Genomic DNA, 210,401 nt, shown 5'->3' with positions numbered 1-210,401 from the left:
ATAATGTATGGACCAGTATACCTTATTTTCCACTTAGCGTTTTTGTCAGCTAACAGAGAAGATTTCGCATGTCTTAAGTAATACTTTTTCTCCAACCACAAATGTGGTAACACCATGAAGCTGTTTGTCAAAATGTTTCTTACGGCGTTCAGCTTGTTCTGTAATAGCGATCAATACCTGTCTTATCCTCGATCGCCCCCACGACTATCCCTGGTCAACATTGGGGAGCATAATGAGGCCACGTTTAGTTTAACACCCCATTATTACTGTTTGTAGGTGTTTCATTTGTCAGTTCTATAATATTGACCCCTGACGTGTTCCTCTGTTGTGCATTCCGATCATGATTCTGCCCTGAATTTATAGGTGTAATGTTACTTTGAGCCTGGATCTGATAGGGTTGATTACTAAACAGGTACTGCCACTACCGATTTCGTGGGTCATCTGTGTTGTTGCTAAATTGAGGCTGAAAATTACTATAAATGTTACCCCACTGATTCCCGTTATCATTCCTATTCCAATTTCGTTTCCTGTTACCAGAGTAGCTAGAGCAGTTTCTATCACAATTTTTTCTTTTCCTTTTATACCCTTGGTTAAAATTTTGATTATAGTTATTACTAAAATTGCCTCCCAAACACAGGCCTGGCATATGCGCTGCCATGGCTGAATCGACAAAAGCTGGTCATGACTCAGCCGCGCACACTACATTGTTGATGCCGTACCGCGGCTGGCACTGTGTAGGCTGGTTGCCACCACTGCTACGGAAATTATGTTGGTTGGTGTGGCTCTGTCTTGCATCTACATTAATTAAATCAATAGAGTCCAAGACAGATTGAAAATACTCGAAATTGCTTTCGGGTACTTGTACTAGCTTTTTCAGAATATTTACCGGTAGGTTAGCATTCAGAATGCGTAGGATGGTAGTGTGTGTCACTGGCTCACCCCAGAACATTGTCTTATTTAAGTATTTCTCAAAATACTTTCACAATGATCCAAATTTTGAATAGGACTTTTCTTAATCTCTCTTGAGCGCCATGTGTCGAGTACTTTGAAAGAAACGCGCTTTCAAACTGTTCTATTGTCTGACAAGTTTCTGACATGTCCATCGCCCATAACACTCCATCGCCTTGGATATAGCCCGTAACATATTGTATCTTTTGGTGTTCCAACCATGTTTTCGGCAATATATTTTTGAACGACCCTCATCTAACAAGACTCTCTTCTAACAATACTGATAACAAAGTGGGTTCAGCTATCTGCTGTTTCTTTTTTTCGTCACAGTGTCGATGGTTACTGTACATCTCATAATTTGGTGAATACACATGTACATTCAGGGTAGGATAGTCATTAACTGCACGATCGCTCTTACCTGTGGGTATGTTGTCAAGTTCTTCTCCTGTGTGTTGGTCTCGTTCTTTCATTGTACTAAGTTTCCTATTTAGTTGCTCCACTATTTGATTCTGCCAGCCTGGTAAGTCCTGTGTCAAAGTTTTCTGTATCTGGCCTATGTCAGTTCGCAGTTTAGCTACAGATGTGTTTTGTGTAGAGTATACTTGTTCCATTGTGTTACTTATAGCTTTTTGTAGCTCTATTTTTAGAATACGGTTTATGTGTGTTTCTTTTTCTTCTAAAAAGTTCTCAATTTTTTTTTTGCTGTTTTGTCATTTCCTCAACTTGATTTACAGTTTCCTGTATTTTTGTATTGAGCTCAGTTTGCTGTACACTCATAGCATTGAATTTTTCAGTTAACTTACATATCTGATCTGGCACATCCTTAACTGTGATTTTCAAATTTTTAATATCCTGATTCATGGAATTTAGACCTTCATGCACCACTTCTATTACCTGATCCACTAGCTATCTTTTTAGTTGTGTCAGTTGTGTCGTCATATTATTGCGCATATCAGTAAGGTTTTTTACATCTCTGTGTAGCTTGTTCAGTTGAGCTGTTACATTCCCTATCTGTGTTGTGACATTGTCTACCTGTGTAGTGACCTTGCTTATTTCTGCTGTGACATTTTCTATGTGTGTGTTCATTTGGGCTGTTACATTCCCTGTCTGTGCTGTGACGTTTTCTGCCTGCAGAGTGACATTGCTTATTTGTGCTGTGACATTTTCTATCTGTGTGTTCATTTCGGCTGTTACATTCCCTATCTGTGTTGTGACATTTTCTTTCTGTGCATTAATTTGGATTTTTATCTGAGTTACAAACTGCGACATCAAATCTGTCTGCATTACTCTAAACATCTGCATAATGTCTGGATCTACTGGACCTTGTACATTTGCGGAAACTGAACAGTTTCCAAAGTTGACATATTATCGTCTGTCGCTTGCGACTGAGTACCACTAGTCGCTGCAACTGCTTTATCACTATCTGCAATGTTTCCTACCTCCGTGTTACGTTTAGGTTGAGCAACTGATTCCTTATCAGATGAATTATCCATCTTTTTGGTTTGTGATCTTAATTTCACCATAGCTGTATATAACGCTAAACCATCATGCAGCAGATCTTCACTACTATTGCGGCTCGTACTACACGTAAACAAATCACAGATGACGTCGCGCTCGTTCGTGAAATTCAGTGTAGTAAAATATGTCTCTGGTGAAACTGTGGATTGATAAGTGACTTCTACATGCACAGTCAATGGGAATGATCCGCTATCTTGTGATACATTCACGTATAATGTATTTACACAATCTAAAAAACTATTGAAAAAAGAAATTTTGAAAAAATGCATGCCACGCAGTGGGTGTCGGAAAAATGGTATTCAGTCCCACATTTATGATCAACCAAAAGCGTAGTAGTGCTGTTGCTCTTACCTTACGTATTTTATTTTCCCGGTCCGTTTTCTTGGTAGCCGGTTTTAAGTTTAATGTTCCAAAAGTTCCTTCTTTTCCAAAACTTTTTGAATAAATATATGTGAATTTTATAGACTGATTTTGGTAATAATTTTTTTATCTGGTACGCAGTTGGCGTAACATGCAACAGAAACAATTGGTTGTAGTCGCAGTAATGGATGGAAAAATTACTTAAATATTTCAACTTCGAAGTTTGTACTACTTTTTTTCTGAACCGAAGGTCATGGCACTCAGTCGCCATTGTAACCACCCTGTTAAATTGTTGGAAGCTTAGTCAGCCAGTATCGTAGTTTTGAAATGAAAGTTGTTATGGTGGTCGCGTACTAAGTATTTCGCTTGAAGCGCCATTGCGACACAGGCAAAGGTCAACTGTAGAAACAAAGTCACTGAATATTAAAAGTAATGTTATTAAAGAATACTCCAGACTGAGTACAGAAAATAAGAGCGCAGTACATTCCTGAGTGAGTGGTTCAAAATACGAATTCACTTTAAAATTACACAACACGTCTCATCACCAGGACAGGAGAACAACGAAAGGTAACTAATACTAAAACTAATAAATGAAGAGCGTAAAACTTGTTTTGTCCATCAGTGTTAAATACTTTTCACATTAATCTTTCGTATGAGAGTCGAATAACTATATATCTATTTATCAATAAGAAAAAATTATATAAGTTCCTGCGCAAAATAATAACAACCACATGTATCTATACCACATTTAGCTTCATTATTAGACCCTGGGCAAATTATATGACATTGATCATTTTTCACAGTCTTTCATGTTGTTCTAGATAATCAAGAGCGTCTTTAAATTTTTCTTTAATTCATTTGAAATGTCGTCAATGTGGTTTATGAATAGATTTTTAATATATCCTTTAATAAAAATGTATTAATGTCCATTTAATTAAGATAAAAACATGACTTGTTCATTTTGTTAAAAAAATTTTAAGGTCTTTTGGTATTGCAAATCATTAGTTTGTCTTGTCAAGTCTATTGCAAAAGAATCTGAACTGATCCTAATTCCAACAAATACTATTTTCTTATTTAAAAACATTACAGTTTACATCTCCACCAAAAAACTCATGTTAAATATGAAATATTTTTGTGTTGCCTTGCCTGAAGATATTTTTAAAAATTAACTATTTCTCAGTAATTGTTAAGGTATTTTAGAATATCTTTGCGGCAGATAGAAACGATGTACTCTTTTATGTCTACATCTAGTTAAATATTCTCTAACAACATACAGATTTTTAAAACTGAAATTACCAAACAATATAACTGAATTATCTTCACACTCATCTAATGGTATGATTTCAGTACTATTTTCAATAGAAATAACAATATTCTCTTCAGTCTTCTTATATATTTTCATTAACTCTTGATATTTTGGAAGATCAAAATTTTTAGAATAAACATATAAAGTATTGATTTGATGCCAGTTTAATTATCCTGAAGCTAAAATATGATTATCGATCATTAATGTTTTTTACACAACCAATTGATTCTATTATTGTGCAAAGGACTGAATCAGTTAAAGTTTACCAAATTGTACCATTTTAATTAATTAATGTTACTTTTCATTTATTTGATGGAATGTTTCTAAAACATGATGATTATTTTCGTCATGAACCTATTATCACTTCATTTAAACCTAATGTCGAATTTGGTGCACCTGTAATTTATGAATTTTATTATCTTTTATTTATTCCATTTCAGGATTTAGAAATAATTAGTACTGATGGTAATGATAATATAATTGATTGTAATGGTGCTACTGCAACAGTTATTTTTTATACATACAGTCTTTTTTATACATGAACAAGATTGAGAGCTATCAGTTTTATTCTTTTCCTGTGAGCAAAACAAGTAAAAATAGTCTAAATATTCCCAATAACGATGTAGAAATTAACAGTTATATTGCTGACAACTACATACATCCAAATTGTGCTCAGTTGTACTAGAGTTTTAAAACTGTTACAGCTGATGGAACAAATGCTCCAGCATATGATGGAAAATCTAATTCAAAATTAATTGATAACCATGAACCAAAAATATTTGGTTCTTTAACCATAAAGAAAGGAGATAATATCTAATATAAAACTGAAAATCCTTTTATTTTATCAGTTTTATTACGTTCAACTTCATTTCTTCCTGATATAGTGTGTGTGGGAGGATACATACTAAATAATGGTAAAATAATGAGCAGAAAAATGAAGTACCATCTGTACTGGAAATATGTGGAGGATTTTTTAATGGTTATAAAGAAGTAATATTGGAAGGTGATGTTACTGTTTGTTTTACTTGGAGCTCCATTGGAAATTATTATTTTTAGGTGGTCTAACTGTAATGAAGCTGGAGACAAAATAAAAGATTCATTACCAAAATAAGATAAAATTTTAGTAAAGAATATGGGAATTCGAGTGCTAACTGTCAAATATGAATCTAATTATGAGATTGAACAGAAAGAAACTATATTGACAAATCCTAAGATATCTACTTCTTTTTATGCAATACAGATTACAGAGGTAGCAGGATTAAGTGATAAGGAAAATTCTGAGATGTATATAACAAATTACTATTACTCAATGCTGTTTGATCAGCCTTCGTTTATATTTGTTGTGTTTCAAACTAATCACAAAAATAAGCAGTTGATTGATTCATCATTATATGATCATGTTAAACTACATACATTATATATGAAAAAGGGAAGAAACGAATTATTTCCTCAGGAAATGTGAAATTTAGAGCCACCAAATAATTTTTTCAAAGCTTGTGATTCATTTCAAGTTGTTAAATGAAATGCACAACTAAAATGAGATGGTGAAATAAACCCATATAATTTCATAACAAATTATCTTATCCATGTCATAAACATGACACAAAAAATTTTGTGGTGACACAAAAAATGCCAACGAAATTATGAACCAGCATTAAGGCTAATACACCAGCTGACACACTTGCCTACAGGATTATATGTGAGAAGAAAAATTTGACATATAATACGTGACATAGAATATTATCTGAGAACTTTTAAATCATTATCCATGTATTTTGGTTGTAGCAGCCGAAATTAGTACAAGTCTTGGTTCTCTGAGAGAAACAGCTCAACTGACGAAAGCAGGAGATGCAAGAAAATATTAAACCTGCTACCAATGTTATCTGTGTTTTTCCTTTTAGTTCTGTGAGGCTTCACCTTACCTGTATTTTTAGGTTATTTTACTTCACTGAGGCTTCATCTTATTTCTGTCTAGCTCAGCAGCTAGCTTTGGCTCATTATGAGGCAGTTGATAAACACGTCCACAGATGGCATTGACAAAGGAAAACTTATTTCGATGATTTTAACGTTACTTAAATATTTGTTGACCGATTTTCATGCTTAAAATTTTGAACTAACGTCATTTAAGGGGATTCATATCGTTTCTTAACGGTCAAAATGAATTTTAACGATTAAATAAAGATTCTGCATACTTCGAGAATCTTCACAATTGATAAGACATATTTAAACATTTTATACTAATCTGTTAACAGGTTTTAATGAGTTAAACTTTGACCTTAAATTAGTTAAACTATTTATTATCATTTGCCATGATCATTGGCGAATATATATCGATATTAATGAAATTTTATACTTGAAGTTTTATACTATATAATGACATATAAGCAGAATCCAAACAATTATTTCTGCTGCTGGTGGTGGCTCAGTGCCCAGAGAAGGGCAAGCCACCCAAAGCAGTGGAGCTGATTAATCATTATGTCACAGCTGTCACAGCTCCATTCCTTCAAATTAAAGAAGACAAATGACAGATGCTAGATGACAGCTAACACCAGGTCAGTAAATCATCAAGTCATCGTGGCAATGGACCTAGATAGCGGAATGGAGCAAAATCAAATGCAAGAGGGATAAAAATGAGAAGAAGAAGAGAGAATATGAAATAATCTCTGTGATTTCCTTCAAATGGAGCTGAAGATACCACACTATTGAAAAAAATTATATTATTTTAAACGAATATTTCACATTATTTTTTGTCTTATTAAGTTTTTTCTATGTAATAGACCCCTTCTCAAAAAGCTCAACTGTGTAAACAATGCAAACTTGCTTAAGAAGATTAATGAGCTAGAGGTAGAGGTTTTATATAACATTACTTGATGTGATTACCTACATACAAACTATGGAGAAAAAATTCATGTGGAGGTCAATAATGAATTTAAAAATATTTTGAGGAACAAATATTTCAATATAATTAGCGGATTTGATTTTCAATTTTTTAAACATTGAAATATTAAAATGAGATACAAAGGAAGGAAGGAACAAGATGATTATAGTGAATTTCATGATACTGAATTTGTAATTGTTGTTGTTGTTGTGGTCTTCAGTCCTGAGACTGGTTTGATGCAGCTCTTCACGCCACTCTACCCTGCGCAAGCCTCTTCATCTCCCAGTACCTACTGCAGCCTACATCCTTCTGAATCTGCTTAGTGTATTCATCTCTTGGTCTCCCTCTACGATTTTTACCCTCCACGCTGCCCTCCAATACTAAATTGGTGATCCCTCGATGTCTCAGAACATGTCCTACTAACCGGTCCCTTCTTTTTGTCGAGTTGTGCCACATACTCCTCTTCTCCCCCATTCTATTCAATACTTCATCATTAGTTATGTGGTCTACCCATCTAATCTTCAGCATTCTTCTGTATCACCACATTTCGAAAGCTTCTATTCTCTTCTTGTCCAAACTATTTATCGTCCATGCTTCACTTCCATACAGGGTTACACTCCATACACATACTTTCAGAAACGACTCCCTGACACTTAAATCTATACTCGATGTTAACAAATTTCTCTTCTTCAGAAACGCTTTCCTTGCCATTGCCAGTCTACTTTTTATATCTTCTCTACTTCGGCCATCATCAGTTATTTTGCTCCCCAAATAGCAAAACTCCTTTACTACTTTAAGTGTCTCATTTCCTAATCTAATTCCCTCAGCATCACCCGACTTAATTAGACTACATTCCATTATCCTAGTTTTGCTTTTGTTGATGTTCATCTTATACCCTCCTTTCAAGACACTGTCCATTCCATTCAACTGCTCTTCCAAGTCCTTTGCTGCCTCTGACAGAATTACAATGTCAGCGGCGAACCGCAAAGTTTTCATTTCTTCTCCATGGATTTTAATTCCTCCTCCGAACATTTCTTTTGTTTCCTTTATTGCTTGCTCAATATACAGATTAAATAACATCGGGGAGAGGCTACAACCCTGTCTCAATCCCTTTCCAACCACTGCTTTCCTTTCATACCCCTCGACTCTCATAACTGCCATCTGCTTTCTGTACAAATTGTAAATAGCCTTTCGCTCCCTGTATTTTACCCCTGCCACCTTCAGAATTTGAAAGAGAGTATTCCAATCAACATGGTCAAAAGCTTTCTCTAAGTCTAGAAATGGTAGAAACGTAGGTTTGCCTTTCCTTAATCTTTCTTCTAAGATAAGTCGTAGGGTCAGTATTGCCTCACGTGTTCCAACATTTCTATGGAACCCAAACTGATCTTCCCCGAGGTCAGCTTCTATCAGTTTTTCCATTCGTCTGTAAAGAATTCGTGTTAGTATTTTGCAGCTGTGACTTATTAAACTGATAGTTCGGTAATTTTCACATCTGTCAACACCTGCTTTCTTTGGGATTGGAATTATTATATTCTTCTTGAAGTCTGAGGGTATTTCGCCTGTCTCATACATCTTGCTCACCAGATGGTAGAGTTTTGTAAGGACTGACTCTCCCAAGGCTGTCAGTAGTTCTAATGGAATGTTGTCTACTCCGGGGGTCTTGTTTCGACTCAGGTCTTTCAGTGCTCCGTCAAACTCTTCACGCAATATCATATCTCCCATTTCATCTTCATCTACATCCTCTTCCATTTCTATAATAAATGTCCTCAAGTACATCGCCCTTGTATAGACCCTCTATATACTCCTTCCACCTTTCTGCTTTCCCTTCTTTGCTTAGAACTGGGTTTCCACCTGAGCTCTTGATATTCATGCATGTGGTTCTCCTTTCTCCAAAGGTCTCTCTTATTTTCCTGTAGGCAGTATCTATCTTACCCCTAGTGAGATAAGCCTCTACATCCTTACGTATGTCCTCTAGCCATCACTGATTAGCCATTTTGCACTTCCTGTCGATCTCATTTTTGAGACGTTTGTATTCCTTTTTGCCTGCTTCATTTACTGCATTTTTATATTTTCTCCTTTCATCAATTAAATTCAATATTTCTTCTGTTACCCATGGGTTTCTACTAGCCCTCATCTTTTTACTTATTTGATCCTCTGCTGCCTTCACTACTTCATCCCTCAAAGCTACCCATTCTTCTTCTACTGTATTTCTTTCCCCCATTCCTGACAATTGTTCCCTTATGCTCTCCCTGAACTCTGTACAACCTTTGGTTGTTTCAGTTTATCGAGGTCCCATCTCCGTAAATTCTCATCTTTTTGCAGTTTCTTCAGTTTTAATCTATAGTTCATAACCAATAGATTGTGGTCAGAGTCCATATCTGCCCCTGGAAATGTCTTACAATTTAAAACCTGGTTCCTAAATCTCTGTCTTACCATTATATAATCTATCTGATACCTTTGATACCGTTTAGTATCTCCAGGGTTCTTCCATGTATACAACCTTCTTTCATGATTCTTGAACCGAGTGTTAGCTATGATTAAGTTATGCTCTGCGCAAAATTCTACCAGGTGGCTTCCTCTTTCATTTATTGGCCCCAATCCATATTCACCTACTATATTTTCTTCTCTCCCTTTTCCTACTCTCGAATTCCAGTCACCCATGACTTAAATTTTCGTCTCCCTTCACTACCTGAATAATTTCTTTTATCTCCTCATACATTTCATCAATTTCTTCGTCATCTGCATAGCTAGTTGGCATATAAACTTCTACTACTGTAGTAAGCATGGGCTTCGTGTCTATCTTGGCCACAATAATGCGTTCACTATGCTGTTTGTAGTAGCTTACCAGTACTCCTATTTTTGTATTCATTATTAAACCTACTCCTGCATTACCCCTATTTGATTTTGTATTTATAGCCCTGTATTCACCTGACCAAAAGTCTTGTTCCTCCTGCAACCGAACTTCACTAATTTCCACTATATCTAACTTTAACCTATCCATTTCCCTTTTTAAATTTTCTAACCTACCTGCCCGATTAAGGGATCTGACATTCCACGCTCTGATCCGTGGAACGCCAGTTTTCTTTCTCCTGATAACAATGTCCTCCTGAGTAGTCCCCGCCCGGAGATCCGAATGGGGGACTATTTTACCTCCGGAATATTTTACCCAAGAGGACGCCATCGTCATTTAATCATACAGTAAAGCTGCATGCCCTCGGAAAAAATTACAGCTGTAGTTTCCCCTTGCTTTCAGCCGTTCGCAGTACCAGCACAGCAAGGCCATTTTGGCTAGTGTTACAAGGCCAGATCAGTCAATCATCCAGACTGTTGCCCCTGCAACTACTGAAAATGCTGCTGCCCCTCTTCAGGAACCACACGTTTGTCTGGCCTCTCAACAGATACCCCTCCGTTGTGGTTGCACCTACGGTATGGCTATCTGTATCAATGAGGCACGCAAGCCTCCCCACTAATGCCAAGGTCCGTGGTTCATTGTAATTAGAAAATTATTTTGCTTGAAATATTTTCGAAGCCTTCTTCTAAATAATTTATCGCCAGTAGATGTAATTTGCATTTTCTCGAAGCCTTCTTCTAAATAATTTATCGCCAGTAGATGTAATTTGCATTTTCTACCTCAGTTCCCTAGATAGTGAAAATATTGTGAAATTTCAAGTAACTATGATGGAAATTGGTTGAAATCTTGAAGAAATAATGGAGAAATGATCATTAAACAAAAATAGTCTCTGAAAAAAGTGGTAAAAAAGCTTGAAGCATGGTGAAAATATTCGGAAAATGATGAATTTTCTCGATAAATGATAAAAATGCCAGAAAAATTAACAAAGTCCTCTGACCATTTTTTGTTGTGATTTTCTGATACTTTGAGAAAAAAGTGTTTTTCATGATTTTTGTAGTAATATCAATGAATTTTGGTGATATTTATTTGAAATTTCATGATATTTTCAGTATCATGTAAGTTGAGCTAGAAAATACAAACTACATCTACTACCAATTTCTGATCAATTTTATAATCGGACAGTAGTGGATGTCTTCACCCCTTTATACACAGTACTTCATATTTATTTACGTTTGGATTCAACTGTCAGTCCCTGCACCAATCGTTGACCCACTGCAAGTCTTCATCTACATCTGCATCTTGCTCTGAACGCCACCTAATGCTGTGTGGCGGAGGGTTCTTCTAGTACCACTGATTCCCCCTTCACTGTTCCACTTTTGAACGGTGCATGGGAAGAATGCCAGTAAGCTTCTGAATTGACTCTAACTTCTCGAATTTTATCATAATGGTTATTTCGCAAGATGTATATGGAAGAAAGTAATAGCATTAAATGTTGAAAGTGTACCCCTGTTGTTGAATACACAATTCATTTCAGCTAATCATGTTTCCAAACACAATCTATAACATTTCTTCTGTAACAGAAGCAGTGAAAGTGGATATTGCAGTTTTCAATTCATCGGTGGATTTTCAACGGTTTTTACTAACAGTTGCTTTCAATGCACCCCAGAAGGAAAAGACAGGTGGTGGTAGGTCAGGCGATCAGGGAGGCCAAAGCCCCTGTGGAATTATGCGATCACCAAAAAGATCAGCAAGCAGTGACATTGAAACGCGAGCTGTATGCGCGGTTGCGCCATCTTGTTGAAAATAACCATTCAGTATTTCACTTAACACAAGTTCTCCTATGAATGGGTACAGAATGTCACAGTAGTATCGTTGTGCGTTTATTGTTTTGTTGAAAAACCCAGGGAGACGAACAGTCATATGACATAGGCGGCTAACAATCATACGTCACTGCAGAGAGACTTCTTGAACACACCATATATTCGGAAGAAAGTGTGGACGATGCTAGGAAGAAAATTGTGGTAGTAGCTGGCTGTTTGAACCTTTGAAAAGTGCAGTAATTCGTAAGACCCGTTTAATAACGGAAATATCATAGTTATGGGCAATAACCTACAATAATAAACATAGTAAAAACAACATTTTATTGGCACTCAATATAGTGTTGGTTTATGCAACACATCCCCCGCACCCTTTCACGCCTCTGTCAAGAGACCTACGCTTTTCTGAGATTATTTGAGAAATTATTGAAGGTATGTTAAATCCGTTTTTGCAACTACAAGAAAATGCGTATTTTTATCACCAAATGTTTTTAGTTTTGTTGAAATAAAGCAACATCAATGGTCTGTAATGAAACATATTTATAAACTGGCTCGCGTTTGGCTTCTAAAAACAGTTTGTTACAAAAGTTCTTGATGTTACTTAGCACAAATTATGTCCGATTTTCACCTACATCTGGAAATACTATCTACCTGCATGTTTTTGAGGTATTCTCACATTTGGTAATGTTGTTAAATTTTATAACACATTGTTACACGGTTGGAATACGGTCTAAAAACGTTTTGACTATGTATTTGTAAGCTATATTTTTTACATTCTTGTTTGTGTAATGTTCATGTGTCAATTTTCACAAAGAAGGTATTTCACGGTACAAGTATGCAAGTGTTTCGATGTGGTCAGCGGTCCACAGTCTTTACTATATCTGTTGCAATTAAAACTTGTTGTAAACTGAAAACCACTCATTCATCAGCGGCGAATTTCGAGTGTCGCCTACATTTCTCTTGTTGCCACATTAAAATTTGCTTCTTTTGTCAGAACAAAATGGGGTCTACTCACTGCTGCCTCGCTAACATCCTAATGAAGCTGTAAATGTAACAGAGTCCTGAAACAGTGGTTTATTAAACGAGGAACTGAGGACAAATCAGATCAAAAACTTGTGGAAAAGCACACTCTCGCGATAAATGCAAACGTGTAGTTTCTTGATTTGTCTTGTTGCAAAGTCACCCTAATTATCATTTCAAAAGCTGCCGATTACTCTTAAATAATTATATCATTCCATTGCAAAAGTCTGCAGACACTCGTATATTGTGATAGATAAGAAAGTTTCACTTGTTTACCATATAGTAAAGTACTCTTCTATTTGTGGATGTCATTTCCGAAAATCTCGTTTCGATATCACATACCATTTCTGTGAAACGAGGGGTTTTATGAGTATTTCATTCTAGCTTTATTGCTGGTGCATGTGATCGCATATGAGTGAGATACATAACGCCAGTTTGCCCAAGATTGGTGATAGAGCCCTCCTCCTAGTATATGTGAAATATCATAATAACTATGACCACTAGCGAAATGGTAGACACTTCACCATGAAACTGACATATAAACCTATAACTAATCAAGTAGTTGCTTTAAAATCGTTTAAGAAAGATTGAGGGGGGGAGGGGGGCGGCAACGTGAGCATGCCATTCTGCAGGGCTAGCGAGTCAGCCACCGGTTCGCTGTAAACTCATGGGCTTCGTTGAACTGGGCCCATCCCATAAATCTGCCCATCTGTGTACCTGTTGAAGAGGCCGGATCGCTGATTTCAAGAACTGTGGGGACGGTCTGAAGGAGATCGTGTCTCCACTAACCCACGGGCGTGTTCTGCAGATATTCAAGGATCCGCCTGAAACATCCATGGTCCTTCACAGAAACCCGCTCGTGTGTGGCCACCTAAGTCAAGGAACACGGCATCAACCTGAGCGGCTTTGTCTAGAGGGCAATGCTTCTCATGAAGGAATAGAGCAAGCAGAGATTCGCAAGACCTCTGTTTGCAGAAGGAATGATGATTTTTATGAGGAAGATTTTTGTCCTTCAAAAACAGCATCATTCTTGAATATAAAAAATGTTCCGTAATTCTACAACATATGGACGTCATCGATATAGGTCTATAATGGTGCGCATCTGTCCTACAGCCTTACTTAGAAATGGAATGACTTGCACTTTCTTCCAGTCGCCATGTACCCTTCATTGCTATGCGATCTATGATAAACTGCTGTTAGAAGATGAGCAAGTTCTTTCGCGTGATCTTTGTAGAATCTTACAGGTATCTCATCTGGTTCTGATGCCTTTCCACTACTAAGCGATTGTAGTTGCCTTTCTTCTCAGTTACTGGGTATCTCAACATCTGCCATTTCGACGTTTGTACGATGATTGATAGGAGGGACTGTGTTATGATCTTCCTTGGTGAAACAGTTTCGTAAGACCAAGTTCAGTATCTTGGCTTTCTCTCTGATATCTTCCGTTCCGGTGCTAGTATGGTCTCTGTCTGAATGAATAGATGCTTTTGAACCACTTACTGGTTTTACGTAAGATGTATATGTACATGTACACCAAAATCTCTTAGGGTTTTTACTCAGATCGGTTGACAAAATTCTACATTCAAACTCATTGAACGGTCCTCTCATAGCTCTCCTTACACTCGGTTTTGCTTCAATCGGCTTTAGTTTATAAGCTTTGTTGTGACTTCTCTTGAATCTGTGATGTAGCTCTCTTTCTTTACGGAACAGTTTTCTAACATTGCTATTAAACCATGGTGGATCTTTCCTATCCCATAAAACTATGCTTGGAACATACTTACCTGATTCATATTGAGTGATGTATTGATTTTTTTTTGTGCTCCACATTTTCGTCCTTATCACTGTTTATTTGATGCTGACTAGTCAGATACTCTGCGATTTGTATCGTGTCAATCTCGCTAACAAAAATATCTTCCTACTTTCTTACCATTCCTTGTAAAACCCACGGTGATAGTAACTATAAAAGCCTGACAATCACTGATATCTTCCTCTACGTTAATTGGTTCCATACGTTCACATCTGCTTGCTTCTAGGAGGGCTTCTGGCATTTTGCTACAGTGAACAAGATCATATACATACATCAAAAAAAGTTCTGCATCACCCCGGTTCCCAGAACTCTTGAATATAGACGTTGACTGTGGATATTGAACTACAGACATAGTCCCTTTGAATGTTCACAGATGTCACTAAACTCGCCCAAAGGTGTAAATAACCATTTATGAGCAGCACCTATTAGACTGAGGGGGTTCCAACAGCCGATCAGTTCCAGTCATTCCACCAGGAAGGAGGTACACAGCTCGTGTTGTCTGTAGTTCAATCATGCCTAGATGTTCAATACCGCGGTTCGATCGCGTCCGCATTGTCACTTTGTGCCAGGAAGGACTCTCAACAAGGGAAGTGTCCAAGTATCTCAGAGTGAGCCAAAGTGATGTTGTTCAGACAAGTAGGAGATACAGAGAACTGTCTATGACACGCCTCACTCAGACTTCCCAAGGGCTACTACTGCAGTGGATGACCGGTACCTACAGATTATGGCTTGGAGGAAACCTAACAACAACGCCACTATGTTGAATAATGCCTTTTGTGCAGCCACAGATTGTTGTGTTACAACTCAAACTACCCACAGTAGGCTGTATGATGCGCAACTTCACTCCCGACGTCCATGGCGAGGTCCATCTTTGCAACCACGTACAGATGGGGCCAACAACATGCCGAATGGACCGCTCAGGATTGGAATCACATTCTCTTCACCAATGTGTGTCGCACATACCTTCAATCATACGGTCGTCGGGGACGTGTTTGGAGGCAACACAGTCAGGCTGAACACCTTAGACACACTGCCCAGTAAGTGCAGCAAGATGGAGGTTCCCTGATGTTTTGGGGTGGCATTATGTGGGGACGACATACGCCGCTGGTGGTCATAGAAGGCGGTTGTACGATACGTAAATGCCATCTTCCAACAGATAGTGCAACCATATCGACAGCATATTGGCGAGGCATTCATCTTCATGGACGACAATTTGCGCCTCCATCGTGCACATCCCGTGAATGACTTCCCTCAGGATAACGGCATCGCTCGACTCGAGTGGCCAGGATGTTCTCCAGATATGAACCCTATCGAACATGCCTGGGTTAGACTGAAAAGGGCTGTTTATGGACGACGTGACCCACCAACCACTCTGAGGGATCTACTTGAATCGCCATTGATGAGTGGGACAATCTGGATCAACAATGCCTTGATGAACTTGTGGATAGTATGCCACGACGAATACAGGCATGCATCAATGCAAGAGGACGTGCTACTGGGTATTAGAAGTACCAGTGTGTACAGTAATCTGGATCACCACCTCTGAAAGTCTCGCTGTATGGTGGTACAACATGCAGTGTGTGGTTCTGATGAGCAATAAAAAGGGTGGAAATGGTGTTTATGTTGATCTCTATTCCAATTTCCTGTACAGGTTCCGGAACTCTCGGAACCGAAGTGGTGCAAAACTTTTTTATATGTGTTTATTAAACAGTAATAGCCCTATCCAGAAATTACGCTCACATCTATCGTTTTGTTCCTTTAAGAACAACATATTGAGCCCTAACTGCAAGAAAGTCCTGAGTCCGGTCACAAATCCTGTCTGATACTCGGCAAATACACCTGTTAGTAATGTACCAGCATTTCACACCTGCCATGTCTTATCCCAAGCTTATACTATCCTGTGGTCTTGCAATGTTAATCATTTAATATGTTATCTAGACAAATGTATTCCCAAAATTTCATTGCTCCACATTTGTATATTTTTTGATGCTACAATGTTTTCCAATAGTGTATTTAAAATGCCTGTTGAGCTACATTGGGTCTTTTCTGTCTTTCACAATCCTACTTGTCACATACCTGTTTTAAGGATATTGTACAGTGCTTTTGAGTTTTATCCATTAGTGCTCCACGTCTTCATCTTCAAGGCTGCATACTTGATGTGGACTACTCATATGCTCTGCAATTTGTATTCTGTCACTCTTGCTAAGCAAAAATATTTTTCTACATTCTCAACATTCATCGTCACAGCCCGGTGTGCTCCTCTACTTAACTGATTCAGAGTTCTGGTATGTTGGTTGCTGTGTAGTCTAGGTTGTTATTCTCCTATTTCGGTTCCATGACTATCTGCTGAAAGTAATTTACAGCTAACATGTTCAGAACAAACTCATATGAAACCTTTTTCCTGGAACTGTTTTTAATTGTAGAACTCTGCTACTTTACAGTTACCAAATTGCAATAATATGATTAGGAAACTTACTCGCAAAATCATCCAAATTCTGTCTGAAGTGCTCGGCTACTATGGCCCATGATGCAAGTGATCTATAAAAACATCTGATGACCATGTTGGACCCTTCTTTGATGCTTAACTTCACCCAAAATATATCACACATATAGTCTCTAACAACTGCAGTAGAGATTATAGAGTTCTTTATGATAATAAATACACCTCCACCACTGGCATTCCAATCTGTCCTTCTGATACACAGGCTGGTTCAAAAGTAACTGTAAAATCTTTGTGTGTGTAATGTACGCATCTGACTAACAGTAAAATGTTTAATAAAGTTTTGTCTGAAATTGCTTTTTTCTGAAATATGCCATAGAATAGACCACAAATGCACCATATGCAACACAAAATTAATTCTTGGCTATTCAAAAGTAACTGTACACACTTCATCAGTGTAATGTTTGCATCAAAATACATGTAAAATATTAAATAACTTTTCAATTGCAATTGACATTTCACTGCTATGCAGTAGAAAAGAGATCACAAATGTAACACAAACAACATAAAATTAATTTTTCCGAGACAGCAATGACACAAAAGGATCCGAAATTCAGTGCAACTACATACTTTACATTTACCCCAGAACATGGTCAGAATGATGTCCATGTACATGAAGACAATGATGTGCTCGATGTCTTAGCACTCTCAGAATGTTGCAGACTCCATTCACCTCATTCTGCACAGTTGCACAGCCTTTTCCAGTAGTTGTGCTACGTTCTCAGTTGCAACACCATACACAAGCTCCTTGAGATGGGCCCAAAGATAAAAATCCAGTAGGTTAAGATTTGGAGATCTGGCAAACCAAACAACTGGTCCTGTACAAGCTGTCCAGGGGATAAGCAATATTGAGATACTCTCTTGCCTACCGATTGAAATGTGCATGGGCACTGTATTGCAGAAATCTAAACTTGGTGTGTGTAATGAGTGGAATATCATGAAGCAGACCACCCAGTTCATGTTCAAAAAATTGTTGATACATTCTGCCAGTCAGGCACTGTGGAGTTAGATGCCATCGAAGTAACTATACTGTACGAAATGTTAACTGCAAAACTATGTCAATATCCTCATACTGTTGTTATGCAAGGATTCGTATATGCCCACACATGCATGTTATGAGTGCTCAAGGCAACTGAACCACTGATCAGCAACATGGCGCTTGAATAACCACTGACCGGAATTCTGATGTCTAGGGTAGGCTGTGGACATCAAGTTCTGCACATTCTGCTGGTGAAATGGCTGAATTCCTGTCTCTGAAGCATGTGCCATACAGTTGATTGAGGAACCCCTACACTGCCACTTACGTGACGAATACTTATGGTTGGATTTTCATCTACCATTTTCGTCCCACTGCATCCAGTTTAGGGTAACCTACCCATGGCGCACCAATAATGCCATATTCACTTAACCACCTGTCCACAGCTGAGAAAGTCTGATGGTTTGGTACTCTTCTGCTTGGAAGCATTTCCATATAACATCATCTTGCTGCTTGTGTATTGCCTTCTGCTACACCATCAAGGAGTGTACATAGTGCATCTGCTGCTGCTACACTACAGCAGTGTCATAGAGTACAATGGAGCCCATGAAATCAAGTAAATAAAAGCATTTCGTGCCAGAATTAACCAAGCAGTGTAGAGGGGTGAACAAAACAATATCAGTCGATATGTGGGCTAACACGACACAACAAAAGCCTGTGCTGGCCCATAATGTTATGCCTACCAGAAATGACGTTATGTGTCAAAAGCCAGAAATATAGCAATTTCAGGCAAAACTTTATTTAACATTTTACTCTTATTGCATATTTTACCCATGAAGTATGTACACTTACTTTTGAATCAATCTGTATATTGCAGTCTGAATTGAGAATATCACTATTGTTCGATTCTGGTTTCAGCCAGTTATTTGTTCCCATTACTAAGTGGGCATTCTTACCTTTAACAAGCAGTACTAATTTTAGGATCATACCATGGATGCTCCAGTTGTTTACTAATAACACAGTCTGCAAGGATGAAAGTTCTCTGAGATTAATGAGCTTGATCCATCTTCAAAGTCAGCAGGTAATTAAGTACTAACTCTCAGAAAGAGTTCCTCTAGCCTAAATGACACCAAATGCACACCGTGTGCTCTCTGCTACGCGTGTAGCTGTTTCCTTTGTGTGATGCACAGCTGACCAATCTCTTTCTGATAGGGCAGATCGAGAAAAAAGCATCCAAGGCTGTCACTCGTCTTTGTATTGTGACTGTAATGGTCACTTAGTTGATGAGATTATGAACTTTAATCTTTCTTTTTGAAATAAATGCGACACACTGAGTTGTTACACATATGCACATTTTGCTGAGCTGTTATGGAGTCAGCCAGATGGAGTGACCGAGCGGTTCTAGGCGATTCAGTCTAGAACCGCTAGACCGATACTTGGGGTATGTTATGCTGACACCAGTCAATGAACAGAATTACATTGGAAATAAAATTATGTAATTGTCAGTATCACAACCAAGTTAACAACAGGCATCACTGCTTAAAAGGTCTCTGTCAAGAATGAAATTATCTCTCTGCAGCGGAGTGTGCGCTGATATGAAACTTCCTGCCAGATTAAAACTGTGTGCCAGACTGAGACTCGGACTGAGGACTTTTGCCTTTTTTCGGGCAAGTGCTCTACCAACTAAGCTAGCTAAGCACGACTCACGACCTGTCCTCACAGCTTTAATTCCGCCAGTACCTCGTCTCCTACCTTCAAACTTCACAGAAGCTCTCCTTCGAACCTTGCAGAACTAGCGCTCCTGGAAGAAAGGATATTGTGGAGACATGGCCTTGCCACAACCTGGGGAATGTTTCCAGAATGAAATTTTCACTCTGCAGCGGAGTGTGCGCTGATATGAAACTTCCTGGCAGATTAGAACTGTGTGCCAGACCGAGACTATAACTCAGGACCTTTGTCTTTCATTAAATCACCTTTTAACTATTTCTCTACCATTCCACTCTTGAACAATGTGCAGGAAAACTGAACATCTATATCCTTATGTCTGAGCTCTGATTTCTCTTATTTTATTATGATGATCATTTCTCCCTGCCAGGAAGTTTCAGGTCTCTGTCCGTTTAGAAACTTCTCCAAGTTCACAAAAGTTGATGGTGATATATGGTTTGAAACACCAACCATCAAACAAAACAAATGTATGTGTGTGTGTGTTTTCTTAATAAATTAATTGAAGTCCTGAACAAAAATCCCAGTTCGCATGTATAAGATAATGTTATGTGGAGACGTAAATACAAACACAAATATCATAGCTGAAACAGTAACACACTCATAAACACACACAGCAGTTACATTATGTCAGAGTTATCACAAACTGCTGCAGGGCTAACTAAATATTCACCAACAGTGATCAACCAAGTGTTCAGAAATTATGGCAGAGAACACTGTTATGAATCTTTAAATGTATTGAGAATCTGAAAATATTTGTACATTATAAAAAGTTGAAAGGACACCAAACTACAAACTGACAAAATTCTCTTTTGAAAGGCCAAAATACAGGACTTATTCAAGTTCAGGGGAAGTATGTAATGAACATAATGTAGTGTAAAATTCTCTAGGTAGATATATTTGGACGACTACTCTGCAGTTCACACTTAAGTGTCTGATAGAGGGCTCATTAAATCATCTTTCAACTATTTCTCTACCATTCCACTCTTGAAAAATGTGCAGGAAAACTGAACATCTATATTCTTATGTCTGAGCTCTGATTTCTCTTATTTTATTATGATGATCATTTCTCCCTATTTAGGTTGGTGTCAACTAAATATTTTTGTATTCAGAGGAGAAAGTTGATGACTGAAATTTCGTGAAAATATTTCACAACAAAGAAGCACACCTTTGTTTTAATGACTGTCACCCCAACTCATATATCATGTCCATGACATTCTCTCTCACACTTTGCGACATTAAAAAACGAGCTGCCCTTCTTGCATTTTTTAAAGCGCATTTTAAACCAACGTTTTCAAAACTACAGACCTCAGTAGGGCTGTCCAGTAAAAACTAATAGATCTACATCTACATGCATACTCTGCAAATCACATTTAAGTGCCTGGTAGAGGCTTGTAACTGTAAGTATTAAAATGTACCCCAGAACATATTAGTTACATAAAAAAGAGCAGTAGTCACCTAAAGTTCCTAAATGTACATTATAGTCACAATTATAGTGCTGCTGACGGCGAAAATGCATCAAATACCACACTAATATGAGAGTAAAAGCCGATTGTTCGGAAAGATCGTGTGACGAGGAATGTATGAAAAAGTGTAGAAATTTAAGAATTAATTGTTAAAGAAAGGGGTAAGTCAATGAATCATTCACAGGTACTGTAAACATTTTTAATGAGAACTCTTCAAGTATTTCAAAGGCAATGGAACAAATATTTCTGAAAGAGGCGTAATTTATTTGAAAAATCATGCAGGAAGGTCAGTTATGTTCTTACCGACTACAGTATGTGAAACTGGGAAATCAGTACTAATTTTTAAGAACACTTAGTTGGTAGCAAAATGCAGTGCCAGTCTGTGTACTAGGAGAGAGTGTAGAGCTTTCTTCCATAACATAGTAAATAAGTTTTTGCAGATCAGATGACATTCTAGAGGATCTGAAATAGGCAACTATTATATCTTAATTGGAGAAAGGGAATAGAGAACTTACAGAAAATTGAAACCCGTATCTTTGCTTTCATCTTCTTAGAAATAGACTGTTATGACAAATGAGGTACTTAATTTTGCTTGAATAAATGTAATGCCCTGAATGAAACTCAACCCAGTCTCTGTAATGGCCATAGTACTATTTATTTAAGTGGCACTTGTTGAAACAGACAGTGTTGAGCGTCACACAAGCTATTTTAGATTGCTCTAAAGGGTTTGATGTTCTAGACTATAAAATTGTACTAAAGCAGTGGGAAGCATTAGAGCTACTAAGAGTAAAAATGAATAATTCCAATCATATCTTGGGGAAGGATACACTTGAAGATATCAAGGTGTGAAATAAAGTGAAATTTTTGAGCTAAGCATTTATCAAGTATAAACGATATACAGCAGAGCCTTAGGGAATTACATATTGAATTATCTTCCTTAACAGCAACAACATTATCCACGTAGATAAAACCCAGAACTGTTCAAAGAGAAAGCAAATGAAACAGTCTGTGATTTTATTAGAGAAAGAAAATTATGGTTTACTATTCAATGTTGGATGACAGTTCTACATATAGTAAAATAAGGATGTTTTTTTGGATCAATATTGATAGCCAATAAAACTGCAATGCATGCAGAAATATACTAGCAAACAGAATATCAACAACATGTTATGCCCTTAGAGTTGTGCCCAATTGATAGTGTTACGCCACAGAGGAAAAAAAGGGAAGAAATTTAAATTTGTCTTAAGATCACGCTAGCACAGCCCAGGTGACAAAAGACAGAGGAGATGACATAGCTGTTATGCTGCGGAAAGAAACAATCAACACTGTAAGTTGGTCATGGCCATTATAGATCAGAAGAAGAACGAGTATGAGTTTAATGTTCAGGTAGCATACTTCAGCAGTAAATATTTGATATGTTAATAAAAAACACGATTTTAATGATTGCTGTATTTCATTCACTAGGTAGGATATGGTAAATTAAATGGCAGACATTTTTAAAGGCATGAAGGATATACAGTATCAATGTGATGGTGTCTCCATGGACTCAACGTTAGCCAACAGGGTTTGATAATTGTCTTTGATTTACACCCCATGTATGCAGTTACTTTTGGTATATATATAAATGAATAATGTAACAGTTCTTCCAGCAGTATCAATTACATTGTTTAAAAGCATGTATTTACATAAGATCATCGCACAAAATTATAAATTCTTCTCATACCAGAACTATATATATATATATATATATATATATATATATATATATATATATATATATATATATATATATATATATATATATATATGTGTGTGTGTGTGTGTATATAAACGCGTGTGTCTAATGTGTATGAATTTATTGGCGCTTCCAATGTAGACAACATTCCATCAAGACTCATGATATCTTAAAAATGGACAACATTCTGGACTGAAGTCAGTGATTCTAAGTGTTTATGTAACTTATTCTTATTTCTAGTGAAAGCTACATCAGACTTAAAATCATTAAGTTGAACAAGAAAGGTATTTATTTTTCAGTAACACACATTTTCAGTAATTTGCCAACAATCATTAAAAGGTTATCCAAAAAAGTACAGTTTAGGAGGAACTTAAAGCATTTATTACTAGTGTTCAGCTAATATGTCTAATATCATTGTGAAAATGACTCGTCTCTGAATAAACAACTAACTAAACGTCCCCATCTCTAACCACCCCTCAGCGTTTCTGAAATCGACTATAAAAACTTTGTTATCACAAATGCTATTTCATATTCGTCCAAAGTCTACTGAATAGTGACTCCTAGCTCACCAGATAATTTTAATTTGACACAAGAGAAAATTTACGGGCAGAACGGTAACCCATTACGTGGAAACACTTCTGGGGCGCCAGTCTCATTTACTGGAAGTGTAAGTGAAAACTTAGTGGCGTGTCTCTAAACTTCTTTGGGCACCTTGCTACATCATCTTTGGTTCCATGCAGCTTAGTGCAGTAGAGATGTAGTGTGCGATTGACGGGAGGAGTGTAGTGTGTAAATAAATTTTTGATTTGGTGTAGCAGCGAAATAAACGCTGCTCATTTTTGTTTGTTAAATCTGCGTTTAAAATCGTTTGCATAAGAGATGATTAAAGCAATATTAGTGTTTAATAATCATGGGAAACCACGTATGTCTAAATTTTATCAGCATTTTGTAAGTATCGTGTATTATTCATAGATCTGTAATTTCAGCAGTGTTGCCTTCTGTGAAACGTCACTCATTTGGTGCTAAATGCACTGGCATGAATTAAGCTTGTATTGGTATACTTGTATATTTGTAAATTTACAGTATTTTTTTCTAAATATCGCGGTGTAGGACGTGGTAGGTAAGGTGGTTTATTATTTCGCGTCGATTTCGATGAAGTAACTTAGGATGTAGTATTTGTATATTCGGAAAATTGGACATGTGTTTAACATACGTAGTTTGCGTTAGTTACTTGTAGTTGCATATGGTAGGGAATATTACAAATCTTAATACCATGTACCAGTTCTAAAGTTTTACTATTGGATGCAGGATTTAGCACACTGCTGTATTTAACGAATGCCAATGTTATTTACAGTCTAGCTGTGTATGACAGCTTGTTGTTTATGTAGATGTTTTTCAAATTATTGTGTGTTAACTACAGGAAATACGTAAAACATTAGCCTGTATATAAATGGGCAATTTCAAATATGTAAATAGCAAGTTTCAGATTATGTATTAATAGCATTACTAATGACAGTTATGACTATAGCCCCTGTGTATTGCACTTTGGTGCTAAGTAAAGAGAACGTTATTTGCATCAGTGGCAATGCTGTTGTCTTATGATTTAAAAACAGTTGGAAAATTTAGTGAAAATGAGTCTCCTGGTATTAGATGCAGAAATACTTTGTGTTTACTTTTCGTACTCCTGTTGGTTTTCCTCCTTGTAACATACCATGTAACATTTCATTGAGTGTTATATTTGCTTGTCATGTCTATTTTTTCGAGTATTATCTTTCTTTCGATACTCAAACTAATCTGTGTTCCAAAACCTAAGGTTGCAATATTGATTAGAATGTATTTTGATCCCACCAAAATTTATATTGCTTTTGTCAAGTATTTTTACTAGTTACTGAGAAAAACTCTGCAAATAGTGATTAAACATGTATTAAACTCTGAAGAGGCAAATGAACAAACGTCTTGACTGAAAGTGAGTTGTTTCTGACATGTAAATTGACCAACCGCGCGACTGCTACGGTCGCAGGTTCGAATCCTGCCACGGGCATGGATGTGTGTGATGTCCTTAGGTTAGTTAGGTTTAATTAGTTCTGAGTTCTAGAGGACTGATGACCACAGATGTTAAGTCCCATAGTGCTCAGAGCCATTTGAACCATTTTGTAAATTGACCAGCAGGCAAGCAGAAGGGTAGTGACATTTGTGGTGCACCTAGTCTATCTCATCTTGGTTGTTCGTCGTGTAAAATAAGCCTAAAGACAGAACTTCAGATAGCCCTCTTGGGAATTTTACTGAATGAGATGGTGCACACTGAACTTAAGGAGAAGGATGAGTAAAATTTGGTCCTGGCTTCATTGGTTTGGGTTTTCTGCAGTTTCACCACATTGAGGCAAATGTTGAACTGATTAATCCCAACGAAGCTGTGCCTGATTTGATTCCTCAGTGTTGTGAGTCTGAGATCATGCTCAGTTAGTGTAATGACCTACTAAACAAACCAGTGCATTGAGTAAGCAGTTTGATGAATCGACTTCCAAATTGACATCACTTCAGCTTAATATTGGAATGATCCCTTAAACAATGTCATGGGTTGATTCCTGTCTTTTCTTGTTCGTGATTTAATGCTTCATCTGTAAAGACCTTTGGGTGTTATGTTTCATCTTGCCTTCTGTATTGACATTCACTGTCCTGTCACTGTAGTCCTGTTTAGGTAAAGTGGGGCTTGATGAGTACATGGAACAGACATGAATAGGGTACAGAGAAAGAACATTGGATGGATTTGAAGATTTCTAGATGTGAAAGTTTCAGCAGCAGTGGTTAGCAAAGTTGTTGATACCTTGACAGGGGGCAGAGTGAGGCACCACAGAGGAATGCTAAAATATAGCACAATGTAAGGTAAGGGTTCTGTTTTGAGGGAAGGAGATTAGGGAATGAAGATACAGTACAGTTAGAGTAAGGTAGACAGGTACTATGACTTTTGTGAGACTGGTGAGGGGGAAGGAGTGTGGAAGAATTGGGTGGGAATGTTAGTGCATTAGAGATAGGTGGTAGGCTGGGACTATCAGAGTTTGACAGTTGCTGAAATAAAGGATATCCTGGCAAGATTGTTTTCACGTGCAAAATTCAGAGAAGCTTGCATTGAGCTGTGCACAGTACATATTTTGGTTGCTTTGTTCGCACTTTCCATATGGTTTTGTTTATAGTAGGTGGGGTGGGGGACACTTATGTGGTCAGTCAGCAGGTATGTAAGGAATATTGGGTTTCCATGAGGGTAAGATATTAAGGTAGTAAGACATATTTTTGACTGTGGTAACACGGTGAAGGCCTTGGCAAGATTTTGTGTGTTGGAAAAGAACTGCTTTTCAGTACCGGTACAGCATACTTGGATGGCGAGGCTTTATGTAGAAAACTTTTTGGCTTGTGAAGGATGGAAATTGTCAACACACAGTTTAGCAAGGCTTCTTGTAGAGGTTGGCTCACATTAATATCCTAAAAAATATAGAAACTGTACAAAAATGGTATTGTTGAAATGAACATTATGAGATTTCACATTTTGGCAAAATAAATACCGTACTTGTATTATTAATTTGATGTAATCATGCAGATTTATTTTAAAGGATAAGATTTTACTGTTATGTCAGCTTTCCATGGAGAGGGTAACCTATGAGGAAAAAAATGGTGGCTAGTAGCAAGGCTCTGATGGGCCACCTACGGGTAAGTTGTCAGGGAATTATGTAACACTGTAGTAGTTTCATAAAGGGAAGAACAAGTGAAACTCAGTAAAGTTGCAGTTCCACTGTAGTTATATTAAACCGGTTTGCAGGCATATAAACTGTAGCAGAAAAGTTTTTCACTTCCATCATGCTTTTGTAAATTTTGTTGTTTTGATTGCGAATGTCTTTCTCACTACTCTTAACCATCAGAAATCGCTGTGCTCTGCCATGTATGTATGTAGGTAAAACTAAAGCAGCATTCTCATAGCAGTTCAACAGAGTGCACTGTGTGCGGGATAATGTGGCTTGTTTACAGTATTGTCTGTCAACGTGCTTCTGAGGGACACTGCAACCCTAGACATATATGAACCGTCGTTTTATTGCGAGAAGGCTTGTCAGCACAGTAAGTTGCCTGCCGGGCGTACACCCCGTTGACATCGTTCAAATATGCAACACAGCAGCCGATGTCCGGCAGCAGGAGCAGCTGATGACTGTCAGACAGCAAATGACCATCAATAACAGCTGATACTGAAGAGATGTAAAAACAACTGTAAACTGATTGTTTGGTAGGCAACTGTGAAGATTGGTGACCCAGACAGCATGCAACCATCTCCACATGATCAATTTGGCCATTATGAACAATGTTGCAACAACATGACAGCCACCTTTTTTTTTTTTTTTAAAGCGTTTTCGAAATAGTGACCACAAGACAGATCATAATGCTCACAAACAAACATAAGTAACACGTGGAATATTTCAGTTGACCAATAAAACGAAAGTAGTAGGTTAAGTAGTGTGTAAGCTTAGGGACTGATGACCTTAGCAGTTAAGTCCCATAAGATTTCACACACTAAGTACCTTGGTTGTCACTGGAAATCACTGAGGCTATTAAAGAGCTTTACAGCATCATAAGCGGCACCCTTCCCTAGAGCACCTAATAGTTTTTAAATGTCTCCATGCTTGTGTTTGCCAGCTTATAAAAAGATGGAAACAGGAGTGTTGGGAGAGGTACATTTCGACCATTGGGTGCCATACGTCACCTTCCCAAGTCTGGATGAAGATCAGATGTGTTTGTGGGTACCACACCCCGACAGGTGTTACTGGCATTAACATCAGTGGCGTGTTATGTACCGACGCAAACGCAATTGTCGAGCACTTTGCTGATCACTATGCTCGAGACTTCGCATCAGAGAATTATCCCCCTGGCATTTTGCACCCTTAAACAGTAGATGGAAAGGAAAGCCCTCTTGTTCACTGAACGTCACAGTGAACCCCTACAGAGTGGGAGCTGCTCAGCGTCGTTGCACACTGCCCCGACACAGCTCCTGGGCCACATCGGGTCCACAGTCAGATGATCAAATATCTCTCGTCTGACTACAAGTGACGTCTCCTCATGATCTTCAACCGGATCTGGTGCAATGGTGTCTTTCCATCACAACGGCAGGAGAGCATCATTCCAGTGCTCAAACCCAGTAAAAACCTGCTTAATGTGGATAGCTATTGGCCCATTAGCCTCACCAATGTTCTTTGTAAGCTGCTGGAACATGAGGTGTGTCAGCAGTTGGGTTGGGTCCTGGAGTCATGTGGCCTACTGGCTCCATGCCAGGGCGGTTTCCACGTGGGTCGCTCTACCACTAATAATCTTGTGTCCCTGGAGTCTGCCATACGAACAACCTTTTCCAGGCACCAACACCTTGTTGCCGTCTTTTTTGATTTACGGAAAGTGTATGACACCACCTGGCGACATCATATCCTTGCCACATTATGCGAGTGGGGTCTCAAGGCCCACTCCCGATTTTTATTCAGAATTTCCTGTCACTTCATACTTTCCATGTCCAAGTTGGTGCCTTCCATAGTTCCCCCTATATCCAGGAGAATGGGGTCCCACAGAGCTCTGTATTGTATGTATCTCTATTTTTTGGCCATCAATGGTCTAGCAGCAGCTTTAGGGCTGTCCGTCTCCCCCTCTCTGTAAGCAGATGACTTCTGCATTTTGTACTGCTCACCAGTTATGTTGCACACATTTGTAGTTCTCCTAAGCATCCGAATTACAATCTCCTTTTTCCAGCCACGGCACTTCATCACCCGCATCGGAGGACCAGGTCAGGGCTTATGATTGTGGTTCACATCCGATCTCTTCTGTCTTAAATGGAGTCCTTGCCTTTACCACCTGTACTTGAGATCCAGTCACGTTCACCTCCATGGTGTACACCTAGGCTAAAGCTTTGCCTGGACCTTTCATGTACTGGAACCATGAAGTGGTTTACACTGATGGCTCGATGGCTGATGGTCACGTTGGCTTCGTGTATGTTCATGGAGGACATATGGAACAGCACTCCTTGCCATATTGCTGCAGTGCTTTCACTGTAGAGCTGGTTGCCATTTCTTGTGCTCTTGAGTGCATCCACTCATGACCTGGTGAGTCGTTTCTTCTCTTTAACATTCCCAGCACCCTACCTTCGGAGTTGGGCGACAATGCCTCAACAGCAGATTTAATTTTACGCTTTATTCATGAGGGGAGTGTTTATCATACCATCTAAGGGTGGGCATTTAGCCTTCTCACTGAGGTCACCACCCTCCCCCCATTTTAACTCTGTCGCACTTTCTTTGCATTTGTTTGTCTTGGTGGTCGTCTTTTCCCTACATGTGTTCATCTTGCCTGTCTTTTTGGGGTGGAGATTTTAATGTGTTGCAGAGTAGCTGGCTCATCCTCTTTTATTATTGTGATCAGCCAGCCCAGACCATATGCTCTATAGTTTTAATACCTTCTTCTACTTTCCCTTGTGGTGTATGTTTTCCCCATTTTTTGTTCATTCCATTCGTTTTCATTTAGGTGTGGTGTTGGGTGTTTTTGTACCTTGAGCCTTGCTTGAGTCAGGAAAAAGGGACTGATGACACTGTAGTTTGGTCCATTTGTACCCGAAACCAACCAACCAACACTTGCACACAGTGAGAAGATGTTTCAGTGATACCAACTGCAGCCTGAATGTGAGGCCTGTCTAAAAAGTATCTGACCTTTAGCCAGAGAAAATATTTCGAATATGTGACAGGGTTGGGACCCTAATCCTCTTCAAAGTAGGCCCCTTGTGCTTGTACACACTTAGCCCACTAACTCTTCCACTGCCGGAAACACCTCTGGAAGTCTTCTTTTGGAGTGGTGTTCAGCTCCGTCGTAGTGTTCTGCATTCTGTCTTCTGTACTCTCAAAATGGATCCTTTCAGTGGTATCTTCTATTTTGAAAACAACCAGAAGTTGTAAGGAGCTATGTCTGGAGAGTAGGAAGGTTGGCAAACGGCTGTATTTCCATGTTTGGCCAAGAAATTTTGGATCAAGTGGAATGAATGTCCGAGGGCATTGTGGTGATGCGGTTGCCAGTTTTTCGCTGTCCACATGTCTGGTCTTTTGCGCTGAACTGTGTCACGGAGTTGCCGGAGAACATCTTGATAGTACTCCTTTGTCACTGTTTGTCCTTCTGGTGCGTATTCGTGGTGCACAATTCCACGGTCATCAAAGAAGACAGTTCGCATCACCTTGATTTTGCTTCGCACCTGCCTCACTTTCTTCGGTCTTGGAGACTAAGGATGCTTCCACTGCGACTACTGTCTTTTTGTTTCTGGGTAGTACTCATACACCCATGACTCACCTCCAGTCATTATGGTGTTCAGAAAGGATCAGTGTTGGTGGTGTCTGGAAGGTCCTGTGCAACATCAAAACAGAGGTCTTTTTGTTCCGGCGACAACAACTTGTGCGTGAATTTCGCATCCCCTCGGTGCATGTTCAAATCATCACGCAAAATTGCATGTGCAGAATCTTTACTCATTCCAACCTCTTGGGCAATCTCCCACACGCTCAAATGATGATCTGCTATCACCAAATTTTGCACCCTCTCGACAACAGCTGCACTCTGAGCAGTTTGGGACCTGCCTGAACGCTGGTCACTGTCCCCTGATGTGCAGCCATTTTTGAATCGGTTGAACTACTCCTTAATTTGTGTTACACTCATTGCATCTTCTCCAAACACATGCTGAATCTTACGAATTGTTTTGCTTTGAGAATCGCCAACTTTTGACAAAATTTGATGCAGTATCTTTGCTCAACACGTTCAGTCGTCTTGAGAGAATTGGTAATCCGACGAACACATTGTGTAACACCTCACTCGATGACCGACAGGCAGCCACTGACGTGCTGGAAGATGGGGACAAAATTCACCCATGTGGATAAAGGTCTCTTCCTATACTATGTACATTGGCGCCGTGCTATCGTTTCTATTTTGTGCAGGAAAATCAAAGGTCGGATACTTTTTAGACACACCTTGTATATGGTGTACCATAGGTACACAAAGAAGTTGATCACCTCATAGTCGGTGATTCATCTTCTCATGAAAACTGTGTCTTCTGGTGGATCTCATAGACTTGCTGGTCAAAGACCCCACTCATTTTGTTTCACTCATAAAGAAAAGGAGCAACACACAGGCATTGTGCTAATTTTATGAAATTGAGAGAACTAATAAATTATGAAATAGAATTGCTGTTCAGTCAGGTGTCAAAATGTGTAATGCTGCTGATAGACACATGAATGCGAGAGTTTGTCAGAAATGGTAATTCGGTAAGCACTGCGTCACTCCAGTCCAGAGATAAAGGCACAGTGAAAAGATATGGTAGATTAAGGGGAAGAATGAGGGACTAGTGCAGTTAAGAATTAGGATGAAAAAGTCATCATCATTTATATAAAAACTAAAATGAAAAGAGAATGCAAATTAAGTTCCAAGGGTGTTGGGTTGCAAGAACATGTTGAAGGGCAAATTCCCAACTGGTTTTCCCGGAAACTAGTATTGGGTGGGAGAAACCAAATAACCCATGTTATGGTGGAAGCGTTCAGGCCCTTGAGTCGTTCTGTAGAGCACGTTTGCAACTGGGTACTGGATGTTCCCAATCACAGTCCTTGTAGCCCCATTGAAGTCCCCACATCACACCTTCTAGATCTGCATCCTTGTTATGAGAGACATGTGCGACCAACCTAGATTAACAGTATGTCAAAGGAAAGGAGATTGCCTTTGACTCAAGAAATCTAACTATTGATGTCAGCATGGAGGGAAGGGCATTTTGCTGGCAGAGCAATCTTCTGGCAGGTGGTGGTCTTGTAATGATAATGTGGTATGAAATCTTTCTTGCATTTGCCATTACATCTCACTGTGGAATGGTTTTTGCAACTGGTTAACAAGTTGTGTGCAGTTATTTGTAGCCAGTGGCACTAAGTTGGCCACTTTCTCAAGGACAAGGACTGTATAGAATGATATCAACACCCTTGTGCAAACATCTCAATTTTTGGGTGTGAAGTAACTGTTACCAGTCGCAATAGAGGGTAATTTTATGTAACACATGACTGGTTTCAGGCTTGTGCTCATCTTCAGGTGGTTCACATTGAGGTGCATGTTTCCATACTCAATCTTAGAGATAACTGTTTAAATGAAAAACAAATAATGTGATGATGACTAAATACACACAAATGCAACAGTGGGAAGTGGCTAAGTGACGTGTTGCAAAATATAGTAGTACTTATATAAAGCTGATGCATCCATATTATTTTCACATTACATTTATCACATTTTTGTACAAAAATATTTCATTTTTCCATGTTGTTGGAAAAATTATTGGTACTTCCATATTATGTCTTTGATAAAGTATTGGCATTTTAGCTGTTGGTAACTTCAGATACAATTGCACTCACAAGATGTTTACATTTGAAAAGCAGAGGTTTGGTCAGGGATAAAGATGGGTCAGCTCGCATTACCAAACTGGGTTAATTCAGGCTGATAGGAAGTCAAATCAAGCTGAGTTCGATGGTTACTAACTCGAGTTGTGTTCATGTGCTGCATGGCAGCTGATGCTATTGGTGACGGTTTCACGTGAGATAGGTCATGGCGATCAAACCCTAGTTGCGTCTATGTCTACAGAACGGGACGTCACTCACTGTGGTCTTTAAGAATGGAGTAGCATATTACGATTTATTTTGTTACAGAACAACAGTGCCATGGCAAGTCGGAAATTAAATTTTGAATACAAAGTGACTGAGGGAACTTTATGCCAGTCATACTTGAGCAGTGGTATTTGGCAACCTTAAGATCATCCAATCATCATCAAAATCCTTACAGCAAGTCCTGGGAGGGGGGACTAAGGGGAGAGGGAAGGGAGGGGGGGCCTCAAGAGTGTATTTTCAAATTTCAGCCTATAGCACGGCAGCCATTCATGCGCATGATGAAGTATTTCGCTACCTTAAGATGGCCTGATCATCGTACAAATCATACAGCAAATTCAGGGTGTCTGATGAGTGTATTTTCAAATTTCTGTCTGTAATGTGGCATCTATTTATTCTCATGATGAGGCATCTTGTTACCTTACCATTATAGCAAGTTTCGCATAAATATCACCATCTTCAAAATTTCATGTCAAAAGACTTGAAATTGTGCGTTTTAGTGCAATTCACAGTTGTGAACATGAATTTGGCTATCTTATGATTGGCTGATAGTTGTCAAAATCGTCACAGCATGTTTCGGATGGTTCACAAGTGTATTTTCCAAATTTCAAAACAAATGAACCAAAACTGCTGCCTGTAGTGAGGTATGCAGTCATGCTCACGAACAGAACCTTTGGCTACCTTACAACTGACCAATGTCTGTCAAAATTTATACTGTGAATTTTGGATGTTTTGCAAGTCTATTTTTGAAGTTTCAGACCAAAAGACCCAATATTGTGGCCTGTAGTGTGATATGCAGTCATAACCGTGAACAGGGATTTGGCTACTTAAAGATTACCCAATAATTGTCAAAATCTATACAGCATATCTCAGGTTTTTCGCAAGTTTATCTTCCAGATTTCAAGCCGAAAGACCAAAAATTGCACGCTATGTGGTATCCATCACACTCATGACATTATATATAATTGCAGATTGGGAAACTGTAAAGCTCGGGTTGGTTAAGTGAATTGTAATCCGCGCAGATGCAAAAGAGATAACGGCGCTGAATTTTTTCTCACTTGCTTTGGACTTGGTTTACACAAAATTTTAACTCAGTTTGGTGTGAACCTGAGTTGGACCATCACTAGTCAAAGAGCTTAAATAAAAGAAATAGAGAGATGTTAAATGTGCAGATACAGAAGAGATATAACATTAATTAAAAAAAAAAACAAACAAACTTGCTTCTTTTCATTCATCAAGAGGACTGAGTGGGACTCTGTGTGTACAGTTAAGTGTGCGTAGATCTGAGGACTGCCATTTTGTATTGTATTGGGCAATAGCAGGAGTTGTTTATGGCAACATTGCTGGTGATGGGTTTTCAATAAATTTAAAAGGCATATTTTTTGTTTATGATAGAGATTGTAAGATGAAGAAAACTGATTGCGTAATGTACTTGATGTGATTCTATGTGATTAATGTAAATATCTGCAAGGGTTCCTCCTGAACTGCTGCCTGTTGCAAGACCATCTTCCTGCTTGTAATTTTTTTTTTTTTTTTTGGTTAAAAGTGAAATAATTATTTGAAAGCATTAGTTCCAGTGAGAACAGATTCTGCAGGGCTTACAGTAGTATTAGTTGGGTGACTGGGTAAGCGTTTTATTGTAGTCTTATAGTTGTAGGAGTAGTAGTGTATTTAAAAAAGGCCATGAGAAATAAATAGTTACTATATAAATTTATTACTATCCCAGGAAATGTGATTTGTGTGGCCTATTTTAGTTTTTTTTTACATAATAGGTTGTATTTATGAAGAATGAATGAATGAATAAATAAATAAATAAATAAAATTTCAAGTTCATCCATTTCAGCCTTAGGTAACTTTGTGTGTTTTAATAAGCTGTTATTGATTATCTGGATTGTGTCATGAATAGGTATGTTCATGTAAAGGTTTCCTATGTCGATTGAGGCAAATTTAGCACCCTCTAGTAATTGTATATTTTTATATCTTCTATCAGATCATAGCTATTTTTAATTGAGAAATTCTTTTCATAAGTATAAATATTGCTGAGAATGTCATTTAGCTTCCTGTGATTGATTATGGTGGACTATTTCTGCAGTTAACTGTAGGATGTGTAGGAGAACCAGGTTTATGAATGTTTGGTTGTGAACATGGCTTTGGTGCTGATGGGTTCATGATAAGGTATTTTAGACATCAAAGTAAGATAATAGGAAATTAGAAGATTTCAGTAGTTTCCTTAACAGGGTTAAAAATTTGGGTGTGGGGGTCACTGTATTTTATGTAGGCCTATGTTGTTCTTATGAAAAAATTGCCAGGTTTTGTTGATTCACACATAACACTGGCTGAGTTGCGTTGTCAGATTTCACTACCAGAGCTTTGTTTTCATACAGTTTTCTATTAATAATACTGAGTATTTGCATAATTGTGTGTTTTTCAATGTTGTTGTTTTTTGTGCATGGTATTCTTAACTTTAAGCCCAATACTAATATCTGTTCGATACTGTTCATTTTATTTGAGTCACATGCAATTTTAGAGCAAAGCATTAAATCCATGATATTGTTATTATTGAGCAAAGGTGGAATATTATGTTCTAAGCCTTTTTTAAGTAACCTAACTTACTTTAATCTTCGTCAAATATGGTAGTGGTGGATTTTATCACCCCGTCATAAACATTTGTTCTCTTGTGTGAGGAGATTCTAGTTGTTGTGTTTTGTTAGAATTAAGAGCAATTAATTTATGATTATGTCTAGTTATGGGTGACTGGAATTCGTCAGTAGGAAAAGGGAGAGAAGGAAACATAGTAGGTGAATATGGATTGGGGGGAAGAAATGAAAGAGGAAGCCGCCTTGTAGAATTTTGCACAGAGCATAACTTAATCATAGCTAACACTTGGTTCAAGAATCATGAAAGAAGGTTGTATACCTGGAAGAATCCTGGAGATACTGAAAGGTATCAGATAGATTACATAATGGTAAGACAGAGATTTAGGAACCAGGTTTTAAATTGTAAGACATTTCCAGGGGCAGATGTGGATTCTGACCACAATCTATTGGTTATGAACTGCAGATTGAAACTGAAGAAACTGCAAAAAGGCGGGAATTTAAGGAGATGGGACCTGGATAAACTGAAAGAACCAGAGGTTGTAGAGAGTTTCAGGGAGAGCATAAGGGAACAATTGACAGGAATGGGGGAAAGAAATACAGTAGAAGAAGAATGGGTAGCTTTGAGGGATGAAATAGTGACGCAGCAGAGGATCAAATAGGTAAAATGACGAGGGCTAGCAGAAATCCTTTGGTAACAGAATAAATATTGGATTTAATTGACGAAAGGAGAAAATATAAAAATGCAGTAAATGAAGCAGGCAAAAAGGAATACAAAGTCTCAAAAATGAGATCGACAGGAAGTGCAAAATGGCTAAGCAGGGATGGCTAGAGGACAAATGTAAGGATGTAGAGGCTTATCTCACTAGGGGTAAGATAGATACTGCCTACAGGAAAATTAAAGAGACCTTTGGAGAGAAGAGAACCACTTGTATGAATATCAAGAGCTCAGATGGCAAACCAGTTCTAAGCAAAGAAGGGAAGGCAGAAAGGTGGAAGGAGTATATAGAGGGTTTATACAAGGGCGATGTACTTGAGGACAATATTATGGAAATGGAAGAGGATGTAGATGAAGAAGAAATGGGAGATAACATACTGCATGAAGAGTTTGACAGAGCACTGAAAGACCTGAGTTGAAACAAGGCCCCGGGAGTAGACAACATTCCATTAGAACTACTGATGGCCTTGGGAGAGCCAGTCATGACAAAACTCTACCATCTGGTGAGCAAGATGTATGAGAGAGGCGAAATACCCTCAGACTTCAAGAAGAATATAATAATTCCAATCCCAAAGAAAGCAGGTGTTGACAGATGTGAAAATTACGGAACTATCAGTTTAATAAGTCACAGCTGCAAAGTACTAACGCGAATTCTTTACAGACGAATGGAAAAACTGGTAGAAGCGGACCTCGGGGAAGATCAGTTTGGATTCCGTAGAAATGTTGGAACATGTGAGGCAATACTAACCTTACGACTTATCTTAGAAGAAAGATTAAGAAAAGGCAAACCTACGTTTCTAGCATTTGTAGACTTAGAGAAAACTTTTGACAACGTTAACTGGAATACTCTCTTTCAAATTCTGAAGGTGGCAAGGGTAAAATACAGGGAGCGAAAGGCTATTTACAATTTGTACAGAAACCAGATGGCAGTTATAAGAGTCGAGGGGCATGAAAGGGAAGCAGTGGTTGGGAAAGGAGTGAGACAGGGTTGTAGCCTCTCCCCCATGTTATTCAATCTGTATATTGAGCAAGCAGTAAAGGAAACAAAAGAAAAATTCGGAGTAGGTATTAAAATTCATGGAGAAGAAGTAAACACTTTGAGGTTCGCCGATGACATTGTAATTCTGTCACAGACAGCAAAGGACTTGGAAGAGCAGTTGAACGGAATGGACAGTGTCTTGAAAGGAGGATATAAGACGAACATCAACAAAAGCAAAACGGGGATAATGGAATGTAGTCAAATTAAATCGGGTGATACTGAGGGGATTAGATTAGGAAATGAGACACTTAAAGTAGTAGAGGAGTTTTGCTATTTAGGGAGTAAAATAACTGATGATGGTCGAAGTAGAGAGGATATAAAATGTAGACTGGCAATGGCAAGGAAATCGTTTCTGAAGAAGAGAAATTTGTTAACATCGAGTATAGATTTAAGTGTCAGGAAGTCGTTTCTGAAAGTATTTGTATGGAGTGTAGCCATGTATGGAAGTGAAACATGGACGATAACCAGTTTGGACAAGAAGAGAATAGAAGCTTTCGAAATGTGGTGCTACAGAAGAATGCTGAAGATAAGGTGGGTAGATCACGTAACTAATGAGGAGGTATTGAATAGGATTGGGGAGAAGAGAAGTTCGTGGCACAACTTGACTAGAAGAAGGGATCGGTTGGTAGGACATGTTTTGAGGCATCAAGGGATCACAAATTTAGCATTGGAGGGCAGCGTGGAGGGTAAAAATCGTAGAGGGAGACCAAGAGATGAATACACTAAGCAGATTCAGAAGGATGTAGGTTGCAGTAGGTACTGGGAGATAAAGGAGCTTGCACAGGATAGAGTAGCATGGAGAGCTGCATCAAACCAGTCTCAGGACTGAAGACCACAACAACAACAACAACAACAACAACAACAACATGTCTAGTTGGCACAAGTAATTGTCCTTTGTTGACTTGGTCTCTGAATTTATCTGAAATGTTCATGAATTGCATAGGAGTCAACTATTTGCTTAGTGCCTATTGTAGTTTGACCATTTACATGTTAAGTATATCTTTACATAATGATTTGATCTCATTGTTTTACCAGATAATTTCACTTTTACTTTGTTGTTTTGGCTGACTGATAACTTTGTTGTTTTGGCTGACTGAGTGTGGCTCCTTATATTAATTTTAATGTAATTAGGATTACTTTACACAAAAGGCAGTTTTTGTTAAATTTGATTTAAATGGTGATCTTCAACACTGTATATGCACCTGTGAATGTAAACCACCTGAAGATGGACACAAGCCCAAAACCAGTCATGTGTTACATAAAATCACCTTCTATTGTAACTGGTAGTGGTTATTATTCTACACCCAATAAAGGAACATTCACAGAGTTCAACTGCATCCGTTATGGATAAAATACATTTAATGTTGCCTAACAAGGCATCACAAACTGTCAGTGCATTTAGAACACACAAAATCAAGATGATGGAGACCATTCAAGCAATCAAAGAAAGGCCTGAAACATAATATTCCACCATCGCGTTGATACTTCCGCGTGTGTGAGCAATGACAAGATGTAGGGACTTAAAAAATTTTCCCTGTCCCGTTCTCTTACTATCTTGATACGTACCAATTCTTTGCAAGACTTACAAGGAGAGGTCACCAGCAGGGTGGTTGGCTCTTTGAAACCATCTATGTGGTGATGGAGGTTAAGATCCCAGGTATCACATCTTGCAGCCATTCACCCTAGTAGTCCCTCATTTGCAAGTATTTGATGAAAAAAAGGGAATTTTACAGTAGCACTAAAAGAGAATTTTGTAGACTGATAGCATGGTGTACTGGATAGGGTACGGCTTTCTGCTGAAGGCAGTGGGTTCGAATCTCGTCAGGTGCTTTAAATCCTTATTGAAATGACTGATAATTAGTCTTATTCAGTTAATTGATTTAAATGTAATTTTTTGCTTCTGTTGCTCTGTCACAGCATTTTAATCATCATATGAATTTTTCGTTTGTTCTCATTTTTTTTCCTTTATACCACTCTTTTTCTACTTCAAATTCTTGTGACTGTGAATTTAAGTACAGTTATCTGTTATCATATTTAAATATTTCAAAATGCTAAGTTAATTGGTAAAAACAAAAGATGAAATAATATATTTATATTGACTGTGTAATGGTGTCAAAAATGTGTTTTTCATTACAAGGTGCACTTTTTTTAATGGTAATTGTGAAACTGACATTTAAAACATAGCCTAAATTTGTATTGCACTATGTTGTTGTTGTGGTTGTCAGTCCTGAGACTGGTTTAGTGCAGCTCTCCATGCTACTCTATCCTGTGCAAGCTTCTTCATCTCCCAGTACCTACTGCAGCCTACATCCTTCTGAATCTGCTGAGTGTATTCATCTCTTGGTCTCCCTCTATGATTTTTACGCTCCACACTGCCCTCCAATACTAAATTAGTGATCCCTCGATGTCTCAGAACATGTCCTACCAACCGATCCCTTCTTCTAGTCAAGTTGTGCCACAAGCTACTCTTCTCCCCAATTCTATTCAATACCTCCTCATTAGTTACATGATTTACCCATCTAATCTTCAGCATTCTTCTGTAGCACCACATTTTCAAAGCTTCTATTCTCTTCTTGTCTAAACTATTTATCGTCCACGTTTCACTTTCATACATGGCTACACTCCATACAAATACTTTCAGAAACGACTTCCTGACATTTAAATCTATACTCGATGTTAACAAATTTTTCTTCTTCAGAAACGCTTTCCTTGCCATTGCCAGTCTACATTTTGTATCTTCTCTACTTCGACCATCATCAGTTATTTTGCTCCCCAAATAGCAAAACTCCTTTACTACTTTAAGTTTCCCATTTCATAATCTAATTCCCTCAGCATTACCTGACTTAATTAGACTACATTCCATTATCCTTGTTTTACTTTTGTTGATGTTCATCTTATATCCTCCTTTCAAGACACTGTCCATTCCGTTCAACTGCTCTTCCAAGTCCTTTGCTGTTTCTGACAGAATTACAATGTCATCGGCGAACCGCAAAGTTTTTATTTCTTCTCCACGGATTTTAATACCTACTCCAAACTTTTCTTTTGTTTCCTTTATTGCTTGCTCAATATACAGATTTAATAACATCGGGGTGAGGCTACAAACCCTGTCTCACTCCCTTCCCAACCATTGCTTCCCTTTCATACCCCACGACTCTCATAACTGCCATCTGCTTTCTGTACAAATTGTAAATAGCGTTTCACTCCCTGTATTTCACCCCTGCCACCTTCAGAATTTGAAGGAGAGTATTCCAATCAACATTGTCAAAAGCTTTCTCTAAGTCTACAAATGCTAGAAATGTAGGTTTGCCTTTCCTTAATCTTTCGTCTAAGATAAGTCGTAGGGTCAGTATTGCCTCACGTGTTCCAACATTTCTACGGAATCCAAACTGATCTTCCCCGAGGTTGGCCTCTTATCAGTTTTTCCATTCGTCTGTAATGAATTCACGTTAGTATTTTGCAGCTGTGACTTATTAAACTGATAGTTCGGTTATCTTCACATCTGTCAACACCTACTTTCTTTGGGATTGGAATTATTATATTCTTCTTGAAGTCCGAGGGTATTTTGCCTGTCTCATACATCTTGCTCACCAGATGGTAGAGTTTTGTAAGGACTGGCTCTCCCAAGGCTGTCAGTAGTTCTAATGGAATGTTGTCTACTCCAGGGGCCTTGTTTCGACACAGGTCTTTCAGTGCTGTGTCAAACTCTTCACGCAATATCATATATCCCATTTCATCTTCATCTACATCCTCTTCCATTTCCATAATATTGTCCTCAAGTACATTGCCCTTGTATAGACCCTCTATATACTCCTTCCACCTTTCTGCTTTCCCTTCTTTGCTTAGAACTGGGTTTCCACCTGAGCTCTTGATATTCATGCAAGTGTTTCTCCTTTCTCCAAAGGTCTCTCTTATTTTCCTGTAGGCAGTATCTATCTTACCCCTAGTGAGATAAGCCTCTACATCCTTACGTATGTCCTCTAGCCGTCACTGATTAGCCATTTTGCACTTCCTGTCGATCTCATTTTTGAGACTTTTGTATTCCTTTTTGCCTGCTTCATTTACTGCATTTTTATATTTTCTCCTTTCATCAATTAAATTCAATATTTCTTCTGTTACCCACGGGTTTCTACTAGCCCTCATCTTTTTACTTATTTGATCCTCTGCTGCCTTCACTATTTCATCCCTCAAAGCTACCCATTCTTCTTCTACTGTATTTCTTTTCCCCATTCCTGATAATTGTTCCCTTATGCTCTCTCTGTACAACCTCTGGTTGTTTCAGTTTATCGAGGTCCCACCTCCGTAAATTCTCATCTTTTTGCAGTTTCTTCAGTTTTAATCTATAGTTCATAACCAATAGATTGTGGTCAGAGTCCATATCTGCCCCTGGAAATGTCTTACAATTTAAAACCTGGTTCCTAAATCTCTGTCTTACCATTATATGATCTATCTGATACCTTTGATGCCGTTTAGTATCTCCAGGGTTCTTCCATGTATACAACCTTCTTTCATGATTCTTGAACCGAGTGTTAGCTATGATTAAGTTATGCTCTGCGCAAAATTCTACCAGGTGGCTTCCTCTTTCATTTATTGGCCCCAATCCATATTCACCTACTATATTTTCTTCTCTCCCTTTTCCTACTCTCGAATTCCAGTCACCCATGACTTAAATTTTCGTCTCCCTTCACTACCTGAATAATTTCTTTTATCTCCTCATACATTTCATCAATTTCTTCGTCATCTGCATAGCTAGTTGGCATATAAACTTGCACTGTGGACAGAATAATTCAGTTTAAGATTTATATTACAGAAAGGATTATAAGTCAAATGCAAGTGAAGCAAAATGGGGAACACAAATAATGAATATAGTAATGTGAATGACTAAACGGGTTTATAAAACAAAAGAAATTAAATCAAAATAATACATAAAATTAATTGAACACTCAAACAAAGATTTAAAGAGGAAAAACAGTGGAAGAAAGAAAAAATAGCAAATGAAGATAATATGATATGATTAAAAAGTGACAAAGGAATAGAAATAAAACATTACATTTAAATCTATTAACTGAATAAAAATAATGATCAATGTAATACAGATACAAATATAAAAATAAAAGAGAAATTAAGTACCTGGTCCCATGTAAAATCGCTAAGCAGCTCTAAGGCTTCCACTCTGTCCCTTGATGAATGTGGTGTGGCAGTTGGCAGTTGAAGATAGCAAAACAGAAGCTGAAGTTTTAAATCTCACATTCAATAAATCATTGACACAGGAGAATTGTGCCCACATACCGTCATTTTACCATCAGACTGACTCCCCTATATATATGACATAATAATAAGCATCCCTGGTGTAGAGAAACAATTAAAAGATTTGAAAGCAAATTCCAGATGGAATCCCAATCTGGTTTTATAAAGAGTACTTTATGGCACATTTATCTTGAACATCTCGCACAGCACAAAGTCCCAAGTTATTGGAAAGAAGCACAGATGACTCCATTATATAAGAATGGTAAAAAAATGGACTCGCAAAATTACAGACCAATATCCCTAACTTCAGTTCGTTGCAGAATCCTTGAACATATACTCAGTTTGAATATAATAAACTTTCTTGTGACTGAGGCACTTGTGTCCACAGATCAGCATGGTTTTAGAAAAAATCACTTGCGCAAAATTCAGCTTGCCCTTTTCTCACATGATAAACTGTGAACTATGGATGAGGGGTAACAGACAGATTCCACATTTCTAGATTTCCGGAAAGCATTTGACACGGTACCCCACTGCAGGGTGTTATGGAAGGTAAAACTGACATGATAAACTACTAACTATACATGAATTGCAACAGACAGATTCCATATTTCAAGACTTCCAGAAAGCATTTGACACGGTGCTCCATTGCAGACTTATAATGAAGTTACGAGCATATGCAATAAGTTCACAGATAGGTGAATGGCTTGCAGACTTCTTGAGTAGGAGAACCCAATATATTGTCCTCCATGGTGAGTGTTCATTAGAGACAACGGTATTGCCAGGAGAGCCCAAGAGAAGTGTGATAGGACCATTGTTGTTCTCTGTATATATAAACGATTTGGCGGACAGGGTGGACAGCATTCTGATGATGCTGTGGCGTACGGTAAGGTGTCGAAGTTGAGTGACTGTAGGAATATACGAGACAACTTAGACGAAGTTTCTAGTTCCTGGGATGAATAGCAGCTAGCTCTAAATGTGGAAAACTGTAAGTTAATACAGATCAGCAGGGAAAACAAACCTGTAAGATATAGCATTACAGTGTCCTGCCTGAGTTAGTCACAGTGTTTAAATATCTGGCCGTAAATTGCAAAGTGATATGAAGTGGAACGAGCATGTGAGGACTGTGATAAGGAAAGCAAATGGTTGACTTTGGTTTATTGCGAGAATTTTAGGAAAATTTAGTTCTTGTGCAAAGGAGATGGCATGCATGAGGCTGTTGCAACCTATTCTTGAGCACTGATTATGTGTTTGGGATCTGTACAAGGTTGTATTGAAGGAAGACACTGAAGCAATTCAGAGGCCAGCTGCTAGATTTGTTACTGGTAGTTTCGAACAACGTGTAAGTGTTATGGAGATGCTTTGGGAACTCAAATGGGAATTCCTGGAGGGAAGGGGACAATATTTTGAGAAACACTATTGAGAAAATGTAGAGAACTGTCATTTGACACTTACTGTTGAATGATTCTGCTGTTGCTAACATACATTGCACATAAGAATAACAAAGATAAAATACAAGAAATAGGGCTCCTACAGAAGCGTATAGACAGTCACTTTTCCCTCACTTTATTTGCGAGTGGAACGGGAGAGGAAATGACTAGTAGTGATACAGGGTACCCACCACCACATGCTGTGCCGTAGCTTGCGGGTTATCGCTCTAGGAGTAAATGTACATCTTATTTTCTCTTATTCTGCAGTTTTCATTGCTCTCCAAGAAATGCTTTCTGCGTTTATTGTGTGCTCTATTGGAAGTGCGCTGGCTCCATGAGAGCATCTAGAGAGATCTGTATTTTGGTTTGTACAGATTTCATTGGCGAATGGTTACCCCTTCCTATCTCAATGTCTTTGTCTGGTAGAGGACTTCTAATTGACCAGCTTCTCGCAGACCATGATCTGTGCCTCTTCAATGATGGTTCTCCTACCCACTTCAGTGCTGCTTATGACAGCTTTTCAGCTTCAATCTAAAGATCTCTCCCCTCTAATCTTGTGGCTTTGCTACACTGGTCACTACACTAAGACCTTTGAGACAGTGACCAGTTTACAGTGATCCTGTCATTACCTTGTTACCATCAGACAGGCCAAATATCCTATTGGGCACTTCACCATTCACTGCCTATCAGTCGAATTATGTTGATGAGCTTGTGCAGTGCGTCTTAGACACTAATCATCCATGCCGTTGGAACTGCTGTTCCCCTTTCCTACAGGCTCTTGCCCCCCCCCCCCCCCCCCACACACACACACACACACACACACACACAGAGTCAATGCCATGGTGGACAAAAAGACATTGCAGTAGCTATTCGCGATCACCGACAAGCCCTGCAATGATTCAAACGATGACATTCACAGACCAACTTTATCGCTTCTGAGTGAGTTCGTGCTAAGGCTTGCTATTTAATCAAATGCAGTAAGAAGGAATGCTGGGAGCCCTGTGTCTCCTCAATGGGGATTTATGCCTCTTCGTCTCAGGCGAAGGTCAAGCTCTGTGCTCTTATCAGCTGCCAAAGTTCAACATCTGTTCCAGGTCTTGTCCTACAGGGTGATCTTTGCACCGATTTATTGGTTCTTGCAGAACACTTTGTGACAACATTGGAGTTCTCTTCCTATCCGCTTACCTTTTTACTGCAGAAACAAGAAGTTGAAGATCTCCGCTTATGTTTCACTTCCCACCAATCTGAACTGTACAATGAACCCTTCCCTGACCGGGAACTACTTGAGGTTCTTAACTCATACCACAAATCAGCCCAGGCCCTTATTCATTCAATTCACAGTCAGATGATCCAACACCTGAAGATTCGTCAGAGGCAACATCTCCACAGGGTCTTCAACCATCTTTGGTTCCTATGTGCCCTCCCCCTTGCAAAGGTGAGATAGCATAGTGGTCCCAGTTCTAAGCCAGGCAAAGATTGTAAGCTGCTTAAAAGGAAGGTTACCAGTAGTTTATACTGGGCTCGCAAAACTTGGGAGCCTTTTATCCCCTATCAGTATGGTCGGAGGGAGGGATGATTCACAGCCGAACATCTGCTTAGGCTGGAAACAGCAGTTTGACAGGCTTTTTCTAACTGCCAGCACCTTGTTGCAGTCTTTTGTGACCTGCATAAAATGTATGACAGTGCTTGGCATCATAACATTTTACCCACCCTCCTTTACTGGGGCTTTTGAGGCCCACTGCTGATTTTTATTTGGCAGTTTTTGTCCCACCAGTTGTTCCAGGATAGATTTGACATATCACCCAGCTTCCCATGGGCCAAGAGAACAGCTTCCCACAGGGGTCTGTGTTGAGTGTCACTCTCTTCCTCATTAACATCACTCAGCTAGTTACCTCTGTTGGGCTGCTGGTCACTACTGCATTGTATGTCGACGACTGTTGGATTAGGTACAGCTCCCTCTCAGTAGCCTCTGCTGAACGCAAGCTCCAAGGTGCTATCTGGCGGACTCTGCATGGGCTCTTTCCCATGGTTTCGACTTCTCTCCCACAAAAATATGAGTAATGTGTTTCTGCCATTGTACCATGAACTATCCTGTCCTGGAACTCTACTTAGACTCCCAGCACCTGGACATTGTAGCACAGTCCCATTTTTTGGGACTCCCTTTTGATATAAAGCTGACCTGGCTCCCCATATTCATCACCTCAAGACTATCTTCAGGTGGTAGCATTAACAGTCTCTGCATCGTTGCCCACACTTCTTCGGCTGTGGATCGTGTCACTCTTATCCATATTTACTGGGCCCTGGTTTCATCTCAACTGGACTATGGTTGCCGGGTTTATGGTTTGGTGGGTCCTTCAGCTTTAAAGGTGTTAGATCCAGTGCACCATCATGGCGTGTGTCTGTAGAATGGTGCCTTTCAGACTAGCCTTGTAGACAGTTTCCTAGAGGAAGTGGTGATCTATACCTTCAGATTTGATGGTATTATCTCTTGTTCTCCTATGCAATCGCCATTGAACAGTTTCCTAATCATCCCACATATCCCATTCTCTTTACACACCAGGGATGTCATTGTCCCGATTTCCACCCTCCGGCGGGATTACCAGTGGGAATGCACCTATATCCTCTCCCTTGATTGTGTTCTCTCACACACTCCCTCATGGATGGTGCCTAGACCATCATGGATTAGGACCAGTCTCTTCGAAGGTCCTAAATTCTAGGTTGCCCACATGACAGTTTGGCATCTCGTACATCCGGTTCTTAAAGAGCTCCAGGGTGTTACCATCTTTCACACCAATGGCTCTAAAACTGTGGATCAGATGGGATATGCATTTACATCTCCTGCCAGTATGGAACACCATTTTCTGCTGAGAGCATGTAGTGTGTTTAGAGTAGAGCTGACAGCCTTTAGCAGAACCTTCCATTTTCTTAAACAGGCCTCCCTTGATCATGTTTTAATATGTGCTGACTCAATGAGCAATCTCCAGACTATTGACTAATGCTATTCTTGCCACCCTTTGGTCTCCACCACTTATTATGACCTTCTCACTGACATTTATAGTGCTTCGTACTCAGTTGTCGTTCTGAGTCCCAAGTCATTTGGGTGTCCCGAGAAATGAACTCGCCAACCAAATGGCTAGAGGAGCACTCACTCACTTCCTGTTCATTTAGCTGGTCCCAGATGCAGATCAGCAGGTGCATGTGAAATCTCTGCTCACTCAGAAATGGGGAGAGACCTGTTTGGCTACTGCCCCATCTAACAAACTCCGTGTAGTCAAGCATAGTGCTCTTCCTTCCACTTCTTCCACTTAAGCTGTAGTTTTCATTTTTGTAGTTAACCATGAAAGTGGTTTTTATTCTCAATTATGTGGTTTTAATCTACTTCCGGAGCAGGACCCTACCACCTTGACCAGGCTATTCTTTCATTCCTCTCTTATTCTGTTTATACGCTTTTGGATTCAGTTTACCTTCTTTCTTCTGCACCCAATTTTTATTCTAGGTATCGCATGCTGTTGAATAGTGGGTGCTTTTGACTGTACTGGATTGGTTTGGACAGAAGTAGGTGGGACGTTTGCTGTCTTCCTGGGGATGGCCACCTACTGACTTCCGTATCTCCTTCATCTTGCTTTTATTATTGTGATACAAAAGATATCCATTACATTTTTAGCCTTCTTGCTTTTACTTTTCTGAATATACTGTCTAGGTCAGAACACATTCTCAATGGATCTCTCTACTTCTGGATGCACCACTCTTAGATTGCGGTACTGATGACCTTGTTCTTTGGTCCCGTACCTCCCCTCCAACCAACCAGCTAACCAACCCTGTGTTACCCCTCTCATGAAGTGCTTGATGTTCATGAGATTCGGGTATGTGTTCAATTTGTAATGCCAGCCCTGTCTGTAGGAATTGGGAATGTCAGTTACACGCAACTGCTCCTTGGGCACCTCCTCCCATCTATGTAAAGTGTGGGGAGCACCATTCCCCCTGTTCACTAGACTGCACAGTCTTCCAAGAGAAAAGAAATTCTGCTAATAAAGGACTATTGACTGACTCATATCAGGAGGCCAAGAAGAAATATGTTTGTTTGCACCCTGTATGCATGACGATGACATTTGCTATGGCATTGTAACATCAGCCTCTCCTGTCACAATGCCCTCAGTTGTTGTGCCTTCTATGTTAGCCCTTTGGGCCATTTGATTACACCTGCTCCACGGGTGGTTGGGGACCGGCCCCGACCCCCTCCTACTGTTGCCCTGCACCCACGTCGAGAGCATTGAAACTCCAACCACCAGGAACATCAATCCCCAACCCCAGCCGAAGAAGCGACAACCTTACCAGAAAGAGGTCCCTCAGGATGCTCCCCTTCCAGTATTCTACTAATCTTCAACTGGATATCAGCCTGTGGTTGAAGGAGCCACAAGTAGCTGGTCATAGGGCTTCACATTCCTCCTTTGTTTCTGAAACTAGGATAGACAAGCCCTCAGAAACATTGAAGTCATCCAAGCAGAAGAGGGACAAAAAGAAGACACAGAAGATGGAGGTTCAGGTGGTCCCCTTGCCAACAGACTCCATGTATTCCAACTCTGTACCTGAGGCAGAATCCCTGGTGACCCCTGTGGCACCAGATCCCCCACAGAACCTGAACTAATGTGTGTTAATGCCACATCCCAGCAACTGGTGGCAGCAGGTGACCTTGGAGCATGACCTGCCCATTGGTCTCTTCTTGCCCCCACAGGATACCGATAGTGTGATCCTCCAGTGGAACTTGTGCAGCTTTTTTCAACCACCTGGCTGAGATACAAAGTTGCTTATGCATTTCTCCTGATTTCTGCATTGACCTCCATGAAGTTGCTTCCCAGCATTGCAAACCCCTACCCTCCATTGTTATTGGGGCTATTTTAATAATGTAGCTGATTATGACAGAGCATTGGGTGGAGTTATTCTGGACTCTACAGCAAACATGTGCTACTCAGTATGACTTTGGAGGCTGTGGCTGTTTGTGTGAGGACATCTCTGTATTTTAAAACCTGTAACATGTGTCTCCTTCTCGATAGGGAATTGCCTCAGAATGTGTTGTCTGCACTGATTTCTTAGCTCGCTCCCCCCCCCTCCTTTCCTCATTTTGTGTTACTTCAGTGCCCACAACTATTTGTAGGGTTGAAATAAAACTAATGGCCTCAGTAAAGCTATCAAAACTTCACTCACAGAGTTGATATTTCCATTTGGCACCCTGCTCCCTCCATCCATTGGAGAGTCCATGATCAATTGTGCAAAAGTAATCATTTTCCAGTCATCCTGACCCCTCCTTATCATCATTCACCTTGGGGGTCACCTAGGTGGAACATCGGAGCCTTTCATTTCACGCGCGCCATCCTGAATCCTACAATGTCTCATTAACTGAGTGGGAATTCCACAGTGCCCTAGCCGCTTGCCCTGATACAGCTCCCGGGCCAGATCGCATCCACTGTCAGATGCTGAAACACCTCTCAGTGGACTGCCAGCGATGCCTCCTCGACCTTTACAACCGTATTTGGGTCGAGGGGGAGTTTCCCTCGCAATGGCGAGAAAGTATTGTTATCCCCGTTTTGAAACCTGGCAAGAACCCATTGGTGATGGACATTAGCCTCATCAACGTTCTTTGCAAGTTGCTCGAACGCATGGTAAGCCAGCGGTTGAGTTGGGTACTCGAGTCTCAGGGTGGGTTCCGTAAAGGCCGCTCTGGCGCCGACAATCTGGTGAGCCTGGATTCAGCCATCCGTACGGCCTTTGCCCGCTGTCAGCACCTCGTCGCTGTCTTTTTCGACATGTGGAAGGCGTACGATACGACATGGCGCCATCACATCCTCTCTACGCTTCACGGTTGGGGTCTTCGGGGTCCACTGCCGATTTTCCTCCGCAATTTTCTGTCGCATCAAACCTTCCGCATGCAAGTCACGGCCTCCCATAGTTCCTCCCGAGTTCAGGAAAACGGGGTGCCACAGGGATGTGTTTTAAGTGTCTGCCTGTTTTTAATTGCAATTAACGGGCTCGCTGCGGCAGTGGGAACGTCTGTCTCAGCGTCCTTGTATGCTGACGACTTCTGCCTCTACTATAGCTCTATTGGCATTGTAGCTGCTGAACGTCAGCTGCAGGGTGCTATCCGTAAGGCGCAGTCTTGGGCTGTCGCGCATGGCTTCCAGTTTTTGGCTGCCAAGACCTGCGTTTTGCGTTTTTGACGGCAATGAACAGTTCACCCTGAGCCGCAGCTTTATCTTGCCGGCGAACTTCTTGCTGTGGTGGAGACACATCGCTTTTTGGGTGTGGTTTTTGATGCCCGGTTGACTTGGCTCCCACATATTCGGCAGCTTAAGCAGATGTGTTGGCGGCATCTTAATGCTCTGCGATGCTTGAGGCACATCAGCTGGGGCGCCGACCGCTCTACCCTCTTACGGCTCTACCAGGCATTAATCCAGTCCCGTCTTGATTATGGGAGCCTGGCTTATGGTTCAGAATCCCCATCTGCGTTGCGTGTGCTGGACCCAATTCTTCACAGTGGGATCCGACTTTCCACTGGTGCTTTCCGGACCAGCCCTGTGGACAGCATACTTGCGGAGGCAGGTGTCCCTCCACTGCGGTTACGACGCCAACATTTACTGGCCGCTTATGCTGCACATGTTTGTAGCTTGCCCGGGCATCCTAATTATCATCTCCTGTTCCCGCAGTCAGTCGTCCATCTCTCAGAACGTTGGCCCCTGTTGGGTTGTATGATCGCGGTCCGCGTCAGAGAGCTTCTCTCTGGGCTTGGTGTTTTCTCTCTTCCACCTCCTTTGCGGGCCCCTCTGCGTACATCCCTGTGGTGTGTGTCCCGCCCTTGCCTTCTGCTTGAATTGGCACAGGGCCTGAAGGACTCAGTCCCTTCGGAGGCCTTCTGCTGCCGCTTTTTTCCATCCTAGCCACGTATCAGGGCTCTGGCATGTTTTACACTGACGGTTCGATGGTTGCTGGTTGTGTCGGTTATGCTCTAACTCTAGAGGACCATCACGAACAACGATCCTTGTCGGCTGGCTGCAGCGTTTTCACTGCTGAGCTGGTTGGCATCTTTCGTGCCGTAGAGTATATCCGCTCCTGCTCAGGTGAGTCCTTCGTTATCTGTAGTGACTCTCTGAGCAGTTTACGAGCTATCGACCAGTGTTTCCCTCACTCTCGTCTAGTGATGGCTGTCCAGGAGTCCCTCCATGCTCTTGCCTGTTGCAGCCGCTCTGTGGTCTTTGTGTGGACTCCAGGCCATGTTGGGATACCTGGCAATGAACATGTTGACCGCCTGGCCAAACAGGCCACCAGTGAACTGACTCTCGACATTGGCCTCCTGGAGCCTGATTTGCGAGCAGTCATCCGCCGCAAAGTTTTTGCGCTTTGGGCCGCTGAATGATGCGATCTGACCACGCCCAATAAACTCCGTCCTATCAAGGAGTCAACGGGTGTGTGGCAGTCATCCATGCGAGCCACTCGAAGGGACTCAGTAGTCCTTTGTCAGTTCAGCATTGGTCATACCCGCGTGACCCACAGCCATTTACTGCACCATGAGGACCCGCCTCTATGTCGCTGCGGGTCGGCTTTAAGGGTGGTCCACATTTTGTTGACCTGTCTCCTTTTAACTGTGCTCAGGCAGACATTTGCGCTGCCTGATACGCTCCCTGCCCTTCTAACAGATGACACTGCTATGACAGGCTTAGTTTTGCGTTTTATTCGGGCAGGGGGCTTTTGTCATTCCATCTAAGTGTTTTTCCTTATGCTATTGATTCTGGCCTTTGGCCTACGATTTTAGTCTTAGTTTTTAGTGTGTTTCTCGGTGGTTGGCTTTTCCTTTTTTGTTTCTATGGTCGGCCAACCATTGTCACACTCTGTTTGTTTTTAATTCCTTTTGTCTGGTCTCTGTCTACGTCTTTCTTGTCCTGTGTCGTCTGTCGTCTTTCCCATTGTCATTTTTATTCTGTGTGGGTGATTTTAAGTTTTGGAACAAGGGACCAATGACCGTAGCAGTCTGGTCCCTTTAATCCTCCAAACCAACCAACCAACCAACCAACCAATCACCCAGATGGGCTCTCAAAAAGCTGCCCTCAGGGCCTCAGCATTCATTTGCTGAAAATGGCCTTGGCGACCTTGGGGTACCTGAGCTGGTGACTGGTATGTGCTGCCAGTCCCCTGTCATTGTAAGCTCTGGACATACTTAAGTGAGCACTATATGGCATGGCAGTGTAACAGTGTGTCACATTGTACGGGTATCTTGGCTTGACTGCCTGGATCATGAGGACAGTAAAGAAAAGCCCTCAGTGCACTGATGAGATGAATGGCTGTTGAGGTGGAACGGTTGTTAGCGGGCAACTTCTGGGGAACCTGCCACACCTCAGTTGTGTAAGGGTTACCTAGCCACTCGGAGCTCTGTGTAGGTGGAGTTTTATTTCCCTAGCTGCTCGTGATAAGAGATGGGTAGGTACCAACACCAAATCAAATAAGAGGACTCGTGTAGACAGTCCTGTAGACTCAGGGATAGTTAAGACTTCTAGTGTCTTTAGTAACAGAATGCTTGCTGCTGGTCAGTGTGTGTTTTTATTGGTTAAAAGGATAGAGAGAAATTTTGAAAAAGTGTCACTTTTTACATTCAGATAGGTTTTAGAGGGGACTACAGGTACTTCAAAATCTGTTATGTATTTACAAAATGGGAGACTGTTGGTGGAAACATCAAGTTGCCAACAAGATTCCCCCTTGGGGAATATGCCATGGAGTCTGAGCTCCACACCACGTTAGACTGCAGTAAACGTGTTGTGACATGCAGGGACCTGGTGAACATCCCCAAAAAGGACCTGAAAGCTGAATGGGCCCAAGAAGGCATTGTAGATGTGCAGAATATTATGAAAAGGGTGAAAGATGATCTGATTAAATCTGACTCGTTCAATCTCACTTTTGATAGCCCAAAACTCCCAGAACATAATAAGCTGGGTGCTCTTCACTTAACCTTGCGCCTTATGTCCCCAGCCCAATGTGCCAGTGCGTTGGGAAAAACACTCTTGGAAATAAGCTAGGAGCCACTTGTGGCAAATGTGGTAAGGGTGCCCATTAGGAATTAGGTTGTTCCTTTCCTCCAAAGTGTGTGAACCTCTCAGGGGCTCAGCATTTGTTTGCTGAGTAACGGGAATGGCGATCCCGGGGTTCGTGAGCTGGGGACTGGTAAACGCCACCACCCCTCTGTCACAGTAAGCTCTTGGCATGCTTCCATGACCACCATGCAGTGCAGCGGTAGAATGTTGTATGTTTTGGAGAATGAGGGTCGTGGCTTCACCGCCTGGACTGTGAGGAAGGTACAGAACTGTATAAGAAAGCCCTCAACCTCAAGGTGTGCTACGTGCTGATGAAGTGAATGGCTGTTGAGGTTAAACAGTCTCTAGCGGGCAACTTCTGGGGCACCTTCCACCCCCCAGTTGTATAAGGCTTGCTCAGGCATGCAGGGCTCTTTCTGGGTTGATGCTTGTTTCCCTACTGTCCTGTGGGATCCCTATGGAATGGTCTTATCAAACTACTGCTCCTGATGGTATACTGTCAGGTAGTGCCTATATCCACTGATTGAGAGCTCAGTTGGTCAGTCTTCCAAAAAGAAGTCTCAGAATCTTACTAACAGGACATTAGTGTGCCATAACACTTTCATTGTAATCGAGGAAATGGGAGGAACTTTTGAGAAGGTGTCCCCATTCTGTATTCCCAAGGCATTGGAAGGTATTGCTGGGTCACTAAAAAGTGTCAAACGACTTCGTTATGGAACACTTTTAGTTTAAACTGCTAATTCAACAAAAATATCTAAGCTTCTGTGATGTAAGGCCTTAGGTGACTATCCATTTGAGGCTGAATTGTGTAACACCCTTAACTTTAGTAAGGATGTGGTTACTTGTTCCGATATGATGGAGGAGAACCTTGCGGTATTACGTGAAGAATGGAAAAATATGGGCATCACGGAAGTGGAGAACTGTATGAGGAAAGTAAATGGCAAATTGGAAAAATCGGCAACATTTACTGAAACGTTTAGTACTCTGGAATTACCTAAACATATCCTTGCAGGCTATAACTGTCTTAAGGTTCCAGGGTTGCCACAACTTCTGGAAATCAGGGAATTTTCAACATTCCATGGAAATATCAGGGAAATTTGAAAGAAAAAAGGAAAAATCTCGTTTTTGTCTCAGTAGCCTGAAATTGTTAGTTTGCTGACATGTCATGCTTCGTCGCTGGTTGGGCGCAGCTGGGTACATGCGCCGCTTCCCGACTCTCTCATTCTTAAAGCTTCCCCCCTTCCCACCCCTCGCCTCAGCTTGCAGTCAGTGCTGCCACCACTACTTACTGCTACCCTAGCAGCTGCCGATGAGAGGCAGGGCAGCATGAGGAGTGGTTTGCATGGATGTAATTTTCAGAGTTTGTTGACTCAGCAGCCGGAGAGAATGGTCATGTGTGCATGAGTTGTGTCTGAGTTTTGTGTGAATGTGTGTGCGCACTCGTTTTCTGACAAAGGCTGTGGCCAAAACTTTAGTTGTGAGAGTGTGATTGTCTTTTCTATGTGCCTGTCTGTGGCCCAGCAATCATCTTTACAGTGAGCTGCTACATATCTTCATTAGTATTGATTCTCAGAGTGTTTACGCAAGTTATCTGTTGTGTAGTTGATCACCACAGTCTCACAGCAACATGGTGTCTGTGTCACGTGAATAGTTGGCCACGAGTGGACTTCCACGATGGGCCAAAACTGCATTCCATTTCTGTGGATATCTCGAACCGATTGGGCCTGCCAATCTGAAGCCCATAGTTTCCCACTAACGTTTTGGTCTTGCTTGTCGGATCTAGTCTCACTGATCTGCCAGCAGGCTGGTTTTGTCTGTGTGTGGCATAATGCGGTGGATTTTCATGGTTTATCCATGAACCCAGGACTGTGGTGCCCCTCGGCAGGCCAGAGTCCACAGGTGATGGATTTCAGGAATTGCGACTGTCTTACCACAAGTACATTGTGCGGTGTGGCATTTTATAGACATTGCATTTATTTTTGTGCATTTTAGCACTTCGGAAGTAGTTTATATATTAGAAAGTATGGACGATAAGAAGAAGAAAATTGTGGCCGGCGCTGGAAGTTTGTACACCATGCACTCATGTATTTCTTGAAAGAAAAATCACACGATACCTGTAGAATAATAGACATAACACAGTGAGTAATAACCGACAATAACGAACATAGTAGAACCAACTTTTTATTCGCGGTCACCTATAGTGTTGGTTTACACAGCTCTTCCCCACCTATATATTTGTTTCAGGGGGCCTACTTTTTCTGAGGTTATTTCTGAAAGCAGCAGAGGTATTTTAAATCTGTCTTGTGACTCCAACAAAATGCATATTCTTGTCACCAAATGTGTTTCGCTTTATTTAAATAAAATAACGTTAATGGTTTTAATGAAACATACATACCATTTGGCTTGCTTTCTCCATCGAAAAGCATTTCATTACACAAGATGTTGATGTTAGTACTTAAGATTTTTGCTCACACCTTGCAGAAAGTGAGAGATATACGAGGAAAGGAAAATTCAGGAGTTGAAAATAGAGAGACTCATACCCTATGATGAAGCTAGCTTTCAAAGCTATGCAGCCTCCAGTTTTTGCTACTTCTTTTGCATCAGCCCTTAAGATGTCAATTGCCAAGTGCAATGCCTCCACACAAAATCAGACCACAGATTCAAGTACGAGCACATGCACTTGCCAGTGTACCTGTGGATGAAATGCTCCACTTGAAACTGAAGTTGTTTGCAAGCCGTTGGCAATGGGCTTACCACCTAATCTACATACCACTACCCACTATCAGAAGCCAACCAAGCCATCCTCGCAACCCAGGCATCCACCTCCTCCCATCAGTAAAGAAAAACATCTTTTGAAAAGTAGTTCAAAGTCCAAAAAAGTGGTTGTTAAACCTTCAGATCGGCAAGCTCTCTCCCTGTCTGATGGGGACTATGCTTTGGGTGTATGGACTTCCAATCAGAGGAACCAGAGAGCTGGGAACTGGCCAATGTTCCCCCTGACCTCCCCAGTAAATCACCACCTCCAACGGAGAAAGAAAAGAACAATCATCGCTAAACAATGGCTTCGACAGGGAATTCTGTATTGCAGTGGAATTTAAATTGATATTGCTCACATTTGGAAGAATTACAGCTCCTGGTCCAGGAGAAACCGTTCTGCATCTGCTTACGAGAAACACATCTTGAAGTCACTGACACACCTGCATTGTAGGATTACCATCCATACAGGAAGGATGACACTACTGGAGACAAGACTAAAGGTAGAGTGGCTGTTTTTACTGATGACAGATGCCATTCCTCTCCTGTCCCTCTTACCACAGCCATGAAAGCAATTGCTGTGAAATTTCTTGCACCTTTTACCATCACAATGTGTTCTTTGTACCTTCTGCCTAATGATGCTCTGGATGCAGGCACACTGGCAGAACTCTTCCTGGCACTCCCATGCCCATTCCTCCTTTTGGGGGACTTCAGTGTGCTGTGGGGCTCAGCTACCACCTGCTCCAGGGGTCAGATGAGCAAGCAACTTGTCCATTTTGAGAATATCTACCTTCTGAATGTGGGCCAGATGACACACTTTTCCACTGCTGCAGGGTCTTTTTCAGCCATTGACCTTTGTTTTTTTCCCCCCAGTTATTGCAGACTCAGTTCAGTGGGAAGTAGCTCCAGGTTTACATTATAGTGATAACTTCCCTGTGTGGATTTGTCTGCTGACTAGGACAGTGACTGACAGCCAACCACGCAGATGGATGATACAAAGGGCAAATTGGTTGCAGTACAGTCAACAGGCTATATTTGAACAAAAGCATTGTGCACAGGACAGTGGCCCATATCACTTGTGAGATCCAGTGGGCTGCCACAGAGTCCATTCACCGATCTAGTAACCACCTCATATGGCGGCCTGTACCTTGGTGGAATGATGGCTGTTGATTGGCAATCGAGGCCAGACGAAGAGCTCTGTGGAACTTCAGACACTGTCCAACTACAAAAAACCTTCATACCTTCAGATTTGCGAGAGGACATGCGAGGTGAATGATAAAAGAACAGAGGTGGGCTTCCTGGAGGCAATCCACGACATCCATTAATAGGTCCACTTCCACTGTGCAAGTTTGGGAATCAGTAAGACCGATTTCAGACAAGGTTGGTACACATCCCCTCATGGCCTTTTTAAGTAATGGGGTCTTGATGGATATGCCAGAAGACATGGGTCAGGTTTTAGCTGAACACTTCATTACTGTTACTGCGTCATCCAGACAAGCTCCTGCTTTTCAGGTGTTCCTTAGGACTGCAGAGATGAAGCTCAATTTCTTCTCGCATAATGAGGAAGTCAGCCACCATCCATTCTCCATGTGGGAACAGGAATCAGCTTTGTCTGCAGCCAGAGACACTGCTCCAGGATCTGATGTGATACATTATGCCATGCTTCGTCATCTGTGCCCAGAATCGAAAGAACAGCTCCTCTGTTGTTTCAATCAGATTTAGTTTGATGGACAGTACCTCTAGACTTGGAAGGCAGCAATATTAATTCCATTCTGGAAACCAGGTAAGGACCGTAGTGCCACTAACAGTTACCGGAGTGTAGCCCTTACCAGTTGTATGGGTAAGACTCTTGAACTCATGATCAACTGCCACCTCGTCTGGCTGCTTGAATCCTGAGGTCACCTGAGCCATTCCCAGTTCGGTTTCAGGCATTATCATTCCACCTTGGACAACTTAATTCTACTGGAGACGGCGATACAGGAGTCCTCCTTATGCTGGAACCATTTGGTTTGTGTGTGTTTTTTTTTTTTTTTTTACCTTGAAAAAGCATATGACACTACTTGGCAGTACATCATCCTTCACCAACTTCATGGATGGGGACTACGTGGACACCTGTCACTTATTATCAAATCCTTTCTCAAGGACTAGTGTTTTCGATATCATGTTGGCGATGCCTTGTCTAACTGCTGTGTTGAAGAGAATGAGATCCCCCAAGGCAGTGTCACATTGTTTTCCATCACTATCAGTGGCATTTCCTCTGCAGTCAGGAGTCCTGTCAAATGCTTTTTGTTTGTAGATGACTTTGCACTTTTCTACTCTTCCTCTGATCTTGTGACAACAATGAGGCAGCTACAGCTGACCATTAGGAGGATGGAAACCTGGGCCATGACAACTGGTTTTCGGTTCTTACCCGAGCAGACTAAATGTGTCAATTTTAACTGTGCTTGACGCAAGTTTTAACCAACCAGTGCTCACAATGGGCGACAATATTTTAACGTTTTCAAGAAACTGTGCACTTTTGGGTTTATTATTTGACTTGAAATTAACTTGGCTCCCACACCTGAAAGACCTACAAACAGAGGGCTTCCAGTCATTGAATATTTTGAAATGCCTTAGCAGAAAAACATGAGGAACTGACAGGTGCCACCTTGTGCAGTTTTATAGGGCATATGTTCAATCATGTTTAGATTATGCCAGCATGGTCTAAGGACCAGCCCATCCTTCCTACCTTGAGATGTTAGATACTGTCCACCCTGAGGACATTTGGATATCAACTGGAGCCTTTTGGACCAGCCCAGTTTCGAGTGTGTGGAGAGGCTGGTGAACCACCACTCTGGATTTGGCGACGTATCCTTTTGGCTCAACAGGAGCTGAAAATCTCAGCGTCTCCTCAGTCATTAGCGTTTAGTGCAATGGTTCAACCCACCTTTTTGATGACTGCTCCATGTGACCAAGCCATTTGGGATATGTGCTACAGACTGTCTGAAGGATCTGGATATATCAGACCTCCAAATACACAGCCAGGGATGGAATGTGTTGCTGCCTTGGCATCTTCTGAGGCCCGAAATGATTTTAAGCTTGACACAGTATAAGAAAGCATGTACTCCAGATTATGTTTCTACAACTGTGTTTTCATCCATTTTAAGTAAGTACCACAGTTTTATTGTTGTTTATACAGATGGATCCCAGCAAGAGAATGTCCTTGGCTGTTCTGCTGTTTTCCCTGATAGAATTTTTAAATTGCACCTTCCAGAACAATTTACAAATTATCATGTGGAATTAGATGGCATTCTGATGGCACTGGAGAGGATTCACAGACATCACCGTACAACTCGCTTAGTGCACTACAAGCACTTCACCAAATGTATCCAGTACACTAGCTGATTCAGCTCATCCATGACTGCTTACAGTGGCTCCAACACCATGGCAAGGAGGTGATCTTTTGCTGGGTACCTGGCCACATCGGGATACAGGGAAGCAATACGGCCAACAAAGCCACCAAGGATGCATGTTGGGATGGTGCTGTCTGTAGATGTCCATCCCATTGCATGTCGTAATCTCATTTTCTGACCGATGCATCGTGCATCAGTGGGAGACTGAATGGTTGCAGATGGCAGGAAACGAGCTGCCTTCACTCAAGTCGGCCACATACACGCGGTGGACTTCATGTCAACCTCACTATTGGAAGGAAGTTCAGCTTGGCTTACTCCTCTGGTGGGAGCATCCACCACTCTGTGAAGTTTGTAGTGTGCCACTTTCAATTCAGCATATTTTGGCAATGTCTGTCAAATATACTAATATTAGGGCAGTGCTCAGTCTCGATGGAGATCTGCCCACCATCCTCACCAATACTGATTCCAGTGTTTAAAGAGTGTTGAAATTTTGTGGACTGTCAGGCCTCTTCCCTAAGGGGAGGGGGCATACTTGAATACATTATAAACTGCTCCGTATGTGGGGACAGCATGTTGTCAAACAACCTGTACAGAAAACCGATAATGCTACACAAAAGGAGGTTGCTAGTGTTAGCACTAGTACCTGCATTTGTCAGTGCACTTGTGCTGCTGCAGTTACTTCACAGCCTACAGTTCCTCCCAAACATCAGACAAGTCTGTGGTCACTAATGTTCTGTACCTCCCTGCTCCTTTAAAGATTCAGTCTTGTCCACTGTCCAGCATTGTCATTATCACTGCTGCATTTGTGCCTCCGAAGCCTACCCACGACAAAAAGTCAAAGGCCAAGTGTCCAGGACTGATGGTGTCTGAAAGTAAACAGTCCGACAATGTCAACGTCATCCTGTATGGTATCTCTCTGGACTGTTTGTTAGAGCTAAGAGACTGGGGCAATTATCTCGCCCCAGGACTTAGCCCCACTCATTACGGGCTCCCCTTCCCGGAGGGAAGATTGGGTGAAATGCAACCCCATGATAGACAGCTATCATCTTACAGTGGAGGGGGGAAGGAGAGACTAAAACTGCTTGCACGGGAATGCACCCTGTTGCTATGTTTGCAAGAAACATATTTTGAAGCCACTGATGCCCTGTGCTACAGGCTAGACCCTTCACCAAAAGGATGACCTTACTGGGGACAGAGCCAAGGGAGGGGTTGCTGTGTTTGTCAGTAACACACATCACTCCTTTGCTCTCCCCCTGCCTACTGACCTGCAAGCAATTGCTGTCGAAATTCATGTATGTCAGAGGATCTGTTTACTCGCTGTATCTACCTCCTCGAGATGCAATAAACTCTGAGGCTCTTATAGATCTTGTGGGAAAACTCCCGCAACTATTTTTTGTACTGGGAGACCTCTTGTGGTCCTCAACCTTTACTTGCCCTCGGGGTCGGGGTTTGAAGAGCCTCATCACATCTCACGAGCTGTGTATCAACAACACAGGTAATCACACTCATTTCTGTACTGTTACTGGGTCATCCTCAGCCATCGACCTCTCTTTCTGCTCTCCAGCCCTCGCAGACTCTGTTCAATGAGAGGTCATTGATGACATTCATTCTTCTGGCCACTTCCCATTGTGCATTCACGTATGGGATGTAATATTCCTTGAAGAGAAGCCACAAAATCTAATGGTCAGCAAGGCTAACTAACACTGTTCAACCAGCTGACTGTGTTTGAACACCGCGACAGCGTCCAGGAATGGGTGACTAAATCATACAAGTGATCAATCATGCCGCTGACTTATCCACCCCAAAGCCCTCAAGTCATCTTTGGAGGCGACCTGTACCTCGGTGGACAGATGAGTGCTGTTCAGCAATCCAGGACAGCCATGCGGCTCTTTGATGATATAAATGCTGCCTAACAGCAGGCCACCTCACAGAGTTTAGAGTTGTGAAAGGCAAGGCTCGATGCATAACAAAGGAGGGCAAGAAAATGTTATGGTAAGTGTTTCTGGACTCTATCAACTGTTCCATTTGTTCTATGAGAGTATGGGAAGCCATAAAGAGGATTTCCTGTAAACACAGCCATTTACCAATAGTTGCAGTGCTGATACAGGGGTGTGTCCAAACAACACCCAAAGACAACGCTCAGACGCTGGCAGAACATTTTGCAAAAGCTACTGCCAATTCCAGCCAGGATTCAGTATTTTGCCACTACCATACGACTGTAGCGAGATGCCAGTTGGACTTCAGATCCAACAGTTTTGAGTGCTACAACTCCCCTTTCTCCATGTGGGACTTGGAATCGGCCCTGTCTGAGGCTCAGGACACTGCACTTAGTCACAACCAAATCCTGTACTGCATGCTTTGACATTTGCCAGCAATGTCAAAGGAAATCCTCCTCTAATGTTTTAATTTGATGTGACGGACAGAGTACTTCCCCAGCTTGTAGAGAGAGGCAATATTTACCGGAGTATCGCCTTAATGAGCTGTGTGGGAAAGACGATGGAGCACATGGTTAACCATCATCTGCTCTGATTGTTACAGACCAGGCAACTCCTTAGCTGCCCTCAGTGTGGATTCTAGGGATTTTGGTCCACTGTCGACAATGTGACCCTGCTAGAGGTGCTATTCAGCAGTCTTTCCTACATAAATATAACTGTATTGGAATATTCTTTGATACTGGTAAGGCATATAATACTACTTGGAGAGACAGTATTATTGCGCAACTGCATCAGTGGAGCTTTTGTAGCCAGCACACCTTCTTCATACAATCTTTCCCATCTCAATGGTTTTTTAAGACCTGAGTTGATGACACACTGTCAGATCGTTTTGAGCAGTAGAATTGTGTCCATCAGGGCAGTGTTTTAAATGTTACTCTCTTTGCCATAGCCATAAACAGTATCATGGCAACAGCAAGGAGTCCTGTACAGTGCTCATTATTTGTGGACAATATTGCTGTTTTATGTTCCTCCTCCGGTGTTGCAATGGTGACCCATAAGTTGCAACTTACAGTGCATTGGTTGCAGGAGTGGTCTGCAAAGATGGATTTTGAGAGTTTTGCAGAGAAATTTGTGTGTGTTCATTTTAATTGTTCTCATCGTATTTTTAATTGACCAATCTTGCGTATGAGGGACACCATTCTACATTTTAAAGACTCTGTGAGGTTTCTGGGCCTTATTTTTTACTTCAAACTGTCATGCTTACCACACCTGAGAGACCTGAAAGCCAGAACCCTGAAGGCACGGGATATCATGGAGTGCCTTAGCTACTTGTATTTGGGAGCAGACAGGACATGTCTGATCCAGTTTGATAGGGCATTTTTGCATTCATGGCTAGAGAATCACTGCATAGTATACAGGTTAGTGAGGCCATCTTACCTAAAGATTGTTGATGCTATCCACCATGAGGGGATTAGGCTAGCTGCAGGCACTTCCAGGACCAGCCCCATAACCAGTATCTGTGCTGAGGCTGAGGAACCATCACTCACCATCTGGCATCAGCTCTTCATGGTGCATCAGGCATGTGAGTTCCTCACAGCTCTGAATTCATCAGCATACCATACTGATGCTCATTCATGCCTGGAATACCTTTTCTCCACATCCACAAGCAACACTGCCTTTTGCGATCTGTGTGCAGTGTGTGCCAAGTCGCTTGGTGTGGAGCACATACAGCCACAAACCCAGGGTTTTAACTGCCTACCATCATGGTTACTGCAGAGACCCAGGATGGTTTTGGATTTAGTGCAGTACAGGAGAGATTTCACTTCTGCTTCTGTTTTTAGTAAGGTATTTTCTGACATTTTATATGAGCACGACAATTGTGTTGCTGTCTTTACGGATAGGAATCCTTTGGTTGCTCTGTTTTCATGAATCGTGTTCTCAAGGTCTAACTGCCTCAAGACTTGACTGTCTTTGACACAGAGTTATATGTGCTCTTTCAGGCACTGGAGCAGATGAAACGTTCTTCTAGTGCTAAATTTCTTGTCTGTTCTGATTCCCTGAGTGTCCTTTACTCTCTACAAAGTTTTTACGCAGCACATAAAATAGTTCAGTGTATCCAGGATGCCATCCTAGAACTATGATGATTGGGGAAGGAGGTGTCTTACTGCTGGGTACCAGGGCACATGGTTATTGCAGGGAATGAAAGGGCAGATCTAGCAACCAAGGAGGCATGTGGTGATCCTCAGTTAGTTCAGTGTGCCATCCTCTGCATGCTGTAGTCTCGATGTCTTGCTTTGGTGAGAGGATGAGTGGTTGGAAGTGACGTCAAATACACTCTGTGTAGCAAAGCCCACAATGTCCCTGTGGCATACCTCCTTCCAGCCATGTTGATGACATGAGGTCCTCCTTTCGTGACTTCACATAGGCCACATTCCTATGATGGGTGGCTTCTTGCTCTGGCTAGAGGACCCTCCAGTGTGTGGTGCTTGTGGCATATAGATCACTGTGTGCCACATTTTATTGGGCTGTGTTTTATTTTTCGACCAGTGGGGCGGAGTTGCTGACAGATCTGCCATGTATTTTAAGTAACATTCAAATGAATGTGGTTTGAGTTTTAATGTTTTGTAAATTTTGCAACATTTTTCCCAAGGTTTTAGGGAGATGGTTTTAATGTGCTAACAGGGCGACTGACTCACCCATGTTTTTTGAAAGTGGTCAGCCGGTGACATTTCCCTGTGCCTTTCTTTTAGCTTCTTTGTCGTTTTACTTGTATTTTAATCTCATGTATAGCTACTTTTACTCTTTCTCTGTTGTTTTAGTGCATGTGAGGTAGTGAGTTTGTGGTCAATTCGAGTGAGGTGGAAGTGAGTGCATGAGTCTGCAACAATTTTAGATTTTATCCACATTTGCTTGTTTTAATTAGTGTGAGGGCTCTGATAACCTTGCTGTTTAGTGACACACACACACACACACACACACACACACACACACACACACACACACACACACACACGCACACAAAGCTGATGGGGATGCCTTTGCCTCTGCCATCGCCCTTAGTACCATGCCAGCTGGAAGTATTGTGCGGCTGTCCAGAGCTCAACCACAGCCATTCTATTGGCAGCAGACTTAGCGGTCCCCTATTCATTGAGATCCTCCTGCCAGAAGACAGTAACTTGATTGACTACAGAAATCGCAGTGAACTTCAGAGATCACAAATGGGCTCTCCAATGTCATAAATGACAACCTTCAATGAGCATCTGATTGCCTTTAAATGGCTCTGTGCCCCGGTCTGTCATCTAATGAAATGGCAGAAACAAAACTGCCGAGAACAGTGTGATACTACCATTGGACTGTGTACCCATTCTTTGTAGGTTTGGGCAAAGGTTTAATGCCACTATGGACACCATTATCTGACAAATGTACCTGTTGTATCCCTGACTAGTGTTGTCTGTACACATCCAGATGCTTTTGCTGTACATGTTGCTCAGCATTCTGCTCGAGGGTCTGCATCTGAGAATTATCAGCCCGTGTTCCATGTCCTCAAACAGTGGGTGGAGGAAAATCACTCAGCTTTCACTACACGTATAATGCTCCATTCAGTGAGTGGGAATTCCTCAGTGCCCTTACTGTTGGCCCTGACATGGCTCCAAGGCCAAACCACATCCACAGCTAACACACCTATTGGTGGACTTCCAGTTTCATGTCCTTTCCATTTTCAGCTGTATCTGGACCAAGGATGAGTTCCCATCTCAGTGGTGACAAAGTGCGATGGTCCTGGTACTGTAATTGGATAAACACTCCCTTGAGATGGACAGCTATTACCCAATTAGTTTCACTGTTGTTACCTGAGAGTTGCTCGAACAATTGACGAGCTGGTGGCTTGGTACCGTGAGTTTCAGGGCTCTTTCGCTCCATTCCAGGCAGTTTTTGCCAAGGTCACTCTAGTGCTGATAATTTGGTCTGCCTGGAGTCTGCTGTCTGGTCAGCTTTTGCCTGGCATCAACACTGTATCACTGTGTTCCTCGAGTTGCAAAAGTCTTATGTCACCACAGGTGTCATCAAATCATTGTTACCCTACATGAGTGGGGTCTCCAGGGGCACACTCCCGATTTTTGTGTGGAACTTCCTATTTTTTAAAATTTTTATTTACTTTTATTTACATGTCAAGTTCCGTAGGACCAAATTGAGGAGCAAATCCCCAAGATCATGGAATGTGTCAGTACATGAAATTAAAACATAATAGTATTAATTAAATGTTTATGAACCTGAAAAAAGTCAATCCATAGGTTTAAGTAAATTCAATCAACTATGCAACAAAAATCAGCTTAATTTTTCAAGGAACTCCTCGACAGAATAGGAGTGACCCATGAGGAAACTCTTCAGTTTCGATTTGAAAGGGCATGGATTACTGCTAAGATTTTTGAATTCAAGCGGTAGCTTATTGAAAATGGATGCACCAGTATACTGCACACCTTTCTGCACAAGAGTTAAGGATGCCCAATAAAAATGCAGGTTTGATTTCTGCCGAGTATTAACTGATATATATATATATATATATATATATATATATATATATATATATATATATATATATATATAATCCGCTCCCGGGATTGGAATGACTCCTTACCCTCTCCCTTAAAACCCACATCCTCTCGTCTTTCCCTCTCCTTCCCTCTTTCCTGATGAAGCAACCATTTGTTGCGAAAGCTTGAATTTTGTGTGTATGTTTGTGTTTGTTTGTGTGTCTATCGACCTGCCAGCGCTTTTGTTTGGTAAGTCTCATATATATATATATATATATATATATATATATATATATATATATATATATGGTCTCTAAATATGTCTGCTTGTGTCTGTATATGTGTGGATGGATATGTGTGTGTGTGCGCGAGTGTATACCTGTCCTTTTTTTCCCCTAAGGTAAGTCTTTCCGCTCCCGGGATTGGAATGACTCCTTACCCTCTCCCTTAAAACCCACATCCTCTCGTCTTTCCCTCTCCTTCCCTCTTTCCTGATGAAGCAACCATTTGTTGCGAAAGCTTGAATTTTGTGTGTATGTTTGTGTTTGTTTGTGTGTCTATCGACCTGCCAGCGCTTTTGTTTGGTAAGTCTCATCATCTTTGTTTTTAGATATATTTTTCCCACGTGGAATGTATCCCTCATATATATATAGGCCATTGTCAAAATACGCAGACTCATGAATAGGGGTCAACAAGAGGTTTATGAACCCCCCGTTTCTGAGCCAAAAATATCCTTTTAGAATGGGAAGAGTTACCCCAAAATGTAATACCATGCCACATAAGCGAAAGAAAACAAGCAAAGTAGACTAATTTTTGTGTCGAACAATCACTCATTTCAGATCTACATCTACATCTACATTGATACTCCGCAAGCCACCCAACGGTGTGTGGCGGAGGGCACTTTACGTGCCACTGTCATTACCTCCCTTTCCTGTTCCAGTCGCGTATGGTTCGCGGGAAGAACGACTGTCTGAAAGCCTCCGTGCGCGCTCTAATCTCTCTAATTTTACATTCGTGATCTCCTCGGGAGGTATAAGTAGGGGGAAGCAATATATTCGATACCTCATCCAGAAACGCACCCTCTCGAAACCTGGCGAGCAAGCCACACCGCGATGCAGAGCGCCTCTCTTGCAGAGTCTGCCACTTGAGTTTATTAAACATCTCCGTAACGCTATCACGGTTACCAAATAACCCGGTGACGAAACGCGCCGCTCTTCTTTGGATCTTCTCTATCTCCTCCGTCAACCCGACCTGGTACGGATCCCACACTGATGAGCAATACTCAAGTATAGGTCGAACGAGTGTTTTGTAAGCCACCTCCTTTGTTGATGGACTACATTTTCTAAGCACTCTCCCAATGAATCTCAACCTGGTACCCGCCTTACCAACAATTAATTTTATATGATCATTCCACTTCAAATCGTTCCGTACGCACACTCCCAGATATTTTACAGAGGTAACTGCTACCAGTGTTTGTTCCGCTATCATATAATCATACAATAAAGGATCCTTCTTTCTATGTATTCGCAATACATTACATTTGTCTATGCTAAGGGTCAGTTGCCACTCCCTGCACCAAGTGCCTATCCGCTGCAGATCTTCCTGTATTTCGCTACAATTTTCTAATGCAGCAACTTCTCTGTATACTACAGCATCATCCGCGAAAAGCCGCGTGGAACTTCCGACATTATCTACCAAGTCATTCATATATATTGTGAAAAGCAATGGTCCCATAACACTCCCCTGTGGCACGCCAGAGGTTACTTTAACGTCTGTAGACGTCTCTCCATTGATAACAACATGCTGTGTTCTGTTTGCTAAAAACTCTTCAATCCAGCCACACAGCTGGTCTGATATTCCGTAGGCTCTTACTTTGTTTATCAGGCGACAGTGCGGAACTGTATCGAACGCCTTCCGGAAGTCAAGAAAAATAGCATCTACCTGGGAGCCTGTATCTAATATTTTCTGGGTCTCATGAACAAATAAGGCGAGTTGGGTCTCACACGATCGCTGTTTCCGGAATCCATGTTGATTCCTACATAGTAGATTCTGGGTTTCCAGAAATGACATGATACGCGAGCAAAAAACATGTTCTAATATTCTACAAGAGATCGACGTAAGAGATATAGGTCTATAGTTTTGCGCATCTGCTCGACGACCCTTCTTGAAGACTGGGACTATCTGTGCTCTTTTCCAATCATTTGGAACCCTCCGTTCCTCTAGAGACTTGCGGTACACGGCTGTTAGAAGGGGGGCAAGTTCTTTCGCGTACTCTGTGTAGAATCGAATTGGTATCCCGTCAGGTCCAGTGGACTTTCCTCTATTGAGTGATTCCAGTTGCTTTTCTATTCCTTGGACACTTATTTCGAATAGTAAAAATGGCAGCATTAAGTCTTTGAACAAGATCCTGAACATGGGCTTTCCACGACAGTTTACTATCTTTCTGAACACCTAGAAATTTGAACTGCAGTTTCACTAATCATATGACCATTCTGTGAAATTAAAACGTCACGTTTTATTGAATTGTATGTTGGAAACTGTAAAAACTGAGTCTTACTGTGATTTAGCATTAGTTTATTTTCTACAAGCCATGAACTTATGTCATGAACTATGCTATTTGAGACAGAGTCAGTGTTGCACACAATATCCTTTACTACCAAGCTAGTGTCATCAGCAAACAGAAATATTTTAGAGTTACCCGTAATACTAGAGGGCATATCATTTATATAAATGAGGAACAGTGGTGGCCTCAACACTGATCCCTGAGGCACTCCCCCACTTGACTGTATCTCACTCAGACACCATATCACAATCATTCTCAACATTGTAAATAATGACCTTTTGCTCTGTTGCTAAAGTAAGAGGTGAACCAGTTGTATTCCATAATGGTCCAGCTTCTGGAGCAATATTTTGTGGTCAATACACTCAAATGCCTTAGTTAAATCAAAAAATATGCCTAGCATTCGAAACCTTTTGTTTAACCCATCTGGTACCTCACAGAGAAAAGAGAATATAGCATTTTCAGTTTTTAAATGACTTCTAAAGCCAAACTGTACATATGATAGCAGATCGTGTGATACAAAATGATCAATTATCCTTACATACACAGCCTTTTCAATAACTTTAGCAAAGATTGATGGCATAGAAATAGGTCTAAAATTTTCTACATTATCCCTTTCTCCCTTTTTTATAAAGGGGCTTTACTACTGAGTACTTTAATCGTTCAGGGAACTGACCATTCCTAAAGGAAAAACTACAAGTATGACTAAATACAGGGCTAATATGTGCAGCAAAGTACTTTAATATTCTGCTAGGCACTCCATCATATCTATGAGAGTCCTTAGTTTTCAGTGATTTAATTATTGACTCAATCTCCCCCTTGTTGGTATCACAGAGGAGTATTTCAGACATCAATCTCGGAAAGCCATTTGCCAAGAAAGTTATATGATTCCCTGTAGAAACTAAATTTTTATTTAATTCACCAGCAATGCTCAGAAAATGTTTTTTAAATACTATACATATATCTGATTTATCAGTATCAGAAATATTTTTACTATGAACTGACTTTGTATTGTCAACTTTGTGGTGCTGACCACACACTTCCTTCCCAACTGACCATATGGTTTTAATTTTATCCTGTGAATTAGGTAGCTATTCTATTTGCATACCACATACTGTTTGCCTTCTTAATAACATTTCTAAGCACCTTCAATACTGTTTGTAATGAGCTACTGCAGCTTGATTGTGACTACTTCTAACACTTTGGTATAATTCCTGCTTTGTTCTACGTGATATTCTTATCCCACTAGTCAGCCACCTGGGTTGCCTATTACTCCTAGTAACCCATGTAGAATGTTCTAATGGAATGCAGCTCTCAGAGAGTATGAGAAATGTGTTAAGGAAAGCATTATATTTATCATTTATGTTATTGGCACTATAAAGGTCCTGCCACACATGTTCCTTGACAAGGTTTAAAAAAATTCTCTGTGGCTGTTGGATTAACTTTCCTACATAGTTTGTAATTATATGTGACATTTGTTTGAGTACAAAGGCCTTTTAGTGTTAAAATTTGTACAGCATGGTCTGAAAGGCCATTCACCCTTTTACTGACAGAATGCCCATCTACTAATGAAGAATGAATAAAAATATTGTCTGTGGCTGTGCTACTGTTCTCCTGCACCCTAGTTGGAAAAAAACACAGTCTGCTTCAGATCATATGAATTTAGAAGATCTACCAACATCCTTTTTCTTACACCAACATGTACAAAATTTATATTGAAGTCACCACATATAACTAATTTCTGGTACTTCCTGCAAAGTGATTAAAGAACCCTCTCTAGCTTGAGCAGAAATGCTCTGAAGTCAGAGTTAGGGGACCTATAAACAACAACAATAATTAGAAGTTTAGTTTCACTAAATTCAACTGCACCTGCACAACATTCAAATATCTGTTCAGTGCAGTGCCATGATACATCTGTGGACTCAAATGGAATACTGTTTTTTATGTACGTAGCCACTCCCCCACCCTGCAAGGAACTCCTAGGAAAACAGCCAGCTAATCTGTGTCCTGGTAAAGGAAACCTCTGCATTGTCAAATTATTTAAGTTGTGCCCCGACATACCAATAATTTCAGTCAATATCTATAGGCAATTCACTACCTTTGTCTCTAATACCTCTTATATTTTGATGAAATACCCTAATTCGTTCTCTACTTGGAAACATAACATCCCCTGTAGGTCAGCCCTTAGAGGGACTTCCTTTAAGCGGGTATACCTATGAGCAGTCTTCAGTCTAAAAAAGGTGCATCTCCAACACCAACTACTACAGGATATTTTCTGTGAGTGATCGCACAACCATTCACTACACTGTCACCTATCAGCTTTGCCAGCCTCCCCTTCTCATACCTATTGAGGTGCATGTGTAGTGAAACCCGATCTACTGATTGACCCAACTGGCACCACTGAAATGTGACCCATGCCCTCTGCCATCAGTGCCCTCCCCAGCCCCATTTTAACGCACCCAACAGCCGCATTAAGATGAGCTGATCGTGATGCTGAAACAGTTGCATGAAATGCGCATTAGTGCCGCCAGTTTGAGTAGCTATCATTACCAGGTCACCACCTACATCATGTTCCCTGTCCCCATCAAGACTGTTCCCTGCTCCACCCACTATCACTACCTGATCCTTCTCCGTAAAGTTCCTACATAACTCCCCTAAGCTGTCAGTCACCTGAGCCAACTGTGCAATAGGCTTCACAATGCTGGTGACCCGTTACTCACTCCCCAACACTTCCTTCAACTGCTGGCTCACACCTCTACCGTGCGAACTACCTAGCAGGAGAACCTTCTTCTTTCTTTTAGTCTTTGCAACTGACCTAGGCCTACTAACTGCTGAGGACTGCTACATGTTCCCTACATCTACAGCTACAAGACACTCTTCTCCACTCAACTCTGACAGTTGGTCAAATCTATTGCATATACACAAAGTATAACTGTCAGAATACCTTCTCCTCCTAGTGGCCTTCTTGCCAACTGTCAGTTCCCATTTCTCACCACCCTTCACCCTCCTCAACCTATGTAGTTCCTCCTTTGTGTGTTGTAACTGCACCTGAAAGGCACAGATCTTATACTCCTGCTCTTCTATCAACTTATTTCTACTACAGATTCTGCATTCTCAGGAGAGAAACTTGCTAGAATGCCTGGCTTCCCCACTGCATTCCCCCCAATAAAAATACTTTGAACAAATCCCACACTGTAACCCACTACTCACAAACCTAGCCAGCTGTGGTGGCCAAGCGGTTAAAGGCGCTACAGTCTGGAACCGCGCGACCGCTACGGTCGCAGGTTTGAATCCTGCCTCGGGCATGGATGTTTGTGATGTCCTTAGGTTAGTTAGGTTTAAGTAGTTCTAAGTTCTAGGGGACTGCTGACCTTAGAAGTTAAGTCCCATAGTGCTCAGAGCCAGCCACAAACCTACGACAGAGCCCACACTTACCACTAATGGTAAAATTACACAGTCACTGAAAAAAACTATCTGTCTAGGTTACTTAAGTTCAGTTACACCAGTAGAACTATTTATAGAACTAACAATAGCTGTCTTGAAATTTTTTGTCTACTAAGAAAGCAACTACTTGTATTAATACTACTGCACCACAGCTAATACCAGTACCAACAAAACTCAACAAAACTAACTAAAACCAAAAATTCAAGCGGTTACTGGAACACTCAACAAAGTTAAAACACCGAATGAAAATTTTAGTGAAATATTTCACTAGAAACAATAAGAAACGTCAGCTGAAAACTAAAGCATGAATTTTATAAACGATTTCAATGCAAAGAAAACTCTTAAAAACACAGTGAGCGAACATTTCCAAAAGTTTATTAAATCATTATTTTGCCACAAGCAGCACGAAACACCGCTGAAAACTATTAAATTTAATAACTGTGTAACAGAGCACAAATAGCTTTGTCAGTACTTAGCTTTATAACTGCTATAGCTGCAACTGCACATCGCAAAATGTAAACACGCTACTGAGGGGTGAGGCTTGGACGAACACTGTCACCCTTCAACCAGCCCTGTGAACAGACTACTAGCAGAGGCTGGTGTCCGTCCACTAGAAATCGGGTGGCAACAACTGCTACTCTACTATGCCATACATTCACTGCTCCCTAGAGCGTTCAAACTAACATGTCCTTTTTCCTGGTAGGTAGATCAACCTCCGGCAACAATGATCCAGGACTGGAGTCATGATCACAGTTCATGTACAGCTTCTCTGCTCTGAATTCCAACTTCCCCTCTTGTGCCTCCTCCCCCCCGCCAGCATGTCTCAGTTCTGTCTTGATCTATCATTCGGACTGAAAGACACTGTTAACCTCCATGGTTTTCCATGACTTGTTCCTGGCCATCACTGTTGATGCATATCCGAGTTTGGAAATGGTGTAACTGATGGTTTTATGATTGACGGACAAACCAGTTTTGCATACAGATATACAAGGTGCAGTGAACTATGTTCCCTGATGACTGAATGCAGTATATTCACTGACAATTGGTGGTCATCACTTGAGCCCTTAGTCTCATTCATTATTGCAACCACGAGACATTATTAATTGACAGTGACTTGCTGAGTAGTCTTCAGGCTATCAACTAGTGCTACCCTCGACATCTATTGATAGTGATTATCCAGGATCTGCTGGCTGACCTCAATCAAGCTGGATGGTTGGTTGTCTTTTTCTGGACCCTAGTGCCTGTTGGGATCGAAGGGACTGTGCATGATGACCAATTGTCTGTGTTGGCTACCACGATGCAAATTTTGTAAGTGGGCATACCAGAACTGGACCATTGATTGACTCTCTGCCGACAGTTGGAGGCTTTGAAAAATGATTGGTGTGCTCTGGTTTCTCTGAACAAACTGCTGGCAGTAAAGGGGACCATGACCTTGTGGCTGTTTCCCCTTTATGATTCTCGTAGGGAATCTATTCCCCCCCCCCCCCCTTCCCCCAAAGTCCTTAAGTCCTTCCCCTGCTAGGGGGCTCGTGGTTATTTTGTGAGTTCGTGCGTGACACATACGGTGCCCTGAGCTATTGCAGCCCATTCTTCCTTCCTGGACTGCATTTCCTTCACTGTCGTCCTCCCTCCCCAGCCTGGCTCCTTCCCCACTGCCCCCCCCCCCCCCCCTTCGCGTCTATGGTGTGGATTCCTGCCCCCTCCCTCTTCCATACCCAACCCCCGTCGCCTTTTATGCTAACTCCCAGCAATTGCCGCCATGCCAGACAGCCCTTGCTGTGGCTGGGCAGCGCTCATGGGGAGAGCCTCTTGATTGGAATGGGTTGTATCAGGACGGATGCTTTGGCACATGAAGCATATTAAGCTGCAAAAATCTGGCTGTTCTCAAATGACTCTCTCTTCAAGTGGTAGTGGATCATTGAATGCTGCTTCATGTGACCCTACAGCAGGGCTTCACAACATACGTGCTCGCGGAGCAAGCTGTTAGCAGCAAGGCGCGAGCACGGAGCAGCGCGAGCACGCTAGCCCCACTACCGGACCAGAGCGGAGAGGGGGGAGTCACGTGGGGCACACTACAGCTGCCGCCAGTCAATGTAAATCTGCGGCCACCTGCAGGGATATCACTCACGAATTATTACTGCGACAAATGAAACAAATAAAGGAGAATGTACACGTGCTACATAATTTTATTAGCTTAGTGTATGCCTCTACATTCGTATTAATTTATGGACTGTTACACAATAAAAGGTAACACTGAAGTGTGGGATTCTCGGTTATCTTGTACTTTTTGCCCTTTACAATTGCATCTTTAAGTTCGGAGTAATTTTTCTTTTGCATTGTAGGCGCAGCGTGCAGTTTAAATTTCGATCAGACAATGCATTTCTCAGGCGCGTCTTGTTACATTTCATTGCAGAGAACAGTTGTTCACAAACATACGTGGAACCGAACATTGATATTATTGTAGCCGCCAGTTTGTGCAGACGAGGAAACCTATCCTGAGGGAAGTGTCTGTAGAATTCCAAAATGTTTTTCTTGTTCTGAAATTTGTCTCTGTATTCTCTGTCACACTGCAGGTCAATAATTTCTAGTTGCAGCTCAGGACGAATCTCTTCATTATTCGCCGAATATGGAGAGGAGAACAGTTCAAAATCACTGTCTAGTGCTGTCAGATCTTTAAAGCGTTGATGAAATTCTTCCTTAAGGGCAACTAAACTATGTGAATAACGTTCACAGTCTTTGTGAACATCTTGCATGGATAATTTAGGAAAATGAGCTAGATTTCCTGTTTCCAGCTGACTCACCCAAAGTGTCAATTTCATTTTAAAAGCTCGTATTCGATCTATGAAATGAGCAATTAGCAGATCTTTACCTTGTAGTGAAATGTTCAAAGCATTCAGATGGCTAGTTAAATCTGCTAAGAACGCGAGATCACATTTCCATGAAGGCTCTTTCAATTCAGGAACACACATGTTATTTAGTTCCATGAACATATTTATCTTATCTAATAGGCAAAAAAATCGATTTAATAATTCGCCACGACTAAGCCAGCGGACCTCGCTGTATTAAGGCAGGCTACCATACTGGCTTTCTACATCCTCAAGAAAGCTTTTAAATTGCCTGTGTTGTAGCCCATGCTTCCTTATATAATTAGTTGTACGAACAACAGCACTCATCACATTTTTTAGAGCGATACTCTTTGCGCATAATTTTTCCTGGTGGATCACACAGTGAACGCCCCTTATTTCATTCGGCACGGTCAGTTTTTGCATTTTCTCCTTCGACAGCGCAACGAAACCTGATTTTTTCCCTGTCATCGCTGGTGCACCGTCTGTAGACACCGAAACTAAAGAATTCCACGACAGTCCTATATTTTCAACACTTTCTTCAACACTGCTTAAAATATCACCTCCGGTTGTAGTGTTCTTCATGGCTATTACATCGAGGGGCTCCTCCCTCACCCGAAGATCTCTATTAACACCTCTAATAAATATGGCAAGCTGTGCTGTTCCAGTGATATAAACACTTTCGTCCAGAGCTAGAGAATACGCCATAAAATCTTTACAGATATTTTCAAGCTGGCTCTGGACGTCGTCTGCCATGTCCTGTATGCGACACATAATGGTCATGTTAGATAATGGCACAATCCGAAACTGTTCAACTTGAGATGGACACAAATGTTTTGCTGCAACTACCAAACATTCTTTTATTAAATCGCCATCAGTGAAGGGGCGCAAGGATTTTGCTAAAAGCGAAGCAATTTTGTAACTCACTCTGAGAGCTGCCTCGGTTGATTTTTCTTCGTCGTCCAGATCTTCTTCGGATAGCTTCCTTTTAAGTTTAATAACTTCCTGTGCACGATCTGGTCCATCACATTTTCCTAAAAGAATTCAGCGTTTTGTGACATACTAAACATTTTGCAACACCATCTTTTTCTGTAAACCGATACAATTCATCCCAATGGGGGTTGAACTGCGAAAGCATGGTTGGGGTTACACAACGGCGACTTGACATGATTCTTAACCAGCGAAGTGACTGTTATCTGAGCTGATCGTAGTATTTTAAACGTTACACAGTCGGCGCGAATTCAATAGGCACGCTGCGGCCCTATTCAAGCGTACGCGCACATTTCCCCTCCCTCCCCACTCCGCGACCTTGCACCTGCTCGGGAGCACGTGCCAGAGCAGACGCGAGTACTCGCGCTCAAAACCGGCCAGTTGTTAAGCCCTGCCCTACAGCCTTCCCTTCCCTGGCTACACCCTGGGAGGAGGTCCAGGCTCGCCATCTTGGGATGAAGCACTTTTCCCACTACCTGGTCTGTAGTAGGATGGGCAGGGACACATTCATAGTCACAAAGTTGTTTTTTGTGGAGATTATCAAGGACAAGTTTGGCAAAGTGGAGTCTCTCAGTAACATGCAGTCAGGCTCCCTGTTGTTCAAAAGTTCTGCCATTTAATCTGCAGCTCTTTGTGCTTGTGATTGCCATGGCAACATCCCAGTGTTTTTTAATTGCCCCTCACCAGTCTCTGAATATGGTCCAGGGAGTGATTTTTCATAGGGACCTCATCCAGCAAAGTGATGAGGCTAATCTGAAGCAATGTGGCGTTCATTTTGTTCAACGTGTGCAGAAGGATCATAAAGACAACCACACTGATACCGACACCTTTATCTGACTTTCGAGGGGGATGCCCTACCAGAGGTCATGTGTTCTCGATGTGACGTGAAGCTGTATGTCCCACCACCATGAGGTGCTTTCGGTGCTTGTGTGTAGGCATACATCTTACCACTGTACGGCGGACCCTCTGTGTGGTGGCTGTGGCCACTCACTCTCTGAGGGAAGACCTTGTATTCTGCCACCTGTGTGCGTAAATTGTCATGACCACCACTTGCCATGCTTGTCATTGCCCAGTTTAAAAGAAAGAAAAGAAATACAAGAGTATAAGTCCCTGGATCGTCTGTATTATGCTGAGGCTCACCAGAAATATGACTGACTCCTTGCAGTGTCAATTTCTTCTATTTTTGCCTCTGTTATAGCCTTTCCACTTCCTACTTCTTCCTTACCCCAGCCCTGTTACCCTCTTGTCTCCCCCTCCCCTACAGTTCCCATGCCCTCCCCTCTGGTTGCTGCCCCCCCTTCCCAGCCAAAGAAGTGCCCCCTTCTTTGGTGCCTGCTGATGGCGAGCCTGCTTCCCCTCTAAGGAACCGCCCCCTGCATGACTCAGCCAGAGGCCTGCTACCACAACTTGGCCATGGGACACATCATCTGTGTGAACCATTCCCCTGTATGTCTCAGCCAGAGGTGTGCTACCACAACTTGGCCATGGGATGCATCATCTGTGCATCCCAAGGTTGTCTGCCATCTTTCAGTTATGGATCTTGCAGGAGCCTGCTCTCCCTCCATACCCTGCCCTACTCAATCTCCGAAAGAGGAGGAGGAGAAACATAAGCCCCAGGACAAGCCCCCCCCCTCTCCGGTTGCCCCCGGGGGGGGGGGGGGGGGGGGGGGGTGCCAACTCCCCCTTAGCAACCTGAGTCTGAGATCTTATTTATGGATGTAACCCGATCCTAATCAGTGACGACCATTATGTGCAACCTGGACTCTCAGCACATGCTAATCCATTGGTCTTGCAACGGATATTACCGTCACATACCAGAAATATAACAACTTATTTCGTCTTATTCTGCATTTGATCTTGCTCTTCAAGAAATGCACTTCCATGGTGCCCACGTCCCAGCGTTTCGTGGTTATCAGGCATTCTGTTGAAACCATGCCAGCCCCAGAAGAGAGTCTGGAGGGGTCTGCACTTTGGTTTTCATGATGTCATTAGTGACTGAATCCCCCCTTCATACCAACCTGGAAGCCATAGCAGTATGAGTGCGAACAACTTCAGCAATCACTATTTGCACTGTCTACCTACCTCCAGGTAGGCCACATCCTTATGTTAATCTGCTTATCTTAATGCAGCAGCGTCTGCCCCGTATCTCCTCCTCAGGGATGTCAGTGCGCACCTCACCCTCTGTGGGACAGTGCCACTTCAACAGGTTGTGGTCTTTTCGTTGGCCAACTTATTACATACTTTGATTTGTATCTCCTCAGTGATGGTTCCTTTACCCACCTAGTGGTGCTCTTGGCATCTTTTCTGCTGTTGATCTCATGATCTCCCCTGTTCTTGTGGTTTCCCAACATGATGATCTTTGTGAAAGTGACCGTTTTTCAGTGATTCCACCATTCCCCAGCCACCACTAGACAGAAAGGCCCCAATGTTGGACGTTCCACTGAACCAATTGGCTTTTATATGTGTCTGCTGTGCACTTCGACACCTATCTCTCACGTTGCATTGATGTGGTCGAGCAAGATGTCTGTGCCACTGTTCTTCATGCTGCTGGCACTGCTATCCCACTATCCACAGGTCCCCCTCATTATCGACCATACTGTGTTGAACAAAGGATGTCACCATCGCCATCCAAGAGCACATATGGGAATGGCAGTGATTTAAACGACACCCTTCACAGACCAGCCGTACCGCTTTGAAGTGTCTCCGTGCTAAGGCTTGCTGCCTTATTAAACAGGGTAAAAAGGAGTGCTAGGAGTGCTATGTTTCCTCCCTGGGGAAGTATGCCCTTTCATCACATGTTTGGTCCAAGCTCCGTAGCCCAGTGGGCTGCCGGTGACTATCAGCTGTCCAGGGTGTTATCCTACAGGTATGTACTAATTCATCTGTCCTTGCAGAGCACCTTCCAACACACTTTGAGACGGCATCAGCATCCTGTTCCTATCCTGCTACCTTTCTCCGGCAGAAACACTGAGTTGAAGAACCCCCTTCTGTTTCAACCCCCACCAAGCTGAACTCAATAACGCACCCTTCACTGGATGGGAATTCTTGCAGGCTCTTACCTCTTCACATGACCTGGACCAGATTCCATCCACAACCAGATGATCAACACTTGGCCATTACCCAGGGGCAACATCTACTGAGAGTCTTCAACCGCATTTGGCTCATAGGTGCCTTCCCCTCACAATGGCAAGACAGCGTAGTTATTCCCGTCCTTAAACCAGGGAAGAACCCATCGTCTCTTGCAGCTACTGCTTGATTAGCCTAACCAACGTACTTTGCAAACTGCTCGAGAGGATGGTTAGCTTCTGATTATGTTGGATGCATACATATCTGTATAGCTTCCAGGGAGGATGATCTACAACTGACCATTTACTCAGATTGGAAACAGCAATCCGACAGGCTTTTACTAACCGCCGGCACCTTTTTGTGGTCTTCTTTGACTTACAGAAGGCAAACAACATGGCTTGGTACCATATTATTGTACTTACTCTCCATGGCAGGGGCTTTCGTGGCCCCCTTTTGATTTTTACTCAAGAGTTTTTATTTCACTGGCTCTTTCAGGTTCGAGTTGGTACTTCACTCAGCACCCCCTCGGATCCAGGAGAATGTATCCCACAGGGTTCTGTATTAAGTGTCACACTCTTCCTCATATCCATCAGTGGGCTTGTAACCTCTGTTGGACCCCTGGTTACCCTGGCATTGTAGGTCTATGATTTTTGCATCTGGTGCAGCTCCCACTTGGTAGCATCTACTGAATGCCAGCTCTAAGGTGCTATCTGACAGGTGTCTGCGTGGGGCCCTCTCCCATGGCTTCCAGTTTTCTCCCTCCAAAATGTGGGTCATGCGTTTTTGCTGTTGACCCACATACACCCCAATCCAGAACTTTATTTAGGCAACCAGCGCCAGTCCTGTTTCTTGGTACTTTTGATAACAAGCTGACATGGCTGCCCCACATTCGCCACCTGAAGACTACCTCCATGCGGAAGCTTAATGCTCTCCACGTCTTGGGGTGCACGTTATGCTACTCTCCTCCATCTTTACTGCACTCTGGTTTTGTCCAGACTAGATTATAGTTGTCAGGTTTGTGGCTAAACAGCTGCTTCCACTCTGAACTACTTGGCCCTGTTCATGACTATGGGGTGTGTCTGGCTGTCAGTGCCTTTCGCTCTAGTTCTGTTGACAGTCTCCTTGCAGTAGTGGGGATTCCCCCTTTACAAATACGATGGAGCCAACTATTGGTTCCTTCTGCAATGGCCATTCGATGATTTCCTGATCATCCCGTGTACCCCGTCCTCTTTGCAAATGAGAGATGTCTCCCTCCTGCTAGTTGGACTGCATTTCATTATCTCTCTCTCCCCCCCCCCCCCCCCCCCCCCCTCCCCTATCGGCATCTCCATCTCCACTCACTGGAACGTGTCCCGTGTATTCCACTGCAGATTAGGACCAGCCTATTCCAGGGTCCTGAGGTGTCCATCACCCCTATGATTTTCCAGTGTCTTGTACTTCCATCGTTGAAGAGCTCCAGGGTGCTACCATTTTCTGCACTGATTGTTCTAAAATGATAGATAAGGTGGGATAAGCTTTTACATCTCATACTGGCATGAAACGTCATTTACTGCTGGGACCATGTAGTGTGTTCACAGCAGAGCTGCTAGCTATTAACAGGGTCCTTCAGTTTGTTACTCAGGCCTCTCTCCCTATTGTTTTACTATGTACTAACTCAATGAGCAGCTTACAGGCAACAGACCAAAGCTACTCTCATCACACTTTGGTCTCTGCTATCCATGACCTCCTCTCTGTCCTTAGCCATGCCACCTACTCTGTTGTCTTCCTCTGTGTCCCAAGTCATGAGGGCATCCAAGATGATGACCTGACATTTGGCTAGAAAGGCAGATACTTACCTCCATTCCCCTTCACGATTCCACATGCAGATATGTAGAAGCACATAAAATCTGTCTTGGAATGACATCTGGTGTGCTGATGCTCTCGGTAATAAACTCCGCACAATCGAGGAGACTACTGCAGTGTGGTGCTCTTCCTTCCGCTCCTCTCAGGAGTAGTCCACTGTCTTATGCCATCTATGCATGTGTCATATCAGGCCCATCCATTGTTTTCTCTTGCGTTATGAGCCAACCCCACAATATGGCTGTGAAGCCAGACTGACAGTAACCTATAATTGGCGGAATGTCCTCTTCTATTGGACCATCAAACCAAGTATAGCCTTCCAGATTCCTTGCCTTTGATATTAGCAGACGATTCATGGATAGTTGAGCTGAACTGGTCCTTAGTTTCCTTTGTGAAAGTGGTCTTTGTTTTCAGTTAAAAGGTTTTGCTTTACTCCTGGAGCAAGGGCAGGGTGGCTGTGGTTGAGGCCTCTGTTCATGTTTTGTAGGTCTGGGACCCATGACAACTCTCCCATGCAAAGACCACTCTTTTATCCCTCTGTTTTTCCAGTTTTTAGATTTGGCCTGCCCATTTATGGTCTCTACACTGTGTTTTAACTTCCTCGTTTTGTATTTGGCCCCTGCGACTGGATCTGCCCACTTTTAGCGAACCCTCTATCAAGTTAGCCGATCTGGTTTTATGTGTGAAGGTGGTTTCTGTTCCTCCTTGTGAGGCAAGGCACATTGGCTTTGTCGGTTGATTGAGGGATTGGAGACATGCCCCGTCCCCTGCTTCGATCCAGGGGACAATTGGCTGACCATGCTTGGTGATCTGGCCTGGCTCGTGCCCATTCTTAGTTCTTATTCTTTTACATCTGGTTTACTGTCTTGTTATTGTTGTTCTCTTTCCTCAGATTTTATAAACTTTTCTATGTTGTAAGTTTTTTTTGTGGTAATGGGGGGGGGGGGGGGTGTCAGATGCAGAGGGTGCACTTCCCATCACATAACATGTCTGGAGGCTTCCACCTGCTTTCTGGGTGGAGTAACGCACCCACCTTCACACTCTTACCCCTCTTTCACTTCTTCTTGCTTCTCTCTCTTGGTTTGATTGATTCTCTGTTACATGTTACAATCAGGTTCATCAGGATTTGTCTTCTGTGTTCATTCTCTCTGAGGACTCTTCTCCACCTGACACATAAAAGATGGAGGGACTGATGACGTTGTAGTTTTGTCCCTTTAAGCCCACCAGTCCAATCCATCCAAGTGGCTATGGAGAACAGTGCAACACATATTAGTGTAGGACTGGTAACTACACGGTAAGTCTTTTAGGTGTAATCCGATTCCAGATAAATTGATCATTTCATAATCAAGGGGAAGCTGCCTTCCCTCTTTTGAAAGTAATTTAAATCTGTGCAGACATGCACATTTACCACCCCCAGCAAGTATTACACTCTTGCAGAAGCTTCTGGGAACTCAGTAGTGTTGCATTCACCTGTTTGGCTTGGAGCATAGGGGCAGTTTATACAGAAAGTAGTGGAAATTGTCTGTTGCCCATAATAGCTCGCAGACAAAAGTAGCATTTTTCCATTTTTCTGCTAATTAAGATATAATACTTACACAATAATGTCCTCATAAATTGCTATCATTGTTCTGGCACTTAGTCTGAAAACTGATTTGATGCAACACACTGTTTTTTCTGTCCTGTGCAACCCTCTTCATCTGTGCCTTGTTGCTGCAACCAGATACATTGACAAAAAAAAAAAAAAAAAATTGCAACACCAAGAAGGAGTGTGCAACATAAATGGAAGTTTGTAAGCGTGTTTCTACACCTGAAAGATGATGCCTATTCACATTTACCACCTGTCACTTAAGAGTTGTGTTAATAGTACCACTATGAGGATGCAGTTCAGGTTTGCTTTAAATATATGCTGTAACGGTCGTGATCGTTAGTTACCTTTGGTATTGGACGTGGTGAGTTGATCAGTCAAGAATACCTTTAAGGTAAAAGACACCAGCATCAGCACCTCATTGAGTTTCAGTGAGGCCTTGTTATAGGATTACGAGAAACTTGACATTCCTTGAGTGATACTACGATAAGACTTTGCAGGAATGTAGCCACTGTTCAGGATTACTGGCAGTGGTGGTCACAAGAATGTGCTGTCACAAGAAGACTAGGCTCTGGATGGCCATATGGTTCTACAAAGGGGGAAGAACATTGTGTTTGGCGCATGGCTCTGGTTCATCATACTGCATCTGCAGTAGCAATTTTAGCAGCAGTTGACAGCATAGTGACACAACAAACTGTTTCAAATCAGTTACTTCAAGGACAGCTCTGAGACAGACACCCTGTGGCATCCATTCCGTTAACCCCAAACCGCTGTCACTTGTGACTTCAGTGGTGTTAAGCAAGAGCTCATTGGACCACAGGTTGGAGGTCTATTGGCTTTTCTGATGAAAGCTGGCTCTGCCTCAGTGCCAGGGATTTGGTTAGGCAGAGGCCAGTGGAGGGTGTGCAACCAACCTGTCTCTGTGCTACACCTGGGGTTAGGTCTGTGGTGCGATTTTGTATGACAGAAGGAGCACTCTCGTCGTTATCCCATGCACCGTGACTCCAAATTTTTGTGTAAATCTGGTGAGTCGATGTGTTGTGATGCAGCAGCAATTAACAACATTCCAGGGAGTGTTTTCCAACGGGGTAACACTTGACCAAATACAGCATGTTGTAACCCAACATGCTCTACAGTGTGTCGACATATTGCCTTGGTCTGCTCAGTCACTTGATCTGTCTGTAGTCGAGCAAATATGGGATATCATCAGATGACACCTCCAGTGTCTGTATTGACTGACCAAATGCAACAGGCATGGAACTCTCTCCCACAAACTGACATCCGGCACCTGTACGATACAATACACGCATGCCTGTATACATGCTTGCATTCAACATTTTGGTGGTCAACCTTGTTATTAATGTTGTACCGACATTTCACATTTGCAATGACTTATCACGTGCGTACATTAACCTGTGATCTTGCAATCTTAATCATTTAAATGTGTTACCTAGACAAAACTCTAAACAGAAGCTCTACATTGATTATTTTTTGGTGTTACAATTTTTTTCTGTTAGTGTAGATAGTATGGTTGTAATTTTGTTTGCTGTATACTGGAATATAATCTGTGAATTACTCATACTGCCAATTTATTATTTGTGGAAAGCAGTCTTTCTACTGGACTGTCGGTTACTGCTATTTACACTCCTACAGAAAGTGGAACTGACCAATAAATGTCATGACAGGTGGACCTGCCAGTATAAAAGGAGGTGGGGAGTATCGTGTTGTCAGTACAGAAGTAGTAGTAGCAGAATGGATCAGTCAGGAGAACTCAGAAGGGGGCATCACCTACTTGCCATCATGGACCTTGTCTAAATTTGTGTTAGATGCAGGACTTGGCCAGAAATGAAAGTACAGAATTTGGAGCTCCAGGTAGGCAAGTGTTTTGGGGGAGGGGGGGGGGGGGGGGGTAGGCATTTTTGGTGTGGGGGTATGAGCCATTTAACCTTGTTTCCAGGCAATAGATGGTGCAGTGGAAAGAGCACAGAATGGTACTCCGAGTTGTGTGGTCAAGCCCTTAAACAGAAATAATTTCTTTTTTACTGTCACTTTAGACACTACTCACACTAATAGACCTAAATAATGCTCAATATATTGCATTTATTAATATTTTATAAAAGGCTGAAAATGTAAGACAAAACAAAATTTAAGATTGCAAATAAATTTGCAAGAAAGGATTGCACTTGAAGTGTCCACGTGAACTTTGAAAATAAATTTCCAAGAAGAGATTGTAATTAAACCATACAGGACTTCATGTTCAATTAGTTTAATTTTCACATTTGAGCAATACTTGGCAGCTACATGCGAACAATAGATTTCCGGCACAGCCACTGAGAAAATTACTGATCCTCCTGTTTGATAAATATGACCATACCAAGTGTAAATGATCACATGTAAAATAATAAAGATGGCTAATTTTATACACAAAGTTCTTTGGTATGCCTGCAGTCCCTTCCCAGAAATGTATATGCAAGCTCAAATTTTACTTTGCGTTTTTTTTCTTGCCTTTTATAAAATTATTAATGAATACAATATATTGAGCATTATTTAGGTTTTTTATAGTGTAAGCAATGCAAAAATTGAAATTAAAAAAATATATGTTTTGTTGAAAGTACTTGACCCTGTGAACCTCAGATTACCATTCTGTACTCTTTCCAGTGAACCAACTGCTTCTTGGAAACTACAGTAACATAAATGGCTTATACCCCACCCAGCCTTCCACAAAAAATGCTTTTTAGTGCTTGGCCAACTGGAGCTCCTGCTTCCATTACTTTCATTTCTGGGCAGGCTCTGCTTACACCTTACATCTGGACAAAATTGGTGGTGACGAGTAGATGTGGTTCTGTTGTCAGCTAGCTGTAGAGCAAGCATTGACATTGATAAGGATTGGATAACGGTTCTGCCACAACTTTTTACTTATTTGGCAACACAACAGGGGCAACATGTTTGTCATTTTCACATGTGTAGTAACTCATTTACACATTTTCTCTGAATTCTTTTTTGTCTCATCATTTAGCAGTGAGCAAAAGAAAGTGTGTTTAATGTTAACTTGCAACAGCAATTCAAATTTTTGAAATTGTGTAATGACAATGGTAACAGTGTTTATTGCACACTGTGTTCTGGAGAAATTTCTGTTGCACATAAGGGAGAGAGTGATACTGAAGACCACGTGAAAACAGCTAAACATATGGGTGGTATTAATGCTACTGCTTCAACAAACAAGAAATTTTTTAAAGCCAGAGATGGGAATAATAGTGAACTGGAGTTCGCTGTTGAGAGATTACATTTAAATACCACATTGCTAGACACAAACACCATTTCTGAAAAGGGTCATGTCTAGTAAAAAATGTGGTAAGCCTAATAATGGCAGATATTGAGATGAGAGAACACAGCATAGAAACTAACTAAAATTGCTCAACAGTGGACTGGATGAGATACCTGTTAAGTTCTACACAGAACATGCAAAAGACCATGCTCCCCATCTAGCAGTGATTTATTATAGGTCACCAGAGCAATAAAGCATACCAAATGTTTGGAAAAGTCACAGGTTGTTACCATTTTAAAGAATGGTATTAGATTGTTGCACATAATGCAATATGATGTTTCTGGAGAGTGAAAATCACGTCTGTAAAAATTAACAGAGTTCCACAAACACAGATCTAGTGACTCTCTGCTCACTTTGTTTGTCCATGAGATCCCGAGCACCATAGACAATACCGTGGATTCAGGACTGACTTTCATTTGGAACCCTACGTGTCATTCTTAACAGAACAAAATCAACAGATGAAAGGTAATTTTGCAAGTACCTCAGAGGAGTGCTATAGGACAATTGCTGTTTACAATTAATATTCACAATATAGTAGATGATGTCGGAGGTTGTGTGAAGCTATTTATGGAAGATGCTGTTGTCTGTAGGAATGTTTTAAAATGCTAGAAGACTTAAGCAAAATGCAGAAATACCTGCTGCAGATAAATAGTTGGTTCGGGGACTGGCAGTTGACTGTGAATGTAAATCAATTTCGTGTGTTGTGCATAAACAGAAGAAGAGATGCACTGTTGTCTGATTTCACGATTGGTGATACAGCATTGTAAACAGTAACTTCCATAAAATACGTAGTAATAACTGTTTGGAATGACCTAAAGTGGAATAACAACATAAAACAAATAGTAGGAAAAGCAGATACCAGACTGAGATTCATTAAGAGAATTTTAAGGAAGTGTAATTCAGTCACCAGTTTCTGGCTAGTGCTCATCATCCCTTACTGAGTTGAATTAAAAGAAGAGGTAAGGAATATCCAATGAAGAGTGGTATGTTTCATCATGGGATCATTTAGTTAGTGCCAGAGATGCTCAACAAACTACAGTGGCAGGTGCTGCAAGAGAGATATGCATCACAGAGTGCTTACTGTTGATATTTCAAAACTGTATGTTCCAAGAAGGATAAGGCCACTTCTTATTTTGTTCCACATATGTCTTGGGAAATGGCCTTGTGGGAAAATCAGAGAAATTACAGCTCATAAGTAAGTGGATTGGAGAAAGGTGTAAAAGATAGTAGTGCCAAAAGTACCCTCCACCACACACTATAAAGTGGATTATGCACATGTACATGAACGCATAGGAGAGTCATCAGTGGCATAAGGCGCACAAAACCTTTGCTGCTGAACAATGGAAAAGTGGTTCTTGTCCTGTGAATCTAATTTTACAGGTTTCCAGGTGGAGGGAGTAGTTACAGAAAGCACTAGGGAAAGCATATAAAAACATCCGAAGTCCTATGAAGTGCATGACAGAGGGTACTTCCCATTGTACCGGTTATTATGGCTTTTTCCCATTCCAGTCATATATGGCATGCAGGAGGAATGATTGCTTAAATGCCTCTATACACAGTGCAGGTAGTCACATTTGGTCTTTGTTATCCCTATGGAGATGATAAATAAGAGATTTTAGTGTGTTCCCAGATTAATCACTTAACATTGGTTCTTGAAAATTCCTAGGTAGGCTTCCAGGGGGTATTTTCTGTTTATCAAGTGTTTTGTCAGTTCAGTTCTTTGGGATGTCCGTGAGGCTCTCCCATGGGTCAAACAGATGTGTGACCATTTGTGCTGTGCTCTTCTTCAAACACCTTCAGTGTCTCTTGTTAGTTACACAGGATCAATAGTCTAGGTTGGGTCACAAAAGTGTTTCATAAGCTCCTTCGTAGACTGATTACATTTCCCTATGGACCGAAGTCACCTGCTTTAGTCCGCAGCTCGTGGTCGTGCGGTAGCGTTCTCGCTTCTCGCGCCCGGGTTCCCGGGTTCGATTCCCGGCGGGGTCAGGGATTTTCTCTGCCTCGTGATGACTGGGTGTTGTGTGATGTCCTTAGGTTAGTTAGGTTTAAGTAGTTCTAAGTTCTAGGGGACTGATGACCATAGATGTTAAGTCCCATAGTGCTCAGAGCCATTTGAACCATTTTGAACACCTGCTTTATCTATAACTGGGCCTGTGTAATCATTCCATTTCATACCCCAGCAAACTGCTCTATTCAGATATTTGTGTGAATTGATCAATTCCAGCTGTGGTTCATTGACAAAATGTAGATTTTTGTTTGTTTGCAAGGTAGTGATCATGTGCCCTCTGTTGCTTTTTTTGTGTGCATTAAGCATATGATTGTTGGTCTTCTGTTATTCATAATTCTGCAAAAACTAAGTATAGTCTCTCATTTTAGATTATTTTTTACAGACAGAGGACATGCAGCAACAAATTATAAAGGAGACCTTCCAGTTGGTTTCTAAAAGAGACGATAATGTTTGCAACTTTTTGGAAGGTGGAAGGTATGTTATACAATATTCAGAATGAAGTGTTTAACTGTGCATGACATTGGTCCTAATTGTTTATATTTTGTATATTTATACATACCTCCTCTGCAAGCTACCATACAGTGCATTTCAGAAGGTACCTTGTACCACTATTAGTCATTCCCTTTCCTGTTCCACTTTCAAATGGAGCCAGGGAGAAACGGCTGTCTATATGCTACAGTACAGTCCCTAATTTCTATTATCTTGTCACCACTAAATGTGTGTTGTCAGCAGTAGAATCTACTGCAGTCAGCAGCAAATGCAGGTTCTCTAAATATTCTCAGTATTGTTTCCCAAAAAGAATGTCTTCCCACCAGGTATTCCCGTTTGACTTCATGAAACATCTCCGTTAATACACACTTGTTGATTGAGAACCTACCAGTAACAAATCTAGAAGCATGTGTCTGAATTGTGTCAGTGTCCTTTAACCCAAGAGGTCACACTAGTGTTATTTATGTGATCTCCTTTACAGATGAGCTACAGTTTCCTAGAATTCTCCCAATAAACTAAAGTCGACCATTTGCCGTACCTACTGTTGACCTTATGTGCTTGTTCCATCATTTTGCAATGTTACACATAGATATGTAATCAATGTGACTATGTCAAGCAGTTCAGCACAGATATGGTTATCAATCATTTCAGGATTGTTTTTCCTACTCATCTTCATTAACTTAAATTTTTCTCCATTTAAAGCAAGCTGGCATTCATCAAACTAAATAAAAATTTCCTAAATCATCCTGTAACTACTGTCACTAAACAATGACACTTCTTGCCCTTACACTACAGCATCATGAGCAAACAGCCACAGCTTTCTGCTGACCCTATCCAATCAGATCATTTGTGTGTGTGTGTGTGTGTGTGTGTGTGTGTGTGTGTGTGTGTGTGTTAGAGAGAGGTAGGTAGGTAGGTCGGTTGGTCGGTCCTATCACACTTGCCTGGGGCACTCAAGATGATACCCTTCTCTCTGAATAACACTTGCTGTGCAGGACAACAGACTGTGTTCTATTACTTGAGAAGTCGTTGAGCCACTTGCATATCTGGGAACTGTTCTGTATGCTCATACCTTCATTAACAGTGTGCAGTGGTGCACCATGTCAAACGCTTTCCAAAAATCTGTCAATATGGAAATTTATTGTATACAAACTTACGGTACACTCAAGAATTGTGCAGCAGGTTGATGTTAAGGCCGTTGGCCTGTAATTTTGTGGGTCCATTCTTTTATCATTCTTGTGTATAGGAGTCACTTGCACTTTTTTCCAGTCAGTTTGGGCTTTGCACTGAGCAAGATATTTGCAATAAATGCAAGCTAAATAAGGGACCAGTGCTGAATGTACTATCTGTAAAACTGAATTGGGGTTCCATCCAGAACTGGTGACATAATTGTGTTCAACTCTTCTAATTTCTTCTCAACTTCAGGGATGTCCTCGTCACAAGAGTCCGTGCAGTGGTAGATCAGTGGATTGTCTGTACGATCTTCTTGCATGAATGCGTTTTTAAACGTGAAATTTAAAACTCCAGCTCTCCTTTTTCTGCCTTCTAAAGCCACACCAGGCTGGTTGAGGAGTGAGTGAATAGAAGCCTTCAATCCATTTAGTGATTTTATGTAGTACCAGAATTTTCTCAGGTTCTCGGCAAGATCTTTTGGTAAGGAATAACAGTGGAAGTTGTGTTCTTTGCTCATCAATCTGTTTATAGATGCATGAATTTCTATTAATTTTTGCCAGTCTATTGTTCCACATTCTTTTTTGAACTGAAAATGCAACAATCTTTGTGTCCTCAGCATTTTATGAATTTTGTTATTCTTACATAGTGGGTCTTTTCTGTCCTTAATCCACTTATTCAGCATGTAATTCTCCAGAACGCTGTTTATAAACCGTTAAAATTTTGCTGTTAAGTCCTTTATGTCCATCATATTGGAACTAAATTATGCATATTCATTATCTAAGTGGGTTGATAACAACTGTTTATATGCTTTTTTTTAGCATAAAAACTCTACTAGCCGTCTTGATTGATTCATTAGTTTTAGTGGGGGTGTTTTTATTGCAGTAAAAAAATCAATAATATCTAATGAGGTTATCAAGGGTCCCAAATATAAATTAATTTGCATGAAGTTATGTATCAGAGATGGGTCAAAGTAATTCGATGCTTTTGTAGACAGCATGTGTCAAGAACTTTAGTGGTAGAGTGCTTCAGAGAGAACTTGTGAAATTTTGTGAATAAGTGTCCTGATCATGACCTTGTAATTGTGGGAGATTTCAGCTTGTCAGGTATACAATGGGAGAGCCATGTGATCAAAACTGCCACCAGAGACAGGGATTCAGTCGCCTAACAGGGGAAAGGCATCTGGACCAGATGATATATCTGTAAAATTCTAGACAGATTATGTGAAAGAACTTGCTCCTCTTCTGGCAGTATTCAGTTTATCGTAGGCCATTGGAACAACAAAGGATACCCAGTGACTGGAAAAAAGTACAGGTCATTCCTATTTTCAAGAAGGGTCATGCGACAGGTGCATATAATTATAGGCCTATGTTACTGTCGTCTGTCTGTTGTAGAATGATGGAACGTGCCTTATGCTCATGTTTTATGACGCTTTTGGAGAAGAATGAAAGGCTTCCCCATAAAAATCAACTTGGATTCTGCGAATGGCGATATCGCTAAACTTTACTCACTCTGTTCCTCCATCAGATCCACAACACAGTAGACTTTGGCATTCAGGTTGATGCCCTGATCCTCAACTTCTGAAAGGCATTTGATACGGTACTGCACTGCCATTTACTGGAGGGGGGGGACACAATCTTGTTGAGTATAGAACCAGATTTGAGACTTTGCTGTTAACAGAACAAACTCAAAAGATCTAAAGGCGAGAAAAAACTCAAAAGACATAAAGGTAATTTCAGGAAAATCTCAGGGATGTATGATAAGACAATCACTGTTTACAATATATGCAAATGATGTAGTAGAAAATGTCAGTAGCTCTGAAAGGATGTTCCCAGATGATGCAATTGTCTGTGAGAAGGTAGCAGCACCAGAAGACATTAGCGATATATAGGAGGGCCTGCACAGGAATGATGAATGCAGGGACACACTGTTGACCCTAAACATAAATAAATGTAACTAATTGTACAACTACACTATTCATGACATGTTTCTGGAAACAGTATCTACTGTAAAATACCTAGGAGCAACAATCCAGAAGGACATTAGGTGGAATGACCACATAAAACAAATAGTAGGGAAAGCAGATGTCAGACTGAGATTCTAACACTACCACTGACCACCTTAAATGGAAATCGATGCTAACGTTATACCTCTGCGAGGAATTTTTGAATAGTTGACCGTGAGATAACCTAATGGAAACAGAACAATCAGACTGAGAATCGTTTCAGAAACACTCCAGCAGAGTATAAACAATAGTAAACGGTGGGTCAAGAACAGACATTCTCCCAGCACAAAAGCAACCACTAGACGCTTTCCTTATATCTGTTCACAATAACCTGACTTTGCAGATAAATGTGCTACTGACTAGTAAGTCAGATAAACAGATGACCAATGAGACAGTAAACATCAACATGCCTCTCAACAACACGTACCTTAAATGAACTAGATGCAACAGTTTACAAAGCCAATTACCAACACACATGAAACTAGTAGCAATACTGTACAGGAAAAAGCATGAAATGATTCTGAATTTAAATCAGGGGGTCTGTTAATGATCATACTCCGTTACTTCACTGCTTAGTACAGGGTATCTATGCCTGTGTATTAACCAACTTGCATTAGAATAGAAAACACAGTAAATTGTTATTTCTTAAACTTGCATTGAAGCAACTAAACAGAATGAAAATCTAACTACACTGGCTGTGAAGGAGCCTTTGCATTGCTTCATTAACTAACTAGCCTAACACATAAGCACCTTTGAACTTCCGTGGTTTGAAGAACCATGCTCATTAACAAAACTACACCTGTATGTATGACAAATGGTAAGTATTCTTATCATTAATTATTAGTTCAGTAAAGCACAACAAACTATAACTCTTCAAATAGCAAATGTGCTTACAGTCTTTTGACCTACTCAAAATTATAACTGGCTGTGCAAATAACAACACAACAATATATTAAAGTTTAACCACTTTCTCATAATAAATTAGGGCACTCGGAATTAAATTTACTAGGATAGGATTCCTGTCCTGGTTTGTGATTTGGGATAGTCACAGGTGTAAGATAGGGTTTTTAGCAACACCACAATTATTATTAAAATCAACGAAATTTCACAAATACGTGGTCCACAATTTAGTGGAATGCTTTTGCCACTGCTGGTGCAATTTGCAGTGGCTACTAACCTGACGGCGATACAATCATAGCAATACTGTTGGCCTGTTACATGTCTTCTTGGTGTCGGAATTATACTTTAATAGGGCCAGAAACCATGCCATGATAGTGGTATCACCAAATGCAGCATCCAATGCCCATAAATACTGTCCTTAGATCTTCTGGCATCAAAATTCCAGGAATATGAGCCACAATGATCCGCTACTGCTAGCAAGGTGTTAACCACAGCTCTGCTCAGCCCAGGCTCCTTACCTGTCACATAGGACGAGGAAGCTACTTGTGTGCCAGCGACACCTTTTCCACTCTGTTAGGCTTCTTTCGTAACTGTGCAGCTTCCCCACATCTTTTACATTTAACCCTACATTCCCTAATTATGGACCAAGTCATTTATAGTACATTATATAACAATAATTTCATTAGTTATTTAAATCCACAAGCATAATTTAAACATCATTCAAAAGTTTCACATAACTGAAACATGTACACATAGTGAAAGAATTTCCATAACAGATGCAAAATTATACATAAGCAATATGACAATTGACAAAGAAATACTGATACAGATACAAAATAGGTCAAAATTTGGCGTTACAAGATCCATAGGAAGAATCTTAAGGAAATAGCATCCATGAAAGAAGTGACTTACAAAACATGTTTGTCTGACTCTTGAGTGTTGCTCTTCAGTCAGGGACTCGTACCATATAGAATTAATAGAAGAGATAGAAAAGACCAGTGAACAGTGGCAAGTTTCATCATGGGCTCACTTATTCAGCATGAGTGTTACAGTGATGCTCAACAAAATCCAGTGACAGATGCTATGAGAGAAGTGTTGTGCATTGTGGAGAGGTTTACTATTGAAATTCCCAGAGACTACATTCCAGGAGAGTCAGGCAACATATAGCTTCCTCCCAAATACCCACATCAAAAAAAAGTTTTGCATCACCTCGATTCTGAGAGTTCCAGAGCCTGTACAGAAAATTGTAAAGAGATCAACATAAACATCATTTCCACTCTTTTTTTATTGCTCATGAAAACCACACATTGCATGTTGTACCACCGTACAGAGAGACCTTCAGAGTTTGTGGTCCAGATTGCTGTACACACTAGTACCTCTAATACCCAGTAGCACGTCCTCTTGCATTGATGCATGCCTGAATTTGGCGTGTCATACTATCCATAAGTTCATCAACGCAGTGTTGGTCCAGATTGACCCACTCCTCAATCGTGCTTCGGTGTAGGTCCCTCAGTGTGGTTGGTGGGTCACGTCGTCCATAAACAGCACTTTTAAATCTATCCCAGGCATTTTCGATAGGGTTCATATCTGGAAAACATGCTGGCCACTCGAGTCGAGCAATGTCATTATCCTGAAGGATGTTATTCATGAGATGTGCACGATGGGGGCGTGAATAGTCATCCATGGAGATGAATGCCTGGCCAATATGCTGCCGATATGGTTGCACTATTGGTCGGAGGATGGCATTCAGGTATCGTACAGCCATTATGCTGCTTTCCATGACCACCAGCGGTGTACATTGGCCGCACATAATACAACCCCAAAACAGTAGGGAACCTCCAGCTTGCTGCACTCACTGGACAGTGTGTGTAAGGTGTTTAGCCTGACATGGTTGCTTCCAAACATGTCTCCGACGATTGTCTGGTTTAAGGCATATGTGACACTCATCAGTGAAGAGAATGTGATACCAATCCTGAGCAGTCCATTCGACATGTTGTTGGGCCCATCTGTACACGCTGCATGGTATCATGGTTGCAAAGATGGACCTCACCAGGGACGTCGGGAGTGAAGTTGCGCATCATGCAGCCTATTGCGCACAGTTTGAGTCGCAACACGACGTCCTGTGGCTGCATGAAAAGCACTATTCAACATTGTGGCATTGCTGTCAGGGTTCATCCAAGCCATAATCCATAGGTAGCGGTCATCCACAGCAGTAGTAGCCCTTTGGTGGCCTGAGCGAGGCATGTCATCAACAGTTCTCTGTATCTCCTACTTTTCTGAACATCATCACTTTTTAACTCTTAGATGCCTGGACACTTCCATTGTTGAGAGCCCTTCCTGGCACAAAGTATCAATGCTGACACGTTTTAACTGTGGTATTGACGGTCTAGACATGGTTGAATTACCAATAACACAAGCTGTGTACCTCCTTCCTGGTGGAATGGCTGGAACTGATCGGCTGGTGGACTCTTCCATCTAGTAGGCGCTGCTCATGCATGATTGTTTACATATTTGGGCTGGTTTAGTGACATCTCTGAATAGTCAAAGGGACTGTGTGTGTGATACAATATCCACATTCAACGTCTATCTTCAGGAGTTCTGGTAACCAGGGTGATGATGCAAAACTTTTTTTGATGTGTGTATGTCTTGCGAACTGACCACAGTGAGAAAATTTGAGAAGTTGGAGTCAATACAGAGGTTTTCCAACAAATATTCTTCTCATGTGCAATTTGTAAGTGGAAAAGGGAAGATGGGATCAGTTACCAGTTCCAGAAGTTCCTGCTCTGTCAGATGGTTGCCGGGTGTTGACGTAGGTTAAAAACCATTGTTGTTATGGTATCATTATCATTAATCCCTATCTCTGTATTTACATTACTGATAAGGGCAGACCTGTTTGTATATGATATGTCTAAAATATTTCCACTGCATATGGGTTGTTGAACTAGCTGTTAAAACAGTTTTCGGAAAAATGTGTTCAAAAACACTTCATGAGACTGACTGCCTGTACCACCAGCAATCAATCCATAAACTTCCCAGTCTATACTCGTAATGTTAGAGTTACCCACAACTAGTATTGCATGATTGGAGTACTTTCTTTGAATGATTCTACAACTGTTACAGTTGAACTGGGTGGATGATAACAACATCTGAGTGTCATCTTGAGTTCACCTGGGCTGGTTAGTCACGTCCAGATAACTTCACAGACTGACTCAATTTCTATCTTGATAGATATAATATTTTTGTCGATGGCAGTGAACACTCCCCTTCTTATAGTGTAATCTGTCTTTTTTCACATGCATTCCACACATCATTAAATGTTTTGGAGCTTTCTATTTTGGGTTTCATTCATCTCTCATTTCCGAATATGATTTGAGCACCACAGTTTCCACGGAGGTTATTAAATTCAGGGCTTTATTGTGAAGGCTTTGGCACTGCACTGTTAAAATGTGCAGATTCAAAGTTCGTTTCCTTTTACGAGGATCTCAAACTATTGCCTAGACTAGAGAGAGAGAGAGAGAGAGAGAGAGAGAGAGAGAGAGAGAGAGAGAGAGAGAGAGGGGGGGGCTGTGTTCTCTGTGTAGTTATGTATATTTTCATCAAAGCATCTGATTAGTATTATGTTTTAATAAACAGATCAGTTTGCGATGTGTTAGTGGTATTCTAGTCCATTGTGTGGAAAGGTGTCAGTTTGTGAAAGGAAGGTGAGGGTTGGTTTACTGGTGGTGTGTTAGGAACTTTTAATATTTCTCATTGCAGTGTTCATATTTTTAGTTGCAATTTGAGTTGTAACTAACAGCATTGTATAAAAAACACTATCTTGTGTTGTCTTTCATGCAGATTTAAATATCTAAGAGTTGGGTGTAAATATTTGCAGAAATGTACAACAATTATTAACATGAGTGTCACAAGATCACTGAACCTGAAGCTGTTCTTGATTCTTAGAAGCTTGCATATTTAATGCACGTCTGAATTTTTGCCTCGTTTTGGAGCAGTTGATCAAAGATCAGTGAAGCAAGTATTACTCATAAGCCAAAGCATTATGACCACTGCGCACCACAATGTTGGGTGCTACCTCGTGGTGTTGCATGCATGTGACACAATAACAGATGGTGGATCAACCTAGCGAAGATACGTGTTGCAAATAGGAAATCCATTGAGATCAGTGACTTTCACAAAGGACAGGTTATTGTTACGCAGAGCCTGTGAATCAGTATCTCAAAAACAGCGAAAGCTGGTTGAATGTTCATGTGCTACTGTCATGAGCATCTCTGAAAAGAGGTAGAAAGGCAGTGAATCTACCACAAGGCGCTAAATGGTTGGACGTCCATGACCCTACACAGAATGTGCAGTTTGGAAGCTTGTCTGCTCTATAAACTAGGATGGATAGTGATTTGTCTTATTTCTGTTGAAAGAGTGCAGTGCTGGTGAATGCACAAGTGTTTTGGAGCACACTGTTCATCATACAATGTTGAATGTGGAGCTTTGCAGCTGACCACCACCATATGTTCACGTTGACCCAACGACATTGTCAGTTACTATTGCAGTTGGCACAGGACCATTGGGATTCAGCCCTTGATCAATGGAAACCTGCCGGCTTTTTGGGGAATCACATTTTTGCTACACTAGGTTGATGGTAATCTCCACAAATGCCATAACTGAGGTGAACAGTGGATAGAAACGTGAAGTGTGTCATGGACACAGACTGGTGGGAACAATTTTATGCTATGGGAGACATTCTCCTGTGCTTAGGTGGGACCTGTGGTAGTAATCTAAGACACACTTACAGCTGTGAACCACCTGCATCTCATCATGCTTGGTGTCTCCCTTTATGACAGTGGCAGTAAAATTGTCCATGTCTCGGAGCCAGAACCGTGCAACAGTGGTTTGAGGAGCGTTATAGTGAATGCTCATTGATGTCTTAGCAACCAAATTCACTTGATGTAAATTCTCTGGAACCCATATGGAGCACTACCGAGGACTGTCATTGCATACGCAGTTCAGTGGCCCTTTATTTACGCGAATTACATGATCTGTGTGTAGACATTTAATGCCACATACCTCCACAAATCTACCAACAAACTTTCGGATCCCTGATGTGCAGAATCGGTGATGTATTTTGTTCCAAAGATGGACAAACAAGCTATTAGGCAGGTGGTCATAATGTTTTGGCTCATCAGTGTAGTATTGTGAACATTTTGTTCCAAAGGTGGACAAACGAGCTATAAAGCATATGGTCATAATTTTTGGGCTCATTAGTGTAGTACCAAGCAAGGTGGCACAGTGGTTAGCACACTGGACTCGCGTTTGGGAGGTTGATGGTTCAAACCCACGTCCGACCAACTTGATGTAGGTTTCCCGTGGTTTCCATAAATCGCTTGCGGAATATGCTGGAATGGTTTCTGTAAAAGAGCACGGCCAACTTCCTTCCCCATACGTCCGAAATCTCATGGGACTGATGACCTCGGTGTTTGGTCCCTTCCCCCAAATCAATCAACCAGCCAACATCGTCAGTGTAGTATTGTGAAGATAACATAAACAACACCTCTGACAGGCAAGTTTTGTAAAGATCATGACAGTAGAGTTAGGGAGAGCATTTCCTAAATTATTATGTTTTCGTACCAGCCATTAATGGCTTATACTGAATACAGATACAAGTACATCAGGTATTCAGGTATTCTCCACTGTACACAGTACTGTATCCTTCAGAGTACAAATGAATTGTATTGTTTTTTAGAAATTGTAATATGCTTTTTCTGCTATAGTGTAAGCAATTTACAAAAAAAAAGGAAAGAAATCGGGAAAATTTGTTGGACTTGGTAGCAGAATTTACAGTTCCAGGACTCTTTTGTAGTGGAGGAAAGCAGTGCAGTGGAAACCGATGTCTGTTTTTTTGTGGCCGATGATATGGCAGTTAGATCTCTGGAGTGACACACAGTGTTGGTCTGTCACTTTAGTTTTTGACTATTATCCTTATTTATAGGGAGAATCTCCTCCATTTTGGCATTGCTACTACCTGTTGGAGGTTGAATGTGGAAGAAAATTACAAATAACAAGCTGAAGAATATTTCCTTGCGTGAAAAAAAGAAAGCCTCTTCATAGTCACAAAACCTTTATGTAGAAGCTTCCTGACCTCATTTGGAAATAAACCATCTAAAACCAACTTGGTGATGACTGAAACTGATTTTTCATTCGTTTAAATCCAATTATGAACACTACTGTTGAGGTTTTGCAATTTGCTTTTAAAACCTCATTAGAAAATTACTTCTGCCTATTTATACATTGTACTTTCATATAATGGCAAATAATACCCAAGCATAAGCCCTATATGCAAATGATGAATAGGTGCTAAAGTAATAATGGTGACTTCCAAGGTGGATTTTATCACTACTTTACTGTGCAGAGAATAGTTGTTGAATTGGTACTTGTTAGTGTTGTCTATTTTGTGGATTTGGATAATGAAGGTTAATTCATTAAATCAACTGGTTGCTGTTTTCTAGGTTAATTTGAACTGATGATTCTCGGTCTATCACTCACAAAATATGCTGTTTGTAGACAACATGCATTCACAAAGCAGCACTGGTAATCCAATTAAATCACTATAACTCTGAAAACTCTGACTTTGCTATGTTTTTTTCTTCTTACATTCTGATGCAGAGGTTTGGCCTACACAGTACGATTGTGCCAATTGACTAGATTGGGCATGTAGAAAATCAGTGAGAGAATATCATCTATGTTCAGTAGAACTAGGCTGTTCTTGCACATCAATAGTTCAGTAATTTACACTCATGGTCATAAATTAAGGATAATTGCAGAATGTGGTGCCACATAACGTGACACTCACAAAACTGGCACATAGGGAACACACACAACACAGATCTATAAGTCCACGGTATTGATGATAAGTTCAGAAAACCATCCCGAAGCACATGTGCTACAAAACACCACTGTTTCCTGTGCGTGTACCCCAACATCAATATGGGATATGACCACCATGTGCACGTACACAGGCTGCACAACGGGTGGCATACTCTGGATCAGGTGGTCGAGCAGCTGCTGGGGTGTAGCCTCCCATTCTTGCACCAGTGCATGTTGGAGCTCCTGAAGTGTCATAGGGGTTTGAAGATGTGCAGTGATACGTCGACCCAGGGGTTTGAAGATGTGCAGCGATATGTCGACTGAGAGCATCCCAGACATGCTTGATGGGGTTTAGGTCTGAACAGGCAGGCCACTCAATTAGCCTGATAGCTTCTGCTTCAAGGTACTCCTCCATCATGGCAGCTCTGTGGGGCCGTGCGTTATCATCCATCAGGAGGAAGGTGGGACCCATTGCGTCCCTGAAAAGGCAGATGTACTGGTGCAAAATGACGTCCCGATACACCTGACCTGTTACAGTTCCTCTGTCAAAGACATGCAGGGGTGTACATGCACCAATCATAATCCCACCCCACACCATCAAACCACGACCACCATACAGGTCCCTTTCAAGGACATTAAGGGGTTGATATCTGGTTCCTGTTTCATGGGAAATGAGAGCCCGGCGAGAATCACTGTTCAGGCTATACCTGGACTCGTCCGTGAACGTAACCCGGGACCACTGTTCCAGTGACATTGTACTGTGGCTTTATGTGCTCTCCTGTGACCACGGGTCAGTGGAACGCACCTTATAGGGCTCTGGGTGAATAAACCATGTCTGTTCAGTCGTCTGTAGACTGTGTGTCTGGAGACAACTGTTCCAGTGGCTGCGGTAAGGTCCCGAGCAAGGCTAGCTGCAGTACTCTGTGGCCGTCTGCGGGCACTGATGGTGAGAAATTGGTCTCCTTGTGGTGTTGTACACTGTGGACACCCCGTACTGTAGTGCCTGGACCCGTTTCCTGTCTGTTGGAATTAATGCCATAATCTTGAGATCACACTTTGTGGCACACGGAGGGCCCGTGCTACGACTTGCTGTGTTTGACCAGCCTCCAGTCACTCTAGTATTCTACCCCTCATAACATCATCAATATGCGTTCTTTGAGCCATTTTCAACACACAAGCCTGTCTGAAAACGTCTGCACACTTACTCGCTGCACCGTACTCTGACATGCACCACCACACCTCTGCATATGTGGACTGCTGTCAGCGCCACCGTGCGATGACTGCAGGTCAAATGCACCGCATGGTCATACCCTGAGGTGATTTAAACCCACAAACTGCCCACCAGAGTGTTGTTTCACCATGTATCAGTATTATCCTTAATTTATGAGCATGAGTGTATATAACAAACTGTTTGTTGCTATTAAATTTTTCATGTTTCAGAGAATTTATTCATAGGCTTTATCTGTAATCTGTGCTTTTGGCTGTTGCCACCTTTTTTAAAATATAAAAGAAATTGTGTAAAGTTTTGACACCTACACATAGGTGCCTCTGTATACTTGTTCCAACTTGTGGCTTAGTGTCCATACAGGATTTAGCGTCTCCACCCCTCAGGTCAGAAACTGTAGTGGCAGTGTGAACATTGTATGCAGTAGTGTGCCACTGTGAGAACTGTCGGAGCCCCTACTAATATGCAGCCATGCTTGCAATCTCTTAATAAAATTCATATTGAATTAAGCATTCAATGAAAATTTAACAGAGCTTTAAAACTGACATGAATGTAAATGTCCAATTTAATTTGTGATACATAATGTACTTTCCAACTCATCAGTGGAAAAGTTACCAACCATACAATGTTGTTGCTTGAATTGTGGAAAGATGAAGCTTTCTGTTGCTCAGTTTTTACATCTCCTGTTGGTGGGTGTGTAAGAACTGACAATACATTGTCACATGACAGAATGATTGATATGTTTCAGTATGTTGCTATAATGAAACTAGAGAGATCCTGTCATGAGGAGTTAGATGTAAATCTTGCATCATGCCAGTATTAGTTTTACTGATGGAACAGTCAGCAGGTTTTAACAACCAGTGTACCAGTCAAAATGTTTTTTCTGTTTCAGTTGGGTTTTTAAACAACTGTCTGACACTAGTCTCTGACAGATCAGTTATGTGTATGTTTTCACTCAGTCTCCATGTTTGAGTAGTTTCATTTACGTACTAGTTCAGCCTTTTCAACTATATATGAACTATAACCAGGGTTGCCAACTTTTTTAGAGACAAATAACATATGTCATTTCAAGAAAATGTAAATAAAAGTGTATTTCTAAAAGTCAAGTATTTTCAAAACGTATGTATTTATGTATTTAAATACAAATTTTTTGTAGTTCTGATATTATATATCAATTTTCGGCTGGCTATATAACTTTACTAACTGGCACTACATCATACATCTATGTTTAAGTAAATGAACAGCTACTTTTTAAATTTAAATTTGTTGTTGCTCTGTCTTGCTTTTAAAGCATATAGTATACAATTTTTTAAAAATTGTTGGTGACTTAATCACTTGATATTGAAGCACATACTGTCACTTGTCGGAAGTATTTTTTCTCAAAAAATGTTTATCTATCATTAATTTTCTTCAAATTTCATTAAGTAATGTAGTTTCAGAATATGAATCATCCTTTAAGATACTGTATATCAAATTGAATTTATTTCGAACATCACTTTTTATCCCGACATATGATTTCTCCTATTCCCACACTACTGAGTGTTTTGACAGTTTTATCCAGACAGAAAGCTCACTGTAAACAAACACACTATTCAGAAATGTGGACAAAAAAGTGAACTAAAAGCTAGTTATTGGCACAAGATAAAAAGCAAATATCTGAATGACAATAACAGTGACAACAAGCGATAATAGAAGGAAATGAATGACACCAAAACAATCAATTTTCCACTCAGAATTGAATGCACCTGGGGTCAGGTGAGTCGAATTGTTGCCCCTAGGATTCCTGAGGGGTGCCAGTTTTGTTGTGGACTGTTTATATTAAACAGTGTTTGTTAGAGACCGAATGAACTGTGAAACTGAAATACCAATATGTGCAAGCTTACTTTTTCATACCTGTGAATTACTATACCAGCCACTTTTCACTGGCTGTGAACTGTAAACACGTTTGTATGCTTGTGTGTAATTTGTACTTACATAGTCAGTGACATAATTTTCTGTACAAAATATTTGCCTCCCAGACAAATGAGTGAGGGAATGAGTGTTTAAGGGCTATATTAAAATTATTTTTAATTTATGGAGACCATTTTCAGTAAAATGTAATGTAAACTCTCACTAAAATTTGGCAGTGTTACTTTCTTCTTCATGTGCCCTTAAGGGAACTTTGTCACTCGAGCTTGTATCCCAATGATACATCAGCTAGATTAGTTGTGTGTTAACTGCATCTGAAGCAAGTTAATCAAGTCACATGTTAATAAGGACTGAGCTATTGAATCAGTGTGCAAAACTGCAATGGATGGTATCAGTTATTTTCATTCAATTGTTCCCATAGACTGGTTTTGCTCAAAACAATGAATGAATAATTCAATGAATATGTAAAATTGCAACTGAGTGAGTTGGTTGTTCCCATCAATGACCAGTTCATATTTTCTGTGGTTTTCCCAAATAATTGCGAGTGATTTTTTAACAGAATACAGAAAATTCCTACCCCATCCTTGTTTGACTGGGATAGGGCTTAGTGTATAATATCCTCAGTATTAAATTATAAACAGACTAACTAAATCACTTACATACTTCCTTCATAATACCATTGTGGTAATTTTTATTGCAAAGTGCACAGCTTTCATAGTGAACCACAGGAGCTTGTTATTGGTTTTTACTTTTTTTAAATGCTGTATCTTTTGTCATCTCTTGCAATTAAGGACAGATATTCTCTCTTTCTTTTAAGTGACAAGCTTAAATGCCTGTTCTTGACAACTGAGAGAAATTCCAGTAAGATTATGGTTAATTTTTTTGTTCAGAGAGATCTCTGTACCATTGAAAGAAAATGAGAAAACACGCCACGAGATATGCGCAAAGAAATGACAATGGCAACAACAAAATAACTACTACAATCATAATCGTGTAACTTAAGAATTTATGTAATTTTGCCTTAATAATGGAAGAAAGAAAAGAAGTTGTGGCTGTGTTACTGGTGGGAACTAGCATGGCATTTACATAAAATTATCTGGGGGGAAAATTCCAAATCATAATGGCTGGATCAATTACATAAAATACACTTTTATCCTTTTTACATTAACAGTCTCTCATACTTCATGATTCCTTATAGTGAGTTAGAATCACCATGACTTAATCGTGCAGACATGAAGTCCTCATATGTGGACAGTATATTCTACTGTTGTATTATTTTCAGTTGATGATGATCCCGTAATGTGAATATGGAGGTATGAAGCATTCCTGCAGAGAATTAGAATCTGTTGAAAGAAAATTCTACAACTTGAATTTAAGAGTGCATAATGTCAACAACAGCATTCAGTTCTTAAAGCTTTGTGCATTATAAGTGCCACATTTGTTGAGTTCTGGCAAAAAGAAAATGCGAAGTCACATCTCTTGTAAATGTTTGGACCGTTTACAGGGTGTGAAACTGAATTTTTGCACTGATTTATTTTCTGTTAATGAGATATCGATCTTCCACATCACATTAGAAATAGACCAGCTGTAAAATAAATGATGGCAGTCAGCTACCCTGTGCCAAAAACTAGGAAGATGATTTCGTGTGTCAAAAAAATGGCTAGTGTTTTCTGAAATGCAAAAGAGATTGGCAGAGAGAAGGGTGCAACAGTAACTGTGGAATACCCACAAAGTCTTCTGCAACAACTGAATGAAAAAAATATGAGAGAAAGGATCAGTGAAAAAATATGAGACAGGTGGCCCAAGTTGAGAAAGGGGGAAAAAACACTGTTTCTTCAGAAAGATACATCTCTCGGCATAGGTATTCCAGCAATTTCCTACTAAGATTTGAAGAATAAATTTTTATTACGTCCACTGTATTTGCCACATTTCTGGATGTAAAGAAATTAGTGAGTTTGAAAGCAATTTTAGTACAATAAAATACACTGCTGGCAATTAAAATAACACGGAGAAGGCAGCATGCAATAAATGTCAAATTAGTATGAAACATGCTAAATAGCATGATCGAATATGCAAGTGATAATCATTTCAGTGTAACTGCTCAGAATAGCTAGGAGTATTGCCATTTATGTTGTGGACATAAGCAAAGATTACTCAGTGGGTTTCTAATTCAGAAGTCACATTTGAATGTTGTTTGTTTGTGAGGAGATTATGTTAGGCCTTGTGTGATAAGCAGGAAATATCTACCAGTATATGTCAGAATTTGACAGCAGTAGGATCCTGGCCTGTCAAAACTCTGGTTTATCATTCCTTGATTGTGCTGCTCACATTGGTTGGGATCCCATGAGTGTCATGCAGATATGGAAACAATGGGTGCAGGAGCCTGGAATAAGCCGGTTCGAATCCTGGTGGTGGAAAAAAATTTTCAGTGCCAGTAATTGGTCAGCAAGGGAGGGGAGGTTAAGGTTTCTGATCACCGGACTTTCTGCCAATGTCCTGATTTAAATACCAAACCTCACCACAGTGTCTCATGGAGTGAGGGCATGGACACTGTTGATGGTGATCCGTATGTCGGATGGTAACTTTAAGCTTGGCAGCCCCCTTGGTGCTATTCACAAGGAGTAGGCAGTGGGTGTCTCTCTCTCTCTCTCTCTCTCTCTCTCTCTCTCTCTCTCTCTCTTATCATCATCATCATCATCATCATCATCATCATCAAACACAAAAGTTGACACACACACAGGACGTACATTTAGTATTACAAATACTGTAATGGAGCATGTTGTACATAAATACACAAAAATGGGTTCAGGAGTGCCATACTCCATTCCATGTGGGCTCTTACAAGGGTACCTCCCCATCACACCCCCCTCAGATTTAGTTATAAGTTGGCACAGTGGATAGGCCTTGAAAAACTGAACACTGATCAATGGAGAAAACAGGAAGAAGTTGTGTGGAACTATGAAAAAAATAAGCAAAACATACAAACTGAGTAGTCCATGCACAAGATAGGCAACATCAAGGACAATATGAGCTCAGGGGCGCTGTGGTCCCGTGGTTAGTGTGAGCAGCTGTGGAACAAGAGGTCCTTGGTTCAAGTCTTCCCTCAAGTGAAAAGTTTTATTTTTTATTTTCAGACAATTATCAAAGTTCAGGCACTCACACATAACCAACTTTGCTCTCCAAAATTCCAGGACATTTTCAGATTTGTGTGGACATATGCAGGATTTGACGGTCTACACACGGAAAAATTTGAAAACGTTAAAAACATATGTTTTGACAGAGCACAGGGAAAAAATGTGCGATTGTGAAACTGTTGCATTCATTTGTTGCAGTTTATGTGACAAACTCTTATGTTTTCATCACTTTTTTGCGAGTGATTATCACATCCACAAGAAAACCTAAATTGGGCAAGGTAGAAGAATCTTTTTACCCATTCGACAAGTGTACAAGTTAGGTGGGTCGACAACATACTCCTGTAATGTGACGCACATGCCGTCACCAGTGTCGTATAGAATATATCAGACGGGTTTTCCTGTGGAGGAATCGGTTGACCTTGCGAGCAAATGTTTTCGGTTCCCATTGGAGAGGCACGTCCTTCCGTCCATTAATCGCACGGTTTTGTGGTGCGGTCGCAAAACACAGACACTAAACTTATTACAGTGAACAGAGACATCAATGAACGAATGGACAGATCATAACTTCGCGAAAATAAAGAAAGTAAACTTTTCACTCGAGGGAAGACTTGAACCAAGGACCTCTCGTTCCACAGCTGCTCATATTAACCACGGGAACAAGGCGCTCCTGAGCTCACATTGTCCTTAATGTTGCCTATCTTGCCCATGGACTACTCAGTTTGTTTATTTTGCTTATTTTTTTTCATAGTTCCACGCAACTTCTTCCTGTTTTCTCGATTGATCTGTGTTCAGTTTTTCAAGGCCTATCCACTGTGCCAACTTATAACTAAATCTGAGGGGGGTGCAATGGGGAGGTTCCCTTGTTAGTACCCAGCAGGACTAGTGACAATGCAGGCAACATATTGTTTGCTATTGTGACAAAATAAAACACCTACAGCCGTCCTTATGATTTTATTTTATTTCGTTGTAACCAGTTTCAACACTTTAATATGTTATCTTCAGGCTGTTGTTGATGCAGTACGGGTTGGTATGATTACTATATATATATACCATCAACTGCCAACTGCCAGTTGGGTGTTAATAGTTGGAGTGCTGGCACATTATGTGCGTATCCTGTAATGCTGGTGACTGATATATATATATATATATATAAAATCATATTAACCTGTACCACATCAACAACACCCTGAATATAAACAAATTGAAGCATTGAAACTGGTTGCAACGAAATAAAATAAAATCACAAGGAAAATATCCTGTTCTTGCAGGATATTTTTCTGGTTGCAGCAATGTCAGAGATTCGATGTTTTATCAGATTCCTGATATTTATGGTACACTCGTGAAATGGTCATATGGGAAAATCCCCACATCACTGCCTCGGAGATGCTGTGTCCCATAGCTCGTGCGCTGACTACAACACCACGTTCAAACTGACTTAAATCTTGATAACCTGCCATTGTAGCAGCAGTAACCTATCTAACAACAATGCCAGACACTTGTCTTATATAGGCGTTGCCGACTGCAGCACCAGTTGCCTGTTTACATATCTCTGTACATGAATACGCATGCATATACCATTTTCTTTGGCACTTCAATGTAGATATGTAACACATTGCCAATCAGGATGCTAAGAAATTGGTGTGTGTGTGTTTTTGGTCAGGGTAGTGTGGCTATGTTGCTGGTAACAGAGAAGCTTGCGTGGTGTATGGGTGTCACAGCATGAGTCCATATAAGTGGTGCAGTCAGTGCTGTTGGAGGTTACAATGATTGATTATCTCATATGCTGTTCCTGCGTTACTCTGCCTAAGGAATGGGTCTTAGTTTCTTGTTGCATTTCTTTGCAAAGGCTAGATGCTGGTTTACACAACAGTGGAGTGTATTAGTGCCTCCTAGAATTACATGCTAGTTTCTTATCCTACATATCTGGTTTGGTCTCATTTATTGGTCAGAGTTCCACGGAGTTTCCTAGTTAAAAATATACCAGTTTGTTATTTCAAGCACCTGGACTATGAGTTCGAGAGGCCTACTTCCTAACTGGGAATTAGTGTCTGTCAGCTCTATCCCTGATCTGCTTGCGGGGTGCTGTGGACGTGATAATTTGGCCTAAATTTGTGACCAAACTCAGTGTACCCAGTATTATTTCCTATCAACATCAAGGATTGAAAGTAGGCAAAGTTGAAAAGTATTGTGGGTGTTATTATGAACAATATTGTAATCATTAAGCATCTGCAAGAAATGGTGAATATATGCCTTCCATGAGAGATTCCCATCCAACTTCAGTCTAAGTTGCCTTCTGCTTCACTAATTGGTCTAAAATTTTCAAATAGAATTATTATTCTAAAAGTAAGTGTGTGTGTGTGTGTGTGTGTGTGTGTGTGTGTGTGTGTGTGGAGAGAGAGAGAGAGAGAGAGAGAGAGAGAGAGAGAGAGAGAGAGAGAGAGATTACATGGCAGCTTATTAGCTGCGAACCAAGACTTGCTTCTTTTCTCTGAGCATGATTTGCTATATTATTCAGTTGTAGATTTGATTTTGTAAATTTAAACCATAGACATCTATATTCTTCAAATACTTAGCAGTTGGCTACAGTAAAGCAATATCATTTGCTGTTTTGGGGTACTGAAGATAGCTTTTGATTGTGATGTATGCCTTAGCAGAATCATACTTTATTGTATGTGAGATTTTGATGCCTTATGCTATCCACATTAGTTCACTGTCAGTAATGGGATCATGTTTCTTGTACCTGATTGGAAAACAGGTTTTGTAAGATGTAATAACTTTATTTGAATACATTGTATATGTTACTCAATCCTTGTGCATCATGCTTCTCTTATCACCTGTTGTTCAGCAAAAGTTGAATAAATATTTCTACTTCAAGTGAGTTACTGATTATAAATTTTCTGCATAATGCATACTCCTTAGATCTGTCTTTAATACCACGCAACATCAAGACCAGTTTCTCGGTGTCTGATATCCCATTAGGAAGTGCTCTCTAACAATTCTGTCCCCTAATGAGACATCAATGAAAGACTTCTAATCACACATAGAAAACATATTGCAATAATTTTTGGTTCCTTTTAATTGTTCTAGTTGGGGGACACAACACTGATAATGTAACATTGTTTATAGCAAATTTTTAGTCTGTCTGCCCTTCAGATAAATGTTTACAGTCTGTTGTCTTTGTTGAAGTTTACTCAAGTCTGGTTAATATCTGGGTGAAATTTGTTGATCAGCAGTCTGCTGTTGAACTACAACAAGCATTGTTACATGTGTTTTGAGATTCTACTGTAAGTAAACTGGAACAGTCCTACAGTGACAAGTCTTCGTTGGCCTCACTAATAACTGTGTGAATGACAGCAGATCTGTCTGATTTATGAAGATATAGAGTATCAAGAAAACGCCAGTATGTGGTGAGGTGACATGTGAATAATTTTAGCTTGTGCTACATGATAATGGCAAGTTTTCTGTAATTTTTGCTCAGATTACATCTGGGAGCCAGGGTAATTTTACAAAGACCTTGGCAATTTCCTTACCTAGTGTTCTCTTATGTAAGTGATCTATTTGTAATGCATCAGTAAAGAGCATAGATACATAAACCTTAGGGAGGTGGAAGGTATGATTAGATTCAATGCCGACGACAGTGAAATGACAGTAGTTTATTAAAACAGCTTTAAGTTGTTTTACACATGTTGTGTGTAGCATAGCTATTTTTTTTTTCAGCATCATTGGATAGAAATGTCTCGTCAGTGATAAATTTCCACTTGTTGAATGGTTTCATTTAAATGTGAAACCATGTTGCAGAAACGTATTGTATCATTTAACTATGTCTTCAATCGGAGTTTTTAAAACATCAGTGCTTCATGGTGTAGTATTAAAGATTGATGAATAATATAAAGGATGACGACATAAGAGCTGCAACTGATGATGTTACTTGTACAGGGTGCGCAAATTAAAGTGGCCCGGACAAGAGTTCAAGGTTACAAAGAAACACAGCAGAGGAAAGGAAATACAGTACTATCCTGACCATAGTAGATGTTGAAAGTGACAACATTCATCACTTTGCGCTTTTGGGCCCTTGTCAGCAAGTTGCTGAAGGCAGATCGAAGCTGGAATTGCTGCAGTCTCATCCGAAATGTTCTGCTGCAGTTCTTGAAGAGTGTGACTGTTGTTGCAATTCACCTTAGACTTGAAGGCTTCCCACACAAAGTAATTGCACACTGATAGATTGCACACTGATAGATCAGGTGACCTGGGTGTCCTGCTAGGACTGCGACCAGACTGACATCTGCTAACAAACCTACCGTATTTACTCGAATCTAAGCCGTACTTTTTTCCGGTTTTTGCAATCCAAAAAACCGCCTGCGGCTTGGAATCGAGTGCAAAGCAAGCGGTAGTTCAGAAAAATGTTGGTAGGTGCCGCCACAACTAACTTCTGCCGTCGAATATATGTCCGGCTACACAGGCATGCTTTGTAAGCACAAAGATAAATACTGGCGCCAAAACCTCTGCGTCAGTAAATAAATTTAAAAAAAAGGTGGAAGACGAGCTTTTTTTCTCCGCCCCGAGTTTCGACCACTGTATTTTCATACATTATCCAACGAAGTAAATACAAATTCCGTATTGTTCATCTTCGAATGTAGCAGAATTTCAATATACTACGAAAATCCGACTGGCAAGACTGTTTGGGATGCTTGTCAATATGGCCAACTCTACGTTCTGCATTTTTTCCTGCCTGTGAGAAGAGATGGTTGCTAATAGGAACATGATGAAATGTGAATCACATGCAGTATTCTCTTCACCATAAGAATAATACGAATATAAACATTTTGCCATGTATTCTTTCGTATTTGCTACTATCTCATTTAAATCCTGTCTGCCTAATAAACTACGAAACTAGAGTGACACAACAGTAAACGCGGAAGAATATACGTATCGTGTCATGTGTATATTCGTATTATTCTTATGCCTAATAGTGATACAGCCAGAAATGAAGCACGGCAACTGACTAGACTTTTAAATCTAAGATGGCTCAAATTTCTGTGCAGAATTTGATGTACTAAAGAAGCGGCCGCAAAGATTTTCAAACGGAGAAAAATTTTCGCCTAACTCTCGTTCAGCACATGTTCTATCATACGCAGTCTATTATTTGGTTCTTGTTGATCATTATCAACGAAAGCAGCAGAGTAGGTAACAACAAATAGGAGTCTCTTGCCATTGTTTCGCTAATGAGACGATACCTCTCTTTGTCTTTTAATTCTAAGCGGCGGTAGCGCGCACGAAAGCAAGCCATGCCGCGAGCGGCGACAGGCCGTAAACACGCACTATCAGAAGGCGACAAACAATGCATGACACAGTACAGTAATGCATTTTCAGCTTAGAGTGACGTAAACACCTATAACAAAGAAAACGGCACTTATCAGATCAAAGCAAAATAAGCAATCGATTCAAACCAGCCGAAGCACGTGAAAAAGGAAGTGTACCCGTATAAATACGGGCGGAGCGCCTGACGCATAGCAATGGCTACCTGGTAAAGCTTAACTGCTAAGCTTACGACTCGAACCAAACTACTGTAGCTGTATCGTCATTCATTCGACCTAAATTGTGTCTCATATTACAATGGACCGACTTGTTTCGATTTGGAGGCGAGACCTAAAACTTTTCTCTCCCCTTGAATTTCGAGTCTCAAATTTCAGGTTTGGATTCGGGAATTTTTTTTCCTTTATTTCGAATCTCATTTTTCAGGTGCGGCTTAGATTCGACTGCGGCTTAGATTCGAGTAAATACGGTATTAGACGTGAAGACTGTGTAAATGTCCTCCAAAGTTCAGCTGGCTGTATGGGCAGTTGCTCCATCCTCTTGGAAGTAACTGTAGGTCTTATCTTCTTTCATTAATGCTACCATCAGTGGTTTCAAAATGAATACATTCACATCCAATCATATCCACTCATTGAGGCCAGCATTAAAAAATTTTGTCTCATTACTCCAGATTGATGACAGATTAGTAGAAGTGTTCTTGCAATTTTCAGTACTTCAGATGGTGAAACTTACTATAGCTACATGGTAATGTTCCAAACTAGTCTCATTTATTAAAGGCAAAAGGCAGGAAGAGAAAGCTGACTTCAACTAGAAGTGAATAGCATGGAAATATAAAGTCTAGATCAGAATATTTATCACAAGGATATGCTAGTGACAAATGGTGGTGCCATATTTATTGCTATAAAGAACCCTATAATATCTAGTGATATTCCAAATAAGAGAGATTCTGGGTGATGGTAAGCATCAGTAGTGAGTCAAGCTTGATAATCTGATGTTGTTTTTAGACTGTCTGCTTCATGAGCTGTAGTGGAAGAACACTTCACATAAAACTTAAAAGTGAATTACCTACTCATGCTGTTGTAATAAGGCAAGATATTGTCTTATCAGCTAGAGAGACAGAGAGAGTGTCGCACGATTAAAAAAGGTGCGAGGAACAGTGATGTGCGAAAGGTTTCGTGAACATCTTTTCAATAATCACACCAGTGACTACAAGTATTGAAAGGAATGCTAAGAGTGATAGGAAAAATTATTGCTTAGTAAGTGTGGCAGGAAGCTCATTTCAGGTTGTTTGAAGAGTTAACACCATTAAAAAAGGTGCGAGGAACAGTGATGTGCGAAAGATTTCGTGAACATCTTTTCTGAGAGATACTTCAAGTAGTTAGGGAGCTAACTCATTAAGGCATCATATGATATCCTAGTAACAGTTCAAAAATTTTAAAATCAGTTAATGCAGAGAAGGGAATTGGTGACCATAATCAATAATCACACCAGTGACTACAAGTATTGAAAGGAATACTAAGAGTGATAGGAAAAATTATTGCTTAGTAAGTGTGGCAGGAAGCTCATTTCAGGTTGTTTGAAGGGTCAACACCATTCATCGCTGGATAGGTTATTCAAAAATTTTGTACAACATGCTTTAGAAATCTGTATACTGGAAAAGATTGAAAGATTGTGAGGGTTGGAGGAGACTCACTGTTGTCCATTAGCTGTATCAGAAAGTTGTTACAGAAGAAGGGGGAACTTTATCACATATTTAAGTGAAGTCAAACCTTCATCAACAAACAAAAGCTCAGATAAGTCGAAATCAACATAAAAAGCATTAAGTGATTTCAAAAATAAAACTTTGTTAACAGCTGTTGCAAACAACCCAAGAATGATTTTGTCATACATGTTGTTGTTGTCTTCGGTCCAGAGACTGGTTTGATGCAGCTCTCCATGCTGCTCTATCATGTGCAAGCTTCTTCATCTCCCAGTACCTACTGCAACCTACATCCTTCTGAATCTGCTTAGTGTATTCATCTCTTGGTCTCCCTCTATGATTTTTACCCTCCACCCTGCCCTCCAATGCTAAATTTGTGATCCCTTGAGGCCTCTGAACATGTCCTACCGATCGGTCCCTTCTTCTTGTCAAGTTGTGCCATAAACTCCTCTTCTCCCCAATCCTATTGAGTACCTCCTCATTAGTTACGTGATCTACCCATCTAATCTTCAGCATTCTTCTGTAGCACCACATTTCGAAAGCTTCTATTCTCTTCTTGTCCAAACTATTTATCGTCCATGTTTCACTTCCATACATGGCTACACTCCATACAAATACTTTCAGAAACGACTTCCTGACACTTAAATCTATACTCGATGTTAACAAATTTCTCTTATTTAGGAACGCTTTCCTTGCCATTTCCAGTCTACATTTTATATCCTCTCTACTTTGACCATCATCAGTTATTTTGCTCCCCAAATAGCAAAACTCCTTTACTACTTTAAGTGTCCCATTTCCTAATCTAATTCCCTCAGCATCACCTGATTTAATTAGACTACATTCCATTATCCTTGTTTTAATTTTGTTGATGTTCATCTTATACCCTCCTTTCAAGACACTGTCCATTCCATTCAACTGCTCTTCCAAGTCCTTTACTGTCTCTGAAAGAATTATGTCATCAGCAAACCTCAAAGTTTTTATTTCTTTGCCATGGATTTTAATTCCTACTTCGAATTTTTCTTTTGTTTCCTTTACGGCTTGCTCAATATACAGGTAGAATAACCTCAGGGATAGGCTACAACCCTGTCTCACTCCCTTCCCAACTGCTGTTTCCCTTTCGTGCCCCTCGACTCTTATAACTGCCATCTGGCTTCTGTACAAATTGTAAATAGTCTTTCACTCCCTGTATTTTACCCCTGCCACCTTCAGAATTTGAAAGAGAGTATTCCAGTCAGCAATGTTAAAAGCTTTCTCTAAGTCTACAAATGCTAGAAACGTAGGTTTGCCTTTTCTTAATCTAAGATAAGTCGCAGGCTCAGCATTGCTTCACGTGTTCCATCATTTCTACAGAATCCAAACTGATCTTCCCCAAGGTCGGCTTCTACCAGTTTTTTCATCCATCTGTAAAGAATTCGTGTCGGTATTTTGCAGCCGAGACTTATTAAACTGATAGTTCAGTAGTTTTTACATCTGTCAACACCTGCTTTCTTTGAGATTGGAATTATATTCTTCTTGAAATCTGAGGGTATTTCGCCTGTCTCGTACATCTTGTTCACCAGATGGTAGAGTTTTATCAGGGCTGGCTCTCCCAAGGCTATCAGTAGTTCTAATGGAATGTTGTCTACTCCTGGGGTCTTGTTTCAACTTAGCTCTTTCAGTGCTCTGTCAAACTCTTCACGCAGTATCATATCTCCCGTTTCATCTTCATCTACGTCCTCTTCCATTTCCATTTTATTGTCCTCAAGTACATCACCCTTGTATAGACCCTCTATATACTCCTTCCACCTTTCTGCTTTCCCTTCTTTGCTTAGAACTGGGTTTCCATCCATCTGAGCTCTTGATATTCATGCAAGTGGTTCTCTTTTCTCCAAAGGTCTCTTTAATTTTCGTGCAGGCAGTATCTATCTTACCCCTAGTGAGATAAGCCTCTACATCCTTACATTTGTCTTCTAGCCATCCCTGCTTAGCCATTTTGGATTTTCTGTTGATCTAATTTTTGAGACATTTGTATTCCTTTTTGCCTGCTTCATTTACTGCATTTTTTATATTTTCTCCTTTCATCAATTAAATTCAATATTTCTTCTGTTACCAAGGGTTTCTACCAGCCCTCGTCTTTTTACCTCCTTGATCCTCTACTGCCTTCACTATTTCATCTCTCAAAGCTACCCATTTTTTTTCTACTGTATTTCTTCGCCCCATTCTTGTCAGTCGTTCCCTAATGCTCTCTCTGAGACACTCTACAACCTCTGGTTCTTTCAGTTTATCCAGCTCCCATCTTCTTAAATTCCCACTCGTTTTGTAGTTTCTTCAGTTTTAATCTACAGTTCATAACCAATAGATTGTGGTCAGAGGCCATATCTGCCTCTGGAAATGTCATAAGATTTAAAACCTGGTTCCTAAATCTCTGTCTTACTATTATATAATCTGTCTGAAACCTTCCAGTGTCTACAGACCTCTTCCATGTCATACATAGAGTTCATAATCAATGAAAATCATCACATCAGTCACTTAGTGATCTTACTGGAATGGAAATGGAAGATGTCAGACATTGTTGAGATAGTTAGTTCAATTCTCCAAAACACATGAAGATCATCATTCAGGTCCTCCACTCAGTGATTGCATGAACATGAAAGTGACTGATATTGAGATGACTGTTTACGGAATAGAGAAGTACTTAAAACTACACAACAAAAGAAAGGCAATAGGATCTGGAAGGATGTTTGTATGATTCTAAGCAGAATGTAGGAAATAATATGCTGTCTTTCTAGCAGCAGTTAATTGTAGGTCACTGAAGCAACAAGTGTTCCAAGAAAATGGAAAAAGGTGCAAGTCATTCCTATTGCAAAAAAGTATTGTCAATCTCATTTTCATAGTTGTGGACAAATGTTGCTGATGTCATTGTGTTATGGAATTATGGAACACATTGCAGGCTTGCTTATTATGACCTTTTTGGAAAATGAAAATCTCCTCTGTACAAATCACTAAGGATTCTGCAAACAGAGATACTGTGAAGTTCCACAGGGTAGTAGACAATGGCACCAGGTGTATCAAACAAGGTTTATTGTTCAGTTTCACATCCTGGTTCTTTGACACTCTCTCTTCAGGACTTGATAAGCCAAACATTTTCTGTCCTTTGATCTTCAACACTTCGTACTGGAAGATTAGGTGTGGTGCAGTTTATCACCCTCACCACACAGCCTATACTTAGGGGCTTCTTTATTTACACCCTCTGTGCTTAGGTGTTCCTTGAAGTTCCCAGGGCCTGTCATCAGTCATACCTTGGGTTTAGTCTGTCTCCTGTTTGAGTGCAGGGTTACAGAACTTCTCTGAAAACATGGCTTTGGAATCGTTAGCTTGTCATGTTTTTGTTTTTGGGTCATAGTCCAGTATCCTTAGAGATGGTTAGGACAGGTTCCAGTCCAATAAATGGAGTGATCACACCTGTCCTAGCCAGCGTATCAAATTGTTCATTGCCACTACTTCCTTAGTGATCAGGGACCCACAGCAGGTTTACCCTGTTGTTGTCCCCTAGTCTCACAAAGGCTTTATGGCATTTTGCAATGCTCATTGATTTCATTGCAGAGGCTAATAGAGATTTCAGAGCTGCTTGATTGTAGGAGTTTATGTAGATGCTACGCTCTTTGTAACACCTACACAAATTCTCCTCAGCACACAGCTTGATGGTGGATATTTTGACCTGGAATACTGTGGCCAGCTTCCGTAGCAAGACTGCTCTCTTTGGTCTAGGTTGTACACCAGAAATCCCAACCCCAGTACCTTCATGTATTTTCGACCCATCTGTAACCCAGACTATATCTCCTGCTCCGTGTCATGATTCATTCTTCCACTGCTCCCTACTTCAGATTGTTATGCTGAAAGATTTATTGAAGCTGCTGGAAGTTACTGGATGATCGTAATGCATTTTCTCAACTGTTCCTGTATTTATCACACCATTGTTCCCAGTTTTTAGTCTGTATGCACCTGCCGCTGCCTTCATTATAACTCAAAAGTGTAATGGGAGTATGTCCAGCATGGTCTCCATCCCAGCAGTGGGTGTGCTGCTTGTTCTGTCTGTTAGGGCTAATCAGGGCAGTCTCTACACCTTGCCAAGCTCCTTAGCAGCCATCTTCTGTCCTACTTTGTTCCACCATGCTGTCAGACCATGAATTATCATAGATCTTACTTCAGTGGTGTAGATCCAGTACATACTTCTGGGATTTAGACATCACTTTTTTCCACAGGCTATTATAGTGCTCATAAGAGTACCTTTCATCTTGGAACATATATTCCTTATGTGACAGGTCCATGATAGTTTTGCATCCAGGGTTATCCCTAGGTTCTTCACTACCCCCTCTACAGGTAGAGTTTCATCAAGAAGCTTAAGACTCCAGTAACTGTACTGAAAATGCTTCCTTGAGAATGGCATTGTAATAGTTTTTGTGATACTGACCCTTAGGTGTTAGTTCCTGCACCAGTTTTGCAGTAGAGTTTGGTGCACATTGTGCCATTGTTCTAAGAGTACTAGCAAATTTGTCAAGTATTACTATGACCAAGTCATTTGTTTATCCCTGGCAAAAGTAGCCTCCAATATTTAGGTCTTCAATAAGTTCATTTACCACTAGGTTCCAAAGCAGTAGAGACAAAACCCCTCCTTGCAGACACCCTCTGGTGGTGGTGTTGATCATCATTGTTTATTCATCATGGTTGCTTCTACCTGTCTTCTGCTGAATGTGGTCGTAATCCACGTACAGACAAAGGTCTCAGTACCATGTTCTTCTGCATCTCTAATCATGGATTCGAAGATCACATTGCTAAATGCCAATTGGATACCCAGGAAGATGCAGAGAGCACTTTCTTTAAATTGTAGTGCTTTTTCCACTTTCCCAGTAAGTTGGTGGAATGCTGTTTCAAATGATTCGCTTGGTTGATATGCATGTTAGTTTACATGTAGAGAAACCTCTGTTAACCTCCTTTTCTGAATATGCATATTAACGTGTTTTTCTGATGTCTTTAAAAGGAAGGAGGACAGACTGATCAGTCTCTGTGGCTTTGGAATGAAAACAACCCTCATTGTTCTACTAGAATTAGGAATAATTCTTGCCACTAGGGTAACCCTAATCAGCGTGTATAGGAGCCTAATTAAACTCTCTCCAGCTTGTTGCAGCAGAGCTGGAAATATTCTCCCTGGGTCTGGTGACTTAAATGGTTGAAATGCATCACACCTTGGGTTGGATATCTGGGGAATTGGGGAAAGACTATGGGATTGGATATGGGAGAGACAATGCATTGTGGGGCACTCTTTGTCTGGTTCATCCACTGAGGCCCTTCTGGCATGGGAGACCCTGCCAGTAGCTGTGCTATTGCTGGTGTAGCCCTCAGCATCCTGGGGAGACACAAGCCTCTCCACCAACACAGACAGTGCTTCTACGACATGGTGTCCCCTGGAGAGGTCCATACTGTCGCTTAGTGAAGAAAATAAGAGCTTACAGAATATCAGACTAGCTTTGAGATTGAATTCTAACTACCTAGCAAATAGAAACCAGGATGTTTTTCTTAATGGGGTGAATTGTCAGATAAAAAAATAACTTCAGGGTGTGATATCGCTCCATTATTGTTCAGCGAATGTTCGAAGAAGAGTTAGGCAACGTGTTTCTTCCTCCAACATATGAGAGGTAGTCATTAAGCTTCAATTTTCACATAAAAATAGTTACATTATTATTATTATTGTATTTGCAGGTACAGGTGTTTAGTTTTTGGTACATATTGAAATTCTCAGTCCACAGTGTCAGAGAGGAACTAACTAATCTGTAATCAGACTATAGAAAACTTAAGTGAGGTGTAATTCTTATTTTGAATGAGTATTATTAGAATTAGGCAAGTATTTGACATCTGAGAACATAAAAATGGGAAGGTGGACTGCCAATAAAATCAGTTTATCTTGTATTCTATTTCGTGCAAAGTGACTGCTTAGATAAATAATATTTTTGAGTAAGTGTCAGTAAAATTTGAAAATGAGGTATATTAATGTTCATGAGTCATTCCACATAATTATGTGATATCAACTGGTTTACAAAAGTGATACACTTTCTTAATGAAAACAAAACCACATACATACATACATGCATACATGCAATGTAGCACAACTTCGTTGCAGGTGTATAAGCACTGACATGGAGGTGTCTTTCCAACATGTATGTGGTAAATGCAGAAATGTGAACTATGACAATGTTGTTCGGGCAAGATGTCTGTCAAAAACAGCCATTGCGGATGGTGAACCGAGGACTGCTGCTGCTGCTGCTGCTGCTGCTGCTGCTTCATAACAATGCACATCCCCATATTGCAAATGTCATAATGCAGAAGCTATGCCAACTCTAGTGGGAGACACTCAGGCACCCACCCTACAGTTCTGATCTCTCCCCATGGTGACTGTTGTGCCTTCAGTCCCTTATAAAAGACCTTGAAGGGTCAACGATTCCTGTTGTATGGGTATGTGCAGCATGCAGTTACGGCCTTCTTCACACAGCGAGATACAGTGTTTTACCGGATGGGTATTTTTAACCTGGTGTGTTGTTAGGGTGACTGCTTCAATTCTCACAATGATTTTGCCCAATTGACATATCGATTCTGGACTTTATGGCCTTCGAACATAAATTTTTTGATCACATTTTGCAGTAATAATTTTCTACCAAAGCTTTGAGAACTTTTTTGAATATATTTGTTTACCTCTCTCAAGTTTGAAGAAAGTTTTTCTAGGACATTTGGTCCTGCATGTGATGCCTTTGATCTTTATTTCATGGGCTCGTGGAAGATGTTCCACTTTTTGTGTTATGGTTGTATTGTGTCTTGTTATATTGAGTATCAGGAGCCTATTTTTTTTTTAAGTGAATACTGTTTGGAGGTGTCTCCCCACAAAACTGTGCCGTGACATAGTGTCAGGTGGATTAGTGCTTAGCACGTATATCATTTTCATAATATTTGTGTCTTTTAGGTAGCTGAGTCTGTGCAGTACATATAGGCTTGAGCTGAGTTTCCCATTTAGGTGTTCTGTGTGATTATCCCAATTTACATTTTCATCGGTTCTTATTCCAAGGAATTGTGTGTGTTTTCAGTATTCTACTATGAACTCATCTAGACAAATCTTGATATCTTCATTGTGTTGGTTTTTTTGTTTGAAATTTAGACAAAGTGTTTAGGGAGGATTACCATATTGTGCTCAAATCACATTGAAACTCCTTCACATCTGCACTTGCCATCTGAGAACCCGTAATGGAATCTGTGCAATATTCTGTGTCATTTCCACCTTTGGTCCAAAACTAGTAGGAGCCAGACTAGGGTATTACCATGCCATGCGTAGGCTGTTGTTAACACTACAACACAAATGGCTGTGTTTGGAGTGGTTCTCTGACTGGAAAACATGGACTGCTGATAAATGGTGTCACATTATGTCCAGTGAGGAATCACGGTTCTGCATTAACCAGGATGACCATCGTGAGCAAGATGTCGGGGACGTGGGGAGAGGTCCGATAATTGCGTTGTATAGGAGAGGTACAGCGGTGTTACTCCTGGTGCCATAGGGTGAAGTGCCTCAGGTCATAGCTGGTAATGATAGAGGAAACTTTTACAACACAGCAATAAGTCACGAATGTCCTGCATCCTCATGAGTTATCTCTCTGGTGACAGGACCATGGTGCCATTTTTCAACAGGATAAAGCTTGTCCACACATGACACTGTGTCTATGAACTGTTTGTGTGGTATTGAGCTTCTCCTGAGGCCAGCAAGCTCCCCAGATCTATATCCAACATGTGTGGGACAAGTTTTGACATCAAATCCATCCCATTGCCAGTATCTGGGATATTAAGAACCAATTACAACAGTTGTGGGCCAACTTGCCTCTGGAAAAGAATACAGCCACTTTGACACCCTTCCCAAATGAAACAAGGTATTCATTGAGGTCAGAGAGGGTGCAATGCTATATTGATAAGTGGGCTCATGTTGCCAAATTCTTTGTAAATGTGACTCAGTTTTGTAATTACTGAAATAACATCACATACTCTCTTAAGCTGTGAAATTTCATTTTGTTCCCTCCTCCCCTTCTGGGTCATTCAAGTGAATGAAAAGGTGAGAAAACATTTTGAATTATTTCTAATTTGGCAGTTCTTATGACCAAACTAATTACTAATATACATGTACTCTAAGACCACTCAGTGAGTTGGCAGGTGACATTAATCAAATTGATGGAAATCTTAAATACATTGAAGTATTGATAGCTTTCTGATCACTGCCAGCGTTAATTAGCAGACAGCACTGTCTTCTCTGCAACACATGGAATTGACAATTGCTAAAATGTTTAGTGTAATCAGGTTGGAAATCATCTTATTTATTGACATGTTAGAAACTTTAAATTCTTCCTCTTATTAAATTTTTAGTTTATTACACAGCAATTTGACTACAACTATTAATTTATGTAGTAATATTGCATGACATTTCTGAAGCATCCTTTTTTCTGTTTCAGTCTTATAGGTGGCTCAGATTATAAGCTGATTTACCGACATTATGCGACGTTGTATTTTGTATTTTGTGTAGATTCATCTGAGTCAGAGCTTGGGATTTTAGATCTGATCCAAGTCTTTGTGGAAACACTGGATAAGTGTTTTGAAAATGTTTGTGAACTTGATCTTATTTTTCATGTTGATAAGGTAAGTACAGTTTATGTTAATTCTTTGTTGTGGTTTTGAAATAGACCTCCATGTAATTCTGAAATTGCCTTCTTTTTTATCTAGGTTCATTACATATTGAATGAACTTGTTATGGGCGGCATGGTATTAGAGACCAATATGACTGAAATTTTAACGAGGATTGAGGAGCAGAACAAACTAGAAAAACAGGAGGTGGGTATTCATTTTTACTTGATGCATTGACTCAAAACAGTAATCAATGTAATTTTACTTTCTTAGAAAATACAGGGCAGATAAGTCATGTGAAGTTTATGAAATTAGGACTGCATGCAAAATGAGGTAAATATTTCAAGTGTACGTTACAATTGCTGGGTGTCCCAATCCTGTATTTGTACTGTTTGTAATAAAGAGAAAATTTTCCACATGACCAGGAACTAATCACACATGGATGAGCTGCTCTGAAATATTGTTGGTTTTGTTGAATGTGGCCTGTATATTTTAAGGAAAGCAGACATTGGTAATTTGCATAAGTGAAAGTTATTCTATTCTTGTAGTGTAATGCTGCTTTACTTCAGTTACTGTCTGCACAGCCTTCTGTCATATTATATATTTGTCACAGAACCCAGGATTTATTTTTAGTGACCTACTTTTTAGTGAATGTAAAGGAGACCACTCACTGGACAGTAGAAGTGTTGTCATATACAATCACATAAAAAAAGTGAGAACTTTGCAAGCTTTTGGACAAAATCTTTAATTACCTAGAGAATACATACATACCTACATACGTACACACACACCTCACACATACAAGTTGTTACATTGCGCCGGTTGCCCACATGCCCGTCTACCTTCCCTGCCCCCTCCCCTCTCCATTTTAATCATGTTGATTATTTGTCGCATTTCATTACAGTTTTCAGTGTTTTGTTAGACACTAGTAGAAGAACAATAAATAAGATAACTTTGGTCATAATTTTCGTCATAGTTTTTAGTAATTGTCTTCATTACTGCCATTCAAAGGGGGGGGGGGGGTGTTTAAAAATTAGATTGTGTATTATTTTCATAATTGATAAATTAGATTGACGTGTCCTGGTTAGAAAGTACTCCTTGAACCATCAAACATGTGGATAAACAATAACTTGTTAATAGTTCTTCCTTTGGAGGCTGTAATGAGGTAGTTAAACAACAGTGAAAATAACTCGATAGCAGATCATGTTTTCAAAACATAATCATTAGTACCTTTTGTATGTCTCAGACATGTTTGAACCCAATTGTGTGAGCCACTTCATGTAAATATGACATTTTATTAAAAAAAAATGTAGAAATTGGACACATTATAGCATAAGGCTAAACAATATTTTCCATGGCTCACATTTCATTGAGATGTATAATAGTTTAAAAGTATTCGGTTGGGAGGACCATCTCCCTTCTCCCCCCCCCCCCCCCTCTTTTTTTTGTATTACAGCATATTGCTTGCAAATTTAATTTCTTGCTTTTTTTTGAAAATTTGCCAAAACTTCCATTTTGTGTTTGTAATTAAAATTTGAATCTATGTAAGGGAAGAGATAGCTCAGACAAAAGATCATTGGTAGCTGTTTTGAGAGGCAGCTGATGGTTACTTCCTTATGTACGTGGATTTGTAAAAGGCTGTGGTGTTACAAAATGTAAACATTTTATTTTTGCCATTGGTTGTTCTCCAGATTATTTTGTGATGACATGAAACTTGTGTTTTTTCATCACATACTTGGAGGTTTTGTGGAGAAAAATCTTCGAATTATTTCAGTGTTTTTACATTCCAAAAGAGTGTTTGAACTGTGAGACTGGTCTTAAGTCTCGTTTCATTGATAGCTGTCTACTCCCCCCCACCCGTTTGTTATTAATGAAATGTTCCCAAGGGGCTCTCATTAGAATTTTATGTACTGTCATCTGTAATTGCCTGTTTGCAATGGTATGTGGTCGTTAAAAATTTTAAAAAGATATTTATGTGATTGTGTTGAATTCATGTGTGTAACATTACCACCTGAAAATGTGTTTATGTAATGTCTGAAACTTGAATATTTGTGTGTTAATGTCCTTGGGTTTTCTGTATGATGGTCATCTTTCACTCAAAACAACAATTGAAGAACCTGAGTCTGAGGTGTTTCACTTTTTGCTATGATTCCAAATTTTTGTTGCAAATATGAAATAAAAGTTAGGGTAAACTGTTTGTAAAATTGGTGGCAGCAAATCGTTCTGGTTGTAGATGACCTGTAATCTCAGAGTCATTGGACAATCAGAATTGAGTGTTTGAAAAACATTGTATTTCCTGATCAAAATTGAGAAAAATAAAAAAAGGTCTTAAACTATACTTACTATACTATGAGTGAGTGTTCTGGTCTTTGAAATCATTTTTGAAATATAATTTCGGAATGGTAAAGAACAACACTTTAATGGGTGACACAATTGCTTATGAACACATTTGAAATGCAAACAGAAGTACTAATAACGTTTTATAAATACCGACGTCTGAAGCTGTATTCTTATCCAGCAAACATTGAATCTCCATAATGAATTAATATCATCTATAAATATAATAAAATTGTAACTGCCAGATATCTGTACATAGGAAATATGTAAGAAAAATTAATATGAGGGGTCCTCATAACAGTAATAGAAACCAAAACAATTATTTAAAAAATTTTTGTCTGTCTGCCTGTCCGTCCGTCCATACATCTGTCCATATGTTTGTATGTGCATCATGCAAAAACTACCACACGAAATGGTATGTGGTTATCACAGTTGTATTGTTGGAGGTCTAACTTAAAATTTGGTATGTGTTTTACCTTGATACCCGGCCTGGAGACCAAGTTATGTATACGTATAGTGTGTTTACTTTAGCCTAATTGGGTCAGTATGGGGAAATACGAATCCATAGGAGGTGCAGGGAAACTGTCTTAGGAACCTTTAATTGCTTTTTTGTGAAAACAGTTGTACCACAATCAGATTATTGGTCAACTGGTAGTTGTCCATGAAAATGAGTAAAATTAGCTTTTTAAATATTGATCAACTTAGTTTTGTATAGGCATCATTTGATTATATTGGAAGAAAGAAATTGGGACAGCAGTAGTTCTATAAAACTAAACTGAATAAACCAGGATAGAAATGATAGACTCTGCAAAAAGTAATACTTTTGAACATCTTATCGTAATAATAATAATGTTAACAGTTTAATTCCATTATCTATAGACATTCTTGAATTGGTGTACTATTATTATTGATAAGTTTGTCAAGTTGACACTACTGTTGTCGATCATAAGTTTGTCGAGCTGACTTTAAAAATCAGTTTTGTACGTCTCTTACGAGGTTTTCTCATCGTGTCTTATCAATGTAAGTGATATAATTGTTCAGATTTTGTGTTAATGTCTTCATTTGTTTAACTTCTTTCATTCTTGAATTCATTCATTAAATGGTGAAACTATTATCGTTGACAAGTTTGTTGTTTCATCCACTTGAGTCGTGAACCATCATGAAGTTTGAAAAATCCTGAAGCTTATTATCAGTGAGAAAAACGGATATAAAAACTGAACCTGATGCTGTCCAAAGGGCACAGCAGTAAAGAATTGGTGTGTTTGTAAGCACAGATTCTTCAGTTTTTGTAATTTCGTTAAATACAACACTAGGCTTTTCCCTGTTGTTATTTTATGCTTTACATATCTTTATATGTGCTCACAAACGCATGAATTCTTTACGGTCGTGGCCTTTGGACAGCTTCACCTTCAGTTTTTTATATCCGTTTTTCTCACTGATAATAAGCTTTAGGATTCTTCAAAATTCATGCATTTTCGTCATCCGAAGCAGATGAAATTGCAGGAAAAAGCTAGATGCTTAATAATAATAATAATAATAATAATAATAACAATAACAATAACAAGATTGCAATACAGGATCAAACAATAAACACCAGATATTACAGCAAGCATATTATTAAAGATCCCAATACCACAACAGATAAATGCAGACTTTGCAAACAACAAATAGAAACAGTAGATCACATCACAAGCGGATGTACAATACTAGCAAATACAGAATACCCCAGAAGACATGACAACGTCGCAAAAATAATACATCAACAGCTTGCCTTACAACATAAACTTTTAAAACAACACGTTCCTACATACAAGTATACACCACAAAATGTACTGGAGAATGATGAATACAAATTATACTGGAACAGAACCATTATAACAGATAAAACAACGCCACATAACAAACCTGACATCATACTCACCAATAAAAAGAAGAAATTAACACAACTAATTGAAATATCCATACCCAATACAGCAAATATACAGAAGAAAACAGGAGAAAAAATTGAAAAATACATCCAACTGGCTGAGGAAGCCAAGGACATGTGGCATCAGGATAAAGTTGACATTATACCAATTATACTTTCAACTACAGGAGTCATACCACGCAGTATCCACCAGTACATCAATGCAATACAGCTACATCCAAACTTATATATACAACTTCAGAAATCCGTAATTATTGATACATGTTCAATTACCCGAAAGTTCCTAAACGCAATGTAACATATACTGTACAGTTAAAAGGAAGTGACGCTTGATCAAGGTCCGCGTCACTTTCATTCCGAACCAGACCTAAGGTCTGAGAAAGGAAAGATAATAATAATAATAATAAACACACTGTTAAGAGAAGAATCTGAAAAAAATTCTCACAGGATATAAAATTTTGCCACACTTCAACCTCTGACCTTAAAATTGTACCATCATTTTAATTCAAGCTTAATTTTTGTATTTGAAGAAATCGTACTAGAGAAATGTTGTTGCCACCACTAATTGTTTGTTACATGATAATCTTTTAATATATGGCATAATAGAAATTATTACTAGCTCAAATGTTACTGAAGTCAGTTTTGGCTATATATATATATGCATGAACATGGGTGAAGAAGTGGACCTCCAAAATAAATGCACAGCTAGATAGTTGCAGGAAAACCAGTCATAAAATGGACTAAATACCAGAGGTCTCTGCATCTGTCAAAATAGAATTAAGATTGGGAGGAAACACAATAATTTAGTGATTAATTAGTAAAGTTATCCATGATCTCTGGTCATGGGGAAGAGAATGGAATGGAAAAAGACAATCACCAATGAAATTTTGAAATATCATACTAGATTTTAATACTGATGTTTAGTAGTCATAAAATAATTTTTTATTGGCTTCATACATAATTTTATGTTAAAATTATTGTTCATTTTGTTTAGCTGTACACATCTACAATTATTTGATTTATTTCATTGTAGGCTGTAGTGTACCTTTGTTCCCAAATTTGCACATCCACAGAAGCTGCAGTTATTTCTTAATTTTAAATTAGTTATAATAGTACATATTGCTATTCAAAGCAGTGTATTGGTGTGAGATGGAGAGTGAAATAAGCAAAAACCAAAAACATTTCCCTATAGGATCTTAATTCAGATAGCAGGCATCACTTCTGGTTGATAATGCATAAAAAATAACTTGGAAATAAATGACCTAACTGTTTTCTCATTAAATGAACAAAACTGCTGTACATTTTGAAAAACTGAAATTAAAAGGCTGTGTGGTGGTGGTGAGGCGATTATAACCTAGAAGAACTACAGTGAATGAGTTTCCTTGGTATGCTCATAGGCTTCTCCAAATATGGAGACTGGCAAAATGATGATACGTCAAAAATTTTGAGAAATGTCAAATGCTCTGTGAAATAATTTGTCTCAAACTACGAAATAAATTACATTAAGGAAATATTTCACATTCCTTTGAATGATACTCAGAATTGTGTTCAACAGATGAGATGCATCAAATGTTTGAGATGCATCAAATGTTTCTCTAAATTTATTTTATTTATTACTTTTAGACAAATCATTTCACAAAACATTGGACTTGTCTTTTTCCAGAACACATGAAGTATTATATATAGAAATATCGATTGGTATTCTGTTGTTATTAAGAATGTATAGATCAAGATAAAGCAAAGGTGACTCAATTTATCATTTAATCTGGTAATTATATTACTTTTTCAATTTGAATAAAAATTCACAATTTTTACTCCAGTATAACATTTATGCACAAAATGGTTAGGCCTTGAAAAGATGAATGTTTTGACATTTGATTTACATAACTAACAGAGTGACTTCGTGAAATGTGTAAATTTTCCCTCAGATCATGAATTAAGGTTTTCTTAGTTATTCTCTTTACTTTGAAGCGATTAAATCTTTCTTTGCAAAATTAGACCTCAAGCTAGTCAATTTGTTATCCTTTTTGTCCATTTCCTGCTCTTTGTTTTGCTATGAAAATTCTGACAAAAATGCATTGTGTAATTTCTAGGGAGTCTTGTTTTCATTCTGCTAAAACATTTGACCAAAAAATTGTAATACAGCAGTAAGAAATAAAGATAATGCCTTGGCACTGTATTTTGATCCAAGTGATGTTTTCTAAATTTAAAGAGAATACATGCAAATATACTTTAAAATTATAGATTGGTCTCTTCATAGGTAGAACACAGCTCTAAATAATCCAAATATTTGAACTGTTGACCACGCTAAGCCACAGTGCAAACAGAATGCTGCAGTTGGATAAAAACACAATTTCCACATCTTCAATGGTACGTCAGAAAGAAATAACTTTAAAGCTTCTGTGAGCGAAGGATTCTGATGCTCCTGGAAGTTAGGAATTAGAATGTTTTAATTGATAAATCTTATGATGGAAGAAACCTGACCTGACTCCATGCCTAGAGCCTAAGAGAAGATCTAGAATGCCACCCAGTCCTAGGAGTAGGTGGGAAAATGTGAACATTTATTACCCACCTCATAGACTCCTTTCCTCACTGAATGCAGATTGTTATTTGAGTTGAACGCCTTAGCACAGTATATTAACTGATCTGTCCTCCTCAAGACCTATAAATTTTTGATAGGAACTTTAATCACTTCACTTTAGTCTCTTCACTTGAATTCTGTGCAGATGTCCGCCCGGTAGCTGAGTGGTCAGCGTGACAGACTGTCAATCCTAAGGGCCCGGGTTCGATTCCCGGCTGGGTCGGAGATTTTCTCCGCTCAGGGACTGGGTGTTGTGTTGTCCTAATCATCATCATTTTATCCCCATCGACGCGCAGGTCGCCGAAGTGGCGTCAAATCGAAAGACCTGCACCAGGCGAACGGTCTACCCGACGGGAGGCCCTAGCCACACGACATTTCCATTTCCTGTGCAGATACAACATATTAAGAAAACCATTGAGGGGATTGAACTGCATGTGATAACACACAGATGTGTTCCACCATTTCAACAGACCCACTAAGCTGTTTACACATTACACAGGTTTTGCTAATAGTAAGGCATTTCTTACCACACTTATTCATTTGTTTGACCGCATCTTGCCACAGTAATTTTTTCCCAGGTCTGGAACACTAGGAATTATTCTGTGGGGGTTTCCTTGTTTGTTTTTGGAGTGTTTCTCCTGATGCTATGAAGTCATGTTATATACCTACATCGTCACACATGCTTTTATGTGATTGACTTCTCTGTAACTTTGTGAGAAGCTCATATTTTGGCCCCATCCATTATTTATGATGTCAGCTGTACAAAGCGTAGCATAAATCCACAGATCGGCTATTATATGGAACACACTTGCCTACTGGAAAGACAGTGAATAAAGCCTTTAGTCACCTAAGTGATACATTGTTTTAGGATGTCTCCTGAAATTCTAAAAATTTTTGATGATTTGGTAAAGTTAGCAGACTTAAAAATTAGTCTACATGACTTATTTTCAAGAGAAAACCAAAATACATGATGATAGACTGAAAGCTGAAATTCTCGATTCTGTCTTATGATATTTATTCACAGCGAAAAATGGGGCAATTTTGCCACTACTCAGTTGCTGTATGGTTACAGAGATGAGTGACATTGTAAATAATATTAGTGCCATTGGAAAGTAGCTGAAATTGCAACAATTCAGGGAGACCATTAAAATTCCTGTCAGGATCTATACAGAATAGTCAAGTGAATTACCTCCACTTTTGACTATAATTTACTGCAGATCCCTTGAACAGAGAACTGGTCCCCCTGACTGGAAGACAAATATATCATACACAACAACAACAACAACAACAACAAAAAAGCCACCATATATGACCCACATACCTGCTATTATGTCGTTCACCTCTTTCTGTCGCACAATTATTGAGCATATTCTCTCTCATTCATTAATGGTGTTCCGTAGATACCTTCCTTTCAGGAATGTGAAATGAGTCAAGTTATGCACTAAGAGAATCAGCTGCAATAAATTGTGTTAACTACTGTTAAACTGCATTAATAATTAAGTATTTCTAAACTTCTACACTTTATATGTGGTTACGCAAGCTAAATTTAACTCAGTATATGTAACACAAATGCTGCAGTCATTTGTATTAAATTGCAACTATTTATCTTCTGCTGCTGGATCACACCAAATTGATAATAAGAGGCCTATTTACAGTGGACTCTGCTGGTTATAGTGCAGCTAAGAGGGCTGTTGAATCATTGCATGTAGATAATCAGGTAATAAATTAGAGGAATTGTTAACTATGATGTGTTTAATTTTATCTTGCTTTAAAAGTAGTCTCCATTTCTTGCTTTATGTTTCATAGGAGCACAATTTAGAACTTTGAACCAGAATACAGAATCCCGGTCAGAAAACTAACAGTTGAAGTGTACATAACAATTAGTATTGCATTCATGGAAAATCCAGTATGCAAAATATGTGTAGGATAAATCATTCTTTCCCATTTCGTCTTATTCTTGATCACAATCTCAAATCCCCGACATATTCTCCAGGTAACGGCCATGCTCACAGATATTTGTTTCTCCCTTAATTTGGTTCTTAATTTCTCCTGTGGTTAACATGTTTCCCCTCTGGCACCCAACTTTCATCCTGGACCTGCAGGTACCCAATAAATTTCACCCAAATGGCGCATAGATCCTTAATCACACACGATCCCCACTCTCAATATTTGTTCTGATGAGCCGTTTTGTGGCTGTGTTAGCACACATAACTCTGTGTTCTGTTCGCAGTGCTTCAGAGGAAGAGTCAGTACTTTCAAAAACTCCAGCCAACTACTCTGATTGTTGTGATCTGTTCAGTGCTCTCTGCTTAATGTATGAGATGAAATGGTGTTTTAACTTATTTTATGCCATATGGAAAACTGTGTCAAGAGGTAATAGCTATATTTTGTAGTGATATTGATGTGGAATAACAGGCTGACCTCAAAGATTTAACTCATTGAATGTTATAATATTTTAAACGTAAAAACAGTCAACTTGTATTGTCTGGATTTGCTATGTGTGATTTGAGAGTAATGTTATGTCATTACATGTAAGAGTAAGTGTGCAGCAAGTTTTTGTGCCCCCAGTGTGAATGCAATTGTGTTTGAGCTTGTTATGAACTATGCACTGTCATGGCTCATGAAACCATTTACTAGGTCAGTGTTAGTTAACCACATGTAACACTTTCATAAAGTTACCTTTTTTCAGAGGTGTGTTTGTAAACTGATAAAATAAATGCAGTGTTAAAACACAAGATCCATAATTCAGAAGAATCAGATTCAAAACTTTCTATTTTCTGTGGTTTCAGTACATTATTTCAATGTGATGAAAGGATAATTCATTAGCTAAGCCTTAGACAGATTTCACCATTCACCTTTGTTAAAAATTAACTTGCATTTATGTTCTGAAGGCATCACTGATGCTGTTGCTTTACAAAAAAAAAAAGCTTTGACAATAAAGCAGGTATTTTCTTCAAAAATTGCTGAGTGGGTACCGTTTCTTTATTGGCTGTGGTGTTTTGTCTAAGAAACTAGCCTCCTGTCATGTACCTTACATCATTCTCATCATTAATAGCAGTGTGTGAATTGTCAAAATGACTGGTTGGTTGGTTGGTTGGTTGGTGGGCTGGTTTGAGTTGTACATATCCCATAGATCATAAATGAGTTACCCAAAATGTTATACCAAATGACATGAGTGAATGAAAATATCCAAAGCATGTTAGCTTAGTGATTTCAATGTTCCTTATGTTGACAGTTGTTGTTAGTGAAAATGTATCTGGACCTAATTTTTTTTAGCTTGTGTGTGGTTTTTCCAATTTATTTTTTGTCTGTATGCACACCCAAAAACTTAGAACTTTCTGCAGTGTTCATTATTTCTTTTTTTATACTGTCAATTAATTGGAAGTAGGCTGTGTTTTTGACAATTCAAAATTGGGCACGCTGTGATTTTTCAAAATTTAAGAAAGTCCATTTGTACTGAATTGGTGAATAAGTTTCGCATAAACATTATTACTATTTCCTGTCACAATGCTACTTGACTTGACTTTACAGTAATAACTGTATTGTCTGAAAAAGACCAATTTTGCCTCCTAATAAAATAAACTGGTAGATCATTAACATAGTCCAAGAACAGAAATGACCAATGATTGAATCATATGTAGCACGAAATGTTATTTCTCCTGTGAATTGTTTGAACAACTTTTCTGCACTTCATTTTTCAAATAGGAAGTAAACCAGTCACACACTAAAATGTATTCGATGCAATTAATCGTATTAGAAAGTTCTCCCTCAGGGTACTGTTCATTGTAAACACACAGTTTTGTTGGGTATAAAATACGTCCTGCAAAGGCACCAAGATGTTATGATAATTTATCCAACTGTTTTGGACAAAGTTGGTGTGCAGTATGAACTAAATAAAACATTAATTAATTATGCAGGTATCTGAGAAACATTTTCATACTATGTTAATCACACTTGATACATAATACGTATGTACGTGTGTGTCCTTGCATAGACAGTAATAATTTCACAGCTGCACAGCAAGAGCAAAACAAAATGTTGAAGTGATATGTATTGTCATTCCACACATTTTGCTCTTCACCTTATTTTCTCCAGTTTCTGCAGAAAACAACTTAATGTAGAACACTTCATAACTTTTACCAACTTCTTGAGCGATGGGTTTTTAATTCTAAAAGCAGAGGAAATATGGAAAGATATGTGTCCGTAGTTTCAGAAATAAAAACACTCAGATGGCAAAAACCATGTTGAAACTACTGGGGGAAAACAAAGCATTTTGCATAATAACAGAGCCACAAATTCTGCATAATCTGTACTGCTTTTCGTAGCAAAACAATACATTAGGACATAAGGTCACAATGAAAAATATGCCTTCTGTCTGTCAGTGTTGGTTTATTGTGATAAATGTGCATATTACTATAATATGGCTTCATTTTTGGGATTTCATAAGATTTGCAGAATTCTGTTATGTCCTAGTAAAGCAGTCTGATTTGAGAGGTATTAAGTTTAATCAATGAGTGGAACTGATACACAAAAAGTAATGTAGTACCAACAAAAGTATTCCTATTTACTAAATGCCTTTTACGAAAGTCTACAGCAGAATTCCTTTATCATTCTCCAGTTGGAATTTGATTACATACACTCTGACAAATGATAATGTGGGTAATGTTGTCTTTCTTCAAATAGTGTTGCACAATGTGAATAATTATGTAGTGTAGTTTAGTGCAGTAATGTTACCAATATATGAAGTGGAGTACTATATTCATGGGCAACCACAGAAAAATCAGTGCCAATTTCAAGCCAGCTGAGAGATTTCAACATCAGTTAGTGTTTGAATGTATCTGTGTGTAATTACTGTTAGGGGACCCTGAACTCGCTTAGCAAAGTCAGCTCCTGTGTCTTTAGGCCATGAATCTAGGCAACCATCAAGTTAGAAGTGCTTCTTTGTTGTGCAATATTGTTATGTACAGGATCAGTCCTACAGAGATTGGCTGTAACGTGTTATCTGACATTTCGATAACTGAAATGCAACTGAATGGCATGAGATAAGTCAGCGTCACCACCAGTGTAAGTGTGATGTCAGGATTGGTGTTTGCATATTGTGATGTGGGAGTCACATAGTGTATTGGGGTAATTGATGGCAGAAAACCAGTTCTGCTATTCCTGTACAAATGGCTTTATATGTTTCAACCATCTGCTCAGCTAGTGTGTTCTTCAAATGCACTCACAGCTTCAACCTGCATCAGTCTCCCCCCCCCCCCCCCCTCCCATTCACTTTATATTTTGTAGAAGTTTCGTGGAATTAGCACTTCTGGAAATTTGGGTGCATTGAATTCTCATCTTCAGTTTTTCAGTGTATGCTATGTTGATTATATGACAGTCCACAATTTTTAGCCAGGTGTCTGGGCTCAAGTCCTGATCTGGCACTCAGTTTCTTGTTGCTAGACACTATGTGATCAAAAGTACCTGGACACCCCCAAAAACGTAAGTTTCTTATATTAGGTGAATTGTACTGCCACCTACTGCCAGCTACTCCATGTCAGCAACCTCAATAGTCATTAGTCATTGTGAGAGAGCAGAATGGGGCACTCTGCAGTACTCACGGACTTCGAATGTGGTCAGGTGATTGGGTTTCACTTGTCTCATACGTCTGTACGCAAGATTTCCACACTCCTAAACATTCCCAGGTCCACTGTTTCCAATGTGACAGTGAAGTGGAAACTTGAAGGTACACGTACAGCACAAAAGCGCACAGGCCAACATCATCTGTTGACTGACACAGACCGCCGACAGTTGAAGAGGGTTGTAATGTGTAATAGGCAGACATCTATCCAGACCATCATACACGAATTCCAAACTGCATCAGGATCCACTAAAGGTAATATGACAGTTAGGCGGGAGGTGAGAAAACTTGGATTTAATGGTCAAGCTGCTGCTCATAAGACACACATCATTCCAGTAAATGCCAAACGACGCCTTGCTTGGCGTAAGGAGCATAAACATTGGACGACTGAACACTGGAAAAACATTGTGTGCAGCGACAAATCACGGTACACAGTGTTGCGATCCGATGGCAGGGTGTGGGTATGGCGAATGCCCTGCAGTTGTGTTTTTCATGGAGGGGGCTTGCACCCCTTTTTGTTTTGCATGGCGCTATCACAGCACAGCCTACATTGATGTTTTAAGCACCTTCTTACTTCCCACTGTTGAAGAGCAATTCGGGGATGGCAGCTGCATCTTTCAACACGATCGAGCAGCTGTTCATAATGCACGGCCTGTGGTCGAATGGTTACACAACAGTAACATCCCTGTAATGTGTTGGTCTGGACAGAGACCTGACCTGAATCCTATAGAACACCTTAGGGATGTTTTGGATCACTGACTTCATACCTCTCCTCAGTGCAACACCCCATGAAGACGGGCTGCCATTCCCCAAGAAACCTTCCAGCACCTGATTGAATGTATGCCTGTGAGAGTGAAAGCTATCAAGACTAAGGGTGGGCCAACACCATATTTACCGATGGTGGGTGCCATGAACTTTTAAGTCATTTTCAGCCAGGTGTCCAGATACTTTTGATCCCTTAGTGTATATAATCTTCTCATGCTTTTTTTCTTCAATAGGTTACATTTTTATTAATTCTGTATATATCTTTGTATTCTTCTGGGTACTAAAAAACTCTAATCAAATTCAGGACAAGATGCAAGCTGCAACTCAGTCTTTCATATTCCCTGCAGTAATTTGTCAAATCAGTCAGTTTTTAATGCTTACTTTCTAAAGCAATTGTTAGCATACGCCCCCCCCCCCCACCCCCACCCCAGGTGAAAAGGTAAAATCCAATTTATGATGTCGCCTTTGTGAATAAAATCCTGTTGTGTAGATACAAAGCTTAACTGCTTAGAAGTCTTCTTGAATCAGTAAAATTATTGGAACAATCTGTTGATAGATTTCATATATAAGGATAAGCAATTTTAAGAATACAATATAAGTAATAAAAACCTTTTTGATATGTGCATTTGCAGTTGATTTTCTAACAATGAAAGAACTTTCGCTCAGTATTTTAAATTTCTGCTTCAATTTTAGTGATGTTAGTAGTTACTTGTGATACTTTTTTCATACTTGAAAAGTCCTGTATCACAGGTTTAGCAACAGTTTTGATGTTAGGACCCTTTCTTAGGGTTCTGTACATCAGTCTGTAAAAATGGAAGCCTTGTTGGATCACTTCATTGTCTGTATGTCTGACTGTTAAGAATAACTTTTTGTCAGGAATGATTAGAGATACCAAGTTCAGATTTATGTCAAATATGAAGTTGTAATGTTCCTTGGTGGTGTAAACAATTTAGGAACCATAGACCTTAGTCTCTGACCCAAAAGTCAGCTTGTTGATACCTCTACCTGTCCTGAGGAAAAGGGTCTTGACAGACGGACAGCTTGACAACAGAGTGATCATATAGCGGTTCTGTTTTTACCAACTGAGGTGCAGAACTGTAAAAGGTGAGTTATGTTTTCTTCAGTACACTTTGAGAGACGTCATGTGATGTCTGCTCAGAGCTGATCTCACCAAAGAGAAAAGACCATAAAAAAAGGAAGGGGGTGGTGGTAAAGCACATTCCAGCAAACTGAGAGGTTGCATGATTGAATCTTGTTTGTACTATGGATTTTTCAGTTGTTGTTTTAACTTAGCCTTCTCTTCCCAATGAAGTGAGGAGTCGCCAGAAACAACTTGTTCAGATTTCATGTGAAACTGGAGGCCCCCATTCCCCGGTTGGATAACTGCGATAGGTTAGGGACATGTAAGTTACTAAGGTGATGTACAATAGGAAGACTTGCACCAGGCCGTTGAGCCACTTGAAACAACAACAACAGTAATAATAATAATAATAATAATAATTATTATTATTATTATTATTGTAATTGTAATTATAATTATAATTGTAATTATTATTATTATTATTATAATATAATAAATGAATAAAATAATAAATAAAATATAATAATAATAATAATAATAATAATAATAATAATAATAATAATAATAATAATTATTATTATTATTATTATTATTATACATAATCAAGTTTGTACGGAACCTTCAAAACACCAGTCCTACTTGCACTTGTCCAGTTCCTTAGTTTGTGCTGAGAATGACAAGGATCCTATATGTATAGCTTTGTATATCACTTTTTTGTTTGTGGAAATTCAATGCCCGATTGTTTTTCTGTTACTTTTTTACACTTGTCTTGTAGTAAACTGTTCTTAGATAGTGAACCTCTCAACTATAATTTAAAATGTGGACAAAAATATCCAATTTGTCAATTAGGGCGATCCACTATACACTCGATAAAAAATGCAACCACTGATTAAATGTATAATTTTCAGAATGATATCTAATTATATACACATTATTGCCTAATTGTATCAAGAATAATAAGTGGTTGTAAGAATGAATGCAAGAAATGAAGTAGACGTAGTGAGATACCTCACCAAGGATAAGTGGCAAATTTCATCAAAATACAGATACAGGTGTCTGCGTTGTGTTAATAAAGGCTGAAGTTAAATATGCTTGACTGTTAGATCATAATAAGTAGAATACTTGCTCCATTGTAGAAGGCTGAGGTAAGTAATCTGTTTGTCTGTATGGAAGAAGTATCCCACCAATCCCCAGCAGTGAGTTAGAGAAACTGTGGATAATCTAAATGAGTATTGTAAAACAGGAATTTCAGTGCTGCTTATTGTGTACGAGTCCAGTATCTTCACTGCTGTATTTTGTAGCAGCCCTACAGCAATGTTTGCATACCAATACTTGAAACTAAGTATAAATTTATAGTTGAAATAATGGTATACTAAAAAATAATACCAGCAGTATTAAAATTATAGGAACAAATAAGAAGGGAGCTAAACCTTACGCATTCTGTTCCCAGTGTGTGTTGTGAAATCCTCTTGGATTGCAACCCACATCCGTTTGAATAAAATTCTCGAGATTTCAATAGTTGTCACACCCCTCTGCAGAATGTAAATTACTAACTGTTGGGAGTAGCATATTGTCCTCTGTAAATGGTCTGTGAAATAGTCCATAACATTCCAGAGGTGGGACAAAATTATATACACAAGAGGAGGAGCAGCATCAAGCAGTGCACTGTAAATCTGACTCACTGTCAATGTGAGTTGATAAAGTGAGAGGATGTGGCACCATCTCTGAAATTATTACCCTCACCCTATAATGCTCGAGCATAGTTGTTTTTTTCCTGGTGTTCCGAGCTGGTCCATGCCTTACTAGTAAATACTGTTGATCTAAATTGTTGCACTGTAATTGAATTTCAGCTGTTATTTATAACTGAACCCCAAGACATTGTTGCATGGGCCAAGCTTCTCATTTTTCTGAATTATAGTTTCTGCCTATTTTTTTAGGTATTGTTTCAACATCAGTGATTTGCCTAGATCCCTTTGTTTTGTAGGTGAATGTATTCACACTGTTAATTGTTTGTCCCTCATAGATACTGCCACATGCACAAGTAGTACAGTACACAGCTGGCACTTTAATACCTATGTTGTTATTCACTGATTGTAACATTTCCTGAATCTTCAAAATTGTTGGGAACATCAGACTTAAGACATACTTCTGGTGTGGTTGTCGTATTTTGTTAGGTGTTGCACGATAATATAGAGGAAATGCTAGTGGCTTTATCTCTTCCCCTGAACCATGATGTGACCGTCATTTATTGCATCTGAAAGCCTCAACAATATAATTCATGATATAACTGTTTTCCTTGAGCATGAGTCACAAATGCATTAGTTCACACTGGAGATGACCAATGTCAAAAATCACTTATTCCCTATATGTTAATATGTTTAAAATACGTTTCTTGGCTTTCATGAACCATTTAGAGTGAATTGCCTGAATTGTGTAAGTACACACACGTTACCTAAGTATTAAAAATGTAAGTTCAGGAGGATAGTGATCAAACACAGAGCTGGAGACTAAATTGTATTTTGTTTTTACATTCTGTAGATATTGATTCTAGTAAGTACATATGTAAATGTAGTGTAAGTGAATAGTCTTTGATGCCATGCATAGTGCAAAGTTTGAAAACAATATAGGAGCATTGATTTTGATGGATCATCTGACACCAACATAAAGCATATTACTCTGAATTTCAAGCTTTGTATATTTTCTCATCAGTAGTGGGAAGGATATGTGAGATATTAATGCAGGTAGAAAAGTTAGCTGTGAAAAAAAAGCATAAGTTATGAGGATTCCTTTGATTAGAAAGCACAGGGCAGATATTTGTCCAGTTAAGGATGAGCATCTTGTTTCAGAAGGCTTTACATGCATTGACAACTTTGATACAAGTTTTTGTCAATTAAAAATCACGTTCTAAATTTTGTGTTATTCACAATGATTTTATCTACTGCTGTTTATTGATTTATCTTTCAACTTCCCTAGTGAGATTTTATATGAAAACCATGTTCTTCTTAATAAGTAATGTAATTTTGTGTTTATTGTAGGTAGGTGCACTATTTAGCAGAACCCTGAAAAATCCTGCTATATGAAGTATTCTTTCAAAAATTTATTATGGTATTAGAAGCTTAAAAAGTCATTACAAATGCTTTAATGACACATATTTTGAAATCTGTAATTTCATTGCGGGATCTCTGGTGCAGAGTCTGGTTTATAGTACAAATTCAGTCACGTGTAAATTACTAGCATAATCACAATAAAAATAAAATAAAATTTACAAAAAATCTGTAGTGGTTGTTTTCATTGCTAAATGAGATGACAATATCTTGAAATTCGAGGCTTTTGTGTCTTTCGGAAAACTGTAAATTTAATATTGATTATCCCAGTTATGGATAAACAGCGCCCTTAAATTATCCCAACTGATGTAGTTAGTTCAATGAGGCTATTGTAGATTCTGTCTTCAAACATACGAAAGTCTTTCAGCACTAATGATCACTTCTGTCAACATAATAGTTCATTGAAAGTAGTTACATGGTCAAGCAGGCCTCAGAAGGTGTAGCTCATAATGTGGCTCTACTGATTTGTCCCTTGTATCTCTCTAGATCCAGACATTGTTTCCCATCCTTAAAAGAATGGAAATGGAATGACGAGAAAGCAACGAACCATTTTATACGCTCATTCATAGTAATTTACTGATTCATACTCCACTATTAATGAGGTAATATGGCCTATCCCAGGTGGCTATATAACAAAACAACATTGACATGTTTGGATGCTGTAGAGAATTGCCTAGTTTGAGATAGTGGCAGGTGAGACTATTTTCTTAAAATTGTCAAGTAGGATTGTTTTGGAACTATGTATTACTCTCGCTGTTAATCTAGCATTTGCCTTGAACAAATTATGCCGAGCACATATACTTTAATTCAGGCCATCTGCAGTGCACCATAGTGATGAAATAGCAGCTGTTGGCTTTGTTTTTACACCTTGAGGAGCTTAGTAGTGAGCAATTTATCACTTACACTGACATTGTGTCCTTGTCATTTTTGTAACTTTTTCTGTACAGCAACACAACTGTGCTTCTGGATGTTATTCATGCAAAGTTTGATGCTTCTTTTCTTCACGTGACTCACAATTCAAGGTTACCATTCAGAAAAACAGAGAAATGGCAGTAGCCATTTGGTCCACACACACACACACACACACACACACACACACACACACACACACACACACACACTGCTATCTTGTAAATTTGGATTCCTAAGGACTATCTTTTTATCTGAAGCATTTTCTGTGTCCCATGTGCTATTTCACACACAATTCAGTGTAAATTATGTTTTCCAAGTTTGTAAAATACCTTGCCTCCGTGAGTGGTTTCCTTGTTTATATACTCCCAGTTCATGTTGCTGAAGTGAATCATCAAGCCAGGATGAGTGAATGGTCTAAGCTCCAAAATATGTTTCAGCCACTACATTTCAGAGTTTCTGTAAATGAGGTAAAGGCAGAAAATCTTTCAATAGTAATTTTTAATTGAAACTTATCATCAAAATGAAGTAATAACATTCCTTTGAGAGTAAACTGTATGGATTACCTACAAACCTACAAACAGTCAGTAAAATTTGATAGGCTCTTCATTGCTCCTTTCTGTTTATCTTCTTTCATTTATTTCATTGTGTACATAAATGTTTCATTTTGCTTTCTTCGCTAGATGTGGGTACTGTATTTGTGAACCTGTGAAATGGTTGTGTAAAAACTCATTCAGTAAGCACTTTAGCAGACCATTTTAACTTTGTTAAGAATGAGAAACATCTCTCTTTATATTCTTGGAAACCTTTTTTTGAGTAGCCACTTAACAGTGCTTTCCTTATGTTTCTTCAGCATTTAGGTAACACTCAGTGGAATGCTATTGCTTCAATATTACACTTGCTTCTAAAGTTTTGTCATTTATTTCTTGAATTTCTGGGTACTTCCTTTCACAAGTGTAAAGTTTTACAAATTTGTCACCCAGTAAAGTCATACTTTGTATTAACAAACTAATACTGTCAGGTTTCTTCAGAATTTCCCATATGCATGGTACTTCAGCACATTTTTTTACAAACATACGAATGGAATGACTGATTTTGTTGCTTCTCTTCATAATATCATTTCAATATCTACATATTCGTGTGAGGGAATATTAGCAGTATTTGTGATGTGCTCGACCATATTGAAATAATTTTATTGAGTTGAAAGACCTGCTGTAGACTGTCGCACATCCCTGCAAAGTAGTGTACACCAATCTTTAATATTGATCCACTTTGTGTGTGTGAACCTATGATATTTACTTTAAAAAAGGTAGATTTTAATTATTGTAGAAAAGTCAGGCATCTCAATGAAAACTTAACAAATTTCCAGTTCGCTATTTTAATTACTTGAGTTTTCTTCAGACTATTAGTACCCACATTCCTTCCATTCTTGTTGTTTGTGCTAACTTATTTGTAGTAATGTATTGTTTTTTTTGTTTGAAACAGATGCTATTATTGTATGTGGCACACTTGTCCATCATAGTGATAGTACAATAGAATTTACCAAAACAGGAAGTATCTTGTTACTCAGGTTACCCAGACAAGCCACTAGGCAGATCCCATGACCCTTTTAGTGAAAGTGGTCATAAGGTTATAACTGTAATGATAATCCCTTGCAAGCCCATTCAGGACATCAAATTTCTATGAAGTACGCATTTCTCTGTTATAAGAGGAGTACCTTAATTAAATGTTTCCCTACAAATTTCCCAGTTTGACTAAAACATGTCAAATGATATAGCCTTATAACACTTATCTTGAGTGCCAGTGTTCTGGCACATTGATGTTAAAAGGAGGTTTACTAAACTCTTCTTCTCATGTGACTGGATTTTTCCCCACCTCTACTTGAAAGAAGAGTATCACATTTAAAGTCTAAAACAAAGTGAAGAGGGTTCTTCAGTCAATTTATTTAATGATTTAGATTTTGGCTTTGAAAGTTATCATTTGTTATTGAGGATGTTATTGATATAAACTATTGCTTTTATGCGTATGTTATATCCTAATACTGTATCAGGTCTGCTCAGTTGTAGGTAAAGCAGATGAGTTGCTTAAATTCATGAAGCTTTTCTGCAAAAGAAATTGCATATAAACTCATATTCATATTACATTAAAATGTTGTTAATGTATGTGGGATTCATATCATGTTGGACCAACAGAAGATATTGAACATGTGTGAAGAAAGGTGGTGCTAATTATCACAGGCTAGTTTGATGGGCAAGAGGGAGTAACAGAAATATTGAAAATCTTAAATGCAGCCACTCAAAAAAAGACACTAAATCATGTGAAAACCTGCTTAGCAAATAAAAAGAAGTGTCTTTTAGGGTGAAGTTGGAATATGCACCAGCCCCATGTGAATAACCGCTCAGAGATCCGGAAAATAATATCAGGAAGAAACAAAAAGATACTGTACAATAAAAAGTGCCCACTGCCATATATTTTATTGTAATTTTCTGAGTATGAATATCTTAATTTAACAAAAGTATTTGGTTATGTGAATCATTGTAGGAGCAAATACAAGGGGACTTAAAAAATAAATTACACGTCATCCTATGCTGAGACAATTGTGCAACAAGAGGAACATATTATCAGAAGAGAGTGCACGTTCTGGGATTCCTGCCGACACATTTCTACTGCAACATGCTTGATAGTGCATCACAATATAGAAGTAAAATGGTGTGGCATCTGGAGAAGTACTCCATAAGTTGAAGTACATGGTAAATACAATTCAAAACATCTAAATTGCACACAGATTCACTATAAAGTTCTGGCAGTATATGGGTAAAATGTAGTGTCACATTCAGCCGTAGTGAAATGGTGCCAAATGTTTAACCAAGGCTACACAGATGTGGGTGATGCCATTCAGGAAGGAAAACCATCGACATCAGCCACAAATGATGATGTCCATATGATTGAGGAACTGATACGCTGCAATTGCATATTTCCCAGTGATAAGGATGTACATGCAGTGGTCCTCTAAAGGCCCTGGTAGCAGGTAGCAGATTTCTGTGATTGAGGAACTGAACAATTGGTACATCTTTCTGGCTGTTGTTTTTGAAAACTGGTGTCGTATATCTGTGTCACATTTAGGTGTAGCACAACATTCAATAAATGTTAATTGGTCTGCCATTATAATGTGTAACAACTTGCTTTTTGAAATCCCCTCATGGTTAGTTTTATATTTAACAAATAGGAAGCAAAGAGTCTTTCTGTAACTTAATCAAAATGAGCAGATTTGAATCTAAGGGGAGTGAAATTGGAGACACCATAGTCTTCTTGTCATGGCCCAATGCTTTTGTTAATATACATAACCCACCACTAAACATCACAAAGTCTGTTTTTTGCTTCACAAGATGTAATTGTGAAAGACACAGAATGATTAGCAAATTCGGGTAGGGAACATAATCAACTTGTGGAGTACTGAAAACTGATTGTCACTTAACTGTAACAAAACATAGCTCATGTAGTTTCTGCTGAGGAACACTTGTAAATGTAAAGTGCTTATTCCACAGAGTGATAAAATCATTAGTTAAGTTAAAAATTTTAAATTCTCTGGACTACAGAGGGTGTAAAGTTTTCTTGGATATATTACATTCAGAATCTGTTGCTAATGCTGAAGCTTCTGTCACCACTATTAGAATAATTACCATTGGCACTCGAAAATGTTGGCTTCTTTATGTGACTTCTTCCAGTATTGTCTCCCACAATATCATATTTTGGAAGAACTGTGTGCTGCCACAAAGAATATTTGTAGCCCACAAGAGGGTGATCAGAGTGCCTGTTCTCAGATACTGAAAACCACATTCATCATTGTTAGAATGCCTCAAAATTCTAGTTCTTTTATTATTATGGGATTTGTAATTATTAATGTAAATACATTAAAAAGGAACTGTGGTGGTCATTTGGTTAACATACAACAGAAATCCAATATGCTCTTGAAGAACACTTCCTTAACCACTTTGGAAGAAAGTTACACTATGCTGCAGGCTCTGTTTCCAACAGACTTTCTGCAGAAATGAAAAAATTTGAAAGATAAGCACCATATATTCAAATATAATTTGAAAGTCTTCCTTGAGGAACATTCTTTTGTTGTGCAAAGGATTTCCTCACTCTAATTTAAAGGCATTAGCTGTAATACGTTGTTTGTTTGTATCACTATTGTCAATTAAACTTTCAAATTCATGTCAGTATTATGTGAATTATGTTGTGACTTGTTCCATGACCATTTACCTTTGGCTTATGTGGTCCCACAGAAGCTGAGATAAATAAAATGAAAGTATATATTTCATTTTTTGTGGAAGTTACTGGCTGTGGGAATAAATATCCTAGGGAAATAAGAGGTCTGTTCACAGTGCAGACAATGTAAATGATTCTGTGGTACAAAATGTCTCTAATAGTTAACCACAGTTATACAGTTTCATTGTTGGATATTGAAATATCTTTGTAACTTTCAGTTTGATAGCTGCTTCAGTAAGTGCTTCAACTAAGTTCATGGAATAGTTAAAAATTGAAATTTTAGTACTCCTGGTTACCTGGAAAATAGTCTCCTTCGATATAAAATATTCCCAGTAAGATCCCTGTTGATCGTGCATTTTTGAAATCCTTTCAACACTTCTCTTGTTTTCTCTTCTTCTTAATGTGTCCTCCTTCATCTACATTTCAGGTAAAGGGTATGTTTCAGGCTTAAGTACAGTGAATAGAAATGATGTGCAGCAGTACAGTGACATGTTGTGCATCACAGAGAGGTTTCCTATTGAAATTTCAATAGTACATTTCGAGAAGAGCAGCACAACATATTATTTCTTCCCATATACATTTTACGAAATGACCGTGATGAAAAAATTCGAGAAATTGCAGCTCATACAGGGGCTTGCTGTTAATAGTTCTTCCCGTGAACCATTCATGAGTGGAACACAGAAAGGGGGATTAGTTAATGCTACCAGAAACACCCTCCACCACATGTGCCAGGTGGCTTGCAGAGTATTGATGGAGATGTACAGCCATTATCAGCAATAACATCTTTGTGTAAGACTTTTTGAACAACAGAACATTGTTTGATATTGTATGTTTCCAGTTCAGTGACACTTAACAATAGATAGTAAGACAGCCGAATAATACAGTAGATGACAGTACTACAGTGTGGTCTTTCCTCATGCATATGTCTTACATTCAGGAATGTTGTGATTGACATTTTGTGAATAAGTAGTTTCATTCAATAATGTGTTTTCAACATGCATTGAGAGATATATTCAGATGTGAATCAGATTTGCATGTTATTCTTAAGGAGTATAAGGTGTAAAGGAAGTGTATTTGTGTATGTGTGTGTGTGTGTGTGTGTGTGTGTGTGTGTGTGTGTGTGTGTGTGAGAGAGAGAGAGAGAGAATTTTGTGGTGGTTGAATTTATGTTGTATTGCTATTTGTCACTAAAACATTTTCTCGCAATGTTCAGGCTGGGTTGGCTGCTGCACCAGCGCGAGCAGTTTCTGCTGTGAAGAACATGAACATTCCACAGCAAATCAAAGACATTAAGTTACCAGATTTGCCTCAAGCGATAAAGGATCTCAAGTTTTGACTAGAAGAAATAGTGCGAAACATTTTGTTACCAGCTATTTTTATATAATATGTGTGAAAAGACAAAAAAAAGTAATGAAGTTATCAATAATGGCCCCTTATTTCTGTTTCTGAGCGCTATCAAAAAGTTTTTACCTGTGAACTTCACATGCTGTTTTGTTTCAAATGACATGTATTTGTACAAAGTGCCATGGTAAGTCTTTGTCCAAAATGACAGTTACTATTGTTTTGTTCTTTTTTTACAGCAAAAGTTAGTTCTCGAACTTGTATATACATGGAGAAAGTGACTAACCAGTATGGATTGTAATTTTTAGTACAAAACTGTTAAAATTTCCAGTTCCTGTAAAATTCCATAACTATTTTTATTCTAATTTGTCCAAACTTCAGCTGTATGAACAACAAGTGTGTGTGTGTGTGTGTGTGTGTGTGTGTGTGTGTGTGTGTGTGTGTACACAATTAAATGTTACAAATGTTTCATATATGATATTGTAACTCTTTTTGCAATTCATTAAAAGGGATTTTTATACTTTGTTGGAGTAAAAAGTTGTGAAATTTCTTTTGCAATAAAGAAATAGTACACAGCAGTGAACTTGTAAAAATATTGATATACATTTCTTTAACTTGACTCAGAGGTTTACTGGATCTGAGATCTTGGGTCATGTGTCATATTGTGTGAGAAACATAATTTTTGTGAGCAGTGATAGTTCAATTGGGACTGTTACGAACAGTCAGAATACAAGTGCTGATGCATATTACTTACATACAGACCTGATAAATATGTTTGTTCCATTACATTCTGACATGTGCAGTATGACTGAGATGGATGAAGTACATTGCAATGTCTGGAATCAGCTTCTTGTGTTGTAATTGTCTTGAGTGTCTCAACTACTGTTCTATCAGTAATTTCCTACAGACTAATAATTTATATTTGTTTCCATGTCCCTTTTGTTTCAGGCACTGTTTAAATTGTTATTTGTTGTTATATCTCCGAGGGGCTGCATTTCTGTTGGATAACTCTTTACATAATGTAATCTCTTGTGTTGGCTACCATTTGGTACTAAAAAATAACTGTTGTAGTGAAAAATTATGGATCATGTGTATTCCACTTATAGTTGCTAAACAGGAAAAAAATGAAACTGTAGGCTTTGGCGAAAATATGAGGCCACTGGGTAGTCTGTGCAGTCCAAGCTGATGTCTGAACTTGACAGAAACTTGACATCTCTCACAGTTCTGTGACCAGAAACCAGTGAAAGCTAGCGTGACAGTTTTGTAGAGGAAGTTTTCTCTCCCTCTCAATCTTTCCTTTTCAGAATGTGCTTGTGGTTTAGTGTTAAGTGGGTTGCAGTATAAACACAAGGTCCATCAGTCAAGGAGGCCAGACATAATGTGTGTTTATACAATATTTTGTCACTATCCCTAAAGTAAGTGTCTAATAGAAGCACAAACACAATTCATTTCACTACCTGACAGGAGAGTCCAAAAATATTTCCACTTTTGAGTTGTTGGCTGGCCATTTATCTTGAAACATTTTGTGCACAAGTGTTTGCCCTTGAAACAGCAACTGCCCAGGTCTTCCCTGCCCACTGCAGCAAGCATCAATGTTATAAGGTGCCCAATACTGGTTTCGCTTTGACAAGCAGAAACTTATTTATTGTTGCTTGTGTTTCCAGTCTGTTTTACACTGAGAATATGGCACAGTGCCCATCAATTTAAATGGCTACAGATTTTGGTGTAAATGAATGGAGTGGTGAAGAACAGATGGGAAATAGTACAATTTTTATTCATCTGTATCCTATCCAAAGCTGTGTACTTTTGGAGCCGCATTGTGCAGAAGGATCCAAAAACTCAGCAGTTGCTAATGTTGATGACTCGTGTGGCACCTCTCAGGCAGCATGTGACATAAGGAATATTGAAATATATAACCTACTATGACAGTTAAAGTTTACCTGATGCGAATGAATTGCACATTTATCATTATTAAATTATGTCAGAAGACTATTTTAACCCTGCGACAGCCGGCAGGATCTGAGAGACCCACTGGTTTTTGTTTCACTGAATCTGTATTTTTATAGTTTGTGATTTGACTTGAGTGCTCTGCTAGCTTCCTGAAACATCCGAGGGAAATTGTTCGTGTTGTGAATGAGGCTTTGCTTTGTTTAATCATCGTTTGGCAGTGTTCCAAAAAGCGCATGGGTCTGTCAGACCCAGCCTGACCTTTTACATAACTAATTTCTGGCAGTGCGATCTCATTTTTATTTTCGTGTAGGCCTATAATTGAGTTACTTTGTAAACCAATTGTGATGTCTTACTACCGAATTCTCACTGTCAGTAGTCTGCAATATAAAATGGCAAGAGAAAGTCTTTCATATGGTGAAATTTACAGAATTCTTTATGATGATGAGAGCGAAGTAGATGATTCTGACGTGGACACAGACTTCAAAATAAACAGTAATCATGACAGTAATAATGAAAAAAAAATAAAAATAAAAAATGTTGAGCCTTCTGTCAGCACTGATGCACCTACTGTTATTGATTCGAGTACAACGTCTGAAACTGACTCAGGACCTCACTCTAAGTGCTTTTATGAAGGAAGGAGTAGAGCAACTAAATGGACAAAAACTTCTTTCCCACAAAGCATTCAAATAACATGTCACAACATAGTAACCATGCATTTGTCGGGAAGTATTCAAGCTGCGACTGATGTAAATTCACCGTTGGAATCACGGCAGTTATTTTTTAGCAATCCATTGATTCATTTACTTCTTGAATCAACCAATATCTATTTTGATTCAGTTTGAGACAAATATATAAGTGACCCAAATATAGCTAGGCCTACAAGTTTTGATGAACTGAAGGCATATTTTGGCCTACTTTACTTAATGGGACATTGCATGGTGGTAAATGAATCTGAAGACTTTTGGAATACATATGGGATCAGAATAGAAACCTCTCGACTTTGTATGTCAGTGAAATGGTTTACATTTTTGACTCATTGCATCAGGTTTGACAACATTCATACAAAGAAAGAAAGAAAAGCACTAGATAATCCTGCTGCCATGCATATTTTGCTCCCTCAAAAAACTTTTACTTTGTGCGAAATGCTTGTTCCCTACAGAGGCAGGTGCAGGTTCAGGATGTATATACCAAATAAACCTGCCAAGTATGGGATCAAGGTTTTCATCCTGGCTTGTTCTAAAATGTACTGTTTGAAACATTTGCAAGTCTATGCAGTTGCACAACCACAAGGACCATACAAAGTCAGTAATAAGGCATATTATGGTGATTTTCATCTTGTAGACCCAGTAGAAGGGTTTGGGAGAAATCTGACTATAGACAATTGGTTTACTTCTTATCCATTCATCAAAAAAGTAGTACAAGAAAAGAACATTACTATTGGTAAGTTAAAAAAATAAGCCTGAAATTCCAGTTGAGTTTTCACCCAAAAAATCTAAAAAAGGCTACTCAAGTATGTTTGGATTTCAAGAAGACTACATATTTGCCAAAACGACACAAATCAGTACTGCTTATTTTGTCAGTGCATCAAGAGGATGAAGTTGACAGTGACAGCTGCAAAAAGAGAGAACCAAGTGTTATTATTGTGTGTGTGTGTGTGTGTGTGGGGGGGGGGGGGCAGCATGGATGTCATTGATGCTGTGTGTGGTGAATATACTATTACTAGAGGGACAAGGTGATGGCCCCTCTCTCATTGTATTCAAAGCAAACAAGTGTTTCAGTTAAAAGAGAATACCTCAGAACACTAGGAAAGTCCCTCACATCACCATATTTGACAATGCGTGCAACCAGGCCAAATCATGAGTGAGAAATCCGTAGGCTTGCCTCTAACCTCTCCTGCACCCAAGAGGAAAGATCCACAACCAGAGAAAAGGGGAAGATGCTACAAATGCAAGGACAGCAAAACTAAATACTTTTGTCAAGTTTGCAAAATGTGGTTATGCTTGGCACATGCTGAAATGTTTGTGGTGACTGTTTTGAAAAATGATGATTTTAGAGGATGATATCTCACAAACTACACATTATATTCACAATTTCTATTTATATAATGTAAATTCAACATTTTTGTTTCTTAGTTCTACAACTTACTCTCATTTATATACGTCTTTCAATCAAATTTACTTGTATTTCCAGTTTAATTACATTCACTTCTACAAAGAAATCTATTTTTTTCCAATTATTGTATAATTCAAAAAGTTGAAATAATGTCACGATAGCATTTAGCTCTACCTGAACAAAATAAAAATTCGTCATTTGATAAAAATGGAAATGTCGTGTGGCTAGGGCCTCCCATCGGGTAGACCGTTCGCCTGGTGCAGGTCTTTCGATTTGACGCCACTTCGGCGACCTGCGCGTCGATGGGGATGAAATGATGATGATTAGGACAACACAACACCCAGTCCCTGAGCGGAGAAAATCTCCGACCCAGCCGGGAATCGAACCCGGGCCCTTAGGATTGACAGTCTGTCACGCTGACCACTCAGCTACCGGGGCGGACCGTCATTTGATGTAAATATAGTTTTTGTCACTTGTTTGTTATAAGTGTGTTATTTATTGGGTCCTACAGATGCAGCCCGACCGTTTTTGAAACTAGTTTTTGCCCAACAGTTATAGGATTAATGAAAATAAAACTCAATACAAGCTTATTCTGCAGAATATCTCTCTCTCTCTCTCTCTCTCTCTCTCTCTCTCTCTCTCTCTCTTTCTGTGCGCGCGTGTGCATGTGAATGTGTGTGTGTGTGTGTGTGTGTGTGTGTGTGTGTGTGTGTGTGTGTGTGAGAGAGAGAGAGAGAGAGAGAGAGAGAGAGAGAGAGAGAGAGAGAGAGAGAGAGAGGGGGGGGGGGCGGGGGGAGGGGGGCAGAGAATTCTGATATAGCTTCTTTAACCAATTTTAGGACTACATCTACACCACAAATTTTCTAACTGATTCATTATCTCATAAGAGAATAGTGCAAAAATATTTGAATTTTATTTTATTTACACGTCAAGTTCCATAGGACCAAATTGAGGATCAAATCTCCAAGATCATGGAACATGTCAGTACAGGTAATTACAACCTAAAAGTAACAACAGATAAAAATTAAATGTTTATGTACCCGAAAAAAGTCAGTCCATAAGTTTAAGTAAACGCAATAACAACACAATAAGAATCAGCTTAATTTTTCAAGGAACTCCTCGTCAGAAGGAGTGACTCATGAGGAAACTGCTCAGTTTTTATTTGAAAGTGCATGGATTACTGCTAAGATTTTTTAATTCAAGTGGTAGCTTGTTGAAAATGGATGCAGCAGTATTCTGCACACCTTTATGCACAAGAGTTAAGGAAGTCCGATCCAAATGCAGGCCGGCCAGTGTGGCCGAGCGGTTCTAGGCACTTCAGTCTGGAACCGTGCGACCGCTACGGTCGCAGGTTCGAATCCTGCCTCGGGCATGGATGTGTGTGATGTCCTTAGGTTAGTTAGGTTTAAGTAGTTCTAAGTTCTAGGGGACTGATGACCTCAGATGTTAAGTCCCATAGTGCTCAGAGCCAGCCATCCAAATGCAGGTTTGATTTCTTGATTTCTGTCAAGTATTAACTCATTGAAAGCTGCTTAAGGAACATAAAACCACCCGTTTCTGAGCCAAAAATATCCTTTTAGAATGGGAAGAGTTACCCCAAAATGTAATACCTTATGACATAAGCAAATAAAAATAAGCAAAGTAGACTTAATTTTCGTGTCGAACGATCACTCACTTCAGATACCGTTTGAATAGTGAAAATGGCAGCATTAAGTCTTTGAACAGGACACTGAGCGTGGGCTTTCCATGACAGTTCACTATCTTTCTGAACACCTGTAAATTTAAACTGTTCAGTTCCACTAATCATATGCCCATTCTGTGAAATTAAAACGTCAGGTTTTGTTGAATTGTGTGTTAGAAACTGTGATTTAGCATTTGTTATATGCGATTGCAGTCTATTCGGGGTATTCCACTGATGAATTCTTCTCGGGTTATCAGCCAAGTGGTGGTGTCTTATTGTCGCAACATTTCAATGAGTTTTGTACTCATCATTTTCTGACTTCGCCAGAAGATGATTGGTACGAAACTCATTGAAACATTGCAACAAGACGACGCCACCACTCGGCTGATAACCCGAGAAGAATTCTTCATTAGCGTTAGTTTATTTTCTACAAGCCATGAATTTATGTCATGAACTGCACTATTTGAAACTGAGCCAATGTCGCTCAAAACATCCTTTACTACCAAGCTAGTGTCATCAGCAAACAGAAATATTTTAGAGTTACCCGTAATGCCAGAGGGCATAGCATTTATAGGAATAAGGAACAGGAGTGGCCCCAACCCTGATTGCTGGGGCACCCCCCACTTGACCGAAAAGAGAATATAGCATTTTCAGTTGTTAAGTGACTTCTAAAGCTGAACTGTATATATGATAGCAAATCGTGTGATATAAAATGTTCAATTATCCTTACATACACATCCTTTTCAATAACTTCAGGAAATATTGATGGCATAGAAATAGGTCTAAAATTATCTACATTATCCCTTTCTCCCTTTTATAAAGGGGCTTTACTACTGAGTACTTTAATTGTTCAAGAAACTGACCGTTCCTAAAGGAAAAATTATAAATATGGCTAAATACAGGGATATCATGTGCAGCAAAGTACTTTAATATTCTGCTAGGCACTCCATCATATCCTTGAGAGTCGTTAGTTTTCAGTGGTTTAATTATTGACTCAATCTCCCTGTTGTCGGTATCACCAAGGAGTATCACCAGCTGTGACATATTCGCGTATATGAACAGTGATCTAATACTGTCAAATGGTTTTTTACCCAAGTCTTTGATCACAATATTAGTTCTTATGACAATGACTGGTTTCAGTCAGTATTGACCATCCTCAGATCTAAAATATAAAAATAACAACACTCTGAAACTCTGTGTAAAACATAGTTTGAGTAATGATTCTGATAAATTTGACAGTTCTGGTACCGAGCGAGGTGGCGCAGTGGTTAGACACTGGACTCGCATTCGGAAGGACGACGGTTCAATCCCGCGTCCGGCCATCCTGATTTAGGTTTTCCGTGATTTCCCTAAATCACTCCAGGCCAATGCCGGGATGGTTCCTCTGAAAGGGCACGGCCGACTTCCTTCCCTAATCCGATGAGACCGATGACCACGCTGTCTGGTCTCCTTCCCCAAACCAACCAACAGTTCTGGTGTTTACAAGAACATTTGTGTGGTTGTGACCAATTTTATATCGGTCAAACTGACTGTTCTTTTAAAATAAGTTTCAGGCAGCATTTGCTGCAGGCACATAACAAAACTGCATTTGGAATGCATTTGGCAGAAACCGGACTCACTGTAGGCAGTATTGAGAGTTGTATGTGTATTCTACACAGGGCAGAGAAAGGACGCGCTCTCGTCTTATTGGAGGACTTGGAGATTTACAAGGCCAAAAAGCATGAGCCCACTAGGGTACTCAATGGATAAAGCGATTTTGTGCCCAATGCCTGTGTTGCTTTGTTTGATAACTTACTACAATAATCAAATAATGCCTCCCGTATTTGTACCTAGCATTGCTATATGATTTATGTTGAGAACAGTAGGTATTTGCCTTACTTCCACACATTCGTCGCTCTAATCCTGTAATGGATTATGTCCTACCTATTCATGGATTGTATGGTCAGACTAGATGATTTTATTTATTGACTGTTAATGTGTTGTTTAAACGTTTTCTGTGGGAGACATATCACAATGTATGTAAAGTCCTCAAGTGATTAAGTTCTCCCAATCGGTGCGCGCCTACATAACGTCCTGGCGACTGACCCAACACAGTGCGCTGATCATTGATCTGTCTTTTCTTCAGCTGTCATATAGACATTTTATCTTTCATAAGTAATTTATAGGTTGTTACAGGCAATGTATTACATACAGTAATTTTTGACTAAATTCACCATAAAAGTGTCAGTCCTATTATGTTTATATATTTCCTTTTAATAATTTTATATGGGTAGCTGTATTCGTATTTTACTGTATCACAATTGGTTTCTATAATAGTTAGCAATATTTAAAAGTCTGCTACATGTATTTTACCTAATGTGTTTTTGTCTGATTATGTTTCTTACGTAAATGATGACAACACCCAAGCCCACAGTAGCGACATGTAGGTAGGATGTAGGCAAACATATTTCTGGTAGCTACTGTACTTCAGTAAGCAGTTGCAAAAATGACTGCGTGGACGATGTGGCCTATTGTACACCTATTTTAGATCTATGTGATGATGGTGTGCTGAGTATATTTATATCATTTGACGACACCATTACGGTCTTATCGCTTTAGGACATGGTGTAGCAAAGGTACATTTACTGTATTTTATCTGTACATTTCCCGGTTGTATGATAGTATATTGTGGTACATAATGCTGTATTGTGTTGAAAGACACACTGCTCACTAGGTGTATATATTTTTATATTTTAGATCTGAGGATGGTCATCACTGACTGAAACCCATCATCGTCAAAAGAATTGATATTGTGGTCAAAGACTGGAGTAAAAAACATTTGACAGAGGAGTATCTCAGTCATCAATCTCGGAAATGCATTTGCCAAGAAAGTTAAATGATTCCCTGTAGAAACTAAATTTTTATTTAATTCACCAGCAATGCTCAGAAAATGTTTTTTAAATACTATACATATATCTGATTTATCAGTAACAGAAATATTTTTACTACGAACAGACTTTATATTGTCGACCTTGTGCTGCTGACCAGACACTTCCTTCCCAACTGACCATATGGTTTTAATTTTATCCTGTGAATTAGCTATTCTATTTGCATACCACATACTCTTTGCCTTCCTAATAACATTTTTAAGCCCCTTCAATACTGTTTGTAATGGGCTATTGTAGCTTGATTGTGACTACTTCTAACACTTTGCCGGCCGGGGTGTCCGAGCGGTTCTAGGCACTACAGTCTGGAACCGCGCGACCGCTACGGTCACAGGTTCGAATCCTGCCTCGGGCATGTATGTGTGTGATGTCCTTAGGTTAGTTAGGCTTAACTAGTTCTAAGTTGTTCTAAGTTCTAGGGGACTGATGACCTCAGAAGTTGAGTCCCATAGTGCTTCTTGTTCCTTGACAAGGTTTAAAAAACTCTCTACAGCTGTTGGATTAACTTTCCTACATAGTTTATAATTATATGTGACATTTGTTTGAGTACAAAAGCCTTTTAGTGTTAAAATTTGTGCATCATGGTCTGAAAGGCCATTCACCCTTTTACTAACAGAATGCCCATCTAGGAAGAATGAATTAAAATATTGTCTATGGCTGTGCTACTGTTTCCCTGCACCCTAGTACATAGCCACACAGTCTGCATCAGATCATATGAATTGAGGAGATCTACCAACATCCTTTTTCTTACACCATCATATTCAAAGTTTATATTGAAGTCACCAAATATAACTTAGATTAGATTAGTATTTGTTCCATAGATCATTAGTACAACACTTCGCAATGATGTGGAAAGTGTTAAGTTAATAAAAGGTGTCTATACAAGATATTACATTACACAAAATATTACATGACACTTATATATATATATATTTATTAGTGGGGATTGGGGAAATTACCCACTTATTATAACCAAAACTTCATCTAATGAGTCGAAGGAGTTGCCATTAAGAAAGTCTTTTTAATTTCCTTTTAAATGCTATATGGCTATCTGTCAGACTTCTGATGCTATTAGGTAAGTGACCAAAGACTTTTGTGGCAGCATAATTTACCCCCTTCTGAGACAAAATTAGATTTAACCTGGAGTAGTGAAGATCATCCTTTCTCCTAGTCTTGTAGCCATGTACACTGCTATTACTTTTGAATTTGTTTGGATTGTTAGTAACAAATTTCATAAGTGAATATATATTGTGAGGCTACAGTGAAGATCTCTAGTTCTTTAAATAAGTGTCTGCAGGATGATCTTGGATGAGCTCCAGCTATTATTCTGATTACACGCTTTTGTGCAATGAACACACTTTTACTCAATGATGATTTACCCCAGAATATGATGCCATATGAAAGCAGAGAATGAAAATAGGCTTGGTAAGCTAATTTACTGAGATGTATATTGCCAAAATTTGCAATGACCCTAATAGCATAAGTAGCTGAACTCAAACGTTTCAGCAGATCTTCAGCGTGTTTTTTTTCCAGTTCAACCCCACATCAATGCATACACCTAGAAATGTTGAATATTCTACCTTAGCTACCGATTTCTGATCGAAGTCTATATTTATTAATGGTGTCATTCCATTTACTGTGTGGAACTGTATGTACTGTGTGTTGTCAAAGTTTAATGAGAGCCCATTTGCAGAGAACCACTTAATGATTTTCTGAAAAACATCATTTACAATTTCACCAGTTAATTCTTGTCTGTTGGGTGTATCATCGGCAAAAAGTACCAGCTTTGCATCTTCGTGAATATATAGAATGGCAAGTCATTAATATATATTAAGAACAGTAGAGGACCCAAGACCGAATCTTGTGGCACCCCGTTCTTGATTGTTCCCCAGTTTGAGAAATCGCCAGTTTTTTTTCATATTATGTGAACTGCTTATTTAAACTTTCTGCACTCTTCCAGTTAGGTATGATTCAAACCATTTCAGTGCTGTCCCATTCATACCACAGTACTTGGGCTTATCTAGAAGTATTCCATGATTTACACAATCAAAAGCCTTTGAGAGATCACAAAAAATCCCAACGGGTGACTTCCGGTTACTCAGAGCATTTAATATTTCACTAGTGAAAGTATGTATAGCATTTTCCATTGAAAAACCTTTCTGGAAACCAAACTGACATTTTGTTAAAACTTTATTTTTACAAAGGTGTGAAGCTACTCTACAATACATTACTTTTTCAAGAATGTTGGATAAGGCAGTCAGAAGAGAGATTGGCAGTAGTTGTTGACATCAGATGTATCCCCTTTTTTATGCAGTTGTTTAACAATGGCATACTTCAGTCTGTCTGGGAAAATACCCTGCTCCAGAGAGCTATTACGTATGTGGCTAAGAATCCCACTTATCTCTTGGGAACAAGCTTTTATTATCCTGCTGGAAATGCCATCAATTCCATGTGAGCTTTTATTCTTGAGAGAGTTTATTATCTTCCTAATTTCAGAAGGAGAGGTGGGTGGAATTTCAATTGTATCAGATGGTGTGGGTAAGGCCTCTTCCATTAACTGCCTTTGCTTTTTCTAATGAACATTTAGATCCTATTTTCTCTGCAACATTTAAAAAATGATTATTCAAAATGTTTTCGACTTCCAGCTTGTTTTTGTCAAGTTTCCATTCATTTTGATGGCAATGCCGTCATCCTGTACTCTTGGTTGCCCTGTCTCCCTTGTAATAATATTCAAAATTGTTTTGATTTTGTTATCAGAGGTATTGATCTCAGACATGATGCACATGCTTCTGGACTTTTTAATAACCTTTCTTAATGTAGCACAGTAGTTTTTATAATATTCGGCTGTTTCTGGGTCATTGCTCTTTCTTGTTGTTAGATACAGTTCCTTTTTGTGGTTACAAGATATTTTTATTTCTTTAGTAAGTCAAGGTTTTTTCCATGGTTTCTTATAATTAGATTTAACTACTTTCTTGGGAAAACAGTTTTCAAATTCTCGTACAGGTGTATCATGAAATAAGTTATATTTCAAATTAGCATTGGGTTTCTTGTACACCTCATCCCAGTCTAACTGCTGAAGATTTTCTCTGAAATTTCTAATTGTTGAGTCATTAATTGAACGCCCAACTTTGGAGGGTAGTTTAGAATTACTGAATGGAGCTATGTCATATACTGTAACTAGCTGAGCACCATGATCAGAAAGGCCATTCTCAACAGGACAAGAATTTATTTTTTTAAACTTATCTTGGTCTATAAAAGTGTTATCTATCAATGTGCTGCTGTCCTTTACTACACGAGTAGGAAAATTAATGACAGATGTCAAATTGAAAGAACCAAGCAAGACTTCCAGGTCATTCTTCCTATTACACTCTTTCAGTGAATCAACATTGAAGTCCCCACAAATAATAATTTGCTTTCTCCTATCTGACAGATAGCATAACAAGGCATCCAAGTTTACCAGGAGTAAATGAAAGTTTCCTGAAGGGGACCTATATACTGTTACAATTATAAAAGAGCCCTCCTTCAGTTTAAGTTGGCAGGCACATGCTTCTATATGTTGCTCTAGACAAAACTTTTTTGTATCTAAGCTTTTTATACAGTGATAACTTTTGACATATATGGCAACTACTCCTCTCACCTTATTCTCTCTAGTCATATGTGCAGCTAGTTTATATCCACTGATATTTACCTTTTCCATATCAGACACAATGTGATGCTCAGACAGGCATAGTATATCTATTACATTATCAGATTCAATGTCATCTAAACAAACCAGGAGCTCATCTACTGTGTTCTTCAATCTCGGAATATTTTGGTGAAAAATGGTAACATTATTTTTTAATGTACTTTTGTGAGAATCTACTTTTTTTCTTTAATCCACAAATATTTTAGTTAAATAGGGTAACATTATTATTTACTTTCTTGTTGTGAGAATCTTGTGAGTTTTGGACCTCTTTAGCACCTGCATGCCTGAACTTCTCATTGGACACTAATATTAGTCTAAAAAAGATACATCCATGAGTACTAGTGTCCCCCCTTATGGATTTTGCTAACAACCCTGTCAGTTTACCCTTCCCTTTCCTATTGAGGTGTAGGCCATGCCTTGTGAAATCCCCCTATCAATAGCCTCAACAGGAACCAGTCCAATGTCTGACAGAGTGGCCGGCCTATACAACTGATCCAACTCCGTATTTACCCTCCTGACAGAGCGGTTCAACTGGGGCTGATCATGCCGCATGAAAGCAGGCACCAGCCCAACATTGGTATGTGTCGTTGCAGAGGCTATTTTCAGCAGGTCACACTCAATACTGTAGCCCTGATCCCTATCAATACTGTTTCCCACTCCACTCACTATCATCACATGATCCTGCTTTGAGAAACCCTTGCACAAGGAAACTATATCCTCTACCGCCTGGCTAAGACATGCACTTGGCTTGAAAAAGTTTGTGACCTGGTACCTGTCACCTAATTTTTCCTTCAAAATCTGGCCAACACCTCTTCCATGGCTGCTACCTAGCAACAGAACTTTCCTCTTACTTTTTTTAAACAGTTGGTTTCCTAGTGAGATTCTGTTGCATCTTAACTACATCTACTTCTACTGAAGCCTCTTCCTTACTTAACTGTGGTAGCAAGGCAAATCTATTGGTTGTGCCAATTGGGAAACTGTCAGACACTGTCCTCTCTCTGTGGCCCCTGTTCCCAGCTACCACTTCCCACTGCTGCTTACCCTCCTTCCTGCATAACCTCTTCAGTTCCTCCCCCACTCTGTCCAAATTAGCCTGAAGGGCTCTAATTTTCTCCTGTTCTGCTATAATCCTATCTCTTGAGCAAACCCTGCAAAAGAATGGAAGAGTCTGGTTTGCTTCCCCAATTCCCATGCTGCTACAATTTCCCCAATGAAACTACCTGTCACAACAGCTGCACAAAACCCCTGAACTAACTTTCCTACTGCAGCTCACACACTTAGTATCCATGGTAGTTTGGAAATTAGTTAGGAGATTTACTAAGTGATAACAATAATATATTAAATACAGATGCAAAAGGACACTAAATATGTTTTGGAAACTAATATGTAAATAAACTATTACCAAATGCATTTCAATTTGTGGTATAACACTAAATATGCACGATCAAAAATTAGGCCTAAACAGCCGAATGTAACCAGAACGAACTTTTTGCAATCACTGAAAGAATACACAAACAAAAGAAAAACCTTCAATGGCAAGCTTGAATAGCACACTAATGAACGTATTTAATTAGTTAGTCTATATCAAACGCACTTAAGATTGCGGTATAACGCAAAAAATATGCACACTCGGAAAGTAAGGCAAAACCGCGAAATATAAACAAAACGAACTTTTCGCGATTACTGGAACAAAACACAAATAGAAAAACCTTTAATGGTGATCTTGAAAAGCACCCTAATGAATGTATTTAATCAGTTAAACTATGGCAAATGCACTTACAATTGCATCATAATGCTAAATATGCACACTCGAAAAATTAGGCCTAAGCAGCAGTAAGTAAACAAATGAACTTTTCGTGATTACTAGAACACTTCGCAAATAAACTAATTTCTGGTACTTCCTGCAAAGTGATTAAGGAACCGTCTCTTAACTTGAGCAGAAATGCTCTGAAGTCAGAGTTAGGGGACCTATAAACAACAACAATTAGATGTTTAGTTTCACTAAATTCAGCTCACCCTACACAACATTCAAATATCTGTTCAGTGCAGTGCAGTGCAGTGCAGTGCAATGGACTCAAATGGAATACTGTTTTTTATGTACATAGCCACTCCCTCACCCTGCAAGGAACTCCTAGAACAAACAGCCAGCTAATCTGTATCCTGGTAAAGGAAGCCTCTGAATGGTCAAATTATTTAAGTGGTGTTCTGACGTACCAGTAATTTCAGAGTTAACATCTATAAGCAGTTCACTAAATTTATCTCAAATACCTCTTATATTTTGATGAAATATACTAATTCGTTCTCTACTTGGAAACATGACATCATCTGAAGGTGCACCCTCGGTTAGAGGGACTTCCTTTAAGCAGGTATACCTATGAGCAGACTTCAGTCCAAAAAAAGGTGCAGCTCCAACACCAACTACTACAGGAATTTTTCCATGAGTGACCCCACCACCACCACCACCACCACCACCACCACCACCACCACCCACTATACTGTCACGAATAAGCTTTGCCAGCCTCCCCTCATGACATCTATTGAGGTGCAAGCCATGCCTAGTGAAACTCAATGTACTGATAGACCCAATTGGCACCACTGAAATGTGACCCATGCCCTCTGACTTCAGTGCACTCTCCAGAATGGCGTTGTGCGACAAAGAAAATGTGCACTGTGAAATAAATGATCAGCCTTTGCATAAGGAAGTATCTACTGTGCATCAAGAGTATGTTGGTTTCCGAGCAGTTCCATTAAAAGACTACCGGGTGGTTTCCAAATATTCCAACTGTGAGAATCTGATACAGGAAAGGAAGTAAGTGCAATATATGCATGCTTTGGGTAGCCCTATTGTCAAAAGAAAAACTGTCTGAAATCAAATCAGCCAGTAAAATACAACGTGTGAAACCAGACAGAATGCCTTAAAAAAGCTGGGAAAAGAATACTCTAGCTCCTAAATGCTGTTGAGAGAAATAGACTAAACTGGCTATAGATAGTAAGGAACTGAGGCAAAGCAAACAGCAGAAAATGCTCATAAATGATCAACAAACATAGATTGAAGAAACAAGCAATATTACAAGAAATAACCCTCTCAAACTGGAAGGGGTTATTGCATGGATGAAAATGTTAACCCAGCATTTAGCAACCAATATTTACATTATATTGTGACAATGAACATCACTGTAGAGAATGCATCACATGAAAGAGTGTCTCATTATTTTCACTATTGCATCCATGACGTTATCAAGAAACTTTGTAAAATACTGTTGTGTGAAAATATAATTGTCACAATTGAACGGAACATCAGCGGACTCAGAGCCATGTTGTGACTTTACTACTGTTACTTCATGTACTGTTTCTGCCACAGGTCTGGCATGCACTGTTGACAGTTAGTAATTTTTAGTCATTGCATGAAGGTACAATAGATACATTTTCTGATTCCACACCATATTGTAGAATAACTAGTAAACAGCTCCTTGGAAAGCTGTTCATCATATATTCAGTATCATCTCCACTATTGTCAACCAGAATATTAATCTGGGTCACTGTCACTGTGATGATAAGATATATAATGGACTTCTCGGTGTGAAACAATATGAACACGTTCCTTTTCCGATGTAATCTGTGTGGAAGGAACATCGAGTTTAATAAATTGGGTACAGAAAATGTTGCGACAACCTGCAGGTTCCTTCTATCATCCATAAAGAAGCCTAGTAACTGAACAAGGTCCTGCAGAGATACACAGAAGATTTGACATGAAACTAACCTTACTTTAAGAAATTACTATTTGCTCATTACCTTGAGACATGCAATACTGTTGCAAATGAAGTTGAGGATATTAGTTTTTCCAATACTAGAAGTAGCCAACTGTGTACAACCTCATTTTAATGAATTACTAGCAGGTGTCAGATAACTGTGATAAGCTGAGAAGAATGTTCACACATCTGGAAGATCTAATCATGGTGGAAGACCATTGTAATTTACGAAAATGTTCTGATAGGGTGGGAGGATGATGATTCAGACCCGCATCATGTTGTCCAGATTTAGGTTTTCATGATTTGCATAAATCACTTGAGGCAAATGCCAGTATGGATCCTTCGAAAGGGCATGACCGATTTCTTTCTCTTATCTGGACTTGTGCTCTGTCTATAATGACCTTGACTCAACAGTTCTTCAAACGCTCATCTCCTCCCTGTGATAGGGTATTTTTTATTTATCCTCATTGCAATGTGTGGATGAAGCAGCCTTGATGAAAGGTAAGTCAGTTAAGTTGGTAGAAATGATGGTTGCCATTGCTGTTATGAAAAGGAAGTTCAGAAAATGGCTGATGCAATTAACGGTACTTGAAGGACCCTGTTTGTTTTTGATGCCATTGGAAAATCGTGCTGTAACGTAGTGGGGAGACAGACCTATAGCTGGCTGAACAAGTAAGCCTAATACAGTTAAGCTTGAACATAGTTAAATATAGATGTACACGCCTACATTCTAGCATGGCTGTTTTCATTGAAGTGTTGTACAATAGTTCTGTTGTGTGAAACTTAGTGCAGAATCTGCAAGCTATCATTGGTTTTCCTTCTTCACATACAAATGGTAAACTACTGTTGTGATTCTGTTGTGCATCCTGAGGAATGTGGATGGACGAGTGGCACATATACTGCTGCACATTTATTTGTTGGGAATCAGCAATGGAATCCATAGGACTATGTTAGGCCAAACTGCAACAACAAATATGCATAATTTCCCATGAACAGAGTGACAACCGAGCGAGGTGGCGCAGTGGTTAGCACACTGGACTCGCATTCGGAAGGACGATGGTTCAATCCCGCGTCTGGCCATCCTGATTTAGGTTTTCCGTGATTTCCCTAAATCTCTTCAGGCAAATGCCGGGATGATTCCTTTGAAAAGGGCACTGCAGACTTCCTTCCCTAATCCGATGAGACCGATGACCTCGCAGTTTGGTCTCCTCCCCCAACACAACCCAACCAACAGAGTAACAAATACGAAAACCCAATAATACAGTGATTGCTAAAGCTGCAGTATTTGTTGTCGTGGTTGGCAATATTAAATCTGCAGTCACGTACAATGACTGCTAGAAATTCTAGAGAATTATGTAATGAATAAAAAGTCACTGTCCAGATTCCAGGAGGGGTGGACACCTATTAGTAATTAGTGTGTTATCTCGGATGGAAAGTTGTCAACAGATTTAGAAATAGCTTCAGATGCATCTGGGAAGGAGCATTTTGACCACTTGCTGTTTGTATTCTGTATCAGTGACATGGCAGAGAGTATTAGTAGCAACCTCAGATGTTTTTAAGATGATTTATTTATCTAAAGTTAAGTACTATCTAAAAAAAAACCTCATAAATATTCAGTAAAATTTTAGTATGATTTCAGTGTGATTTAAACTTGTTTTAAATATTCAGAGATGTAAAACTGTGCACTTTAAAAAATTCAGAAACACAGTATCCTATGGCTAAAATATCAATGAGACATTTAGAATCAATCAACTCACACAAATACCTGGGTGTAACAGTTTGTAGAGATTTAAAATGAAATGATCACATACGCTCAGTTATAGGTAAAACAGGTGGTTGAGTTTGGTTCATTGATAGAATTCTTGGAAAATCTAGTCACTGAGTCTATAAAGCAAATTTCTCACAAAACACACATTCGGTCTATTTTGCGATATCTCTCAAGTGTGTGGGTCCGATTCTAAACAGAACAAACAGGGGATAGTAACACGTTGACTGTCAAATGCTTAGTGATGGATCTTTCACTGCCAAGCAGGGCCAGGCCCACAGTGTTAGGCATGGGCCTCTGCTGTGGCCACCAGTGTCCACGAAGTGTCAGGCATGCAGTTCTGTTGTGGGTGCCGGCAGCCACACAGCAGTCAATGTGTTAATCCTAAACACATTGGTCAAAATAGAAATGACTATTTTCTGCACTAGAAGGGAGGAAAAAGGTATGAAATTTTATGAAGGAGAGAAATGTGATCTCCAGTGTTGGGAACTTTTCAAGGTCTATGGGTGCGACACAGCAGTACAAACAGTCACAAAGCTATGAATTCCAGTTTGCGTGATGAATAGCAATGTGATAAAACTGGACAGGTGAGAATTAACTTGGTGCTGTCCTAGGCTGCTAAAAGCTGATATTACCACCTAATTTGAGGGTGGTTTTGAGAAGTTTCTCACATTCATCTAGTCGTATATTGGCTGTGGGCTACATTTTACCTAACCAACCAAAATAACAGTACCTTTCAAAGCATGTTTTGTTCAACTTCAATTATGCCAGTCAGTGTTGAAAAACAGAAATCATGAAAGTAGTGCAGTAAATTCATTGCCATGAACAAATAAGAAATTCTAGAAGCAAACAAAGAGTTACAGATGACATCAAAATAGAATAAACTGTTTTAAAAGTTTATTTCATGTTTGTCCACCACTTGCGGTAGTGTTCTTGCTTCCCGAGCATGGGGTCCTGTGTTTGATTCCCAGCAGGGTCAGGGATTTTCACCTGCCCTAAGATGACTGGGTGTTGTAGTGTTGTCTTCATCATCATAATTCATCCGCATTACGACTGGAGGAAGGCAACAGCAAACCACCTCCATTAGGACCTTGCCTAGTATAGTGGTGCAGGTCTCCCGCATCATTCCCATATGCTCTATCAAGAAGCTTGCAACTTCGTTTCCATTTCCATTCCATGTTTCTTCACTTCAATGGGTTTTAACGTGGCATTTTTGTTGATATTCTGCAAGATTTTCTGTCATCCTTTCAAAATTTTCAATTTTCAGTTTCAACCTAACGTCATGGGAGTGTGAGTAAACTACATTTTTGAATATGTTGTAGCTGTACTTCGTAACTCATCGGATACCCTTGATTTAATCATCCGAGGGTACAATTTCAGATCACTGCATCAAAAATGTGTGATCCGTATTCACATTAATAACATAAAAAATGTACTTTGCATATACTATTGAAAAATATCTATCTTTAGGTACCAGAAAATCGACCCTAAAGATACTAAGCAGATAATTGACAATTTCTTGAGATAGAATACATTTCATTTATTTCCTGTAAAAGTTAGTTCCGGGGTACAGCACATTTTATAAATCACCAAGTCAGTTATTTCTAAACTAGCAAGTTTTGAATCTTGCCCCCTCTTGGAAAAATATCTGTGGATGCCCATGTACGTACTCCCTACCAGGAAATGCTTAATCCAATTATAAATTGCATTTGATATCCCAGATGATCATACTGTCGTTAATATGTGTTGGTTTGCTTCTAAGTCAAATGATTTTTTGAACTCAAGAAATGTTGCATCTACCTGACTGTCCTGGTCTGTGACTTTCAGGACGTCATGTGAGAAAAGTGAGTGTTCGCTTTCGGTTGACCGATGTTTTGAGTTTCCATGCTGGTTGACAGGTCATTCTGCTCCTGATATTTCATTAAGTTTGAGCACAAAATATATTATGAGATGGTCAGCAGGTAGATGTCAAAGATATTGGAATAGTTTTGTGGATCACTAGTGCTATCCTTTATGTAGATGGATGTGATCCATGCTTTGCTTGCTTCCAGTTACTTCGTCTAGGCATCTAATGTTATACTTTGGTTAAAAAAAGAGGCTAACGGGGGGAAATTCGGTTTAGAATCTGATAGGGATTCTATCAGACCCTTGAGATTTGTTCAGTTTTAGTGATTTCAGCTGTTTCCCAGTGCCACTGAAAGTAATATCTGTAGCTCTCACCTTTGTAGTATTGTGAGAATTAAACTGGGGCAGTATTTATGGAGTTTCTTATATAAAGGAATGTGTGAAAATGGGCTACAGCATTTCAGCTTTTGCTTTGGTGCCATCAATTTCAGTTCATGTGTTATCTATGAAAGTTTGCACACTAACTTCGGTGCCACTGATGTCCATTTCAAATGACCAGAATTTCTTTGGGTTTTGTGAAAGGTCCTCCAATAAGATTCTGCTGCGAGTAGTCACTGACAGCTTAATGAACTGATGTTTTGGCAGTCAAAAGTGTTTTCTTTAGCATCTCTCTGCTGTATCCCCATGCTTTGTTTTGCACCTATTGTGCAGTAATTTTTATCTCTTTACAGAGACTGCCTGCTATGGAGAATCCCTCCCAATGTCAACCGTGTTACTAGATACATATCTATCCAGTGTATGCCACTTACACTTCTAAATTTGAGCAACTGTTTTTCTATATGCTTCTGGTAACAGTTAAATGTTTCAAGATCCTCTTTGAGATAAGACATTACTGTACTGTTACCTAGTTTACTGGACATATAGACCATTGTACTTGTTTTAGTCACTCTTTGTACTTTGGCAATCATTGTTGCTACAAATGCATCATGGTCACCGACATCAGTTTCAACGTGAACATCCACAAACAAGTCATGTCTACTTGTTGCCATTATATTTAATATGTTTTACGTCTACATCTATACTCTACAAACCACTGCGAAGTGTGTGACAGAGGGCACATCCCATTATACCAGTTATTAGGGATTAGGGTTTCTTCCCGTTCCATTCATATAATGAGTGCAAGAAGAATTATTATTTAAAGGCCTCTGGGCATGCCATAATTAATCTAATCTTGTCCTCACAATATCCATATGAGTGATGAGTAGGGGGTTGTAGTATATTCCTAGAATCATCACTTAAAGCCAGTTCTTGGATCTTTGTAAGTATCGAATTCCAGTTGATGGCCCCCCAACTCGCCTGACCAGTGTATATTTGGCTTCTATGGGCATCTGTAAAGCAGACATAATTGGCCCAAGTACACTTCATCTTGACTAGAAAACTTTAAAAGCATCATTTAATACAATGTGATTGGATGAGTGCCATAACATTTCTGTACTACCATCTACTTCACTGTGATGTTCATTGGAAAGTTATTGACAGGTCCTAGTTTAGGATGATAGAGGGAGGCCAGAAAAATAACCGTGTTTGGCAGTATGTGGTTGCAGGTCGTATTTTGAAATCATACTCTGTAAAAGCATCAGTAGGAATAAAATCTCACATCATCTTTGTTAACTGAAGATATATCGAACACTTGTGTGAAATTACAACATGATATTTAAGTGGTGAGTGTGCTGCACAGTGGAATGGCTCGATTTGCTAATCCTAGCATTTCTCAGCCGCCTTGTTGCAACACATTAGTGTGTTGCGAATACATGTCAGGTGTGTCATGTGATTTTTAATGTCTTGTAAACTTCCACAAATAAAATATCTAGAATATCAAAAAATTATTGCATGTATTATGTTTATCTTTGTATGTTCCTATTCAAGACTCTTATTGAACAAAGTTTGTAAAATTTGTTTCACATAGTCAGTCAATAGTAAAAAAAAAATGTACTGTATGTACATTATGTGTTTTCTTTTTTTGCATCTCGGGAAAAAATCACATGTTGGAGCATTGTGAAAGTCTGAAATGTACTTGGAGTTGCCCCAGAGGAAAAAGGTTAAGGAATGGGGGCTTATACTACTTCTGATAAGAAACCCAGAAGCAGAACCTCAAATAGGTGATATTTTTCTAAGTTGATCGATACAGGTAAGTGCCCATGTCGACTTGAAACTGTATTGAAGTATCTTGCATAAATGTAATTATATGTGGGGACTCTGGGTATGTGACAGAGGGTACTTCTTGTACTGCTGTGATTTACACTCTTTCCTGTTCCACTAGTAACTAATGCATAAGAACAACTGTCACTAAATCTCTGTATGAGCTAGAATTTGTCTGATGTTCGCCTTACACTCATTTTGTGTGGTCTATGTAGCACGAAGTATTATCTTGCCTGACTCTATATAACACTACTGGGGGCTCGGTGACACTAAATGATAGGAAATTAATCGCCAGTTGTCAATTTGTTGCTACCCAACCACAATAGATTCGCATATAGCTCATTTGTGCGAGAGCATTTCCGTCACTTACTGTTGCTTTAAGCCTAGCAGTACCAATGTAATTTCCATAATACACTTTACCAAGGTGGGGAACAGATACGACATGTGTTGTTGACACTTTTTCCTTTTGGCTTTACGTGGTGTGAAGTCCCTGATCACCAATCTTCACACAAACCCTCTGGATTAAATTCCAGACCTCTCTTCAGTATCTCATTAAGAGACTGTTGATGGTGATCCATCTGCCAGATGGGGACGTTAAGCTCAGTGGGACCCTTGGTGCTCTTCAAGAGAAGTAGGTTATGTGCCAGCAGTGGGTTTCACCCTTTCCCTTCTCTCATCATCTCTAACATGAACATGACACTACACTACACCATTACAGTCATCTACACTTATCAGTTATGCTCACACACATAGCTCTCATACTTTATGAAGGAAAGGCGCGTGCAGATGCGGAGTATAGGAAAAACTTTCTAATTAGGTGCCTCAATGTGTCCTTTAGGGTCTCAGCCATTCATGCCATACGACTTTACTTTTTCACTTTGGCAAAAATTCAGTTGCTGATAACTGTACTAGTCCCAAATTGGTAAACACCAAAATGTTCCTAAGTCCCAAATATGTGCATAGTGAAATAATTATAAGTTCCAACCAATACTTAAGACCATGCAGCTCACTGATCATGCAGACCATACCAAACAACGTTACCAACGAAGACACATATATCAAAACACCATGAAAACCTCTCTGCCAACCTGTTTAAAATCTTGGTCATGTGACACACTCCTATATCTGATAGAACAGCTTACAACTGGACCACCATTCTTATGATTATAAATATTATGTCTTCTAAATATTTCAGATATCATTACACATACTTTCATTTAATTTGCAGTCTGATATGACATTTTTAAATGCTAAATGTTGCTCAATCATCAACTTTTATTTAACCTTTACCCATCACAAATGAGATGATGAAAAACTGGTCAAGTTCATATCTTCATTCAGCTTGCCACCCCAGTGCTATGTAACTGAGTAAGGTGGCACAGTGGTCAGCACTCTGGACTTGCATTTGGGAGGATGATGGTTCAAACCCATGTCTGGCCATCTAGATTTAGACCTTTTGTGACTTCTTTAAATTGCTCCAAGCAAATGCGTGAATAGTTCTTTTTCACTATTGAATAATTTGTCCAATTTTGTAAGATTCACAAAAAGTATTTGGGAAACTGTTTAAATACCTTGTCAAGTACTGTACACATTTAGAATTCCCTATATTTATTTTCCAAAGTCTAGGTTATTCCTGGTTTTTTAAATATTTTTTTTAGGTAATTACCATTATAGCCTGCTATTCCTTTTCCAGGAGTATATCTCATTCCATTGATTAAATGCTGTCATTGTTGCAAATATATCCATTAGATATTTCAGTAAATTTTTAACTAGGGACTCCCCTTTTATGATTATCGTTAAAATGTTAAACATTTTAAATACTTACGTCATATTATTCCGCTTCACTGATGTTTTCCTTCTTGTATTTATAAATTACATTTTTTCATAGTGATATTTCCTTATAAATTAATTCCTCACTACCTGTATATGATACTGTATTTTTAATTTAAAGTTACATTAACCCTTTTCCAGACACATACAGTTTGCCATTAAGTTCAGCATAATCACTGTTATATTTTATTTTAGAATGAACAAATAGATTTAAATATAATTTCGAAATTTTAAATCAACTACTTTACTTGCAAGACGTAGTTAGAGGCTATCTGCCTGCTTCCATTCTGCTATGGCAGCTCAATCCAAACTGCATCACATTACTTCTATCTATGGCTGCTGCTGATAATGTAGCCAACATCCAATTAATTAGTATTTCTTCTATGATTATTTATGATTCAATGTGAACAAGTTTTCTAATTCAAAATCACTGTTACTCAAACATTACTTTCATTTGTAGCTTCAATCACTAGAAGTGGTATAGACTTGGAATCAATGATATCGACTGCCTCTGTTCACTGGACATTTAATTAATATTTAATTTCCTGTAAAATGTCAGACATGTTAGGATACTCAAACTTCATGTAGCTTTTCATTACTTGTTATTCATCTTATTAATTTAATCTCATATGAAAGAAATTTGTTTACATTTTTCTATTACTTCTGACAATTTTTGGCTACTTAGTGTAACAATAGATAATGATGAATCATCGGTATCTGCACAGAACAAATTTTTTCCACTTAATTATATGATTATATTGAATGAATTCGAAAGACAAGTCTTAATTTTGATATGATAGTTGGAACCAAATGAGTTTTTTTAATGTTGCTCTTTCCACCAAAAGCATTTACTGCATATGCACTTATTCCTACAATTTGTCCATTTGACCATTCAGTTGTGTGAATATCTGGTTAATCTTCAATTTTAAATTTTGGTTTATTCAGTTTACATCTTTTTCTTTCATAATTTAGTTTTGTTTTGGAAACAGCATTTTTATATGTGTCTTTTTTTTTAGATAATATTTAAGAATATTTATGGTAGGTATGCTTGGCTAACTGATAAAGTGCAATAATTGAAGTCAAATAAAACAGCAGACATGCATTCTGGTGCCCTGACACTGCTGTAAAGATCTTTACATAAAATCTGAAGCTTAATGATAAATCTGTAACTTTGAAATGTTCATTTTCACAGTAAAACGCCATAAAAGACAGTAGACAGATTGTAAAACTGAGGTTTTCATACATAAATATTTTATATAAGTAACTTTATAGTTAATACTTATGTTGAATGATCAATTTATGAATGTTTTTATGATTCATGGCTTATTATTTTAACCAAAATTAACGATTATAGTAAATTTTTAAAATTGCTAAATGACACTAGGTAAATTATATTGTCAAATATTAATGAATAATGTTAATATTTATGTGTTGATTAATATCAAATATTGAATCTTATTTTGTTTTATAACTAAATTAGACTTTCGGTCATATCTAGTGTTAAGAAACTAACAAATTCATTCTAACATTTACCTCCAATATCTACAAGTATTTCAGTATTTGTATCTCCATTAACAAATGAATAATAGATAGGAGTAAATTTTACATCACATTTTTTTACAAAAATCAGGAAATTTAAATTATGTCCTTTATGTTTTTTTGCCATCTCATAATAAAACATTCTGAAACAGTATTTCAGAGTTTGTAATACAAAATCATGATATACCAGCAACAAATTATCTTCACATACATAAATAAAACTATATATTGATCACAAAAATAGCCATTTTATTATGGAATATATTTTAAATTTCATTACATATTTTAAAATTTTGATACTTACTGTTCTTTGACATTTCTGTGTATTTTATCTCAGTATAACCATTCAAATATTAAGCTATAATTGTCATTGATGTTCTTGAATTTAATATTACTTTGCAAAGTTTCTACTGTAATTTCCTAAAATCTAATCTTTGTTTGACAGTGACCATCATCCATTTTACTAATAGTAAAATGAAACTAACTCTATTCATTGAGTATTACAAAACTTCTAATATTTCTAAAAATAATGATAATGTTCACAGAGTAATGAAAATTAATATTTGTCTTTAAATAATGTCGAATTTGGACAGCGTCTATTTATGAAGCATTGTATACTAAATTTATTTATATTCCTTGTGAATTAGTAATCAGTATATGACAGATAATGCTAGTCTAGTAGTTGTGTTGAATTCAAATGTATTTATTTTCTGGTCTTTTCAAGACTGAATGAAACTACTGTATTGTAAATAAACTGTCAGAAATTAATTATTGTTGATAGTAGATAATTGTTAACATTGACTGTGAGTATTGAACTAGCTTGTCTGCATATTAAGCTGAAGCTAATACAAAGCTGATGCTTCATTAAGCTTGATAAATGTGAGGCATTGTAATAATTCAGAAAGGAATAATATCACACAAAGATAGTGGTATTTTATCAGTATATTAAATTCGTTAATGACTTCTTTTCAAGATAATATAGGTGAGGAAAGTTATGATGTATAACTATATAAAAGACTAATGAAGTTCTGTGTCTATTCACATTGTAGCTGATTATTAAATATTCGTATGAAACAAAGAGGCAACGTGATATTGTAACATTCTTCTTATGGTTGAAAACAGCATTAGCACATTGTGTAAGTTTATGCCTAGCATGAGTCATACCACAAAAAGTAAGGGAAGTAATTGTGACAAATTTGAAAATTTTTGTTCTCATTCTTAAATATGATCCTGCTTATGAACCAAAACTATGGTGTGTTAGTATTAGTCTGTCGTAGGAAAGGGGAATTTCATTAAAAATTCAGTAAAGATGCAACTGAGCAATGAAGTCTGGAGCCACTGGCAGTGTGTGGTAATAGTCGGCAGCCAGTAGGGCAGGCAGAGTAAACATGGCGCAGAGCTGTAGTGGCATATTGCACATAGGATTTGTTTGAAATGAAGCAGCAGCGAGGCAGGGAACTGCAGCGTTGCTTTAAGTTATTACGATGTATGAGGTGAGGCAGTAAGCCAGAGTCGAGAGTGGCGATGTGTAAGTGGCTGACATATGGGAGTTTACCCTTGCCATAGTTTCTGTCTCGTTTTGACGCTACGTCAGAAGCGAGGGGAAAATCAGTATAAATAGTCAGGCACTTTTAGCTTGAGGGGTGCCAGGTCAGTCGAGATTCGGGTCGGATCTCTGCTGGTCTACACTTATAGGGGGCAGTCTGGCAGCAATGTTGCAAATATTCTGTGTAACCTGTTCTTTGTTTCTACGTACTTGTTCAGGCTGTATTCCGCCTCCAGGGACACAACACCAGGGTGGGATGGAATGGCAGCTGGGTACTTGGAGATTGCACGGTCTGCCTGAAGGAGGGGCAGTGCCTGTGGTTTGCAGCAGGTCCAGGATGGCCCACGTTCGCTTCCCACCTGGTGTACCGGGGTCCGGGCAGGCATACGCTGCGGGAGGCGTGGCAGCACTGCAGCAGCACTGGAGACAGCGGCAGGTGTTGCCATCTGGCAAGCACCACTAGCAGCAAGTTGTGGTACCGCATCCAGGAGGACGCAGGTTCAAGTCCGATCTTATCCTGGGAGCAGCAGTGGCTGAGGGCCATGGGTGACCAGTTCAACTACCTTCGTCCCATGGTCAGACAGAGCAGGCCAAACGGGGTGGAGGGTGGCGGGGATCAGGGACTGTAACAGTCTCAGGAATCGCGGGCAGCTACGCAACACGAGACGGGATGCCTTGACGGGCGGCTTCTGGGGAGAGTGCAGCCGGCTTCCAGCTGAGTGGCCTTGTTGATGGTAGCAGTGGTGTTGGCATACCAGGAGTTACTGAGCCGGCTGGATTCGTGGGACAATGCTGTGGGCGGCATGCCGACACTTCGCTGCACCCATCGTAGTACTGTAAATTATGTGAATAAAGCAATGCTACCAAATACCACTTTATCACTCTGCACTGCCCCTTGACGCTATTGAACTTGCTCGGCGCAGTGGGCCCCAGCTTCAGCTCGACCGTCTGGAGTGCTGGGTTCAAACATCAACTAACTGAACAACAACTAATTGAATTTAAGCATAAGAAATTCTAAAATTTTCACATGTTACAATGGATACTCCATATGTATTTATGAAGACGCATTTCAAATTATGTGTCACAAATTATTAAATATCTAAAAAATATGATGAGTTATATTTCATAATTCTTGTATTCCAAATAAATCCCAAGTATAATGACATATTGCTGTTTGATCACTTAACATTGCCAAATATTTATACAGAAAGATGCAAAATAAAATTTTTCTTTAATGATCATTGAATTTAGATCCATTGAACAGTTATTTACAGGCTTATGATCATTTCATGACTATGAACATTTTGAAGATTATATTCATGTTACACCTTTAGATTTAATAGTAAATAAATCTGTTTATACAATAAACATGACATACACTCCTGGAAATGGAAAAAAGAACACATTGACACCGGTGTGTCAGATCCACCATACTTGCTCCGGACACTGCGAGAGGGCTGTACAAGCAATGATCACACGCACGGCACAGCGGACACACCAGGAACCGCGGTGTTGGCCGTCGAATGGCGCTAGCTGCGCAGCATTTGTGCACCGCCGCCGGCAGTGTCAGCCAGTTTGCCGTGGCATACGGAGCTCCATCGCAGTCTTTAACACTGGTAGCATGCCACGACAGCGTGGACGTGAACCATATGTGCAGTTGACGGACTTTGAGCGAGGGCGTATAGTGGGCATGCGGGAGGCCGGGTGGACGTACCGCCGAATTGCTCAACACGTGGGGCGTGAGGTCTCCACAGTACATCGATGTTGTCGCCAGTGGTCGGCGGAAGGTGCACGTGCCCGTCGACCTGGGACCGGACCGCAGCGACGCACGGATGCACGCCAAGACCGTAGGATCCTACGCAGTGCCGTAGGGGACCGCACCGCCACTTCCCAGCAAATTAGGGACACTGTTGCTCCTGGGGTATCGGCGAGGACCATTCGCAACCGTCTCCATGAAGCTGGGCTACGGTCCCGCACACTGTTAGGCCGTCTTCCGCTCACGCCCCAACATCGTGCAGCCCGCCTCCAGTGGTGTCGCGACAGGCGTGAATGGCGGGACGAATGGAGACGTGTCGTCTTCAGCGATGAGAGTCGCTTCTGCCTTGGTGCCAATGATGGTCGTATGCGTGTTTGGCGCCGAGCAGGTGAGCGCCACAATCAGAACTGCATACGACCGAGGCACACAGGGCCAACACCCGGCATCATGGTGTGGGGAGCTATCTCCTACACTGGCCGTACACCACTGGTAATCGTCGAGGGGACACTGAATAGTGCACGGTACATCCAAACCGTCATCGAACCCATCGTTCTACCATTCCTAGACCGGCAAGGGAACTTGCTGTTCCAACAGGACAATGCACGTCCGCATGTATCCCGTGCCACCCAACGTGCACTAGAAGGTGTAAGTCAACTACCCTGGCCTGCAAGATCTCCGGATCTGTCCCCCATTGAGCATGTTTGGGACTGGATGAAGCGTCGTCTCACGCGGTCTGCACGTCCAGCACGAACGCTGGTCCAACTGAGGCGCCAGGTGGAAATGGCATGGCAAGCCGTTCCACAGGACTACATCCAGCATCTCTACGATCGTCTCCATGGGAGAATAGCAGCCTGCATTGCTGCGAAAGGTGGATATACACTGTACTAGTGCCGACATTGTGCATGCTCTGTTGCCTGTGTCTATGTGCCTGTGGTTCTGTCAGTGTGATCATGTGATGTATCTGACCCCAGGAATGTGTCAATAAAGTTTCCCTTTCCTGGGACAATGAATTCACGGTGTTCTTATTTCAATTTCCAGGAGTGTATACAGTGAATATTGTTTTGATACAAGTGAAATACAGAGAAACTAAATGTATATTTGAAGGGGAGCCGGAGGTGCCTATGCTGCCCATGTTAAAATCACTAAGTTTGAGGAACATTTATGAATAAACTACCAAATAGAAAAATTTGAATTTTGTTACATATAAAGTGGTTTAGTATTGCAGTTATGACAGAGGGATTTTGGAGTATCTTTTCGAGTTTCCTTCCAATTATTATTTTTTATTAATGACCCAAATTTTTTTTACAAATAATTGCTTTATAATTAAACTGAAATGAAACTACTGAACATATTGCCAAATGGCTGTGTTACAATGTAAGTTTGACCACTAGGAGTGCTGTATAAAAATTTCATCTCTCTAGCTTGAGTGGATTTTGAGTAAATGTTCCTTATATTAGAAAAATTCTAATTTACGGGAAATGGCTATCAAAGTTTCTCAATACATTCCTGCACTATAGGATGGATTATCAGGGTCTTCTTCTTCATCCTCCAAAAGCTTCCTCTTCTGTCTTCTTTTCTGGCCTGTTGTTCCATCATACTTCATATGCCTTTCTCTTCTTTCTGCTCCTCTTCTCCTTTCTCTGTCAATATTTCTTAGTGCTTGTACAGTGTTCACCCCAGCTGTAAATCCTAATGCCTTCAGAACTTCACACTTCACACTGTTCCCTTGGTTGTAGGTTGCTATTGCATCGTAAATGCCAAAGTGCAGTGTTTTTATGCTTACAAACACCCTTTTAGGACTCACTTTCCAAATCAAATTGTTTACGCTCTCATTAGGATTCTGCGTCTTTCCGTGTAGACATTTGTGTAACAATTCTGGCTGTGCAAAGTCATGAAAAATTGGTTTTATTGCATTTATCACAGCTGCTGGCAAACTATGTTTGGGATCATAGCCCTTTTTTGCATTATATTTGCACCAGGAATCTTTTGGTCACAGGCTGTGTTAAGGGTATTCATTGGAAGAGGCAGTATGAAGGAACAATGCCCACACTGCTTTCCTCATGTTACTAACATTACTAGTATTTTGCCTTATAGCATACCCATAGTATCTCTGTAGATGTTCAATCACCTCATCAGTAAGCCTGCCTCTCCCTCCTATTGTCTTTCCATCGCTGAGCTTACTTGAACCCAAAGTTTGTTTGAGCCTTCGAAGCAGTGCGCCCATACGCTTTTGCACATGCCCAATGCATTCCAACTTTTCAACTACAGATTCATTTCCATATGGTTTCAGTTCCTCTATAGTCTTGAAACCTTTGGAGTCATCATCCCCAAGGTAGTATTTTGTACCTAACATTGTATCTGGGAACTGGACGTTCAAAAATTTGTTTCACTCCATCCACTTCCATTGCTCCACTTGATCCACTAAAATTTGCCTCACAGGTTCCACTGTGCTCTCCTTTGATTTTATTTTTGCACCTACAATGTTTTGATAATATTGCAACATCTATCACTTTTGCACTATCACCACTAGTAGCAGTTACAACCCCATTCAGGGATTTATGACCCCTCTTTTGCCAGGAACCATCTAATGCCACTACTAAATCCCTAGAACCACCGTTCATTTCTACAGATTCCTCCACTGCTTCCTTCATGGTTTTCAAAGCCACATCTTCAACAGAGGATCCTACCAGTTCACAGTAGAACCCAAATTTGCTTGGAGGCGATGGAAAGTTCATAATACCACAAAACAGTTTACCAGCAGCAGACCTTTTCCCAATGGATCGAAGACCATACACAAGTCGAACATTCACATCAAACACTCTAGATCGTCCATTTTCACCAAAGAGACTGGCATGTGAATTGTAGAAAGTCACTTGAAACTTGCAACATGCACAGACTATCTTCATCTCACAAGCTAAACCAAAGTGCTTTGTTATCGCTAGTCCCACACCTACACTTGAACACATTTTGCACAGAACACTTTCTTTCAGTGCAGAAGATAATAATCCAATATTCAGTACTTCGTTAATATCATCACTGTCACTAACATATTCACGAAATCTGTCACTTCCACCAGTCAGCTTCTTGCTAGAAGATGTCACAGGGCTATGGCCAGCCATGTGTTGCTTAGCAGAACAACACACTGTTTCAGTAATTGTAGTATTGCAACTTGGTATTAGTGTTAATTTTCTTTTCCCTACGTTCTTCCTCTTCTTATATACACGGTTACTAAAACGTGGCATCGTAACCAGAACAGCGCTTTACACAAGAAGTATAATACTACCAACAACAGGCGCAACACTGAACTAATTCGAAACGGTAAACAGCAAAGAGACGATGTTCTGCGCTCTTAGCGCTTCATTTGTCACAGAAAACAATGTAGCCAACCCTTGCACACTCGCTGTATGCGTAACATAAGGCGCTGTATGCGTAACAGGCCGAGAAAATCCCAAGCAGTTCGCCAGGAAGTCACGAGAGGGTGTTAGATGCAATCAGCGGCCGCCCATTTCGTCTGCAGGCGTGGGGGAAAATGGTAATAACTCCACTTCTAGGGCGAGTAGAACAATAATTCAAAGTTTACATTAAAGAGGAATGTTCCAATTAATTTTCGGTAGCAAAAAAATAAAAATAAAAAATAAATAAATCGTAATTTTTTGGATTTGACCACCTCCGGCTCCCCTTAACGAACAAAAACATCATAGAAATTATTTATATAACTTATAGCTGAAAGAAAAGCTTTATGTATGGCATTTGTCATAAATTACAGATACTTGTAGAAAATTTTAAACAGTGTGCATAAACAAGAAGTTATGACATTTAATTAGTCATAGACATCTGCATTTACATACATCCTCCACAAGTCACCATATGGTGTATGGTGGAGTGGAATTGTGTACCAGTGTTAGTCTTCTCCTTTCCTAATCCACTCACAAATGGAGCTAGTGAGAGACGACTGTCTGTATGCTTGCATACGAGCCCTACTTTTTCTTATCTTGCCTTCGCTATCCTTACACGAGATGTGAGTTTGTGGCAGTAGAATTGTTCTGCAATCTATCGCTGATGGTGGTTCCCTAAATTTCCTCACTATCGTCTCCCAAAAAGAACTCCAGGAACTCCCATTTGAAATCTTGGAGCATTTCTGTGTAATACTCATGTGCTAATTGAACAAACCAGTAACAAGTCTAACAGCACACCTCTAAATTGTTTCAATGTCTTCCATTAACTTGATTTGGTGGGGTTCCCAGACACTCAACTATTACAGCAAAAGTGTAAAATGCCACCTTCTATTAATAAATCCATTGCTGTGCTCCCACTATGAAAAACAAAAAGAAAAAGAAAATTCTGACAGTTTCTTTCATCTTACGATGTCCTAATGGCTTATGCCACTGATACGTCGTTAAGTGACATTTAATTATGACGAATCGACCAAGAGTGATGTGTCTGTGGTAAATCATCAATGCACCAATGCCTTGAAATGCCATTAACACACCTCCGAAGCTCTTCATTTGTCAACTGCTATCGAGTTTTGCGCTCAAATCGAGTTTTGTAGAAGAAACGTTATTTTGTTGTCACTTCCCAACAAGAATCGGGTGAAGGTAGCATTTCCTTCGAGAAGAGGATCGTCGGGGCATCACACACTGATAGATTACACAGACAATTGGCTATAGAACTGCAGAATGAAGATGCTGACATGGATTCAGGACAAATGCAGGACAGCAGTGTAGCAAGAAAAGTTGGGGTGGCTGCACTATGAAATGCTGCGAGGTGCAGTTGCTCGACTTGCTATAATTCTATTCCTTAAATAATTATTTTTTATGTTTTCTATTCTATCCAGAAACATGTATCCCGAATGTATGAAATCTCCAGATTCTTTCTTAAGCTGTTTTTCACTAAACTTCGTTATTCAAGCTACAGTTTTCGACTACTAATGATAATGGTATGATTAGTTTTTGAGGAAACAATTTATTTAAAAACATATTCACAATTTAGGGGTCCTGTAAACCACCAGTACTTCAGATTTTGATCCTGATAATAATTGTTGTTTGACGGCTGCCATCATCAGCACTACCTGATGATGGGGGAACGGTTATTCGCCGAATTATCGGGGCATTCGACGGTCGTATCCGGCTGGACAGCCAAGAACCCTTCAGACAGCATATACGCTGGCCTCAGGTCACATACTGATAATAATGGTTTATTTTATGTTTGACCTTCCTTGTTTGAAATCGGTCATTCCTATCTTTCTGTAGAACATATATATTTTCTATTCAAAAGTTATTCCTATTCAGAACTATCACATTCCAGAAAGTTCGAATCTTAAAATGTAATCCTGTCAAAATTCCAGTGCTAGGTTGGTGCACAAGTTGGTAGCGTTTTCATTTTGCATGTTGGTATTCCGGTTGCTATGGTTTTATTTATCGATTGCCATGTTTTATTTGTAGTTCACTGTTGCTATCTAACTTTACATATTGTCATTTTGTCATTTCGAGCTGTGGACGCTATAAAATGGAGTGCCAGGTGGATAAATCGGAACATTTCTGACATGTCTACATGTACATCTACATATACATCCATACTCCGCAAGCCACCTGACAGTGTGTGGTGGAGGGTACCTTGAGAACCTCTATGGGTTCTCCCTTCTATTCCAGTCTCGTACAGTTTGTGGAAAGAAAGGTTGTAGGTATGCCTCTGTGTGGGCTCTAATCTCTCTGATTTTATCCTCATGGTCTCTTCGCGAGATATACGTAGGAGGGAGCAATATACTGCTTGACTCCTCGGTGAAGGTATGCTCTCAAAACTTCAACAAAAGCCCGTACAGAGCTACTGAGCGTCTCTCTTGCAGAGTCTTCCACTGGAGTTTATGTATCATCTCCGTAACCCTTTTGCGATTACTAAATGATCCTGTAACGAAGCGCGCTGCTCTCCTTTGGATCTTCTCTACCTCTTCTATCAACACTATCTGGTACGGATCCAACACCGACGAGCAGTATTCAAGCAGTGGGCGAACAAGTGTACTGTAACCTACTTCCTTTGTTTTCAGACTGCATTTCCTTAGGATTCCTCCAATGAATCTCAGTCTGGCATCTGCATTACCGAGGATTAATTTTATATGGTCATTCCATTTTAAATCACTCCTAATGCCTACTCCCAGATAATTTATGGAATTAACTGCTTCCAGTTGCTGACCTGCTATATAGTAGCTAAATGATAAAGGATCTTTCTTTCTATGTATTCACAGCACATTAAACTTGTCTACATTGAGATCCAATTGCCATTCCCTGCACCATGCGTCAATTCGTTGCAGATCTTCCTGCATTTCAGTAAAATTTTCCATTGTTACAACCTCTCGATGTACCCCAGCATCATCCGCAAAAAGCCTTAGTGAACTTCCGATGTTATCCACAAGGTCATTTATTTATATTGTGAATAGCAACGGTCCTACGACACTCCCCTATGGCACACCTGAAATCACTCTTACTTCGGAAGACTTCTCTCCATTGAGAATGACATGCTGCGTTCTGTTATCTAGGAACTCTTCAATCCAATCACACAATTGGTCTTATAGTCCATATGTTCTTACTTTGTTCATTAAACGACTGTGGGGAACTGTATCAAACGCCTTTCGGAAGTCAAGAAACACATTATCTACCTGGGAACCCGTGTCTGTGGCCCTCTGAGTCTTGTGGACGAACAGCGCGAGCTGGGCTTCACACGATCTTCTTTTTAGAAACCCATGTTGATTCCTACAGAGTAGATTTCTAGTTTCCAGAAAAGTCATTATACTCGAACATAATACGTATTCCAAAATTCTACAACTGATTGACGTAAGAGATTTAGGTCTATAGTTCTGCACATCTGTTCGACGTTCCTTCTTGAAAACGGGGATGACCTGTGCCCTTTTCCAATCTTTTGGAACGCTACGCTCTTCTGGATACCTACGGTACACCGCTGCAAGAAGGGGGGCAAGTTCCTTCGCGTTCTCTGTGTAAAATCGAACTGATATCCCATCAGGCCCAGCGGCCTTTTCTCTTTTGAGCGATTTTAATTGTTTTTCTAACCCTCTGTCATCTATTTCGGTATCTACCATTTTGTCATCTGTGTGACAATCTAGAGAAGGAACTACAGTGCAGTCTTCTTCTGTCGGAGTTCAGTAGAGAGATGGCAACAGCAGAGGAAGCCAGAAACATTTGCAGCGTGTGTGGGGATAATGTCGCTGGGCAGAGCATGACAAGAAAATGGTTTCCTCTATTCAAGGAGGATTGTTTTGATATTAATGACTCTCCACGTTCAGGAAGATGATGAACTGTAATCATTCCACCATTGTGTGACATTTGCATGCAGTGGTGAATGTTCAAAAATCGGGTGTATGGGTACCACATGCTCTAAGCCAAAATCACAAAGATCAGCAGGTGCCCATATGTGCATCTCTGTGTGCTCATCATCAGCTGGCTCATGAACAATACCGGCCATCCCTATACTGTATCATTACTGGTGACAAGAAGTTTTGTCTTTGGTTGAGCCCAAACAAAGCAGCAACTCCCTGAGCAAAGACCTGTACACATCCACAATAGATAATGTTACGCGTGTGGTTGAAGAGCAGCAGTCTGGTGTACTTTGAACTGCTTTCCAGAGGTGTAACCATCACTGTTGACATTTATTGTCAACAACCGAGACATCTTTAGACGGAATCCAAGAACAAGGATGAGGAAGACTGTGTGAAGTGAAATTACTGCATGGTAACACCAACCTGCATTCTGCTAGACTGACAAAAAACACTATACAGGAGTTGCGATGGGAAGTAATTCCGCATCCACCTTATTCACCTGATCTTGGCCCTCAGTTCTTAATCTTTTCCGCTCTCTATCGAACAAGCTTCAAGGAACTTCGTTTCTGGATGAAAATGCGCTCCAAACAGGGCTCGAAGAGTTTTTCGATTCAGAACTACATGGTTTCTACAGTTGTGGAGTCGAAAAGTTACCCAGCTTTGGCAGACTGTTGTAAATAGTGAAGCAGAATATATTGTTGATGGCTAAATTCTCTGTTATATGTATCAGTTGTCTTTACTACACTCATGGAGAAAAGGCTATGAACATGTGCACCAACTTAATATTTCAAATCTTTTTGATTCTCCCTCAGTATTTAAATTCATTATTATTTGTAATGTGAAGTTCAAACTAAAATTACAGCTAAAATTCACTCTGTCTTTTTAGTAATACCTTCACTTGATGTTAACACTAAGTTTTTAGTATATAGTTCCACTGGCTCTGACAGACAGATAGCAACAGCTGAAAGGTTACAGGTAGAGTGTCACCATGACCTGTGGGGATCAGGTTACTGGAAGTTGGGTCGAGATCTCTAGTTGCCATGCATCTTTTACCGCTGACACCATGCCACAGACAAAAGTGGATGGTGTAGTGTAGAGCCAAGGTCAAATGGGGCACTAAGTGACATTCTGTGGTGTTTAGGAATGAGGCTCGGTCGGATCGAGACGACCTGGTGAAATTCTTCAGATGCATATTCCCCCAACTCCTTGTATCATGATGTGAGGAACTTTTCGAAATGACAACAGGTAATTTGATAATTATTGGAGGAAGGCTGTATGCTCGCCAGTACATGGCAAGAATGATAGACCCTGGTGTCATAACCTTCTTGACCTGGGCATCAAATGGCATATACAAGCGGGATAAATCAATGAACCACACTGCAGTTCACACCAAAAGCGCTTTGAGGAATGTACAGATCCCCATGTGGCCTGCCCAGTCCCTTGATTTATTGCCCATAGAGCATATTACCAGCCTTTAGCCAGGAGTCCTCATGAACTAACTCAGCGTGTATTTAAGATAAAAATAGAAAATTCCTCATCATGATATCTGGAGGCTGTTTGCTCCCATTCCACAATGAATTCAACAGTGTATTCGTGCCCATTGAGGCTACATCTCATTCTAACTCTGCCAATAAAAGTCAATTCTGAACGGAATGAAATTTTAATAGTTTGATACCTGATCTGTGGGGCCTATTTCCACAAAGATTTTAGCGTCTCCACTATTTTTTGGGCGTTTCTGCAGACACTATCAACTCAGCTACAGCAGTTGAAGGGGCCATAAGCAGCTGGCAGGCACTAAGGTGCACGCTACTTGCAGTAACAGGGCTGTTTATACACTGCAAGGCTGGCCAGGCCAAACATGACAACTCTGCCAACATAGTTCTCTCGCAGGATGGGCCATGCACTTTTACATCACCAGGTCACAGCTTTGTCGTTCTGAATGTGACTGTATGCAGGACATCGGCACAACAAGTGAGCTCATAACCTACGAAAATAACTAAATTTTAGCAGAGGTATCAGCTGTCCAGCGGTGCCTACTATGACTAGAGAGCTACACCAAGTGCCAGAGTGCTATGCGATAGTAACAATCACTGTGACTTTGGGCCTCCACCGCCACATCATCGTCTAGCACCAAGTCCTTCTTCTTAAACTTGCTGCCTCTTCACTGGTAGGTCACCTCCAGGCTCAGTCCAACAGCAGCCACGCTCCTGCCTGGAGACCATGATGGTAAAGGCACTCACCCTTCTGTACCATGCACCATCGCTTGCAGGAGTGAGCTCCATCAACGAAGACTGTCATCCCCAGAAAGTATTCTGGCAGTCACTCACACTGCTGGCACCTCTCGTGAGCATCTGTGTAGCATCTGACTGGGATGTGCTGTTAAGTGAGCTTTTGGCATCAGCATTGCCGGGTTCAGACGTCATGGCCTACAGCGGCCGTGCAACATGTGGTGAGCTCAAGATGCTGTGGGTATAATTGCATAAAATTCAATAAAAAATAAGATTTTCGGTGTTGTTTATCTGAGCTGGCACTGGCTTGCACCCTCGCCACAACCTACCACCGCTACCTAACCATATGCTGAAGTGGCACTTCACCAGGGGTCCACTTCAGTTGATGTCAGAGGGACCTTAACGCAGCGTACATCACAGTTGCAGCTCGCTGTGTCATCATACAATAGGGTGAGTGAAACATCTGTTTGATTCTTCTTTCGTGTGCAGAGGAGATGGGGTCAAGATGGGAGAGTCACCTGAATTTGAAGTTCATGTTAGTAAAGCCCTTAGAACTGGCTAACATGTCGCATATATAGATAATACCTGAGAGCAATATTTTCAATCCATAAGGTATCCTCATTGCAGTCTACCTAGACACGCTGCACTGTGTGCTGAATCAGTGGCAGTAGTGTGTTTTACTTGTCACCAGTATGGCCATATGACTAATCAATGCATGGAGTCAAGACGGGTCATAACGAAACGTAGGGTGTAAGTTGTCTGGTAATTGCGAATATGTGGACTAATATTGACTGATACTGTTACACTTCCTTGTGTATTAAGGACAGAGGTTCCACTATTCCACAATGACAGAGTCCAGGCCATAACGGCATAGCACAGTTGAGAGCAGGTAAGATGGAGTTACTCTGGCAGACTGTGACTCAAGATAAGGAGTTAGCATTATCTGAATATCCTGCTCCTCAGATAGATCTACCCCCTACTAACTTAATTATTTCCGGTTTCTAGTAAATCAGCTGAGGATGTAATGTCTTTTTGGATGACCTCATATCACTGGCAAAGATTGGAGTTTGGCCAGATGATCAGTTATTGAAGGTGACGAAATTACAGTTTGTTGTGGAGGTGGAAACGTTTGTTCAGTGCATGGAGGAGCTGATGAATGCACACTCATTTAATGAGTCGAAGGAAGGCTTCCTACAGCAGTATAAAAAGCGAAATAGAACGAGAAATGAAGAAGCGTGACGAAGATGCGTAGTGAAACAGTAGAATGTTTCACAGTTAGGATTTGAAAGATTGATGCACAAATATATGAGCTGGGGGAGAATAAGATTATACTACAAGAAGCCGAACATAGGGCACTACTCGCCTTCCTGAGGGGCGTGTCACCCAATATGTCTGGAAGAGTTTGGACAAGTGCCCTGTAAGACTTGTACACTGCTGTCAAATTGGCTACAGAGTTTAAAAAAGCGATATAGCATGAGGAGTGCTTGACAAACAAGGGATGTTTTCCACTAATCTGAAATGTTATGGATGTGGATGACTGGGGCATGTTCAGAGCCACTGTAGGTAGCTACAGTGAGCTAGAAATGATTTTGGGTGGATACCAACGACAGGATTGTAGAAGCAATGGTAAGGCTAGACAAGGGGGAATTGGGCAGGTGTTAAACGAAAGAGGGAACCCCAAGTCCGCCGAGAGGCGTTCTCATTAAATTTTAATGCGACAGTTGCACATATAGAAGTGGAATGTGGTATAGTGGAAATTAGGAGAGGCAGGAAACATAAGATTTTGTTAGACACAGAGGCACGTGTGCCATTGACACATTGGGACCTCATAGATTGGAAGGAATTGAACCCACCATGTTATTGGTTGTGTGTGCTGAGAGACAATGACTTGAAGTCATTAGGGTCAGTGGTATTAAATTTTCAGATTGGGGCAGTTCAGTTTCAACAATGTGTGGATTCAAATGGCTCTGAGCACTATGGGACTCAATTGCTGAGGTCATTAGTCCCCTAGAACTTAGAACTAGTTAAACGTAATTAACCTAAGGACATCACAAACATCCATGCCCGAGGCAGGATTCGAACCTACGACCGTAGCGGTCTTGCGGTTCCAGACTGCAGCGCCTTTAACCGCACGGCCACTTCGGCCGGTAACAATGTGTGGAAATTGTGCCTCATGTAGACGAATGTTACTGTATGATCCTGGGGTTAGACATTCTGTTAGAATGTAGTGCTAAAACTGACAATCAGCAGTGTATGGTGGAACTTGGAGGGATGACATTCCAGCTAGCGGAAGCTGTCACTAGTAAAGTACTGTCGCAAAGCTCATCTAACTTAGAGGATAAATCAATTAAACCGTGTACAAACACACTAAGGCTTCATTCGCATGATACTGTGACACAGAGCACCATAATGTTACTCTGGGTGAGTGTAGAACCTCAGTTGCCTGTTGATATGTTGTGTGAAACAGAGCCACTAGCGGAGAACGATATATTGGACACATCAAGTCGTTTTGTGAGAAAAAATCTTTGCATGTGTACAAGAGAGAGATGGCTGGAAAGTGGTACCTGTGAAATTAGACAATTTTGGTACTGATGAAATGAATTTGAGATAAAGAGACTGCTAGTTGCGAATTTAGACACCCTAGAGGAGAATAAATGGGACAGGTCAGATTTGAACTAGGGTCAATTGCAGTTCACCACTAAAACTGCATTATGTAAGAAAGTAGAGGATGTGGAAGAAACAGAAAAGGTAGAGATGGAGAATCTGTTATTGGAATTCGAGGGTTTGTTTAGCCCCCAAGATCCGTTGCCAGTGATGCCCATGATGCAACATCAAATTCCTACAGGATGTGAATCACTAGCTTACATGTTGACACTGCCGCGCGGTATTAGCCGAGCGGTCTAAGGCACTGCAGTCATGGACTGTGCGGCTGGTCCCGGCGGAGGTTCGATTCCCCCTCGGGCATGGGTGTGTGTGTATGTCCTTAGGATAATTTAGGGACTGATGACTTTAGCAGTTAAGTCCCATAAGATTTGACACACCTGAACATCATCATGTTAACACTAGTACTGGGCTACCCCCTTTTGAGGTGGAGTATGGGAGGAAGACACCATCACCATTTGATATGATCAGACTAACAATCTGTAAGGATGGAGATCTGGTTTACAATTTTGTCAAGACTCTAAGGGAGGTATGGGGGTATGTGCAGAGAGCAAATACCAAAACACAGTACTGAAAAGATGTAGTGGGGAAATGCAAAGGGAAATCACAAATTACTGCAGGGTAGGTCAGTGAATAAAGTTATCAAGCCTTTACACCTCAAAGGGTAAAACAAAAAAGTTTGTGACAAGGTACCAGTAACTATACCAAACGATAGAGACAATGCCACCAGTCAGCCTCGAACTTCAGTGGCCAACTAGAACAACAGTAATTCATATAAGACACAGAGTTTGAAAATACCGCTTCAGTTGTAAATTTCTTTATTTTCACACGACCGGTTTCGGACTGTTATAAGCCGATCTTCAGGTATCGTAGCTGTGCTGTTGCCCCCGAGCGCTGCGTATACCAGGCGTGGTGTGCTGCTTATGAGCGCAGAACAGGGAGTGATCGAAATGGCAAAAGGGAACAAGGCAGTAGTGCACTGGCATATCACGCAATCGGAAAGTTTGAAGCATGAGCTGTTGAAAAATAAGTGCGAGTTACAGAAATTGACGACTGAGGTAGTGGAGTATGTGAACTCGTCAGTTGGTACCGTGAAATGGATTCTAGGAATTATGCCCACTGGGGCGTATAGCCAGTATAGCCACTCACGCTTCTCTGGTGGTACGGGCACGTTGGTGTCATATGCGATCACTCGCATGGGTGAGATCCATCACTGGAGGCCGTCATCCCCAGCAAGTATTCCAGCAGTCTCCCACACAACTGGCGCCCCTAATGAGCAGCATCTTACTCGGACACAGTACAGAACGAGCTCCTGGCATCGGCATTGCTGGATGCAGATGTCATGGCCAACTGGCCGACAGCGGGCCATGCACCATGTGCCGCCCTTACTACTTACTGATAGGCAACGCGGCCGTCCCACCACGACACTACGAGTGTAGCTATAGGTAACGAATTCAGACTGATTCCCCGTTTCTTAATTTCGGGAATGCATTTGACAACGTACCACAATGCAGTTAAGTTAAAAAAATACGAGCTTTCCGAATATCGGACCAGATTTACGACTACATTCAAGACTTCCTTGCAAATATAACTCAACACGTCACTCTTAACGGAACTAAATCGACAGATGTAAATGTAATTTCTGGAGTACCCCAAGGAAGTGTGATAGGACCGTTACTGTTTACAATGTATATTAATGATGGAGTAGAAAGCGTCGGATGCTCTTTAAGGGGGGCAGGACGTCATACGGGCCGACTTGGAGCAGGTGAGGCACAACAGGACATTTTAATTTCCACTGTCTATACTTTTACAACTAAATTCATAAAACTTTGTCAGGGTCACCGGAAAGGATTCAGGATTCACACTCATAGCAGTGGAAGTTCAAAAACATAACAAAATTCATTTTCTTGCATGTGAAGTTTCATCATTTTTTTACTTACTATTGGCTGCATTTGTTGCTATAGATACACTTTTGTTCATAAGTTAGAGAGATACTTTGATGAATTTTGCACAACATACAAACCATACTTACAGGTGTATGAAACTCTAGAATTTTCCAAATGTATTAAAAACTGTGGTAAAAATTGAGATAATTATCTATAAAATTTGAGTTTTTTCTAAACATGAAGTTTGAAATGCAACAGCTCATTTATTTTTTCATAAATTAAATAAATTCTACAGTTTCGTACAACTGTAAGTATGTTTTGCATGCTGTGCAAAATTCATCGAAGAATCTCTCTTACTTATGAAGCAAAGTGTACCTATAGCAACAAATGCAGCTAATAGCAAGTGAAAAAATTATGAAAATTCACATGTAAAAAAATTCATTTTGTTATGTTTTTGAACTTCCACAGCTAAGAGTGTCAATCCCGAATCCTTCCTGGTCATTCTGACGAAGTTGTATGAATTTATTTGTAAAAGTATAGACAGTAGCAATTAAAATGTCCTGTGGTGCCTCTCCTGCTCCAAGTCGGCCCGTTTGCCGTCCTCCCCCCTTAAGATGTTTGCAGATGATGCGGTTGTCTATAAGGAAGTAGCAATGCCAGAAGACAGTATCCATTTACAGAATGGACTACAGAGGAATGATGAATAGTGTAGGCTCTGGCAGTTGACCCTGAACGTAAATAAATCTAATAATACAATGCACATACATAGAAAAAGAAATCCGCTGCTGTACAAGTAAGCTATTGATGACAAATTGCTAAAACCAGTATCTGCTGTAATATATTTAGGAGTAACTATCCAGAGCAACCACAAGTGAAATGACCACATAAACCAAATACAGTAGTAGGAAAAGTTCACCAGAGTGAGATTCATAGCAAGAATCTTAACGAAATGTAACTCATCCACGAAAGAAGTGGCTTGCATGGTGCTTGTTCGACCGATTCTTGAGTATTGTTCATCAATCTGGGACCTTACCAGGTGGGGCTGATAGAAGAGATAGAGAAGATCCAACAAATATTTGCGCATTTCGTCACGGGATCGTTTAGTTAGCGCGAGAGCGGTATAGAGATGCTCTACAAATTCCAATGGTAGATGCTGCAAGAGAGGCGTTGTGCCTCATGGAGGGGATTACTACTGAAATTTCGAGAGAGTCCTTCCCAGGGAGAGTTGGACAACGTATTGATTCCCCCCCCCCCCCCGCCCCCCCCCTCCCCCACATACATCTCGCAAAATAACCATGATGAGGAAATTCGAGCTAATGCATATAAAGGAACTTAATAATTTTTTCTTATTCATAAATGTATAGATAATTATTCGATTCTAATACCAAAGATTACTTTTAAAAGTATTTAACACTGACGTACAAAAGAAGATTTACGCTCTTCGTTTATTAGTTTTAGTAATTGTTGCCTTTCGTTGTTCTCATGTCCTGGTGATAACATTTGGACATTTGTGGTAATGACTATGGGAACAAACTACTGAGCTCATCGGTCCCTAGGCTTACGCACTACTTACTCTAACTTAAACTAACTTACACTAAGGGCAACACACACACCCATGTCCGAGGGTGGACTCGAACCTCCGACAGGGGGAGCCGCGCGAACCGTGCAAGACGCGAGAGACCTCACGGCTTCCTCGCGCGGCCCTGGTGATAAGACGTGCTGTATAATTACTAGTGAAATTGTGCTAAATAATGAAAGCAACTGCCGAAGCAAAGCAACTTACTTATTTACGATACCATGGATCCCAGCTCCTGTAACTCTGGAAGATTATTATTATTATTTTAATTTTGTATGGAGAATTTAGATGGAGGCGACGATCTTCACGAAGGCACTGCTCAACAACAGAGGTACGTGAATATGTTCATCTCTTTCCCTTCGTGGCCGCCAGTGACAATTTCAATATTTAGGTCATATTTGCCGTGACATTCAGAACCTGCAATCTTTCTTTTCATTTAATTACGAAGTCCGATTATTTTCTTTCTTAGATGAATAAATGCATTTTAACTACAATTATTTTTACCCAGGCCACGGGGAGTGATAGACTTAGCCCGTACGTGCCTCTACCCCGATCGCACGTTCGCATACAACTGAGTGTTACTGACGTAACTATACTTATGACCCATTTCCTTTACAGTATTAATTCTTATTTTGAACCACTCATCAGCGAATGTACGTGCCCTCTTATTTTGTGTAGTCGGTTGGGTGTGTTCTTTAACAACGTTGCTTATAATATTCAGTGGCTTAGTTTCCACAATATTTATTACGCGACATTCGTACAAACTCTCATTTCAAAATTACGACACCGACTGACTAAGTTTCTAACAATTTAAACAGGGCCGTTACAATGGCGACCGAGTACCATGACCTTTGTTTCAGAAAAAATTAGCACATATTTTAAGTTGAAATATTTAAGTAATTTTTTCCATTCATTATTGTGACTATAACCAATTGTTTCTGTTAAATGTTACACCAACTGCGCACCAGATAAGAAAATTATTACCGAAATCAGTCCACAAAATTCACAAATATTTATCCTAAAATTTAGAAAAGAAGTAAGTTTTGGAACGTTAAACGTTAAACCTACTACCAAGAAAACTGACTGGTAAAATAAATACCTAAGATACGAGCAACAGTTCTACTACGCTTTTGGTTGATCGTAAATGTGGTACAGAACTGCATTTTTGCGACACCAATTGCGTAGCACGCATTTTTTTTTTTCAAAATTTCTTTTTCAGTTAGTTTTGTAGATATTTGTAAATATATTATACGTGAATGTATCACAAGATGGAGGATCATTTTCATTGATTGCGCGAGTACAAGTCATATATCAGCCTTCTGTTTCACCACATACACTGAGCGAGGTGGCACAGTGGCTAGCACACTGGACTCGCATTCGGGAGGATGACGGTTCAATCCTGGGCCCGGCCATCCTGATGTAGGTTTTCGCTCCAGGCACGGTCGACTTCCTTCCTCGTCCTTCCCTAATTCGATGAGACATATGACCTCGTAGTTTGGTCTCTTCTCCCAAACAACCCAAACCCATCACCAAAGACATATTTTACTGCATTGAATATCACGAACGAGCGCGGCTTCATCTGTGATTTGTTTATGTGTAGTACGAGCCGGAATAGTAGTGAAGTTCGGTTGCACGGTGATTTATGGATATATTCAGCTATGGTGAAATTAAGATCACAAACCAAAACGATTCATGCGATGGGGAATCAGTTGCTCAACCTGTGCCTAACACAGAAGTAGAAAACACTGCAGGTACTGGTAACGCAGTCGCAGCGACTAGTAGTGCTCAGTCGCAAGCGACAGACGATAATATGTCAACTCTCGAAACTGTTCCAGATTCCGCAAATGCACAGGGTCCAGTAGAGCCAGACATTATGCAGATGTTTAGAATAATGCAGTCAAATTTGATGTCACAATTTGTAGCTCAGATAACAGCCAAAATTAATACACACATAGCGACTGTAAGAGCCCAAATGATGTACACAGATAGGAAATGTCACAACACAGATAGGGAATGTAACAGCCCAAATGAATACACAGACAGGAAAAGTCACAGCACAGATAAGCAATGTCACTACACAGGTAGACAATGCCACAACACAGATAGGGAATGTAACAGGCCAACTGAAGACGCAGACAGGAAATGTCACAGCACAGATAGGCAATGTCACTACACAGGTAGACAATGTCACAACACAGGTAGGGAATGTAACAGCCCAAATGAATATACAGACAGGAAATGTCACAGCACAGATAAGCAATGTCACTGTACACAGGTAGGCAATGTCACAACACAGATAGGGAATGTAACAGCCCAAATGAATACACAGACAGGAAAAGTCACAGCACAGATAAGCAATGTCACTACACAGGTAGACAATGCCACAACACGGATAGGGAATGTAACAGGCTAACTGAAGACACAGACAGGAAATGTCACAGCACAGGTAGACAATGTCACAACACAGATAGGGAATGTAACAGCCCAAATGAATATACAGACAGGAAATGTCACAGCACAGATAAGCAATGTCACTGTACACAGGTAGGCAATGTCACAACACAGATAGGGAATGTAACAGCCCAAATGAATACACAGACGGGAAAAGTCACAGCACAGATAAGCAATGTCACTACACAGGTAGACAATGCCACAACACGGATAGGGAATGTAACAGGCCAACTGAAGACACAGACAGGAAATGTCACAGCACAGATAGGCAATGTCACTACACAGGTAGACAATGTCACAACACAGATAAGGAATGTAACAGCCCAAATGAATACACAGACAAGAAATGTCACAGCACAGATAAGCAATATCACTACACAGATAGACAATGTCACAACCCGGATAGGGAATTTAACAACTCAGATAAGCAATGTCACTACACAGGGAGACAATGTCACAACACAGATAGGGAATGTAACAGCTCAAATGAATACACAGACAGGAAATGTCACAGCACAGATAAGCAATGTCACTGTACACAGGTAGGCAATGTCACAACACAGATAGGGAATGTAACAGCCCAAATGAATACACAGACGGGAAAAGTCACAGCACAGATAAGCAATGTCACTACACAGGTAGACAATGCCACAACACGGATAGGGAATGTAACAGGCCAACTGAAGACACAGACAGGAAATGTCACAGCACAGATAGGCAATGTCACTACACAGGTAGACAATGTCACAACACAGATAAGGAATGTAACAGCCCAAATGAATACACAGACGGGAAAAGTCACAGCACAGATAAGCAATGTCACTACACAGGTAGACAATGCCACAACACGGATAGGGAATGTAACAGGCCAACTGAAGACACAGACAGGAAATGTCACAGCACAGATAGGCAATGTCACTACACAGGTAGACAATGTCACAACACAGATAAGGAATGTAACAGCCCAAATGAATACACAGACAAGAAATGTCACAGCACAGATAAGCAATATCACTACACAGATAGACAATGTCACAACCCGGATAGGGAATGTAACAACTCAGATAAGCAATGTCACTACACAGGGAGACAATGTCACAACACAGATAGGGAATGTAACAGCCCAAATGAATACACAGACAGGAAAAGTCACAGCACAGATAAGCAATGTCACTACACAGGTAGACAATGCCACAACACAGATAGGGAATGTAACAGGCCAACTGAAGACACAGACAGGAAATGTCACAGCACAGATAGGCAATGTCACTACACAGGCAGACAATGTCACAACACAGATAGGGAGTGTAACCACTCAAATGAACAAGCCAGACAGTGATGTAAAAAACCTTAGTGGTATGCACAATAGCCTGACATCACAGCCGACACAACTAAGAAGAGAGATAGCGGATCAGGGAATAGAAGTGATACTTGAAGATTTAAATTCCATGACTCCGGATATTGATATATTGAAAACCACAGTTAAGGATGTGCTAACTGAAAATTTCAATACCATGAGTGTACAGCAAAACGAGCTCACTACAAAAATGCAGGAAGCTGTAAATCAAGTTGAGGACATGACAAAACAGCAAAAACAGCAGTTGTAGGGCTCTCTAGAAGAAAAAGACACACACATAAACCACATTCTATGAACGGAGTTACAAAAAGCAATAACTAAAACAATGGAACAAGTATACACTACACAAAACACATCTGTAGTTAAAGTGCAAAATAACATAGGCCAGATACAGAAAACTTTGACACAGGACTTACCAGGCTTGCAGAATCAGATAGTCGAGCAACTTAACAGGAAACTTAGTACATTGAAAGAAGTACATCAAGATGCAGAAGAAGAACCTGACAACATACCCACAGGTAAGAGCGATGGTGCAGCTAGTGGCCATCCTGAAACCGAATGTAGATGTGTGTTCACCAAATTATGAGCTGTACAGTAACCAACGACACCGTGATGAAAGAAAGGAACAGCAGATAGCTGAACCCACTTTGTCATCAGTTTTATTAGAAAAGAGTCTTATAAAACACCGGCAGTTTCAAAGTTTTTATCCCTGAAAAGAAGTCTGTGCATCCGGTAATTTTTATAAAGTCATTCAAAAATGTATTGCCTAAAACTCGGTCGGAACAGCGAAAGGTGCAATATGTTACGGGTTACATCCAAGGCGATGGAACGTTATGGGCAATGAAAAGGTCAGAAACTTGTCAGACATTAGAACAGTTTGAAAACGCGTTTCTTTCAAAGTACTGGTCACATGGCGTTCAAGTGAGATTAAGAAAAGCCCTATTCAACCATGAACAATATAATCCAAAATTTGGTTCATTTCGAAAGTATTTTGAGAAATATTTAAATAAGACGAGGTTCTGGGACGAGCCAGTAATACACACCGACGTCCTACGCATTCTGAAAGCTAAACTACCGCTTAATATTTGGGAAAAGCTAGTCCAAGTACCAGAAAGCAATTTGGAGTATTTTATGTCTGCCTTGGACTCTATTGACTTAATTAATGAAGATGCAATAGAGAACCACACCAACTAAAATAATTTCCGTAGCAGTGGTGGAAACCGCCCTCCGCAGCGCCAGCCGCAGTACAGCGTCAACAATGTAACGTGCATAGCTGAGTCACTACCAGCTTTTGACGATCCCACCGCAGCAGCGCGTGTGCCAGGCCCGAGTTCGGGAGGCAAGTTTAGTAATAACTATAGCCAAAATTTTAACCCAGGGTATAAAAGGAGAAGAAGGAATGGTGACAGAAACTACTCTGGCTATTCCCGTAACCAGAAATGAAATTGGAATAGAAACTATAACAGGAATCAGTGGGGTAACGCTTACAGTAAGTATCAACCTCAATTTAGCAACAACTTCACAGCTGACGCACGAAATGTGCAGTGGCAGTACCCGACTAGCAATCAACCTATCAGTCCCAAGCGCAAAGTTACATTACGCCTATAAACTCAGGGCAGAATCGTGGTCAGAATGCCCAACAGAGTGACAAACGAAACACCAACAAACAGTAATAATGGGGCATTAAACTAAACATGGCCTCATTATGCTCACCAATGTTGGCCATGGATGGTCGTGGGGGCGGTTCATGCTGCCATGGTAGTAATTTGCTAAGGTATCAAGACGAAGCCTCTCATTTGTTCCAAGACAACCTGTAGATTTAAATGAAAAGGTAAGACAGGTGTTGGTCTCTATTACAGAACAAGCTCAACGCCATAAGAAACACTTTGACATCTACATGGTGTTACTAGATTCGTGTTTACAGAAAAAGTATTCCTTAAGACCCATGTGAAATCTTCTCTGTTAGCCAAGAAAAACGCTAAGTGGCAAATAAGGGATACTGGTCCGTACATTATTGTACATTCCGCATGACAGATGTTATTTACTTGTGCATCCTCACAATGGTAAAATTAAAGGACTCTATGCACACTGAGACTTGAGGAAATTCCACCATATGTAAGTATCACACTTCACATTTATCTATGCACACGAGTGAAATAAGTAACCTATGGTAAAAGGAAGGAATACGATAAGGGTAAAGTAAGTATGTTTTATGCAGCTACGTGAATCAGAGTACTTCACTACCTTTGGTTACATTTGTCAGGGACTGTGGACACAATACACAAGCAAGCTAGGACGTACACATAAGTTGACGAGTAGCAATGTTAACACAGGGTGTACTTGAAAGGTTTGACTGATTAGTTTATGATCACAGTGATATTTTAGTTTTAAGTTTATGTACGAAGTATTCTGAAGTGAACAATTAGCACAGACCTCGGAACAAAGTAGCTGTAAGTTCTATTTTTTGTTCCACTTGTGTATCAAGATTGTATGGTACAGGATAATATACAGAAAATATTGGACTCCCTCAGGTACTGCTTAAGTATATGGTCACGCAGGTACATGTCATGTTGCAGAGAGAGTATTTTTTCTTTTTCTGGCGTATCCACTCCACTAGGCATTATCTGTGAATACATCGAGCAAATGGTATTAATTTTTTTGTATGCTGCAATGATGAAATGATTTCTGGCTGCTAATGAAAGTTTAGCGTGCTATATATCATATGCACGACAACCTAATCTCAGTAAAGTACATCTAAAGATACAACCTATGAATAAAAGCTAGTGTGATCTTACTGAAATACAAATAATTTTTCAACTTTATACACACATTAGAGTCCAAATACATTGCTGAGGTACGATTTGTAAACGTTATCTGAGGCAAACTTAACACCATTTCTTATAAAAAGAAAAAAGGAAATGTGTATGAGGTAAGTTACAGGAAACTGACTCGCTAAGAAATTAGGTAATGCCGAAACAGACATAACTCTTTACAGCTGGCGTTCATCGAGATGCCACGAGACTTCAGCCGATGACAAGCAGCTAAGTTACCCTAATGTCACTACGATTTACGATCGACGTTATAAAATATTACCATGATCACTGAGAAGTACACTACTTGACGCTCAGTAACACCAGAGATATTTAATAATTTGTCATTGCTTCGGCATGAAAGTATTAAGAATCTATGTTGACTTTAGGGGAATACATACACTGATTTTCTCTTATGGTTATAATATTGTATCCAATCTGAGCTGAAGATATTTGGTGGAAGAAGTAAAGTAAGGAGTGACTAAGGTCATGTTCGTAAAAAAAAAACAGTGATACAATGATGAACATACAAACTTGAAAACGTGTACAAACACTGACACAGACTTAGAAAGCAGTATAGCATACAGCAGCCAAACTTCATTATCAGGCTGTTTGTATTACCTAGCACTTTAATTTTCTATGTGTGTGTGAATTTAAATATAGTGATTTGTTTATTTGTGTGTTTTTGTTCATTCTACTTGTTTCTGGTGTGTATCACACTTTGTTACAATGTTGGGTGACGTAAATATGAAATTCCCCCCCACAGTAACTCGCGGGTAGTTAATGTACAGATTTTGCCTCATTTGGAGACAATTTCTATAAGCACTTTAGGTGCATTCATTTTTAGTATATGAGGTGCGACAATATAGTAATGAGACTGATTTTCTTTGCAAGATATGGCAACCCTGCAGGCTTGCATAGGCACAATATCTTTGACCTTGTTCTATAAGCTGCTTCTAGTCCAAGCGGCACATAGATGGAACTGCTCAGTCGTGAGTTGTGCTGTAATAAGTTAAAACGTGTTTGTCTCTTTCGTCACGGAAATGGAACCGTATAATATTGCGCAATAGTATGCCAATTCTTTTTGCGTTAAATTGGGTGAAAACGCGACAGCAACTTACGGTAAGCTTCAGAACACTTTTAGAGGGGAGCTTATGTCAAGAGCTCAAGTTTTTCCTTGGCATAAAATGTTTAGTGAAGGCAGAACGAATGTTGAAGAAAAAGTGAAATGTATGCTTGTATGCTTCTTTGATTCAAAGGGAATTGTTCATAAAGAGTGGGTGCCTCCTGGATAAACAGTTAACCAATATTACTACTAAGAAATTTTAGGAACGCTTCGTAAAAGAGTTCTTGGTGTCTGTGGCAACACTGTTGATTATTAGATTCTGCATCACGATAATCGGCCATTCCATACTGCTCTGTCAGTACAGCAATTTGTAACTTCAAAACAAATTTCAGTACTACGGCAGCTACCTTTTTCACCAGATATTGCTCCGTGTAACCTTTTTCTATTTCCAAGAGTCAAAACGGCTGTCAAGGGACACCATTTTCAAACAACACAAGATGTCCAAAAAGCTGTGACGAGGGTATTGGAGGATTTTACAGAAGATGATTTCTAGAAATGTTACCATCAATGGCAGAAGCGCTGGAAAAAGTGTGTGCAATAAGAAGGGAACTACTTTGAAGGAGACAACACTAAACTTGACTAAAACGGTAAGCAACATTTTTTTTCACGTAAGTCTCATTACTTTATTGTCGCATCTCGTAGTTGTTTCGACGTATAAGTGCATTTGCAGCAGGATCCTAAGTTAGAGAAGTGTTGTTATTCTAGAAAACCTGTTCTCTTATGCCCTGTGTGATGTAAGATAGTATCGTGATCGCCAACTGTAGTACTAGAGGCACTTGTTTTCAGAGAACACATTCACCAACCAACTTGTGTAAACAAATATTTTGAACAATATGTACACTGATAATGTTTTGAAAGGAATACAGGAACAAATAATGAACGTGGCCACAAACTACAAAAACCTAGCAAGTGGTGTTATGAGCTACAATTTTTTGAACAGTAAAATTGAACGGAATGGTGTATAGTTACCCAGTGACAGTGATTTATTCAGTGGTATGTGAGTTATACACATAGAGGCAAGCGAGAATAAGTTTTGTAGCATGAGCCTTCTACTTCGAAATAATTGAGACCTTGTGAAGCCAGTACGGTACGAGTGTTTGTGCACTACGACAATGTGCCGTTGGCAAGCTAAACAATAAAGTGCAGTTCTTACCTTCCTGCAGTTAACGTGGGAGGTGCCCTGTGGTCCTTTCTCACAACCAAGGTGGACGACGAGTTGAAGCAGGTGCACTAGTTTCGCATCTGCGAACGCTGCACAAAAACACTTAAACAGATGCATTGACCGGCTTTATCACTACCCGGCGGTGGGTGCATGGCTACTGGACTCCAAACGGTGTTTAGCATGCTGCCACTATTTGTTGCATGTGTGGTTACTTGTTAACTGACGCATTGTTCACTCATGGTGTGATGCAGAAGAACAATTTGAATGGAGAGCAAAATCTACCTTCAAATGGACACTCACCATAGTGCAAAGAGATGTAGAGGCACAATTTCCTGACCCACTAAATAAAGTCTTACCACTACAGCTCATGATTTACGTCGCACGTTACGAAAGAAAAACGATACTCATGTTCATTGAAGAGCACCTGTGGTTATGTATATGTTAGTGTTAAGATGGACTAACTATTAACTCTGTGAATTTTATTTGTTAAATGTTTATTTTGCCCATGATGAGACAACTATAAAACCCAGATGGGACATATACTAGATCGTTGTCAAATATATCCTGGTACAAAGGAGGGAGGCAGTGGAGGGTATAAGCAACTATAGGGAAGGATTTCGCACTTACCACTCCAGATACCCTTGGTAACCCTAGAGCCTGGATCGACACAGCAAAACATAGGACATCCTTGTGAAATTTTTTATTTTCAGGAAAAATTTAACAGTAGAATCATAGAAAAGACTTGTGAAATGTAATTTTGTTGTCAACGTGCTACTGAAAATGTTATTTGTACGCAGGAACAATGACACTACGAACCAATCATAAAGAACTGAACTATAGACTTCTATGAAATGTAATGTACTAATCATGTATTTGATGTAAAGGAGGATGCAGTGATTTTTGTGTGCAGTATGTAAGTTAATATATATTTTGTGTATCCTAGTGTATATATTTTGTTTTCATTGTTAAAAAACCATGAATGTACAGCATACGAAAGAAACGAATGTTAAAACAAGTGATTAACCAAGTGCCAGTGCCGGTCCCAGAAATTTGTAAGTAAAGTGATGATGAAAAATCCGTTAAATGACAGACACGAACTGTGTAATTCAAGTACGTGTGTAAAAGAGTGACAGAACTACCAGTGTGTAAAGTGGTTGGGTTCAGTTCTTTGGACAGTTCACCCAAGGGAATACATATAAAGTAACATGCACAGAAAATCGGGTACAATTTCTTATTCAACATTTTGAAATTTGTTTCTGGTGACTTTTCACACCATCGAGAGATATACAGGACTGAACTGAGTGGAGCATGTGGCTACAGGTGGGCACAGGCGCATCAGGTGTTAACCTCTGCTGTGTCCGTCAGCAGCCTCGTGGCAATGAACATGTTAACTACCTGACTAAAAAAAGATATATTGTCAGAGGCATAGCTTATGTTTCGGAAGGGTTCCAGTATTGAGAAGGCTATTTACCCACATGGTGAGAATATACTTTATTTGTTACATAACAAATTACAGAATATCAGTATATTCTGTAATGTGTCAAATTTATTTTATTGTGTAAATCCTAATGTGTTTTTAAGTAAACTGGAATATAAAGTCGCAACAGGAATTGATCGAATAGTATCTCTCTGACAAGAAACACAGGATGTGAACAGGAACGAGTTTCTTATTATGCTATCAGTCGTTGTCCAACAGGGAGGTAATTACATGTGGTGTCCCACAAGGTTCAGTCTTAGTGTCCCTGCTTTTTCTTGTGTATATTAATAACATTTCATCAGTCACGTTACCATATAGAGCAAATCACAGAACTGTTGAAGTGGCTAACAAATCTTTATTAGTAACGCAGTTGCTGCAGACATTGGTAATATGAAAGTAAAAAAGCTAGATTACGAGTCTTACTTTAATTTCTCCATGCTGTAGGGTATATTGAGGTAATTCACTAAACCAAGGTAAAGTTTGCCAAGCCAAAAGTGTATAATACAAATTATACTTATAAAGAAACTGGTATAGGCATGCGTATTCAAATAAAGAGATATGAAAACTGGCAGAAGATGGCGGTGCAGCTGGCAACACCTATACACGACCACAGGTGTCTGGCGCAGTTGTCAGATCGATTACTGCTGCTACAATGGCTAGTTTACTTCAAGATTTTAGTGAGTTTGAACGTGGTGTTATAGTCGGCCCACGAGTGATGGGACAGAGCATCTCTGAGGTTGTGATGAAGTGGAGACTTTCATGTGAGACCATTTCACGAGTATACCGTGACTATCAGGAATCCGGTAAAACATCAAATCTCCGACATCTCTGTGGCTGGAAAAAGATCCTGTGAGAACGGGACCAATGACGACTGAAGAGAATCATTCAACATGGCAGAAGTGCAACCCTTCCCCAAATTGCTGCAGATTTCAATGTTGGGCCATCAACAAGTGTCAGCATGTGAACCATTCAACGAAACATCATTGATATGGGCTTTTGGAGCCCAATCCCCTCTCGTGTACTTTTGATGACTGCATCACACAAAGCTTTGTGCCTCGCCTGGGCCCATCAACACTGACATTGGACTGTTGATGACTGGATACATGTTGCCTGGTTGTACGAGTTTCGTTTCAAATTGTATCGAGCAGATGGACATGTACAGGTATGGAGAAAATGTGATGAATCCATGGACCCTGCATGTTAGCAGGGGACGACTGTTCTAGCTGGTGGAGACCCTGTAATGGTGTGGAGCGTGTGCAGCTGGAGTGATGTGTGGTCCTTGACACTTCTCAATACGACTCTGACAGGTGACTGGTACGTAAGCATCCTGTCTGATCACCTGCATGCATTGTGCATTCCGACGGATTTAGGAAATTTTAGGAGGACAATGCGACGCCTCACACATCCAGAACTGCTACAGAGTGGCTCCAGCACACTCTTCTGAGTTTAAACATTTCCGCTGGTTACCAGACTCCCCAGACATGAACATTTATTAATAATATCAGTTAAAGTGTTGCATAAAAACTGACTTCTGCACATCTTAGAACAGAACAATAAAAAATGCTTCAAATGGCTCTGAGCAGTATGGGACTTAACTTCTGACGTCATCAGTCCCCTAGAACTTAGAACTACTTAAACCTAACTAACCTAAGGACATCACACATATCCATGCCCGAGGCAGGATTCAAACCTGCGACCGTAGCGGTTGCTCGGTTCCAGACTGTAGCGCCTAGAACCGCTCGGCCACTCCGGCTGGCGAACAGAATAAAAGAGAGTAGAATATTTATTCATTTTTGAACATTCAAACACGCAATCGGTGTCGTCATATAAAATTGATATCCACTTATAGTTACAACTTTACAGTGATTTTACATTGATCCTTACCTAATTTGGTTACAAGGAGGTTTTTATATGAGTAACTACTTTAGGAAAGTACATAGGTATACAAACTGATCACTTTTTGCAAACCTAATTCAGTATGCCACAATGAATCGACATATCATGTTAATATCTTTGTACTTCTGTAATATGTAAATAATTATAATAATCATGAACTTTATCTTTGTATTGCATTACACAATATGGCACAGTAGTGCATTGGTAGTTTCATATAATATTACAATCTGTAATTTTGTGTACTTCCATCTCAAAACTCTGCATCATCTATCGTATTTTTATCAAATTCCTTCACTGTATGTGCTTTGCTTTTCACTCAGTTTGTGATTACGCTTTTTTAATATATTCAGGGGCACTTGGTGGGCATTTTAGGTAGTTTGTTGAAATTTGAGGGACCAAAATATTTATAGTTGTTGTGGACCTTTACTGGTCTGACATATGGCTTGTCAGTTTCGTGTCTATGTCTGATGTTATGACAATGTACTGACATCTTTAGGTTAAAATTATTCATGTTTTCTTTGGTGTGTACTAAGCAACTATAAATATGTAAATTAGATACAGATATAATGTTCATTTCCTTGAAGTAGGTGTCTACAAGATTCTCATGGTGTGAGTTGCAATGCATCTGATAGCCCTTTTTTACCATTTAAATACAGTCTTAGATACAGGTGAATTTCTCTATAGCAAAATACCATATGCTAGATGGGAACTGAAAAGTATGCATACAGCAGCAGAGTTTTACTTACCTAGCCTCTCAGCTTGTATGGCAGATAAATCACACCTGTGAGTCTGGAGGATAACTTATCCATATGTATATCCCAGCTTAGACTTTGATCGATATGGAATTAGAGGAATTTATTTTCATTATTGAGGGCATTCAGATTAAATACAATGTTTTCTGTTTTATTACTATTTATGTGTAACGTATTAGCCTCAAACCAAAATGTACATCTATCCATTGCTACAACAGATTCAGTTATGTCTCATTCCTGTTGGTTTCTGACCAGTTAATGTGGTGGTGCCTGCACATAGTACAGTGTCACAGGGCAATATGGAAGGCACCCCTTTTTTAACAGATGAAGGATCTGATTTTTGGATATTCACAACACAGTACTTATTTTCTATGGCATAGGTATGACTCCAGTAGGAAGAGGGCTTTCTCCCGTATTCCATAGTACTGTAGTTTTCTTATTGGTATACTGTGGGACATTCTACCAAAGGTTTTCCTTAAATCCAGTAGCGTTGTACAACTTACTGACTTATTCTCAAAGCAGTCATATACTTTTGTTATGATCCTTTCAACTGCTTTTTAAATGGTGGAGAGGATAGAGCTAAAGCCATACTGTGCAGGACAGATTAGGTTATTACATTCAAAATGTTTATTCATCTGGTAGTGTACACAGTGCTCTGTTATTTTAGAGAAAATTGGGACTAGTGAAATGGCTTTGTAATTGTCAGGTGATGTTGTTATACCTTTCTTATGGACCAGCTTACTTAAGGATATTGTTAGGCATTATGTGTACACTCCCTCTGTCAATATTTTGTTTGTTATTTTTGTTAAGGCGTTATTATTTATTTTCTTATTTGTGAATAAGAAAATTAGAAAAGCTATAGTAATCTTCCGTTCAGGAATTACTGAGTTTAGCTATTGCTTCACTGACATGTCGGCAGGTTACATCACTCCATTCAGAACATTAAGATGCTTTATTGGGTAATGGTGGCAGTATTGCTTCTGTCTAGTTCTCGTCATCCTTGACTTTGGTTTTTGATATAAAATTGGCAACGTATTTATTTAGTGTACCAGGAGAAACTAGAATATAGCAATCTTCCTTTTGACAATTTATTTCAGTTTTGATAACTTCCTATACTGTTGTTAATTTATTTAAAGAGTTAAAAATGTATTCATCATTGGCCTTGCATTTTGCTGCCTTGATTACAGATTCGTAGTGCTCTTTTATGAGCTTGTTTTTATCCCTATCTACTTTACTGTGATGTGGCCTGTCATAATACAGGAGCATCAAGATTCTTAACTTATTTAGCTGTGGTGTGTACCAATGTCTTAAAGTCATTTGTTTATAATGGAGATTATGCTTGTGATGTTTCTTATAATATCTAGAGCATATATCTTGAAAGAGTCAAGTTACCACTTCTAAAAATCTTTTGGTTAACTCATTAGTATCCATATCATGTCTAAGTAGTTCATTCCACTCAGTTATGTTAATATAGATTTTATTTTGTTTAGCTTCTGTTAATTTATGGGCCTGATTATTCATTCCTGACAAATATCTGTTTGATCCAGGAGAATTCTAAGCCATAGCCCTTCATGGTCAGAAATACGTAATCTGATTGTATTAAACTGACATCTGTTCATGTGAAAATTACAGATAATGTTATGGAGACATGCACTAAGTCTGGTGGGCTTGTCATTTATACAGTTAAGATTTAGTGAACTTGTATTGTATTAAACTGACAACTGTTCATGTGAAAATTACAGATAATGTTATGGAGACATGCACTAAGTCTCGTGGGCTTGTCATTTATACAGTTAAGATTTAGTGAACTTCATAAATTGAGTAAACTGCTTACAATGCTACTTATAAATCTAATATCTATATTAATGTCACCAAATGTCAAAACTCTGCAGTTTTTATGCCTGAAAAGCAAGACTATAAGTTTCTGTAGACTTTCTATAAGCAAATCTTCATTAGAATTGGGAGGATGTTATGAAGACACTGCTATAATTTCTAGTCTTGGCAACACTACTGCAACAACTTTGAAGTTAGATTGTATACAAAGTACACTTACATCTGTGATTTCATGATTTAGTTTTAATGTTTCATTGATGTAGAGAGACACACCACCATGTTTCATATTTGTTGTGCAGTAACCTCTAACCAATTCAAAGCCATTTGCTACACCTAGCTCTAATTCACTTCATGATAATGAGCGTTCATTTACCATAAGTATACTACAGTTAAACGTTTTCAGCCAGTATTGGAAGTCTAGAACTATCCTTTTTAAGGACTGCACATTTACACGAAGAAACATTTGGCTCTTCTCATTGCAAGCTGTTGTTAACAAGTCTACTTCAGAATTATCAAGTTCACTTACTCTACTTGTCAGTTCTAGTTGATCTGCACTATTGTCTTTTAACATGGATGTATTCATATTTGCATATGTTACCTTATCATTTATTGTAATTATTGTGGATGAGGCACTGCTGTAATGTTTCGTTTCTGTAGAAAGCTTCAAGGTGATAACGTCAGGCGATTGGTTCCTTCTGAATAGGGGACTGAGATTTAGTTCACTAACCTTAATTTCCCTTTCATGTCTGTGTGAAGTCCGTGCTGTGTGTGTGTTCATCTTGGTCCAGGTTGCCACCATCTACTAAGTGTACATAGCAAAATATTTTGCATATTTTCTGTAACACTGAATTGTGAGCCGCTATTTCCCTATTAACACAAGACCACTCTCGGAGGTCGTACCATACTGGTACCTTTGCTTTGACAACATTGGTGTGGTGCAATAGTGGCAATAACTTCCGTAACTTTGCAATGCTGATTTGCTTCAGTTATTGCTTATGCCATTGGCGCCTCCTATGGTCAAAATACAGTCTTCATTGTTCAACTTTTTTGTTTCTATGGTTAAGTTTTCTACCATAGAACTAAATATAGCATCAGGTTTGACCTTAGCAAACACAGAATAATCTGAGTTCGTATTTTCGTGAAGTGAGAGTCTTTTTCCGTGGCTAACAGCACAAATTAGAAGTCTTTTGCTTTTTTTGATGTTTGAACATTTCGGTTTAGAAGTTTACTGGTCATCCTGACAGATTTTTCGCCACCTAGATCTTGGGGTAGACGGTTAAAAAATACAGGTGAAGGAACGAGACCCACTTGTTCTGCTTGCTTGTGCGATTTCTTCAGTAAACTGCACTTCTGCTGCGATGAACGAACGCTTTTAGAAACTTCCTGGCAGTTTAAAACTGTGTGTGGACCTTTACCTTACGTGGGCAAGTGCTCTAACGACTGAGCTACCCAAGCACGACTGACGAGCCGTCCTTACAGATTTGCTTCCGGTAGTACCTCGCCTCCTACCTTCCAAACTTCACAGAAGCTCTCCTGGAAGAAAGGATATAGTGGAGTCATGGCTTAGCCACAGCCTGGGGGATGTTTCCAAATTGAAATTTTCACTCTGCAGCGAAGTGTGCGCTGATGTGAAACTTCCTGGAAGATTTTTTAATCCGCCGCTTACTGCACAACCACATCTTCAATTTGGTTCTCATTAACATAGCTATAACGGTATATTGTGTTGCATTTTACGCACATGATACCTTTCGTCGCACGTTTTTCGCAGCAGCAGATATCTGTGCTCACTTTTCACGGACAGTCAAATGGTTCAAATGGCTCTGAGCACTATGAGACTTAGCATCTGTGGTCATCAGTCCCCTAGAACTTAGAACTACTTAAACCTAACTAACCTAAGGACAGCACACAACACCCAGTCATCACGAGGCAGAGAAAATCCCTGACCCCGCCGGGAATCGAACCCCGGAACCCGGGCGTGGGAAGCGAGAACGCTACCGCACGACCACGAGCTGCGGACCACGGACAGTCGTGAGATGATGTAGTCACTTCACATGAAAATTCTTTTTTTTTCGACTGTTATTTGTGTCTATTTTGTTATTATATTACACGAAATACACTCAGTTTCACTGTATAAACATAACCTTTTGCATTTCAGACACTTTTATCAATTACTAATATTATTTGGGGACCTATTAAACTCACAACTTCCACCTGGCGCCATCTCGGCAGAGTGATGCGATCGTTGTAAATCAGTGTTGTTAACTGGTTTCCTGTTTAATGATGTATTACCACAGTAGTCTAAGAACAGTTATATAGGCATCAGTATATTGTAGAGTTACACATTTTGTGTAAGTTTGTCAATTCTTCTGAGATGAGAGATTCACATCCACGAGGTCCGTTTAACTTGGTAGCTGTGGTACAAACAGTAATATATCTCTTTTTAAAGTAAATATGTATTATGCATTCTAGTTATAACATTTTTCACATCCATTGAGGATTTTCGCATTATGTATATATGGAACAGAAGCATATTTAATCAAATCTGATCTAAATGTTGTGTTATGCAAACGTGCACCCTAATTGTCACCAATTTTTTTTATGAATTACCACAAGTAAATAAAATAAACCCCTTTTCCCTGATATGTTAGCAACTCTCAGTAATTTATGAGTAGGTAATAGAAACTAGTTTGGCTCCTTCTACTAAGTAACCATCTAATCAAAGTCCTGTGATCCATTTTGAATTCTGTATGAAACTCATGGCGAGCACCAACCAGGAGAAAGTGAAACTAAAGTAGTACGTTACTAAGAGAGAAGGAAATCGACGACTTCCAGTCGATAGTACTGAACTAAAGGGATAAATTACTCCAGGAGTAAATGTTTCATTTATTTCTGAAGTAAGTTTATTTACTCCATTACTGATGGAGAGCACCACTGAAGAGTACACTACTACGTTAGTAACTTACAGAGGTAATAAGGCCAAAATTTTCTCCTAGGCAGTAGTACGAGTAAAGTAAGAGAGTAAGGTGCGATCTTTGAGTTCTGTGTTTAAGTGTCAAATTCTATGGATTAACTGGGCTACGAATAATATATTGGAGATGGAGGAAGAAGTGAACATCCCAAAAATTAGGGTTTTAATGGAGAGAAGAGACCCATTTGTGACGTATAGCGACAGTGATTTCAAAGATCGGTTTGGGCTTCGTAAGGAATCTTTTGAGCTGCTGTTTGGTATGCTAGAGCTGTTACTGCAGCATAATTCTGATAAGAACCGTGCTTTGTCTCCTAGGCTGCAACTTATTTGTGGGCTGCGAATCTTTCACACAGGTACTTTTCAAATTGTAGCAGAGGATCTCATTAGTGTCCATTGTACTACAGCTGGAAGAGCTTTTAACAGTGTGATAAACAGTTTAACTGGCTTAAAGCCACTGTATTTGTCCATGCCACAGAGCCAAGAAAATATATCAAAGAACAAAAGGGAATTCTATCGAACTGGTGGATTTCCAAATGTCATAGGGCCATAGATTGTGTACATATATTACTCGCGGAAACAAAGTTGACACTCGGCGCGGTGGCTGATGTGAACGACTGTAAATGGGAAATGCCTCTATTGTCGCTCCCATCAGCCACCGCGCCGAGTGTCATCTTTGTTTGCGCGTGTAATACCTATATTTTGGCTTACTGGAGCATAAGCAGAACTATACAGAAATCGCAAGAATTTCTTTTCTACCATTTCAAAAATCATCTGTGATGCCAATATGAAGATTTTGAACGTGGCAAGCCGTTGGCTGGGTTCCACGCATTTGGCACTGTAATAGAGTTGCTGCAGAATTTGAAAATGGACAGTATGTTGGGTTGCTTGTTGGTGACAGTGGATACGCTCTTTCCAAACATCTTATGGTGTCTGTGTTCTGAGCCCACATGGGAGCCAAACGGCGCTACAATAGAGCCCATATCGCTATCAGATGTGTAATAGAGTGGGAGTTCGGTGTTTGGAAGAAACGTTTACAAATTCTCACTAAAGCAATGCGATTTAAACGAAACAAGTGTGGGAATGTTATTGTGACTGCTGCAGTTCTAAACAACTTTGGAATAGAAGTTAGAGATGTTTTTCACCCTGTTTCTGTGGAGATGAATGACACCGAACAATATGCATTTCACCCAGAAGCATACCAAGATGTCAGAAAGTCTATTGTTCTTAATTACTTTAATTAAAATTGTACCTAGTTTGCTAGTAAAATTAGAAGTTACTGTAAAGACTTTTCTTTCTTAAATGATTAAATAAGACACCAGATTGTCACTACTGCAGTGAAAAGTGACTCATTTTATTTATGTGTAATTTTATAGTTATGCTCTTTTTTTTTTTTTTTGCTTGCGGGTGAACATTCTCATTGTTTCGATTATTTCGATTATTTATAAAAGAAATACTTCTTTTATAACACTGCAAATTCAGATAAATATTAGAATCAGGTACTGACAAAAATTAGTACCGATGCTGAAAAGATAAACACAAATATTATGCCATACAAGAAGCACAAACATATTAACCACTTGAAAAAATACCAAGGAAATAAAAGATATTTTACACATATGAATATTTTCTTATTTATTCACAAAAACCCCAATTTCTTGATCACATTGGCTGAAGAACTGGAACCTGAAGTTTGCTCCATTACGTTCTTGAACTTATTCATAATTCCCATTTTAAGCTTATGCTCTTCTTCCATTGTTTCTCTTTGTCTTTCTATTAATAACATTTTTGCATTGTATTCCTCTCATATTAAACGCATTTTTAAGGAATGAAATCGTCTGCTTTTATCAACAACTCTCGGTTCTTCATTACAAGCAGATGCTCTCTCCCTCTTTTGCTAGGCACATCTTCTGATAAGCTGTCACCAGAGAATGCTGGCCAATGTTCATGACTATGGGCTAAAGCTCCACCTTCAGCAGTTTCATTGCCACCTTCAGAGCAGTTATCATCACCGAAGTTGCTTGAAAGTATCACATTATCATCAGATGTGTCATTGTCGTTAGCTGCAGCTATCCCCTGGAAAACTTGCGGGATCATATCAACAACCATTTGGCTTATATCGTCTTGCTTCGTCTCACCTACTCCACCGTAGTTTGAAATTGTTCTTGATTACATTTAGCTTTCAATTTCTTTGCTTTCGCTTTCATGTCCTTCCAAATTACTTTAAGCTGCTCTTATGATCTTTGTGTAAGAGATTTTGCGTTGTATTCAACGTGTATTTTTTCCCAAGCATCCTTCTTTCCTTTTTAGCATGTTGACATCATGCGTTAGCTGGCCGAAGTGGGCGTGTGGTTCTAGACGCTGCAGTCTGGAACCGCGTGACCGCTACGGTCACAGGTTCGAATCCTGCCTTGGGCATGGATGTGTGTGATGTCCTTAGGTTAGTTAGGTTTAACTAGTTCTAAGTTCTAGGGGACTAATGACCTCAGAAGTTGAGTCCCATAGTGCTCAGAGCCATTTGAACCATTTGAACATCGTGCATTTTAGATTCAAAAGTAGTTATGAACTTTTCATCATTTCAGCAAACCGCTCTTTTTAATTTTCTGGTATGTGTTTTCAACGCTTCTTGGCGACCTACATGTTGCTGCTAGCTTGTATCTCAAACTGCACTTAAACTAATACATGTCGCCAACCAACAATGGACGTTGGTAATGAAATGGTCTTATGGCATTTATTGGCTGGGATATCCCATACGGAGTTCGGCCACTGTATTGCAAGTCTTCTTAGTTGACGCCATTTCGGCGGCTTGCGTGTCAATGATGATGAAAATGATGACGAAGGACACAAGACACCCAGTCCGCTGTCAGGAATTGAACCTGGTCCCCGCTGTGTGGTAGGCAGTAACGCTACCGCTGTGCGCTGTGCTTCGGAGGCGGACATGGACATTTGTAGCTGTAGATGGTGGGGTTAACAATAGATTCAGTCATTAATAGCATGTTTCTTTATCATAATACACAGATCTATCATTAATTTGTACAATAGCATTTAGATTTTCCAATGTAATAATCCTTTCTACCTTCTAAAATTATAGCAATGAATATAAATTACACAAAAGATGATGCAATAATGTCTGCTGACAATCAATATTTTCCATGAGGGAACATAATACAAGTGCCACCAGTGCGCAGAAATGGCTTACATACTTAGTAAAAAGGCATTACTACTTTAGTTACAACTAAAGAAGTAAATAGAAATTGAGCTGCCCAACAGTTACTAAAATTGTATAATACTACAGAAGTAATTTACTAAAGTGGTCCAGACCAAAGAAGTAAGAGTTACTACAAGAGTAATTTATACTAGTCTGGTGCTCGCCACCCATAGTGTATATATGGAGCGACAGATGTTAGGTAAAGTGCTTTTATTTTAGAATAGTTTATTCAGTTCTGTCAGAGCAGATCTTCATGCTATTACCAGTAAACGCAAGTTTTATTTGTCTAATATATTACTGAGATTGTCTTTATATGAATATCACAATCTCCTGAAAATTAATTTCTTGTTCATTGGTAGTAGCAACTGAGAACACAATGTACCAAGTGTTCTGCAACACCACTCTTTCTATGACAGACTTGAAATGTCTTCTAGGCAGTAGTATTCTTCTGTGTACTAGAGATCACATAATCTTTAGAGAAAATGTAAATTTTTGTCAAATTGGTATACAAATAAAAGTACATTTAAGTGCTTATTTCTTACTTATACCACTTTCACATATGTGAACATTATGTACCAAGATCAATACAAAATTACTCTTTATGAGGGGATTGCACTCATTGTTAGGTGTGTGCTACACATAAAAAATAATACTTTACCGTTAAAATAAAATTTAGGCTGTGTAAAAGTCACGTTTTTGATACATTGGTTAGAGAGACAATGAGTGGGTCACGCTAACCACACTTCTCATGTTCGTATGATGTTTTTGTTTCCTGGATTCCAAAATGCAATCCTATTAGACGGAACATCAGTACTGTCATTTTCATCATTCCAGTCCTACTTGATAATTTTGTT

General features: G+C 39.7%; 1 protein-coding gene across 4 annotated transcripts; it reads left to right on the top strand.

The window, feature by feature from the left end:
• The first annotated feature begins 23,632 nt into the window (after nt 1–23,632).
• Nucleotides 23,633–144,832, top strand: LOC126470254 (AP-3 complex subunit sigma-1). 4 transcript variants are annotated; one of them, XR_007586160.1, is made up of 6 exons: nt 23,633–23,849; nt 87,323–87,414; nt 120,152–120,335; nt 120,420–120,527; nt 129,396–129,538; nt 144,127–144,262. XR_007586160.1 is itself a non-coding variant. In XM_050097968.1 (5 exons), exons 1-5 carry the CDS (start codon nt 23,781–23,783, stop codon nt 144,247–144,249), a joined length of 576 nt encoding a protein of 191 aa, XP_049953925.1. In that variant the 5' UTR covers nt 23,633–23,780; the 3' UTR covers nt 144,250–144,832. The 4 variants fall into 4 exon arrangements, 3 of the variants coding, with proteins under 3 accessions (XP_049953925.1, XP_049953926.1, XP_049953928.1); XM_050097968.1 differs by lacking the exon at nt 129,396–129,538 and having other exon boundaries at nt 144,127–144,832; XM_050097969.1 differs by lacking the exon at nt 129,396–129,538 and having other exon boundaries at nt 23,656–23,823; nt 144,127–144,832.
• Nucleotides 144,833–210,401: the final 65,569 nt, after the last annotated feature.

Source organism: Schistocerca serialis, chromosome 3, assembly GCF_023864345.2.
Source record: "Schistocerca serialis cubense isolate TAMUIC-IGC-003099 chromosome 3, iqSchSeri2.2, whole genome shotgun sequence".
NCBI classification, from domain to species: Eukaryota; Metazoa; Arthropoda; class Insecta; order Orthoptera; family Acrididae; genus Schistocerca; species Schistocerca serialis.
The sequence above is the reverse complement of the archived record's forward strand: the minus strand, read 5'-3'. Positions and strand labels throughout refer to the sequence as shown.

What these genes read in the sequence shown, in the direction of transcription:
- LOC126470254 (XM_050097968.1), top strand. Translation starts at nt 23,781, where the DNA reads ATGATTAAAGCAATATTAGTGTTTAATAATCATGGGAAACCACGTATG. An exon ending in CTAAATTTTATCAGCATTTT is followed by an intron (nt 23,850 to 87,322) that starts GTAAGTATCGTG and finishes TATTTTTTACAG; the next exon opens with ACAGAGGACATGCAGCAACA. An exon ending in AACTTTTTGGAAGGTGGAAG is followed by an intron (nt 87,415 to 120,151) that starts GTATGTTATACA and finishes TTTCTGTTTCAG; the next exon opens with TCTTATAGGTGGCTCAGATT.